The following is a 235,180-nucleotide window of genomic DNA, read 5'->3' as shown; positions in this document are numbered from 1 at the left end:
TATAATAGAATAGGAACCGGCCCCCGGGTGTGTCCACAACATCGAATCTGGCCCCCTTTTAAAAAAGTTTGGACACCCCTGTTCTATATAGTATGAATGTGTGTAGCATGAACGTAATCTGAACGTTCTACATTCGCCAAATTGTCATTATCATGTGACCTACAAGAGTTGTGTTGCTTCTATAGACTGTAAAAAATAGGGACATAGTGTCCGTGACGTCACCCATAGGATTCTGAAGCGTAAAGTAGGGTCGAGCTGGCCGTTGGAAAGAAGGAATCTGAAATCAGATTAATCACGGAATCCAATCTTAGTTTTAATCTGGATCAAACCTTCAGTTGGTGTTGTTCAAAAATTGTCAGTAGGATTTGGATAACTTTGAGCCAAAAAAAAAAAAAAGGGGGTAGGATTTCAAGGTGGATTCCAGGAAGAAAATGTAGTATAACTTTAAAACTTAAAAAAAAAAATACAACATTTGTATTATATAATACACAAACACATTTTATTTTGCTCTTGATTAGTTAGGCTAATTGTTAAAGAAATAAATTAGTAGACGACATTAGGCTACCTATTAAGCTTTTCGGTAGCCAACAGTCAAAGATTTAGCCACCATAAAATAATCCCCAAACAGCTGTAAATATCAAACAAAAATATTATATTCAATTTAAAGCTTTTTTTTTTATAATCACTTAGAAGACTTTTTACTTCTTATCAATTATAAGAGATGAACCAGCCAAAAGTTATTCGCGAGCTAACGCAAGGTTTCTCGGGTGAACGCTACGCTAAACTTTTCTGAGAGAACGCAAAAGCATTTGAATTCTAGTAATCCAGATTTGGTCATCTGAAAAGGTGTGTATCTGGATCAGGGTGATCCAATGCAATTTTGCTTTGAAAAACCGGCACAAAAGAAAGATGGATTTCCTGATCCTGGATAGCAAAACATGGGATTTCCACTTCGTTACTATACATCTCTGGCGCCATGAGCGCCACTACCAACCAGAGCAAAGAAGAAGGTGAAGCCGAGCTAACGTTTGTTGATAGACTTTCGCCGTATCCGGTAGGCAAAACTTCAAACATATCTTCTTTTCTTAAGAATGACTTCAGTGCCGTTCTTTGTTCTTTTCTCAAAGAAAAGCTCAACTCCAATTCTTCCAGAGTTGCGGCCAAAGCCGATTCAAAAGACTGCTGTTCGCCAGCTGTGTTTACGAGTAGCACGCAGAACCTCTGCAACTCTGCCGTGACGTGCCGTCATTATGTTAAGCCCGCCCACCGACTCTACACACGCTGTGATTGGCCTGACCAGAGTTTGGTTTTTCCCAGCTCTCAGGTCTACCGAGAGTTGCTAGACTACACTCGCTGCAAAATAAATTCTCTGCCGCAAGCGTGCGTCTAGATTTCTAGGCTAAGATGCTGGTCCTGCAATGAAAAGTTCACAATCAGCACACTTAAAGGGATAGTTCACCCAAACATTTAAATATTGTCATTTATTCACCATCGTGTTGCTCCTAACAGCAGCTGCAGTGATGCGATGACTTTACCAATTTAGAAGGCGGGACTTATTCCACCATATTTCACATTGCAGTTTCTCAAATTCATAAGTAATACAAGTGAAGCATTTTGGTGTATATGCAGTCTTTGATTTTGCCTGCAAAATTGCACCAATCAATTGTAAATGTGACCTCAGATTGAAAACATAAACAACCTTTTGCACCTCTGAAACGGTAAACCTCAAATCAAAATGCATGACTAGAAATAATAATTATTTTTAAGTATACTGCAACGCCACATCTTCACCGGGCGTGACTTGTTGAGGTGGAGGCCGTTTATACTTCAACGCGAAAGTTCCAAATCCATTTTTACTGTTGTCGGAAGTAGCACAAGTGCTTAGAATATGTCAGACATAGTTTACTGTGTGACGCAACATCCAGTGTAAGCCTTGTAGTTTACAAACTTATCACATGCTCTTCTGAAACAAAGGGGAAAGACATGCATCACCATTTGTTTATACTTTTTAATATTATTTTTTTTAATAATAATCCACATTCAACAGAAATGTTTAAAAACAAACATTACTTTCAAATGCATTTATACAAAAACCAACCAACCATCAAAAAAAAGAAAAGGAAAAAAAGTGTACCCTTGTAGATAACTGACTTTGCCTTATGGAAACAACTGCATTTTCCATTTCAAAAATAGCAATTAGATGCAAGCAGTACTTGGGATTCTGGGTAAAATTTGAACACATTTTCCAATATACTGCAGAATTAAAGAGCATATTGACCATGAACAATCTGAAGTACAGATTTTATATAACCGTAGCATTCTGGACATTTATATGCCTGCGGTCTTGTTGTGTTTGAACAAGGGTGTCTCACCCTAAACCACAAGGCTTTCTTCTAGTCTGACTAATATTTACCATTTGCTTTTGTGCAGTGAACGTCAATGCACTACTCTACGCTTCATAGAACAGAAGGCAGAAAAAAGAAAGGAACAAAGTGAATCGATTATTACAAAGAGCTTTAGCAGTCATTTTATTCATATCAGCGAGTCACCATTTTTAATGGTTCTCCATTATTCAGCTCCTGTTTTTACAAAAAAAAAAAAAAAAAAAAGAGAAAAAAACAAATATGTCCTTTTTGAATCTGCCTTGATTACCAACTGCTTTACAATTGAAAAATACAAATCTACTGAGAAAACATGACAAGGACCAACCCAAACATCCAAATTTCCTCTCGCCCACCCTGACCTGTTCATCTACGGGTGGAGGAAGAGACTACAAAATCATACTGGTGTCAGCAGAAGGTGAAGCAGATTGAAATCCAAAGTGCTTTCAGGAGGGCAGAGAGGAACGGGGGTCTAGTAGTCCATCTTGACAGGTCTCTGGAGGGAGGGAAGATCTCAACGGCCTCAATAAGCTGACAGGTGAATGGCCAGCGGTCTCAGAACCTCAGATGGGACTTGTGTTTGACCATGTATCTGTGGGGAAGATATAGGGATAATGAGCTATACAATTATATTGTATTATTGAAGTTTCATTTCTCAAGCATTTAATTAGCCATATAATATAATAAAAGATTCATAATAAACGGTTGAACTGAAATCAAACAAGACCTGTTTCCACCACAAGAAACTTCAAAAGACACTAAGCAACAATAAAAGACGCCCCTCTGACGCATGTTTACATAGACCAATTGAAAAAAAAATTTTTTTGATGTGGACTGTAGGTCAGAGAAACAGAAATATGTTCAATAAGATGGACAAAAATAATTCAACTTCTAAAGTAATGCATTTTACAATACTCAAAAACTTCAAAAGTTTGGGATCAGTAAGATGCTTTCTTTTCTTTTTTAAAGAAAAGCACTTGTTCCGCAAGGTCACATTAAATTGATCAAAAATTACAGTAAAACACATTTGTTTCACAAGATTTCTACTTTAAATAAATGTGGTTCTTATGAACTTTCGAAATCCTGAAAAAATTATTTCAACATTGATAAGCAATGTTAGCAAATCATCATATTAGAATCATTTCCGAAGGATCATGTGACACTGAAGACTGGGGGTTATGAATTGAGAAATCAAAATTATCTTTTGACACACAAGAGGTCATTGTACTATAAAAATATCCTGTAAGTTTCTCAAATTCCTCAGTCCAAACTAAGTTTTATTGAAACCAAACTGCCAAAATGACTATGCAGAAAACTACCTATGCAGAAGACAATCAACACCTAAATTAATAATAATAAATAATTTGTTACATTTATATAGCGCTTTTCTGGGTACATACTTAACAAATCTCCTCAACCACCACCAATGTGCAGCATCCACCTGGATGATGCAACGGCAGCCATATTGCGCCAGAACGGCCACCACACACCAGCTTATTGGTGGAGAGGAGAACATCTACATCATTGCCTCTTTTGCATTTAAGCAAATGCACTACTTAAAAAGCCATTGTGGTCTCGAAAACATTTTTTTTGGAAGAATATGGGAAGTTGTGTGTACACAAGTCACATGCTGATGCTCCAGAGCAGTGTCTTTGAAAATCTGCTGAGAAGTATAACAATAAATGCGTCTCTACCACAGTGAAGCATGGAAGAAGAGACTTTTAACTACTTCACTGGTAAATGTCATTTAATGCTTTGGAGTACAGGAGAATATTGAAGAGTTGGCCAAATGCTACCTTGGAGTCCCAGTGAGAGGATGTTCTCTACATCAATGTTTCTGAGCTGGTTTGGTCGCGAGACCGTACTGAGCATAGATATATATACACATATCTATGGTTCTGAGTGGGTCACGGAGTGCCCAAGAAAAACGTGTTCAGTATCTGCGGTCAGATGATTTGTCAAGCTATATGTCAGTGTTATTTTCGTAGCTTGTTACAAAATAAAGTCTCACACCTTAGAAAACCGAACTTTCATGTCCTGTCAGCCGTTATACTGTGCTCGTAGCGCACACACTTCAACTGTACGCGCAAATGTGGCGGCGCACGCTGTATATCACTTCATATATAAAGTGCAACGTTACGTTGTAAATTCCTAAGTCATGAAATAAAAGTGAAGTACCAATAAATAACGTAACTGGTTCAACGTGTGTTAGCTGGGAAGGATTAGCATGCAGTTATGATGTTCATTCTGTTCATCAGGAGCAGTTTTCATGTTTCATTAACAGCTCATGTTGGTATTGTGTATTCACCATGGTAACTCTGGTTTCCATAACCCCAAAATGCCAATTAATTTTCACTCTGTTATTTTGTATATTTTTAAATTAGTGTGGTGGCTATTTTGTGTTTATACACAATACTAACATTACAGGGGATACATGGAGCACGGGAACAACTGCAATACAGTAGTGATCACCCTATTCATGTAATAGTGTCATTAGCTATAGATAATGTAATGTTAGTAACACTGTTACAGTAGGCTAGTCATCTAAAAACAAAGGAGGAACTTACAGCAGCTGCTTGCTCTGGATATGGATCCAAACACACCTGTAGCCATCATCAAGTAGCCTACCATTGGGTTTGCTCAGAACATTTAACCGAGGACGACTATTTTGAAAAAATGGAATTTGCCACACAGATCATGAAACATGGGCTGAAGGATACGGCCATCCCATCGGTAGTGACTACAGACAAGACAAAGTGGACCACCTGTGGCTGCGGTAAGTGTTCCGTTATGTTTTTAGATGACTAGCCTCCTGTACCAGTGCCATTAGCTAGATCTAATGTAACGTTAGTGACACTATTATGAATAGGGTGGTCACTACTGTTTTGCAGTTGTTCCCGTGCTCCATGTATCCCCCGTAATGTTAGTATTGTGTTGTCACGAACGCGCTCTGACTGTCACAGTAACAAATTAGCGGTGCCAGAGGTAATTCGGCGTCTTGTCTATCAGCTTCCAAAGTTTGTAACTCCTTGTCTGTGTATTCTGGCTCAAAACAACATGGTTCTGGATTTTGGTTTGATACAAAGTAAAAATCCTCTGACAATTCCTCAAAGTCAGCCATGTAACAGTCACGTTCGCTACTATCTTCCTAGTCACGTTGGTTTTGTTGACAGACGTAATAGCGGGGCTTCTCCGGTCATGCGAGCAAATCACTCCGCCCTCCGCAGAAGTAGAGCAGTGCTGCGCCTTCTGAGAATATAGTCCCCAGTGTGTATACGTTTATAATATGGCTGTGTCTCATGTAACCTTGTTATTTGTACACACTGTGACTATACACACATCACAACATGTAAATAGGAAAATGTTGGTGTTATTTTGTCTTTGTGCCAAGCTAGGCTAACGGTGGGTGTGTCAGACAGAGTTATGGGATGCACAGAGATGAGAATGGTATGTATGGACTTATCTAACTCTGGGGGATACAGTGAATAAGGTAAAGTCCCAAAAAAGTGGAGTGTTCCTTTAACAGATTATAATGATGTATAACACTTGCCTGAATGATTAAAAAAACGACAGTCATTTGAGTCTCTTTGGCACTGATAATAAAAAAAAAGAGCCGATTGCGCCGGCGCGACCGCCGACTCGAGAGGGTTAAGTTGAAATTAAGTCTACTGTTATTATTGCTGGTGCCCTGCCATGAACCCTGAGGTTCATGAACCGAGGCATTGGTGTATCGTTACAACACTATCATTGAGTAAGACAACTTTGTGTAAAAAGCTGATTGCATGTTTGAACACATGGCTTAAACATTTAAAGAAAACAAAGGGGAATGCTATTCCATGTTAAGTTACTTTATCTACAGCATTAGTGCAATTCTAGTTAATTGTCCGACCAGTAATTTGTGATTAAAATGGTTAAGACCATTAAAAGACAACTAAATATTTTGTAATTTTTGGCTTGGCCCATTTATGTAGCAAAAAAAATTATACATGTTGGTGGTGCATGTGTGACAACAGTGCACTCTCAGAACAGAAGCCATTCCTCTCCAGTGTGTGCTATGCTAAACATAGGTGAAGTGTCCATCAACTGATGGACACAGGGTTGCAATCCTTACCTGTCCAGTGTTTCCCAGAAGCGGAGGAAGACGGGCCGGTCCAAATGTCGTTTGTGGTGGCTTAGCTCCAGCACAGTCACATCCCACTTCTGTACATTCGGGTCCATTCGTGCCTCATCGTACTTCAGGTGAAAGGCTCGGACTAAAACAGAAGCATGACATAAAACACTCTAGTACATAACCAATGTGGTGTATAGTACAGGGTTCACCCTTTTATGAACACTTTTTATGTTTCAAGGACTTTCTAAAGTACCTTTTATTTAATATCAAGCACAAAGCACAATATGACCTTTTTAAAAACCAATGAGGATAGAGGGATAGTAGAGTGTACGAGAGAGTTTGAACAAGCGATAGTTTGCAGCTCTCTTATTCCTTCAACACTTATTTCACACTGGTTTTAGTTCTTTTTTATGAATCATAACTTAAAAAAGAAAAAAAAAGAGAGATTATATACATAATCTCTTTAATAGGTAATTGTTAGGCATAAATTTTTTTTTAATAAATATTTATTAAATTCACCTGTATAGAACATCAGCGGGGTTTTTAAATATCAAATTAAGACCGGCACAAATTAAATGAATACCGTATTGGAGGGAGTTTAGTGTTTATGGTAACTAACCATAAAATGACGGTAAAAGTAACAATAAAAAACAACAACTTTACAATTCCAATAAAACAATAATTTATATATCTATATCTATATATATAAAATAATGATTTAAAAAAATAACTTGCATTTCAGCCTTTAAACAATTTAAGAGTCAACATGATAAATGATTGTATATGCCTATATTAATTTAAAATATTAGATATAATCATATAGACAGCTTATTCTAAATTTTATTGAAAGCACATTTGATTTTTATCATTCCACTGCATGCAAGCTGTCTAAAAATATGGGTCGATTGTTGAATTGGTCTGAACAAAACCAGCAGATGCGCAGAATGAAAATGCAAATTCAATCTCTGCCAGTAGATGGCGCTTCTGGAACAGCAGAAATATATTGCAGGGTTCCCACACCTTGGTTAACTTCAAATTCAAGGACCTTTCAAGGACTTTCCAGGTCCATTACCCCCAAATTCAAGGACTTAATGGGGGGGGCAGTACATTTTCCAATATACTGCAGAATTACAGAGCATATTGACCATAAACAATCTGAAGTACAGATTTTATATAACCGTAGCATTCTGGACATTTATATGCCTGCGGTCTTGTTGTGTTTGAACAAGGGCGTCTCACCCTAAACCACAAGGCTTTCTTCTGGTCTGACTAGAACATTTCAAGCAAGGTTACATTGTGTTATCTGGTAAGATACATTGTTAAAGTTTTCATGTGTCAAACACAAATATGCAAAAAAGCTTTTTTTTTTTCATTTATTTTTGGCCATATGACAGAGATCTGATATTCTATTTGTCGTATTTGCATTGAACATATTTGGGTTCGGTGTAAGCACTGAAATCATTAAGGTACCATCGTAGTAGTTGCTTGCGGGCGTGAACGTCATGGGAACATACAACACAAAGTACCTCACGTGGGAAACACTTAACACAACTCACGTAAATCAAGCAGGCTAGAATGCATAGGCCACAAGTGTTGGCGAAATAACACATAAGTGGACCGGAGGGAATAATATGGATTGGATTTATGGATTAATATGGAAAACTTCTGGCACAAAATAAATTCAAGCACTTTCAACGACCTGTATCTATGTATATTTATTTTCAAAAACGTTCCAGGGCCTTGAAAAAAAAAATTCACATTCACAAACTTTCAAGGATTTTAAGGACCCGTGGGAACCCTGATATTGGTTTCCACAGTGACCTCTGTAAACAACGCTTAAGGTTACAAAAACTACAGTTGCCATGGTAAATACACAATACTAAAATTAACTTCTAAAACGTACACTAGGGCTGAATGATATATTGAAATTATCGAAATATTGCAGATAGGGATGTCACGGTACCAAAAGATTACAGTAGTCGGTACCAATAAGCATGGGGACCCTGATTGTAAATAATTTGTTGCATTTTCCCCAGACCAAACTCACTTTTGGCAAATATATCCACAGGAGATCCATCAGGCAGCAGCCATGGCCACCCCTTAAACTGCCAGGCAGGTCCCTGGACGAAGACGGCCACTACACGATCCCTGTAAACAAACAACAACAGTCTCAAATCAATTCTTAAATCCCAAGATCAATCTTTCAGTTGATGCATGAACAACTTCTAAACTAAACAATTTGTAGCCTCCCATCCTATAAATCGCAATAAGCTTTATATTTTGTTTCGTTTGATATGAATAGGAATTTTGAAATTAAATAATTTGATCTCTCAATAATCTCTCAATTAGGGTCTCAACCGTGGAAAGACGTCAATACAACAGAGCGTAAACAGTGTCACGTAACATTAACCTCAGGAAAGTCATTCAACTTGATAGTTAGAAAAAGAACTAGAGCATTTTGCTAAATGTATGCACTATTACATATTCATTCTTACTTAAATTGTTTTTATGATTTCAGATTTATTCAAACTAATTAAATCAGACGTTTAAACGCCACCGTTTAAATGTTCAGATTTAAATAACGAATTAGAGTAGAAACAATTATGCTGCCTGAAAAAAAAACTGCCTTTTTTGCCTTGAAATGTTTGTATTTATATTGTAGTTTATAGTGAGTGTATTTAATTTGCTCAATCGATTATTTAATAAATAAAAAATTTGCTACAAAAAAACTCTTTATTTCTGCGTTTCAGCAAAAACAATTTTTTTAAGTGGATCAGTACTCGTGTTTAGAAATGGATCTATCATCAACAATATCCAAAAACGAACCAATAAATAAATCCTGGTAATGTAGCACACGGAACTCTTAAAATTATAAGCACTGCTTCTAGATATTGTGAGAGGCTCACCAGTCCTGTGGGGCCAGTTTGAGCGGCTGGTCGATGATTCTGTAGGGTACGGTGACGCTGAGAGTGGCACCGCCTGGCTGAACCTGATCTTTACGTCTCTGCAGAAGAACCTCGTTGTCCCTCTGGATGCCCTGCTTCTTCTTCTCCTCTGATGTGACAAATCTGTCAAGTAAAACAATCCCAACAGTGATATAAAAAAACATTTTACCTATTTACATTTGCAACTGGAGTTCTGAAGGACTGTCAACTGAATGAACAGTGCGGACATTGTCTAGCACACAATTGCGTCAGGGTACCAGACTAACATTTGAAAGCACTAGCACCGGTGCCACTAAGTTCTGCAGATGGTGGCACCAGCACCTGATTTGGTAGGGGGATTTTTATATTTTAAACCTTTTTATAGGAGGTACTTTAGAGAGCATTTTGACCAGCAGCCTCTCATTCTGGATAACAGCTGCACGGCCACAGACCAGAGGTCCCTCAAAAGAATGGCGAGGACAGCAGAGAAAATAATCAGGACATCCCTCCCATCTATACAGGAACTAGTCACGCTGCCTTAACAGAGCCGGCAAAAGTGACTCCACCCACCCCTACCATGGCCTGTTTACCCCAGGACATCCCTCCCATCTATACAGAAACTAGTCATGCTGCATTAACAGAGTTGCCAAAAGTGACTCCACCCACCCCTCCCATGGACCGTTTACCCTTCAGCCGTCTGGCAAGCACTATCGTAGCACGCGATGCAAAGACTGCCAGACTTAGTAATAGCTTCTTCCCACAGGCCATTAGAATACCATTTTAGAATACTATATTATTGTGCACGTAACTTCTCCATTTTAAAAACAAAGCTTTACAAGGTAACAAAATATAGAATAAAAAGAATGGCAGACATTTAGATAAAAATCGGTGTTCTTTTTTATAAAAAGATAAAATTACGACAAAGATACACATTACATATACACTACATAATAAATAAATGAAATAAACAGTGCTTTATTTTTTCAGTTACAGGTTTTTAACAGCAGCATTCAAGAAATTAAATGAACAAATATAAAAATAAAACTACATAGACTTCACTGTATACATTGAATCTTATTAAAGCTACTGTATTAAAGTTCTGTGTTTTGTTGTTTTATTAACATTATTCAACTCAATTTATTTATAAAGCACTTTCAAAGCCATTAGAATGGACCAAAGTGCAGTCCATAAATAGTAAAAAAAAAATAGTAGAAAAACCCATATAGAAAAATGTATACAAACATAAAACAAAAAAACGTAACACCAAGAAAATCATGCAACCAATCACTCAGTTCTCAGGCCTAATCAAACGGCGTAAGCGAGTCTTCACATTAAAGGGATAGTTTTCCAAAAAGGAAAATTATTTTGACTGTTGAAAATAAAAAGTTATTTTGAAGAATGTGGGTAACCAAACAGTTGATGGTCCCCAGTGACTATCATAGTAGGCTAGATGTTTTCCTACTATGGAAGTAAATGGTGAACAGCAAATGTTTGGTTACCCACATTCTTCAAAATATCTTCTGTGTTCAGCACAAGAAAGAAATGAATGCAGGTTTGGAACAACATTAGAGTGAGTAAATAAATGACAGAATTTTCATTTTTGGGTGATCTATCCCTTTAAGGACATATTGACTGTCACTTTAAGACCTGCGCACGCACGCATCTAATAGACACCCGCACAAGATTCCCTCTCAAATTAAATGCTTACTTTCACTATAGAAATCAACTATTTTTTAACCAACTTTGTTTAGGTAAACCTTGTGTGTATTTAGAGTCTTACTGCACTAATACTGTCAAAGATAACTTAGTCCAGTCAGGCGCTGTTTGACAGGCTTTTAATGCCTGTGCACTTCAGGTGTATGGGCTCAGAAAAGCGCATGTTAGAACAGAGCATCAGCACGCGAATGAAACGTTTAACCGCCAAGGCTTTAAAGCACATACAAATATAATAATATAATCCCCCGTAATATATATGGCAGGGGAAACACTGAACATGCTTTATATTTAGAAGCGCTTCAAACTAAAGCATAAGCGCTTACCGCGTCTTGCTTTGACAGATGCGTGCTGTGTAATGACTTTGACGCATGCCTTCCTTACATTTTATGGTTATATCCTTATCTGTTAAAGTCCCTCACAGACTAAAGCGCCGGTGGGCACATGAGCGTCAATCAGATGGAGCGCAGTAGAATAGGAGTGCAATAATTGTGACAAAAATACACATATTGCTCAAATATTTAAGGTAATATTTAATATTAATATTTTATAATAATTAATAATATTTTATTATGGTTTGAAAATATACATGTAACAAATAACCATATTTCATCCGATTAATCAAGTATCACAATAATCATTAGTTGCAGCCCTAATCTCATCTGACTGCAGATACTGAATTAATCTGAAAAAGTCTGGCAAGTAAAATAAAAAATGTAGCTTCAGGATGCCTGTAGAGGGTTGGAATTACTTTTGAAACTTTACTAAGAATAAAAGTATTTTTCATTTACAGACTATGCAGTGTTTTTCTTGTACATTTGATAGAATTTATGAATTTTTCATTTCTAGTGCTTGAAGTTTTCATGGTATATCCATTTCACTTGTGTCTTTGTTCTATTGTAGTTTTTTTTGTCTTATAGCTTTTAATAGTTGCGTTTTTTTTTACTTGTTAGGCTAGAATTAGTTCTGAATGACATGGTAGCGCTGTAAACCCCTCCAAATCTTTTCTCCTCCATTGATTATTCAGTTTTGTTCATACAATTTCTCCAGTCTTTCTTTCTTTGTTGATATGATGCCCAAACCACTTTTGTGCATACCACTTTTAGCTCGCCTTTTATTGTTGATCACTATTTGTTGATTAGTCAAGACATTGTTTTCAAATAATCCAGTTTCCTAATTTTTCTATAGTTATAAAATATATGTTCTTTGGTCCAAAGGAGGAAGCCGAGTGAACATATTACCAACAAATTCAGTTGGATCAGATTAACCGCAAAAAAAAAATTCAGTTCAAGGCAAAAAAATTCCTCAGGGGCGAAAAAGGTGACAAAAACAATATGTTGACACCAAATAACACCAACAACTTTAAATCAAAATAAAAGTCAGCCACGTCAGGCTAATTAACAGTTCCAAGCTTCACATATTACTGAAATATTGAAAGTTCATCATAACATTTCTTTAACAGATGCTTACCTTAATAGGGGTGGGCGTATGACCAAAAATCACAATAAACGATAACTATAGGCTATTTATCATGATAGTTATTTTTGCTTTAAATAAGGATTTTAATGATATCATAAAATTTAATAATTCTTGTCACCAATGTCAATATTACAAAAAAAACATTACAAGTAAATGAAACTTAAGCTCACTAAAGACAAGTAAACAGTTAGTGATGAAATAAGAATGTAATTACAAGCAATAGGCCAAAAAAAATTCTACAGGAGGACAAATAAATAATAAATTAGAGTCTGTTGATTTCATTAATCGTGACTCCGCCCATATTTTTAAGAATTGTTTCATGTCAATTTTGATTAAAACATTTGTAATACGCCAACAAGAATGAGGGATGTTTGTTGTTCAACAAAATTGATCTTAATTTAACTGCCTTCATTTAGCTTTTTAATGTAGATGAACTTAACTTTCCTATAAATCAAGCATCTAATCATACTTACTTGAGGTCCTGTAAGAGATCCTTGGCATTGAGCATTGTGATTAAAGATGTTGTAGCAGCAGGGATGATGACAATCGGAGTTCTAGAACCTGGAAAAAAAACAAAACAAAAAATTCACCAATATATATATATATTTATACATTTATATATTTATAATCATGAGAACTCTGTCACCATGTCTTACATTTTTTATTACATAGAGGTGTAAAACTGTATAATTTCATAGACTAAATTATAAAAACATGCTTTGTTCAAAATAGCATATTTCCTTTCCTCATCCACATTGTTAAAGACGTACCTTTCTTTTGGTTGGGAGGGGGTCTTGCTTGAGAGACTAAAGTAAGCGGGGAAAAAATAAATGTGGACAATTTTATTCTGGCTGGAACATTTGAAATCATTTATGCAAAATATACAACTATGAACATTTGCAACATTAGATAAACAGTAACAGGTTATTTCTTAAACCCCTAGTCATATGGATTATTTTAATGATGGATGACTGGATGGGTGTGTGGATGGAAAAGAGATTAAAAGTGAAGTATGTCACTTCTGGCATTTCTATTGTCACCAAATGGAATCACAAAATCTCGTTAGACAGGTTTTGATGCTACATGAGTTTTGGTTCAAAACAAACAAACACACATACATACTAGTGTTGCACTATATACCGGTACTAGAAAAGTATTGCGATATCCTGCTATTAAAAACGGTATGATATGAAATTTTATTAGTACCGGTACTTTAAGAATGACAGCAGGCTAATAAGAGCAGTACTTCTTAATTTGCGTCGATGTGTGACAGCAGAAGTCAGGACGTGTGTGCAGAGCTCTGCTTCCACCGTTCACTAAACAATGGAAGCAGAACAGACAAATATATAAGCGCAGCGCATTACAAAGAATCATACATGCATGAGAAAAAGTGTGGCGCGGGACATGCTCGCGTTTCTGGATTCTGACCTGAAGCGCACGCACACGCTCTTCACTCAGACAGCATGCAATCGTAATGTCAGTTTCGCTGATTATTGGGTTCGAATGGTCAAAAAATATGTACAAATTTACATCCAAGCGAGTATTCAGGTAAACACAGTCGGGTATGTCTTTAGTGAATGTATAAAGAGATGAGTGAGAAATCGGATGCGTTACAGTGTATTGGGTCCATGCAGGTCTTAAAAGGGCCGGACCTAATATTCTGTGATTAATGTTAATCAAACAAAAGAAAATAAAAAAAATCACCCCATGCTTGACTGAATAACTTTAATAAGAATCAGTGTATAATTATAAGAATCAGTGTACAGTTAATTTATAGAGTGAAGAATATGCAATTTTTTTGTATTTTTTTATGGAATGCTACTGTTAAATAGACCTACTGTAGCTGAAAATAAAGCAATGTTTATCATAGCTTGCAACTTCCATTTTTGCTTATTTAAAAAAAAGCTAATATATAAAATTAAATATATATATATTGTAATTATAAAATTAAATTAAAAAAATAGTAAATTACTCATATCATGAAATAAGATTTTAGTCATCCTAACCTGTTCAGAGTAGTAAATGGTTAGTGTTAACATGATTGATAATAATGAACATCTCTGTAAGGATGTTCACTAGCATGTAGTTATTATTCTCATATTTTTAAATAAAGAGGAGGGAATGGTCAAAAAGCAGGGCGGAAACATGCAGGCCAAGTGAGTTTGTAAAAAAAATAAATAAATAAATAAATTTGTTAAACAATGATTAGTAAGTTGTCATATTCATTTACTTTTAATGTTTTTTTGGCATCGTATCGATATCGAGGTATTTTAGTCTGGCACACACACCACACACACCACACACACCACACACACCACACACACCACACACACCACACACACCACACACACCACACACACCACACACACCACACACACCACACACACCACACACACCACACACACCACACACACCACACACACCACACACACCACACACACCACACCACACACCACACACCACACACCACACACCACACACCACACACCACACACCACACACCACACACCACACACCACACACCACACACACACACACACACACACACACACACACACACACACACACACACACACACACACACACACACACACAAAAATCCTTTAAATCATAAAGGAGTTCTTCCATACCTGGTCTGGGAACAGGCTGCATGGCTGGTGTTGGGGCTTTTCTGGCAGATGCTCCTTCCTACACAGAGAGAGAGGGAGAGAGAAAATTCACATGAATGCAATGGTGAGTCAGATTCATTTAAATTAGTCTTAAGGCCAATCAGTAACAAAAGACAATCCATGAGAATCAATTTCATCAGTTTGACCCAAAAGATGCACATTTTATGAATCTCTTATTGTCAAAGTGGCACATAAACATGAGTGCTGAAGACATGTAAACATAACTATCATCAAAGTCCTAAATAGTACTCGAAATTTGAATTAGTGCGTCCCAAACGCAAGTGTTAAACTATAAACACGGCTGATATGCATTTTTTTGATACCATTTTTTGAGCTAGGGAGAGGGCTGAACATATTCTTCTCTCTAATGAAGGCAGAAATCTCAAGAAGCAGCATGCCTCACGCAGGCAGGCTTATATGTTCCGAGAACGGACACTGCACTAGTGATACAAAACACACAGGTCTGTTACGTCCCAGTAACATATTTTTTACCATTTATATTTCGCAGTAGATTCATTTAGATTGATAATAACGGGTAATAGGCTTGCTGCAATAGTCGGTGTTAAGGCATAACACTGGTTACATTACTTGCCCACCATGGCACCATCGTTTTTATATTTTATAGAAGTAAAAGTAATTTTGTTCAGTTAGAGAACAGATTAACTACAATTAAAACTGAACGTGCAGCGTGAGCCAAACGAAAGTCGCAACACATCAGCAGCAGGAGTCAGATTTCATTCATCACTAGAGTGAGAAACTGAATGACAAGATGATCGTGGAAGATTTCAAAAGCGGAATGTAAAAGCGGCTATTTAAGGGAGTTTGTCATTGTGCGGTTTTGTTGTGTTTTTCATTAAGAATAATAGGCTAATGAACCTTATGAATATTTAATGCATGTTTGAATAAATCTGGCAAGTTATATAACTTTAGTATATAAAAAAGGTAAGTGTAATTTAAGTGTTTGTATACAAATCAGTTAATTTTTACCTTCAACTCCCATAGTTTACAGCATTAGTTAAGAGATTTGTTTTCCTTGAGATAATTTGCCATGTATTGTACCTGATATAATCGATAATGAATCGGAATCGAATTGTGAAATAATGAAAAACACGCACCACAAGATTCAAGATCAGTTTTTATCCTAAAGCGGTCACTTAACTGAACATTGAACTGAACCTCTTTGAATATGGGCTTTGTAAAGAAAAAGTGTCTTAGAAAACCAATATATTGTTTTAGGTGAATGAGAAGGCACAATGATTCTCACATCAGTTTGAAGCAAAAACTCTAGGCAACAACACCCATTAGTCAAAAGACTTGCGGACACATATCTATTGTGTGTTTTGTGACCTTATTTCAGTGACTTGCATTTGTTTTTCAAAAACCAACGCATAAACGTTTTTCTCTCAAAATACAAGCATGTACATACATGCTGCTCACATATTATGGTAGCCCAGTTTGTGCTGAATACAGTATAAATTACATGTTTGCCATTAATATGTTTATAAGCAACTGAAAAAAGCACAAATGTCAGAGAATATCAAAACTTCTAAAGTAGGGGCTCTCAACCCTGGTCCTCGAGGCCCACTGTCCTACGGAGTTTAGCTCCAACCTTGATCAAACTCACCAGCCTGTAGCTTTCTAGTAATCCCGAAGAGCTTAATTAGCCGTTTCAGGTGTGTTTGATTAGGGTTGAAGCTAAACTCTGCAGGACAGTGGGCCTCGAGGACCAGGGTTGAGAATGCCTGTTCTAATGTGCCCCAAAACTGTGCATTCCTCTAGGGGTTAATAGTCATTCAGGTCTCAACCTCATTGTCTTGACTGAGACCTAGATCAGACCAGAGGACACTGCCACACTGGAAGCTCTCTCCACTAATTTTTCCCACACCTGTCACCTGACTAGGAGGTGTGGGGGCACCAGTTTACTTTTCTCCAATGAGTGGAAATTGAATCCTTTAGCATCTCAGTGATTGCATGTGATTTTAAAGGAGCTATTATCACAATCACCCTAACTTCAACATCCACATATAAACATCTTTCTTCAAGAGGTCCAAGCCTGGATGTCAGTGAACTTTAAATTTTGATGAGTGTAAAACAGAGCTTATCTGGGTTGGGACTATCACTAGTTTCGCCTGAACTATCAAATTTAGGTGAGCTGACCCCATTTTGTAAACCTGTGGCCAAAAATCCAGGGGGTGCTGTTCGAAAATACCTTACAATTTGATAGCCAATAGATGTAAAAGAAAAAACTTGATTTCTCGACTGAATTGATCTGTTTAAAGTTAAACCTTTTCTTTCTTTTAATGATCTTGAAAAGGTGATCATGCCTTTGTGTTTACGAGGCTTGACTATTGCAACTCTTTGTATGTGGATGTCTGCCAAACAGCTCTAAACCAATTGCAATTAGTCCAAAATGCCGCCACTAGTCTCTTGACGGGGACTCACAAGTATTTCTCCTCCTCGGTCTTCACTGGGCTGGTTGCCAGTCCAGTACATGATTGATTTTAAGCTTCTTGTATTTGTGTTTAATAATGGGTAAGCACCATTATATTTGTCAATGCTCATACAGGTGCACTAGCCTCCTAGGACTAGGACTCCCAGGTCTTCTGACCAGTCTTTTTTAATTTTTCCGAGAACTAGGTATAAGCGAAGGGGTGAGCAGGCCTTTGCTGTTGCAGCAGCAAAGAGATGGGATAGTCTACAGCAGTGGTTTTCAAAGTGGGGGCCAAGTTGGAAGAAAAAAGCAAAAAAAAAAAAAAAAAATGTATATATAAATATTTATATTATGAGTATTTTTATGAAATAGCATTATAATAATTTGTTGATATCTGAACATTAAACTTTTAATGCTAATCTTTCTGATTGGCTGGGTACAACATCACGTTATCTGTCAGTGTTGCCTTTGTAACAACCGCCAGTGCTCAGTGTTTAAGCTATTAATTAAACGTTAATAAGCTGGCTAGCTCTATGTCAAAACTTTATCAAAATGGATCGATTTTTAAAAACGAAAAAACCTGACGAGCCAGCTATCGAAACCTCAGATAAAAAAAATCAGAAAACAAACTCCTGGCCGAGTAAGACCCGTAGGTATGAGGCAGCGTACATAAAGTATGGATTTACCTGCGTCACGAAAAATGGACATAGTGCCCCAAATGCGTTCTTTGCTCCGAGATCCTCTCCAACGAATGCTTAAAACCATCAAAACTTCAACGTCACCTGAACCAGAAGCATCCAGCAGAGGCCGAAAAACCAATAGACTTTTTTAAAAGAAAGGAAGAACATTTGAACAGGCAGTCAGCAACATTCGTGCGGCAAGCTACCGTTCCTGAGAGAGCATTGAGGGCATCATTTTTGGCCTTCTTTCACATTGCGCGAGCTAAGAAGCCGCACACAATTGGGGAAGATTTGATACTACCAGCTACCAAAGACATTGTTAAAGAGTTACTGGGTGAGGATGCTGCCAAGAAAATTGACGCTGTACCACTCTCTGATAACACTGTGAGCAGACGTATTGGAGACATGGCTGAGGATGTGTCTGCTCAACTGCTGGAGCAGGTGAGAGCTAGCGAATGTTTTGCACTGCAGCTTGATGAAAGTACGGATGTGGCTAACGCTGCCGAGTTACTTGTGTACATACGATTCATTTCCCAAGAAATGTTCGTTGAGGAATTACTGTTTTGTAAAGAACTTGAAAGCAGAACCACCGGGAAAGAGATTTTTCAAGTGGTGGACGAATATATTGATTCAAATGGACTTGACTGGAATCGTTGCGTGGGTGTGTGTACTGACGGGGCCGCGGCTATGACTGGGAAGAACAGTGGGGTGACGGCTCTCATCAAACAGAAGGCCCCGAATGCGGCGTTCACGCACTGTATGCTCCATCGAGAAGCTCTGGTGGCTAAACGGTTGGATGATGAGCTTAATCTGGTACTACAGGACATAATACACGTAGTAAACTTCATTAAAGCACGCCCCTTAAAACACAGACTGTTTGCTCTTCTGTGTAAAGAAATGGGAGCCCGTTTTGATGGATTGCTGCTTCACTCAAACGTACGCTGGCTTTCACGGGGGGCAGTTTTGAACCGCGTGTATGAGTTGCGGAGGGAGATTGCAGAGTTTCTCTTGTCTGAAAAATATCAGCTGGCCGACCGTTTTAAAAATGCAGCCTGGATTCTCAAACTTGCATATATGGCTGACATTTTTTGTAGGGATGCACCGAATATTCGGCCAACGAAAATTTTCGGCCGAAAATGGCCCAAAAGTGCATTTTCGGTTTTCGGCCGAAAGACTTTTATCACCGAAACAACACGGCCGAAATGTTGTGATGACGCAAACAGAAACCGCGACCTGCACGTGCTTGTCTGAAGCAACATGTCTGCGGTGTGGACGTATTTCAGTATATCTGAGAAACACCAACGTCTGCTCCATGCACAAGTACTGACAGCGAGAGCTCATGTTCTCGATGAGAAGAGGACCAGACTTCACTGTGAAACCGAACGCAATCTTTAACATGTGGGCATGTTTTAAGCGCGGAACACACTTCAATCTGGCGGCAGCGCGCGCGTGAACGCGATCATCTGTGAGCGCGACCGATCATCTCTTCCTTAAGAATAAACATGAATGAACATCTAAGGTGTGTTGAGGATACATTACAACTTACTGTCATGTGTATATATATGTGGTGTAATCGCTCAATCAGTGTTTCAACGGCGGAAATACCTCAATATAACTGCTGTAAACTAAACAGTCATGTAGCATCATTTACCTCAGGCAGTCATTCAGTGTCCACAGCTTTTAGTTCACTAGAAAAATCAACTCTTTCACTAAATATATGACCTATATTAGCCGTTATATTCTACTTAACCTGTTAATGAAATCTTGATTATTTCATGTATGTTTAAATAAAATGACAGACACTGAGTATAAATGATTATATTTCAACAACGAATTGGATAAAAAACTATTTAATAATTAGATCTAGAAGTTATTGCAAAAACTGCCTTATGTGAAGTGTACATGTTTGTGTACTATGTTATTTGAGTGTTGATTATTAGACCTAAAAATACATAGCAACTGAATTTAGGCTAATAGTTTGCACTCTGTTTTTAACCTTTAATATTAATGTGCAAGTAAGGGCTCCCTATATAGTTTAGAGCAATATATTCAATAAACTTTTAGTTATAATTTAATTCATTTAAGGACAGATACTTTTTTTTTCAGTAAACCAATAAAAATAAATAAAAAGCCATTTTGTAAAACTGCTGTACCGAACCGTCAGTTTTGTGTACCGCTACACCCCTATTCTACAGTTAACATATGGGCTATGGCAGTCTTTGCTTTGATACACTATTATGTTGAAGGCCTACAGAGAAAATAGTTGTATCTTTAAGCAGTTGCACTTGTTCTGAATGCACTTTCTTGCAGTAGTCCTACAGAGATTTTTTTTTAATGCACTACACCTAAATGCACATTGTTTATAAGAGAGAACATTTAATTTAAAAACCTTTCTGTAGGCCTGTACATTATTATTTAATGTACAAATGAGTGGGGTCAAGTTAAACATTTTAGTTTGAATTTTATTTTATACTGTGCATTGTTGCAATGTGCTAAATAAATATTGGCATAACTTGTAATTGATTTATTCTTTGAAACTTTAATATTAATTTATGCAATTGCAATGCCTTGATTTTAGTAAAGTTAGTACACAGTCATAGCCATAAATGCAATGGTACTAATAATTGGCATAATTTCTTTCAGTGTTTCGGTTTTCGGCCTTGGTTTCCTCTTTTTCGGTTTTCGGTTTCGGCCAAGAATTTTCATTTCGGTGCATCCCTAATTTTTTGTCATCTGAATGTGCTTAACCAAAGCATGCAAGGGCGTGACACATACATAGTCCATATACAAGACAAAGTGTGTGCTTTTTCTCTGAAGATTACGCTGTGGTCAAGCAAGCTCAAGGAGGGAATTACAGAAATGTTCCCACTATTACACCAAGAGCTGCTGTCATCTGGGGGTGAGTTGGACACCATTTCTCCGCTGATACAATCCCACCTGGAGCACCTCCAGGGATATTTCAGAGAATATTTCCCTGACCTTGACAGCACCCAACTAAACTGGGTAAGAAACCCATTTGCCCCTGATGTAGGCTCTTGTCTGGACTTAAAATCACAGGAGGAGCTGATTGAGATGACTTCTTCCTGGGACTTAAAAATTAAGTTTGAGTCTCTTTCCCTCTCTAACTACTGGATGCATGTAAGAAAAGACTTCCCCATCCTAGCTGAGAGTGCTCTGAAATGCCTTCTTCCTTTTGCAACCACTTATTTGTGCGAGTCTGGCTTTTCAGCTTTAAAAGTACTTAAAACAAAACACAGAGCACGTCTAAATGTGGAGAGTGACATGCGTGTTGCGCACGCGCCACACGCGCACACGCACACGCACGTTTGGGAACCCCTGGTCTACAGCCTCACATCAGATTCGTCCTAACTCTAAACATTTTTAAAAGACGTTTGAAGGAGCATTTTCTTTATCTAGCTTTTGAGAATGCGGTGTGTTGATGCATTGGTTTTGTCAGTAGTGTTTTTTTGGTGCCCTGTCTGTGTTTCGAAAATGTTACTACTTTACAGCACTTTGGTCAACACTCCGTTGATAAAATAGTGCTTTATAAATAAAGAAAAACCTCAGGCTGACTTCCACACTTCCATACTCTGCTTGCCTCATTTGACCTCAAACAAATGTCTACTGTGGCTCAAAATCACTTTCACAGACCTTTGATTGTTCCCTGGTGGAATTGTCTGCCTAACTCAACACAAGCAAGCAACTAAAGACACTTTTTCGTCAGCAGATTTATTAGGCTGCTGTCACTTTAAGAGCTAACGCATCTTTCTGTGACGTGATATATGGCGCACGCCTCCACCACTGAAGAGTGTGCACCGCGCTCACACCAGGCTAATGTTGACGAGAGGAAAGTTAATTTTTCTGAGGTGTTAAACTTAATTTCGTAACAAGTTATGAACATAATGTTGTAATAATGGCACAGACATTGCCTGGCTACACCATCTCATCTTGACACTGTTTGTCCTAGGCTTCAACTGCGCCTGAGAGAAGAATTTATTTTTCTGAGATGATTCTTATACTTTACAACAAATAATAAAAAGCTTTTATAAAACGATATAAGTCCTGGTGGCCGTTGAGGGTTGCCATGGCAACGGGGAACATTCAAGCTGCTGGAGAGGACATGTTGACATTTCTCTCGGTTTCTCATAAGTTCTTTATATATATAAAAAAGTTATATGTAAAGTTATATATACACAAACATAATATTTATACCTCTGATTATGGTATCTTTCCTTAATCATCTGAAATATCTATGCGTTTAGTATTTATCTACTAGTAATGTCTTGAATGCTTTCATCGTATATATCCTGTTTTTATTAATAATTTGGGGGCATTTTGTTGTTAAATGTGTTTTTCAAAATAAATTAATTGAATTAATTTTGAGTCCGCCACTTTCATCATTCACAGCTGTTGAAATAGCCATTGCATAGGACATAAATAAGGTTAAACTACTGCATGTCCGCCAACAGAAAAATAAATAAATATAAAAATTACCAACACAGAACTATTGATCCACGAACGTCGGTGTTACTAACTGGAAACGATACAAATCTGATGCAGCAGACGTGCGCATGTCACAAAATGATTCCGATTGAAAGCATCAGCACATGTAAACAACAAATCAGTTTAGATAACGTCTCATGTAAACAGTCCACTGAATCTTTCAATCGGAATGACAAAAAAAAAAAAAAAAAAAAAAAAGGTGCGCATGTAAACGTGGCTAATGTTTAATATCAAGCATGTCCCACAGTTTAGAAACAGTAGACGGCATTTTACAGCACTGACTTATTTAGCTGATTTGGATGTCAAGGGCCTTTAGGTAGGAATGAAACCGCAGAGAGTGTAGAGTACCATTGAGCCAATGGAGGACTTTCAGAGGGATCAGATTTCAACTAAAATATCTTAATTTGTGTTCCGAAGATGAACGGAGGTCTGACGGGTGTCGAACGACATGAGGGTAAGTAATTAATGACAGAATTTTCATTTTTGGGTGAACTAACCCTTTAATTGACTGACTGATGTTTCTTAGGTTTCATGCTTGCAATCATAAATTGATGCATCATCTTAAAAAGCAGTGTAAAGCGTGAAATCTGGTGATTAAAAGAAAAATATGATTGATTCTATGAAGAGATGGTTGAAGGTAAAGCAAAACTGGTAAAGCAATAGCTGAGACAAAGGAATAAAATGTTGCAATATAAACCAGTTTATAAGTACCAGCAGTCATACATAACCTGAAGGGTGGGTGCTCACATGAGTCACATGTAGAAATAGGTGTCTGTGTGTCTGTCTGTGTGTCTGTGTGTCTGTGTGTGTGTGTGTGTGCGGATGCCGGCAGAGCCATGCGTTTGCACATTTTCACCTCCCTTCCCCCAGCTTATTTTCTCCTAATGATCGAAACAGCAGAGCAGCACAGCCCAACAGAAGAATGCCGCACACAGCATCATCGCTGTACCGGCAAGAGGTATTAAATTCTGTGAGGAATAGGGGGTGGACGCCTTACCTAGCAACATGAGAAAATCCTAAAGTGGCTTCATTCGCTCTGCATTCCATCATGTCTCAGTCAGCGTTTGTCGAGAGAGGCAGTTATTGGTTTCAGAAATTTAAATTATGAATGAGGGAAACACCTAAACCAACGATCAATCGCTGACCTCCTAAAAATCACACATTGTGAAATCTACAGGAAGACAAGCTGCAAATTGAAGAGATGAGAAGCAAAGGAGAGGCAAACCATAGGAGGAGGAAGAGATTGGAATGGCAGAAGCTATAAAAAGGTGTGGGAGTGCTGGAGCAGGCAAAGAACATTTATCTCAACCATCAAACCAAATATCCTCTGACGCTCAGTCTATCCAACGGTGTGCTGATGCAATTCATTCTTTCCAGCAATCCTGGCATAAATGAAGTAAGTCAAACTAAGACGCTGTGTTTGGTGTGTCTGTGTTTTTATCTGGATGCCAACAAGAAGTCACTTTTATTTCTGGCTAAACATGAAAAAGCATTCAGTCTCTGATGTGTGTATTCACAATTAGCTAGTGACAACAGAAAGGCTCTAGTCTAGTGTACACTAGATCTAGACAAATTCCCAAGTATACTAGACAAATGTATTGTACATGTGAACCCACTGTACTTGGCAATAAAAGCTAATTATGATCTAAAAAATTAAACACTCCAGCCACCTGTGGCCGTATTTACATTTGGTGTTAAAGGGATTGTGCAACCAAAAATTTAAGTTGTAATTTACTTTTAAGAATGTTGGTCACCAAGCACATTTGGGAAATATTTTTACCAAAATAGCATTAAGTTCCACAGTAACTTTGTCTTTCTAACAAAATTTTATTTATGAAGTTCAAATAATTTTTTCATACAATTCATTCTCAAATCATTTTTCTAATTTATCAAATAAGTAAAATAACATTTAGTCTGAGCATTTGATATGCATGCGTTTTTACTATCTTTAAATTAGTGTGATACAGCAGGCTAATTGGTTGCTCTAAACGACAAAAAAAGTTAGTTGTTTTAAATTAAATTAAAGTGTCATAAAAATGGTCCATGTGACAAATGCAGTTAGATTTGCTTGAAATTTAACGGGAATATTTTTTATATAGCCATGAAGGTCAGGAGGGACCAAGCACCAATAGTTTATGTGGACAATTAAGTGATACAATTAAAATGTACCTTTGCAAATAAAATGATATTTTTACAGCAAAGTCCCTTTTGAATCTTCACTGATGGTTCGATGAAAAAAGATTACAAGAATACATGCTGATGCCAACATTTTTTACTGTCATAAGTTATGTGGATGGTATGTGAAGTTATATGAGGACAACTCATTTACATTTTTAACATGTCATATGCCAATTTCAAGTATGTAGTTGTCATTTGCAGATAGTATCAGTATTTTTATTTCTATAAATATATAAATATATGTGGCCTCAAATTTAAAACGGTTTGTGTGATCTGTTTTGTTTAATGTGCAAAGTTTTGTACAACTTAAACTTTAACCAAATAAACACTAATACATATATTATCAGTTCTTTTTTGTGTTTTGTAAAGATAACATATCTTTCTAGCGTATGAGAACAAGGTTTTAATTGGTGCACTATGCCTGCAAACTTTAATTTTATAACAATTATGTGTATTATAATATAGTATTATAGCAAAGCAAAAACACGATACAAAACAAATTCACTTTAAATGAAGACAATTTTTTCAACGTGATCTGGTTGTAGATTAAACAAGAATGTGCCGTCTGTATGATTACAAATATGCATTCAGACAGACTTCATATTTAAATAGTCTTTTTGTGGTTTAATATGCACATACGCTAGTACAGATCACGATTTGATTAAGTGTATAGACCAATTTGATCCATTCATCCAAAGCTTGCCAAATTCCATAACATTTCATGTTACACAGCAAATAAAATTTTTATGAAATCATGGATTTCATGATTCCGAGAGTATGGTGCACTGAGCTCGGTTTAAAAATATGCCATGTTTAAACCCATATTATACATTTGTAAAATATATATTGCAAATTTTCTGTAGTAACATTAAATAAATATACTGTAAATCCCCTTTCTTTTTGTAGGTTTCCGCATATTTAGACTTGTAAAGAGGCTTGACAAATCCAAAGAACCCAAAGAGATCATGCGATGGAATCTGAAGAACAGATACTGCAGGGTTGCCCTTTTCCTCATTCTGCTTGTGTTTGTGGGAAGCCTTCTTACTCAGGGCCCGCAGTGGCCCTGTCAAATCACCCAGGATATGTTTGCTACTCAGTGGCTCCAAACCATGAAAACCTTCAACTCCACGATACATCCAAACGGGCTGAGAGAGCTAGAAGAAGTGAACTCTACACCTCTAATATCAAATGAAAATGTAATCTCAGTTTTGGAAGTTTTGAACATCAGTTCGAGTGAGGTGATGAATGCGGCAAGGACACTTAAATTTGAGCCTTACAAGTACATCCTTAATGAGCCAAATGCATGTCTGCTGAAAGCTCCTTTCTTAGTGCTTTTGATTGCAGTTGAGCCCAAGAGATCAGACGCCAGGGATGCCATCAGGAAAACGTGGGGCAATGAAGGTATGGCAGGGGACTTGGGTTTCATCCGTTTGTTCTTATTAGGTGTAAATAACGACACCCAAAGAAAGAAAATAGAGGATGAAAGTCGACAGCATCATGACATCATCCAGCAAGATTACATGGACACTTACAACAACCTTACCCTCAAGACGCTGATGGGGATGTACTGGATCACAAAGTATTGTCCAGAGGCCACATATGTCATGAAGACAGATCGTGACATGTTTGTCAACACCGAATATCTCATAAACAAAATCCTCAAGCCAAAGGGGCAACTAACACAAAAATATTTCACAGGACTTCTCATGGAGGACTTCTCTCCAATTCGAAACAAAGAGAGCAAATGGTATATGTCCCCAGAAGAGTACCCCGGTAGGCGATACCCCACATTTTGTTCAGGAACTGGGTACGTTTTCTCAGGTGACATGGCTCAGAGGATATACGTGGCGTCTATGAGCATTCCCAGGATACATTTAGAAGATGTTTATGTGGGTATTTGTCTAGCTAAACTAAAGATAGAGCCAGAGCCACCGCCAAACGAACTGCTATTTAATCACTGGCGAGTGTCCTACTCCAGCTGTAAGTACAGCAACCTGGTCACTTCCCATGGGTTTCACCCCAATGAGCTGATCCAGTACTGGCAACACCTACAGAGCAACAAACACAATCCCTGCTAAATTATAGGGTAAATGCTTTTTGGTGGGGTTTTTTTTATGTTTTTTAACCAGCACATGACGGGTCTGGACAACTTTACCTGTGTTTTTTGATTATTTTTTCATTATGCAATAAAAATGATGGGTTATTTAAAAAAATTTGACTGATTAAATGTGTATAAAAATATGCATTCTTTTGAAGCACATAGAGAAGCTACAGTGGCTGAAACAGGACGAATATGTCGTCGCCTGAGACCGCAGAGAGTAGCTAGCGCTCTGTAGATCAGTTTGTCCATTTAGGGCTACTGTAGAAACATGGCGGCACAAAATGGCGACTTCACGGTAAGGGGAACAGCGGTGTATGTAGACAGAAACAGCTCATTCCAAAGGTAATAAAAACACAATGGTTCATTATGTAAGGTAGGGATGCACGATATTGGATTTTTGCCGATATTTTTAAACTAATTTTGGCCGATGCCGATATCGATACCGATATATGTTTATTTTTTCCCTTTGTTTGGAAACCACCATTTTGAGCAAAACTTTTTTTTTTTTCATTCTGGTTTCAGATTTCTGAGGTCTCCTTACTAAAAGGATACTTGTTAAAGATAAATAAATGTTAATAAATAACTTTTTATAAGTATATTAAAATGAGTATATTAAAAGCGCTGAAAATAACAATAATAAAGTCAGTAATTTTTCAACCCAGACAGATGCAGTTGTAATCTAAATATTTTATTTTTGGATTTAATGTTTGTGCAAATGAAGTGGGGGTGGCATGGGATCAGTTGATGCTGTATTTAGCTTCAGATAAAAAAATTTACAATTATTTTAGAGCTCCTTGGATTATTTTTCATCATAAATTTCATAAAATTTTATTACAGATTAATAAACTGTATGTAAAAGTATTTAATTTACAAGTGCCATGCTTGTGCTTTGACTTCATTAATGATTTATTTATTCAGATAAAGAAGTAACTTCTATTTATTTGTGTATTCTACTTTTCATTCACTATTACTGTAACATCGCCCCCTCTAAATAGGCTATATATAACATTTTACCAGTCGGGCACTAGGACCTGGAGGAGCTTCAGCTGCCGCAGAGGCTGTGTGCGCTATAGAGTGGGGAGACGCGATTGTGCTTGTTTTGGGCTAGTTTTGTTGTGAAAACCTGGCAATCCTGCGTTGATTCACAAATTCAAGGCAGCATTTAAAAACTGTCAATATAAATCACCATACATGCAATGCACTTGCTTGTTTTCACTTGAAGAATGACCACACGGCTGACGTGATCTTATCGATATAGAAGTCATTGCACACGTGAGTTATTGTAGGCGCATATCAACACGTTATCATATCGGCAAGGCATATCGGCATAATTTTTTCATATCGGCCGATGCCGATTTTTATATTTTAAGCGTTTATCGGCCGATTCCAATGTCGTGCCGATAATATCGTGCATCCCTAATGTAAGGTCTTTACACATCATTGAAAACATTAGTTATGTATATTATATTGCATTTCAGTCAATAGATCCTCCTAAATATTACACAGTGCACCTTTAAGACATAACCAAATGCGTTTATGAGAATACTTGCCAAGACTGACACAATTTGTGTGTGTGTCCATCCCAGTGCATGGGGACGCGAAAGATGAATCAATTCACCTCTGCGTGCTCACCTCGGTGTATGCGGCTGTGAGCACAGATGCGGAATTAAATTCTCTTTTGCCTCTTCTAGCGCTGGAATGGTTTTAAAATCTATTTAATGTGTAAACTAGCGAGACAAAACCTTTAACTCTATTGTGGTTTAACTTACAATTGATCCGCAAATCGCGCGTGACGAACCGTGGGGCAAGGTCTGTTTAACCGCTAGTTTTTAGGATCAATCTTATAGGATTGTAAATAAGCAGAAAAAAAAGTCTTGTAAGATATTACAGCTATAATGAAGAAAATCAGGTCACCTTTTGGCAGTGTTGGGGAGTAACGGAATACATGTACCGCTATTATGCATTCAGAATACAAATTATGAGTAACTAACAAATTTAAATAGTTGGTATTTAGAATACAGTTACATTTTTTAAATCAATGGATTACATTACGATACTTCTCGTTTTCACGAGTTTATTCCCTCTCTAAATAAATTAAGACAACTCCATGCATTTCCCAGAATGGCTCAATATGAAAACGCGCGGTTTGCGTGATCAGTCACAATGGAGTTGGAAGAGGAGTAGCAGGAGCTAGAGGTAGACAACAGAGCCAGGGAAAGAACGCGTTTCGATCTTAGAAATTTCAACAGCATTTCACATTAAAGAAAGAGAATGGAGAACAAAATATAACTGTGCAGCATGTCAGTGAAGAGCGGGTCTGTGATCAGTTAAATATAAACGCTGCTCCGTCTGAAAGCACTGCGAGTTTGAGTCACTTATAACGGGAGTTTAAAAAACGCGTCAAATATCTTCAACTAGTAAAACGAAGCATTCATGAACATGTTGTCCAACAAAATACGTTTAATAATCCGTTTTAACTCACTTCATATAGTCAGTCGAGTGTTTGTGAGCTGATATGGCTTCTTATCATAGAATGAGGCAGACAATGCATTATTTTATAGTATTCTATAGTGATAAAATATATGCCAATCAGCACTTTATTATTATGAAAATACCCGAGAAGGCTTGAAGAATTAAAAGCGTTTCTATATTTTACTATATCTCTTTATATAAATATTATTTTCTATTTAAAACTATAATTTCGTTAGGCTATTTTAAAAAACCCAACTACTCATCCGCCCTAAAGGTTGCACGTGAGGGGGAAAACGTAGCTTTCTTCCACTTACATTTTTAATTTACTGCATCTCTTTACATCAATTTTATTTTCTACTTAAAAATTATAATTGTTATTTTAATAACCCAAATGACTCGTCCGCAGGCTTTCCAATAGTTCCTACACGTGGGGGTGGGGGGTTGAACGTAGCTTTCTTCCACATATGCACATTTATATATATATATATATATATATATATTATTATTTTATAATATAATATAATATAATATAATATAATATAATATAATATAATATAATATAATATAATATAATATAATATAATATAATATAATATAATATAATATAATATAATATAATATAATATAATTAATATAATATAATATAATATAATATAATATAATATAATATAATATAATATAATATAATATAATATAATATATATTAACATAAATATTTTCTACTTAAAAACTATAATTTTGTTATTTTACTCACAAAACCAATAGGCTACACACACTTTTCACAATCCATTACGGAGCTGATCAATTTTGATTTTGCATATTGTTCTTTAACCCTCTGGAGTCGGAGTTCTTTTGGGGCCCTTTAGAAGTTCGACGTTCATTAAAGTGCGGGAGCAACAGTTGTGATAATGAGCACGATCTCATGAGACAATTACTAGTAGCCTATACAAGCCTAATGGTTCTCATTAATAAGGGCTGTTTTCTTGTACAAAATTAAATATTTTAAGTTAAATTCAGTGTAAGACAAGAGGCTAACAATGTCAAGATCAATATTTGTGTAGCCTGCCTGACAGTATTTTCACAGACTAACACGTAGGCCTGTTGCTATAGTCAATAAATCAATTAATTGCACGAAAATAAAAAATGAGCCCTATAATTTTTCCGGCCATGATAATTTTATATCAATTTTTGCCGAGCGTTACATTATATGATCACGCTCTTATACATGTAAATGCTTCTAAGCGCGACAAGACACAAGAGAATGCGCTGTATGTCAATGTCCTGTCTGTGTGGCTGCGTCTCATGTCAGCTAATCGAGGGACACTCTGACACACACACACACACACACACACTCGACGCACAGACAGACTCGCGTCAGTCTCCTGCTCACATCGAGTTCTCTTTTGCTCATGAACAAACAATAACAACTAATATGAGAATACTCAAAATTCTCTGTGGGGGAGTCTTTAATGAGTTAAATAACGTCTTAAATTAACTTAAAGAGTTGTGAGGAAATGAGATTGCCGGGACAGCACGTGAGATCTGCGTCATGTTCGGCAGCGGCTGTTCTTAAAGTGACAGCAGCACTGATGATGCCTGTCATTAATGTTCATCAAATAACAGGAACAGAGAATTCTAGCTTTAATGAAAATTTTAGCTTTAATGATGATTACTCTATATTTAATTTATTATTTATGCAGTTAAGAAAGGTGTTTGATAACTATTACATTTCTGTACATGTCTAACAGGGAAGGCACTGGTAAAAATAACATTATAATGGGGTTATGTAAAGATTGTTTTAAGTTCACTTAAATTAAAAGTTGTTTTTTAAAGCCTAATAAATTTTGAAATTGGTAGCTTTCAGTTATACTGTAATGTAATATGTCATTAATGCTTCATAAAGACATCCTTGATACTGGCCTTCATTCATAAAAACATGACAATACAATAAGTATTTAAAATATGCTGTCAATAAATTGTTTCTACATTAATTTGGAGAGTAACAAATTATTACAATATCAAAACAATAAAAACTTATTAATCGTGATAACAGAATTTTTTTTTGATTAATTAGTAAATTTTTTATCGATTCCCAGCACTACCTAAAACACAATCATCCGTTGCAGTTTTCTCCCAGCTGTTTATTCAAGTGCATTTTTTGTTAACAGACTGAGAGTCCATTGCTTTTTGTGTTTTGGGCGGCACTCCATCGTGATGTCGGTCAGAGAATTTAGAATCCCTTTAAGATAATTCTTAACAGATTTCTATAGTTCAAACAACTCGGAATTGTAGTCGAGAACGCCAGTTATAACGGCCAACGTATTAAAAAATGGTCGGGTTTAAATCGTACTCTGGCTTATAATTAGAGTTAGTGTTCACTTCTACTGCCCTCTTTATTAATTTGTTTTGGGTGTGTTGAGTGAGCTTTAACTAATTTATTCATTTTGCTCATCTGTGTTGTCAAATTTGTCAGTTTCACGTTAGTTTGGGTAGCACACTGCCAATAAGCAGTGAACTTCGGAACAGCAGTATTGTAATGAGCAAAATCATAATATTGTACCATTTGAAATACTGCTATATATTTTATTTTAACAGTACCGGAATACCACGCAACCTAGGGCTGTGCAATTAATCGAATTTCGATTTCGATTTCGATTTTGCCTCCCAACGATCACCAAAATAGTACAATCGAGAAAAAACGATTATTTTGCCTTGCGTTCTGAATGAAACGCGCACGCGCACATCCGCCCCTCTCGAACCCACAAATCTATCTCAGGTCGTGAGTCTCGTGTGCATATCATCCGCTGGAATTTAAAAACTCGGCGCGAGTAAAGATGGCAGAAGGAGGGCAGTTACAGCAGCGTTTGGTGAGCAAAAAAGGCAAAACTAACTCCGTTGTCTGGGAACAGTTTGGCTTCGAGGAATCAGACGACGAGCAGAAACATGCTAAGATTTTCTACATGGTAGTGGCTGCAACGCAAGGCAACACCACAAATTTGTTTAACCACTTGAAAATTAAACGGTGACCTATGACAATCTAATAAAGAAACAAAAACTGACGAGAGCAGGGTTGCCGTGTAAACGTCCTTTTTTTCCTTCATATTTTTCAAATAATTCTCTCTTTGTAAACTTTGTTCAATGCATGCGAGATTGCGAGTGCTGCCATATTTTCGAATATGACCAGTCGTTTTCACCGTCATCACGCGGGTTTAGTGCTTTAGGGTTTAGGTTTAGAATGAGAAGCCGCGCGCGCTGTGAGAAAATGTGTCTCTGTGTCATCCGAGAGCGCGCACACGTCTCTCAGCGCGCAAATATTGAGTTCTCTTTCAAGTCTTGCTCTTAAACGGACAAACTCACACAAAACGTATGTCAACATGTCCATCTTGATGAGTATCTTAGCAGACATAGTCTGTATATGCCTTAAGTGAACTTTATACAGTCGATAAAGAAGACGCGAGGTCTTAAAGGGGCAGTAGCCTTTACTGCTGTCTGTTTAATGTCAAACAACAAAAGACAAGGACATCACTCACCGCTCTTGATTGAATAGCTTTTGTAAGTTTAATAGGATTAATCTTTAATTTATGCACTCAAATATGCAATGTTATTTTACATTTGATACATTTCTGTACCTGAAAACTAATGTTAGACGTACATGAAAAGCATAGCCGAACCATATTGTTGATCTTATTTATTTGTGGTTATCATTTTTACGTGAATACTTTTATACTTTGATTTGAATATATGTTATATTATTTATTTTAATAGTTCAAAAAGTACAACAAATGTTACAATTTCAATTGAATTGTTGAAAGGTGTATTTTTAATAAATACAACACATTCCCAAAGTCATGTGAAATAATCGTGTTACATAATCGTGATTTCAATATTGACCAAAATAATCGTGATTATGATTTTTTCCATAATCGAGCAGCCCTAACGCAACCCTAGTAGCACTGATCACGCAACAGACAGTAACCTTTTGGTTAGTAGGGGTTGAACGACTTCAGATTTTTAAAAGTGGACATTTGTGATAAAAGTTGAGTCGACGTCAACTAGTCATTGATGAACGAATAACCCTGAACCTTGAGCTGAGGCGCGAACACAGGTTTTCTTGTGCACAGGACAGCTATAGCATATGACCCAGCACTTCCCATAAGGTTATTGCTTCTACTACATAACAGCTTTTGTATCAGTTATTTTGTCTTGGGGTTTTTATATTTCCCAGTGTGTTGTGATTCGCTAAACGCCTAGTGCACGTATGTTGGAAACGTCACGCCCCTTACCTTTATCGGAGGCTGTGCTTTGGTCAGTGTTAGAAACAACGGCGTCAATAAAACCATACCAATCTGAGCCCGAATCAGACCCAGAACATTTGAGTGAAGATGATCGAGCAGAACCTGTTCAGTCCTCAAGAGTAAAGACTGCGGATCTATAATGATCGCTACTGAATGGCACTTTAACTTTTGTATTTTTAGAACGATTATAGCCAAATATCTGTCACAAGAACTAACCCAAAACAAACACTAAGCACTGGCTTAAACTAGTAAGTTAGCCAAATCACACACAGAACCATGTTTAGCATGCCTGTAGATAAACAATACATAAAAGCTCTAATCAAAGAATCATTTACACTAATGCCAGGTTCGCTGTTGAGATTTTAACGTTAGTGTTTGTAACGATAGGTGTTCGTCGGATAACGTTAAGTATGAATGAGCATTTAACAGACTGGTTTGCAGAACAGTGTTGTCATCTGTTTACTTCCTTGCTACAACCTATTACAGGAAAACACATCGATGAAAAATAAATCAGACTTACAGGTTGTGGCCCGTGAACAGCTTCTGTTTGTAAATCCAGCTTTCAGGACAAGCCGTTGTGCATATCCTGTATTGAACTCGCGAAGTTTGTGGAAGTTTGTGTTGTCCTCCGTGAAATGTGCAGCGCGCGCGTCATGCATCCACGCACCGGCAGTGTTTTTTTCACGCAGCTGACGTTGTGCAAATCTGGCATTGAAATCGCGAAGACGGTGGATGTTCTCCTCCGTGGATGTGCTGCAGGGAGCCCTGCGCGTGCCTGATTCCCCGCTGACTCAAACACACGTGCATATAACATGTTTTATTTTAAACGCTCTGCAACGCACCCCCGTCCCTATGAAGGCTGAACAGAGCAAGTACACCAGACCTGCAATCCGGATGAAAATAACAGCGTTTCCTTGGCATCGCGGCAACAACACTCCAGCCTACTATACCACAACAGCGCCGCGATACAAAATGGCCTCACCCCCCCCCCCCCCTTATTTCATATTCCCCGGAGGAGGGGTTTATGTAAATATTGGGCCTGGTGATGTCAGCAAAACCTGGGTGAATGTGTAGTAGTCCCTAGCGGTCGTTTGCTGTAGTCCTTAGAAACTGATTTCTTTAAAAGCAAATATCTCCCTTTGCTTTAAACTTTGAACGTTGTAACTTTGCAGATGTTGTTTATGCTCAAGCAGCAACATTACACGTTAGCTAAAGTTAGAATAGTGAAATCGTGGTTTACCACCCCTTTAAAATAAAGGCTAGAAACCCAAAACTCATCAGCATTGGGATAAAAAAACAAATATGATGCATAACATATGAACTTACCGTCACTGACTTCAGCGTCATACCGTGATAGGTTCCCATAGTGTCAATTTTGAAACCCTCCGTTTCTGTAAAAAAAAAAAAAATCAACCAACAACAAATTTCATAATTTCCAGTAAGCCTCAATTCCATTTTCAGGGGCTTTATCATAATCATCATAAATAGATAATGATCCACTTAAGAACCTCTTCACAAATTTAGCAAACTGTGGGTCACAAACCCCAAAAGTTCTCTAAAGCCGGGCTCAGACTACAGGAGTTTTTAAATCCTAACCGATTATGAAATATGGTTACATCACGCACAGAGAATCTTTACAGATTTGTTCTCTCTCAAAATCTCAAACATGCACATACAACAAGATTTGAAAATTGTGGCACATCACACACTACAAGATTAAGATTAACATGTTAGGAGAAGCACCTGTGATCTCATGGTGGGGAAGCGGATGTAAACATGTATGTAGCAGATCATCATTGATGTCTCAACAGGTTGTTTACATTTGCTCGCAGCTTTCTGCACTCACCCGGTATGTTCAAAACCAACGCAATTCTCCCCAGCTCTTTTCTTTGTCCATACGATTGTGTCTCATGTTTTCAAAAACATGTTATAAAAGCAGTGGTGTTGTTGCAACACTTCCACACGCCGTTCCGCCATCTTCTCCGCTGTTCAATGGACCTGGACAGCCGCTTGTTTCACGGTCGCAATTTCAAAAGTGATCTCATTCACTTATTTCATTGGCTATTATGAAAGAACTGATGTAATCATCCCAATTTACAATCTTAAATATCAAATGGGGCAGATCGGGAGGTTAAAGATTTGATCTGTAAACACCTCACATTACCAGATAATCTCAACCAAACATCGGAACCGACCAATGTCATGGACAAGACTTTCTCAGATTGTCGGGAGGGGCAAATCGGGCTAAATCAGCCTAAAACTCCTGTAGTCTGAGCCCCGGCTTAACAGGTCACCCAGCCAATAATTTAAAAGGAAATAAAGAGGATTTTTTTATGTCTGTGCAGATATTATATTCTATTAAAAATGCTTTTTTTTGCTGCTGCATTACATTTAGTCAACATGTTTGGTACTTCAAAGGGTCAAAACTCAAGCTGGTGAAAACCAACTTACCTTCTTTTCCTTTGAATCGCTCCTGATCGTATCTGTTGTAGGCAGCTGGGACTGGCTGTTTATTTCTTGTTGCTGGATCCTAGATGATGAAACAATATATTTGTGAGCCCGTTGAACCTGATCTAAAGCTTATAAATGTATATGGATTTGTCAATTCTAAACCAACTCTGAAACTCAGAGTTTGTTCAACTAGCTTCATGCAACTGAAGTCCTTTGGAAATTTCAACTACTAAACATTATTGTTGTCAATTTAAGGGAAGTAACATTAATTTGTGAACTTATAAATACAGTAGGAAAAAATACTTTGGCACAGTGGCGGCAGTTATTCCATTTAGCAAATTTGGATAGATGTTGGAGATAGATGTTGTAACATTTTACATTTGTAAAACTTGCGGCCTTCATCCGCCCACGTTCTGCTGTTAAAGCAAACAGGGATAAATGTATCACCAAGTTCTTTAAAGTTCCATCAAAAACAATTTTTTTTACATAAAGGTGAAAAGGAAACAGAAACCACAAACAGAGATTGAAGCAGCTTGGTTGTGTACTCACCACCTGAGTTTGGTTCTGAGTCTGTCTCTGTTCAGGGGCTCGACCTTCTTCCCGTGCCTTCACGGATTGTAGGATGGCAAATATATTTTTGGAGAAGTTCTACAACATCAAAAGAGCAACATGTTCAGGAGATAATATTCTTAAAAGAAAAATGTACACTGGTCTTTTTTCTGCACAATTGATTGAATAACAGAAAAAAAAAATTATAATAATAATGTAACCACACAAAAACAAACATGACTTTAACCAAGCTATGAGAATGAGACGTAAAAGTTTTTGACCATTTTAAAACACATTATTATTAAAAATGCTACAATTGTGGCAGTATGTTAATTATCTAGGTCTGCTACACATTGAAAAAAATGCTTCAACCTCACTGGGCTCAATACACTAAAAGTGACACCACACAAGATAAAATCTTCATACATTTAGGTTAGTGCTAGTGCTGGGCAGTATGACCAAAAATGTATATCACTATTTTTCTAAATTATACCGGTTTCGTGGTATATGACAGTATTTTTCCCCTATGCATGACCAGGTGTTAACCACATTTTCTACTAATTGAGAGAGTAAATACTGCAGTAGATTGATTAGAATTTATGACCATGGAGAGAAAAAAAACAAAAACAGAGTTGAGGGCACCTTAAGCATTTTACAAATCCAACCCTATATAACAACAAACTGCCAAAACAAGGGGGAAACGCAGAAGAACATTTAAAAGGTCTTAGGATATTTGCAATACATTTAAAGGGTTAGTTCACTCAAATTAAATTTCTTCCATTAATGACTCACCCCAATGTTGTTCCACACCCGTAAGACCTCCGTTCATCCTCGGAACACAGTTTAAGATATTTTACATTTAGTCCGAGGGCTTTCAGTCCTTTGAATGTAAGTATATGCACACTTTGCTGTCCACGTCCAGAAAGGTAATGAAAACATCATCAAAGTAGTCCATATGTGACATAATTTGGTTAGTTAGACTCTTTTGAAGCGTCAACAATACATTTTGGTCCAAAAATAACAAAAACTAAGACTTTAAGCATTGTCTTCTCTTCCAGTTTTGTTTGAATCCGCGTTCACGACGCCACAGTGACGTCAGTCACAGTCTTATGTCGTCATGTTATTTTTTGGCGATTAGGGCATCCGGGACATGCACACTTACGCACCATTTTAAAAAAAATATAGCAATACAAACAATGTAGAACAGCTTGTTTCCAGCGTGCGTCTCCCTCAGACTACAAACAAAGCTCTGTCGCACCAGATAACACGTCACAGCGTCTTACGTCAGCAGCGTCACACGTCAGCAGCATCACTGTGGCGTCGTGAACGCGGATTCAAACAAAACCGGAAGAGAAGACAATGCTTAATAAAGTCTTAGTTTTTGTTATTTTTGGACCAAAATGTATTGTCGACGCTTCAAAAGAGTCTAACTAACCAAATGATGTCACATATGGACTACTTTGATGATGTTTTCATTACCTTTCTGGACGTGGACAGCAAAGTGTGCTTAGACTTACATTCAAAGGACTGAAAGCCCTCGGACTAAATCTAAAATATCTTAAACTGTGTTCCGAGGATGAACGGAGGTCTTACGGGTGTGGAACAACATTGGGGTGAGTCATTAATGGAAGAAATTTCATTTTTGGGTGAACTAACCCTTTAAGAGCTCTAGTCTCTGAACAAACGACACATGTCAGTTTAACACAGAAAGAATAAATCAGTTACTTTTTTGCCCATTCTTCTTTGAATTGTCAGTCTATTAACTTATATCATTGTCTTTGGTGTATCAGAATAATCCAAGCATAGCGGTCGTTATCAGACTTATGGCTGTAGTATCAGTGTCCTTGTTTGCATATATACTTCATTTGAAGAAGACGTGATGAAATGTGCGTATACACGGTGCTGGTTCATGTTTGCAGCACTAGAGTATATGAAATATGTCCATAAAAAAATTAAGCGCACTCACTCCGGTCTGTATCTGATATGATCCATGTGCTGAGAGTTGTTAATCTCTTCGCAGTGCTTCCCGCAGAAACCGCTCAAGAGCGCCACGTTGTTTGAATTCTCTGCAGTTATTATAGGCTGAATCCAAAATCGCCCCCTTAACCCCCAATCACTACGTTATCCACTAATATAGTTCACTTGAAAGAGTGAATGAAAACGGACAGCCTTTGTGTGTACACCACTATAAATGGCTGTCCCCTCTAAAAATGAGGGTATTATTTGAAATTGCCCCCTATTTGAGGGTATAGAGTGCTATTTAGGATTCAGCCATAGGCTGTGCCCTTGCTACAGTGCAACAGTGAAAAGGGACCGCTCTCAAACAGTGTCGCGCTAGGGCTGGGCAATACGGCCTAAATGTTATTTTATTTTTTTACGATTTAAATCGTTTTTTTCCCCCTCCTACTTAAAATCCATCTGCAGATGACAACGAAATGTGTTAAAAACGAGTTAACTTTATTTTGTTTACTTGCGGCTTAGTAGCACATACCTGGGGTCCAAAACTTTCAGCATGTAATAAACCCCGGCTATTCCACAGTATAAATGGGCATTATATCTTTTGCAATTTACAATATACATATAAAAGGTTTATGAATTGATATGCAGATAAAATTAACTTAATAACAGTAATGTGCAAAAAAGTATAGGGAAAATTAAAATATTCTACTCTTATTAAAGGGTAACTAAACCCCTGCTCAGAGCTTAACTCCACCCACTGGCAAATTTTGAAAAATGTTGGAAAAGTGGGCAGAGCCCAGCGGAGACAGAGAGGATGAACCGGGGGCGGGGCTGAGCGGAGGGCGTGCACCCGAGACCCGCAGTGACAGATTGATTGACAGCTGTCAGACTCGCGAGTCGCAAAGATGGAGAATGACTGGAGTGACGCCAGCTTTGCAACAGAGCGGTCATTCTCCTACCTTCACCTGAAGTGGAGGAGGGTGGATTGTCTGTAGACACAAACCCGGAGCCTTATCAATGCGAGCCGCTGGCTCAAACTGCGTTAACTCCCGATGCCGACGATGCTAGTGAAGCAGCAGCGCAAGAGAACTGACCTAATCTATCTGCGTCCGCGGCAACCACTTGCGTGTCAGGGTTTGAAAGCGCGTCTCATGTATGAAAATGATCTGTACACATGACAGGCGGCAATAATATCGCAAGAAAAGCCTGACGTGTACTGACAACTGCATTATTTAACCGTATTTTCTTCAATACAATGTTAAAGCAAGTGTCAAGTCAGTTTCATTCATAATGTTTCTACTTCATGTAATATGACAGCTCATACTGTAGTGAAGCCGTTCTCATCATGTGATTGGGGGAAACATTTCTGAGGGCGTGTTGAGCTCGTGCCAGGGGCACGGATAGTGAGCCGTTGGAGGTACCATCCTAGTCACGATGTACCACAACGTCCAATAGGAAAATTCAACTGCAGTAGCCACCGTTCAACCTTAAGAGGGCAGCACTTTGGCGGTTTTACACCATATTTTATAGAATTTAAACACTTTATACTCAAATGTCAAAACATTTACTCGAATCAATGAACAGCATTAATAAAGCCCCAGTATTACAGATCATTAACTAAAAAAAGTTGGTTTAGGGTTTAGTTACCCTTTAAATATAGGTTACCATTGTTCTTTTATAGTGTCACACTGAACTGACCGACAGCTTCAGTGACTATTAAAGGGTCTCTTTACTTGGTTTCTGGGTAATTTAGTCACAATTTGAAGAAAAGTTGTGTTTCATGAGACCGTGACTTCCTACTTTTGTCCATATATTAGGGAGTGGAAATGGCTAATAAGTCAATAAGTGCTCCTCTGCTGCCATCTACTGGTTATAATGGGCATTTCATATCTTTTTTAAATAAAAGTGCTTGTTTGCCACAAAAGTGGCCTACACATAAAAAATAAAAAAAACATTAGACTATTTCTTCCACAATAGTGTTTGAATTTCATTCTCAAAAGGTTGTACGAACCCTGAGATGAATATGACATTAAATCCATGTGGTGTTACTACATTAACTCAATGGTGAATGTCGGTGATTTGTGACTGAAACCCCTGATCTTCGCTCATGTTGTCTCAATGTTTCTCGGGTTTTCCATGTCAGCGCTGTTTGATCTGATATCTGTGGTTTATAACAGTGAATTCTGCGCAGAACGCTTCCACTAGATCTTGCAGTAAAGATGTTTTTAAGTCGGTGGTGAATTTAAACGCTTTCACACTGGATCTTCCAGCGCCAGTGTTTCCCCTACCATTGTGCAGGGGGGGTGCCCCGCCCTCCCAAAACGACCCCCCGCCCCCCCTGAATGAGTGACAAAAAATATTTGTCATTACGGTCGACAATAAGAATTGCCTGATGGTTCAGTGCCAGCGTGAAAGACACTCCCAGAGCTGCATCTTCACGGAAACTGATCATTTGCGCATTTTTAAGCCTTGCTAATTTAAATATTCAAGCGCTCATAGACGAGAAAGTGTCTCTCAGTTTGACACTCGCGAAGGGAAGCAACACAACACACACACACACACGCGCACGGCCACGCGTCTCACAGCGCGTGAATATTCACACAAAATTATATCAAAATGCCTGTCTTGTTGAGTATCATCGTAAACATAGTCGGTTAGGTCTTTTAAATCAACGTAAACATGAAATTTGCCAGTCACCGCCAGCATTTATGGTCAAGTTTGTAAGTTTTAATGGTCCACAGAATATCTAAACAGGCAATATATCAAAAGAAAGAACAGACCCACTTAGGGGTGTCCATGGTTAACCGATTAACCGATTAACCGTTAAAAATTGCGTAACCGAGTGAAACATTTTGCTCGGTTAAGTGGCGTCAATGGCGTGCTTTGAATTTAGTTGTAATATATTTTTGCACCACTAGAGACCGCCAGAACGGTCCCAGACATTTGTAATATCCACAAGAAGAAGTCATGAGTTTTCTAACATGAAGCGGGCAAAGAAAAGTACAGCGTGGGAGCACTTTAAAATTGAGAGTGACGGGGCAAAATGCAAGTATTGCAATGCAGTGCTTAGATATACTTCAAGTACAACCTCGTTGTTGTACCATCTCAACAGCCAACACCCGGGCATCATTAGAGAGGCGGCCGCGGGGCCTGCGAGTACCTTCGCCCAGCCTACCATCCCCACGATGCTAGCGCAAAACACGTGCAGTGGTGCTAAAGCCGAATCTATAACACAGGGGATTTGCAGAATGATTGAAAAGGACATGATGCCAATTAGAATGGTGGAGGGCGAAGGCTTTAAAGAACTGATGAATATTGTTCAACCCCGCTACAGCATTCCCTCGCGTTCGGCAATCACACGCCGCATTGAAAAACGATATGAGGCAAAAAGAGATTCGCTCAAAGAAGATCTACGGTCACCTGATGTAGTTGCCATCACTACGGATTGCTGGACTGCTCTAAACACGGAAAGTTACATAACTATTACGAGCCATTACATTGACGAAGATTGGGTTTTAAAATCATTCGTCCTTTTAACTGAAGCCCTACCCGTTCGCCATACAGCTGATAACCTAGCAGAGAAGTTAAAGGAGTCCGTGGAAAAGTGGGGTCTTACGGGACGAGTGATTGCCTGTGTGCACGACAACGCAAAAAACATTGTGGCTGCTAATAGAGGCGTTGATTGGCATTCTGTGTCATGCTTTGCGCATACGCTTCAGCTAGCTATAAATGATGGATTTTCTCTTTTTTTGAACCGCGTCATCTCCGCTGCTGCAAAGCTTGTGAGCCATTTCAACCACAGCTCAGTGGCAACGAAAGCGCTTGAAACAAAACAACAACAAATGAAACTGCCACACCACAAACTAATACAGTCCTGTAAAACCAGGTGGAACAGCGTCTGTGACATGTTTGAGCGCCTATTAGAACAGCGGTGGGCAGTTACTGCGGTGCTGTCAGATCGCACTGTAACGAAACTTCAAGATGCACGGATTTTGGAGTTAAAGGACGCGCACTGGCAGCTTATTGAAGATGTTGTGCCAACTCTAAAAGCGCTCAAGTGTGCAACTACAGTTATGTCTGCAGAAAGGGAAGTGTCCATTTCAAACACCTATCCCATCACCTTTGGATTAATAAATGCACACCTACAAAGCGAAGGCGACGCGAACAGGGTTCTGGTGGAGTTTAAAACTAAAGTCCGAAACTCCCTGTCTGAAAGAATGAAGGTAGGTTCCAGACGATTATTAATAATTTCACTAAGTTAAAGTTTGCATGTAGTAAATTCTAAATACGTGTGCGCAGGTTGATGAGCCAGAGATGTTGTCATCCCCAGCGATGATTGCGTGCATGTTGGACCCGCGCCATAAGCATCTCGGGTTCTTATCTCCAGAAAAAAGAGCGCTGGCAAATGCAAAACTCTGTAGCCTTGCAGCTAATGTTCCGTCCAATGTAACAAATGTAACTGAAGCCGTTACGCAAAGTGTAGAACACGGACAAGAGGAGGCGGCCGCGGCCCCAGCACAAAGTGCCAAAGACAGCGCAGCCACGGCGATGGCACTCATACTTGGCGAAAACTACTTTTCATCAGCCCTCACCAGTTGTGAAACAGAAGTCAAAAACTTTCTTAGCGACAGTCCCATTGGCCTAGAAATGAGCCCCTTGGACTGGTGGAAGCTAAACGCCAGTCGATTTCCCAGATTGGCCAACCTTGCTAAACAGTATTTGTGCATACCTGGCACATCTGTACCTTCAGAGAGGGTGTTTTCGGCAGCTGGACTTACAGTAAATAGACTGCGCAGCAGTCTCACTCCCGATCACGTTGACATGTTAATATTTCTTAATAAAAACTAAGCAATTCGAATACAAGGATTTCTGTAGAGCAGCCTGATTTAATTTGGTGCCTAATTTGGGTAATTTATTCCCTGAAAATGCAGACAAGCATATTTAGTCATTTTATTTTTGGGGATTTTTATTTTAAAAAAAGAAAAATGTGGGTCTATGCTCTTGTGTTTTAATTATTTCAATCACTTTTGTATTTAATAAGCTATAGGCACACAACTCACCTTGTTACTGATCAAAATGGGTGTAGATAAATGTTGTTGTTGTACGCATTTATTTAAATGTTTCTTAGCACACAGTTTCTAAAAAAAAGTGTGCTATAATATGACTGCCTTAAATTCTAGCGCCTTGTGCAGGCCACGAACGCAAAAGTCAGTGACCGACTTTTACTGCTCTGTCCTTACCACTGCATGCGTTTTATTTCTATAAATGCATTTCCAATGTGGTCCAACCAGTTATTAAAGGTGTTAAAAATTAACTACCCTTTTTTTGTGTGTGTCTGTATCTCTGGGTTGCGGCGCGCACACCAGAGTTTCAGTTAGAAAAAAAGGGTGCCGGTCAAAGTGACCGGCAGAGATTTCGTTTTCCAGACATTTTGATGATAGGCTATGCCGGTCAACTATCGCCTCTTAATAAGTAAAGTTGAAGAAAACTGGAGGCAGGCTATGTAACTTAAAAAATGACATAATCAGGCCGCCGAATGCAACATGTTTATTAGCCTAACTTTCAAATAGACGGAAGAAACATTTTCTACTAGGCTATGGTTCGTTTCTTCATTCGGATCTATTTGCGATGCGATCCATTCTAAACAAACAAAGCAGTTTATGCTTCGTCCTTGTTTCATTATTAATTTAGATAATAATTCATAAATGCACGCATAATTATCAGTGAACTTTATAAATGTTGCAGATGTTTTACATGCATGCACAAACAAATGCCTTTCAACTTATGTGTGCAAAATTCAGCTTGAAATGTCTTTTAACAATTTAAAACGAAAAGAAATAGGCTACTCTCTGATTATGTAATCGATGATGTGCATTTCTCTCTAGGCGCGTTCACTACGGAGATGGCGGTCGTCAACTTAATAAACTAAAAATAATAACCCCCCGATCACACAATGTCGTGGAATGTATACGTCAAAACTCATTTTGGCGTGCATATGATACGCTGTTTTTCGCGTGCATATGATACGCACTTTATGGCGTATATATGACACGCTCTCTTGGGTAGGTTTAGGGTAGTGGGGTGGGGGGTTCGTATGTATAATACGCCATAAAGTGCGTATCATATACATTCCACGACATTACACACTCGTACTATTTATACGCATTTTTCGTGAGATCCGGCTGGGTTAACCGAGTATTAACCGCTAAGGGCCTCGGTTAACGGTTAATGAAAAACTTGAAAACGTGCAGCCCTAGACCCACTGTTTTATTCCAGCTTCATATATTATTTTTTAATCAACACTTGAATGTTGCAAGTTTCATGAAAAAGCAACATTGAGCATAAAGCTGAAGAAAATCACGTTTTTGTAAAAGACTAACGTTACGTCTGAACGATGAACAAAACACAGATGTTGTAGATCGAGTCCATCAACACCCCAAAGCTTCAGTCCTATAACTCGTCCTGGGTTGACAGTTCATTCAATAACATTAGGCAGTTGTGATGTATATGCTGTTTAATGGTGATGATCGCGTTATTTTACATATGCATCTGCTTATGATATCGCACGTTGCTTCTTCGGCAGTGTTTTGATCAGGAGATTCTGTTCTCGTGCAGGAAATGCGCTACAGCGCCCCCTACCGTATAACAGTGAACACACATGGAAAGCCGGAAAATATCGTCATTGGCTATATAAATATTGAGATAACAAAAGACAAAAAAAAAAATAATAATCACTCACTGCTCGACTGAATAACTTTTAATAAGGATTAATCTGTATTTTTATGCAGTGACATAATTTTATGCAGACTATGCATTGATATTTTACATTTGATTACTATTTTTGTACCTGACAATCTAGTTTAGACCTACATGAAAATAACTGTTTATTTCATTTGTATATGTTTGTTCTGCTGTATTTATTTGTGCTTTTGCTCATAATTTGATTATTTGTTCTTATTTTATTACTGACGGTCTTTAACAATATAAAAAAAGTTAGGATATTCGTTTTTAGAGTCATAACCTTATTTATTATGCTTATATGGCTCAAAAACAATACTAGGCCTATTTTATTTTATTTGTCGTTTTTTTTGTGGTGGGGTCAGTGAAAATTCTGACAGGGCAAGTAAAAATTTGAACCCCTGAAAAAAGTCCTTAGCATTGAGCCCTGAAATATATTCGAGCTGGTTTATAATTAAAAGTCACGCATTATATATTCGTTTTTGGTTACACAATAAACTGTATTTAATTTCGTTCCCATTTAATTCATAGTCAGGAGGAAAGACCAGTATTTGACACATATTCAATAAAGTATCAGAGTTATAATAGTTCACTAAAACCATTAAAAAAATCTTAATTACTTGAAATTAAATAAATGTTAACTGAAATAAAAAAATAAAAATAAAAACCTATTTGAAGATTTAGCTTAACCTGATATGGCCTACTAACTAAAACAGAAACAAAAAGTTACAAAAACTATATAGATGTTTTTAAAAATAAATTAAAAAAATTGAGCTCTTTCGTGTATTTTTAATGTCAAAAACTAAATTATGTCAAAATGTCAGTTCAAGTGACAGTCGGTTATGTACTGCTTAAATGCTTAATGTATTACAATTTAACTAAACTCATTAGATTTTAGAAAATCTTATATTTAGTCGACTAAAACTAAAAACAATTCAGGTGACTAAAATATGACTAAAATTAAATGGCATTTTAGTCAAAAGACTATGACTAAATCAAAATTTGTCAAAATTAACACTCAGTATTTCTCAGTGGTTAATTCCTAAAATACTACATTTTGTAAAATTTGGTTATGACCAGTGTTGGGGAAAGTTACTTTGAAAAGTAATGCATTACAATATTGCGTTACTCCCTTAAAAAGTAACTAATTGAGTTACTTAGTTACTTTTTAAGAAAAGTAATGCGTTTTTACTTTTGCGTTACTTTTTCTCACCTGGGCTGGGCTTGTTTTTGTTCATAACAAAGTTATATTTTTGTGCAACGGTAAAGACCTCTTCATACCAAAATTGAAATAAGCCCCAGGCTGAGGTAAAAATGCAGATTCCTGCATGAACAGTAGAGGGCGCAGCTCTGCTGCCATTCTGGATAATGGTAGAATAAGATGCAGGAGAAAAAAAAATTTTTACCAATAAAAACAAAAAATCTAGTCATTCATCATCAAATGTCAGCAGCAAGACATTGGTAAATTAAATATAAAAGGTAGATTAAATGCATAAAAATGTTATTTAACATTTAATAATTGGAGGTTTGCATTGTACTCTGATTTTGCATTTGACTAATTTTATTCATTTTGAGGAGTACAGAATCTTTATAGTGCAAGTGAGATGAATAAATGCTCACATTTAGTCTAGAACTACAATAACCATCATGTTCACACACACGCCTCTGCACTTATTTTTTTCAACATGGGGGCAGGAGAGCTTTTGAAAAAGTAACTCCGATATTTTGTTGTAAATTTGAAAAGTAATGCGTTACTTTACTAGTTACTTGGAAAAAGTAATATTACGTAACTCAAGTTACTTGTAATGCGTTACCCCCAACACTGGTTATGACCTCATCAGATGTACACATTGACTGTAACAGCGTAAATAAAACTGAGTAACCAGAACAATGTGATTTAACATTTTAATAACAGGATAAAAGTGTACTGGGATAAATGTTTATAGTTTAGGTATAAACACTGATGTCTACGATAATGATCAAAATAAAAAATCTAATTTTGAAAGTATTTTGACACTTGTATACATTGTATTGCTTATCGTTGCGCCGGAAGGTGACGAGTGATAAAAAAATTTATAAATTCAGTCACTGATTAATTGATTTGAAAGATTTCTTCATAAATGCTGATTCATCCAATAACGGAACAACTCTTTATGAATGAAACATTGACTCCATTCAAATTATTTTAATAATTTCTTTCAAATTAATCTATTTAATTAGACTAAAGCAATGAACATTTTGTCAGAACTAGGGATGTCACGGTACCAAAATTCCAGTAGTCGGTACCAATACTATTAAAATTTGACGGTTCTCTGTACCAATTTCGGTACCACAGCAAAATCTGTTGGAACTATTTAATTATTTAATTTTACTATTTATTTAAAAATATTAAATTCAATTCAATGGGCGTCATTCATAAATCTATGAGCAAATTCTGATTAATTTGCGCGTAAAATGGACATTTACGACAACTCTCCTCCAGATTCACAAACGCTTCGTATACCACAGATTTGGTAGTTAAACGTGTGTATATTAATGAATTCCAAAATATCGTAAATAGGACGCGCGTGCATGCTCATTCATAATTTGCATAATCCCCGCCCATGAGTTACAACTGCAAATGACGTGTGCAGGAACGCTGTGGAATCTTCTGGACTTCTTTCTCAGGTTTGGCTCCAGTATATTGCATAAATGCTAGAATAAAAAGAGACTAATTGGCCATATGTCTTGCAATAAATATTAAATTATCATGTGTCCATCAAAGCATTTTAGCCAGCTTAAAATGCCTGGTGCTCTTCTGAAAACGGCCATCTAGTGGCACTTGAAAGCACTTTGCAAGGGCAGCGTTTTTCGAGCTGAGATACTTTGATTGCTATGAATATGATACAGAATATCCATGGCAGTAATGTGTTACTAGGATCTCATTTTGAAGAATATTACTGAATATAAATGAGTATGAACTTCTCCATTATTGTTGTTCAGTCGGTGTACAAGTGGGATGATTGGTCGGTGTAGTTTTGGTCCCACCCCTCCTCCACTGTGATTGGACGGCTGGGTAAAAAGTGACAGTGACGAGCGCTGCCAATTACCCAACGACAACATTGGGGTGAGTCATTAATGGAAGAAATTTCATTTTTGGGTGAACTAACCCTTTAAGGAGATCTCCAAGATTTCTCTTCTTGGTAGGGGGTGGTGCACAGACCTCTCCCGAATCATCTCCAGCAGTAGCAGCCTCCGAAGCACCACTAACTCCGCCTCTGTTTCCCTCGTCAGCTGAGGGAACCTATCTAAAAAATGATTTTTTTTTTCTTTTTTTTATGTTTGTAAAAAATATTTTAATAACACTGTTTTGGCGGTTATAGAGTTCTAATGACGGTGTTTAACTATAACCGTCACACCCCTATGAGTTGGTTCTACACCTTCATTTGACTCCAGCTGTGTTTGATTATACTGATTGGACTTGATTAGGAAAGCCACACACCTGTCTATATAAGACCTTACAGCTCACAGTGCATGTCAGAGCAAATGAGAATTATGAGGTCAAAGGAACTGCCTGAAGAGCTCAGAGACAGAATTGTGGCAAGGCACGGATCTGGCCAAGGTTACAAAAAAAAATTCTGCTGCACTTAAAGGGGGGGTGAAATGCTGTTTCATGCATACTGATCTTTTTGCACTGTTAAAGACTTGGATTCCCATGCTAAACATGTAGACAGTTTCAAAAGCTAAGGTGGACGTTTGATGGGAGTATTTCTTTGCCAAAATTAGTACTTCCTGTTAGTCATAAGTTTCGGAAAGTTTTTTTCGATCATGGGTCCGCTTGACGTCAACAGGGCGGAATTTCCTTGTATGGGCCGTACGGACAATTCTACCGGAAGAGCGAGAGAGAGCGAGCGAGAGAGAGCGAGCGAGAGAGAGCGAGCGAGAGAGAGCGAGCGAGAGAGAGCGAGCGAGAGAGAGCGAGCGAGAGAGAGCGAGCGAGAGCGAGCGAGAGCGAGCGAGAGCGAGAGAGAGCGAGAGAGAGCGAGAGAGAGCGAGAGAGAGCGAGAGAGAGCGAGAGAGAGCGAGAGAGAGCGAGAGAGAGCGAGAGAGAGCGAGAGAGAGCGAGAGAGAGCGAGAGAGAGCGAGAGAGAGCGAGAGAGAGCGAGAGAGAGCGAGAGAGAGCGAGAGAGAGCGAGAGAGAGCGAGAGAGAGCGAGAGAGAGCGAGAGAGAGCGAGAGAGAGCGAGAGAGAGCGAGAGAGAGCGAGAGAGAGCGAGAGAGAGCGAGAGAGAGCGAGAGAGAGCGAGAGAGAGCCGGCCCAATCAAATTATTAAAGCACAAAGAGACAATTACTTGACCTATTGGACTGAAACAACACAAAAACTGGAATGTTATTTGGCCCTAAACAGAAGCTACACAACAGCAGAATACCTGAGCGCAGTGAAAAACTGAGTTCAGAAGAAGAATGACGAGGTACAGACTGAGCAACCACACACTGACCGTAGAGACGGGCAGATACAGACAGAACTGGCTGCCCAGAGAGAGCCGCATCTGCCCGTACTGCACCACTGGAGAAGTGGAGACAGAAACACACTTCCTCACCAGCTGCCCAAACTATCAACAAATCAGAAACACTTTTTATCCAGAATTCGAAATACTTTGCCCCGACTTCGTAAAATTAAACTATAAAATAAAACTTCAATATTTATTAGGTGAAAAAAGAGATTGTATCCCACTAGCAGCAAGATATATTAATGCCTGCCACAAAAAGAGGGAGGAGTCGACCAATCAGTGATGCGCTCACACACACACACACACTCACACACACTCGCACCAACACACACACACACACACACCGAATTCTAAACTGTTCCTAGAATTCTAAATGTTTGATTGTTTTTACTTAGAGATAGAGATAGAGAGAGAGATAGAGAGAGAGAGCGTGAAAGCAATAGGCTACGCCCATCAAAGCGCTGGCTCGTAGCCAAATAACCCCGCGTTAAGGCAAAAGTGGATGGAATTTGCTTTTCCGGATCAGCAACTGAGTTGCGCAAATATTTATGTCTGTTCCCTGCATTTCGGTGCCGATTGTTTTATAAACAAGGCCCAGTTCGACGCCGGATTTTCAGATCGCCTAATACTGAAGGATGGAGCGGTCCCAACGATAAAGGTCCCAACGTTGGAACCGCAGGCAGTGAGTAAGACTGCTTTTTGTTTTTGCCTATGCCCATCAAGTAGCCCAAACATGATCACGTATTGATCAATGGAGCATGCGATGTATAGTGTGTATATTTGTTTAGCTGGCCACTATATGTGTATGTTTGTGTATTGTAAAAGCACTCCAAACAACAATACACAAAGAGTGGGGAAATATGTTGAACTAAATAAGCGCGCTTCTTCATTCAAATGCGCTACTATTCCATGTCTTTCTATGTAAACACTAGCCTGACGCGCAAAACCAGTCCAATTACTACAAATCATGTCAACACAAACCACGCGTAAACACACACACACACACACACACACAATATAATTAAAGTATAAATGTGTAAATAACACAAGCCGCTAAGCATATTATATAGTTAGTGTAACTTATACCACATAGAGATGTCCTGCTCTAGTCGTTTTTGCTGCTGCTCCTGTTCAACTTCAGCCTCTGGGTCTGATTCCGGATCATAGATGTATGGCTGTATCTGATTAAAAGCCATTTTTTATGTTGAATAAAGTTTTCACGCTTTTAGGGATGAGACTGACTGAGACTGACTGAAACTGAGTGCCCCCCCCCCCTTTCAGGTTCCTAAGAACACAGTGGCCTCCATAATCCTTAAATGGAAGACGTTTGAAGAACCCAAAGAACACTGTGGCTGAGCTCCAGAGATGCAGTCAGGAGATGGGAGAAAGTCAACCATCACTGCAGCCCTCCACCAGTCGAGGCTTTATGGCAGAGTGGCCTGACGGAAGCCTCTCCTCAGTGCAAGACACTTGAAAGCCCGCATGGAGTTTGCTAAGATGGTGAGAAATAAGATTCTTTGGTCTGATGACACCAAGATAGAACTTTTTGGCCTTAATTCTAAGCGGTATGTCTGGAGAAAACCAGGCACTGCTCATCACCTGTCCAATACAGTCCCAACTGTGAAGCATGGTGGTGGTAGCATCACGCTGTGGGGGTGTTTTTCAGCTGCAGGGACAGGACGACTGGTTGAAATCGAGGGAAAGATGAATGCAGCCAAGTACAGGGATATCCTGGACGAAAACTTTCTCCAGAGTGCTCAAGACCTCTGACTCGGCCGAAGGTTCACCTTCCAACAAGATAATGACCCTAAGCACACAGCTAAAATAACCAAGGAGTGGCTTCACAACAACTCCGTGACTGTTCTTGAATGGCCCAGCCAGAGCCCTGACTTAAACCCAATTGAACATCTCTGGAGAGACCTGAAAATGGCTGTCCACCAACGTTTACCATCCAACCTGACAGAACTGGAGAGGATCTGCAAGGAGGAATGGCAGAGGATCCCCAAATCCAGGTGTGAAAAACTTGTTGCATCTTTCCCAAAAAGACTCATGGCTGTATTAGATCAAAAGGGTGCTTCTACTAAATACTGAGCAAAGGGTCTGAATACTTAGGACCATGTGATATCATGTGATAGTTTTTCTTTTTTTTTTAATCTGCAAAAATGTCAACAATTCTGTGTTTTTCTGTCAATATGGGGTGCAGTGTGTACATTAATGAGGAAAAAAAATGAACTTAAATGATTTTAGCAAATGGCTGCAATATAACGGAGTGAAAAATTTAAGGGGGTCTGAATACTTTCCGTACCCCCTGTATACAAAAAATTAGCTTTCAGTAACACTTTGTTTGGGCGCAGTACTAGGGATGCAACTAACAATTATTTTGATAATCGATTAATTATTATTTTTCATGATTAATCGGATTTTTTTTTTAAAAACTTTTATTTTATTGGCAAAACACTATTCCACATCCTGTCTAATACCGTCTTTCAAACAAACGTGTCAGCTGAGTGCTATAGCTATAACACACACATATTGAATATATCTACTATTACATAAATTAACCATGGTTTTACAATGAACAAAACAAACAATAATAAATAAATAAAAGGGTTATTTTAGTTATTCAATGGTAACCCCAAATTAACCATGGGTTTGATTCAAATCCATAGTTTAACTATATGGTATTTGTGTGGTTATACAAATGGTTATCAATACTGCATACATTTCGTAAGGGTATGTTTGGATACATTATGTGCAAAAAAAGTTACTAAGCAAATCCCTATATTAAAATGATATTAAAGAAGGAAAAAGAAGAAGAAAAAACAAACAAACTCAGTGTTACCACATAAGAGGAATGCTCTGCAGGAACACACACAGTCTCTGGACACAGTACCTGTTACAGTCATTTCTTTAACCTGTAGAAACTTCTTACATTTATATTCAAATTACACACCGTTATCCCTTTACAGTTACTACTCTCATAAAATACTTGAATTACATGTTGACTTTTAAAAGTAAACTTAGCGTCCAACAGCAGATATTTCAACTAAATTAATGTTTTTGCGCTGAATATTAATTGTGTCCCTCTCTAGAGCGTTCGGTCGGTTTGACGTGCACACGCGTGACCACCCACCGCCCCGTGGCTCGTTCAGTGGAGTTACACAGACTGTCAGGACATGCTCTCATGCAAAATGGAAATACTCGCGTGAATTAGTAGAATTAGTATAGATGAGGATATAACTGCTGTTCTCTATATAGATCAGTGGATAAAATTAACGTTTTGCATGGAGGACGCAGACGCACACACACACACACATATATATGTTAAAGGCTAATGCACTCGCTTGAAGCTTAAAATAAACAATTCTCATGTTTTGGGCACTTGGATCACATACCTTTCCTGCATCAGCTCACTCTGTTTCCACTCCACTATTTCTAGATGCATAATTTGTCCATAAAAATGTGTTATTCAGTGCTGTAATTTGGCGAGACTGGTGGAAGCTTTGCGTACAGAAAACAGACCGAATAATCGATAATGAGAATCAGGGGTAAATGAGAATCAGGGCTGTAGCTATCGAATATTTTAGTAATCGAGTATTCTACCAATTTTTCCATCGATTAATCAGATAAGTAGTACTTTTTCTTTATTAACGAGCAATACTAAATATACAAGAGAAAATAAGACGTGTATCTTAAAGTGAACAACTAATTTGTTTCCTTTTTAGAAAAATTACGTTTTATTGCTGAAATTGCATACATTAATATCTGTGAAAACTAAACCAATTTAGTGCATTCAATTGCCATATTATATTCAATATGCAAATATATAAATAAAAAATATATTTAAAACTACTATTAACTATTTTATTTACTATTAAACCTACAACCTATAAATCAAAATAATAGTTATTTAAATGCCTAAACATTGCATTTATGTTGTGCAACTTAAAATATTTCAAACACTTGCCGCGGGCTGTTTTTCATGTCCGCGAGTTGAAGCTACCCCAATTATGTGATGTTTTGCCCCGGGATTTGCGAATTTTAGCAGGCAGCCCTACCAAAAAGACACATTTTACCCCCCAAACGCGATTTTTACCGGAGAAACACGATTGGGCTTGTGTTGGTCTAGTTTTGAGTAGCAATTGGGCGGATGTTGTTGTGAAAACCTGGCAACCCTGGCGCACCAGTTTGATTTGAGTTCAAGAGGCTGTATTTCTGCTGGACAGGTAATCTTTCATTTTGATTATACATTTTTTTGGTTTATGTTTTCATGAAGCATGTCTCACTAGCACACGTAGCTCCCTAATATAGCTAACATAACATTACTTAGCATAAAGTTACAATGTTATACACTTAGCGAGCCATTAGTAGAGATGATAAATAGAAATAGTCAATATGCTTAGCTCAAGTTGATCGCTGTCGTGTTGAATTTCGCAAAATCTAACTTTAGATAACAAAATGCATGTGTAAAAGCTAGTACACCGCATCCAGGAACTTTTTTTAGAACTAAGTTACCTTTAGCTACTACCCTCTGTCTAAACTCTTCTACCATGTTCACCGGGAACTTTACCTGCACGTTTATTTCGGCCCTTGGTTTGTTTTTATATACTCTACCTATGTTTTTATCTTGTATCTGTGTGTCGTAGACACTGTGTTGTGTGTGTATTTTGAACTTTACCAGTATCGTTATTCTAGCTTGAGAGGGAGTACTAAAAGACATCTTATTTTTTTATATTCATAATGATAAAGTTAGATTTTTTTTATTACATGTGATTCTGACATGTCACTATATGCACTCCGCTCCTTCTCCGCTCGTCTCAGGTAAATAATGCGTCTTCCTCCAGCTGATCGTGGTCGGCGTAGCGCGTTCATGTGTTTTGGGGGCGTGGCTTTGGAAAGAGCCCAGAAGGGAGAAGGTGGAGTGAATGGAAATAATGAGCTGTCTTTAAAACAGTCGTGAGAGGTCTACAGGCACTCAATTTTCATATTTTCTTTTTCAGAGTACTTACATTTTGATTATGTATTGATATATAAAAGAAAGTTTAAACAAATTTGGAAAAAAAGTTTAACCAAATCCTACCTACCCTACCTTTAACTCCATCACCCGCACATGATTTTCTCTGATTTAGACCCACACCCGATCGTCACATTACATTTATTCACATTTTCAATGTTAAGCACAATGCTATCTTAACATACTGGATAAGCTACACTGAAGTAGGTTGCTTTAAAAAAAAAAAAAAAAACCTTTGGCGAAATTACATTTCTTAAATAACCTAAACCAGGGTCGACAACCTATGCAGCACACGGAGGAGTAACTGCTGGAAATTGAGGAAACACGAGAGATGTGTGTGTTTAATTCAGATAAAGTACATTGCACATTAGGGGTGTAACGGTACACAAAACTGACGGTTCGGTACGTACCTCGGTTTTGAAGTCACGGTTCGGTACAGCAGTTTTACAAAATAGCTTTTTATTTATTTTATTAAACAGTGGTTTACTGAAAAAAAAAAAAAAAAAAAAAGTGTCTGTCCTTAAATGAAATCAATTATAACAAAGTTTATTGAAGATATTGCTGTAAACTATATAGGGAGCCCTTACTTGCACTTTGCTATGATATTAAAGGTTAACAACATACTAAATTCAGTTGCTATTTATTTTTAGGTATAATAATCAACACTCAAATAACACAGTACGCAAACATGCAAACTTCACATAAGGCAGTTTTTGCAATAACTTCTAAATCTAATTATAAAATAGTTTTTCTCCTATTCGTAGTAGAAATATAATCATTTAGGCTATACACAGAGTACGTCATTTTCATGACAGGTTTATTTAACATGCATGAAATAATCAAGACATCACTAACAGGTTAAGTAGAATATAATGTGTGTGTGTGTGTGTGTGTGTGTGTGTGTGTGTGTGTGTGTGTGTGTGTGTATATACACATACACTAGTGCATATATTTAGTGAAAGAGTTAATCTCTCAAGTCAACTCACAGCTGTGAACATCGAATGACTGCCTGAGGTAAATGTGAAGCTACATGACATTGTTTAGTTTACAAGCAGTTATATTGCAGTCTTTCAGCCGTTGAAACACTGATTGAGTGATTACACCACCTATGATACGTGACAGTAAGTTGTAATGTATCCTCAACATACCTTCAGAATTTCATTCATGTTTATTCTTTAGGAAGAGATGATTGATGGCGTACATGCGCGCGTCCGCTTGAACTGTGATGATCAGGTATCAATCACACCACATTAAAGAGCGTCAAAACGGCATTTATCGTTTGAATTTGTTATAAAATGGACTGGATACTTAATGTGTTTGTGTGGGAATTCGGACCGAAGTGTTCAGTACGGTACGAATTCGGTACGAATATGTGTACCGTTACACCCCTATTGCACATACAGATCTACATTTTGAGCTAATCATTCATCATGGTAGCACAGCTTGTTTTATTAAGTTAGGAGCTATAAATAGCCTGTGATTAAAGTGTGAGATTTAAACTACGCAAATCAATGAAAGCACGCAGCTCTGAAGGCACAATCGCTGCGCATCGCACACACAACAGTTACAGCTCGTTCTGCTATTTGTTGCGCTTAGCTTTGAGAACATTTTAATGGTGTATTTCGGTGATATCAAGTATATAATGTCCCGTTAAACATTTCATATACACATCACAATGACGGTGATGCATGTGCAAACTCCATTCATGCTGGTTATGTGTTTCGAGTGCTGATATCTCTTCAGCTGATGCGCGAAGTTCCGTGAACTGCCGCAAATGAAGCTTATAAGCATTTTAAATGTTCAGCGTCGCATCCTGAAGCTCAACACACAGCGGTCTTCATTTAAAAATACAGAGACTAAATTATATCACCAGTGCTGATGCCGCTCTCTCTCGCATTGCAGTCTCTGATCTTGAAATGAGCTGAAACCGAAATTTAAAGAATGACATTCATTGCGGCTTACCGTGAAATGAGTTCCACGTCATTATTAAAATCAACACATTAATGATTTCTCTCATCCACCCGCAATTTTTGGAATGTTACTTTTTATTACTTTACCCACCTGACCCGCGGATATAACCGCAATCCGCGTAGTAACTATGCGCGAGTCCTTACACAATATCTTTCTCCAACATGACCATGTGTAGTTAAATGCACTACACGAAACAAAATCATTTGCCTCAATGCTTTTTTGAATTCGAGTTACTCGAGGAAACGTTTCCGCCCTAAGGAGAATCTTATCGATGATTTTCATTATAGATTAGTTCATGGGTCTTCAACCGGGGGTCCGCAGCGGTACCGCAGGGGGTCCGCCAATTAATGTTTGATCACAAATAATTTTTTGATTAAAAAAAAATTATAATATGGGGAGAAATTCAATTATAAGCACCCTGAAACAAAAGCAGAGCACCCTCCGTTGATACTGTAATAGTATACTATTGGAGAAACAGATTTGGCAAACATTGCGTTTGATTTTGCGTTCTGGAGAACGTGAAACCTTATTTCATAGCTGGTTTTGCAGTGGTGAGAAATGTAGCCAATCATAGACATGCTCGATGATCTCTGGAACGCAATGGCCAATCAGAGGTGTTTTAGTTAGAATCCACTCACCACCGCTCAAAACGCCAGAGTTTTTATTCAGTGCTGAATTCTCACGATGAAGACACGATGCAAGTAAGAGATTCCTTATTTAGTGTAGACGACAACGTTACTGATTTTGATGGAACGCTGTGAGATCGCGAACTGAGATGAGTGACAGCTTAATTGTGATTGTAAAGTGTGCGTTGTTTCGTGCTTTTGAGGTTATATAGCTATAATCCATTGAATTAAAGTATTGTTTATCATGCTGCTAAGAGGAACAACGCCAAATTACACACTGCAACGTTTTGGAAGTGACGTCGGCATATAAATGCGTGATTCACTCTTGAAATTGCAATTGACAGTGATAACAGGACAAAAATATGGCATGTCAAAATAGATATGCGATGTAAATACAGAATCATAGATTTAAAAAAAAAACATTCATATCAATATATATAGTGATTTGATTCTTAATTGTCCATCTCACAGTGAAATTAAAATGTTTTAGTAAACTTGAAACTAAAGTTCAGGTTAATGTTTAATTGTCCATCTGATTAGTAAAATAAATGTATGACTGCAAATCAATAACAATAATTTACAACTGAAAACAACTAATGAATTGTGATTTTTTTTTTATCACAGCATTTTGTTCATTTTAACAGTGGCAAGTAATATACAGACAGTGATGCATGAGCAACAATAATGTGCATTCTGATCTACTGTCTTAACATAATATAGCTTATTCTTAATCATAATATAGTTAGTTTATATTAATATCGAAGGCTCTATGCTTAATATGTAGCTCTGTTTGACATATTCTCCCCCGAAAAACGTTGAAGACCCCTGGATTAGTTGTTGCAGCCCTACGCAGTACCAAACTTTTTCACTAGATGACATCCAAGCTCCATTACTGACCATATACGGGCACCTCAATTTCCATATGGTTTGAGTGATTGGAACCATTCATTTCCATACATTTTATGAAGTGGACATTCTATTCAGAAGTAGTATAGGCGGTGTGGCAGTATTTGATTTGAATCAAACCTCTAATAAACATTAAAAAAAAATTGCATTATAGTTCACTGCTGCGTCACAAATGGCAAATCTATACATTTTTTCCTTTATATTTAAAACATTTCCAGAACTTCTCAAAAATAGACAATGTTTTATTCTGAATTTTTGGCATAAAACTAATTGGTTCCGTGTTCATCACAATTTCAAAATAAAGGTCTAACTGAATATGAAAATATGAAAACTAGAATTTATAAGCTGCATCATTACACAAGGGGACTAGCTAACTTTACCCTGAAAAGGAAAGCAACTTAGTAAGTAGTGAAATATGTTTTCCATTGTTTATTATGGGCAGTTTCTGAACTTCTGATCACCTGTTGTAGATCGCACAGCTAGTGTACATTTAGAATAGCAAGCACAGCGCACCTTGCAGCATAGCTAACTTAATTGACTCCTCTTCAGCAACGTCTCCATCATCTGATCCTTCATCTCTTCTCTGGATGTGAAATAATCCATTATAACATCGTTTAGGGCACTGACATCAGCAGGGTTGAGCAGATTGAGGCGAGAGAGGTCATTTAAGCGAGCAGCTTCTTCAGACGGTGTTGTTCTCTAGTGCTCCGCCATCTCAATATTATATCGTTGTATTAAAAAAAAAAACTTTGCGTGCCGTAATTTAAATAGGACTGATGGGAAATGTGAATTGATACACCTTTATTCTACAGGTGATGTGCTTTATTTTGATAGGTGTATTTTGATAGGTGAACTGTCTTTGTAGTGTTAAGAGAGTGAAAACTATGGTTGAATTTCTCACATAGTTCTAAAACATTAGAGAAGACAAGTCTTTTCAGCTTGCCGCTATACATCGCTATTTTTCTGCACTAAACAAGTGAATTTTGCCGAGATATTTTTAGAGATGATAGACAAGATGTTATAGAATAATAATTTTATGACAACCCAATTTTGACAAAAAAAAAAAATTGACATTCAACCTATTCTTCGACCTCACTGAAAACGTTCCAGCGCGACATCCGACGGGTTTTCCCAGATCGTATCACATATCCATTCTGTACTGGTTTCGGATGAATCGGAGCATTTTGATGAGTACGAGTATAAGTACACAAGCGCAGTAATGGTCCCCGATACAGATACTGGTTGGTATCGGCGCATCACTAATTTTCACACACAATGAACAGATTAATCTGATGAATGAGTGTAAATAGTTTAACAACTTAAAATATATTTTTTTGTTGCAATTCAGCAGCAAATTTTGCAAATTCAGAACAATTCAATTTAACTCTATAAACAATTTGATCATTTTTATCTGAATTACATGTACTGATTAATGCATTGAATTAATTTTTAATATATTACTGTGGCAAAAGAGTTAGTTATTGAATGAAGATTACAAAATTTAATTGCTCTCATGGTAGGAAAGTTTAGGGACCATGATGGCATTTATTTTTTTAATAGTGGTTAATGTTAAAGAGCCCTTGTTTTTTTCAAGAAAATTAGGGTGATTCCGCTTACCTTGCCGCTGCTCTGTAAAATCGTCGTCCTTGTTCGCCACACTCTTTCTCGGCTCACAATGTCTCTGGTCACATCTACTTCTGCATCCACAAAGCTTCTCTGTTTCTGGGTGATGTCATCATCCAGGTCAGGCTTTATAGTAGAACGCTTCTTGGCCATGATTTTAGCCTTGATAGCAGCGATCTTCTCCACAGACATGGCTTCTGACAGAGACCTAAGATCAGTAGAAGTAGGATTAGCTAAACTGAAGGACTCTCAGTCAAAATCTGATTGTGTATCCGATTGGAATCTGAATGATTGTCCACATTGTGTATAGCAGCTGTTCAGATTAAATTTGCGTGTCCATGCTGCTTTTTCGTTTTACAGAATATCTGCATTGGTTTCTAAGGCAATGGTGTTGCGTTGGTATGTATACGTCAAAAACAACAACCTCGACTTTGAGGAGTTTGCAATACAGACGTTGTCTTATTTACAAAATGACAATGTGTAGCTGCCATGCTAGACTACTGTGTCTTATGAGGCAGCGGCAGAAACTTGCCAACAGAGTGGCTTTATTACGCATTGTCGACGGTTTCAAAACATGTATGTTATTATCACCATTTTCTGCTCACATTTCCGGAAACAGATTTTCAAAAATGAGATTTGAATAGGATTTCAAACCCCATATGAATGTAGCTCGAAACGGATATGCTAAATTATATATACATTTTTTTTTAAAAAGGTCCCATGGCATGGATTTATTATTTTATTTTATAATGTATTCTGAGGTGTACTTATATTGTTAGTATGATTTTTACATCATAATGTCAATTTAGAAATAAAAGGCATTTTTTCTATACTGATGTTTGCCCTCTGGCTGAATGCCCCGTTTCAAGGGGCGTCTGCTGTGAGACTTCAGTAAAAACGCCCACTGTTGCGATTGGCTGACATCTTTGCATTTGAAATGAATATTAGATCGTGTAGCAGAGGGAACGTGGTTTAACGAGGTCTACGAGGTACGAGCCTGCCAGAGAGACGGATGGACCGGAGTTCACTTCTCATCAGTTCTCTCCGCACGTCTCAGTTCAGTGAACTGTTGTAGTTACTAGCAATATTTCAGGTTATTAGTTTATTTGTAGTCGGAGGGACTGTCACTCATGTCAGAAAGTTAGTAACTTTAGTAAATTATGGATCAGCGCTGATTCGAGATGCAAAACATTTAGAACGATTCAGTCTAATTCTGTGAACTGGTTCGACCGGTTCACTAAAAAGAACCGATTCAAATGAACGATTCATTCGCGAACCGGACATCACCAGAGACGGAGCGATTGCTAACAAAGTTATATTGTAACTACTGAGTTGTGAGCACTATCAGCGCGAGTTTATTTAGTTTGTATCAGAGTTCTGATTAAACACGAGTCCCAGTCACACCGAGCCCATCTTCCTCCTTATTCTACCAACTTTGTAACATGTAATGTACCATTACAGCTGTCGAGATGAACGAGTTACGACTAACACCCGTTTCACACATACTCCGTCTGCAGTGCGTATGCGGTGCGTGTTGCGGTGCGTATGTGGTGCAGGAGCAGCACGTGCTGTTGTGCTTTCATATACTGCGTTTGCAGCGCGCAACTGATCCGCGGTTGTATACCACAAACACAGCATTTTTTCTTTTTTTTAAATTTCAAATCCAAAAGTTGTTACTGAACATGGCTTGTCAGAATTGCAATTCTCTTTGTTTACACTTTCATAGATGTCACGTTTTAACGTAGTAGATTTAAACGTTTTATTAAATTCATTACTTTATATTTATATAGCCTTTACTTTAGATTTAGTTCACACAAGTGGCATAACATTTAAATATAACATAGCCTATAAACATTTTAAACTAGAAACTTACAATAGGCTATACAAAAACAGCCGACTCTCGTCTTTCTTTCGTTTTTAAACCCTTTTAAAAGCAGGTCATAAAGACCTTTGTTTTTCCACCTCCAGGAACGTACGTGCTCTCCATTATTTAAATTTTTTTTTTTACCTAAATACCAGGTAAGGTGTCGTTTCCTTGCTTTACCCGAGAAAAAAAAGCCATGTGTTGACTTTGAAACAGAGTATATTTTAAATGATATGCATCTGTGGTAAAATTACTAGATTTTCACGTCAGTACATGTTTACTTTAAAGCGAACAATGTGCTGTCACTTTAATTCCGCAGTGCAGCACAGCAAAAAATAGACTCGGTACAGAAACGATCGCCGCACTGCTGCAGACGCACCGCACCTGGAACGGACTGACGGACAGCATCCGCGTGCAGTGTGAAAGCTGCAATTCGTTAACATCGGTGCGTTTTTTTTTTTTTTTCCCGTACCCCATATGCATTGCAAACGGAGTATGTGTGAAACGGGCGTAAGTGTTGATTATAGCATTATTTTTTGATATTTTCTAATCATATGAAAAGCGTCAGTGATGCGAATTGAGTACACAGTGCAAACAAAGGCACAACATCGCAGTAATCAAATGAAATCCAGTTTATTGTGGGGATAGCTGGCTAGCCTAGCCCCCTTCTGCTTAATCTCGTGTAAGGAGCCTCCGCTGTGGGCCAGATGCAGTACTGGGGGTCGGTGATGATGAAGGCCGACCAGCTAGTGCAGCCCGAGCTTCGTTGTGCGTGAGGTTTATCTCTAAAGATGTGGCTCTGCCGATGTAGAGCAGAAACTCACGACTGTAAGCACATTTTATAACAGATAGACACGACGAGGACGTAAAAAAACACTGACTCAAGATAGAAAACACCGTTCTGTCGGGAGAGGGAGAAGCCGCAGCCTGTGCACGAATAATACATTTCTGTGTGAACTTCAATAATTAGCTACACATCAGAAATCACTGATCACAGATCAGAAGTAACTGAAAAAAGACTTATGTTTTCATTTGTACATCCAAACACTGAGCAACTTCCAGCATTCACTCGTTCACAAGCCATGATCTCTCGAGGACAAACAAATATGGCGCTCGCATGGGCGTGCCAAATTCTCTGGGCGGAGGAAAGGGAGGTAACCGTTCCTGTTATGAAGTCATAACAGGAGAATTCAAGATCAGCTCGTCTGAGCTGTCATTTTCTCAAAGGCAGAGAAAGACAGCCAGAACTTGATTTACACCAATCAAAATGTCTAGCCACTTGGGGACAAAATTCAGGCTAGGGCAACTCATAATAATGTTGAAAAACCTCATAAAATGAAAATGTCATGCCATGGGACCTTTAAACCTTTGTAATGTAATGTAATGTGAACTCCCATAGTCAGCAATAAAGTGCTCCAATTAAGCCATTTTAAAGGCTCCTAATGTTGTTGTGGAGGTCTCCTACAACAGGTTTACATGCATCAAAGGTAGAAAAAAAAAAAATCTTCTCATAATATACATTAGTGTCACCTCTTTTCTCTTAGTGTCTAAAACGGTTCAATAAAGGATTTGGTCTCTCTAAACCCCTCCTTTCCATGAGCCTAATCTGCTCTGATTGGTCAAATGACCCAGTTTGTTGGGATTGGTCGCTTACAGCGCATGTCAGAAACTTAACGGCGTAACCATATTGGAATTTGACATGAGCACATGAATTTGATCTGACAAGTCAACAACACAAACAGAACTCAGCTACAACTACAGTGTTTGAGGGCAGGTCAAAGTAGACGTTGTTTGCGAGCAGCAAATGAAGACCAGAAGCAGGCATTATGCAAATGTGTTAAACCCAAGTAGGTTTGTGCAGGACTGGAATAACTGGAATAACTGACAATGAGGCATTTCAGAATCAATTCTTTCTTTTGGGAGACAATAACTTCATTTATCAGGCTACTTGTCCGTCGGGCAAGTAAAATTCTCTTTCACTTGCCCCTTCAAAAAATCCATTTGTCCCCGACAAGCAGACAAGCGTTAATGTCGAGCCCTGCAATGTATGATTTTTTAACTATTTATTTGTATGATACAGCTGCAAATAAGTATTTGACCACCTGTCTATCAGCTAGAATTCTGACCCTCAAAGACCTGTTAGTCTGCCTTTAAAATGTCCACCTCCACTCCATTTATTATCCTAAATTAGATACACCTGTTTGAGGTCGTTAGCTGCATAAAGACACCTGTCCACCCCATACAATCAGTAAGAATCCAACTACTAACATGGCCAAGACCAAAGAGCTGTCCAAAGACACTAGACACTTTTTGGTCATAATTCCACTAAACGTGTTTGGAAGAAGAAGAATGATGAGTACCATCCCAAGAACACCATCCCTACTGTGAAGCGTAGGGGTGGTAGCATCATGCTTTGGGGGTGTTTTTCTGCACATGGGACAGGACGACTGCACTGTATTAAGGAGAGGATTGATCGGGGCCATGTATTGCGAGATTTTGGAGAACAACCTCCTTCCCTCAGTTAGAGCATTGAAGATGGGTCGAAGCAGGGTCTTCCAACATGACAATGACCCGAAGCACACAGCCAGGATAACCAAGGAGTGGCTCTGTAAGAAGCATATCAAGGTTCTGGCATGGCCTAGCCAGTCTCCAGACCTAAACCCAATAGGAGTGGGCCAAACTCCCTCCTGCAGTGTGTGCAAACCTGGTGAAAAACTACAGGAAACGTTTGACCTCTGTAATTGCAAACAAAGGCTACTGTCCCAAATATTAACATTGATTTTCTCAGGTGTTCAAATACTTATTTGCAGCTGTATCATACAAATAAATAGTTTAAAAAATTTTTAGAGTATGTCTCTCACAGTGGACATGCACCAACGATGACAATTTCAGACCCCTCCATGATTTCTAAGTGGGAGAACTTGCAAAATAGCAGGGTGTTCAAATACTTATTTTCCTCACTGTAGAACCAATATTTATTTATGTTAAAAAAAAATTTTTTACAATTATAACAGCACTGAACAGAACAAACAGTTTTTATTTAACACTTTTAACAAAAGTCATTTTTGCAATTTCACTCCCTTCTTACATACAAAAAAGAAAAGAAAAGTCTTTTTAACATTACTGCTGTTGCATCTTTATTTATAACAGCATATTAACAACAGGAAAAATAAATGTACAGTCTAATGTGTTCAAATGGAGAACAAATGACAGGTGAGTATCAACTCCCTATAAATATAAGCATACAGTCAATAAGCATTAGTTTTAAACAACAGTTTTAAATGGTTTCTGTGTTTAATAGGCTGAAGAGAACGGAACGCGCTGGAATATGCAAACATTTTCATAAAAATAAACAAAACAGCGAATAAATCATCGGACTCTCAAATATTACAGAGTCCATCTCATCTGGCACGTTATCAGAATTATTAATAATTTAATCGTTTTTGTTGGACTAGATTATGAAATGCCTACTGATGACAGAGCGGTTTTCATCTATGCGTTTACACAGAATGTCCAGGCCTAATAATTCATTTCCACAGAGCTGTAATTATTTAGATGTTTATTATATAAATATTATATAGCAGACGTTAATATAATTTAAGGCGTTTTAAACGAGTGGGTCTTGTTAAAAGTTACATACGGTGACCATGCTGGAGCAACAGGCCGGTGAGTAAACGGCTATGAATGAGACTTCACGAGACGAGCATAGACAAGCAGACAGAGAAATATATTCAAGCTCTTTTATTTCCAACATGCAATCATTCACGGCTTTTTTATTTTTCATGTACAGTTACGTCTTTATTTGGGGCATTACGTGACTGAGTTTGTCTCTATTTTTAGTGCCAAGTTTAAACTACACAACATCTTATTTGTGCATCTCTCATTTGGACAGTAAAGGCAGTTATAGCCGCGTTTCCACCGCAGGAACTTTACCCCGGAACCAGGAACTTTGGGGGGGAACTCGGTGTGTTTCGACCGCAGGAACCAGGGTCTAAATGAAGTTCCGGGTAAATATTTCCCCCTCCAAACGGCCCTGCTTGCGAGGTGGGACTTTTCAAAAGTTCGCGAACTTTCGGGGGTGGGACTTGGGCGCTGAACATGCTGATTGGTTGAGCTCTCGCAGCTATTTTTTTTTTCCACCGCCATATTTACAAGTCTTTTGCGAGGTGGGTTCCGTGGGTTTTGCGTTCAGTAAATATTTTTTTTGCAACAATGGAGTTCAACAAAAAATTCGACCGATGACGAGGTTCAGGCTTTATTGAGCATATATGCGGAGGAGGACATCCAGCGGGAACTGGAAACGGCGACCCGTAATGAAAAGGTATACCTGAAGATATCGACTCGGTTCCAGTCACACTGGAAAACAGTGCAGAGAGAAGTTGAAGAAATTAAGACAAGATTACAAGAAATTAAAGGATCATAACAACCGGAGCGGTTCCGACCGGCGTATCAACAAGTGGTATGACCGCCTGGACGCGTTGCTGGGACACAGACCGTCCTTTTCTAGGGCAGCGGTAACGAAAGACTCGGCTAGTGCGTTGTTGGAAACCATCCAGGAATCCGAGTGGGTTGAAGGTAAATATATCATCTTGGTATCATCTATTAAACTCGTTGCAGTGTTTAAACACGTTGCAGTAACTTTTTTCAACGTGCTTTTCCAGACGTAACGAGTGGCCCTGATGAATCGCAGGCAACGGAGACCAGCGTGTTTTCCCCCGCGGTCACCAGTACGTTATAAAGCTGACAAAAATGTGTATATATTTAAAAACTGATGTGTAATCCTTAATGGTTTTGTTGTTTTTAATTGTAAACTTAAATTGCCCATGATAAAAATTGCACACTGGGCATTGTTCAAGCTGGGCAAACAATTGTTCATTATTTGTAGTGAAAACACTTTAAATAATTAATTGATGGTTTCTATTGTTTCATGGTTGCCTTGTGTATTAATTTCCATGTGTTTCTGTGCAATTTTTCTACTTAGAGAAAAGGAAAAGGGACTGTGACTTTCTTGATGCACTGAGGGACATGGAGGATGCTAACCGGGCCGTCCTGCAGCATGGACAAGAACAGCCTGACCAATATATGCAGCTGTTACTGGATAGCCAGGCCGAGGAGAGATGAGGAGGCAAGAGCTGGCATTCCACCAGTCAGAAGCGGAAGAAAGCAGACGGCAGCAGAGGGACTTTCAGACCGGGTTTCTGTCTGTTCTTGGACAGTTTGTCTAGTCGTTCAAGAAGTAGCCACAATGACCAGCCGCTTGAATGAAGCATTTGCTCTACCACACTTGTACGTGTTGGCACAGCTCTTGGAAAGCTTACTGAAAAATACACTTTTTTTATATTGTTGTTTTCACATTTTATATTTTCATTTTATTGTTCTAGTAATTTATTTGTCTTTGCACACTTTTATTTTAATTTTGTAAGAACTAATCTGTCTAAAATAAAGTAAAATGTGTAAAATGTCACTGTGTCTTTAATTTCCACATTCTAACTATATAACCACATTCTAATTGTATTCATATAGTGTAGGAAGCAAATAAAAGGGCTGCTGCTCGCAAGTCTTTCTGAATATGCACATAAACATATCTAGAAAACCCAAATATTATATTTTTAAATGTATAACTATGTGAATGTAGTATAATAACTTATAACCACAACTTAAGTGAAGCCATAAGTGTGGTCCTGCTTCAATTCAAATTTGAGGAAGAAGTCTCTAAAATTATGCATTTAATGAAGCATATTGTAATACTAGTCATGTGATTTTTTATTTTTTTTGTGAATGTTAAGAGATGTTATTGTGATAAATAAAATACTTGCAGTCTAGTACCTAATCTTTCAACTGCTTAATTCAGTCTATTGTTTTCATTCAATTAACTTTTCACACATCTGTCATGACTGAAACCTCATTATCCTTTTATAGAAAATGTTTTGTTTTGGAATTGAGCTATTACAACACATTCAGATTTTGGATTGCCCATCATCCCATTTTGCATTAAAATGGTCAAACCAGGTGAAAGTGCACGTTTAAATAAACAGTGTTGGTAATGTGTGTACATAATCAGCAAAAGCAGCGCTGCTTGCATCACCTACACTTGTTATTGTTGCAGACAGTATCGCGCAAAAGTGATTAATGTCCGTCGGTGACTGGGAGAAGCAGTCGCGCGCATTCCCACGTCACCGGACTAAATTTGCCTAATCTCCCCGGTACTTTAGACCGCGGTGGAAACGCAGATTGTAGCAGGTCTGGGGGAGAAAAAGTTCCTGGGAAAAAAGTTCCTGGTACAAATAGTTCCGGGTAATTTTGGTGGAAACGCGGCTTATGTTAAATAAAGTTTATTCATTAACCACTTCAGCTCTGCACCCCCTCACCGACCCACCCGTGGGTCCAATATTGCATCATTATAATCATTTGAAAAAATCTAAGTTGTACAGCACAAAACTAGACATATATTGTCTCGTTTGAAAGATTAGAACTTCAGCTTTCTTAATAACCCAATCACGTTTGCATTTATGTTACATAGATAAAGATAATAAGGTCTGAATTAGCTTTCTATAGACATGTCGATCATGCTTCTAGACCAATCAGAGCCCGACATCTCCCTTTACAAAGTTGAGGAGGCGGAGCCTTCTTTTCGATTTCCTAGCGGCTATGGAAAATCAATGGAGATAAGTATGAGTTATTAGATAGTTTGCACAGATTAATCTCAATAACTTTTTTTTGGAAGGAGATCCAATTCCCCTGTTTACTGACAACTAGTGGAATCCACAGAAACTTTCCGAAGGGAAGAATACCAAACATATTAAAAATTATAGATTTTCAAATAACTTAATTAAAAAATTAATTAAAATATGACTTTTTATATACGTTTATCATAAAATTGTGAATAAATACAATATAATATATGCAATATTCCACCACTGTATTAAAATTTAGAGTGTTTTGTGTAAAATGAGACCATTTTTATCAATTTACTCCAATGTATGTGGGTGGGGCGCTCTTTTAAATTCAGATATGCCTTATTCTCTAAAAAAAACCTCAAAATATAATGCAGAGCTGAAGTAAGGCAGTGTTTCCCAACTGGGGTGCCGTCTGACAAGAGCAGGGGTGCCGTGTAAAAGTCCTTCAAATAAATTTTTTGTTTAAATTTTTCACATAATTCTCTCTTTGTAAACTTTGTTCAATGCATGCGAGTGCTGCCGTATGTTCAAAAACGACCAGTCATTGTCGCCGTCATCACCCGGGTGTAGTGCCAGAAGACGCGAATGAGAAGTCGCGTGCGCTGTGAGAAAATTTGTCTCTGTGCACTCATCCGAAAGCATGCACACGTCTCACCCCGTGCAAATATTGAGTTCTCTTTCAAGTCTTGCTCTTGAACGGACAAACTCACACAAAAAGTAAGTCAACATGTCCATCTTGATGAGTATTCTTGCAGACATAGTCTGTATATGCATTAAGTAAACTTTATACAGTCGAGAAAGACGACGCATATCCGTGCATTAGGTCCTAAAGGGGCAGTAGCCTTTACTGCTGTCTGTTTAATGTCAAACAACAAAAGACAAGGACATCACTCACTGCTCTTGATTGAATAGCTTTGTTAGTTTAATAGGATTAATCTTTAATTTATACAGTCAAATATGCAATGTTATTTTACATTTGATAAATTTCTGTACCTGAAAACTAATGTTAGACGTACCTGAAAAACAGTTTATTTTAGCATCTCTGCTCAATAGTATTTATTTGTTCTGCTGCTTGTATTTAAATTATTTGTTCTTATTATTTTCTTTATTTTTATTTTACAGTAGTCCTTTTTTCCCTGAACATAGCAAATACTGAACCGTACCGAACCCGTGAACCTAAAACCGTTATACAAACCGAACCGTGAGCAAACTGTACCGTTACACCCCTAGCGTAACGTATGCGAGGGGGTGCCACAAAATGGAGAACATTTTCAAAGGGTGCCATGACTGAAAAAAGGTTGGGAAACACTGCATTAAGGGATGCAAGTTATTTGACCTTTGAGCACCGTTGTTGACTCACCTCCCCTAAGACTGAAGGTCAATTTATACTTCTGCGTCGAGTGAACACCGTAGCTACGCCGTAGGCTGTGTGATGCGCGCGTACCCTACGCCGTACCCTGACGCGCACCTCTCCAAAAATGTAACAACGCGTCAATTTTACACGGACCGCAAGCGCCGTGATTGGTCTGCCAGAACCTCTCCCGCCTCAGGTCAATAAAAAAATAAAAAAATCTGCGATAGGAGTGTGTGTGTGTTCAGAAATGGGATGATAGTTTCTTCCTTACGTCTGCTATAACACAATATTTTGTAGTCCAGAGATTCTTTATGTTAGTAAATAAATACATAGATCCGCTGAGTATAGTTTATTTATTTTCTCATTAAAACCAAAGATGTTAATCAGTGATTGCATATCAAGAACAGGGACACATTAGGGTACATTTCATGAATGAAGTCTCTGCAACAGCAATCGATTGCTCGAGCCACCGCTAACGTTACTGAAAACAGCGCCACAAGCTCTGCATGATTTCACAAACGCATTCCAGCGCCAGATCGCCTTATTTAACTTTACTAATCAACTAGAGATGCTTAATTTGTATTAGATACAACAACTCAAGAAAAGCCGCTCTCTCACTGCTGATACTCCGACAATGAATGTACACATTCTACACAACAAGCTGCTTCTTCGGCTGTTATCTTGATTACACCATCATGCCCGAGGACACTGCCTACTGGCATCTGCATGTGTAATTGCACATTGACGCGGACAAAAACGCAGAAGTATAAATCAAAACCAACGCATAACTGACGGCATAGAGGATACGGCGTAGGTCCGATGCAGAAGTATAAATCAGCCTTAAATGTTAATGGCGGGCTTTTATGCAATTCTCAAAACATCCACAAGATGGCGCCATTTATCAGTGAATCCGATATTACAAAACCGATACCCGATTATGGGAAAATATTTTAATATCAGGAAAAATATTGGGAAACAGATATATCGGTCGATCTCTAATCAGTTTGATCATACCTGATCTGATCTGTCTGCACAATGCTTTCTTTATGACCCTCGAGACGAGCCGCCAGACGTTCCTTATCCAGACGCACACGCTCTTCATCCTGAGAATCACATGCATAAATCACAAGTGTCAAGCAGAGCGCTGCTTTTCAGCAATCTAAATGCAAGCAAAGAATTTAGATGGAAAGCCAAGAAACACTTCCATGTTAAAGTTTTAAAAAGTTTCTTACCTCAACCCGAGGTTTTTTGGCCTCTGACGACACTTCATCCGCTGCCCTTTTAACTGTTAAAACAATGGTCAATTAGAAGCACTTTTGACTACTTCAAATCTTGAAAACTTTTCAAACTATGTTTCAGAGTTTTATCACATGCCCTGGAATAACCTAATTATGGCCTATTTTGCATGATGAGAACATGATCAAAAATAAAATCCACACACCTTGTGTCGGCCTTTGTAGACCAATCTCAATGGGCGCACTTCTGTCGATACTCGTTGATGATGCTGTAAAATTGAAATAAATGTCACTTTAATTACAAACAGATAACTAGTTATGTTGCTTTAGTAATGAGCTTGAATACTATAACGTCTGTATTTTCTCATCACACTTACAGCTTTCTCCATTGAGATAGGACAACAAGTCTTTTCTGTCGGGTCGTCTTACAACAGGGATGTTCTCTGTCTGCAATCAGAGGAACAGCTTTACCTTTTACTTACCAATCACCAGTGCAAAATGTGCACACAAGCTACATTATGAAAGAAAACATAAGACAACAATATTTCCTGTTTATAGACAGTGAACTAAGCTTTAACTAAAATGCATTTTAGGATATGGGGTCCCTCGCAAGAAAATGATCATATATAGGGGTCTGTGGCATCTAAAAGATTAAATTTAAAAATAAATAAATAAATAAATAAATAAATAAATAAATAATATATATATATATACACACACACACACACACACACACACACACACACACACACACACACACACACACACACACACACACACACACACACACACACACACCCTAAAGGATTATTAGGAACACCATACTAATACTGTGTTTGACCCCCTTTTGCCTTCTGAACTGCCTTAATTCTACGTGGCATTGATTCAACAAGGTGTCCATATTGATAGGATAGCATCTTGCAGTTGATGGAGATTTGTGGGATGCACATCCAGGACACAAAGCTCCCATTCCACCACATCCCAAAGATGCTCTATTGGGTTGAGATCTGGTGATTGTGGGGGCCATTTTAGTACAGTGAACTCATTGTCATGTTCAAGAAACCAATTTGAAATGATTCGAGCTTTGTGACATGGTGCATTATCCTGCTGGAAGTAGCCATCAGAGGATGGGTACATGGTGGTCATAAAGGGATGGACATGGTCAGAAACAATGCTCAGGTAGGCCGTGGCATATAAACGATGCCCAATTGGCACTAAGGGGCCTAAAGTGTGCCAAGAAAACATCCCCCACACCATTACACCACCACCACCAGCCTGCACAGTAGTAACAAGGCATGATGGATCCATGTTCTCATTCTGTTTACGCCAAATTCTGACTCTACAATCTGAATGTCTCAACAGAAATCGAGACTCATCAGACCAGGCAAACATTTTTCCAGTCTTCAACTGTCCTATTTTGGTGAGCTTGCGCAAACTTGTGCTCAAGGTTGTGTGTGTTGTGGCTTCACAAATGCTTTGCTGCATACCTCGGTTGTAACGAGTGGTTATTTCAGTCAAAGTTGCTCTACTATCAGCTTGAATCAGTCGGCCCATTCTCCTCTGACCTCTAGCATCAACAAGGCATTTTCGCCCACAGGACTGCCGCATACTGGATGTTTTTCCCTTTTCACACCATTCTTTGTAAACCCTAGAAATGGTTGTGCGTGAAAATCCCAGTAACTGAGCAGATTGTGAAATACTCAGACCGGCCCGTCTGGCACCAACAACCATGCCACGCACAAAATTGCTTAAATCACCTTTCTTTCCCATTCTGACATTCAGTTTGGTGTTCAGGAGATTGTCTTGACCAGGGCCACACCCCTAAATGCATTGAAGCAACTGCCATGTGATTGGTTGATTAGATAATTGCATTAATGAGAAATTGAACAGGTGTTCCTAATAATCCTTTAGGTGAGTGAGTTTATATATATATATATATATATATAACAAATACATAAAAAAATTGTTTTACTTACTGCAGCTCTCCGCACATAGGACGGATGAGGAAGATGCACATTGTTGAGCAGGAAAAGAATGGAGTCAAGAGTGTAGTACTCTTTAGGCTGTCCCTCTTTTCCAGTTCTGTAATGACATTAAATTGCATGGTTTTTAATATTTAAATTATATTTATATATATATATATATATTAGTGCTGTCAAACGATTAAAATATTTAATCGCGATTAATCGCATTAATGTCATAGTTAACTCACAATTAATCACAATTAATCGCACATTTTTATTTATTCTAAATGTCCCTTGATTTCTTTTTGTCCCATTATTTTTTCTTATTTTAATGCTCTTATCAACATAGAAAAGTGGATCGGCTTGCTTTGTTCAAATGTTTGTTTTATTGAAAACAACATTGGCATACTTTAGTGTTCGATTTCACACCAACATTCTCACTTGGAGCAAATAATCTCACACAATGTAACACTGCCCATCAATAAAAGGGTGAAACAAATACTTTGTTGCACAAACAGCCCCTTCAACAGCCCTTTCTAAGGGATCAAAACAGGGTGATACAAAATAAAATTACAAAGTGCACATGCAAGGTAAACTAGGACTCCGCCTATAGTGCAGTTAAACCAGGGGTCGCCAACTAGTGAACTCCGGTCCGAATCCGGACCGCGAAGCCTTTTGACATAATGAAACAGTTAACGTTGCAATGCTCACTGTTACTACGTTCAGACCCAGATGCGCGGTCAAGCATGCAGTAAAGAAGAGACCGATGGTGCGCTCACACCGGACGCGAATGACGCGACATGCACGACGCGACATGCACGCCGCTTAATCCGCGCCGCAGAATGTCTATTTGCGTCTTTGCATTGACTTAAATCACTCGCGCAAAACGCTTCATTCGCGTCTGGTGTGTAGGCTACGCACCATCAGAGCAGAAAGCAGCGCTCAAGACAAGCACTTTTAGTTGAAGACCCCTGAGTTAAACCATGGCTTAATACGTTTCTCATTTCGGCGTCTCACGCTTGCCATCCACGTCTACTCTTTTAATGGCCCAAACGAGTGCGGGCAGCCGCAGCGTGCCTGATGTTTTGTTTCCGGTCTAGCTACATCCGGAGTGGTGTTGTAGTTTTTCTAACGTTACTAGTTGTTGCAACAGCATGTGAAAAAACTACAAAGTTTGTTAGACCAAAAAGAACGTTAATCTCGCGATAAAAAAATTGACGCCGTTAAAATAGGTTTGCGTTAACGCCGTTAATAACGCGTTTAACTGACAGCACTAATATATATACACACACACACACACTAGTGCTTTAAATTGATTAATCGCATCCAAAATAAAAGTTTGCCCTTACATAATGTGTGTGTATTTTGTATAATTATTATGTATATATAAATAAACACACACACATGCATGTATACATTTAAGAAAAAAAACATGCAAATATTTCTTACATATATACACATATTATATAAACAAAAACTTGTGTTACATGCGATTAATCGATTTAACAGCACTAAAATATGTACTGTCAAAAGCTTGGAAACATTATTGTTTAGAATGATTTCTGAAGGATCATGACACTGAAGACTGGCGTAATGGCTGATGACAAATTCAGCTTTGCACAACAGAAATAAATTATTTTAAAGTATATTAAATTCTAATATTTCACAATTACATAAGAGATACTTGATGAGAATAAGAGACCTTTCAAAAACATTAAAAATAGCAATGTTTCCGAACTTTTTACCAGTACTGTATATACAGTGTATATGTATATACAGTGTGTAATATATATATATATATATATATATAGCCTGATATTTAAATTAGTGTGATATATAGTATCACACTAATTTAAAGATGGATAAAAACACATGCATATCAAATGATGAAATTAAATTATAGCTACATTAGAATAGTATAATTTCAATATAAAGAGGAACCTTTTTAAAAAAAAAAATCTCAAACCCTACACTGTACACGAAAAACACTAATTTCACACTAATTTAAAGATGGATAATAACACATGCATATCAAATGATGAAATTAAATTATAGCTAAATTAGAATAGTATAATTTCAATATAAAGAGGAACCTTTTTAAATAAAACTTTGAAAAAAAAATTCTCAAACCCTACACTGTACACGAAAAACATTTGACAAGTGCTCTCTCTGGTGACACTTATAATTACCAGACAAAAATGAAGAACTAACTGAACCTGCAAGCCCCTCATTTTAGACCCTTTCATTATAATACATACATTTCCCTGTTACAACCGTTAACAAAACTCTACAATCTTGTATGGTAAGATTATTTGACACATCAAAGGAGATCAGGTGGCTTAACTAACTTAACCTATGTCACAGTAATAGTATTAGATGGAAACATCACAGTACTTTGAGATACCATATGTCTCAAAATATTCATGAACTATGTTGTTTACATGCTACTCCAATGCACTATGCGGGTATAACATGTAAAAAAACATATTTTGTCATTTTTAGATCCTATTTCGTGGTACCAAATTAGTGGTTAGTGATTGATCAAGTTTTAAACTGTCAATCAGACCAATTTGGTAATGTTTTAACAGTAACAAATGAGAAGTTGTTGCGCAGCATCAGTGCAGCCTACAATGTTGTCTAGGAAAACAACTCAGTGGGTTTAAACGACCAGCCCAAATATTAATTATAGTCTATCGGTATCTATATATGCTTTTACACTAGCTTACAGACACAGTACGGCTTCTCCTTTTCATGAGCATTTTAACCCAACACGAGTTTCTCCACACGAGTCCATCAGTAAGTAGCGCATTAGCAGCTAAAGCAGCTCAGCTCAAAACAACACGAACAACTGAGCAGTACAAGCGCACACATACCCCCAAATGACATAGTTAGTCTTGACATTTTTTGGCCAGGAGAATTCTCCGAAAATAACTTCATCTCCTTTCGCAACAATCTCCTTTTTCTGGATGTTGTACTGGCGAAGAACACTCAACACGTCCGCCATGATCGCGCCTCCTCATTACGAGTGTTTTATTTAAGACCCGCGACTTCTGACCACAGGGCTGCTTCGAATAGTGCCTATGTCAAATTACTTCATTTAAAATCGTTATTATCATGTTTGTTGATCTTTAGCCGCAATTTGGACAATATAAGATGATTCAGTAAAGGGATCATTCACATGCGAATAGGAGTTATGAGTTCAAAAGTATTTAAGAATCACATGCACAGGTCAGGCAAGTCCGGGGCATCTAAATCGAGCAGCCTCTGTCAAGTATTAACTGAATAATTCACTAAAATGAACGTTACAAAAAGTTTCTATCATATTTTTGCAAACAAACACTCACTTTCAGCTAACGTCAGAAATACCTTAATAACTTATATATATATATATATTTTTGCAAAGCCTTTTACAAGCTGCTTTTTCATTTTTTAATAATTCTTATTCATTGCATCTCTGAAATGTGGGCAAAATAAGTATTTGTTTAGTAGTTCAGTTCCTAATTATCTTCTTATTATATTCAATTATGTTTTCTTTAAATAAATAAAAAATACACAACTAACACAATATCTCGTTTCCAATTCCATGATTGATCAATGTTACATTCATATTTTACATTACACAAACTTGCTATGATAGTCTGAATAGTAACATTTCAGAATAGAATTAAGGAGCATCACAAACAAATTACTCTCAAAAGGCTCTTTATTAATTTATAATTAATGTGTTATTAACAGAACATCTTTTATAAGACAGAATTGGCGAGAGGAAACATGAATTACCAATTTAAACAGCAATTTTGGCTTTAAAGACTAACATACTTTCAGTTTTCTATTATTTTATAGTGTTGTGCTAATAAACATTATGATGTCACCTTATGAAAGAAATGTATTGAACAATATAAACAAAAAATTATAAATAAACAAACTTTGGTAACTTGCCATCATGTTTCTGCAGTGACAAATTCAATAAAACAAGAGCAAATTAATTTAAATGTGTATCCTCAATTTGTAACATCCATGAGAGCATAGTCTTTTATTATTTGTCATATTTATTTATCCCATACTTCAAGAGGTTTAGATCTAAATTAACTCTAATATTACACAAGTAGAACAAAGGTACATTCAGTTTTGTATCTCAGAAAGTAACAGGCAGTAATTGTCTACAGACATTTTAGTGTTTGTTAGTTTGTGCCTACATTTTCATAACATAATTATTATCCTAGCAGCGTTAGCAAACTTATAACCTTGATTTGACCTTAAGAGGCACAAAGAGCAACAGAAAATGCAACTTTCTACACGTAAATTAATCTAGAATCAAGATCCATTAACAAACTCTACCACTCAATGCACATAACTCTTTCTTTCTCAATTTTGGATATATATATACGTTATTTAGTACATCAAAAGTGCGCCAAAGAGTAAACTGTAAAACATTCAACTAAGTCTTAAATAGACTGAAGTGTCAAGCCTCTCTTGAATCATAATAAGTTATTTGCGTTCATATATCAAATATCAAGTTACTGGACCACAAATCACTTGAGGTATTTTAACAATAAACATTACTGACAAGTCTAGTAACTTAGGGTCTGTTTGCACGACACAATTTTCAACTAAAAATGGCAAATGTTTTCTATGCGTTTTTGTCGTTCATTTACACAACAACGTTTTGGAGGCCTGAAAATGCAAAGGTTTAAAAACGGGTTTCAAAGGGCAAGTTTTGAAAACGACAACGTTGTAGTCTCTGTGTAAATAAAACAACAACTGTGACATCATGCTGCTCATGCATGTGTGGATTTTATTGGTGCGTAGTGTTTCTTTACAAAGGTGACATCGCCAACTACTGGCCTGGTAGCAGAATACAGCATTTTAAAAATTTCTTTAAATTTGCGGATCCATGTGAATCAGAATCGTTGTCGTCTGTATGCGGAAACCACGAAGGAAAAACGTTTCCATTTTTAGTACATTGTTGTCGTGTAAACGTAGGCTACATCAAACAGAAATTAAATTGCTCGATTTACATTTCAATGACCTTGCAAATGTATTTTGCTTCATATTTGTCTCAAATTTTTGTGGAACAGCTATGTGTGCACTTTCAGCTTAAAGTGTAATATTTTATAACATCTCATTATACTGAACAAAGCATGAATGAAGACTTTACACAATGAGCAAGGCCTCTAAAAATGCAGACAATTACTTCCAATGAAGGTCATTGACATGCATGAACTTTTCAAAAAATCGTGTAAAAGACATGTACTTCAACTAGGTTCTTCTTGGGAAGAAGCAAACATTTCATTTGACCAGGTTAAAATCATAAGGATATACTGAATAAAGATCAGTTACTTCATCAATTTGCTCCTCTTGGTTTTCACTGCAACCAACCCAGCCAGCTGGATATTGAATTACACTTGGACTTGATTCCAAACCATAAAAGCAAACAACATGATTATCTAATTAAAATGCAAGAACTGTCTTTTTTTGCATGTTGACGCGGGGTGCATCAATGTCCCGTTGTCCTTCAGAAATTGGCTGCATGCTACAAAACAAAAAGCTTTTAAATGACATCAAGTGCGAAGTTACGGATGACATCGACTGCTTGCGAGTCAAAGCCGCAGATGTCCAGCATGCCACGGTCTTCAGGGTCAGCGATGGACAGGGAGCTGGCAATCATTCCACACACAATCAGTTTGGAAAATAAACCACTTTTCTAAAAAAAAAAAGAAAAGAAAAAAGAAAACACAAACATGACATTTTCTCTTTAAAATGATAAACATTCTATCACTATTACCAAAATTAAAGCTGCACTATGTAACATTTTTTAAGTAAAATATCCCAAAACCACTAGGCCAGTGTTATATATTTTGTTCAGTTGAGTACTTACAATATCCCAAATGTTTCCAACTATTTGTAAATCGTGAGAAATTGCTATTTTAACCAAGGAACTGGGACGTTTGAGGGAGTCGTCTGTCCGTTGCGTCAGATCTGTGTTCCCCTCGGTTTCCGGTTTTATTTTGCAAAACGCTTTACTCTCACTGCAGTGTGCAACAAGTGTCATAGCAGACGCCGAGCGAATGCACAGAGTAACGTCATAACTTCACTTTCAAAACACTCAGATGTATCTAATACGATAATCAGAGCTGCGTTACCTCGTACTCATGACTGGAAAAGCGGAAGCCGGCGACTGTGTCATAATAAAAGTCCCGCTGGCGACTGTGTCATAATAAAAGTCCCGCTGCTCGCGAGGCATGTGTTGCCTTCATCTTATTAACAATCGCTCTTGCGGCCTTGCTCAGCTCCCACAACACTTGATCCTGCTCTGCTTCATACTACAGTAACGTTAATAATCACATCCATGAACACGATTTCTGCCTGAGTCCTATTTTGATTCTTTTCCACCGGCTAAGAGGTGAAGACCACATGTCCCAAGATTCTGCGCTCAAACTTGCCGTCATCAAACTACGCCTTTGTTTTGAACAGGCAACCTCTAGTGGATGGAAAAGTTACATAGTGCACCTTTAAGAAAACCATACAAAAATAACGACTGTCAATTGATAAAAAAATGTATCATTAAGCCAATTAATCTAATTGTAGACTGCTTGTGTATGGTTTGGGGGTCAGAAATATTTTCCTGAAGATTTGTTTAAAAATAAATGAACACTTTTATTCAGCAAGGATGCATTAAATGTATTAAAAGTGACAGTAAAGACATTTATAATGTTACAAAAGATTTCCATTTCAGATAAATGCTGTTCTTTTGAACTTTCTATTCATCAAATAATCCTGGGGAAAAGGTATTATGGTTTCCATAAAAATATTAAATAGCTCAACTGTTTTCAACATTAATAATAATAAATGCATCAAATCAGCGTATTAGAAAGATTTCTGAAGGATCAAACTGAAGTAATGATGCTGAAAATGCAACTTTGACATCACAGGAATAAATTGCATTTTAAAATATACTGTAGTAAAATAGAAAACAGTTATTTTAAATTGTAATAATATTACACAGTATTACTGTTTTACTGTATTTTTGATTAAATAAATGCGGCCTTGATGAGCAGAAGAGACATCTTTCAAAAATTTGAAGAACATTTTTATTTAGACAGTGTAAAATGTAGCTCTAAAAGTCAGTATATTTCCATATATGTGTAATATATATATATATATATAATTGCACTAAATGGGTGTTAAATTGACAGCCTTATATATAATTGCACTAAATGGGTGTTAAATTGACAGCCTTATTAAAACATATTACAGAGAGCATTTAATATAACAGTGTTAGGGGTGACCCTGAATAGTCCGATGCTTCAATATGAGGAGTCCGATTCGACTACCAATCTCACAGTCGAATCTTCGCAGAGGTGTTATGAAACGAGGATCATGCCATTTTGGCTATATGGGGTGAGCAGTAGCCCCTTATGAAGATGACGTGATTACTCCACACTGTTTAAAGTAAGGTTTTTAATAGTTTTTCTATTTAAATATGCCCTAAGTGATCATCTTTGACCGTTGTGCCGCATCTCACAGCTTTTTCAGCGCGTCGCACTCGAGACCCAGCCTTCTTTTCCATTCAACAGCGTTGCGCTCTGCAGTTTGATACTATTACACGCTTTTCGTGTTTTTAAGAGCAAACACGCTTTCTATTTGATCAACCCCTTGCCTTTCACTCAGACGTCAAAATATGTTGTCAAATTGAAGAGATTTTTCTCCTACTTCCACTTTTACTTCAGTACATATTTTCGATGAGTTTAATACTTTTACTCCGATATTTTTTATGTGCTGCATCGTTACTCGTTACAATTATAAAAATGTTACGAATCATTCCATTCCAAACCCACATTACCCCGCGCGCGCGAGAGAGAGAGAGCGTGAGAGAGAGAGCGCGCGAGAGAGAGCCCCGCGTGCCCGCGCATTCACTGTCTTTAAAACAACACGAGCGTCTTGCGGTCAAATTGCTCTCTATTTGTTTACATAGTTAATGTGCACTGTGAAGTAACATATACAAACAATGAACAGCTGTATTTTTATTAACTAAGATTAACAAAGATGAATAAATACAGTAACAAATGTATTGATCATGGATAGTTCATGTTTGTTATTAGTCTAATACATTAACTAATGTAATGTTAACAAATCAAACCATATTGTAAAGTGTTACAAACAAATAATTTACTCAGAACACCTCTTGAAATGAGAATATAAGTGTGCTTACCCCATTTTTTTATAGTAAGAGTGTTTAGTACGATTTAATATTAATGAACTACAGTATTTTCAGGTTATTTATATGGCAATGTGTAGAAAAATTACCTACCAACATTGTGATTGTCCTTTAGCTTAATCATTTGAAATAATAAAAACATCATGATGTTCAAACTTTTGACTACTTTCTTTAAAAACTACATAACACAATACTTGTACTTTTACTTTCAGTACTTGAGTAGTACATTTTAAAATAAACTACTTGCAATACTTAAGTACAAAAAAAATGTGAATACTTTAGTACTTCTACTTAAGTGTGGAACTAAAGAGCACTTCAACTTCTACTTTTTTGAAGTCACTTTTTTGATAAGGAACTTGTACTTTTACTCAAGTCTGTGTCTCTAGTACTTTCTACATCTCTGAGTACAAGTGATTTCAAAAAACATTTCAGCCAGTTCTAATTCGATTTTTGGGCGCTGTGGACATGTTTAGCTAAAAGACTGGCTATACTTTCGTTATTTTAATAATTTCTTTATTTTTATGTTATTTTTTTGATCACTCGGGGTTATCTAATTTAACTATTTATGGCTTGTGTTTTGAATATATGTTTTTTAGGCATTTTGACTTATTTAGTTTTTTTTATTATTATTATTATTAGAAAGATAACTTCTGTTCAAATGTAATTCTACAAATACATTTTTGATTGTTTTTCGGTGCATCGATGTTGCACTGTACTCGGAGCCGCTCGCACAGGCAATTTAGCCAATTTAATTAGCTTTGCCGACATGTTAAATGCAAATCCTGTCTGCAGTGTGGCCTTTCTACAGTTATTTATTTGTTATGTTTTAGGTTTATTGATCCAAAATGTTTTTTTACATTTTCTTCTATATCTTTGTGTGATGTTCTGTACATTGTGGCTTTAAAATGTTATGAGGAATCATTTTATGAATGTCCCTCACACACACACACGATTTGACTATCAGTCGACTATAGGCAAGACTTGACAATACTGATTCGACTATGTAAATCCTTAGAGGACACCCCTAAACAGTGTAATACGCTAAAGACACATTGCTACATTCCCTTTCAAATTGCACTCACTTGTCTATACTTCTTCAGTGTTTCCGCTGGAATTTCCCTCCCAAGGGTTTGATTATTGGTGAAAATGATGAAGACATCCACAGTTTTCTCATTCTCTGAGGCCCAAGTGATGGGTAAGGCACAGTCTGTACTGCCACCAGGAGTCTAGAGAGAAGTCACATGTAGATTAGGATTACAGATGTAGTAAATGTAATAATTCATTATATAGCATGAAATGTTTTCTCAAAATCTTCTTACCTGGATGAGCTGTGCTGCTACTTGCATAAGCGTCATATCAGAAGAGACAGTACAGGGAAGAACACTTCCTTCAGAGAAAACCACAATCTGTGCGTTTAGCTCCGTTTGTGCAATTACCTGCAATTAAAAAGAGAACCATTAAATATCTTCGGTAGTTCACATTTTTATATTTTTATATTAAGCAAATTTTTTATACTTTGTTTATCAAGTAAAAGGCCTTTTAGTATAATTGTAAAAATGTCCACCTAGAGGTTGTGGTTCACGTGTCTTTTGCTGTGAAATCTTTACTGATTTTTTTAAAAAAGTAAACATAAGAATAACTTTTATATTGTTGGCAATATTTCAAGATGAACATTTACTGGACTGAAGCAACTTAACTTAACTTAAAGGTTAACTTGATTATCCATACATTTTAAAATAATTCATATTAAAATTGGAGTATTAAATGATACGTCAGAAACACTTATCTGTCAATCATAATTGTGCTGTATTACATTATATGTTTAGTCCTCCACAATAACACTACAGAACTTTGATCATAACACTAAGCATATAAATAACTTACTACACCATATTATTGACAGATATAGAGTCACAACTGATATTTATATGCCTTTTTTGCATCATATTGCATATTTTTGTTCTGTTTAGGATTTAAAAAATATTCTCATATTCTTCTATATCATACAATATGAGCCATAAAAAAGCCTGATGTGTGCAAAATGGATTTTTCTGACTATTATTTCATATGTCATCCTTCTTTACAGGGCTAAAGGTAAATCTGCTAAATGTCCATTTTGTCCACTTTTAGAACTTAACTAGCAAAAAAGGATATGCAAGGAATATGCAGCCACACACACTTCCTCCAAGGACTAAATATTAGCTTAAAATATGACTTCAGGCTCTTTACAGACTTCACTGTATTTCTAGAAGAGGATCTGAGTAAGTTTGCAGTGGTGTAGTCTTACCATGCACATTGCCGCTGCTACTGCCACAGTGCTGATGGAGCTACCGTGCGTCACGCTGCTCAGAGAAGAACTTACATCAACTGCCACCAAAAACCGCATGCCTGTGGGCTCCACGTTCTGGAGACATAAAGAGTCACAGGTTGACATCAGAATTTGATTTCTATAGTACCTCAAAAACAAATACGATACACAGCTTATTTCAAGGTGTCACTCACTGAAATAGTTTTGCAGAAGGCGCAGTCCAGAGCTTGAACAATGTCTCCGTCCGGCTCCCATTTCAGTTTGCTACGCTTCCCATGACCTCTCTTATAGTTTTCAGATGCCACAAGAATGTTGAACGGCTGTGTTTTTGCCTGAAATAACACACACGTTGAAAAATGTAATGTAAACATTTATATTATATTTAAGTATTTAGATATATTATATTTCATTTCAAATGTATGAATTAGAGCTGCACGATTAATCGTTAAAAGATCACAATCTCGATTCAAACGCCCACGCGATCTCATTCCTAAATGACAATTTGATAAAATCACACCCGAACATTCAAACTGCCGCTGAGCCAGAGAGAGCAGTTGGCGTGCATAGGTATAAAACAACTCCACAAACAATCTTTTCAACCACACAGTATAAGACAGCAAGATAGTTTGGATATAAACTCTGATGTCTAGCGGTAGCGATCAAAATACAGCAAATAACTTTTTGAAAGTAACTTGAAACGTCAAATAAAGATTGTACTAATTACATCATTAGACCAGTAGGTGTCGACAAGTGACTCGTGTTTTTGGCGGAGGTTAAAATAGATGCACGTTGTGTCCGAGCCCGGCCCGGCCCGGCCCAACACATGAACTATAATTATGAGCCCAAGCCCGATTTAAACCCGACCATTTTTTAATAAGTGGGCGTTCATCGAGAACGAACCTGTAATGAGCGAAGAGGACCGGTGTGACGCTCACAAACCCCTCACCGGTAAAATGACGTTCACTCAAATCCCGCTCAGATATGACTTTTATCTAGCCTGGATGCCAGCCGAACTTAGCCCCGCCCACAACATTTGAGTTCGGGAAGTTCGGTCTGCTCATCCATTATGGAGCAACTATGCCCGAACAGAAGCTATTCGGACCAATCAAATTGTCAGGGCGGGCTTTAGACGATGATGGACAGATGATAAACTGTAACGTCAGCATCCACATCACCAAAGAGCGCTTGGGTTGAATTTGTTCTAATCCTAAACGCAGAACTTGTTCATATATGCATTCGCCTTCACTATTTCTCTCAGAAATGATGATCGTGTTGGTAAGCACTCTGTGTATCCTTAAATTATTTTTTACAACACCCGCAAACATCGTTTACACTCATCATCTTCCAGTGTGCGTGCAGACAGGGGTGCCAAGTTTTCACAACAAAACCCGCCCAATTGCTACTCAAAACTGGGGGGGGGGGGGTCTCCGGAAAAAATGGCGTTTGGGGTAAAATATGTTTTTTTGGAAGGGTTGCCTAGGTTCCTGGGTCTAAATATCACATAATTGGAGTCGCTTCAACCCGCGGACATGGAAAAATTGCCTGCAGCTGGCAACACTGTGTGTGCAGTTGAGTTTTGTTGACATTTGACAACTAACGTTATGCATCGCTCCGTTGCTCTGATTGGTTGTAGGTCTATCCAATTGAGGTCTTTCCTGGTTCGGTTGAAACACGCCCCATAATCACAGCCCAACGGAGCAGTGTCAGACTCATGACTAGAATTGAGTATGACAACGTCAGGCTAACATTTATCTGTACTGTAGCCTACTATACTTGTTGTAGTCATTAAACAATGTATTTTGTTTCATATTTATGTTTAAATATTATGATGTTATTTTTAAATTTTATCTGATTATGAAAAGTGCAAAGATGCGAGTGGGTCAGAAATGATTTTTGGTGGTTATTATATTTTGTTTAATATTAAGTTTTGTTTTGTAGAAAGCCTTTCTTTAAAGTGAATTTCGTATTGTATAAATTGTATCTTAATTTTAATCAAGGTTTCAACAGCCAAATGCCTGGATTTAATAAATAAGTATCAAATAGGCTATAGCAGACTATAACCGTGACTTGAAGGTGCGGTAGCGATCACTTTCATTGCACATGAACTGGAGCGTGTCTCATAAATAAACCGAAACTCAGCAGGCTACTTGCCTCACAGACATGAGAATTATGTGTATAGAAAGCTTGAAATGTCCACTTTTAAACGAAACAATTCGAAACGAAAAGAAATAGGCTAGTTAAGCAATGCGCACTGTTCACACGAGCAGCTCGTGACTGGCGTCTCGGAGCGGTTCTGTTCAGAATGCTGCGCTTCAACACTGCATGTGGTGTGAGTTTACCACACATTTTTAGACTAATCCTGACTTGTGCAACTTTGTACACATTTGTTTCTTAGTTGTAGTATTAGTTCTTACTTTGCTAGATTATATACAGTATATATATATACTCCTCGTTTTTGACAGAGCGAGGAGTTAAACGCAGTCATTGAATCATTCATTCAAGAATCCATTCAAAAACACTGATTCGTCCAGTAATTAAATAATTGAACTATTTATGTCATTGAATTATTAATTCAAACCAAATATATATAAAACATTAATTTAAATTAAAATAGACTGCACCAATTAACATTTTGTCAGAACCTCTAGTAAATGTACATGTTATTTTGTTTAGTAGTCCATTTAGAATCATGGGAGAATCGTGATCTTGTTTTTCTTAATTAATCCAGAATCGTGCAGCTCTAGTATGTCACTAAATTAGACATTAAACATATTTAATATTATTATTACAAAATAACAAACACAGCATCATTTATTTTAAATAAAGATAACACTTTCCCAGCAAACCATATCACAAAAATAAGTTTGTTGGGTTTGTGATTATAAAACAATAAATATATTATTACTTATAATGTTCATAGTTAATGTGATGAACTACACCTGTGGTTACTCTGTTAGGACACCTGTGTGAACTTGAGGAGAACTGACTTCATACATCCACTAAAAATCACCAAAACACCAGTTAATTAAAAGTCATTGGAAAACGGCTCCGAAAAGTTAGTTCTGATATGTGCAGGTGCCACATAGTTCTAGAATTTTGCTGTTTAATAAATTGACATTTATGATTTTTAAGGGTCCCAAAGCTATAAATAGAATAAATTATATGATTTCAAAATAGCATTGCTGGATGTGTCTTAAAATTATGTTGTTGTTGTTGTTGTAACCTGACCTTTTTCAGGGCAGTCTCATCCTGAATCCTTTCACAAACAGCTGCAACATCCGGACTTCCTGGTGCCAGAACCTTGTCTGCTGTCAACTTACCCAAATGCTTCAATAAAACAACCACTGGCATCTCTTTTAGCAATGCTTTCCATACCTGAAAAGGACCAATAACTACATTTTCATAAAAAATGAAGATGACCTTTCAGCCTCTTGTGCGCTCATCATGTACATTCACTGGTAAGAAAACTGCATATACAGAAAAATCAGAAAAGCACAACAACAAAAAAGGGTTTATTTCTGTAGTTTATCTTTGTTGCTTTATACTTTGCATTTCTATGCTCAAACTAGGGCTGTCACAACCAGTGTTGGGGGTAACGTAATCAGATTACTTGTTCAAGTAACTAGTAAAATAATGCATTACTTTTAAAATTACAACAAAACAACTGAGTTACCATTTCAAATAAGTAACACAAGTTACTTTGCTTTGCCATTTACTGACTTACACCTCTCCTGTCCCCATGTTGAGAGAAATCAGGATTACGGTCAGTATTGCTCAAAATGAATAAAAATAGTGAAACAAACTCAATAATATTACAAAAATCTGCAATAACTAAATATGTTAAATAACATAGATATACTTTATGCATTTAATCTCACTTTATTAACCAATGTCTTTGCTGCTGAACTTCGATGATCCAATTAAATTATACTAATAAGAGAAAATTACTTCACATTTAAACATCACATTTGTGTTTATTTTTTTTGTTTTATTGCTGAAGTGTGTTAAACTTGTGCATCCTATTCTTCAGTGATCCAGAATGGAAGCACAGCTAAAAAGTTTGTTTGCACTGCGCCATCTGCTGTACAGGAATGATTTCCTTCAGCCTGCGGCTTCTTCATTTCACTTTTGGTGTGAAAGGGCCTTTACGTATGCGGAAAATATAACTTTTTTTAACAAACAAGCAAGCCTAGCACAGGTGAGAAAAAGTAACGCAAAAAGTAACTACTTCTTTAAAAAGTAACTAAGGAATTAGTTACTTTTGTAAGGAATAACACAATACTGTAACGCATTACTTTTAAAAAATAACTTTCCCCGACACTGGTCACAACACCAACATTTCAGCAGTTGATAGTACCAATAAAATTTCACAATACTTGATACACATTTCAATACCACTACAATATTTAATAGCAACTAACATACATATGTTATATGTTATATATATATAATTTTCTATCAAAATGAAATGTGGTTCAGACCTCTTTGGACTTCAGGTGGTTGGTCAGAACCTGCTCTTTTTCCAGCCTCTGCTCCTCAATAAGATGAACGAGCTCCTGTTCATCGGTCGAGTGTTTGGCTTTCTCCACAGCTTCCAGATATGCAAAAACCTTCTGCAGATCCTCAGAGATCTCTTTATCACCATACGCTTCCTGAACCCCTTTCCATCCTTTTGTGATGTATTTGCAAACAATAGCAACAGCTGTAGAGAACAAGAACACATACTTAACTTTCATCATGTGACTTTTGACCCAAGAAGTCAGACATTTAGTTCTGACTATACATCCTTTTTTTATGTGTAAAAAAAGCAGATAAATGCAAAAAAAAAAACTGTGATCAGTTAATACTACAACCTAATATTAATAATAGGACTCAGAATAAATTAAAATGATTTAATCTAATTACATTATATGATATTAAAAAAAATATCTCATTGCATTTTTATTAATTATTATTATTTTGATTATTCTATTATTTACACATTTATTTTATCTATATAACAGTAGTTAGAAATAATTTAACGGACATTGCAAAAATCGTCTTTAGGCGTCAATAAATGGTTTATTTCCATAAGATAAAACATTAGCCTATCACTGTTCACAGCAAATTTTGCAAGCACTCACTGTCATTAGTTGGCTTCATGTGGGACAGCCTGAGGAGGTCCTGGTGGGACCAGCCTGCCCTGTGCTTGCACTTGGTCACGGCCTGCGCCAGGCTCATACCGTCCTGGCTGTTGTACCAATCAGTCACGGCCCTCCGCAGAGCCCGGCCCCACATCCCAGAGCCCTCTTTCAGCTCTTTCTTATACTGCACAAATGTGAAGAGCTGCATGGGCGCTCGACACAGTTCCTTCAGTGCCCGTAAGGCGGCCTGCCTGGTCTTGCAGTCTGCATGCTGTGAGCAGACAGCCAGGGCAAAGAGGCTGGGGTTGGGACGGACAGCGTGGCCCTCCAGATTTAAGCGTCTGATCTCCTCCAACACCTCACAGCCTCGTCCCCCCTCGATGAACTGCATCAGGGACAGGGCGTTCTCTATACCCAGAGGGCACTCTTTAGTGCTGTAAGTGGCACTCTCAGAGCCGTAACAGAGGAAGCGGCGCAGACATACAGCTGCGGTCACTGATCTGCCCGATGACTTCAGCACCTGTTCATTAACAACTGACAGTTGTTCTGGAGATGCCGGATCCATAATTAACCGTCCTTCAGTCCTAAAGACAGACCACAGTGGTTAACATTAAACTATGAGCACAGAACATCACTGTTTTTTGAAAATGTGAAAATGCAGAAAGTTTTCTCTGATGGGTAGGGGGTAGAAGATTATATAAAAATAATTATGTCTATGGAAAGTCCCCATAGAACATGAAAATACAACGTGTGTGTGTGTGTGTGTCACATACGTATACAATCACATTTTGTACTTGTTTTGTACCAAGTGCTAGGTATTAGTAGTGATGCAATGACTTTTGAAGTCCAACTTGAGGTAATGCACATCTAAGTACACTTGTCTGTAGCTTTTAATATTTTTATAAACCACTGTATATTTTTAAAGGACCGTGTGAGATTGTGCGCATCATTTTGTTTTGTCAGCTTTATGAGGCTCAAATCACTAGCGGCTTTAATCCTGTTAGCCAGTTAGCCAGGGCGAGGAAAGCCTGCACAAAATACACCCATTTAGCCAATAAAGTTCATATTGAACCGTTCCATCACACCCATAATAAATCACTGATCAACAACATGAAGACCACAACCTTTTAAATCAGACACACATGATGAAGGGAGGGGTGGACGGAGATCAGTTAGCCCGATGCTACATACATCACTCTCTGATCGCTCATAAACTCTTTCACTGCATAAGTACATATCTTAAAATCCAGCTGACAAACTTTGAATAAGTCTAAAAGCTCACTACCTGCTGTTATCCTCAGCCAAAGAAAGTCTCTAGATCTTCCCGAGAGTTACAGCTCCTCCCTTTAAAATCAGACTCAAGGAAGAAGAGAAGAGCGCAGATTCCTGACTGAGCTCAACACAATGGCCGTGTTTCAAAACCTAGTGACCTTCCTAGCTAGACATCATTGACGGGTATTAGGAGGCGATCTGCGTGCTAATTTAGTGAGGTTTCGCGCCTTCCGAGATTTTTTTGAAGAATTTAGTGCTATTATATCAAGACTCGGAACGCGCCTATTAATGCCTTAAAACGCTGTCTATGTAGGCAGCTCACTCGGGTTTGAGACACAGAACAAGACAACGTTCCAACCAGCAGTAGCAAAAATAAATATAGTTTTTCTGTTTGTCCACAGATAATAGCGAAATTTTGATCAAATATGTTGACAAACTGTTCGTCAATAAAACATTTACCATGTAAAATGTAGCCAACTCGTAACAAAAGCTCTAATTTTCCTATTTGGCTAATGTTAACAACGTCCACAGCAGTGTAGGGACGCTATTGACCATTAACTGTTTTGGTCAAGGTTACTAAAGTAAACATTGTCGTGTATGTTCTTCTCGCCGCTATTTCATGATGGTTTATAGAAAATGACTAATGTTTCTAAAATAACTTTTAAGATTTTTTTTTTCTAACCATGGAACATCATGTATGTTGCATGTGTTATTTATTTGTACAATTAAGATATTTTACCATTAACATTTTACAATAGTATACAGAATAGCATCTGTTTGGAAAAATAATAATAATAATTATATATATATATATATATATATATATATATATATATATATATATATATATATATATATATATATATATATATATATATATATATATATATATATATATAATTACAGTAATTCTTTAAAGCCCAGAGCATGTACACTGTTATGACATTTTCATTATTTTAATATGAAAAAAAAATGTTGGGGAAAAACAGTATTTTGGTTGATCTGAAGTTAAAGTGAAGAAAACCAAATATTCATTTTAAATTTGATTTAAATATGTGACCAAATAATGTGTTGTATTGTCTTTGTATGTTATTTATTTCTATAAAAAGGTTTAACTTTTGCCATTTCTTTTATTTCCTTCGCTACATGAAGTTTACATTTTATACTTTTTTATTTAAATAAATGTATTAAAAGCAACATTAATGCACATGAAACGCGTCATCACAGCTCGAGCTGCTAGGCGCCTCTCGTCTCTACGGTACCTATTTATTTCTATGAAAAGACTGTTCCAAAAAAAGCTTATATACGAATACTGCATACTAATAGTGAAAAAGACATTTCAGTTAAACAGAAAAAAGCAAAATAACCAATTAAATTCTACAGAAAAAGAAAGGCAACACAACACAGATTGACTGAACGTTGTCGTCACTAGAGGGCGCGATTCTGCAGCTTTTCTGTCCAGCCACCAACCTTCTGTAACCAGTTAACTTACCTTCTGTTATTTTTCACTATAGTTAATAAAATATCAATAACAATCGCATTTTATATTACTGCTTTCCAATGCTCTTAACCGGATGTTAAGCCTGTTTATATAGACATAGCAGAAATCTAAATGCCTGCAGGCAAATGAGCAAGGTCAACCAGGACAACCAACGAACTCAAATGCTTGTGCTGGAGATTAATAGTCTTGTGCGGGTGTAAGGTCAACAACTGGAAAACACACAGGGGGGCGACACTTGTGAATATTAATTAGGTTAGACAGACGTTGCTTAGTAACCTTCCTTAAGTGTCCACTCACATACCCTAATTAATATACATGAGCAAGACCGCAGCATAGTAGGATTCTTACATTCACCGCTGAGCCGCATTCAAAAGGTTCTTGATGAAATGTGTACATTTCAGAACTTCACCGTTCAAATCCTCGTGTATCAGAGCTTGTTCTCTGACACGCAAATGGAAATTCGCTCAAGCAAGCAGTCCCAGCAAAATGCGCACAGAATGTCCAATCATGCAACCACAAACTATTCTGATTGGTTATTTTGCTTCTACGCTGCGTAAAGTAACACGTATCACGGTACGCCGTTTTAAAAACCGTACAGTGTAGATTGCATCCAGCTGTTTTAATGACCCTAAAACTGCTTTACATTTATTTTGGCATTGCATTGACTAGGCTATTTAATTTGTTGGTAAATACTGATATTTCTTAATGTGGTTTGAAAATGTACTTGCTTTTACAAATTATCCTTAGGTAGGCCTACATGCAAAAAATATATAGATACATTACAAACAAATGAATGTAGAATTAACCAATATTTATGGTTTTACTGTGAGACCAGGCAATATTAGACCTATGTATTAGACCATATTCGAAACAGAATAAATACAAAAAAAATTTTTTTTAGATTTAAAAAGTATTTATTTGAGCTATATTTATGTTATTCTTTCGGAACTTTGTTTTCACCTCTACCATTATGGGTTTATAATATAGATGTCGTTTTCGACCACTTTACATTGACGCAACCCAATCATACCATGAACAAGAAGTGCCGAGTGGTAAGCTCCGCCCCCTTCGACTTCCTTCTGTTTCCCATCTACCGGGGCTGCATTTCTCTGGGTAGCACTGCCTTGCTTCACAGAGCGCCACCCGCCTCCCGTATTTAAAGTCCTGTCTCCGTTCTGCTTTGCATTTGGACGCGCATCCTTTCATTCATCAGCAGCCCAAGCGTCTCAGTGGCCGGAACCGTGGGGTTTATAGGGCAATGATCTCACCGGAGCTTAATTTTAATGTATTTTCGAGTGACCTTTCACTTTACCTCAAAAACCAAGTTAAAGTCGAGCTATTCGGCTCTGGGGTTGGACTATCATTAGTGCTCGGATTCAGCGCCGCTTATGCCTGCTACTACCTGATCTCTGTGGCCAAGGTAAGGTGACTATACATCCACATGAGTCCACATTCATTTACAGTCTTACAGACTCGGATGCTCGTGCACGTGATTGGGTCATATTTGCAGCGGTTGACAGGGCCAATCAGTTCACGCGAACTGCCGGCAAATGATGTCATAATGCAAGGGGCTGTATTACGTCATTTTGGTCCTGTCAGTATTCTCTCTATCCGCTTGATGTAGTCCTACACGTGTGCATAGCGTATATTAATGTCATAATGCGCCTTGAAATATGTATTAAAGCTTTAATCTGACAAAAGGATCATGTTCGCTCTCTCGTCGGCATTTTAAAATATATGCACGGGGATGAATATTGCCGTAAGAGCATCCTTCCCCGTTTCTGCAGTAAGGAAATAAGTTTCGAGGTAGTGACAATGCACATTATATTCAATCCACTAGTGTTGTAATTTTCCAAACACTGATTAAATATTATTAAATATCAAATAATGATGGACGATCAAACGTTTAGGAGGACAACAATGTCAATTGTTCAGCGAGTTCAGTTCTCTAATGAATGTCAATATATATAAATAATGTAGCCTATCTGAATTGCACACATACAAAAATATATAGTCAAATTATTTTGCAAACTATTCTTTTTTGTATTATTAGTATATATCACAATTGTATTATATTTATTTTATAATAAAACAATAAAAAACATATATAATACCATATAAAATATTATTATCATTATTATATTTTATATTTATATAGAATTGTAATGTAATATGTATTATATAATATGATTATGGTCATAATTGTTATTATACACATACTAAAAAGTCGTTTAAATTATCCAAAGGCATTATGTATCAGGATTAAAATTAGGATTTTTTTAAAAAGCAATTATTAAAGCAACTTTCACTGACATATCTTAAAATGTGTCAGTCCCATTGTTTTGTCTCAAGATGCACATCAGTAATGTTTTTTTTCAAAGGCACATTAAAGGGTTAGTTCACCCAAAAATGAAAATGATGTCATTAATGACTCATGGCCGTCACAAACTTCTGCCCAGCCCCCCTAAAAAATTTGTGATTAACATTTATAACATAAAGGAGGCTTCGCCCTGTCTTTTAATCAGCGTGTTCTTCAATCCGCTGTGGCGGCGAATAGAGCGCACGTCAGAAGCAGAGGTGTGTGCGTTGATATGAGCTCTCATTGGTCTGTCGCCGCTCGTCAATGTCAAAATATCTGAGAAAACCAATCAAATCAGATTAGGCGGGCTTTATGTTCACAGAAGCTGCTGAGGCTGAGCACGAATTTTAGCAGCCGGACTCGACGTCAAGTGCGAGATATGTAGCTAAATTAAACATTTCATATTTGACAACTGCTTCTTTAAGTCAGAAATGTTAAACAAATGACAAAAATATTCAGGCAAATCAATAAACTTTTGTCTAATTTCGCCATTTTGATTTGAAATAGACCTATGTCATTTAACAAACAAGAAATATTAACAAAGCCGTTTTCTTCAGATTAGGCATAAGATTAATAGTAATAAAAGTGTGCATATTGTAAATTAATAATTCCGTGTGTAACATTCAGTAAATAAAAACTTCGTCTCTTTTCAGCCTGTATTAGGCATAAGATTAGTAATGAATGTGTGCATATTGGGAATTAATTTAATACATTTAGTTACCTAGCTTTCCTGTTAGCCTTCAGTAAATTAACATGTCTACGAAAATGATTCATAAAACATATAAATATCAGTTAAACATGTTTTACTGTCTTCACTGATGAAAATGGAAAAACTTTATCAGTCATATCTGCCCACTGACATGGTTTTCAAGTTATTGTTATCTATTTTTTTGGCGTTCAGAACATCTGTACATATGTAGATCATGGAAATCAACATTTTCTCGGGGGAGCAAGCCCCCGAACCCCCCGAACTACCTCACATTTGGGATCTCAGTGATTATAAACCTGCCTACATTGTGTGATTAAAGGAACACTCCACTTTTTTTGAAAATAGGCAAATTTTACAAGTCCCCTAGAGTTAAATAGTTGAGTTTTACCGTTTTTGAATCCATTCAGCCGAACTTTGTGTCTGGCGGTAGCACTTTTAGCATACCTTAGCATCCATCATTGATTCTGATCAGTCCATTAGCATCTCATTCAAAAAATGACCAAAGACACTTTCAAAATTTTTCCTATTTAAAGCTTGACTCTTCTACAGTTACATCGTGTGCTAAGACCAATTGAAAATGGAAAGCTGCTATTTTCTACACCTATATGGCTAGAAACTACTTACTCATTCCTGCGTAATAGTTGCGGATCTTCGCGGCCGTACCATGGCTGCAGCAGCACAATGATATTACGCAGCGCCTGAAAGTAGCCCCCAGCTAGGTAACTTTCAATGTGACCGGCACTAAGTTTGTGTAGTTGCAGAGAAAGTTTCAGGCTTGCAGCCGACAAATTGTGTTGTGGATTTACCTGTGTGATTAGCCATGGTTCTGTGTGTTGTAAAGGGCTGTGATAGTAAGGCGAAGGTGTATACTACCACCATGTTTCACAGAATACCAACGAATCATTGCGCCGCTGCAGCCATGGTACGGCCGCGAAGATCCGCGACTATTACGCAGGAATGAGAAAGTAGTTCCTGTAACGATGTAACTGTAGAAGAGTCAAGTTTTAAATAGGAAAAATATTGAAAGTGTCTTTGGTCATTTTTTGAATGAGATGTTAATGGACTGATCAGAATCAATGATGTATGCTAAGCTATGCTAAAAGTGCTACCGCCAGATACAAAGATCGGCTGAATGGATTCAAAAACGGTAAAATTCAACTATTTAACTCTAGGGGACTTGTAAAATGAGCCTATTTTCAAAAAAAGTCGAGTGTTCCTTTAAGGGATGTACAATATGGTCATGCAGAATAAGGCATTTTGCTTTATAAGTACTAATAAACAGCCAATATCCTAATATGCATACTAATAAGCTACTAGTTAATAGTGAGAATTGGACTGTGTTACCATTTTTTTTTCATACCCTCACTGGGGGCTGAGCCCCCCTAAAATTAAAATCCTAGAATCGCCCCTGCTCACCCTCATGTCGTTCCACACCAGTAAGATCTTCGTTCAACTTCGGAAAACACAGTTTAAGATATTTTAGATTTAGTCTGAGAGTTTTCTGTCGCTCCATTGAAAATGTATGTATGTATGTACACTCTAAAAAAAAAGGCTCGTAATCATAGTGGAACCTTTTTTAGTGCTATATAGCACCAATTTTGGTGCTTCAGTGGTTCTTCAGCGGTTCTTCAGAGGTGCTATATAGCACCTTAGTCAAAGAACCGGAGAAGAACCTCTGAAGAACCGCTGAAGAACCACTGAAGCACCAAAATTGGTGCTATATAGCACTAAAAAAGGTTCCCCTATGATTACGAGCCAAGAACCATTTTTGGTGCAATATAGAACCTTTTTTTTTTGAGTGTATACTATCCATGTCCAGAAAGGTAATAAAAACATTATCAAAGTAGTCCATGTGACATCAGTGGGTTAGTTAGAATTTTTTTAAGCATCGAAAATACATTTTGGTCCAAAAATAACAAAAACTACGACTTTATTCAGCATTGTCTTCTCTTCCGGGTCTGTTGTCAATGACGCTGCTGACGTAAGATGCTGCTGATGTGTTATCTGGTGGTCATCAAGTCATTAATGACATAATTTTCATTTTTGGGTGAACTAACCCTTTAAGTTACTTAAATGTCCTAATTGAACTACAATCCTGGCTTAATCTAAGCCCTGTCTGTGAAACCAGGCCTAAATGTATACTAGTTTTTATTCTGTGATAAAAATCAAAATCTCGTTGTTTTGCAGAAACCCATACTGATAGCTGGAGGGAAAAAGTTTCATCAGTTCCTGAGAGACCAATGCCCTGTGGTCTCAGAGACGTACTACCCCACGTTCTGGTGCTGGGAGAGTCGAGTTCAAACGCTGCTCAGACCCTTCGTGACTGCGAAGCCTTGGGTCAGCTACAGAAAGTGAGTCCATTTCCCTCACAGTCAAAATGTATTTCATGCTGTGAATGTGGCAGGACGACTGTTTAACTCTACAAAGCCAATAAATGCGTTCTAAGAAATGGACAATTATTAATTAATTATTATTATAAGTAGTACTCTGGCATCTTACAACCATTTTAAAGACTTGATATCAGAGGAAGTGGTTCTCAAGGGTTTCAGTGCCAGGCAGCAAATGTAGATTTGCACTGAACTTTGGTGATTCAAAATCAGTGCAGGTTTCACATTTATGCTGAAGTTGCCATCGTTTCTCCACTTGAAGATATGTTTTGCCTTATTTTACATATACAAGTACCCTTGGTAGATGATCAGAGAGCTTCTTGCAGCATTCATTTCATTGATTGTCTGATGCAGTAAGAGGGTAGCTCTTATGTTCAGAAGATACCTGTTCTCAGCAAATATAAAGAGAGAAAGAGAGAGTGTTGCAGCTTATATGAGCTTTCCTGTTCTGATGATGGCATGTAATGTAAGCATGCTTTGGTTGCACTTCAGTTGAATAAAATGACCGTAGAGGGTCATATTTCACCTCATAATCAAAAGGCAAAAAGTTCTATTTGATTCACATTCTTATGACCATTACAGTGCATTCAGTAAGTAAATTAATAGTACATATTTTAAAATCATGCACACTCCAGCAATACTAGGAACCTAAAAATATTTTATAGTTTATAAAATGATCACATGAAAACAATAGGATGTGACCATCCTATTTTATGCATCTTTCAGTTGTGAAATAAATTAATCATGTCTTACTACAAATAAAGTCCAAGATGGCTGCCATGTCTACCAACACAACATAAAAAATCATTTAAAAAAACAAGATTTTTTGCATGTGGACATTATTTTCTATGACAATCAAGACATGCTGTGCAATATAACTTATAACTATATGATAACTATATAACTACATAACTTTCACATTACTCACATTAAATGTCTTTTTAATTACTGTAATGTAAAACAAAATCTAATTTCTGTGATACAGCATTTGTTACACTATAAACCCTATATAATTAATTGGTTTGAGTTGAGCCAACTCAAAGTTAACAAAATTAGTTAAATCAAATTAACTTTTATGAGTATTATTTCTTTCTTTACCTTTTGAGTTTTCAAAACTGACACATTTGAAGTAATCTGGATTGTTTCATTGTTTTGAGTTTTATGAACTTGCTTCTTTTAATTTAGACAAACTTAAATTTGACTGAAACTGGGCTGGCATGCTTTGCCATGACACTCAAAAGGGAGAGTAAATGCTCAAATTAAATGTTATATAAGGTTTTTTTGTGCAAGATTCATGTGAAATGGGAGATTTCGTAGTGTTATTTTTTTTTATGCTAGAGAACAGTTTCTGTTACGTTGCTTTTTTTGGAGGATTACCATAGTTCGAGAACAGATATATGTTAAATGTTTTATATTGCTGTACTCATTCAGCAAGTGCTATGCTAATGCTCAAAGCATTGTGTCACCAATTAGCAAGGTAGCATTTATTGAATTAGCTAGTTAAAGCTAGCCAAGTTTCCACTACTTAAAATATTTAAATTGAGATTACATGGTCATTTTAAGTTAAATTAAGTTAAAAAAAAAGTTAAGAGCAATTAAAATGTTTGAGTACAAAATAAAAATGCAAGTTCTGTTTACTTAAACGTTAGATTTCTTAACTTAAAACAAATTGATGTAAATGATTACCTTACATTTTTTGAGTTTTGTCAACTTTTTAAAGTTTACAGTGTAGTGTCAAAACAATGCCTAATAATCATAAAAATTGCCAAAAAATGTATGCAAAATTTTAATAGCACTTTATTTTAGTGTGATTTTAATCAAAATCATGATATGGCTTAATGTATGGCTTAGTACAATTACCAAATTGAAAAGGCTGCAATTTAATTAAATAAATATACGAAAAATTTGTTTTTCAGAGTGAAGTGCAGCACTGTGTTCATTTACACACTTATAGCTCATAATTAAGATATAATTTAAGACAAATATTAGTAAAAGTAAAATAAAATATATTTGTATATATTACAATACTAATATTTCCCATGTTGATAAAAAATTTATGCAAAATTATAATTACTTTATTTTAGTGTGCTTGTTACATATTACATGTACTTACTGTGGTATTAACAGTAAATTATGCATAATTACATGAGAACCAAACCCTTTTCCTAAACTTATAGTAAGTACATGTTAATTAATATTACTCGGTACTTAGATTTATAAAAAAGTTTTTAAAAAATGTCTTACTGTTATATTTAGATTTTGAAGTGAAATATAATCCAAATATTTCTTTTGTGTGTGAGATTCTTCATTTTAGATTTAAAGATTCATTTTTTGATTGAAGTATCTGAGATTTGTTGAACATTGACTTAAACTAGTCAACGCTTGCTTAAACTCAGTTTGTTGGTGAAGTCTGTTGGTGTTTTTAATGGCGGTATGTTTATTGTAGGGTAGAATTTATCATTTACTGATTTGGCTAAAACTGATTCAGCGCTGCAGTATCATTGAACCAATTTAGAGGATAAATCAGCTGCTGTGCATTTCTGCTAAGCATTCAGAGAAGATGCATGCTGACTTAAAAGCATCCATTGTTCTGTTCGAGTCGTCACCTGAAATGCTTTTAACGGGATTGGAATCAATAGCTAATCCGTTGCCTTCGTCTCAATATGCGGGCGGTGTGAGAGACGCACATGTGTTAGAGCGAGCAAATCTGCTTACGGATCCTGCTGTTTGAATGGAATGATCGAGGACAGGGTGTTTTAAGTCAAGGGCGTCTGAGTTTGACCGTCCCAGCAGCTGCGCATTCCCATTAGCAAGGAAGGGCCAAGGGTGTGATGCGTGCTGGGACACACTGAATGCTCTTGTGTGTGATGTCATCTGCTGAAGCCCACTGGTGTCTCTGACACCACTTCCAAGCTTCAATGCCATGTAGTCAGGTGTGAAATTGGAGCTTCTGTTTTGGAAACAGAATGTCCTGGGAATGCAGATCTAAACGGGATATAGCACCATCAGATACCAGCGATATTTGAGGATTCTAGTCAGATTTATTGTCTAAATAAAGGAATTTGTGTTTTAAGAGGCCATATTAAGCCCTTTTACAAAGTCTTGATTTTGTTTTTAGGGTCTTGTAGAATAGGTTTTCATGCTTGAATGTTCAAAAAACACATTGTTGTTCACATATTTTACATTGTTTCAGCACCTCTCTTCCCACTCTGTCAGTAATGCTCTGTTTAGTTCCTGTCTCAATGAAGTCCCTCCTTCCGAAAAGCGTAATGTGCTCTGATTGGTCGGCTGGACCAGTGTGTTGTGATTGGTCAACCACTTCAAGCATGTTTGCGGAGATGACACGCCCCCTTACCATAACCGTGAGTTTCAGCTTCTCAGGTGGAAACACTAACAATGGCGTCAGTTTTGATATATCAATTCGATACATTTGGGGTGTAAAAAACTGCATTTCTAGGACATGGTGACAACAACACACTACTTACGCAACTCAACCAGGCCTCGCCCCTTCTTTTTGCATATGCCTTTGGCGGCAATTATTATGTAATATTCCTGAGGAATATTGTGTAAATTCCTGAATGTCTATAATCAAGATATTTCAGGAAAACGTGATTCTATAGAATAACTTTGCAGACCTTTTTGATGCTTAAACAGCAACATTACACACTAAAGAAAGTTGTAAATGTAAAAAATATTAGGTCCACTTTAATACAAGGTGTTCAATGTCCAGATAGTATTTACTAATGCAAAGTAGTTGTGTTTACAGTACAGCCCTTATTAGAGAAGTCTATGAGGAAAGGCTTTGTTAAAGGGATAGTTCACCCAAAAATGAAAATTATCCCATGATTTACTCACCCTTAAGTCATCCTAGGTGTGTATGACATTCTTCTTTCAGACGAATTCAATCAGAGTTATATTTAAAAAAGTCCTGGCTCTTCCAAGCTTTATAATGGCAGTGACTGTTGCTCTGTTTTTGAAGTCCATAAAAATTGCATCTGTCCGTCAAATAACATGCTCCACACAGCTCCGGGGGTTAATAAAGGCCTTCTGAAGCGAATCGATGCGTTTGTGTAAGAAAAATATCCATATTTAAAACTTTATTAAGTAAAGTTCCAGCCGATCGCCTTCCGTGGAAAAATGTTGAAAGTGCCTTCTCGCAATTCAAGATGCGTACGCGACGTCTGACGAGCGTAACTGGTAACGGAAGCCTTTGATCGGCAGAGGCACTTTCAACACTTTTTCCATAAATTGAATACGGAAGAAGATCGGCCGAAACTTTACTTTATAAAGCAACAATTACTGCTATTATAAAGCTTGGATTAGCCAGGACTTTTTTTAATATAACTGCGATTTTATTCGTCTGAAAGAAGGATGTCAGATACACCTAGGATGACTTGAGGGTGAGTAAATCATGGGCAAATTTTAGGTGAACTATCCCTTTAAGGCCCGTTCACACCAAGAACGATAAATATAAAGATAACTTAATTAGTGTCCACACCTTTGGACAATATCGTTGTGTTTATTCTAAACGCCACTTTAAATGCTCAAGCTTGTTAAAGCAGGATGGACTCTGATTGGCTGTCAGTGTTTTTATCGTTCATCAGCTGGATAAAAACTTTCTGAAAGTGATTCCACCGATATCGTTTCTCTGTCCCGTTATCGTTATAGCTGTGGTGTGACTGTGAACTCTGCTATTCTTTAATATTGAACAGGCGTCAAAACTCTTGTCACATTTCTTCACTTATGAAACTAACTCAATTTCAGCTGTAAAGCTGCTCTACAGAAGACAGTAGTGTCATTTAGGGCTGAAAAACTACTTTGAATAAAATCTAAATCATGATATGGCTTAGTGCAGTGTTTCCCAACTTTTTTTTGGTCATGGCACCCTTTGAAAATTTTCTCCATTTTGTGGCATACGTTACGCTAGGGGTGTAACAGTACAGATTGCTCATGGTTCGGTTTGTATCACGGTTTTAGGTTCACGGGTTCGGTACGGTTCAGTATTTGCTATGTTCAGGGAAAAAAGGACTACTGTCAAATAAAAATAAAGAAAATAATAAGAACAAATAATTGAAATACAAGCAGCAGCACAAATAAATACTATTGAGCAAAGATAGGCCTACTAATAAAATAAACTATGTTTTTCAGGTAAGTCTAACATTAGTTTTCAGGTACAGAAATTGATCAAATGTAAAATAACTTTGCATATTTGAGTGTATAAATTAAAGATTAATCCTATTAAACTTGCAAAAGCTATTCAATCAAGAGCAGTGAGTGATGTCCTTGTCTTTTGTTGTTTGACATTAAACAGACAGCAGTAAAGGCTACTGCCCCTTTAAGACCTAATGCACGGATATGCGTCGTCTTTCTTGACTGTATAAAGTTTACTTAAGGCATATACAGACTATGGGCCCTATTTTAACGATCTGAAACGCAAGTGTCAAAGCGCGAAGCGCAAGTAACTTTGTGGGCGGGTCTCGGCGCTGTTGCTATTTTCCCGGCGGGATAAATGGCTCTTGCGCCCGGCGCAAATCTAAAATGGGTTGGTCTGAAGTAGCTTCATTATTCATAGGTGTGGTTTGGGCGTAACGTGAATAAACCAATCAGAGCGTCATCCAACATTCCCTGTAAAAGCAGGTGCGCAAGTTCCATTATGGATTGCTATTATTATGGCGTATTTACCAGGCGCACGCCAGGAGCGGTTCACAGCCGAGGAGACTGATGTTCTTGTAAGAGCAGTGAAAGACAGAGAAGTTGTGTTGTATGGGGATGGGAGAAACCCACCCAAAATAGCGTCGGTTAAACAGGCGTGGGAGGAAATAGCCACAATTGTTTCATCAGCTGGCATCCCCAGGACGTCGCACCAGTGCCGCAAGCGCTACAATGACATCAGAAGATGGGGAAAGTCCAAGCTTGCCAGCATCAATCGGGCACGCCGTGTAACGGGAGGTGGATCTGCCTCTACTCAGGACCTGACGCCAGCAGAGGACATCGCTGCGTCCACCCTCACCGATTTTTTTTCCTGGTTCTTGATGGACAAACCAATTTGTTAGATGTCCTTATATACATATATGTCTTGCCAGAAGTTGCCACTATTGGGCAAACAGGTCTCCTTAATTATTAGACTACAATTAGCCTGAATAATTTGTAAGCTAGATTTATGCCTATTTTTTCACATCTTCGTGGCACACCACAATGATTTCCGTCATCTCATGTGTTAATATTTTTTAGTGTAACAATTTATGATTTGCAAAAATAACTGTTGCATCTGTGTAGATTACATGAGCAAAGTGTATGCGCGTTGTGCACGCTATACATTATGGTCAAGCATGCGCCCTTAAAATAGCATAATGAACAACGCGCAACGCGCCACTGACTTTAGACTAGGGTTTTTCTGGTCAGTGGCGCAATTGTTTAATGGAACAGCAAAATAGCACCAGGGATTGTTTGCGCCGGAACACGCCTCCTTTTTTGCGCTGAACCGCCCAGGTAGCACAAGTTCATTCACTAGTTTAGCGACGTGCTTCTGTGGAGGGAAAAGCGCGCTTTGCGCGGGTGCAAAATAGGAATGACACATGCGTCGGTGTACAAAGTCAATTGCGCTGGGTGCAAGATAGGGCCCTATGTCTGCTAGAATACTCATCAAGATGGACATGTTGACTTACTTTTTGTGTGAGTTGGTCCGTTCAAGAGCAAGACTTGAAAGAGAACTCAATATTTGCGCGCTGTGAGACGTGTGCGCGCTTTCGGATGAGTACACAGAGACAAATTTTCTCACAGCTCGCGCGACTTCTCATCACCCGGGTGATGACGGCGAAAATGACTGGTCATATTCGAACATACGGCAGCACTCGCATGCATTGAACAAAGTTTACAAAGAGAGAATTATTTGAAAAATGTGAAAAATATATATATATATTTGAAGGACTTTTACACGGCACCCCTGCTCTCGTCACACGGCACCTCGGTTAGGAAACACTGGCTTAGTGTATGGCTTAGTGCAATTATCAAATCGCAAAGGCTGCAATTTAATTAAATAAATATACGCACTGTGTGTTTTTCAGAGTGAAGCGCTGCACTGTGTTCATTTACACGCTTACAGCTTATAATTAAGACATAAATTAAGACAAATAAAAGTAAATCAAATAATTATTTTTTATTTATATTTGTATTTATTACAATACTAATATTTCCCATGTTGTTTAATATTTGTATTAAATAATATAACTTTATATAATAACTTTAGCCAAATTGTGCAATTTATATCAGAAAAATTCCAATTTGATTTTCCACAAAAATCGTGCAGCCCTAGTGTCTAATTCAGCTCAATTTAGTTAGAGAGTAAGATATTTAGAAAGCATTAAATATATAAGCACTATATTTCATTTTTAAACATGATTTGTCATTGGGAAGCGCTTTGCCAGTTGGGTCTCTCACTCTCTGGCATTTTGAAAGGTGGGATTTACATGTCTATAAAAAACTTTCCCACATTGGAGTGCGGGCCGTTCTTGACGGCAATGACTGTGGACAGACTGAGTGCATTTTTAATGATCACTCTGAAATTTCATACCAGCTTTACGTGTCTGTCTCGTCTCCGAGAAAGCTGGTTTGAGCGTAGAGCTGGCTCATCTCAGCTGTAAGACAACACGAGAGCCCTTTGACATAGATTCTCTCCGCAGTGTCCCTGAGGAATCTTCCAGCAGAGTCATGATGAGGCCATATAAAACAATGTAAGATGAGTCCATCCACTGTAAATACACTATTCATGAACAATATCAGGTGAATTTAACAATATATACAGTACCTACAGTAACTACTATATACAGTGTATATATTCAGTCAAATAAGTGTTTGTTTAAAATCAGTAAATTTGTTATCTCATGCGGTCCGTTCAGAATTTGGGGTCAGTAATATTTTTTTTATGTTTTTGAAAGAATCTCTTATGCTGACCAAGGATGCATTTATTTGATCAAAACATTAATATTGTCAAATATTATTAACATTTAAAATAACTGCTTTCTGTATTTTGGAAATGTAATTTACTCCTGTAATGGTAAAGCTGAATTTTCTGTCAGGTGTGGGTCAAGAATTGCGAGGACTCAGAGAGCTTTGAAGGGCTTTATTTAATACAAAAATAAATAAAACACAACTTAAACCTCTCCAGTAGGGGGAAAACACAGTCCTAGGCAGTAGGACTGGAGTAAGGCTTCCACACGAGGAACATAAATGAAGATCTGACACAGGACAGAGTACGAAAGGAGAATAAGGGTATGTTTACATGACGGAAAACGGAAAAGGGTTTTGGCTTGTCTGGCTATCACCAAACCAAGCTCAATCTTTTAAGATTGAACATTGGTCTGGGGAGTCTGATCTGCATTTTCTACTGCACAAGAGGCATGATCAATGGGCATAGTTCAAATGACTCTGTACGCAATTGGATAGTCCTTCAACCGATCCGGGTGTCGTACTTTGCAGAGCGGTTGGTAGTAAAACACATCCTTCTTTTGTAGGAATTGTTCCAGGGCAAGTTTCTGTTCCGTTTTCAAAGAAAACTTGCCTTTGAAATCTTTTACAACAGCTGCGACAGCGGCATCAACGGGTTGCTGCACTTCGGTGGCCGCCATGTTGACTGCAAACAAAAAGCTGCTTGCCGTTGCTTCTCTATTGTGATCGTGTTAAACCCGCCAATAGCGTGCCAGTTGGATAAGCCAATTTGTGATTGGTCTCTGCAGATTTGTAGCGGAAGCAGGATAGAAAAATGTACAGGTTTCCAGCCTGAACTGCAGGGCGAAATCAAATCGCCGGCAGATCGGGCTGGGTTTACCCAGTCTAGGTTTTGGCCGCTTATTTACACAACAATGGGGTTCTGGGGTCCTGAAAACTCAAACTTTTAAAAACGGGTTTCAAAGTGAAAAAGGGTGACGTCATGCACATGCGTATTACAAGTTCACGCATGCGTATTACATGTTTCTTGACAAAGTGACATCGCCAACTACTGGCCTGGAATGCATAATACAGCCTTTCCGTGTGAACGGGAATCATTTTGAATAATGATTTGAATCACTAGATTCATTGTCATCTGTTTTTAGCACATCGTTGTCGTGCAAACATACCCTAAGTAAGGAAGGAATTCACAAGGGAGAGCAGGTGGGGCAAATTAACCAATAATCAGGTAAGAAGAGGGTGGGGCCAAGAATAAAGATTGACAGAAGAGCACATGGCACACAGAAAAAAACAAAACGCTTTGTGCAAAATACACATGGCAAAACAAACATGACAGAAGCCATGTGCTCTCACAAACACTCTGGTTTACTATCTTTGTGGGGACTCTCCATAGACGTTATGTTTTGTAAACTGTAACTGTATATTATATCCCCTTACACTAACCCTACCCCTAAACCTACCCATAACACAAAACTTTCTGCATTTTTACATTTTCCAAAAAACTAATTCTGTATGATTTACAAGCTTATTTCCTCATGGGGAAAAAAAACTCAATTTAGGTTCCCACGGTGACACGAGTCCCCATGAGTCTGTGTACATTCAGGTTGAAGTCCCCACTGGGATAGAAAACATGCACACACACACACACACACACACAAGACAAGACTGACAGAAGAGCACATGGCAGACAAACACGCTCATCCGCCATGTGCCCAAACAGAAAATAAGACACAAGACAGTGTACGGAGCATGGATGTCAGGACCCTGACACAGAGACGGAACCAAGCCAAGTGTCAGAATCCATACACCATGCCCGAACATTCAAGACACAGAAATAAGAGCACACGGCCCAGAGAACAACCACAAACACATGAGTGTCAGGATCCTGTCACCAATATAAGAACAAGACCAATCAAGGTGACAGGACCCTGACATTTTCAACATTATTACCCCAGTGTCACATGATCCTTCAGAAATCATTCTAATATGCTCAATAAACATTTCTTATCAATGTCGAAAACAGTTGTGCTGCTTAATATTTTTTGTGGAAACCGTGAAATTTCTTTGAATATAATTGTTTTACTTTATTTATTTGAAATAGAAATATTTTGTAACATTACAAATGTATTTACTTGCTGAATTAAAAGTATTCATTTCTTTAAAAAGGGCTTTATCCAAAGCCACTTACAAATGCTGTAACACGTAAGCAATGTATCCTAAAGGTTACAGCAACATCATATATATGGAATATACACCGATCAGGCATTTGGAGGCCAAGTCAACACTCAAACTCGTTGTTGTGCTCCTCAAATCATTCCTGAACCATTTTTGCTTTGTGGCAGGGCGCATTGTCCTGCTGAAAGAGGCCACAGCCACCAGGGAATATTGTTTCCATGAAAGGGTGTACATGGTCTGCAACAATGCTTAGGTAGGTGGTACGTGTCAAAGTAACATCCACATGGATGGCAGGGCCCAAGGTTTCCCAGAAGAACTCACTGCCTCCGCCGGGTTGCCTTCTTCCCGTAGTGCATAGTTCCCCAGGTAAGCGACGCATACGCACCTGGCCATCCACGTGATGTAAAAGAAAACGTGACCTTCTTCTATTGCTCCGTGGTCCAGTTTGGATGCTCACGTGCTTGGTGCTTTCGGCGTTGGACAGGGATCAGCATGGGCACCCTGACTGACACTTGCCCATTTTTCCTGCTTCTAACACATCAACTTTGAGGACAAAATGTTCACTTGCTGCCTAATATACCCCACCCACTAACAGGTGCTGTGATGAAGAGATAATTAGTGTTATTCACCTCACCTGTTATAATGTTATGCCTGATCGGTGTATATTAGGAATTGACCAATTTGGGTTTTTCAGTAACTGATGCTCGTGCCGACAACAACATGAGCCATTGAAATCCCATATTAGCCAAGCACTAATGTAGAGGTTGGAGGCAAACTACGGTCCAGCATGGGAACTGATATCAGCTCATAGCAAAGGTGGGATGTGCCAGACTGCAGACTGACTTTGGCTTTAGACCTGATAAATACAGTGACCATTTCCAACTCTGGTCACCACGTCAATTCCAAATAACTAACAATTATGCAATACATATTCATAATTGTGTAAAATATGACATTATGTTTTATGTACAACCATTTCAGTGGTTGTACCACATTGTCTAATATATTGGAAATTTGAGATTTACAGCAATGCAAACATTATAATTTCTCTTGATTCTTTCTTTAATTAAATTTTTTTTAATTAGTTATCAATATATATACAAAAAAAACTAATATATTATACACTCAAACAACGGTGAACAGATTAGTTACCTCAGGACCAGAATCTCGATCAATCTAAATATAGAGGTTCAGAACCCAGATACAGGTTGTTTTACGTGTTTAAGCATTTAAAATGTGTTTGCATTAGGAAAGCACAAACTGTTTTAAAGGCATTTGACAAGAACAATAGCACATTATTTCGTATCCAATCCAGAGTGGCTTAAGGGGCCCCTGTGGTGTGATATGAATTGCCATACTACCACTGCACTACCGTGGTACTTTATTATGGTACTTTTGTTAGTTGAGTCCCTGTAACAGTTTCGCTCTTTGTACTATTTATGAGGACTTAAGCTAGTATTAACACACAATTCCACAGTTTCACTGAATGTTCCTCTGGCAAAATTAAGCTGCTTCTCTCTGTTCTATGTCCGGCAGTGAGCTCATTAGAGCACCAGATGGAGGCCAGATCTCTCTGGATTGGTTTGACAATGATGATAGCGCGTCCCACCCGGACCAGTCCACGCGACCCACTGTGCTGCTGCTCCCGGGACTGACGGGTACAAGCCGCGAATCCTACATTCTACATATGATACAACAGAGCCGGGATCTTGGGTACAGGTGAGCAGCCTTGTTCACAGTGTTTCATTTAAGGCTATAAATGATAGCGATTACTATAATGAGTCCACACCACAACTATAATGATAACAGCATAATTTCAGAGCAATTTTTTCCAGCTGATGAACAATAAATACAATGACAGCCAGTCAGAATCCATCCAGGCAATCACCTTCAAACTACCATTGGTCCATGGTGATTATATAATAAGCTCTGAGCCTCCACCTTCTTCGTGGAAAATTTTCTGTACAGTCCCTCAAGGACGAACATGAACATACTGGAGGGCTTCTTTATTGTAGAAAATGAGGTTGCAATTCTAATTGAAAGAGACACAGACACGTTTTTTTTATGTTTAATACTGTAAATCTGCTTGCTTTTAAACAATATATTGTATAAATTGATATATCAACAAACATGACTTTACTGGAGTGCCGAATTGCAGGGCTCCTGCAAACGTCCACATCATGTTCAGATTCTTTCTTAACTACTGTTTTCTCACCACTGTTATTTAGTTGTGTTTATCTTGTTATTAAAAGAAAAGCACATATTAGTTTATTCATCTAAACGCCAGTCTCAGCAGTGTGGGCGGCGTCAGGATGTTCGATAACAGTATATCGCTATTCAAGTATTTCGAACTTCTTTTTACCCCAAAGTGAAGAACGAAAAAGAACTTTGCTGTGAGTATATCGGGACAAAATGAGCAATGGGCAAACATCTAGCCATGTCAATCAGTTTATGCTTAAGCTGTTTATGACCATTAAATGAAAGCGGTATAATGCATTTACTTGACGGCATATTAAGCATAAATGGCTTAAGAGCGCGCATGTAAATGCACTCATTTATGACAAACGGTTCTGAAGTTTGTTTCAAACCTATTTTAACTATGGAAGCTTTTTTTTTTCAATTCAGTGTTACAGTTCACAAAAATTTTGATTAATACAGCTATACAACTCACTGATTCAATAACAACTCACTGATTTCAGAAAACAAGTTGAATGGACTACTTTTATTATTAGGGGCCATTCACATAGAACAGGTTTTTTCATTCCATCGCGCTTCTTTTCCATTGTTTTTCAATGTAAACACGCTAGACAGTCATCTTTAACTGTTGCACTCACATCTTTTGTTGCGTTTCTCGCGCTTGATGCAGCATTCTAAAAACAAAAGAGACATTGTGCTCAAGTTAAAAGAAGATCAACTTTTTTTAAAAACAGACCTTGCGTTTTTTTCTTCTTCTTCGTTCCAATGACCTGCGTCTCGCATTTTTAACAGCAAAAATGCACCTTATGGTGTTTTTGCATCCTTTTTCATCCATTTTTGTGAATTTTAAATTCTCTAAAGCACATTAATATAGAATTTAACTGATGTGTGGTCACAGGTGTGCTTGTATTGCTATATTAAAGCAGTTTTGAAGCTGAGTAATCCCATCAGAATTTAATTTACTACACACAATTGCATTCTCCTTCACATTCAACTTGAATTCTCACTGCTACTTCAAAAGCAACATCATTTCCATTTGCTGTGCTCATTTTGTACTGTAAGATTCAGAGAGGCTTTAATCGATGCACACCTGCGCTAGAACATGTGTAGCTGTGATGTAGATCAATGCATTATGCATGTTTCACAATGCCCATGTAACATCTTTGTCAGACTCCCACATCTGAAGTTGCCACTCTATGTAGACAGAGAGAGAGTGTCAACAAAGAGCTGAGCTCTGTATTAAACCATTCAGGCAGGGATGCAGAGGCGGGCACTTTCTCTCCTTTTGGGCATCTGTCTGGAGATGCATGAGGCCGTGGGGGTTACAGCAGCTCACTCAGCATCTTTCTTTGGCCTGTGTTCTCTGCTTAATGAACTGCTGCAGCTTTGACCAGCTTTGCAGCTTAGCTTAGACCAACTTTCCATGCCGCAGCGAAAAAAGGCTAAAGGTACACTAAGACATAAGCAGTGACTTATGTTAGCAGATGTAAACTTTTTTTGCAGCTGAACAACTAAGCGTTGCATTTTAATCTCCTGAGAGTTGTTATTTGTGCGCTGACTGATGGATGTTGGGATTTTTGCTACTTAGACATTTAAGGCAAGACACCCCATTACCTCATTACCCCACCCCATTTCAAGTTTTCTGAAATGTTATATTTAAATGTGCATATTAAGCATTACCTAATTAAATGTGCACTAATTTGCATACATTTCCAGAACATAAATCTGAACACTGGATTAAACCAGGTTCAAAATGTTGGTTTCATTTAGTTAGAGTTAAAGCTTATTACTGAGGGGATTTTTGATTTCTCTTTTCACTCCGTAAATCTGAAAATACTGCCAGAAAATGACATAATACATTATGACTAAATTGCCAAAAGTATTTGGACACCCCTCCCAATCACTGAATTCAGGTGTTCCAATCACTTCCATGGCCATAGGTGTATAAAATCAAGTACCTAGACATACAGACTGCTTCTACAAACATTTGTGAAAGAATGGGTCGCTCTCAGGAGCTCAGTGAATTCAAGCGTGGTACCGTGATAGGTCCATTCATGATATTTCCTCACTACTAAATATTCCACTGTCAGCTGTTAGTGGTATTATAACAAAGTGGAAGCAATTGGGAACAACAATAACTCAGCCACAAAGTGGTAGGTCAATAGCTACAGACCTCCAAACTTTGTGTGGCCTTCAGATTAGCTCAGATTAGTATTTTTTTTGTTTTTGAATGATCTTTTATTTAAAAAAAAAAAAAAAAATTCTCATTTTAATTAGTTAGGTTAAGTTTTTTGTGTTTTTTCCCTCCTAATGTTTCTATTTAGCTTTTATTTGTATTTCAGTTTAGTACTGTAACAGTCATGTTCTCTGTTTCATTGTCCTGTGTTCCGTGTCAAATGGACTCTTTATGAATCCTCTTTTGTGTATTTCAGATGCGTGGTGTTCAATAACAGAGGCGTATCGGGTGAAAAGTTATTGGTAAGAATAATCGTTTTATCTCTTCTATGTTCTGTTCAAGTAAAAAAAAAAATACTTCAGCTTGCCATGTTCAGTTTATCCCAAAACTTAAGCTTTGACACAGGTTACACACACTACTGTCACTATGAATATTAGCAAAAAGTATGAGTCATTTAAAAGAAAATGATAACGTAAAATTTGTTGTGCCGAACACACCCTGTAAACTAGAACGCTGATAAAATATTTCCTTTCTTTTGACTCATGAACCTCGTAGGAATTCAGATGATAATGTTTTGCCGTGTATTTGCAATTAGATGAGGCTTAAAATCCTTGAAACGTGTTGGGAATGTGTTCATAAAAACCTTTGCAGAGGGGCGTTGTCCCATGGAAATAGTCTTGACCTCTGTAGTTTGAAGGACAACCTACAAATGTATATATTTTTGTATTATTTACATATTTAATATTATTTAGAAAATAAATAATGGTAAAAAAAAATACACCATATTAAGTAATATTTCCTATGAGTAGGACTTAAGTTTTAATTTTTTTTATTCAATTAAAATATGATTAGTCAGAGACGATCAATACATCACAATAAACAATCAGTAAATCTCATTACTAGGCTTTAATAATACTTCAAATTTCACCTTACCTTATATTATGACCTTACTGAGTACTGAGTAATATTAATTAACTACTTGTTCTTTTAGAAGTTACGGTTAGGGTTTGGTTTATGGTTAGTTACTTGTAATTATGCATCATTTACTGTTATTACTATAGTAAGTCCATGTAGTAATGTGTAATTTTACATCACCTTAAAAAAAGTGTTACCGAATATTGGTTTGTCATTGAGTGCACTTAATACAAAATAGGTTCTTTGGCATAAAATAATAAACATATTATGTATTTCATGCTATAGCATATTCTTTTTTACATTATTTTAAATAAAATATCAAACTCTTTTCTGAAATTTCAGCAGATGCTTTTCAATTAAAGTAAAAAAAAAAAAAAAAATTAAATTAGGAGCTGATATTTTAATATATTGACACGTCAGTGCTTTGAGATAATGTTCATGCTCTATATGAATCACATTCATGCACTAAGGTTGTAAGATTCCATAAGTACAAAAATGGATCATGCGAGCTTTGGTGTTTGTGTGCATCTATAGTCAAAGATATGTGCTCTATTATGGGTCTTATAACCTTTGTCCACTGTGCTCTAGACGCCTAGGACTTATTGTGCAGCCAACACAGAGGATCTGGAGATGGTCATTGAGCATGTCCAGCGGGCCATTGACAAAGCTCCGCTCATGGCGGCTGGGGTTTCCATGGGCGGGTGAGTTTAACACACACACATTTATCCTGCCCTACTGTGCTACACATTTATCCTGCAGCTACTGTGATCACACATACCAGGACACTCTAGCTCTATTTTTCCACTGATATATAGCGCCTGTAATTAAATAGAAAGTTAGCATGCAGTTGCCTGTGAAATATGGTACCATTTAAAATGTTGGGGTCTCTTATGCTCACCAAGGCTGCATTTATTTGATCAAAGATATAGTAAAAACAGTAATATTATGAAACATTATTATAATTTAAAATAACTGTATGCCTTTTTGATATAATGAAAAAATGTAATTTATTCCTGTGATAGAATTGAATTTTCAGCATCATGACTGCAGTCTTCAGTGTCACATGATCCTTCAGAACTCATTCTAGTTGTCACGTTCTGTTACTCTTAGCTTGTATGTTCTTATTTCCTCTCTTTAGTTCCTGTTTCCTTTGTTCTCTTAGGTTCTCTAGTTTGTTTAGATAGTAACTGATTATCATCAACCGTGTCTTGTTTTAGTCTTCGTTTATCTGAGTATTTAATGCCCTCAGGTTCCTCAGTTCATTGTCGAGTATTGTCTTTGTGTTGCAATGCAAACGGACACATTTTTACTCTTTTTTTAAAAGAAAAGTTTTTTTTATCTTCTTTGTGGATTTTTTGTTTTTGTTTTGTTAAATAAAGTAGTACTGCTGCAATTAAGATATGTTTACAACTATGTACTAAAAACAGAACGTTTTTCCTTTGCATACAGATGACACAACTTGTCTAAACGATCCCTCAAAACTACTAAAATGTATATTCATGACAGGCCAGTAGTTGGTGATGTCACTTTGTAAAGAAAAACGATGCGCTTATATACTATATACTGAACACATAATACGCATGCGCATGACATCACCGTTTTCACAAATTCAAACTTTTTTGTTGTTTACAGAGACAATAACTTTATTTTTTCAAAACCTTGCACTTTAAAACCAATTTAAAAAAGGTTGTGTTTCAGGCCGCCAAAATGCCGTTGTCGTGTGGATTGAACAGCTAAAACGCATACAAAGTTTAAAGGAACACGCCGACTTTATGGGACTTTAGCTTTTTCACTGTATCCCACAGAGTTAGATAAGTCCATACATACCATTCGGAGCAATGATATTGCGCAGAGCCTGAAAATAGTCCCCAGCATGCTCTCTGTGCAAGCAGGTTGTCACGTTGGTTATGTTGATGGAAGTTAGCCTATTTTCAGGCGCTGTGTAATATCATTGCGCCACTGCACTCATGGTATGGCTCAAAGTTCCTTGATTATTACGTAGGAATGAGAGAATAGTTAATAGCCATATCGGCCTAGAAAATCACAACTTTTCGTTTTTGGTTGAAAATGGTGTCGTGTTAGCGGCCCCTAACCTGCGGATTTGGTTCTTAAGAAACGTGTATGTATCAATGTTGAAAACAGTTGTGCTGCTTAATATTTTTGTGAAAACTGAGGTACACTCATAATAAATTAAAATTTTCCTATTTTTGTTTGTTGTTTATTTTGACCATTATTTCTCTATCACTTAACTATTAAACTATTTTTTTTTGAGATGGACAGAATCAGTGTTGTTCAATAATGTCATCCAAATGTTACACAGCATACACAGCTGAAGTATTGCTGTTTCAACAATAAGCATTATACATTATGTATATATAACATATATATATATATATACATACATTTCTAACTTATATTATAAAGTGTTCCCGCTTCGTGATTTGTGATGCAGATAAAATTTCAGCTCCCAGACTCCTCCACAGCTTCATTTCACCCTAGGCTTCTAAGTAAAAGTTGAGTCAGCAGTTTACTGCTCTAATCCTCTCTGTCTTACAGAAAGAAAAAGGTCAGCTTCACGCAGCTTATGCCCAAAAATGTAGCAGCTGTGTATATATATATATATATATATACATATATATTAATATATACACGTATATATGATTTTACCAAGTAAGGTACAGCGATTTTGCCAAGTAAGATATTTTGTTGATCTCCTAACAACATTCATGTCTGAAAATGTAGTCTTAACCCTATCCCTACCCCTAAACTCTAATCCTACCCATAGGTTATCCCTAAAATCAGATGAAAATTATGTGAATAACACTGATGTAGAAGCACCTAACCCTGGTTACAAGCCTAAACTTGACATAAACTGTAAACGTTTCCCTTAAATCTGATAGGTTGTTTGGAATGTTGTTCCAGGATCAACAAAGATGTTGATCTAGGTACATGTTGTACTTGGTGAAATCACGTTCACCGTGTGCGTGTAGCTGGGGCTGGTAAACTCTGCTGGGAATTATGAGGAAATCATACAAACATTTTTGAACATGTAAAAATCGATAACGTTTTCTGTGATGGGTAGGTTCAGGGGATAGAATATAGTTTGTACAGTATAAAAAATAATTATGTCCACATAAAACATGAAAACACACCGTGTTTGTTTGTGCTCGCGCGTTCCTGGATACGTTACAACTCACGATTGCATGAGAATTTTTTAGCTGATGTGCTGATATCATGTCACTAAAATCTCATATCTTGACACCCGACAGGATGATGCTGGCGAACTACCTAGGTCGGAAAGGCTCTGAGGTGCGTCTGAAGGGTGTGGTGGTTTTCTCAGCAGGCTGGGATGTGTTCGAGTGCACGGCTTCACTGGAGAAGCCCCTGGACCGCTTCCTCTTCAACTCCTACCTCACCAGCTGCCTGCAGGCATCCGTGGACCGGTCAGTGGGGTCAGAGGGGGATAAGCCCGGCTTAATTTACCGTAGTCTAGTGTGTGTAGTGCCGTCACAGAGGACGTTGTCCCCGACTGCCTCCCTTTTTGGTTCTGATCTCTTTTTGAGTGTTACCAAATGTGCAAAATAAGATTAAACCGAATGTGTTACGTATTTTGCTAAAGTACACAGAGTTTCAGAACAGGACTTAGAAATTAAAAGAACACTTTGCACATATGAGGCTTATTCTACTTTAATTAACTCTTAATCAGCTTATCATGAAAAAAAAGTGCTATTGTGGTACCATGGTGCAGTGATGGTGTTTGATACATACCAAGGTACTACTGAATGGCTGTGAGCTGTAGAAAAGTTGTATTTTTGCATTTTGTTCATCGTACCCTATCTCTTCGTACAGAGGGTGGGACCCACTTTGAAACGATGCCATTGACAATTCATCTACTGTATATATCCAATGGACAAAGAGCCTATTCTTTTGCTGCCATCTTGATTGGTGGACTTGCGTATAGGGACCAGCTCCAAGCCCGAGGCCCCAGGCCAGGGGTATTCATTAATTAAAGTTCCAAGAGGTCCGGTCTCTATATTTTCTTCACAGCAGAGGTCCGGACAATAAATTTCCATCGGGGCAGTCGTAGTACTTTGTACATTTACAAAAACCCTTAGCACTAAAAATAGTATCATTTATAAAATAGTAGAAATCATAGAATTTTAACCAATATTTACCCCCAAAAAGTAAATATTTCTTCCAACTGGATATGAATATAAAAAGATTAGATCAGATGTTTTTTTTTGTTTTTTTTTTAATCTGTCCAGATTTACTAAACAGGGCAAATTAGCGTGAGAGCACAATTCCAAAAAAGCGCAGATGGGAGTGGAAAGTTCTGCGCGTGATCTACTGACGAAATGCAAATTAAAGAACACGGACACAGCCGGATCATTTCCATAATGACCAACGCATTCTACCTGTTAGCATCTGGTTTAAGACAGGCTTTTTTTGGGCGGTAAATTAATGGCGCAAACACCAGTAAATTGACGAGCGCAAACCTTTGTAAATCACCTTGTATGATGCATTTAAATACTGTCCTCCCATTAATTTTGCGCCTGAAAGGAAAACTCCTACAAATGCATATGCAATAAGGTCAGCCGCAAGAATAACCCTGTCCACACCTTTTCAGTGCAAATTTTTCACTGCATGTCTTTAGTAAATCCTGACTGTAGTTTTTTTAATGCCAAAAGAGGGTTTGCGCTGCTGCAAGCTGTTAGTAAATCTGACCCATAGATACCTGTGCATGGCACATAGAAACTGAGAAAACATACTGGGAGTGCAGGGTTTACCTCTTAAGAAAAATATGGACCATTTTTATAATTTGCACAAAGAAATAAAATACTTAAAACAAACAATGTACATAATCTAATAATCAAAACTCCTATCATGACATGACAAAACAAAGTAAACTAGTAATTTCAACGTTTTTTGTCTTCCCTTGCCATCTCTAAATAATTTAGAGATTATTAAAATGCTGTTAATATGCTGATTAATAATGCTGAATGCATGGTGGGAAAAACGTCTGAAGGTGCCACGCCTCAACTTGTCACAAACCTGGTTTAGTTAAACAGTCTGAGTCATCTTTATGACAGATAAATATAATCAGTGCTTGAAGTGGAAAAAAATAAAGTGCCGGTACTCACCAAAGGGGACGGGGCTTTGTCGTGTGGTGCCTGGTTATGGGGGGATTGTTTAGTCAATAATTAAAGAAGGTCCATATTTTAAAGCTCTTTCTTACTTGTACTCACCTACAGTGATTCGCTCGCCACTTAATTAAACAATTGGGCTTCAGTCACAGTCATATTGCAGACTATTGATCCGTCCCCTTATAAAAGCAAGAAGTAGCAGTACGCAAGAAAAAGAGTAAAAGAGTAAAATGTAGAAGTGCCGGTACTGCATACCAGGGAGTACCGCCCCACTTCGAGCACTGAAAATAATTGTATTTGCTGCATTTCTTGTTTTCTGCAGCGTTTTAGCAAAAGTATCTATGTTGCTGCTCACCATGTTTCTGCTACTGGTAAAATAACTGCGTCATAATGTGGCGCTTTACGTCTGAAGCGCTTTTGGCTCTAGATAAAATATTCAAGGGTGTAGTGTCAAAAGTTAATTACCATAAACCAGCGGCCTGCCATTTGAATACCACTACCCTACCACTGACCTGCCTAGCATATTATGCATATTATGCAAATGTTCTATATACATATAATAATCAAATTACCTTCTACATTTGCAACAAAGCACACTGCGCTGAGTACACACAAAATGAAACACAGTTACGGATCAACCAGAATTAATATCAATGACAACTGAACACCACTTGCAGAATCAATGGTACAATGTGATGTCAACAATATAACATACTCTTTTTGAAATGTTTGTTGCTACATAGTGCGTAGCTGCGTACGGTTTGACATAGTATTTTTATGAATTAGTATGCAGCACACAGTGTAGATTTTTCATGACTTATTTGAAGAATATCTTGAAATGGAAGTAGCGGAAGATAAAAGTTTTTTTTCTGTGTTATGACTTGCATCTGAGTGAAACAGATTATCGAAGAAGAAAAATGTTGGGCGAGGACTTCTATCCATCGGCTGACAGACATTGAGATTGTATTTTGAGATTTGGATTTTGAGATGTGGGAGTTGAGATCTGAATGAGAGCCGATTGCAAGAAAAGTGAGACGTTTAAGCCGACTAAATGTTTAGAGAAGTAGAAGTCGTCCCGCATATGTCACGAGAGAGAAATCTGTTGTTTCACCCAAAGACCCAGTTATGACTTTTTGTTTAAACGTTACAAGGTCAAATTTTTAACAAAAGCACTGCTTTAAATGGGACATATCATGAAAATCTGACTTTTTCCATGTTTAAGTGATATAATCGGGTCCCCAGTGCATCTACCAACCCAGAAAACGTGAAAAAGGAAAAAACCCAGTAACTTTGCTTTGGTAAGCCTTTCTCTGCAAGCACGTGAAAAAACGAGCCACTCAGATTTCCCTCCCCTTCTGATGTATGAAGGGGATCTTATTATTATAATATTACCGCCCCTTAATCTGCACGTTTCCACCCACGGCGACGCTATTTTGTTTTCGCAAGCAACAATGGTGAACAAGACCCTTGCGTGTATTTGACAGTTTAAATACAACAAAAAATGTGAAAGTGAAGTTACTCACGAGACTTGATGTCTGACAGCCAGTTATCGTAGACGTGTGCTTCAGAAAAGTGCGCTCAGAAAACGATCCATTAGAAGTTTAAACTAATATAGCTTTAAAACACATGGAAATAATAAAGATTCATGATGAAAGAAGAACTATGCTATCCATATGATGGCGATATAGACGATAATCAAAACGAGGGAATGTCTTGTTAGTATTTTGGCTGAGAATCCTATCGAGGCAGGAGGTGTGTGGAGAGGGACGGCAAGCAGCAGCTCATTTGCATTTAAAGGCATATGCACAAAAACAGCCTGTTCTTGACTGTAGTCAGAAATGGGTATTTACAACATGGATCTCTGAGGTATTTTAGGCTGAAACTTCACAGACACATTCTGGGGACACCTGAGGCTTAGATTACATCTTGTAAAAATGGGCATAATAGGTCCTCTTTAATTCGAAAATGTCATAATAATGAATGAGAGTTATGAATACTTCTTGTTATATGGAGATTATCCTAAAAGTCATTGTGACATTTTCCTCTCTTCTTTTTTTGCAGTCACAGAACCATTCTTGAACAAAAATATGATATAGACCATGTGATGAAGGTGAGTCATTCATTCTGATCTTACCCAACATTGCCTACGTTTACATGTGCACCAATAATGCGATTATTTCTAATAATCAGAGTAAGGTCTTAATCGCAGTAAGATGTTTACGTGACATGAGCAGAACTCTTCACTCCAGTTTACATCCAATTTTCATTATTCTGATTATTCTCTAACAAGTATTGTCATACCACACTCATATAGGCATACAATACGCATGTTACCGGCCATTGTTTTAACCTACTCACATCAAATTCAAATGGACATTTTTATGGACATACTGTATATTATTCGGCACTGTGATGAACAAATCGCAATGCCGGGTTTGCCTACGCTGTCGCGTTCTTCACGCCGTCTGGATGAAGATACAGAGCAGCGAGTTGTGTTGATAAAGTATAGCGATTTGGAGAAGAGAAAACTCATTCATGAAGTTGTTTGAACAACCCGGCATCTGTGTATGTCCGCGCACATGCGCACTTTGGTCAGAGCGGTAACAATGCGTTTAAGTTGTTTGCATGCCTGTTTATTGCGATTAAAATCGGCATACACCTCATAGTTAAATGCGATTATGGTTACTACGATTATGAGCTTAAATCGCATTAGTTTGACTGAAGTATTGCGTTCACATGAGGTAAAGTTTAATCTTGCAAAAATCCCATTATAATCGCATTATGAGGGTGCATGTAAACGCACTGATTGTTTAACTTTTTTGTTACATATTGTTAATGCAATAGTATTATTCCTTGCTTGATCTGTGGTTCACTTTAATGCAAACATGCATTTCACAGGCTAAAACAATCCGAGAGTTCGATGAACGTTTCACATCCGTCATGTTCGGTTATCCATCCAATGAAGACTACTATCGAGACGCTAGTCCCATTCATAAGATCACGTCAGTGCAGGTTCCAATGCTGTGCCTCAACGCAGCTGACGACGTCTTTTCCCCCCATCATGGTGAGTCCACCAGTTTTATTAGAATTGCTTGAGAGATTTTATTCCATTATAAAGTGTGTTTTACTTATTTGCAAGAAAATTTGTGTGGTTGTGACATTTAATTTTAGGGCTGAGGTGAACAAATCAGCCAGTTGAAAAGGTCATAACTTTATCCCATCCATGTTCTTCTTCAGCCATTCCAGTGGAAGCCGCGAAGCAGAACCCCAATGTGGCTCTCCTCATCACCTGTCACGGCGGCCATATTGGCTTCCTGGAGGGTCTGTGGCCACGGCAGAGCACTTACATGGATCGGGTTTTTCGCCAGTTCACAAAGGCTGTGTTTGAGAACGGCAGCAGTCTAAATGATCTCCACTGACCCTCCCTTTCCATTCCCTCTACAGCCAGAGCAAAAAAAACCCATATACATTTCCAAAATGAAGGGCACAGGTTTACTTGAAGGCCAGGGTTTTTATTTTATTAATTTTTTTATTTTAGTAGTTTTAAGCACATCTCTTTGATTTGCATTCAGGGAACAGAAGTTGCACATGTTCCATCCGTTCATCCGTCCATCAGTGGTGTGCTTATTTGCATTCATATGTGACTTGCATGTCTGTGTATGACTTAATTATGTATTTTTAAATCTCTGAATAACTCATTAGGTGATATTACTCGACATTAATCCTCATGAAGGTGAGAGTGTCCAAAAAAACATTTAATGATTAATAGCCTACTGAAAATTACGGGGACAATGTCACACAAAAAATGTCCTAAATCAAAATAATGAATAAATAAAAAATGTGAATATATGTTTGCATAAAGAAGATGAAGCCTAATTTATTTTCATAGAGTCCATTCTCATTACCTTTTTTGAACATAATAAAAAATTAAAAAAATAACAATTACCTTAAAACAGTACAATGATGTATACTTATAATATTAGTTTTCAAATTTACATCACAATTTAAATATAATTTTTGCTTTTACAAAAAAGAAAAAAAAGATCTTTGTCACAATACAGTAGCTCTAGGAGTTTGTGAGATTATGATAGAAAAACCAATGCAGAATTAAACAAAAAAAGTATTTATTTTATAAGCATGAATTGCTTGCTTAGAAGTAATTTTTAGATAATAAAAAATATATACTATTATTAAAAATAATCTTGATTGATTATTTATTTATTTATTTATTTACATTTTTATTGAAAGATTAGCATAACCTAATCTCTAAATACTTTAGGGGGGGTAGAAATATTTTAGGCCATTTTGGTTTTAAGGCTGAAGAACTGATAATGAGTTTGCTTAATTGCGAAGAAATTAATGCAAACAAGGTCATGTTCTTTATGCAAAATACCCGGATTCGGACTGTAGAAATGAGTGTAGCCATGAATGTTGGAGGACACGTGTGCAGTTGTTATTCGAAGTATAGATTTTACCTAAACTATTCAAAACCTAGGACCTAAGTGAAGGAAAAAAAGTCACTGTCCAGCTGCACATGTACCTTCTGTAAACATGAAGGATTAATTCATTGGTTACCATAACCTACAACATGCCAGTGACCAGTTATCTTTAGCAACTGACGTGCTGCACCAACGCCTTATCGGTTCAGTCCGTCCTAGTGTTAAGAAAGGAAGATTTAGCTATTATCGTATTTAATACATTGAAGCGCGTAAGGTCAGTTGAAGTAGAGACTTGTCTCTATGTATTTACAGAGAGTATATTTCCAATTCTTCACTAACTTGATGTTTCTTTAATGTATCTTAAATGTCTGGACCTTTGTAGCCCCCAGGAACTAACTGTTATTTTTGTTTGTGTTTCCTGTTAGTTTGTGATTTTTAAGGCAAGAAAAGATTGTATCATATTGCAGTTTTTATTTTTCACGAAAATGTACCGCATGCACTTTTTTCCCTCATTTACTACTGTTATATTTGACACTGACTAGTTCAAATTAATCATATTTTTTGACTAGGAATGTGGAAATTGCACTATTTTTAGTTGAAGGCACCAAACCTGTGTGGCCCCATAAGTTTAAAGTGTGTTTTCCAGGACCAGACAGACGTGACTACAAGGATTCTATAAAAGGGAAAATGACTTGAGCTACTGTTTGTAACTAAAATATGCTTGCTTGGAATTTAATTTAGGCTTAAATGGCTCTTTATATGATGGCGCATTGAAATCCTACCAACAGCTCCTTAAATGATATAAAAATGAGAAGAAAAAAACAAGAGCAGTCATTATTTGTGTGAGAATGACAGGAACAGTTAGTCTCAAAATGGATGTACATCTTTATAAACTGTGTTCAAATATAATTGTACATAGGGATTTTCATCGAGGAATGTTACTAGACTTTAGATATTGAATCCTATGAAAGCGCACAGCCATGTGTTGTATATTGACCTTTATGGTGCTGCTTCATATTGCGCTTCTATCTGTCAGAATGCTAATCTATCTATCTGTCAAAATGCTTTCCTCTCTGCTTTCCGTCCCTCCTGTTTCAGAGTAGCATGTGTCACTGTTTTAAGTGTCTTGAGCAACCGAACCAACATACGTCACATAACCTGTAGCACAACAGACTATTTTTTTTTCCCCATGAAGATGTCTTTCCTTTTAAAGATTTATAAAAGGGTTGTGTATTTAACATGTGCAGCAATAAGTTTTTAATACAAGATATGTGTCGATGTAGAATAAATATATGCACATGTACTTGTATGGATTATAAGTGCATTTGTGGTCTTAAATAAATTATGGAATTCAGCCATACAGTTTTTTTCTTTCTAAATATATTAGTAATGTAATAATAATAATAATAATGAATGGCACTTTCCATGAATACAGTTTAAAACTTTTTCCTATTCTTTTTCAACAAAGTGTCGGCTGTTTGCCCACTTCAGGAAGTCAAGTCAAGTCAACTTTATTTATATAGCGCTTTTAACAATGTAGATTGTTTCAAAGCAGCTTTACAGTGTTAAACAGGAAAATAATGCAGCATAATTTTATTCAGCTGTATAGCCATTCTGGAAAAAACGCTGATGTCATCAGTTCATTTAAATTATCATACAGTGACAGTGTGGGCTTTAGATCAATAATTCGATCATTAATTTAGTTTAAATGGTTAATTTAGTTTATTAATTAGATTTATTTCGATGTTTAGTTGAAAAATTTAGTGTCCCCAACTGAGCACGCCAAGCCAGAGGCAACAGTGGCAAGGAAACCAAAACCCCATTTGGTGACCTAATGGAGAAAAATAAACCTTGGGAGAAACCAGGCTCAGTCAGGGTGCCAGTTCTCCTCTGGCCAATTAACAAACAGCGTATTATTATTATTATTCTGGCAGCTTTACGGCTCAGAGGTCATAATAGATCAGAATATTCGAGGGACCGGGGGCAACATGCTGGAGACAGGTTTATTGAGGATGATGTTGATTAAATAATTATTAAAGTGCAATATTCGAATGATCGGAGGCAACACGCTGGAGACGAGTTTATTGAGGATGACATATCGATTTAAGTATTATTTAATTTTAATATTCGAACAATCTGAGTCAACACGCCGGAGACGGGTTTATTGAGATGCCGTGTCGATGAGGCAGTTGCAGGGGGAGTCTAATCACGGTCTCTGCAGACACTTCGGGGTCCTGTGTTGGTCTTCTCTGGGCGCAGGTCCACCATCTGAACTGGATACGGCCCGGATCCGGCTGACTGCAGTAAACCTCAGGATAAAACAGAGAGACTATCATTAGCGCAGATGCCATTCTTCTGATGATGTAACGAGTACATCAGGTGTTATGGGAAGTGTTCCCGGTTCCGGCTGACCTAGTTAATGCAGCCTAACAATCATTTCATTGAAAAAGTGTTTTATGTGTATGCCACAGTAAAGAGATGTGTTTTTAGTCTAGATTTAAACTGACAGAGTGTGTCTGCTTCCCGAACAATGTTAGGAAGACTGTTCCAGAGTTTCGGAGCTAAATAGGAAAAGGATCGACCGCCTGCAGTTGATTTGGATATTCTCAGTATTATCAACTGGCCAGAATTTTGAGACCGCAGTAGACGTGATGGAGTATAATATGTTAAGAGCTCGCTCAAGTATTGGGGAGCTAAACCATTTAGTGCTTTGTAAGTAATAAGTTAGATTTTAAAATGTATGCGATGTTTAATAGGCAGCCAGTGCAGTGTTGACAGAACTGGGCTAATATGGTCATACTTCCTGGTTCTAGTAAGAACTCGAGCTGCTGCGTTTTGGACCAGCTGGAGTTTATTTATTAAGCGAGCAGGGCAGCCACCCAGTAGAGCATTACAATAATCTAGCCTTGAGGTCATGAACGTATGAACTAACTGTTCAGCATTTTGCATTGAGAGCATGTGCCGTAATTTAGATATATTTTTAAGATGGTAGAAAGCAGTTTTACAGATGCTAGAAACGTGGCTTTCAAACGAAAGATTGGTATCAAAGAGCACACCCAGGTTCCTCACTGATGACGAGGACTTGACAGAACAGCCATCAAGTGTTAGACAGTATTCTAGGTTACTACTTGTGGAGCTTTTTTGTCCAATAATTAAAAATTCATTTTTTTCTGAATTGAGTTGCAGGAAATTGTCATCCAATGTTTTATATCAGCTATGCATTCCGTTAATCTTGTGAATTGGTAAGTTTCTTCAGGGCGTGAAGAAATATAGAGCTGAGTATCGTCAGCATAACAATGAAAACTAACACCATGCTTCCTAATGATATCTCCCAGTGGTAGCATGTACAGGGTGAAGAGTAGCGGTCCTAGCACTGAGCCTTGTGGTACTCCATACTGAACTTGCGATCGGTGTGACATATCTTCATTTACTACTACAAACTGATAACGATCGCATAGGTATGATTTAAACCATGATAAAGCAATTCCACTAAAACCTACATAATTTTCGAGTCTATTCAAAAGAATGTTGTGGTCGATAGTATCAAATGCAGCGCTAAGATCGAGTAACACTTATAGAGAGATACAGCCACGATCGGATGATAAGAGTAAATCATTTGTAACTCTGATGAGAGCAGTCTCAGTGCTATGATACGGTCTAAATCCTGACTAGAAATCCTCACAGATACCATTTCTTTCTAAAAAGGAACATAATTGTGAAGACACTGCCTTTTCAAGTATTTTTGACAGAAAGGGTAGATTTGAGATTGGTCTATAATTGACTAATTCTGTAGGATCAAGTTGCGGTTTTTTAATAAGTGGTTTAATAATAGCCAACTTAAAAGTTTTCGGTACATATCCTAATGACAAAGATGATTTAATGATATTAAGAAGAGGATCTATGACCTCTGGTAGCATCTCTTTTAATAGCCTAGTCGGTATAGGGTCGAGCATACATGTTGTCAATTTTGATGATTTAACGAGTTTAGCCAATTCTTCTTCTCCTATAGCAGTGAATGAGTGTAATTTTTCCTCAGTGACACTACAATGCTCTGTCTGATGTGATACTGTAGTAGACGGCTGCATGGTTAAAAAAAAATTCCTAATATTATCAATCTTACATGTGAAGAAGTTCATAAAGTCATTACTGCTGTGCTGTTTACAATCATCAGAAGTTGAAGCTTTATTTTTGGTTAACTTAGCCACTGTATCGAATAAATACCTTGGGTTGTGTTTGTTTTCTTCCAAGAGAGTTGAGAAATAAGCAGATCTAGCAGTTTTTACGGCCTTTCTGTATGTGATCATGTGCTCTTTCCACGAATTACGAAATACCTCTAATTTTGTTTTCTTCCAGCTGCGCTCCATTTTTCTGGCTGCTGTTTTAAGGGCCCGGGTGTGCTCGTTGTACCACGGCGTTGGACTATTTTCTTTAATCTTCTTTAAGCGCAGAGGAGCAACTGTGTCTAAAGTACTGGAAAAGAGAGAGTCAATAGTTTCTGTTGCAACATCGAGTTCTTCTATACTATCTGGGATGCTGAGCAGATGATACTGATGAGGAAGATTATTTAAAAAGCAATCTTTAGTAGCGGCAGTGATTGTCCTGCCATTTTTGAAGCGAGGGGGCAGCTTTGCAACCTTAGCTAAATTAAGTATACATGATACTAAGTAATGATCTGAGATGTCATCGCTCTGCTGCAGAATTTCAACGGTATCAACATTTATTCCATGTGACAATATTAGGTCTAAAGTATGATTATGGCGATGAGTGGCTCCTGACACGTGTTGCCAACTCCAATAGAGTTTAGTGTGTCTTTAAATGCTAATCCCAATACGTCTTTTCCGTTGTCTACATGGATATTAAAATCACCAACAATTAGTACTTTATCTACGGCCAGTACTAACTCTGATAGAAAATGTATTATGTATTATGCCCTGGTGGCCTGTATACAGTAGCTAACACCAATGTTGAACGGGTTTTATCATGTACTATACATAGCGTTACATAAAGGACCAAAACTTCGAAGGAATTATATTTGAAACTAGACTTCTGAGTAATACTGAAGATATTATTATAAATTACAGCAACCCCTCCCCCTTTACCTTTCAGACGCGGCTCATGTTTATAACAATTATCTTGGGGGGTGGACTCATTTAAAGTAATGTAGTCATCAGGTTTTAGCCAGGTTTCTGTCAAACAGAGCACATCTAGATTATTATCTGTAATAATATCATTAACAATAAGCGCTTTTGGGGAAAGGGATCTAATATTCAGCAACCCAAGCTTTATCAATTGTTCATCTGTATTATATCTTTTGTATATTTGTTGGACATCAATTACATTTTTACTGTTGAATGGTTTTGATGTGTTTTTTTATTTACTAATTCGGGGAACAGACACAGTCTCTATACGATAATATCTAGGTGAAAGAGTCTCTATGTGCTGGGATTTATCTGACTCCGGTAACGTGAGACAGCTAGCAGACGGTCGGTTTAGCCAGTTTGTCTGCTTCCTGACCTGGGCCCTAGTGAGTCAAGGTTTAGCTCTAAGACTATGTGCCAAATTACTAGAGAGAAGAGTGGCACCACCCCAAGAGGGATGGATGCCATCCTTCTTCAACAGGTCAGATCTGCCCCAAAAACTTTTCCAATTGTCTATGAACCCTAAGTTATTTTGCAGACACCACTTAGACAACCAGCCATTGAGTGATGATAGTCTGCTGATCTCATCACTCCTTTTTACAGGGAGCGGTCCAGAACAAAAAACAAGGAAGTCAAACTAAATGGATTTTATGGATTTTGCAAGGATATTATGGTATTTTTATGGTTTAGTAAAGTGAAAAACTTACATACAGCACCTTTAAACTAAACTATACCGGTTTCTTCATGCAGCATATTTCTCTGACTCTGAAGTCATCTTACAACAGTTCCCACACAAGCAATTTATAAATTATTGTGACAGAATACGCTAATCAATGACTTGAAGATAGTTAACTCCTCAATCATCAATCATCACTCCAAATTCATCAAATAACCATTCAGAAACATCCTGTAGCATTCTACATGTTGTCACTTCTTTTTGAGTTTCTCCACCATTGTCCGAGTCCGGTTAGAAAATAAAAGGCTGAACAGTTTCGGACCTTTTCAGTGCGTATCTGCGAGAGTTAATCAGAGATGCTAACACAAGCTCTTGAAGCTCCGCCCTCTTCTTGAAAGAGACCAGCTCATTTGCATTTGCATTTAAAGGGACACACACACACACACACACACACACAAACTGCATGTTTTTTGCTCACCCTCAAAAAGTGACTATTTTAACATGCTATAAAAATTATCTGTATGGGTATTTTGAGCTAAGACTTCACATACACATGCTGGGGACATCAGAGACTTATTTTACATCTTGTTAAAAGGGATATTATAGGTAACCTTTAAATTATTTTAGTTACGTTTTTAACTTAAATAGTGTATAGGTGAAGGTACACTCCATACTTTTTAAAATGGAAGGCTAAAGGTTCTAATTAGAAAATATAGCTGCAAGCAGCCATTATCGGGGCCAAGCGCAAAGAAGAAGACAAGACATGCCAAAATGGCTGGCAATGTCAGATCAACTGCAGCAATGAGCAATCAAAGACCTATTAAGGTGATTTTAGGCAAAATAGCTGTAAAATAAAAAATACAGTCAATAATAATGATTTAATGATTTATCACTTTCAACCAATAGGTGGCACGGTTACGAACTTGATGTGGTGTGGCCAGAATAAGGGAACAATGACACATGCAAAGATTGGTGTCAATATATCAAAGCAGGGTGTCAATATAGTGTCAATATGTCATTGCAGAGATATAGTCACAAGTGGCCATTTAATTATAAGTATGGACCACATGGCGGTGCTGTTTTGAAACCTTTTAAGTACCTTAAAGGCATGGTTCTGATGGCACATACCAAGTTTCGTAATGATACAACAATTCATTTGTAAAGCATAGCATTTTATATCATAATGCTGCATTGTAGTCAATGGGAATTTCATGTTTTGTTCTATTATAGCGCCACCAAGTGGCACAATCCTAACATTTTTTGTATGTGTCCTCGGAGTGAGCCCATACATGTCTGTGTCAATTTTGGTGAAAATATCTCTTTTAGTTTTGGAGTTATAGACATTTATATATATATGAAAAAACACATGAAAAATGACTGACACCTGACTTTGATTGGATTTTACACCCCCTTACTATCAATATTTTGACATTTGGGTATTAGCGATTAGCTATCGACCTATGTTTTCGAACTTCTGACGCTGGTTTCGTCTCGATCGGACTAGCGGTTTCGAAGATATCAGCTAATGTTTTTAAAGCGCTAAATTATAACGCTGCACAAACCATACGCCGAAGAAGAAGAAGAAGAAGAAGAAGAAGAAGAAGAAGAAGATGAATAATAATAATAAGAACGGGAACGGTTTCAATAGGTGCCTTCGCACCTTCGGTGCTTGACCCCTAAAAATGAGCAACAGGTTTGAAGTTTTTGCCTAATTGAATCTGTGACTTAATAGAGGTTAGTTAGGGATTAAATATTGGTTTACAGTTATTTATAAACCCATTAATTAAAGAAATTTGGCCAAACCGTTCTCATTCCCTAACTGTTCCAATCTGGCCAGAACAATACAGAACAGCCAGAACAATACAATCTTTCTAAACCACATTTAAAAACAACCAAGGCTGAGCATTGTGCTGAGCAAAAAGAAGATAAATAAATAAAACTACAAGAAATACAAAAATAAATCTTATGGGAAATGCAGAAAAAAACTACGAAGAATAAGCTTGACCTCAACAGACTTGACCTGACCTCAACAGACTTGACTTCAACAGCAACAGACTTGACATCAACAGCAACAGACTTGACATCAACAGCAACAGACTAAATGACTAAACAAAACACACCTATGAACAATCAAGACAATGAACCAATGACAGAACTGAACTAAGTATCTTTGGAAAAGTAGACTGTTCCAGAGTTTCAGACCGGTAATCGCAAAGTCATTTTGTCATTGGATCAAGGCACAAAAAGTAAGCCAGGATCACAAGATCACAGAGTTCTGGAGGAAGTATATGGATGGAGCTAATTAGTCAGATACTGGGGGACTAAATTGTCAAGGGCTTTGTAAACATACAGTAGAAATTTAAATTCTATTTTATATTTAACAGGAAGCCAGTGCAATGCAATTAAAATAGGAGCAGGTTCATCCTTGCGAGTCCCCGTGAGGAGTCTGGCAGCTGCATTTTGCACCAGTTGTAAATGGGAGAGAGAAGACTGAGAGAGTTTCTTCTGCAGTGTGGTTCATATGGGGCAAGCCAACCAAGGTCAAGGTGAACAACACAGTTCTTCATTTAGGTTTAAAAAAAATACTTTTAAGCAGGCCAACAGTGATAGGCATTTTTATGCTTTATGGGAAGATAGATCTGAGGACCTGTTTACACAGTTTTCCTTAATCTCTGGCCGTGTTCATATTGCGCAAGCTTCTTTTGTCCATTAGATTGAAAGACCTGAAAAAGCCCATAGATTTACCCGCCCATAGGCCCTCCCCTCGAAGAAATCAGGACAGAAGTGGTAGAAAGTGGACAAAAGAGACGGAATAAAACACCAGGTGTAAACAGAAATGTGACTCCCATGTCTACTTGTGATCCGATTGACCAAAATGCATCTTAATACCAGGTTTAAACAGGGCCTGAGTATCATCATCGTATAGGTGAAAGGACACATATAGAGGGAAAACAACACCGGCCTGAGGATTGATCCCTGTGGGACTCCACAATTAAGAGGTATTAATACAGTATCTATTTTAAAAATAGATATTGTTGCCCTGTTGTTGGCTTAATTGCTTCTATTGCTCTCCTCATTTATAAGTCGCTTTGGATAAAAGTGTCTGCTAAAGGAAAATGATTAAATGTAAATCTAATGTAAATGTATAGTAGAGGAGGAGTGATGACCAATATGAACAATGAACCACCTGCTTCTAGTCAAATTGCATACACTGTAGTACCGTGCCACAAGGGCCCACTGAGGGCCCACAACAGGACCTCATGGCCGACCAAATCAAATGGAGACCTAATAGGACTAAAGCCATAGATGTTCGGTTTCAGTAAAAATATAGCTTGAGACTTGTTCGCTCGAGAACAGTTACATTTTCTCAAGAATCTTTGAGATAAAAGGAAGATTAGAAATAGGATGAAAATTAGACAGAGAGGAAAATCAAGGTTTGTTTTTTTAAAGATATTTAAGGCAGTTAGGGAAAGAGCCAGTAAGCATTTGTTGTTGACCAATAACAGACCAGGACCAACCGTGTCAATGATTTGTCTAAGAAAGAGAGGCGGCATAACATCCAACATCCATTAGGTGACCAACAATCTCCTTACATACAGTAATACAAATCAATAGGGTCGAACTCTGACCGAATGGAAGAACATAGTAGAACATTGAGCAGTGTTTACTGAGTTAGATATCTGAGATCGTAAAGTTGAAATCGAACATGGTTTCATTTTCCACTGTGGGGCTGATAACAGAGCTCTTGTGAACGTAATACAAATGTGTCACTCATTGCCTTAGTAACGCAAGAGTTTACAGACGGTATGAGATATGAATAGTGACTGTGTTATGCGAACGATCAGATATTTCTTTAAAAGTTAAGCACTCTTGGCCAGCTTCAGAGAAACTGATAGCCAGGCAAGAGACAGGAGGCCAATCCTGAGTGGCATTGAGTGCCGTTCTTATAACACTGAGACACTGAAATAAGATTATTTACTCATCTTCCTGTTATACTGTAGAAAAAAATATTTAGAAAATCATCACAAATGTACCGTCTGAACAGCTGTGAGCATGACATGATCTAAATCCCTGCTGATAAACTTCAGATGAGTTTGATACAGACATTGTTTGGAAGAACTTTGACCCACATTCCTTACCAAGTTCTTTTCGTTTTAAATCTCATCCAGACTATAATCTCATTATAAACAGCCAGATGGAGAAGTAGGTAGGCTACCAAGAAGATGAGTATAACATTAATATTAACAAACCATAATTTGGTTGAAGGGATAGTTCACCAAAAAAAAAAGAACCCTCATGTCATTCCAAACCCGTAAGAACTTTGTTCATCTTCAGAACACAAATTTAGATATTTTTTGATGAAATAATAATGAGCCAGATTTCTGATGTAGAACCCTGAAGCGCTGCACTGTGTTTATTATGTGAACAGTGTAGGAGAATGACGTGGAAGAGGAGAGATATAATATTAAGGTTGAACCACTGTAGTCACGTGGACTATTTTAATGATGTCTTTACTACCTTTCTGGGCCTTTGAAGTTGCAATGATGTTGCTGTCTATTGATGGTTCAGAAACGTCTTGGGTTTCATCAAAAACATCTTAATTTGTGTTGATGAACAAAAGTCTTAAACAAACATTCTATTAACATTACTAGAATTAGTTTAGAACTTTGAGAGAACCTTGCCTGAATGTTAAAGGGTTAGTTCACCCAAAAATGAAAATTCTGTGATGTGCCAATGGAGGCCTTTCAGAGCCATCAGATTTCAACTAAAATATCTTAATTTTTGTTCCGAAGATGAACAGAGGTCTTCCGGGTGTCGAACGACATGAGGGTAAGTAATTAATGACAGAATTTTCATTTTTGGGTGAACTAACCCTTTAACCAAAGTTTTTGTTCCCTGTTAGCAGGGGGGTATTCCAGAAAGCAAGGTTAATTTACCGTCACATATACCTTGAACTCTCGGTTGATTAACCCAAACCTTGCTTACTCGAGGTATGCTGGTTCCAAAAACGAGTCCGGGAGTAGGTTCAGACAAATCCGAGTATGTTCCCGGTTAACACACAAGACATTCTCAACAGCTAGCAACAAATCGATGATTCACCATGGAAACAGACGCTAAGAAAAAGTGCGCCATTCTACTTCCTCTTCTTCTTTTGTTTAATGGCGAGTTACATAACCTACTTAGTTCACATCGCCACCTATTTGGTGGTTGTGCAATCATTTTTTTCAATGTCTTCGTTTAATAAGTAATCTTTATTCACTGAATATAAGGATTATATTTTTTTGTTTGATGCTAATTAATTGAATCCAGATCCATGTGTGAGATGATAATAAAATAAATAAATATATTTGAATTGAATTAACATTTAAACATCACCTTGTTGTAATAGTGTTTTAGAATTAATATATACTATTGTATATTATATAACTACATAACAAATGTTGTTATATTAATATAACTATATTAATTATATAACATGCATCTGAATACCTCTTAAGCAAACTAACCCTCCGGAGCAGGTTATGTTCAGAGAGTGAGTTGCTATGGCTACTTACATACCCTGAAAGTTACCTCTGATCCACTTACTTACTCTTAAAAATACCTGTCACATACCCTGCTTTCTGGAATACCCCCCTGGGATTGTACTAACAGGTTTTTTGGGTATGTTTCTGGACATGTACCCTGGTATTACAATGGTATTCTTTGTATAAATACTATGGTAAATGATCATGTAATAAACCATTATATTATATATTAAACCATTAAGTACCATGGTATTATCATTTGATACCATTACTATAGCCTGTTATTGTACTTTTTTTGTAATCAACAATTATCTCCAATTCTTAAGGCTTCTGCCAGATACATTTACTACTTAATATTCCACCTTTTAATATTACCCATTATGTCAATCTCTAACAAGCTCTGCATCGCAGATCTACCAAAATGAGGAAACTGTGTAAATATGTGTGTGTTTGGGCATGTAAGTAGGGCATCTAGGCTCTTCAGACTATAATAGGATGTACCAAACCATCAAAAACAGACTGCCAGATTTATTTTCGAATCTATGGTTTACACTTCACTCGAGGGCCTCACTCTTAAAACACATAAAACCACCCACATGCTTTCACCCTTGGCAGTCAGCATGAGAATATCTTGACAACCTGAGTGAACTGATAATGTGTCACGCTGCTTTAATAGGGTTAAAGTTCATTATATCTCTTGGGTTTAACCGTGGTCTGATTTTATACAGAGTCCCACAATATTTAGGACAGAGGTGACTGTATATAAAGTTCATTATAAGTTGATGATTGATGAGTTGACTCAGCAAATAAGCACAGTAAATAAGAACTGTGATATGGAAGCTGGGCATTATAAATGTGTCAATCCAGTTCAAACCAATAGAAAAACACAGTCAGGTATTACTCCATTGTGTTATATAGGCTATAGGCTATAAGCAATATATCACATGTTGTTCATTCCGTTTATACAACAGAGAAGTTAATATGAGTAATATTTTGACAGTTAGGATGCGGTCACGCTAACCTTTGTACAGGGAAATTCTGCAGGTGGAATACAGTCATCTGTAGGGATGCAAAAGCCCGCTTAACAGGGAACGTTCTCAGAACTTTAGCTGAAGTTGTGAGCTAACATTCTACCAGTAATATTAATAGAATGTTCATTCAGAGTTAACTTGTCTTTAATAATGTTCTCAAAATGTTACCACAAATACGTTTATATACTGTACGTATAGACATAGTTGCACGTTTGTCTAATGTTTTTAAAAGTTACTTTTAGAACGTTCAGAGAATGTTCAAAACTAAAATTTCCATAATGTAGGCAAAATTATAAAACTTTTTTTAAAACTTGTTTTTGTTTGCTTTTAGATATAAAGTCGGAATTGTGAGATATAAAGTCGGAATTGTGAGATATAAAGTCGGAATTTGTGAGATATAAAGTCGAAACTGTGGGATATAAAGTCGGAATTGTGAGATATAAAGTCGGAACTGTGAGATATAAAGTTGAAATTGTGAGATATAAAGTCGGAACTGTGAGATATAAAGTTGGAATTGTGAGACATAAAGTCAGAATTGTGAGATATAAAGTCAGAATTGTGAAATATAAAGTCGGAATTGTGAGATATAAAGTCGGAATTGTGAGATATAAAGTCGGAATTGTGAGATATATAGTCGGAACTGTGAGATATAAAGTCGGAACTGTGAGATATAAAGTTGGAATTGTGAGATATAAAGTCGGAATTGTGAGATCTAAAGTCGTAATTGTGAGATATAAAGTCGGAACTGTGAGATATAAAGTTGGAATTGTGAGATATAAAGTTGGAACTGTGAGATATAAAGTCGGAATTGTGAGATAAAAAGTCGGAACTGTGAGATATAAAGTCAGAATTGTGAATTATAATAGTCAGAATTGCGAGATATAAATTTGAGGATCGGAACTTGAGGTTCCTTAGAAATTCTATTATGTCATTTGTTTTAACTGACTCACATCAGTCCACAAGAAGAACATTATGTAAGGCTGAAAGGGTCACATGATTAGTTGAGCTCTCTACTGAAACACTCACACAAACAGAATAAGATTGATGAGAACACTTTATTACATTCATTTATCTCAACAGCAATAAGAACATGTTTCTGAAATCAAATGTTTACTAAACCAAAGCCGGTCAGTAGATTATGAGGTAGATTTCAAATGGTTTGGTGCTACATATGTTCAGAATATTCACAGCTGACAGGAAAGATGCAACGATTGTGAGAAGCAAATTGCATAATTTATGTGCACATCAAATTATCTACACATTCTAAAGGTTGTCCAGTGGGTATTTGGCTTTCTTCATCATTACAATCAGTATCATCATGGGACCTGATGCATTTTTTACTAAACACTCCAGTTGGTTCATACTAGCAAGTCATGTAAACCATATACTGTTTGTTTACATTAGTTCATTTCTAATACATCATCTGTACATAGTTTCAATGGAAGTGTGCAAAGCTTTTGATGACCGATTCAAGGACTTGACCTAGCAAAAAAATCCTGATATTTCAATGATTATCAGTCCAAGAAGCTTGTTCAATAAATAAAACAATCCCTCGAAAAAGGGATCCATTTTTCTAATTTTAAATAAATCAGAGAAACTAACGGTCCTAGGTAGATTCTTTGTGCCATGGAAAAATAAAAGAATGCATTTGATCCGTGACACATCCGACTCAAAGTGACTCTTCAGTAAAACTAGCCAGAATCCAAAGTGACAAAAAAGTCTGTCATATATATTAATATCGGCATTTCTTAAAATGTAAACAAAGCTTTTTTTAACATCCAAAAAGTCCTAAACACCAAAAGATAAACCATTTCTGAACATTCATAATCTCAGACATACCATATAAGCTAGCTAGCTAGTTAGCCATCCTTATGAAATGGGCATTGTCTTTCCTGTTTCACTGATATTAATAGTCTCTTTTTGGAGTGGAGCTTGGGATTGTGTCGTCATTTTAAGGCATTTACAGTGTGCAACTCCAAAACATTCCCAGCTACTTCAAATTAAGGAATTTTCGCTGAAATATGATGATTAATAGATGCTAACTTCAGACAAAATGACCTTTAAACTCACTGACCTCAGTTAAAGCATAATGAGGTGGTTAATACGTCAGTATCAACTAGCATTTACAATCCGGCACACATCGGCTGTTGCAGGCCGGAATCCAGAAGATCATAAATAGATTTCTTTAGATGTAGCGAATGTTGATATCAGCAAGTGAACTTTGCGGGTTCATTGAAACATCCGAACTTGAATGATTGACAACTCTGAGGAGCAAGGAATGTTTTTTCTGGATTACGATCACCTTGATGACATGGTTTGGGATTACCCAATGAAATTCTCCCAAGACTACACACTTAAAAGCATCATGTGCTGTCGTGTGAGCTTCCATCTTGAGGAGTTTATAAGTCTTTGGTAGAAGGCGTTGATGATGAGAAGTACATATAAGAAGAAGGTAAGAAGATAGAAGAGTAGTAGTAAGTCCTTTTGTCTTGAGACAAAAAACCCTGAGATCATATATATTTATGAAGATGTCCTTTGCATTGTACTTGCGTGTTAGGACACGCAAAATCGCCAACAAACAATGTTCTGAAAGCTTTTTCAAAACATAAAAAAAGGGAAAACACACAAGGCAAACGCACAACATCTGTATCCAGCACAGTCTCTGTCATTTGGACATTTCTTCCGAGTATTTATCCTCAAACGTTGTCCGAGGTAGTGCTGACTGGAGAATCTCAAGTCTTATTCTCCTTATAAGCAGAAACTCTCAGAGGTCGAGAGTTACGATGCTGGAAAACATCTTCTCTATGTGTTGGCCAAACAGTTGAAGGGAAATGGAGATGTGGAGATTAGATATGGCGGCCTGTGAGGAAGTAGAGGGGACGGTCCTCGCTGCAGTTGGCCGTCTGAAACTCATCTCGCAGACGAAACTGCCACTCATCCTCCAGCTCCAAACGCACAATAGTCTGGCGCAAAGAGCTCCGGTCCTGACAGATCACACACAGCGTGGCACCTGCAAGATGAGTGGAAAAAATGGTGATCATTTAAAGCTTGAAGCGTGTGCTGTTTTATAACAGCTCTGATGAACGTTAATATTTAATATCTATGTTGAGTGGGATTTTGGACCAATAAGATTACACTGCCCATTTGAAGCTAGAATTTTTAAAGACTAAAGATTAGAGACTACCATTAAAACATTTGGGGTCAGTAAGATGAGTGTTTTTTTTTGTGGGAAATAATAATAAAATACTTTTATTCAGGAAGGATGCATTAAATTGATTTTTAAAAAAAAGTGTGAGTAAAGACATTTATAATGTTACAAAAGATTCCTATTTTAAATAAATGCTGTTCTTTTAACTGTTGCATTCATCAAAGAATCCTGAAAATAAATTATCATAGTTTCCACAAATATATTATGCAGCAAACATTAATAATAATAATAATAATAATAATAATAATAATAAAGTATTTATTGAGCAGTAAATCATTATATTAGAATGATTTTTGAAGGATCATGTGACACTTAAGACTGGAGTAATGATGCTGAAAATTCACAGGAATAAAATCACATTTTAAAGTATATTCAAACAGTTGTTTAAAGTTGCAATAATATATATTATTATTCATATTATTAATAATATTTCAGTTTTTCCTGTATTTCTTTATGAAATAAATGCAGCCTTGGTGAGCCGAAGAGATTTTTTAATGTTTTTGAAAAATCTCTTCTGCTCACCAAGGCTGCATATATTTCATTAAAAAAAAAAAAACTTTTGAATGTTAGTGTATGTTGGTGCTTTTGTAAGGATTTTTTTTTTAAATAGTTAATTTTTTATAATATTTTGTAAATTAATATTTTGTATATTAAAGGATTAGTTCACTTTTTAATAAACTTTCGCTGATAATTTACTCACCCCCATGTCATCCAAGATGTCCATGTCTTTCTTTCTTCAGTCGAAAAGAAATTAAGGTTTTTGATGAAAACATTCCAGGATATTTCTCCATATAATGGACTTAAATGGGCTCCAAATGGTTAAAGGTCCAAATGACAGTTTCAGTACAGCTTCAAAGGGCTTTAAACGATACCAGACGATGAATAAGGGTCTTATCGAGCGAAACGATCAGTTTCTGCGAGAAACCGAGCAGTATTTATGCTATTATTTTACCTCTTATCAGACGAACGTGATCATCTCTGAGCTCCGCCATAACTTCCGCTAAGTGAGGTCAAAATACGAGCGTGGCCATAGATATATCGATCATAGATTCCTCATTCTACTGATCCGTGCAGGCGCTAATGAGGCATCTATGTATACATCTATGACCACACTCGTTTTTTGACTTCACTAAGCGGAAGTTATGGCGGAGTTATGGCACAGAGCTATCCTGGAATGTTTTCATCAAAAACCTTAATTTCTTTTTGACTGCAGAAAGAAAGACACGGACATCTTGGATGACATGGGGGTGAGTAAATTATCAGCGAAAGTTTATTTTATAATCCTTTAAGGAACCCAGCCTCACCTTTGAGGAAGTTGAATTTCTTCAGGAGGCTTGAAACAACAAAGGAGTCACACAAGTAGAGCAGCAGCCCACTGAAGACCACACACTGATGATCCACATTCACAGAGTGAGGCCGAGAGCTTACATAACACACCTGAATCTGTAAACACAAAGAAAACACAACAACTGAACTAACATGCTTTCAGTCAATAGTGCATCTCCAATTCATTATTTTCATTTCCTGACCAGTCAATGCTTATTTGTTGATAGTTAACTGTTGTTCTATGAAAAAGAGCGCTATGAACATTCTTCAAATATTCTCCTTTTGTGTTCCATGTAAAACAACAACAACAACAACAACAACAACAACAACAACAACAACAACAACAACAACAACAAAGGAAACAGGTTTGGCATGATATTTAGGCAAGTAGATAATCAAAACATGTTCATTTTTGGGTGAACAAGCTCTTGAAATGTGAGACCACGAATTGATTTTTTTTACCTCTGGGCCGAGGTTGAGGTAACCATCTATGGACAGCACGGGGTTAGCGCTGTTACAGAGAGCCAGAGGAAAGAGACGATGGCTGCAAGACTGCAGAAACTTCTCCAGCAGGAACTGAGCCGGTGCAGAAAGAAGTGTGTGTTCACTGTCCGGAGCGCACACATACTGAGATGCACACACACGCACCGGGGTCTCCATCCTCTGCAGGGAAAGAGAGGAGGAGGAAGAGGTTGATTTAGAGCTGTTAGTCTCTTAATATAATATAATAAAATAATGTATCAATTATATTATAATAATATGAAAGAATTTCTTATGCTCACAAAGGCTGGATTTATTTGATCAAAATCTGATCAGTAAATACAGTAATACTGTGAAATATTATTGCAATTTAAAATACCGGTTTTCTATTTAAATATATTTTAAAAAGCAATTTATTCATGTGATGCAAAGCTGTATTTTCACCATCATTACTCCAGTCTTCAGTGTCACATGATATCTCAGAACTCATTCTAAAATGCTGCATATTTCTGCACATTTCTTATTATTATCAATGTTGAAAACAGTCGTGCTGCTTCATATTTTTGAGGAAACCATGGTACTTTTTCTCCTAGGATACTTTGATTAATAGATAGCTCAAAAGAAAAGCAATTATTGAAATAGAGACTTTTATAACATCATAAATGTATTTACTGTCACTTTTGATCAATTTAATGCATCTTTGCAGAATAAAAGTATACTTTTTTTGTTTGTTTTAGTCTTACTGAGCCTAAACTGTTGAATGATAGTGTAATATAATACATGACATTGATTTATATACCTACATTTAATAATTATAGCAATTGCACAAATGTAGGCAAACATTGTGAATGTAAATTTTAGGGAGATATAAAGGGGAATTGTTTGAGTTGGGATGTTCAAAATGGCAGCATCAAAACAACTAGTTGATTAGCGCCCACTATTGAACGTATAATGTAACTGCAGTTACAATTAACTCAACGCTAACAAGCTAATATTAGCGTTTTGTATGTTATACAGGTTTGAAGTGGCTTTTCTGTTCTGAAGGGGCATTATGAAGCTCACCATAAGTTTGGGCTTGATGAGGAAGTCTTTATGTCCTCCGATGGGGATGTGTTTCTTCATGATGCTGAAGTGATTGAACCGACAGAGCAGAAGGCCACTGCTGTTTGCCCTCAGGTTGAAGTCCACCTCTTCACATGTGAACCTACATACACAAACACACACGGTCAGTTCAGACTGTTAGACTTTACTGTTTGTTATAATCCACAACATAAAATACTCTAAAAATTCTCCTCGGTTAGCGAAAATTAAACTATATTTATGTGTCAGTACTCAAGAACTACATGCTCTTCCCCCTCAGAATGCAAACACTCACCGGTTGAGGTCATACTGGACGTTCTGAGTGAGGTCAACGTTCAGCATGATGAGGTCATGCAGGTGACAGCGAGAGAAAGAGCTTGTGGGAGCCTGAGAAGACAAACTACTGCTCCATTTCCGCAGGCCACACATGGCATACAGAGAGATCTTAGGAGTGGCCTCCATGTGCTGTAGGATGCTCTTCAGTGAGACGTTCATCACCTCACTGAGCGAGAGACAGATAATCCATGGATGTTAGACAATGAAGACATTCCAATTAACAAATCCGTACATGGATCCATCCATCATTACATACCTGTTGCCCTCGGGTCCAGGCTGCTGGGCGTTCCACAGGACGCAGGAGTCATCCATCATAACTATGAAGGGCCACACTTCCTGACGTTTGAAGCCCTGCTCCTCTTGCCTGTTCCTCTCCAGCTCCAGGTTGTGGTAGGACAGTTCCTTGATCATGAATCGAGCCGCTCCTGAAACATCACATAAACACAATCAAGTTTTTCAATAACAATAATGAATACACAATCCTCTTCATCATTTCCCAAAAGCATTGTAAGTAAATCATACAACCAAGGCCACCAATGGCCTCTACTATCAACTGAAATGCAGAGAAACGCAGGCCTGACTGATACTCACCCACTCCTGAGTTGTTGAACATGGCTGGCAGCACTAGAAGGATGTGATTGGGCCAGTATTTCCGGTAGAGGGGCATTTCATACTGCTTGACCACCAAAATGTGCAGGTGCTCGGCTCCCTCCATGGCATGGTAGATGTTGAGAAGCCCGTGCTCCTGGCGGCCCGTTGTGGGTGTGAAGATTGGACTTTTCAGCACCCCAGACTCCTGAGTCGGCAAACAGAGCAGCACAGTCATTTTAAGACAACTTTTGCAATATGTCCAGAAAACCATATAAAAAACGTGAGCGATGACTCAGCAACCACAGAGCTTTTTGCATTGCTCAGGTATCCAGGTACTCCTTGCAGAAGAATTTATCTCTAAATTTATTTTGAATTGACCTTGAATGCAAGGGGTACGCAAATAATAAACAGTTGATCCTGGTCAGTTTTTCTGTGGCTTTCATTTTGTGGCATTCAGTAACTATCATTTGAAAGTCTCTGTTTATCTCTGTCTTTGAATTTCATCTTGTGTTCACTGTTCAGATGTATTTGTCGTTATATTTGTTAGGCATAAGCTACCATTTTTTTAATAATATTAATAATAATAATAATAATAATTATTTTATATATATATATATATATATATATATATATATATATATATATATATATATATATATATATATATATATATATATATATATATATATATATATATATATATATATATATATATATATATATATATACTGTATATATATATTTGCTTGCACCCCTTAAAGGCACAATATGTAAGATTTTTGGATTAAAATATCAAAAAACAACTAGAACAATGTTATATTTTGTTGACATGTGTACTTACATTATCCCAAATGTTTCCAAGAATGTTTAAATCCAGAGAAATAAGCAATTTTAACCAGGACACAGACTATGTTCGTGCGTTGCCTATCAATGACATCATACTCGCTTTAATATATTATGTATTATTAGACAGGTGAGCAACTGTTTGTACACATTCACCGACAGAAAACAAATGATTGTTATATAGCTCAACACAGTTGTTTGAATCTCGTTTTCTTGATTTACCATGAGTACCATGTTTTACCATGCCTAATATCAATCTAGCTTACTGCAGTGTGCAACAAGTGTCGCATAGTAGCCGCGGAGCAAACAAACAGAGTAGCATTACAACATAACTTTTAAAACACTCAAATAATGTTTCAAATATGATAAAACAGCGCTGCGTTACCCCACATACGTATTACCGGAAGAAGCGGAAGTGCTTGTCTGTGGCATAATAAAAGCTCCCCAAAATCGAGGCATCATCAAGCTACACCTTTGTTATGAATAAGCGACCACAGTGGCGAAAAATTACATATTGTGGCTTTAAAGTGACAATTCACACAAATATTCCGTCCTAATTTACTTAATTTCTATATGATTTCAGAAGACAGAACAAGCTATATGCAATACTTTTACGGTGTTTTTTTTTGGGGGGGGGGGGGGGGGGGGGGTCCTTTTTGGAGCTTGACAGGTGTGGTCACAATTTCTCTTTTTATATTTTTCACAGAGAAAAGGGCACAGAGGTTTTTAACAACATGAGGGTGAGTAAATAATGACATAATTTAAATTTTTTGTTAAAGCTTATCTGTCCTGCACTAAACGTGTCTCACCTTGTCTGAGAGCAGAGGTAGCCGCATGCTCTCTAAGTGACTGCCCTGCTGGCTGAAGACGAAATGAGGCTCTTTGGCTTTAGGAATGATAAAGTGCAGCTGGACTTCCTCTCCCAGCATGGATGAGCAGAATGTGAAGGCATGGAAGGTGCAGTCGGACAGCTAGAATCAGACATGCAGAAGATCTTACAAACAGCCATATACCTTTCTAGACATGCTATTACTTTATTTATTCATGTTTGAGGTGTTTTTAAAGAAATGTAAATACATGTTGATGCATCACATGATCAATCACAGATATCCTCACCTGAGTGGCAGGAGCCGGCTCGCTGTAATGGTGGCACTGCTCACAGTGGTGAAATGCATTGTGGGCCGCAAACAGACTCAGTCTTACAGACACTGTGTTTCTCTTCGGAGGCTCAACGTCTGCCTCTAGTCTTTCTATTTTAACCCCTGTGTTTCATGTGCAGATGCAAAACAGCACATAAGCATACTTGTACAATATTTTCAAGCAAAATAAGGCACACCATAATAAAAGAGCAGTTTAATACCGTTCAGTGTCTTTGGCATCCTGTCTGCATACACTGGACTGGCATATCTGCACTTGTGGTCACGGGGGTAGAGGTCAAATGGCAGTTTGCGGATGTCCTCCACGTCAGGCCACTGCGGCCCACTAGCAGGGGGAAACTTTGATTTGTCTTGCACGTCTAGAGAATTAAATTCAAGATCATGAATGAAAAGTTCAAGAGCGGGACGATTGGGTGAAGTATTTCAATAATGTGTTTTATTTTCTGTGTGAATAAAAATAGAGCTGTATTTAGAAGCAAGGAAAATGGCTTTTTATTGCTGGGGAAAAACGGAAATGGAAGCTTACCCTCTTCCAGCTCTTCGTCATCATACACGTCAACCTCAAGAAGGCGAATCAACATACGGAATAAAATTCGTAGAAACTGCAGATATGCACCTGTTTTTCCAACCTAAAACAAAGCCAAAATGGAGAATGAGAAACTGCATGGTCAGCAAAGAGGCCAATTAGCATGAAACAGAGATCATTGTAAAAGGGCGTGGCTAAGCAACAGACTTGGCCTCTAACTGGTCAGGCACGATAAATAATAAATCAAAATATTTGAACTTAATGTTTAAAATACTTTTAAATGCTGACTAATTTTGTGTATTCTAAAATGTATATATATATATATATATATATATATATATATATATATATATATATATATATATATATATATATATATATATATATATATATATATATATATATATATATATATATATATATATATATATATAAATAAATATAAATATAAAGGTCAGTTTGTCAAAAATATTTGATCAAAAATACAGTAAAAAACAAAACAGTTTAAACATTTAAATATTGTATATTTAAATTTTTTTTTTATATATTTAATTTGTAAATTATTTTTGTAAATATTTTGTTTATATTTAAACACTTAAGTTTTACTTTAATAAAATGTATAATAATTTTGTATATATTCTGTCTACATCACCTGTGTATATTTTATAGATTAATAGATTTTTATAGATAAATATTTAAGATAAATATTTCGCTTTTTAACTATTTTTGTACATTTTGTGTATTTTAATTGTGTATTCTGTATGTTTAAACTATTTAAAAAATTTTTTTTTACATTTTCTGTATTTTAACTATGTATTAAATATTCATTAAATATGCAATATTTTAACTATGTTTAAATATTTATCTGCACATTGTACATTTTGTGTATTTCAAATGTGTATTTTGTATATTTTAACAATTTTTTTTATTTAATTTTGTATATTTTTTGTATTCTACATGTATTTTTGATCAATTTATTGTCAGTAATAGTGATTTCTGCCTTAATAAACACCACCAATAAAACAAATACATTTAATTCCATTTGAACCTTTTTAAAGCTACTTCTCACCTGTGGTGGCCCACTCAGCAGCAGTCTTCTGGGATGGGCAACAGCCGGCCCTTCGTAATCCGCGTGGTGCTGCCTGGCTGTGGTCCACTGGCGATAGTAGAGGGACTGCTCTGCTCCGCCAAGACCGTGAGGAACAGGCGGTCTGAGCGGACTGCTCCATGCCACATCGCCGTGAGGCAGCAGAGATGCTGAACTGGGCTGACCTAGCGTCTCAGGGGCCAGCAGGGTGTATGCGGCCCGTGAGAGAACCGCTGTCCGCGGGAAGACTTGCGTCCTGTTACATTCACGTGGAGCCTGCGTGGACTGGCTCGGCCTCTGAGCTGCCGGAGAGGAGGAAGAGGAAGAGGATGAAGAGGCAGAGGAGAACGAAGATGTTGCGGAAGAGGAGGGTGCCTGGGAGTCACACTCCTGTTTGAAGCGAATGGGAGAGGAACAAGAGTCGATCATATTTCTGCTACTGGACGGGTCGATTTGCGAGGAGGGTTTGTCGAGTACACTTGAAGAACTGACGCCATTTTCTGTGGTGGAGCCTGAAAGATAAGAGAAGATTTATATGAATTATATGAGGTCATGTGACCACACAAGACAAGAATCAGGCTCAACTTGTTTCCAGTGTCACTCACCAGAGGTCCTGGTAGCAGCACTGGCATTGCTGGGTGGTCTTTCCAGCTCCATATGGAGATCGTCATGTTCTGCCGTTTCTCCTGAGCTCCTCTCATCTTCTCTCGGTCTCTCTTCTCTAACCACTGCAGTTTTCGTCTCAGGTATTACTCTGCGTGTCACGTACGAGCAGGCCAAACCCACTTCCTGTTCCAGTGCTGTGCGTGTCAGGTAGCTGGAGTCAATCAGCCGCAAGTCACAGTACTTCAGAGACCTGAACAAAATCACACACAAACACAAATACACTCAATCTCCATGTGGCCCTTCAGAAGTCAAAAATACTGTTTAGTTTATCCAGTAGAATCGTATATCATCTTATTTGATCTTCTGGATGGTGCAGAAAAAAGCCCTTCTTGAAAAAAGCCAAACATGTATTGGAATAATGCTACTGGACAGTTAAATGAAATTACAGTCCAACAATCAATCCAACATCAACAACTAATGAACATCTCAGAACTGTAGCTGTAACGACTGTAGTAACCACAAGGTGGTGCTGATTTTAACAAAATAAAAAGGGAGCCAAAAGAATGGAATGCACTGTGCATCATTTCATTTATCCAGGTCATGGTGTAATGTCAGATAATATTAATATCTCTGTCATTTTTGAACTAGAGATCTGCCACCTGAATCAAGCCTGAAGAAACTCAGGTTTCACGGTTACAGTTTTTCATGTTTAACTTCAAGTTTGCTTTTAAGTACAGCTATGTAATTAATGAAAAAATGCATTATTATTATACATTTAAAAAATAAATAATATTTTCATGTGAACAAAAATATTTTTTTAGTTTAAAAATTATTACTTTTTTATTTAATTCATACTTATGTTTATTTATTTAAGACTAATTTAATGAAGAAGAAAAAAACAGAAAGATTTTACCAGAAAGATATGTTTAATCTTATGCTGATTAAAAATCTGCAATATTGTGAAATATTATTACAATTTAAAAACGGTTTTCTTTTTTTAAATATATATTTAAAATGTAACTTATTCCTGTGATTACAAGCTGAATTTTCAGCATCATTACTCCTGTCTTCAGTGTCACATGATCCTTCAGGAATCATTCTAATATGATGATTTGCTGCTCAACATTTCTTACTATTATCAATGTTGAAAACAGTTGTGCTGCTTAATATTTTTTATATGTGTGTATATATAAAGAATAACATCACATAGTATGGAATACCTTGGAAAGGTCTCTCCTAGAGGATCTTTTCCTGTGAGGATGACAATGCATGGAAGTCCTTCCAGATCTTCATATGTATGTGGGACCCACTCTTCATTTTTACAGCCCCTCCAAGCCTGAAATGCACCGATTATTTATTCCATATTAATTAAGGAGCTTACAAGAGTAGATTTTGAAGGAGGGCATCTTCATGAGGGGATCTGGTTCTTACCCGCAGGCGGGCACAAAAGTGAACAGGCAGGCTGATCTCCGCAACAGGGCTTCCCAGCAGTACTGCAAAGCGGTACTGTAGCCCAAGCTTGTCCCGGGCCTCTTCCAGCCGCTCCTGCGCCAGCCGTGCCAGCTGCAGCGAGGGCACACGCACCAGCAGCATGTGCCCGCACCCGTGCCTGCTGCGGCCCGGCACGCTCAGTAGATCCTCCACCATGGCGAGAGTCTGAGGGGTCACGTGATCCCGCAGTGAAGGGGCCGCTGTGAGGGCCATCAGAGCCTCTGTGTACTGCTGTATCAACAGGTAGCTGCGGATCACCATACTGTGCAAATGCGGGTGCCTGAAAACAATGAGGGATAAACGTGAACATGGATCTGAGATTAACTTAAAAGCTACAATAACATATTTACAGTGTAACAAGCAGTTAAAAGGGAAGTTATTTCACTTTAAATTCTCATTTTGTTCTTGTATTTTTCTTTTAGTCATACAGAATTCAGCTGTGTGAATATGAAAAACGGACTGACCTCTGCAGCAGGGTTTTGACCATCCGCTCAAAGGCGTCGTCACATCGAAGGATTGGACTTGCCACTCCCCACTGCAGGGACTTGCTGTAGTCCTTCAGCCCAAAGTAGACAAGGTCCTTAGGAGAAGCCTCACCCTGCTGTTACATGCAAACAGTAAAATGTTAATTTTTCTTTACTGAGCATAAAAACAATGGCGTTCTCTTTTTACTTAGCTCTTGCTTGAAAATTCTTTAAAGGGATAGTTCACCCAAGCCATCCTAGGTGTATATGACATTCTTCTTTCAGACGAATACAATTGGAATTACATTAAAAAAATGTCCTGGCTAATCCAAGCATTATAAATGGCAGTTTGAAGCCCAAAAAAGTGCATCCATCCATACAGCTCTGGGGGTTAATAAAGGCCTTTTGAAGCGAATCGATGGGTTTTTGTAAGAAAAATATCCATATTTAACACGTTATAAAGTAAAATATCTTCCTTCCGATGGACCGCCTTCGGTATTCAACTTACGAAGAAAGCATAACTGCCTCAAAAATGACATTGGACATAGCATAAGTGTTTTGAACTGCAAGAGGTGTTGCAATTTCTTCCTAAGTTGAATACGGAAGGCGGTCTGCCGAAAGCTAGATATTTTACTTTATAAAGTTTTAAATATGGATATTTTTCTTACACAAACTCGTCGATTCACTTTTACACCTAGGATGGCTTGAGGGTGAGTAAATCATTTTTGGGTGAACTGTCCCTTTAAAATGCATCTATAAACACATCTAGGTCATTATTTAATAGCAATGATCCAGATTCATTTTAATGTGAATGGGATACCACGGTGTATCATTTTCATCCTTACAGAATAGATCCTTTTTTCAATCTTACTGACCGCAAAGTTTTCAACGATTATGTATGCATATATGCTTACTGCTTATAATGCTTGTCAAACATCTGATTTATCTGAAATCTTATCTGTCCTCCATAAATTCCTTTACAGATCTTATCGGGGTCAGTAAAACTCACCAGGTTCTCCGTATTGGGCCAGTGCACCTCATTCTGGGTACTGATGCGTGACTGACGGCTCTGCAGGGTAAACGGGAAGCAGCTGACCTGCAGCACCAGCAAGTTTATTGCTTCCAGAACCTCTGGACAGTTCACCACACGGTCGGCCAATCCCTGCAGCTCCCCATGACAAACTGACCCTGACAGAGCGCTGACGGAGAGAGAGAATAAAGACAAGAGGTCTTAAGATGTTGTCAGTGACGTTTCTGACCGATCCTATTACAAACCACGTAGTTGTGTTTCTCACCTGGTCAAGTCGACATGCGAGTTGTCGTGAATAAGGACGAAGAGAGTATAAGGGTTCTGCTTGACCTTCCTCATGAAGGCCTCCATTTTTGTGTGGACCTCTGCGTCCAGACGCACCACATACTTCTCAGACTTCTGTAGAGCTAATGATGCGTCCTCTATACCCAGATCTATCAGGACACCTAGCAAAGGACAGCAACAATGTACAATATTATTGCAACATCATTGACAAGATTTTCTGTAATTTATGACACAACACTTCCCTGAGTTTTTCCGTCCAATCCATATTTTCACTGTTATACGGTAAGGGGCGTGATATAAGCTAATGCGATCATCAAAACATTCAACAACATCCAAACAAAGTCTTTTGTTTTTTTGTTTGAAATGTTGCTTTTTATGAAACTTACCCACATTCAACTGTTGATAAAAAAAGAATGCATGAATCTGAAATGGGTTTTCTTGTTTAAAAGCAGATTCTCTCTTCTTTCTTTTGACATTGAATGTTCAGATATTCATACAACAAAATATTCTGGGGCCCAAGACATTTTTGTGAAAATTATTAGACTGGGGGGATTATTAGACTCAACTTTTTAGACTGGGGAAGAGCTAAAATCGGCAATATAGTCTCTCTCTGCGGTGACCTACCTGATAGTCGTATTCGCTGGACTGTTTGGTGAACCAGGATGTGGGAGGGCGGCACCAGAATCAAGAAGTCTACCTTGCAGAAGCGGCCCAGATCTAAGCTCTGGCTCCCTGAGTCAGCGATAGCACACACTTGCGACAAAAGGCTGCGTGCAATGCTCAGCTGAGGAGGGTGTATCTGAAAGCCATCACTCAGCAGATCTGTAACACATCAAAAGTCAAACAGTTTTTCCAAGATTTGAGTGTCCATGTGAAAATGAAAATGAGTCAAACATGCCAATAATGCATTTTGAATCTGGGCGACTAAATTAAGGGTCTGGGACATATGGAGACAGCAAAGGCTCACCTGGCCCTGATTCTGGTACCATGGCTGCAGCCTCCTGGGAGTGGATGTATTCGGTGAGATGACCCTGAAATGGCTGAACCACCCGGTCTTTGCGTTTACGCTGGTACCGAACCAGCTGTTTGTCCATGTTGTCACCTGTAACACCACAATCAATTTGAAATTAATGAAGACATATACACACAACTACCTTTCAAAGGTTTGAGTCAATACTAACAAGAACTATTTTTTCAATTTTTTATATATTTTGAACTTTCAGTTCATCAAAGAATCCTAAAAAAAAAGTATCATGATTTCCACAAAAATATGAAGTATTAAAGGTGCACTATGTAACTTTTCCGTCTGCTAGAGGTCGCCTATTAAAAACAAAGGCATAGTTTGATGGCGCAGAATCCTGAGACATGTGGTCTTCACCTCACAGCCGGTGGAAAAGAATCGGGATAGGACTTGGGCAGAAATCATGTTCATGGAAGCGATTATTAACGTTACTGTTGTATGAAGCAGAGCAGGACCGAGTTTTGTGGGAGCTGAGCAAGGTCGCTGGAGCGATTGTTAATAAGAAGAATGCAACACACGCCTCGTGAGCAGCAGGACTTTTATTATGGCACAGTTGCCGGCGCCATTTCAGCTTTTCCGGTCATGAGTATGAGGTAACGCAGCTCTGTTTATCATATTAGATAGATTTGAGTGTGTTGAAAATTATGTTATGACGTTACTCTGTGCGTTCGCTCGGCGGCTGCTATGACACTTGTTGCACACTGCAGTCAGAGTAAAGTGTTTCTGCAAGATAAAACCGGAAACCGAGGGTAACGCAGATATGACGGCATTGATAGGCGACTCCCTCACACGTCCCGGTTTCTTGGTTAAAATAGCAATTTCTCACGATTTACAAATAGTTGGAAACATTTGGGATATTGTAAGTACTCAACTGAACAAAATATATAATACTGGCCTTGCGGTTTTGGGATATTTTACTGAAAAACTGTTACATAGTACACCTTTAACTATTTGATAATAATAAAGAAAAGTTTTCAGCACCAAATCAGCATATTAGAATGATTTTACATGAAGGATCATGTGACACTGAAGACTGTAATGACTGCTGAAAATTCACAAGAATAAATAACATTTAAAAAATTTTAATTAAAAAATTGCAATAATATTCCACAATATTACTGTTTTTACTCTATTTTTGATCAAATAAATACAGCCTTGGTGGACATAAGATAATTCTTTCAAAAACATTAATAAATCTTACCGACCTCAAACTTTTGAACGGCAGTGTACGCAGAGTCCATTTCACTGTGCAATAACTGGACTAACACCAACAATCCAAAATTTGACTTACCTTTCAGCTTGATTTCTTGGGTTGTGCTATATTTGGTCGAAAACATTGTTTTTCAAACTCGTCCTAAGTTACGGTCAACTTATAGCCTTTAAACTACTTCCTAAAATCACCAGAGAGGGCGCAATGGCCACACAAATCTACTCCACCTTCAAACATGTGTACAACTTGTGTGCTTCTTCAGCCTAAAATTGCTGCTTGCATCTAGATTTTAAAATTAATTTCTAAATAGAGGAAATTGATAAGTTGATGAAAACTGTGATGGATTCCACTAAATCTGTGCGCTGAGACTCACCTAATGAGGTGCTTTGGAAGTGTGAGGCAAGCACACTAACTTTCCCTGTGATGAGCTCGTAGCTGATCTCCTTCAGAAACTCATTCGTAGTGAGCATGCTCTCTGCCAAGGCCCGAGACTGATATTTACCTAAGAAAAACAACAGCACATGTTTACATATAAGACAATAACAAAAACAACAACAACAGCCAAAGACGTACAGCTTATGGAATGCGTTTTTATGCAGAACCTGAAATTATGTAATTTTTGTGTAATATGGCTATGATATGGTGCTGTAAATTCAAATATTGAATATTTAATTGTGCATGCTGATTTCTTCCATTTTCACATTAAAGGGACAGTTCACCCAAAAATTAAAATTAGCCCATGATTTACTTACCCCCAAGTCATCCTAGGTGTTTATGACATTCTTCTTTCAGACGAATAAAATCTGAGTTATATTTAAAAAGTCCTGGCTAATCCAAGCATTATAATGGCAGTGAATTGTTGTCTCGTTTATGAAGTCCATAAAAGTGTATCTATCTTATAACTGCTCCACACGGCTCTGTGGGGTTAATAAAGGCTTTCTGAAGCGAAGTGACGCGTTTGTGTAAGAAAAATATAAAAATGTAAAACTTTATAGAATAAAATAACTAACTTCTGGCGGAAAGTCATACACAATTCGACTGACGGCAAAAGAGTAACCCCTGACGTGATGTATAGAAGCATCGCAAGCTTCGATGGCTCTTGCGGACAGGGCTGGGCAACAAACTTAAGCCCCTCTTCTCTTATATCAAAATCCGCCGCCATTTCTCTTTAAAAAAATCTCGTTTTAGACTCTAATTCATGACCGGTGTTTTGTTTTGCTCTATCCTCTGCGCTTCTGCCTTCGTCAATACGCATCTGTCAAGGGTCAAGGGTTACTCTTTCGCCGCAAATCAATGCGTACGGCAAACCGCCGGAAGTTAGTTATTTTAGTCTATAAAGTTTTAAATATGGATTTTTTTCTTACACAAACGGGCCACTTCATTTCAGATGGCATTTATTAACCCCCCAGAGTGGGAGCAGTTATATGATGGATAGATGCACTTTTATGGAGTTCATAAACGAGACAACAATTCACTGCCATTATAATGCTTGGATTAGCCGGGACTTTTTTAATATAACTCTGACTTTATTCGTCTTAAAGAAGAATGTAATATACATGCCTTGAGAGTGAGTAAATCATGGGCTAATTTTCATTTTTGGTTGAACTAACCCTTTAAAGAAGGGGTGGCGAACTCCGGTCCTGGGGAGCCTCAGTCCTGCAGAGTTCAGCTCCTACCCTGATAAAACTCACCTGCCTATAGCTTCCTAGTAACCCTTCAGACCTTGATTAACTTGTTCAGGTATATTTGATTAGGGTTGATGCAAAACTCTGCAGGTCTGTGGCTCACCAGGACCAGAGTTCGCCACACCTGCTTTAAAGGGATAGTTCGTCCAAAAATGGGTGAGAAAAAATTCTGTCATCATTTACTCACCCACATGTCAATCCAATTCTTGCGTTCATCTTCGGAACACAAATGATGAATGAAAGTCTTAAAGGTTTGGAACGACATGAGGTTGAGTAACTGATGATAGAATTTTTATTTTTGGGTTTTTTAAACCAGGGATGGCATTCTTATATTGTGTAAAAGGTCATAAATGGACAAAAATGAAACTATGAACTAAGAATGAAGTCTCAGAGCAGCAGAACGTACCCAACACGAGCACACAGAACTCATTTACTCCACTTTTGGAGGTGCAGATAATGAGCACATAGTTGGGCAGACACTGTTGCTGCTGCGGTGGCTTTTCACTTAGAGAGCGCAGCGACTCAGAGATGCCCTCTCCCAGGGAGCCGTGGGTGGCCAGCACCTGAACGCTGCCCCCTGACACACTGGCCTCCATTCGAGCTAACCAGGGCAGCTGGGAGGGCGACATGGGAGGGCCGGTCGGGCCGCACAGCATGGCCTTCAGTACGATCTGCTCAAATTCTTCCCGTAACGGGATCTGCTCCGTACCTGCATTAAAGACAGAAAAATAGATAAAATGTGTTCACATTATTATAAAGCAAGTACTCACTGCTCTTGTATAATACTTGATTTTGATGCATTTGAAATAAGGTATTTAACAAGCTGTGCACTCTTATCCATGCATCATAATAAGTGAAAAAAGGTGGACTGATAAATTCATGTTACTAATGCTTCAAAGGGGTCATGACATGGATTTTTATGTTATTTTAATATGTTCCTATATATGTTGTTTTGCACACAAAAAACAAATATATATGCGGAAAAACCTTCATTCTGACCCTCTGAAATTATTTGTTTTTAATAGTGGTCGATCGATATTGTTTTTTCTGATGGTCGATGCTGATATCTTAGATAGCAGGGTGTCCGATGTCTGATATAAAGTATAGATAATTTATATTTGTTTTAATTTATATCTAAAAAACTAAATGTAAAAACATTCATCTTTAAAATAAACATGCGTATACTTTAGATGGCAACTTCTTGATTCTGCAATCATCTTACAGTATTTTTCACAAATAAAGTAATTGTTTAAAATTATATGAATAAAAAGTAAGCAAACACTGTAGGCTAACAGGGCACTCAGTAATCTGGTAAGTTTGTGCGCACTGGTAATCATATCTGTTTCAAATACAGACACGGTCGCACTAATTTTACATAGCCTACAGCACTATGTAAATGACATTAATATGACATAGTGGTCAACTGAATATAGCGCAGCTTATTTTCAAAATCAAGGATTTAAAGTTTGTCGCGTCTCCAGTGAAGCTGAACTCTTCTGTCCGCATTCACTTCGCACGGAGCGACTGTCGGGCACAGAAACACATTAATACAGGCTACAAATGCGCGCTTCAGAAGATCTCACGGCTGGATTCGATTAAATCCGAAAGGATTTTGAAATCAAATGTTTATTGGATATTCAGAGATTTGTTTTAACAATATAGTTGCATATTAGCTGAATGTTGACTGTAAATGAGAAAGTATTATAGCCTATCGTTTGCCTTTTCATAGCTAATAATAAAAAAGCAAACGTTATACTTTTTCGCAAACCATTTACTTTCTTTGTTTAACAGGTCTATATAATAACGTATTAGATATGACTGTTTAACAGAGGCTGTAAACTAATGAAGACAGAGAAGAATATGAGCACTGTGTGATCAGGCACTGCTGTTCTCAGGCACTAGCGTTTTCAGCACCATCCTTCAAAATAAAAGTCCCACTTCTAACACATCGGCCAATCAGAAAAACGTATCGGCTGACGCCAATATTTAAAAAATGCCAAATATCGGCCGATATATCGTTCGACCACTAGTTTTTAAGAGGCGGTTCTTTTAAGGCTTGTCAGTAAACGGTCACGGTTTGATTGGCTAACGTCATTGCATAGGAAACAGTATCAACGGCCACTCGTTTCTGAGTGTTTTGAAAACATTATCCATATAAAAGCATATTTTTCATTTAGTTACGGTTTGTGATGCAGCTGCTGTCAGATCCAAAACAGCTGACTGCTTCATCTATCAGCAAAGGTTTCTTTGCGAACTCTCCATTACTATGTGCCTCATTTACAAAACAATACTCACAAACATAAAATCCTCTGAAGCGATCCTTGATGCCATTAAAATAAACCATACACTTGTTTCCAATGCACCTGTTTACGATGCTGGGATCCTTCTGAAGTATGTACAGTGACGTAAACTAGCTATTTAAACTGGACACGTCAAAGCGAACATTGTTTCACTCTTCCATTTGTCCTGTTGTCAGCAGACTCAAGTGCATGGAATGTCAGAAACTGAATGTGCATCTGTATACACTATCTAGTGTAGACAGCGTCAGTGATTATAATGGGCTCTATTTACTTTTGATGCGACCCGACGCTCACATTCAGTGTAGGCATATGTCAGTTGTTAGGCGACTAGTGCCAGTGGGCGGGGCCTATAGTGAGATGATGTAACTATTTGTCGATGTCTTGCTCTGGAGGCAGTCATATACAAATGTATTTGTCCCTTTGATGTCACAGAACCCGCAATATCAAAACGATAAAAAAGGCACATTTGATTCTCATGTCATGACCCCTTTAAAACTTATTTTCAAAAATTATCTGATATGTATGTCAGTATTATTTACCAAGCCGAGCAAGGTATTGCAGCGTGAGCAGTATCATGGTCTCTGTGGTGAGTAACTGGCTTGCTGACATGCCCAGACTGGCGAGGGTCTTCTCGTTGAGCTCTCGGCCTTTATAGCAGCTCACCAGCAGGGGGCTCACCACCAGATCACCCACATTGCCAAAGAAGTACGGTAAAGTGCCTTGACCTGGAGAGGAAATTCAAACAAACCATGTGGTCACACACACATCAAGTTATTAGAGATAAAGAAAAACTTGAGAGATCTGGTTATACTGTGTGCTGCTGTGATGAACCTATTTCTGTAAAACTGACCTGGATATGAAGGTATCATGCATTATTATTTCTTATTTCAGATCGTGCTGGATCAAGAAATAATAATTAAGAATCCTCATGCCTTTTTAAGATAAAGATTAACTACTTAAATAGCTAAAATAAATAAATAAGAATCATGCCTACTTAAGACATTTCTTACTTTACAAAGTGGTTTTATTAAAAAATATACTACTACTAATAATAATAATAATAATAAAGCATCATGTCTACTTAGAATATAAAACCACTTTACAAAGCAGTATTGTTAAAAATATTATATTAAAATACATTATATTATATACTATAAAATATAATATATATTAAATAATTAATAATAATAATAATAATACAGCATCATGCCTTCTTAAGATATAGATTAACTACTTTAAAAGAAGAAAGAAAATTAAGAAGAATTACTAAGAACAAATACTAAGCAACAATAAAAGGATGAAGCCTACTTAAGATATAGATTTTCTGTTTTAGAAAATATTATTTTCAAGAATTCAGCAATCAGGACAGTTGCATCACTCATTTTAACTTTATGCCCAATAAAAAAAGAATCTAAATATTAAAGCAACAATATGTATGTTTTTCGCCACTAGAGGTCGCCTATTCAAAACAAAGGTGTAGCTTGATGACTCCGAGATTGAGCGTGGATTCATGGGAGATGTGGTCTTCACCTCACAGCCAGTGGAAAAAAATCGGGACAGGACTCGGGCAGAAATCATGTTTGTGGATGAAATTATTAACGTTACTGCAATATGAAGCAGAGCAGGGCAGAGTGCTGTGGGAGCTGAACGAGGCAGCGTGAGCGATTGCTAATGAGAGATGAGTGTGACACACGGCTCAAGAGCAGGGGAGCTTTTATTATGCCACATTCACCACTTCCACTTCTTCTGTTCAAGTGTATGTGGGGTAACGCAGCGCTGTTAATCATATTAGATACATCTGAGTGTGTTGAAAATTATGTACTAACGTTACTCTGTTCGTTCGCTCCAAGGCTACTATGAGACACTTGTTGTACACTGCAGTAAGCTATATAACAATGCTTAGTTTTCTGTGGATGAATGTATACAAACAGTAGCTCACCTGTCTAATAAAACACATGATATATTAAAGCGTCTTTGGTGTTTCCATGGTTTCTATAAAATAAATCCTGAAATCGAGGGTAACGCGGGTATGATGTCATAGAAAAAAGGCTTATTTCTCTGGATTTAAACATTCTTAGAAAAATCTGGGATAATTTAAGTGCAGAAGTCAACAAAATATATAACATTGTTCTCGTGGTTTTTGGATCTTAAATATTGTGTCTTTAATTCATAAATTAAAAACATTTTATAAGAATGTTATGAAGAGCACTGACCAATGAGAAGGACTGGCCGGACCCCAGAGGAGTTCAGAAGGTTGTCAGGAATGATGACAGTTTCTCCCGCTGTGATTGGTTGGGGTTGTATGACCCCTGACACTGATGGAGGCTGTTGATTGGACAGGGGCAATAAAGAACCTGGAAAAAAGGAGCAAAACATTAAATGTATGTAGTTTTTTTTTTTTTACTGGAACATATAGCATGTGCTGTCAAGCCATTGTGGAAACCTAATAATACTTTGGACAGATCTCTTCAGCCTCTTAAGCTTTGTTAATGGTGACACTCCAATCAATGCTGAGGACAAGGTAACTAAGCTACAGGATCTCCAAGGTCCACTCCTTCAGCTGTTTCAAGGCATAAACCCTCCAAGCTGAGGCTAAACAATTCAGGACCTCATTTAGCCTGACCTTTCACACCTATTTTTATGGAAACAATGAATAAATCATCCTTGAGGATGGAATATGTTATGTCCCATGGTACTTGTATAAAAGAAAAGGCGAAGGTAATCAAATTCCTGGCAGTTTCCTGCTCTGGGACACGCATAAACAGATGGGATGAACTGAATGCACAACCAGCATAAAAAAGAATAACAACAAATGAAAAGGCTGAGTATGATTAGGTCGGACCCACCAGAGCTGCACGTCAGCGGTCGGATGGCTGGCACAGGGACAGCTGTGGCTGGGATGGGCACTAGAGAGGAGGGGTGCCAGCTACGGTGGCGCTTTTTGGGTGGACCGGATGCCATAGCAGAGGATGCTACAAGAAAGAGCAGATATAGAGGAGTTTTCCTCAAGATAATCATTTCATTTTATATTGTGACCAAATGGAAATTCCATAGTGTAAACATTTGAAGAGGCCTTCTAAAAACATCTGGTGAGTTAAAATAGACTATTGTTGTTGTGCATCAGCCAGATGATTTGACCACTAATGACATGCATGAGGCAGCATTGTGATAGGCTGGTTTAATGCTTACCTGGACTGTCTCCAGGGTCTGTGGCCCTATAGCCATGATTAGGTGTGGCGAGTGGGTTTGTATGAGGGGGGCTCAGTAGACTGGACCGCCCGTCTATACTCAGACCATTAGTTAGACCGTTTACTCTGAGGGCAGTGGGAACTGAACAACAAATACATGGGATTTAAAGACACAGTGGGGAGAAAATATTTACACACTCTACCATTCAAAATCTTATGCTCACCAAAGCAGCATTTACTTTGATCAAAAAAAGTAAAAACAGTAATATTGTGAAATATTATAATTAAAATAACTGATTTCAATTTGAATATATTTTCAGCAGAAGCCACACACACACACACACACACACACACACACACACACACACACACACACACACACACACACACACACACACACACACACACACACACACACACACACACACACACACACACACACACACACACACACACACACACACACACACACACACAGATCATACCTACATATTAACCACATTTTAAATTGTTTTTGTTAAAAATCTATAATAATAACAACAATTTAATACACACACACAAATCATGAAAAACAATTCAGACTAAAATGTATGAAAGAATTTCCCAAGTGCCCTGATGGGTGTCAGGTTTTACACATCAATAGCTAATTTCCACTTTTCTGGTAACAGACTATGCAAACTCCTCTACCTACACACAAGCACACAAACTCAATAGGGAGGAAAGCATTCTCGCTCATTTCTGAAGGAGAATGGGTCCTGGGGATCACAGTTTATTGATTTCCTTTAACTGATGGCATATTGATAATGAACTGCTGGGCCACTTTTAACATCTAATATTCCTGACATATACACAAATAGAACACATGTGTTAAACGTCAATCACAAAGAATTTGAAACGTGGAGTGATATTAAAACACTTAATACAGAATTCTGGTCTTATATTGATTATTGGGAGTGTGTTCATGTGTGTTTGCGAATGCGGCCAATACAAATGACCTTCATTAATTCTGTCCTTTTGCAGAGAAAAACAAACAATGAAGCAGCTGACAACATTTCAGCCACGAAGTTGACCATAATTAGGCGGCTGCTTAATGCTAAGGCTGAATGTACAGTGTGGTTTGTTCAAATCTCTAATGCACGAGAAGCATGAGAAATCGTGACATAGTGATGTTTTCTTTAGCAAATACCACCAATTAACAAGCACACTGAATTCTACTGGCTAAATTACTAACCCCTCAAAATCATTGTAACAACTGCTTGAGTTGAACGATTCAATGCAAAAGCAAGTTTCACTAGCATGTATGGCTTTTTAGCTTGGTATTATGAGCAATCAATGCTACTTTAAATACAAAATGAGGACAAATATCTGGTACCGATCGGTAATGTCTTGGTCCCGTGAGTCGGTGTGTTCAATGGTTTGAGGAAGCCCAGCTCTGGGGGTCCAAAAATCCCTGAGGATGAGCCAGATTGCAGGCGGGCAGGAGGCGAGTCTGTGGATCAAAGAACAACTTATTATGAATGCAACTTTACTTTTTTACTGCACATGGGAAATTAAGAAGATATTGCGCATAACTTAGTTGAAAGATTTGTTACATTTGTTTACAATAATGGGCCCTTCTCCTATTTTGTGCATTGTAAAAGACTGTTATCGTCACTAATGGACGCACTCTGTGGCCAGCTGCCTGGCTCTCTGAATGGTGTTTTGAGGAAGAATGAGACAATGACTTGCTTTCTTTCACCAAACACTGTTGGGTAAACACTGTGTGGCCTCCAGCCAGATGTCACCAAATGCTGAGTAGCCCTCCCACCCCTCTTTAACCCCAGGTTTTACCCCCCACCCCCGTATGTACCCTCCCCCAGAACAGAACATGACCTCTGTGCATGCAGGACTAAGCAGAAACCAACAGAAGATGGACATCCTCCCCAGGACAGATGCAGCATGTGTTGTCTTACACTGGACCTCCTATGAGGTCTATAGACTCTCATGTGTTTTCATCTCTGTGCAGTTCCTTTTTTTAAATACTTTACTTAAGCTTTTAGAAGATTGTGGCACACGATATCCACACCTACACTCACCTGAGAGGGGGAAGGGAGATGGACTGTGGCCATTTGTGTCTCCATTTTCTTTGCTGCTTAGTGAGGATGAAGAACTAGGCTTGGATGAAGAAGCACTGCTGGAGAATGGCCGTGTTTTACAATCTGCGAATAAAAAAATTTTTTTTTTAAATTCTCAGTTAATGTCGAGTGAATCATCCTTCTCTGTCAAATCAAAGAGGTTCAGTAACAACTTTATGTATTTGTTTTCATTGTTACAGATATAAGCTGCAGATCATTTCAGGGCCTATTTTCCCAATTCAAACGGTATATTTTTCTGTAATTTCTATGGAAGGACTCATCAATTATCAATGTATAAATTTGAAATAAAATACAAATGCAACTAAATTTGAATTGGCAATTAAATAGATATTTAAATTTATTTTGTAATAACTTTATTGAACTTTATTTTTTAATAGAGTGGTGCAGGGAGGATGAAGTCTAATTCGCCGCTGTTTCCTTCAAGATTGTCCTAAAGGGTTTTTTTTATTTATGTGTAAAATAAAGCCTGTGGTAAACATAACTTGACGATACTTTTGTTTGACTAAGTAAATTACATACACCCATAGTGAAAACGCACATTTTTAAACAGCTATGTTCATTTTTGAGAAAGTACATTTTTAATAAAACTATATAAGACAGCTATTAGTGTGTGCAATGTACATTGTAGAACGTAATGTCAAAGTATGGTAAAGTTATGTTTACCACAGGCTTTATTTTACTCATATATTGAAAAACCTTATTATAAAACCCCCATAGGAAAATCTCAAATTAGACTTCCGGGTTCTGATGTCATACCTGCCTGTCACTCTATTCTAATTAAAAAATATAAAGATAATTACATTAGGAAATTATCTTTAAATACAATATCTTAATATCTACGGAAGAAATAATCAATTATCAGTTTATTCAAATGAATTTGAACGGCCAATTAAACAAGGCATTTAAATGATCATTTAAATTAAATTACATTTTAAACTTTAATATATGAGCTTTTTTGAAAATATAACAAAAAAATATTTTTAAATACAACCTCTTAAACGTAATCCAATTGCTAAGTAAGTTATCCTCGAATAGTTAAACGTGAAATTTAAATGACGCATTACACATTGTCTGTGCCATGCAATGTTTTGCACACATTTGTGGTACCTTTCCAGCAGATGAGGGCTCCCTTGCACAGAGCACCCTGTGAGTTCTTCACCAGGTAGTACTTTAAGTGCTTCTGCTTCTTCGGCTGAGTGGATAACTTCAGGTTAATGTGGTTGGAAAACTCGGTGAAGTAGCGGAAACCTTTCTCTCCACAGCCTACACAGTTCCCTGAAAACCCTTCATAAATACACAAACATACATCACTATGTGCTGTGTAAGACTGTGAAAGAACTTTGAAAAGTTTTTAATCAACATCTACACTGTATTCTGTACTGTAACACAGGCAATCAAATGATAAATCATCTCTCTTTTAGTCGAAAATCCAACTATATATTAAATATCAAATGAGTTCTGAATGGCTAATACATCACTTTACATAACATTTCATAGGCATAATGAGATTTGTAGAATAAATTATTTATTTAACTTCATCCTACTGGAGTAGGTCGTAAAATTGTATTGGAACACCAACCTAAAAGTGCATTTTTCCCATTCTCATCTGGCAGGAAGCGCTTGTCCACTGCGCAGACGAGGATGTGCTCTGGGATACTGGGCGATTTGGCACCAACCAGCTCAAACCCTGCAGGAACCTCGACCGACTCAGTTGCCATGGAAACCAGGCGTAGATCCTTTCCTGCTTGACAGAACCCTGGGCACAGATGACTTGAGTCAGCGATATAATGAAGACCGGCCAGGTTGATGTAGCTGAATGCACAATGATTCACGGTTTACACAGTTTCAATGCCACTGTCTTTACCATACATTTCACCTTGACACTGACTTGAAACTTGAAAAGTTTACTCTGTTCATAACACCCCGCTTTTATTCAGTCTTACCAAGTCCACGGTTTTCCTGCGATAATGGGCTACTTTTACACTGTTGCCGCAGGTTGTTTTTTTAAGGCCAGGATAGGCCAAGCCGAACGTCGGCCATCGGGCAATATCAGGCTGTTTTTGAGTGTCGATCAGCTTAATCTTTAGGTGTGTTCCACACCATTGGCTCTAGTTTGTCAGAGAGTGAGAGAGAGAACTCTGATTGGCTGTTCAGCTTAGCTAACGAGTCAGAGCACACGAGAATAAAAGCGAAAGTGATGGAATCGAGCAAAGAAGCCAAGACGGTATTGACTGTTATAATTTACATCTTCTTACCTGAGCATTTGAGTGCATTAATATTTTCATAATAACATTACCCAACTGGAATAAAGTATTCAGTGTGATTGATATTCAAAATGGTAAGCAAGCACTGCTTTGTTTACGGTTTGTATATCTGCAGCCTTAGTGTCGGTTTACCTTTTTAAATTACTATTGATAGTATTGACAGATATTTACTTGCATGCAGACTCAGAACGCATAGTTAACAGTCGCCTTTAGTCCATTTGGTGTGTTCAAGCGCAGCTTTTTGGCCGAGACGGAGCTGACAAGAGGAGACAACACAGTCAGCTTTTGTCGCCTCTAGTTTTTTTGGCATTGGCTTGGTGTGTGCCGGGCCTTAGTTCACGGGTTGAAGCGATTTCTACCGGGGAACCCCACCAAATCTTGTTTTGGGCATGATTGGGCGGGTTTTGAATAGAAAAAATGGGCTGGTTTTGTTACGCAAACCTGGCAAGCCTGTTTTTATTGTTCTTTTTTGCCACCTTTAGTCATTATTACAAAACATACTCTGATGGGCTCATCAAGTCCCTAATGCTAATCTGAAGGGTCGCTTTTAACGTGTTTATTTACCAAGAATTACTGTACATTATCTTAGTAATATTTCACTGCAGACAGGCGCAGTTGACCAATAACAATTGGGTAACCCCATATTTTGCAAAGCGGAAGTAAGCTATTTTCCGTGAATGTGCAAGACTTCCAATTCATTAGCTGCAATAGTTAAATAATAAGAACACAGTGCAGTATATGGCAGAACTATTTGAGCTACAGACCAATGCGTTTATGATTATGATGATAAATATAAAAATAATTTGATAACAAATACCAGTTTGCAATATCAAGCAGCATAACAGACTGATTTTGTACAGCTAAAATAACTGGAAGTGGATGACACCGAAAGATTTGCACATGGCCACACCTACTCTTAAAAATACATTTGATAAAGAGAGTCATATAGGTTTGGAACAACAAGAGGGCGATGAGTAAATGATGATAACTGTTATTACCATCAACAGTACAGCACCCATCAGGAGGAGGTCCCTGAAGGTAAGGCAACGGTGGGCTGCTGGTGTCTGAATCATCCTCATCATCCATATCATCAATGGAATTGGAGGACTGGCAATTCACCAGCACATGGCTGGATGAGTCAGACCTCAGACTCAGGTTCATTTTGGGCTTAATATCTGGAGGGCAGAACCAGGAACAGGTGTGCTTTGGCTTTACATATACACACACACACGTACATATAGTACATATGAGCTTTATGATGAATGTAACAGAGCTTATTTGACCCATTTTTAGAAAAATCGCTAAAATGTGTCTCTCCTTAAAATGCTAATCATGATCAATTCCTGTGAAGGCAAACTATTTGATGGCCTTACTTACCTTCTAGGTTGCTAGGATACTGATCGGGCTCAAGATACAGCTGTGTGAATACAGGCTGTGGATCACCACTGCTCGATCTTAATGAAGCCTCTATAGAGTTGTGTAGAGCTTCCTCAAAGCGGGCAGATTTTAGCTGCCCTGCGTATGAATTCCCCATGATCTGAAATGAAATGGCACATTATTCGAATATCCTATATAAAAAACACACATACACACACATCACGATTGGTTCAGTTTTGCTTTGAACTCGTTAAAAGAACTTTTCTATTTTCAAAGGTTTCAATTTATAAGGAAGATGAGAGGGAAGGAGAAATTCATATAATGTTCTGATGGACTGTGTGGATGTGATTTTAATTCCACCCTGAACAAGGCTATTTTTAGTCTTTCGTGGAATAGCTCTTGAAACTGTTCCTGCTGTATTAACAGTCCAGGCACATCTTCCTGAGCATGAGCAGAAGGTTCCTGAGACAGTCAGACACTGAACTGTATCAGAAGGCCAAATTTCAAACAGTGGGACCTACGCAAAATTAAATAGGCCTAGTAATGGAGGTCTGATCAACTACATTCCAGTAAATGGTTGCGTGTGTCACTAAAACAACCATCCAAATTATTTTTATTCAGACATACTCAACTATAATAAAAAAAAAAACAACTAAAGAAAAATAAGGAATATTGTGCAGTCAGTGAGTCATTATTACAAAATAAACTCTGATGGGTTCATCAAGTCCCTAATGCCAATCTGAAGGGTCTTAAATCACATTTAAAGTTTTTATTTACCAATAATTACTATACATTATCCTAGAAATATTTCACTGCAGACAGGCTCATTTGACCACTAACATTTGGGTACTCCTAAGATGCATGAAATCAATATTTTACTAAAAATAATTAATAACAGTACCCATTTATTAAAGTAGTCACTGACACCCTGTCACGTAATACAGCTGTTAGCATGTAACTAGCAACTTTTACCCTTGAGCTAGAGCTACATGTCAGGTATAACCATGACATCTGTTAGACCATCTGCTCTGCTCTGACGCTTTTTAACAACAAAAGCTCTGTATTGGTTTCTGTTTGTGATCTGGATCAAAACAGCAAATTAGGACAAATGAGTTTCAGTGACAACCCATCAGTGACTCAACAGGGCCCAAGAGTTCACATAAAAACAGCTCTCATATTTGATAATGAACTACTTGTATATACAAATAGAACAGCAACCGCATACAAAACATCACATTTGGGAAATTTTTGCAATAAATGACAGTATTCATAGGTTTAAATTGCTGTTATCATAGTGAAGGAAACAACTATACCTTTGATTATATTTCTTTAGCAGTAGAAGGACAGGATCACCTCTTCTCCATGGTATAGCAAAGTTGAACCGCAGTACTCCTGCATCTACAGACATGGCAAATGGTCAGACACTTTTTTATTTACAGTATAAATACCATAGAAATTAACATATGGTACATAACTTGTTGTTTGGGCAATTCACTCTGAATATATTGGGAAAACAAAGCCAATATACATACTTGAACTGCGCATTGCAACTATTGTAGCATTAGAGACTGGGCTTATTTTGATTTTAATGCACTGAGTGAAGAATTATCTAATGAATCAATAAGAATAACATGTACTGAGTATTAATCCGTGCATTATCTCAGATCAGACAGTTGTTTGTAAAGTAGAACAGATCGCAGAGATCTTCAACATATGTAGCTGTTAACTGATAACACTGAGCGATGAGTTATATGACACTATGACCTCAAGGGAATGTTTGTGGAACGCATAGGGGAAAGGAGCTCCATGTTTCTTACTTCCAGGCTTACACAAAGACTGATGGGACAGGTTTTGTTCTTTTGGCCTGGTTAAAACAAGAGTGAAATGCAGTAAAGCCATCAATCAATCAAGGTAAATACTTCTGTCAAGAGTATCCCGAATTTGCAGAGAATATATGGCCTGTACACTTCTAAAAAATCTAAATGGGGGATTTTTTTTAATAGTTTTGAAAATTTGAAAAGACGGATTTGTTTGTAATTATATTGACCTCTACCAAATGACACCAGGATTAGTTTAAAAATAAATACCATTTCAATAATATAGTATTATGTGTCTGCATTTATTTGAAAAATAAGTGTTTTTTGAATGATTACCAAGAAAATCAGATCTAATTGCGATTGCAGTCCTAAGAGGCGCATTACCATCAGATCCACTTGAAAAACTTTCCTCTATGAGACTTCACAATGAATTTGGATAAGTTTGTCAGGTAAAAGCAAAGAAAACAAAGATTAACATGGCAACTTGTTGGTGGAATAACGCAAATTGCACACCCTGTTTTACAAACAGCTCACTGGAGGCCTGTTGGGCCAAGTTTCAGCTAATCACTCATCTTGGTACTGTGGTAAACAGAGGAAAATTGAAGTAGCAGCACCTGAGAATAGTTCTGTTCTGCCTTCAGGGCTCCCAGGGTCCAGTTTGACTGCTAATGACATTTTTAGGGGTGTTAAATGCTAATGTGGACATGCCTGCAGAGAGCCCTGCCTTTAGGCCAAGAGCTGTTTCAGCTCAAGTCATCTCTTACTGATTTTATGCACAATCCATAAAACAAAAAATGCCACCAATCCCCTTTTATTTACAAAAAATTGAAGAGAATTATTGTAGTTACATTCTGCTAAAAAAAAAATATGACACTGAAAGTGTCCAGGCAATGAACGTATAGGCTGCGTTCTTTCTCTCAGCAAAACAAGTTTACCGACAACCAAGGACTTAATGTGACTCAAATGGTGTGTTGCAAGATGGTCCAATATCAAATGAAGAAATCAAAAGCTCTATAAAGACAAACAAGGGGATCCTGAAATAGCCAAGAGAAACACAACACTTTAGGTAGCCAAAACAAACCAAACCGCAGACTGGTAATGCTTGTTGGGTCACAGATTAACAATTTTAAAACAATGTGCTCCAATAGACGCAATAAGAGAAGATTTCAGACCACTATTTGGGTCCCAGATATAGACTGATGCATTCGTTTCTTGGTCTAACTTTGTGAAGTAAATTTGAACATGTTAATTTAAAATGGTAATTTTTATTGATAACAACAGAAGAATAAATCCATTTAGCATGGACGTTCTTAGTTGGTAAAGCAATTTGTCAGCTTCATTCCAATAATAAACAGCATGTTAAATATATAAATGTCTTTGCAATTTTGTGGACTTTTTCAGAGTGCAGACCTTTTTGATTTGTTATGCTTGTAAAAGTTCTTTGGTCTCAGTGCCTGAACATGAAGTTGGTGGAAATAAAAGGTTTAGATTAAATAAATAAAAGGTTTAGATGTAAATGTGGTTACAGTCCCACACTGCACTGTACCACTAAAGGTCTTTCTCTCAATCCATTCCCTCTTTTGTTTCCTCCCTTATCTGCATAATTACATTAAACCACTGAGAATGGGAGAGGGAAGCTAGCTTTCAATGAACTTTCAATGAACAAATTCTCCTTTTTGTTTCACAAAAATGCCTGATGAAAATGTAAGTACAAACATACAGATTAAAAACAAGACCTTAAAGCAACACCTAATTGCATGCTTTCAACAATTCATGTCTTTATGTACATTTAAACATAAGAGTAACACTCTATTTCTTAAAGTTTGACCCAGCCCTCGTGACTGTCCAATTCACACTTAATTTATTTTACATTTACTAAGGAGATATATTCACTAAAGGAAAGACAGTTTAAAGAGCAAATCTTCAAGCAGGGGGGTGGGACAGATTAGCCAACGCAAAAATGCAAATATCTTTAAATAAACGGGGCGCTAAGAGCCATGGCCGTTGACACCATGTTAGCAGGAGCCGGAGAGTGTCAAAGAATCTAACATGACGCTTCTGTACCTTTCATAAGCAGTCGAGGTGTGGAGTGTGCCTCAACGAGTCCCGCTGAAGACCTTAAAGCAGATCACTAAAACGCAGCCTATTTCCATAGCAAACGTCCTTTGGATATCCAAAAGCAGCGTCAAGGGTGAGCGCGACGTGACAGTATTCCTTATCCTTGTTGCGAGCCAGCAGCTCCCTGGTCATGATAGTCCTGAGTCAGGGGAGCAAAGAATGATTGCAGGAACTCCAGTTGAACCAACCTCTCTCTCCTGCACTCAGTGGTTCTGGATACACAAACCCTCCAACACTCACTCACAATCAGCAGGCCCTCCCCCCGTTCCCCTTGCCCCTGCCCCCTCCCTCTTCTTGGCCATTTGCTCTGTGGGGCGAGAGGGGCATTCTCTCAGGACTCATTCATCTTGGCCCTTGCTGACCCCCTAAGGTGACAGATGCTGTTGTGGAGAGGGCCATACCGTCGAGCATGGCACAATAGAGGCCAGGCGCCTCCGCACGCCACACGCGTGCTGTGTTCACAACGCATGATGCGCAGATGCCCCTCTCTCAACGTGACACTGGAGACTGCTAAGTGCCACGCTCGCAGATGGGGGTACGACGTAAGGCAATGGATACTTTTCCTCACCTTCTGCCACTCCCTGTTTTATTGGGGTCATTTTACTGATAGGGCACACCAATGGCAAACTAGGGACACTTGCTAAAGAATGTGGGGTCAATCCGCAGTTTGTCCGTCGGCCTTGCCTGAACTCACAGCCCTCTCCCCACTGGAGGTTGACGATTAACTGAGAATTTAGGCCCATTGTAAATAGCTGAATGGTGAGGACTCATCTGGTCAAAATAACTTGATAGGAGATTGATGTTTTGCACTTTACTGGATTGATCATTTCCTACCGCGTGCCACAGAGAAGTGGCTCAGAGGAAGTGGAGGAGATTTGAACGCAAATACAGGAGGATCGGGTTCCCCTGGTGCTTCAGGCTCTCTAACAATAACTCTATTTCTCTCCTTATCTCGCAATATAATAGCTAAATATTGTGACTCAGTTGACCTTCTCGTCTCGGGACTTCAGAAAACAGGAACAGTAATAGGCGGTATTTAAATACAACAGTACTGCTCCATTTGTGAACTGGTTCATTATGACTCATTATGGATCCAATTCTGGATTTATTCTGACAAAATGTTACGTCAAATTTGATCAGCCCGACCCTATCAGATGACTTTGAAGGGTAAATATACACAGTAGATTTAATCAACACAACCGAGATCCTGTTTTGTCTCCAGCATGTAGTAGGATTTGTTAATAATTGATAACAGCCTTGTCCATGGAACAAAAAGGTGACTTGACGCAATGGTTCAAAGAGTGTGCTGAGAACCACACCAGTGTAATGCATTTGTCAAAGTTAAAGACACAAAGAATTTGTCAGGCAAACAACAAAACAGCCATGTCAACAAACCAATGCATTAGAGGCAAGCGCTTGGTATTTAAAAAAAAAAAAACATTTAAATAACCTTGCAGGAAATAAAAAAACTGGTATTTTTGTAGATTAGATCCTATTTGATCAGGCTGTCCAGTAAATGAGTAGTTTATTCTGTTTTCACAACTCTTTTTCTAGCAAAGACACAACAGTTGGTCTAAATCGAGCCATATACAGTACTTCTTCTCACCCTAATAAGAATTAGTAGATAGGGGCTAAAGCAGTATGGGAGTCAGCTTTAAACAATGACCTCCCGCCCTCAGAGGGCTTTATTAGCCCCCCAGAGTCATTAATGCTGTCATTCCAGCTAATCTGGAGGCTTTGTCAAAACATTGTTTATTTTAATTGCAAGGTTTCTCCTTCAGATACCATTTGGACCACACAATGCCCCAAAATGTATAAGGATTTGTGATCGCCAAATGCTTGATATTCCGTATCTGAAATGTTCCCTTTTTTTGGGTGGGGGTGGGGGGCTCTTTGCAAGACTTTTTTCAAGATTACAAAAAAAATGTATATGAAAATTCAGCACAAGTTCAATTTTCTGGTGCTGATTCAAGTTTCTGGCTTTAACACTATCGGTCCTTAATAGGTCACTGGAAAAGGAGAAAGAAAGCAAAGCGGAGGTTTCCTTTGCTCAATTGAGCTTGTGGGTAGAACAAAAGAGTCAGTGAGTGAGCTGACCCTCCTCTCGCCCATCCTTCAGCACTGCTTTGAGTCTCCAGCCCTGGCCACTGACAATGGGAAGTATCTTTTCCACTGCCACCTGAGTAGAGATGAGTCATGTGGTGGCGGCTCTTTCAACATCTTCTGGAGTTCTGCTTTGTCTTGTTTTCTACTTCCTTTTGAGAAGCACTCTATTCTCTGAAGGTACAGCAAAACTGCCTCATTCCAGACAGACACCATCATTGTTTAGTTAGATCCATTGAGACAAATACAACTTGGTGAATCTTTGGAACAACAAAAGCCCAGTTTGAGGTGAACCACAGCAGAACTAATGAGTACAGAATTCAAGTCTTTGGAAATCTAACTTATTCTTGAATTCTTTCTGGTAAAACACCCAACCCAGATCCAATAGGAAAACATAATCTAAGAGGGGCTAATTAATCTAAATTGATAAAAATTAATAAAATCATAGTTTGAGGCCAACCAGAGTAGAAGTTTCCGAGTTCAAAATATAAGTTTTAGCGGTGTGACTTTTGTTCCTGGTTTTCATGTAGAGAACTGCTCAATCCAAATCCAACTGGACAAACAAACACAAATATAGAAAACTTAATCTGAATCGAGGGTTGCAAAGAGTCCAGAAACTTTCTGGAAAGTTTATGGAAATTTACCAGAAATGTTCAGCCCCTTTGCAACCCTAGGACCAACAAATCTTAAGGTAATCCAAAGCAGAATTAAGGAATGCAGAATGACTCTTGTTCTCTGGCTTCTTTCTCAGAAACACTCCAATCCAATGCCACAAATTTAAGTAAAATGTAGCACCTTAAACAAAATTTGGACCAACAAAAGCATAGATTGGGTTAAACCAGAGCAGAATTTTGTGAGTGCTGTATCTAGGCTTTGAAAAGAGAACTGCTTGATTGTCTTATCGAGTGTGGGTTTTTAGAAGTGTGATGAAATCCTCGTCCTCACATGGTTGTAGAAAAACAACTGAACATCACATACATGAGGTGAGAGCGGAACGTGATTTTAACGTAGTAACAAATGAGCATCAGCTGGGTAGGAGGGAGAGATCGAGGTGGCAACTGCCACAGCTCATCGTGGTCTTCAGGAGCTATCTACTCAGTGTCAGAAAAAACAAATCCACCTTAACACAGGCCAATTACAAAAGCCTGACAATGTCGCTGTCACGTGAAAGCCAATGCTGTCCCGGCACTTTCAGCCTCTCTTACCACATAAGGTCTATTCCGGGCGTGAGGCGTGGGGTCTCACGCCACTTGTCACACCGCTGGCAGGTTGTTGTTCCCTCAGCCCTGCGCTCATTTGCCTATTAAAGCCCTCTCACAGACTTCCTGCTGGGGTCCTGAAGTGCAAATCTGGGTTTTTCCAGCGAGGCCAACATAACCAGGGCTGTGGAGATAACCTCCTCCACTTGGCCACACGAACCAAAGGGGGGGGGAGGGAGGCTTGGGGCGGAGGCAACACAACAAGCTGAAAGCCAAAGCTGAAATCGGCAGAGGAGAGAAAACCCTGACTGGTCAGCGAGGGATTGGCTTGAGGGGGGTGGAGGTGACAGCCTGGGGAGAGGATTAGTCCAGCAGTGAACGGGGGTAGTGGTGGGCCAAGGTTAGCCAGGGTTTAAGGGGGTGGAGGCCTGGGAGGATCAACAAAAGGAGTATTTGGGCAGATGAAGAAGTCATCATCATTAAGCCACTGGAAGTTTACTGTCCAGTTATAAAAGTGACTGGAAAATGAGAGGGGCAAGAGGGCAACCCCGAGATACGGTCCGTAGACTGCAGCGGGGTGGGATCGTGGGAGTGCTGGGCTCATTTATTACAGTCAAAAAACGGTCTTTGTGTGACTGAGGCACTGATTTGAGTGTTGACCTTGCCGTACATTCAGCCAGAATGAATGGCTTTAATTTAACCTTCAACTAATCCTGCATTTATACAAATGCTTTATGTCAGTAATTAACAAAGACCCTTCTGAAAACCTCCTATTAGTGCAATACAGGCGAGAACACTTCAGAAGAATTTGAATTTACAGCACCATATCATAGCCATATTAGAGTTTTTAAATGTATCGGTCAATATTGAATATTTAATTGTGCATGGTCGTTTCCTCTATTTTCGCATTAAAGGGGTAGTTCACCCAAAAATGAAAATTAGCCCATGATTTACGCACCCTCTAGTCATCCTAGGTGTTTATGACATTCTTCTTTCAGGCGAATAAAATCGGAGTTATATTAAAAAAGTCCTCGCTCTTCCAAGCTTTATAATGGCAGTGACTTTTGCTCTGTTTTTCAAATCCATAAAAAATGCATCTGTCCATCAAATAACATGCTCCACACGGCTCCGGGGGTTAATAAAGGCCTTCTGAAGCGAATCGATGCGTTTGTGTAAGAGAAATATCCATATTTAAAACTTTATAAAGTTAAGTGTCGGCTGATCGCCTTTCGTATTCAATTTATGGAAAAAGTGTTGAAAGTGCCTCTGTCGATCAAATGCTTACGTTACCAGTTACGCTCGTCAGACGTCGCGTACGCATCTTGAATTGCGAGAAGGCACTTTCACCACTTTTCCACTTTTCTTACACAAACGCATCGATTCACTTCAGAAGGCCTTTATTAACCTCCCAGAGCCGTGTGGAGCACGTTATTTGACGGACAGATGCAGTTTTTATGGACTTCAAAAACAGAGCAGCAGTCACTGCCATTATAAAGCTTGGAAGAGCCAGGACTTTTTTAATATAACTCCGATTTTATTCGCCTGAAAGAAGAAAGTCATATACACCTAGGATGACTTAAGGGTGAGTAAATCATGGGCTAATTTTCATTTTTGGGTGAACTATCCCTTTAAGGTTACCTTTGCCATCATATTACAATCACTTATAGGTAATATTAAAAACATGAATAATTTAATAACAGTTAAATACAATCTTTAGCAAATGATTCATATGAATGAATGAATATCTATTTTTCATACTGTACATTATTTTTTGTCATGCTTAAATGAATGAATATAATTTAAAACTAAAAACTATAGATTTCCGTTTTTATAGAATTTTAACATCAGCCAATAAATGTAACAGTTATTGGCCAAAACTTATCAACCAGAATTGGAGTCGCACTGGAAAAGCATTGGAGTTAAAATATCTGAGGTGGCTTCATTTAGAAGGCATTCAAAATGATCTGCACAAGTATAGATTCTAAAAGATTATGTGTGAATCTTTGAGCGATCCTGCACATCTGGTTAACTGGAAAAGGTCAACTACAATTTTACACCTCAAAGCCAAAGTGTTGGTGCCACATGCTCAAACAACCATTGATGACACCAATATTGGGAGTTATGTGCATAAACATGACTAGTTTTCCTAGATAAGGAGTGGATTCTCAACAATAAAACAGTGAGCCCTAAGCTTTATTCCAAAATCTATGGTGTCCATGGGAAAATCAAGTGTCCTGATACCATGACAACAAACAAAGAGCTCAATCTGGGTGAAGAACAGCAAGGCTGCTCTGGCCAATAAACCGGAGACCTGCCGATGAACCCAACCCTGCATTTTACAACACAGACCACAGCTGTTATTCACTAGGGACAATAATAGTTCAACTTACGGGTTAAATGCATTTATTTTTGCTATATGATTTGTTAATTGTATGCCGTTATATGCTGATGACTGGTGGACATTTGAAAATAGACAAATTTAACAGTATATGTTTCAATATAAGTGTTTTTTTTTTTTTACTAAATTGTGGCTGAAACATTTGGTGAGCTCACACATTCACCTCCTGGTTCCCAATGGTTTGTTTGTCCTGCTCTTGGAATTGCCTAGTGGAATTGCATTATCATGGTTTAAATCATACCTATGCGACCGTTATCAGTTTGTAGTAGTAAATGAAGATATGTCACACCGATCGCAAGTTCAGTATGGAGTACCGCAAGGCTCAGTGCTAGGACCGCTACTCTTCACCCTGTACATGCTACCACTGGGAGATATCATTAGGAAGCATGGCGTTAGTTTTCATTGTTATGCTGACGATACTCAGCTCTATATTTCTTCACACCCTAAAGAAACTTACCAATTCACAAGATTAACGGAATGCATAGCTGATATAAAACATTGGATGACTGGTAATTTCCTGCAACTCAATTCAGAAAAAACTGAATTTTTAATTATTGGACAAAAAAGCTCCACAAGTAGTAACCTAGAATACTGTCTAACACTTGATGGCTGTTCTGTCAAGTCCTCGTCGTCAGTGAGGAACCTGGGTGTGCTCTTTGATACCAATCTTTCGTTTGAAAGCCACGTTTCTAGCATCTGTAAAACTGCTTTCTACCATCTTAAAAATATATCTAAATTACGGCACATGCTCTCAATGCAAAATGCTGAACAGTTAGTTCATGCGTTCATGACCTCAAGGTTAGATTATTGTAATGCTCTACTGGGTGGTTGCCCTGCTCGCTTAATAAATAAACTCCAGCTGGTCCAAAACGCAGCAGCTCGAGTTCTTACTAGAACCAGGAAGTATGACCATATTAGCCCAGTTCTGTCAACACTGCACTGGCTGCCTATTAAACATCGCATAAATTTTAAAATCTTACTTATTACTTACAAAGCACTAAATGGTTTAGCTCCCCAATACTTGAGCGAGCTCTTAACATATTATACTCCATCACGTCTACTGCGGTCTCAAAATTCTGGCCAGTTGATCATACCGAGAATATCCAAATCAACTGCGGGCGGTCGATCGTTTTCCTATTTAGCACCTAAACTCTGGAACAGTCTTCCTAACATTGTTCGGGAAGCAGACACACTCTGTCAGTTTAAATCTAGACTAAAAACACATCTCTTTACTGTGGCATACACATAAAACACTTTTTCAATGAAATGATTGTTAGGCTGCATTAACTAGGTCAGCCGGAACCGGGAACACTTCCCATAACACCTGATGTACTCGTTACATCATCAGAAGAATGGCATCTACGCTAATGTTAGTCTCTCTGTTTTATCCCGAGGTTTACTGCAGTCAGCTGGATCCGGGCCGTATCCAGATCAGATGGTGGACCTGCGCCCAGAGAAGACCAACACAGGACCCCGAAGTGTCTGGGAGACCGTGATTAGACTCCCCCTGAAACTGCCTCATCGACACGGCATCTCAATAAACCCGTCTCCTGCGTGTTGCCTCCGATCATTCGAATATTGCACTTTAATAATTATTTAATCAACATCATCCTCAATAAACCCGTCTCCAGCATGTTGCCCCCGGTCCCTCGAATATTCTGATCTATTATGACCTCCGAGCTGTAAAACTGCCAGAATAATAATAATAATACGCTGTTTGTTAATTGGCCAGAGGAGAACTGGCACCCCGACTGAGCCTGGTTTCTCCCAAGGTTTATTTTTCTCCATTAGGTCACCTAATGGGGTTTTGGTTTCCTTGCCACTGTTGCCTCTGGCTTGGCGTGCTCAGTTGGGGACACTAAATTTTTCAACTAAACATCGAAATACATCTAAATAATAAACTAAATTAACCATTTAAACTAAATTACTGATCAAATTATTAATCTAAAGCCCACACTGTCACTGTATGATACTTGAAATTTTTCCAGAATGGCTATACAGCTGAATAAAATTATGCTGCATTATTTTCCTGTTTAACACTGTAAAGCTGCTTTGAAACAATCTACATTGTTAAAAGCGCTATATAAATAAAGTTGACTTGACTTGACTTGACTCTTGTTCTCTGGATTAAATGGCCTTTATAGTCATACATTTTTGTTACAGTGTAAAAAGGGGCCTTGTTTAATGGCTCTGTCACATGAAGCACATATTATCAAAACAGACAAGCCTTATCAGGTGACAAGGGCCAAAGAGAGGTCAGATGTGTTTCCTGACACAATTCCTCCTGCTTTGACGCTTCATCCATCATTATTCAGGCGAGGAATGGCAGTGTTGGTCAAGACACCAGTTCAACCAGATGTAATGAGAGACAAAGTTTAGAGAACGATCATAAATATTATTTGACAAAAGGCTGATCCTTGCACATCTGATTAACTAGAAAAGGTTAACCACAGTTTTACACCCTTTCCTCAAAGCCAAAGCACATGTTCATTTTTAATTCTCGTCATGTTAGTATAAAGCAATTACAGTTAGTTTCCGACAGAGATGCATATATATATATATATTAGTGTTTTTTAAAGATTAACTTGGCTGTTAGATGTCGGCAAAAGTAAATGTAAAATTAGGGGAAAATAAGCATGAACGGTACATTTACATAAAACAATTAAATATAACAATATGGCTCTGATATAGATATATATATATATATATATATATATATATATATATATATATATATATATATATATATATATATATATATATATATATATATATATATATATATATATATATATATATATATATATATATATATATATATATATTCAGACACACACAAATATGTTAGATTAATTGATTTGACAGCACTATTTTAATTATGAATATATGACCAACATGAAGTATTTTGCTGTCATCAACAACACATGGATGCATTTTGATTCACTGCCACAGAAATAAATAATTTCAGAGGAAATTAACAACTCAGAGTAGAATCTCAGAAAATTCACAATATTTATAACTTGAAGTAAACACAGCAGAAAACAACTGATAATGACGTCAATACTGAAAGTTATGCACTGACATGGCTAGGTACTAAATGTATAGTGGATTCCCAATTGACCAACAGAGTAAGATAAAAATCCCAGCAAAAGAGACTAAATGATTGTTTGATTGGGCAGATCGACCCTGTAATCAATTTGAATAAAGGTTTTGTAATTTAGAGCAAAGAAATTGTGCTTTCCCCTTCTCAGAGTCACCTTTAATGAGTAAGTGACAAATGAACAATGAGGGTCTTTAATGTTCACAGGAAAGACCCCTGTCCTCGCCTCCTCCCCACTTCCTCGCAGAGCGCTCAACTGTATCCATCATGCTCCTCTTCCTGACCTCAGGCAGCCTCTGCCACATCAGGACTACTCTGTGTGTGTGTGTGTGTTTATGTGTGTGTGGTTCAGTAACAGTAGTGTCATGCTGATAAAACCGAGTGAGTTGCCCACGGTGATAGGGTTGACAATTTAAATCCTTTTGCTTCTTTTTTGTTGTTGCGATGTAACAAAGGCAGGTTCAATCTATTGTCCAGTGCTGACACAAACACAGACACAAACCCTTACAAATCAACTGTGCCTGGAACAGTCAGACAGTTCTCAGATCAGCTCTAATCTATCAGACCTGAAATGACTACTTTAGATGAGTTTTGTGATGCGAGTCCCTCTAATCGATCATAAAGACAGATACACCAGCCAAATGGTTAAGTCATCCCTTGGTGCGCAGGGATCCATTGTTTTAAACGTAAAACAATTATCATTAACGGTAAACCACACTGTACAATATGAAATCTCCTTCAAACAGCATAAGAAACGCTTTCTTCATTTGAATGACTTTTTTGTGGCATTAAGCCGGGGACACACTTAATGACTAGCTGAAACATTCTAAGACTGAACACTATATGATTTTAAATGCTGACTGTAAACACTGACTAAACGCAACGGGCACAGACTTTTTTAATCTTCACAGTTTTGGGTGAATGGACTTTCAATGGTGGAACAGACATTTTTCAGGTTTCATTAAAAATATCTTCATTTGTGTTGAAGATGAATGAAAAGTCTTTTGGGTTTGGACTGGCAAGGGTGAGTAAATTATGACATAATTATAATTTTTGGGTGAACTGTTCCTTAAAGGTGAAATATTTAAGTATATGTTAAAATTAGCGCTGTCAATCAATAATAAAAAAACATTTTTTTTCTCTGTAATTAATTAAAAACATCAGTTTTTTTTTTCATATTTCTATGTTGTAATAATTTCACAGTTACTCTCCAAATTAATGTAGAAACAACTTAAAGTCACATATAAAACACATATAATCTATTTATAACCTATATATAACGGTTGAACGATTTATTAATTAAATTCTGACTGGATTCTGTTGGTAATAGGCACTTACATTAAGCTAAAAAAAGTTTTGTGCCTCTAACTAGTGCTTTCGACCTTTTAAAAATAAAAAAATCTGAATGGAAAGCAGAAAACACATGAGGTTTGCCAGAGACTGGTCCCATCGCCTAGAATACAAATGAAATCTTTTTCAAACGCCTCCATATTTAAAAAAATCTGCGGAAAACTTAAACAGGAAATGACAGAATATTTACGTACATATTTACAGTGGGTCTATTCGGATAGGATTAGTATTACCTGAGGTAATTTTTCCAGACCTTTTTACAGAAGGAAAAGTCGTAATCTTTACTGACATTGTCCGTAATGATGATTGAGATGACACAATCAGACGGGACTAAAATCACTGAGAAGCTCTGGTAATAATTACTTTACCATGCACTTTATATGGTTTGTTTTTTTGAGTATATCATTATCATTTTCATTTATTATATACATGCTGTTTATTAATTACATGCTGTTATTCATATATTTACAATTTAGTTTTTTGTTGTTGTTTAGGTGGAGGCTTTAAAATAAGCCCTTTGGGTTTTTTGCCTCTCCCTGCACAGTATATGGATTGTACTTTTGTTTTTTATCGTGTATATTTTATATTTGTGCAAATAAACCTAAAAAAATGAATCCCATCTGAATAGGGCGTATGACAAGTTTTTGATCCTGGAACAACATTCCTGTCTGAAAATTTTGTCCTAAGCCTATCCCTACCCAAACTTATCCCTAAATCAGAGGGAAATTATATGTAAACAACACTGATGTAGAAGCACCTAACCTTGGTTGTAAGCTTAAACTTTACATAAACTGGAAACTTGTCCCTTAAACATTTTGCACTTGGTGAAATCATGTTCACCATTGTCATGCACCCATTCAGAAAGACTAATGAATCAGTTTATAATGTTCACTTTGATATGCCTCAAACAGTCAAAAAAATGCTCCCGGTGCAAATAAGTTGAATGAGTTTATTAAAAGCAAGACGCTCGTGTTCGCTCTAGACAGAGTGTTAGGAATAGGATACTCAATCGCTTACTCATGACACATAACAACACAGCTAAAAGAATTTATTATATGTTTGACCTTTTATTGAAAGTACCTGTTGAGACATGCCTTCACAAGCACTGGTACGAGCTGAGTTGGAGGAGGCTAGTTGCATGAAAGGGGTGTTTGAAAATATACTATATTTTTGTAATTCCGCTAGGTGCTACTAGTAGCGCATAAACTACATGCTCCCTTTAAAGACAGAGCAATAGATTTTAGACATGCGAGTAAGCAATTCAAGAAATCAAACTATTGCCCGAATGCATGTGCTACACACCATTTCAACTCGCATCTCACATCAGCAGGGCTAAAGAAATCTTCTAATGTACCATAAAGGGAGTTTATCTGAGGAGAAGCGGCCATCAAGACAGTGGCATATGTTCCTCATGGGTAAATATTTGCCATCTGTCTTATCATGAGCAGCAAGGCCACAAGTCTGGATGAGGTCAGATGAGGTCCAGCCAAAACACAGCAACTCCAAGAGAATAGTGGATTTGTAATTACTGTATTCAAACTGAGAGATAAAACATCCTCTATAAATAGGGCTGTAAATGCAATGTTAATTTAAATGTTAAAGGGACAGCTCACCCAAAATTGAAAACTCTGTTGTCATTTACTCGCCTTCATGTTGTTCAAAACCATAAGACTTTAGTGCATCTTTCTTTCAACACAAATTAAGTAAAATAATTTTAATGAATCGGTTATTTATAGACCTGATATAGTCTGGCTATGAGTAACCCCCTTCTAGCCAAAATAACCTTGAATTTGGTTGCATGTCGTCTTTGCCAAAATAATTTGCGAGATGTATGATATGCCATCATGTAAGCAAACATGTAAGCCAACAGTGAATACCAGGTGTTTGGTTTCATTTATTTGACATGTTCATGTTCTATCTAGATAACTAGTCTATTCTTGGGCTATGGTAAGACGTCTATTAAATTTTCACTGACAGCCCACTTTTTTTTTAGCCTAGACAACAGGGCTGTGTTTTGTCTTTTAAACGCAAATTACTTGCTGGGATACATGCATGATGCACAAAAAAATTATCTGTTCTTCATATAAAGTGAATGTATCTCTTCAAAGGACTTGTACTAACCACTTGGTTAATATGGATTCATGTTACAATTCCTTTATGAGCATTTTGGATCTTCTAAGTTTTGGTTACCTGGACTTTCAATGAAGGGATTTCATTAAAAATAAAATAATATAGTGTTACGAAGGTTAACCAAAGTCATAAAGGTTTAGGCCGAAATGAGGGTGAAAAAAACGATGATAGAATTTACATTTTCGGGGTGAACTATCCCTTTAAGTGTATGCTGGTCTGTATGAGTCTATAGGATTCATTTTCTTCTGTTTTATCATCTGCCAGGAGAAAATTGTAAATCTGATCACTCGAGTTAAAGCACTGTCCTTAAACCGAGCAGGATGAGTTATGTGCCAAAACAATAATAATAAAAGCCTTATAAAGCACCATTAATAAGACTAGTCTATGTAAAACATCAACAGTATCACAGAATTTCTTCTATCTGCTATTTGATCCTGTAATAAAAAAAGTATCTTAATGAGGAATATCATCCGTATTTACTGTTAGTGGGAGTCTAAGGAAAGCTATGGGACATATTAGTAAAACATCTCTGTTTTGGCCAGGATCCAATTATTCATGCAGTATTTTTTTCTGAGATCAGGCGAGGATTCAGAGCCAACAGTCTTTTCTCTCTCCAACATTGCTCGTGGTCACCGTGACTTTGGCCCTGTTAGCTCTCACTCCCCACCCCTCACCCCCTCTCCCCTGAGCCAGAATTTGTGACCTTGGGCTTAGCCGAGTGTGTGAGAGGCTTCATAGCACAGAAGAGGTCAAAGAATGCTAAAACATTTGGATAGAACTCTAAGTTTAATCAAAACAGAGTGCGGAAAAAGAAACAGAATGTGATTTTTAAGAGGTTCATCGCCTTCTCATAGTGAAGGAATCTCTGAAGCATTTCCAAGAGAAAACGGCAAGTTCGACAGGTTCAAAGAATGTAAAAAAAAAAAATGCAGTGGAGTATTTGTGCATGTGTTTGATAATAGGAGGTATATAAATACAGAGAGCAGGGTGGCAGATGCAGCTCTACATATGATTATAGTAAACTTCATAAAAGTAAGTTTGAGCTTCATGGTTTTAGTGATCTGAGTGAATGCTGAATACTCCAGACATTTGTACCCTGCAAAAAGTGGTATCTAACAAATCATGTTAGCAGCAGGTTTCCAGAAAAAGCAGAGCTCATGAAAAAAAACACTCTGTACTCTGTTAAGGCAAGAAAATCAAGTTACTCTTGCTTGCAATTTTTCAGTTTAAGCGAACAGCATGTACTTGAGCAGACAAGACAAGATAAAGGGCAAATCAGGTTACAGCTACAGAGAGAGAGAAGAATTACATACTGGAATAAACTATAGAGAACAACATCCACTGCCAAAACACACAGAGGCCATGAGAGGTATTAAACTGCTATTGAATAAACGGCATGAAGACACTACAATGCTAGCTGGTTGTAAGGTGGTTACTTACTCGGGCAAGTCAAGAGTGCCCACCCTCAAATGTCTATGATATTTTGGTCTCCAGATATGGTTCAGGCCCCTCCTTCAATGTTAGTCTACACTGTAAACACTAACGCTCAATTAATTGGTTTGAGTATAGAGCCAACACAAATTAAACAAATTAGTTCAAACACATTTTAAGTAATCTGAATTGTTTCATTGTTTTGAGTTTTATGAACTTGTTTCTTATAATTTAGACTAACTTAAATTTAACCGAAACTGGGCTGGGATTTCCATTTCCCAGCATGCTTTGCTATGACACTCAAAAGGGGCAGTAAAAACGTCCAAGATGACTTAAAATAAGACAAAAAAAGCATTCAAATAAGCCAAAACAACAACAACAAAATCAAGATATTCATCAAGCGTATAGCGTCAGATCTGACAGGTCACGTCAGTCAAGTTTTTGCCCAGAACAGAACCATACCGCCAATCCAAAACTGTATACTAATTGACAATCATATTTGAAGATAGTTTTAATTCACCCCCTCTGCAACATTTTTTTGTCCCTGATGAACCAGCGAGCCTAGTCTTGAAAAACTTGGATACATGAGGTAGTCTTAAGTTTAAAAGTGGGATTTCTAGACCTAGAAAAGTTATGTAAATTAAGTTAAAACCTTATAACACCATGTGCATTTTGATAATGAATATACTGTACATTTTTCTAGTAATGCCAAGCTCTAAAATATGTTAGCAGGTATATCCTTATCCAGTACATCACAATTATGTAAACAAAATAAATAAATGTAATCTTATACCGCGCTACTTTATTTCACTTCAGAATTCTAGGTCTAAATTAACAGTAGATAAAATAAATGAAAATATCTGTTATTTTCCGGTCTATATCCGTTAAGTCAGATTTTGCGCTGCAAACATCCATTAACTTATCCATGCTGGAAAGTAATCACAGTACCACTCGACGTGAATTATATAAATAATTTTAATAGCACGGCCATTCAAAACCTGAGGATCACCAACAGAATCATTTCAGGCAGGGATTAAACACTGATATCGGATACCAGCCCTGTCTAAAGTGAATGGACACGCGGGACAAAAAAACTACACTAAGCCTTACAGTGTAAACACAGCCAATAGAACACTGTAAAAAAATTAATTTTTCAGAATTATTGGAGCTTATTATGTTTAAAAGAAAATATGATTACAGTCTTTCTACCTCAAAATTTCACATTTAATTCAATGCGTTACTTGACGTATTTGTGAAATTTACAAGCAATTTCTGAGTGAAATTTGTTTCTACACCTATTTGTTTCAGTATAATAGAGATTATATACCGTATTAATAGTGAGAAGTACCTATTTTATGATTAATCTAAAGGTTTCTGGCTCAAATGCCGAGATCAGTGTTGCTAATCAAGTGTTGAACTGTAGCTTTGTGGGACAGCGCTCAGACACAGCCTCCTCGTCCTTCATCGTGACATGTCTTCCTTCAAGCCGAGCTGCTGGCAACCTCTTAGATTTGTTTCCAGACATGTTTCCTAACAAATGACTAGAGGCCGGTGCAGATAAGCTGTGTGCGCTGAAGACATTAGCCTTTTGAAGGAGTGGAGGAGGTCCAGGACCCATCTGCTCCAGATAAGGGCCGTCCTGCTCGTCAGCACCCAGGATAACCATGACAGGACAAGGAGATGCACATCCCAGAACACAAACACATCAACACAATCCTCTGTGCTCTTCCTTCCTTTTAAACTGTACAAACACAGTTCACTTACTAAAACAACCAGGGCTGCGATTCATGCCTGAAAACTGCTGGAGCATAAAGTTTACACATTCACAGCCTTGTACTAAATATCAGGGCCATAATCACTACAGACATTGAGGGTGGACATGACCCTAACAAATTTGGTCCTTAAACATTTACATTGCCTCTCAAAACTTTGAATATTTGGTGACCTCCTTGCTCAAAACCATGGGTGTCATCATTTGAGTGTTACTCAACAAAAAACACTAATATTAAATATTAATACTAGGGTCCTTGTTATCTAAATATTAAGCTGTGTTAGTTTAAACTTTCATACTAACATCTTTTTTTCAGTTTTTACTGTAGTTTAGTATATGGGTATAGTTAAGATGAAATTTCAAGATGCAAAAGCCTCTACATCGGTCAATTTTCTTTTAAATAGTTAAATGTAAAATGTTATATTTTTAACTTTACTCTTATCTGTGACATTTCTGAAAATAAGGCATTTCAGTAACTGGCCAATAACCTTCACTCAAAAATATTTAGTTGTTTTAACCCAATTTTGGGTTAAATATGGACAAATCCAACCGCTGGGTTAAAAAATGTAATTAAAAAAAAATGTAACCCAATGGCTGGGTTTGTCCATATTTGACCCAAATTTGGCTTGAAAAAAAAAAAAAAAAAGCATTTTTGTGTGTTCTCATTGCCATTAAAGTGAAATTACTAAACCTAAACATAGGAATCTGATAAAAAAGCTCATTTAAAAAACAAATGTCAGATGGACTTAGAGGTTTTTGCATCTGAAGTCTTAATATGTAAATTTGAACCTAAAATCTCAGTGAAATAATAAAAGGTTGTATATGTCCACTACCAATATTGTTTATTTATTATTAAAAGTTTAATAAAACTAGAACATTAAATAAAATTGTTTCTGTCTAAGGCTGCAGATGATTTATTTAGCTGTTGGTGCTGCTTTATCTTGTACAGTAAAACTTGCCATGCGGAAAGAAAAAAAAAAACCGGGGTGACAAAATGTAAGAAAACAGCTTTCTGGTCCAAACAAAGATATATTAGCTGATGTGAAGGGCTTTGGAGGGGAGCAGCCCACCTCCCGAGAAACGATCAATGCACATGAAAGCAAGAGGTCACCAACCTTTGACATCTCCATTCAGAGGGGGGAGGGGAAGTGATCTTTTGTAAAATTAGCTACATTGATCCAATTGTGTGATATTGTCGAATCCAACCCCAGACTGTGCAGCAGACACTTCTTTGAAATTTGTCTTTCCAGAGCTAAATAATGACACACACACACACACACACACACACACACACACACACACACACACACACACACACACACACACACACACACACACACACACACACACACACACACACACACACACACACACACACACACACACACACACACACACACACACACACACACACACACACACACACACACACACACACACACACACACACACACACACACACACACACTCTCTCTAATCAGTAATGAGAGAATGTTTTGATGCTTTGGCTCTTATTAAATCAATTAATATCCCAGCTCTCTCTGTCATTTTTACACACGTGAGGGAAAGACAATGCAAAGAAGAGTTTCATGCATTCTTGCCCTGTCGTTAAAGAAGGACAGGTTAAAAGTTTAAAAGGGCCAGGCAGAAGACAGCCAGGTCTCTGCTGCAACAGGACAGGGGTCACTGCTGATTCCCAGAGCCGTCAGGTGGTGGTGGGGGGATAATATCATTGAATAACATCAAAAATCAAGGCGGAGGTAAACTTAATTTCAAATCGAGCATGCAGTTTTGAGCAGAGAATGCTTTTCATTTTAACCTCAGATCGAATTTATGAAAGACAAAATAAAATAATCAGTGCAAAAAAGGTCATGGAGGCCTTTGAGTGTCATGGACAGATGGTCAGATGCACCCAGAACACTTTATGACACATACTAAAGGTCAAGGAATGGTCAGTTTGTACAGTGTCATTACCACCGAGAACTGTTTCACATAATATTGTGTTGAAAACAAAATGTATCACATCATAAAAAGTTGTGAGATACATTGTGACAAAGCACTTTCAAAGCAATTATAATGAGACCTCCACTTTTGGTGTCTCTAAGCTGCCCTTTAAATTAGGCATAAAACTCTGTTAGTCAGTCAGAGTTCAGAGTTAGCTCAATATTAATCATATTCAGTGTTAGTTAATGTGTTAACTAATATGAACTAACCATAATCAATACATTTGTTACTGTATTTGTTAATCTTTGTTAACATTAGTTAATAAAAATACAGTTGTTCATTTGCTGGGTTTCCGTCCAAACGTGAAGCGAATCTTTTAAAAGTTTGCCAAAAGAAGCGAATTAGGTGCATTTCCATCAAGTTGTTTGAGCGGATGCCGGTGGTATTGGTAACCTAGTATCCAACAGTAAAAAAACACCATCAGCAGAAACAGACGATTTAATGTTCACTACAAATGTATTCGGCAAATGCATTTCCATCTCCCATTATTCGCATTAACTCTTTTTCGCAAAAAACACCTCGAGTGTAAAAACATTTTTGCAAATTAAGGGATTTCTTTCCACGAAATGTGGCGTTTCCATCACTCGTTTCTGATGGGATACTTCATCATTTTGTTACCAAAATATCTACAGTAAAATATTCCTATTTTATATAAGATTTATATATAGCCCAATATAGTCATAAGGGACTGTGGAAAATTAAAGATCTTTTCAATGATGGTAAGCGGCCATTCTGAAATTCAATAATCAAATGTAAAATAGCAGTCTTCACTAGCCTATATAAATGAAATATAACTAATATAATTCTTTAATACAGTTTATCATTGTTAAAGCTACAAAAGTAATTTTCTCTTTCTCTTTTGTTTTTGGTCACCAATCACGACACAAACAGCTGCTGGTACACAAGGCTGCTGTCCCTTTAAGACAAATGCACGGAGCCACGGACCCTAAATGACACGCGTCCGTTTCCATCAATTTGACACATAACCGACTGTGTTTAAAAGGATACTCGCCGAGACGGGCATTTTACTTCATTTTGCGAGCATGTCAGTCAAGCTTAAAAGAAAATGAAGTCAAAATGCCCGCACGCTGTTTTTTGTGCACACAATGTATTCGGCGTTCACCGCACGTGACAGCAAAATTACTTGCGGCTCTGTGTGTGCGTACAGAAAACAGCGTGCGACTACAGTCCTCTTGCGCTTGATGCCTGACTCGACTTAAAAACACTTAAAAGCAAATAATAAACTTTCACTCTATGATGGTTAAACTTTGCAATTAATCCGTGAATCAGATGGGTTCTGATCATCACGGATCAACTACGATCCCTATACTTGACATTTCACATCCTGCGATGTGACTATTAAGGATGCGCACATCACAATATCAATTCTAAAACGATATATCGTGCAGCCCTATTACATAGTCTTACCGGAGAAGATGGTAAATTTGAAAGGGTTTTGAGTTTTGGAGTTATATGGAGGAATGTGTATGAAAGCCATGTAAAACCCAAATAAATATACTGTTAAGAAAACAAGATATTGATAGAAAAAAAAATAGAAATAGACTTGTTTGCCAAGTATTATTACTAGGGCTGTCAAACGATTAATCGCGATTAATCACATCCAAAATAAAAGTTTGTGTTTACATAATATATGTGTGTGAACTGTGTACACAATCATATTTATTATGTATATTTGAATACACACACATACATGTATATTTAAGAAATATTTGCATGTACATTTATATAATTTATATTATATATAAATATTTTATATATAACAACAATTTTCTTAAATATATACATGCATGTGTGTGTATTGATATATACATAATAATTATACACAGTACACACACGTATATTATGTAAACACAAACTTTTATTTTGGATGCGATTCATTGCAATTAATCACTTGACAGCTAAATTACTTAATTTTTGTGCTGACTTGGAACTTAGTACAGAAAAACCTTTCCTAAAAAAATTCTGCAGTTCCACTAGGTTATGGCCCAACATCCTATTTAAGAAGAAAAAATGCTAGAAGAAATGCTACACTGATATAAACAACCCAAAGAAACTCACAACTGAAATTGCTTAATTTCACCCACTCTCTAGACTTGCTTCTGACTGGTCAATCGCAGCATTCTGTAGGAAAATATGTTGTATAATAACATGTAATAAGAGGGTTAATACACAGTCAGGGTGATACTAGACCCCTCTTACATCATGACCCTTATAACTGAATGAACATTATCCCTCACTTAACTTATACTTTTTAAAATAATTTAGGCGTCTACTTTTTATAGACACTGAATAAGCAGGAATTGTACAAACTGAACAGTGTGTCCTGAAACGTCTATATAAAAACACATAATAAACGGATTTCCAAACATTCTGCCTGCCAAGAAACACACTACACTGCACCACAGCAATAACATTTATATATATAGCCTCTCACTTTTCACCAGAAATCTGTTAGAAACCATAATTTCTCTGTAATAAACGCTCAAATGTTGCGGCAGAATGATGAGCAGCCTTTAATAAAAGCAGTTCACTAAACTAGTGGAGGATCTCAAATAACGTTTATTAGCTAACAACATAATAGCAATGATCAATTTGCTTCTCCTGCTCACCAGCTGACAGCTGAACCTCCTCCTCTGACCTTCACCTGGTAACCATGGCCACAAGAATAGGAAGCAACATTTATCTGTGCTCCTTAAGATCTGCTTTCTTTCACAATGATCTTGAGGCAACATTTTTATGACCCACATTTACATTTTCAAGGCAGATTCAGGTTTTTGAAACAAAATGCAAAATCCAGCACTATACTAGCAAACTTGAGGAAGCTGTAGAGCTCAGTCTGGCTATTATCATCTTGACTGATGCACTATTGATGAAATCCACTGGAACAGGCTGCTTAAGAAAGACCAAGATGAAAGAAGCACCTGCTGCCTGAGATTGTGGTGAATCTATTCCAAGAGTTTCAAACAATAGGAGGGATTTTAAAGGGATAGATCACCCAAAAATTCAAATGTTAATCCTTTACTCACCCTTGTTCCAAACCTGTATGAGTTTCTACTAGAGGTTTGGAACAACATGAGGCTGAGTAAATGATGACAAAATTTTCATTTTTGGGTGAAACTATCCCTTTAACTGCTACATGGGCATATTTTTACCTTGCCATCTGCAGATGTCAGTTTTCTGCTTTACTGATACACAGAGAACAACAACAAAATAAGGCCTTGAAATGATTGCCACCTCTTTTGAATGTGCATTGATTGCCAAAATACATTAAAAATGTTGGGGTCGGTTAAATGTTTTAATGTTTTTGCATTTATTTGATAAATAATAACAGTAAAATTGTGAAATATTATTACAATTTAACATAACTATTTTCTATTTTTAACATATTTTAAATGAAATGTATTTCTGTGATTCAAAGCTGAATTCAGTGTCACATGATCGTCATAAATCATTCTAATATGATGATTTGATGCTCAAGAAACTTTTTTTTTAATCAATATTGAAAACAGTTGTGCTGCTTAAATATTTTTGAGGAAACCATGATACCTTTTTGATTGTTTGATGAACAGAATGTTCAAAAGCATTTATTTGAACAGCGTTTATTTGAAATTTATTTACGGTCACATTTGATCGATTTAACGTGTCCTTAAAGCTGCTGTCTGATTTACAAAACATATATAATGAGAATGTGAAACATGAATCCATTTTCCAAACCGTGTTTTTGTCTGAATCATTATGGTACGCTTATAATAAGTGTTTATATTGGGACTATTTCAGACCGGACTGGTAGGAACCGCTGCGGAGGAGCACAGTCCCTGCGTGACTTGCCATAGACATAAAAAGAGAAGTAGCTCCAGCTGCAATGTTCTTCCGCAAGACGCATGCAGTTCTGTTTATAAACTGCTAGAGCGCAAAAAGTTACGGACTGCAGCTTTAATAAAAAGCTAATTTCTTTCAAAAAATACATAAATCACTTACCCCAAACTGTAATACATATATTGGAAACATTGGGTATTTATAGACCATTATACAGTATCTGCCTATTTCAATTTATCAACATTAGACAGTGTCCAAGTTACAACAAGCCAAATAATAGAAGTGTTACTCAATGCAAAAATCTACAGGCAGACTTGCCAATTAACAGTTTTTAAATTTTGAGGGGAATTTTAAGTAAGCTTAATCAAATGAAAATTATACCTTTTTAGGATCATTAAGATGTTTAGTATTGTAAGACATTAAATATTTAAATAATATATTAAATAATATATAATGATTCACGCAGAAATCATGCAAATTTGTATTTTTGCTAAGTTTGGACAACTGACGGTAAAATGAAAATAATGTTACAATGCTAAAAAACGAAAATAGGCTTCAATTTATTAAGGCAAATTATTTTCTTTTTTTATTAATTTTGCTTTCGATTTTGGGGTGAATTATAACCTGGACATGTTCCTATATTTTTATAACAGCTATCTACAAAAATTAAACAATTGCATAAACACCAAGTATTTGGCATCAACTGATTAGCTGACCCGAAAAGTGATACTATAAATCAACACCAGGAAGAAATTAGAGAAACAGCATCTATAATTTTAATGGTAATTTAAGCAACTTAATTGTGTGCTGATTTTGCTCTTCTTTGTTCAGTGATTGATCATCGTGTTACACAGATCAATACTGGATACTGAAAGCCGGTCCCTCTTGACTTTATTGATATCCAATGTAGTTTATATTAGATTTTCTTCCAACCCCCTTCTGTTATGACAGAACGAAGATCAACACACACATGGTCATGTCAAAACATATTAGAAGAAAGAAAGAGTACAAGTAATATGGCTGAGGGGAAGGCCTTGTAAAACTGTTACCCTGGTAACAGGAAAACTAAAAATAAGAAATCAATCAACAATGAAGGGTCTAAGTCACATTCAGCTGTGTTATCTATGTAGGAGATGTCAAGCAGCTTTCAGCAGAACCTTTGTGTCCTCCCTGCAGGTTCCTGGCCCACAAAGACAAAGGGTTTCATGTATAACCATGGACAAGAGCTTTAGAGTGAAGGACTGCATAATTATTGGCAACCAACAAACAGCAAACAATCCTTGGCTCTCTTTTCAATCAGTCCTTTGGAAACATGTTGAATTTAAACTCAGGATGAATGGCCTTCAGGAAGAGGAGTGACGGTTTCTGTCTTAAAAGCTGACGGGCCAAAATGCAACCAAGGAAGCTGGTTAGCTGAACACATTTACTGTGATAAGCATGTCTATGAAGACATGAGAGCACTGTGTGTAGAGTATTGAACTGTCAAATGCTTGAAATGTAGATTATTATTTTACATGAAGTTTTGAATAACAGGAACTTTTCAAAAACCTAGACAGTGTGTGAAAATAGTTGGTGGGTCTGGATGATGTTTTAAATATCTACTATCTATTCACAAGGATTTTTCAATTATATACAATTGGGCAACATTGTGAATATCACAATTATCATACAAATTTGAAGCTTGCGAGCACAGACTTAAGGCCTGTTCACACCGGGACGATTTTAGCGCGCGTTTAACGCCGACGTTTAACGCCTCGTGACTAAACAATGGGCGCCAATGCGAGTGAGCACACCGACGCGCAAAACGCCAGGCGTAAAAGCGTCATTTAAAAAAAAAAAATGCCTCGGTTCTTTTTTTTATTTTGACGCGGCGCGTTAAAAACTGTCCGACCAATGAGATCGGCGCTTTTGTTCACGTGGCTGGAGCTGCTGAAGTGATAGTAAAACACGACTTGGTGGCGCTCAAGCACAAAACGGTCTTGACGAGCACACATTGATACGATGAAGAAGTAGTAAGTAGACAAAGAAGAAGATGAACAGCTAATGCTGCTTGCCAGTTAGCAAAAAGTGTGTGAATGGTTTTGGCCACAGACATAATATATCTGCGGTTTTGGCAAGCACGTAAATACTGTTTCTCTTCTTCTTCTGTGTGACAAGCGAGTGTCAGAAGCGTAAAGTGCCGCAGCACCACCTTGTGTACCGGGAGCACAATCTACTGAATGGGCACGTTCACTCGGCGCAACGCCAGTGAAAATCGTTTGGGTGTGAACACTCAAGACGCTGAAAAACGTAATGAAAAACGCTGGCGATAAGCGCGTGCGATATTCGTCCCGGTGTGTACAGGCCTTTAAGCTTTGGTCTGATTTGAAAGAAACCCCAGGGCAGATTATTTTTGAAGTTAAAAAAGTGAAACAAAAAGCTACAAGGTTTTAGTTTATGAAAATTATCTGAACAATATTTTATTTAAAATATAGGCCTATATATTTAATAAGACATGTTGAACTCAAAAACTGCTAGAAAATCAAAGCCATGAATCTAAACAAGGTGTATTCCAAATTCGAGGTTGATATCTCAAAAAATTAGCTTTCAGTAAGATTTTGTTTAGGAGCAGCACCACATTTTTTCAATTAGATGCCATCAAAGCTCCACTGGTATATATATGGAATCTTGTTTCCGACTTTTTTCTCTCGCAACTACTAGTTTATATCTCGCAATTCTAACTTTTTTCTCGCAATTCTGACTTCTTTTCTCAATTGTGAGATATGAATGCAATTGCGAGTTATAAAGTCCAATTCTGAGGGGAAAAAAGACGGACTTATATATAGTCTATATCTCGCAATTCAGACTTTATAATATGCAATTGTGAGTTTAGATCTCACAATTCGGACTTTATAACTAGCATTTGCAAGTTTATCTCACAATACAGACTTTATATCTCACAATTGACCTATCGGTAAGCCCCTACCCTCGAACGCAGATGAGCCAATAGCAGTTGAGTATCAGTTGCGCTGGGACTGGAACTCGGACATCTTTAGGTGTCAGCGCCATAGAGATGCATTGGAAAATCCAAAGCTCTCATCGGTTTGATGGTGTTTATGCTACAAAAATGCTAAAATGTCGTGCCTGAGGTACTGTAACACTGATTCCAGGGATCCTGAGAGGATTTTCTGTTTGTCATACTCTCATTAAGTTACGATTAAAGTCCCTGCTAACATACAAAACGAAATAACTAACGTTAACTGTTCTCACGTCATGTACCGTTAACACTGTAGGTCAAAAACACGAAGGTCTACATTTCAGTGCCTCTCCATATTAAACTGGTTATATGTAAATTTATTTCATTTTAGATATGTTTAAGGTCTACATTATCTGTCCTACTAAGGAGGACTCCTATTTTGATGGGTATTATAGTCTCTGGGTAATGAAAGGAAGAGCTTGCACGCAGTTTATCGGAGTTGTTTTGCAGATACAAAGTTTACCAGTTATTAACTGCACCACCGAAAAAGCATAAGGTCTGTGTATATGTTTGTTTACTGTTAGTTGTATGAGTGTTTTTGTGTAATTTGCTGTGTATGTTAATGGTAATGCAATGGAGAGAGATCGTTTGTGAAAGAGACGTTAATGCGCACTTCTTATGCTTTGTTTGTTCAGCTCTTACGATGATTTTTTGGAATGAATAACGATGCAATAAACTTGATAAACCATCAGTTAAGTTTGGCCATCATTCGGACGGGATATACGCTACAATCTGTGTACAAAAACATCTAGGGATAAGGTTTTCACACTGACAGCTGTACATTGTAAGATATAGCAACTCCGTTTGTTTGTCCGAGTTAGCAACAGTAACTAAGGGGGGCGGGGCTTACCGATAGGTCAATTCTGACTTTCTAATTCGCATTTGCAAGTTTAAATCTTGCAATTCTGACTTTATAACTCGCATTTGCAAGTTTATATCTCGCAATTCGGACTGTATAATTTGCATTTGCAAGTTTATATCTCGTGATTAGGACTTTATATCTTGCAATTCTGACTTTATAACTCGCAATTGTGAGTTATATCATGCAATTCTGAGGGGGAAAAAAAAGTTTTTTTTCGCAATTATCCTTTTTATTTTTTATTCAGTGGCAGAAACAAGCTTCAATAGGTATACGATTTGTGATGGCACTACAGTATAATTTCTCTTAATTTCTCCTATTTTTTTCTTAGTCTCTTAAACATTACATGCAAACACACCATTTTTTTTATTACACACATAAAAAACATACATACCAACAAACCCAAACAATTATAGCGGCATAATTGATCCAATCGGCTTTATAATATGCAGAAGCAGAAAATAAGTATTTGTATTTGCTTTATAGGCCAAACCTGAGAAAATATTTTTTAATTTTGAAGCATTGCCAACAGAATGAAAGCCTATTAAAGGGATAGCTCATCCAAAAATGGTTATTTAATTTTCACCCTCATGTCGTACCAAACCCGTAAGAGTTTAGAACATTTTCGGAACACAAATGAAGATATTTGTAATTAAGCCTGAGCGTTTTTTGTCCCTCCACTTGATAGTCTACTCTATGCAACTACCACTTTGACAGTTAACAGCTAAATGGTAAAACAGTTAAATGGCCCTGGGATGAAAAATAGCTGTTTTAATGGGTTTCAATCGGGACATTTTTGTCCTTAATTTCCTGACAACTCCTGAGTGTAACTATTTTGTGTACCTAGTATAAAATAGATTTATTAAAGGAAATGAGAGTGAAATATGAAAAATTTCAATACAAATACACTTCTGCCTTTTTATGCAGTTGGCATTAACAGAGGCAAAATGAATTTTAAAGAGCATTGTCTAACATTAGAGTTGGTAAGATCCATTCATGAGAATCAGTTCAAACTGTTTCAGTAAAATTATTCAAAACACTGAAAATGATGATTCATAATTATTCAACTTGTGAGGAAAACATGCCTTGATTTTAAATGAAATGGAAAATTGACTTTATATACACTTTCTAAAAGCATGTTATTGATCTTATTGAGAATTATTCATCCATGCATATGTTTAATTTTTTTTAATTTATTGTTTTGACTTTGTAAAGTTTTATCAAAATTTCATAACTCGACCTGCCGGTGAAAACAACAGACTTCTCTCAGGTGACGAATGCCGGACTTCTTCAATTATTCAGTCGCTTAAACTTGTCCCTTTCCAAAAATCGAATGCAAGCTCGCATTCAGATCTGCGTCTATCCAGTCAACAAACACTGGACAGCACAGAATAATCTGTTTCACTCAGGTGTCCGTCACAAAGAGGAGACACAGAAGAAAAGATCTGTCACTACTTCAGTTTCATCACGACTTTAAATAGATTGAATTTATTTGGCTACAGTGCCATTTGGTGTAAATTTTGCTTCCTTCATGGAAAATAAAAACACACCATTTAATGTAATTTTAGAGTGAATACATAAATACTGACATTGAGTGTCATCAAAGGGTCTAAAAATAACAAGATTTGTTAATCAATAATTTTCTTAAATCTCCCAACAATAGTTTTGGTAGTTCAATCCACCAAAAGGGCAGCACCAGATCAGAACCTTGACTCCTGGAAAGTAAGACTATTCCTCCTCCACCCCTCCAGAAAAAGGGAAGCCAGTCAGTCAAAACCTCTTTCAAGTAAAAGAAAGAAACAGAAAGAGATGTCTCCTTACACGCTACGTGAAGACTGGCTGATGGCAGCAATGTAACAGAGGCTATTCTTATCTCCTCCAGATTAACTTCCAATTGTTTTGGGCAAACAAAGGCTGTATCTTAGGAAACCACCCCCTAAAGGTCCAGATGGTCACCGTCCAAGACCCCTGACCTAAAGGCTCCGTCAGGGGACACAACTACACATGCCTCCAGCACCTCAAGGCCACCCAGCAAACCATGTCTTTTCAGCCAATCAAACAAGGACTCACACTTTCATAAGCTCTAAGCTTGTGCTGATAAAATGGCAGCTTAGCCAGTTGGTCTGGCTTACTAATCACCCAAGAGAGGTAAATTAGAAGCAGGAGGAACCATATTGAATTACCACTAAAGACTGATTGCACAGAGAGTGTATAACTTAATACCTGACCAATGCCATCTTGATTAAAACCTGACCTCACTTGAGCCTCGGTTTCTCCCAAGGGTTCTTCTTCAACTTATCTAAACACCTTAGGGAGGTCTACCTGCATGCTGGGATTGTAAGAGACTATTCTTTTTAAAGCTGCTTGCAAAATATTTCAATACAATTGACCTGGTACAAAGAGCACAACTTTTCTAATGTAGCTTTTAAAATAATTTTACTGAGTGTAGCTTAAATATAAAGCCTATAAAGCAGTCACTCTTGCTTAATGAATAGTCGCTTTCTTAAAGGGCAAGTTCAATAAAAAAAAAAAAAATTCTGTCATCGTTGTTATAATGTCATTTCAAGACTTTCTTTCTTCTGCAGAACACAAAAGAGGACAGGGAGTCATACAGGTTTGGAAAGACATGGGTTGTTAACTTTCCTATTTTTCAAGTTTTGCATTGTTACAATGTCAGGTTAGTATTTGTAAATAAACAATATCTTTCTCCGTGTTACCTGCACCCAGAAATCCCCATTTATTTGTCAGCAAAAGTCCACAGGATGGTGCAATGTATGGAAACGTATCAAAAATATTAAAGGGGTCATGACATGTTTTTTTATTTTATTTTAATATGTTCCTTGATGTTCACTTATAATGTTAATAAAGTTTTTTGGACACATACACACAAATATATGTGAGTGACCCGTGCTGGCAAAATTAGTCGCAATGAGTGTTTTTTCAAAAATTAGTCAGATTTTCTATAAAAAAAAACTTCAAAATTATATATGATTTGTTGGAATCTTCCTGTTTGAAGTCGGTATAGTCAGTAAATCAATTTTAAGAAAAATCGAGTTAAAGTTTTCTGAAGGTTCCAAAACAAAATCAGCTAGCAACCACACCTTAAAATCCTTGGTAATAACACCAAATTTGACACACACTGTAACAGATACAGATGAGAGTGTCCATGGTTACCGCCAGAGGGCACTCCATCCCGGACTGTCACTTCACCAAGGACTACATTTCCCACATCACTCACTACCCAGACTTCCTTCCTGATTACATCCACCAGCACCTAATTACCTTGTTAGCTTACACTATATAAGCCTGGTAATGTCTATCATTCCTTGCAAAGTCTTGTTTTGTCTCACACTGCATTTCTGAGTGTTATCCCTGGTTTCATGTCTCTCGGTTTCGTTGGAATTCTTGTCTGTGACCCGGATTACCCTGTTGCCTCTGTCCCTTGTTCTGTTTGCCTGATTGGACTGCCTACCTGTGTATGAACTTTTGCATTTTCTCTGACTACGATTGTGGATTACCCTTTAAATAAAGTTGCATTTGGATCCTCTACCTGTGTCTCTCAGAGCAGTTTCATGACACACACGAGTCAAAACCCATATCTATAGGAAAAATATACATTAAACTTTTTTTCCCTTTCAAGGAAACTCACGCTGCGTCACCGCTTTGGAAACGCCTCTGCGTGATTGCGTCGTGAAGCACGTATGTCATCAGTCCAATAGAGAGACGGAATGTCATAGGCGGGTGACGTCATAGACCCGGAAACTATAAAGCATACCGGCAAACACATGCCTCTAGCTTCTGTTGTCTTCAGCAAGCGCTCTGTGTTTGTGTCTGAGTTCAGACTTTTCTTGTTTTCTCACAAGTTTGCAACACACTGACATACACTCACCTAAAGGATTATTAGGAACACCTGTTTAATTTCTCATTAATGCTTCAATTGCTTCAATGCATTTAGGGGTGTGGTCCTGGTCAAGACAATCTCCTGAACTCCAAACTGAATGTCAGAATAGGAAAGAAAGGTGATTTAAGCTATTTTGAGCGTGGCATGGTTGTTGGTGCCAGACGGGCCGGTCTGAGTATTTCACAATCTGCTCAGTTACTGGGATTTTCCCGTACAACCATTTCTAGGGTTTACAAAGAATGGTGTGAAAAGGGAAAAACATCCAGTATGCGGCAGTCCTGTGGGCGAAAATGCCTTGTTGATGCTAGAGGTCAGAGGAGAATGGGCCGACTGATTCAAGCTGATAGAAGAGCAACTTTGACTGAAATAACCACTCGTTACAACCCAGGTATGCAGCAAAGCCTTTGTGAAGCCACAACACACACAACCTTGAGGCGGATGGGCTACAACAGCAGAAGACCCCACCGGGTACCACTCATCTCCACTACAAATAGGAAAAAGAGGCTACAATTTGCACAAGCTCACCAAAATTGGACAGTTGAAGACTGGAAAAATGTTGCCTGGTCTGATGAGTCTCGATTTCTGTTCTGAGTCAGAATTTGGCGTAAACAGAATGAGAACTTGGATCGATCATGCCTTGTTACCACTGTGCAGGCTGGTGGTGGTGGTGTAATGGTGTGGGGGATGTTTTCTTGGCACACTTTAGGCCCCTTAGTGCCAATTGGGCATCGTTTATATGCCACGGCCTACCTGAGCATTGATTCTGACCATGTTCATCCCTTTATGACCACCATGTACCCATCCTCTGATGGCTACTTCCAGCAGGATAATGCACCATGTCACAAAGCTCAAATCATTTCAAATTGTTTTTTTTTTTAACATGACAATGAGTTCATTGTACTAAAATGGCCCCCACAGTAACCAGATCTCAACCCAATAGAGCATCTTTGGGATGTGGTGGAACGGGAGCTTCGTGCTCTGGATGTGCATCCCACAAATCTCCATCAACTGCAAGATGCTATCCTATCAATATGGGCCAACATTTCTAAAGAATGCTTTCAGCACCTTGTTGAATCAATGCCACGTAGAATTAAGGCAGTTCTGAAGGCGAAAGGGGGTCAAACACAGTATTAGTATGGTGTTCCTAATAATCCTTTAGGTGAGTATATATATATATATATATATATATATATATATATATATATATATATATATATATATATATATTAGGGATGCAACAATACAGTTAGTCCACGGTTCAATACATACCTCGGTTTTTAATCACGGTTTTCGGTTCGGTTCGGTTCTGATGGCTTGTCACATCAGTTTTTTGTTATTCTATTCTTAGGCGACAGGAACAGCAAGAGGTTAAGGAGAAAAAAGACTGAAAAAGAATTGAAAAACCTTACTTAAACTTAAAACTTTACTTTAAAAAAAAAACCTTACATTCCTTGTGTATTGTAAAATATAAAATAAATATATATAAAGATTTACACTGGCAGCTCAGAGCTGTACAGCAGCATTTAAGTATGAAATTGAATGAATAAATGTAAAAATAAAACACTACATAGACTTCACTATAAAATATACATTGATTTTTATTAAAGCTATACTGTTTTAGTTTTTCAGTCAAGAGCAGTGAGTGATTTTCTTTTATTGTTGTATTAACATTAAAGGGATATTTCACTCAAAAATGAAAATTCTGTAATCGAGAAATGAATACAGGTTTGGAACAATATTAGAGTGAGTAAATAATGACATCATTTTAGATGTGAACTGTCCCTTTAAGGACCACGTGTTCACTACTGCGCTACAGTCAATTTAAGACCGTTGTGCATCTAATATACAGACACGCGCGATTTTACTTTCACTTTAGACATAACCGACTGTGTTTATGTTAACCTTGTGTGTATTTGACAGTATTAGCGCAGTAAGACGACTACTTAGTCCAGTAATCGTGTGTTTGACAGGCGTTCAGTGCGCGCGCTCGGAGAAGCACATGTTAAAACCGTGCACGCGAATGAGCCGGCAAGGCTTTAAAACGCATGCAAATAATGAACTTTCGTGATTATGAATATCTATAGTGTTCCGTGAGTATAACTCTACCACTAACGTGTGATGTGAATGTATGTCGCGTTATTCGGATGGAGGCAAATTCTAGAATTTGTAGAAAAATAATTAATTAAATGCAAAACCGAAAAACCGCAATACACAAGCACGTATTGAACCGTGAATGCCGTACCGAACGGTTCAATATTATATTGAGAATTATGGCATCCCTAATATATATATATATATATATAGTGAGTGAGCAGGAAACCGCGCATCCTGAGGCTGCGTTTATTGTGACCGGGGACTTTAACAAAGCCAACTTCAAGCGCATCGCACCCAAATACCACCAACATGTTAGCTTCAACACACGAGGGAACCGAGTTCTGGATCATTGTTACTCTCCCTTCAAGGATGGTTACAAATCACTCCCGCGCCCACCATTTGGCAAATCGGATCACGCTTCCATCATCCTTCTGCCCGCTTACAGGCAGAGACTGAAACAGGAAGCACCCGCCCTCAGAACCATCCAGTGCTGGTCGGACCAATCGGACTCTATGCTACAAGACTGTTTTGATCACGCGGACTGGGAGATGTTCCGGTCGGCCTCTGATGACGACATCGAGGTCTACGCCGATAGCGTAACGTGTTTCATCAGGAAGTGCGTAGAAGACGTTGTTCCGACCAAAACAATACGGCTGTACCCAAATCAGAAGCCGTGGCTAAATGTGGATGTTCGCGCGGCACTCAATGCGCGGACCTTCGCCTTTAACTCCGGTAATGCGGAGGAGCATAAACAAGCAAGTTATGCCCTCCGGAAAACCATCAGAGCAGCAAAACGCCAGTACAGGGACAAGATTGAAGGACAGTTCAACACCACCGACTCCAGAAGCATGTGGAGGGGAATTAACACCATCACGGACTACAAAGGGAACACAAACTCCACCGTTAACACCGCTGCCTCTCTCCCGGACGAGCTAAACACCTTCTATGCTCGCTTGAGGGAACTAACACCGAGAGAGAGAGAGAGAGAGCTCGTGGCTGAAGATACAGAGGTCAGTTCACTCTCCGTATCTGTAGCGGATGTTACCCGATCCTTCCGGCGGGTGAACGTCCGTAAAGCCGCGGGTCCAGACGGCATTCCGGGCCGCGTCATCAGAGCGTGCGCGCGCCAACTGGCTGGAGTTTTCACAGACATCTTTAACCTGTCCCTCTCCCTGTCTGTGGTCCCCACATGCTTCAAAACGTCCACCATTGTTCCTGTACCGAAGCAAGCAAAAACCACCTGCTTAAACAACTGGCGTCCTGTTGCTCTGACCCCCATCATCAGCAAATGCTTTGAGAGACTAGTCAGAAACCACATCTGCTCTGTTCTCCCCCCCTCACTGGACCCACTGCAGTTTGCATACCGCACAAACCGCTCCACTGATGATGCCATTTCATCTACAATACACACTGCTCTCTCCCACCTGGAAAAGAGGAACACATTTGTGAGAATGCTGTTTGTAGACTACAGCTCAGCATTCAACACCATTGTGCCCTCCATCCTTGACATTAAACTCCGGGCTCTCGGCTTAAACAGCTTGCTATGCAGCTGGATCCTGGACTTCCTGTCAAACAGACGCCAGGTGGTCAGAATGGGCAGTAACATCTCATCATCACTGACTCTCAACACTGGAGCCCCTCAGGGCTGTGTTCTCAGCCCACTCCTGTACTCCTTGTACACACATGACTGTGTGGCAACCCACAGCTCCAACACCATCATCAAGTTTGCTGACGATACGACGGTGGTAGGTCTCATCACTGACAATGATGAAACGGCCTACAGAGAGGAGGTGCACACTCTGACACGGTGGTGTCAGGAGCACAACCTCTCCCTCAACGTCAGCAAGACCAAGGAGCTGGTGGTCGACTTCAGGAGGAATGAGAGAGAACACCGCCCCATCACCATCGATGGAGCACCGGTGGAGAGAGTCAGCAGCTTCAAGTTCCTCGGTGTCCACATCACAGAGGAACTCTCATGGTCCGTCCACACCGAGGCCGTTGTGAAGAAGGCTCATCAGCGCCTTTTCTTCCTGCGACGGCTGAGGAGGTTTGGAATGAACCGCCACATCCTCACACGGTTCTACACCAGCACTACAGAGAGCCTGCTGACTGGCTGCATCACAACCTGGTACGGCAACAGTACCGCCCGCAGCCGCAAAGCCCTGCATCATCGGAGGTGAGCTTCCCTCCCTCCAGGACATTTACGCCAGGCGGTGTGTGAAGAGAGCTCAGAGGATCATCAGAGACTCTAGCCACCCGAGCCATGGGCTGCTCTCACTGCTGCCATCAGGCAGACGGTACCGCAGCATCAGAACACGCACCAGCCGACTCCAGAACAGCTTCTTCCCACAAGCAATTAGACTCCTGAACTCTTGATCCATCAGGATCATAACACACACTGGACAGAATATCACTCAGCACAACCCACTGTAGATACACACATTATATACACATTTATTATAATTTATTATTTATCATATAGCACCTATTGCACATTGGATCTCTACTGTGAATAATAATGTATACTGTACATTGTATATTATTATTATTATTATTATTATAGCGTAATGTATATTGTTTATTGTATGTTTTAGTGTGTATATTGTTTAAAGTATATTGTTTAAAGTATATGTATATTGTAAGTATGTGTATATTGGTTAAAGCTGTGAGAACTACACTCACATTGTGTAAATTATTTATTGTTTATTGTAGAGTTTACTGTGCTGTGAGTAATTGTGGGCGCATCAGTGTAATCTGATGCTGCTCTAAATGTTGTACATGTCATGTCGTGACTACTATGTTGCTCGGAACTGCACCAAGAATTTCACCTGCTGTTGCACTTGTGTACATGGCTGTGTGACAATAAAGTGATTTGATTTGATTTGATTTTGATTTGATATAAATATATATATATATATATATATATATATATATATATAAAAATATATATATATATACATATATATATAAAAAAAAAAAATATATATATATAAAAAAAAAAATAATAATAATATATATATATAAATATATTATATATATAAATATATATATATATATATATATATATATATATATATATATATATATATATATATATATATATATATATATATATATATATATATATATATATATATATATATATATATATATATATATATATATAAGAGTGATTATGGCGAGCAAACAGCAGTACAGAAAGTGTGTTCCTCCCTGCCCTCGCTACATCACAGGTGGGGATAAACAGTTGATGTGCGTTGTTTGTTTGGGTGAGCAGCACGCTCAGTCGGCTCTCGAGGGGGCCGGCTGCGAGCATTGTGAGGCGCTACCTCTGAGAGTGCTGCGTTCCCACCGGGAGTTCTTCGAGGAGGGTGCCAAGGCACAGCAGCGGCTTATGTCATGGGGTTCGCAGAAGGGTCTGGCGGAGGGGTTTGAGACGGGTCCAGCCCTATCTCTGTCTTCACCCGCCAGATCTGATGCTGCCTCTCAGGATTCAGGAGCCCACGCTGCGGTTTCTCCCGCCCAGGGGGTGGCCTTGGTGCTGTAGCTGTCTTCCTCTGAGGAGGAGGATGTCTGCAGTATCGATGCAGGGGTTGAAGACTCACCACTTCAAACCCCCGCCAGTGAGGAGCTCATAGAGGTTTTGAGCAGAGCTGTGGCCAAATTAAACATTGACTGGCCACAAGAACATCAGGAGCGCGCCTCAGTTAAAAGCAGGCTCGATGAGCGCTTCCTGCCAGCCGGCTCTGTTCAGCCTCCACGAAGGGGCTTGCCGTTTTTCATGGATCTACACACTGAGGTGTCGAGATCATGGAAGCGGCCCATGTCTTCACGTGTTTTCAGTCCCCACACATCTGTGTATAGTAACATCGTGGGGCTGAAAAGACATAGTTATGGTTCTATGCCGAGGGTGGAAGAGACGCTTGCGAGCCATCTCTCTCCCGAGTCAGCATTGGCCATTAAAGCCCCATCTTTGCCTACTAAGCCACTCAGAGCTACATCCGTGATAGTGGGCAAAGCGTACTCTGCAGTGGGTTAGGCCGCCGCATGCCTGCACACCATGGCTATCGTGCAGGCATACCAGGCTGACCTGCTGAAAGACCTGGGGGAAAGCCACGAGAGCAGAGCAGATGTTGTCAATGAACTCCGATCTTCAGCAAATTTAGCTCTCCGGGCCACCAAGGAGACGGTTAGATGTATAAGCCGTTCTATGGCAGCCCTGGTTGCCACGGAGAGGCATTTATGGCTAAACCTAACAGACATTAAGGAGAAGGATAAGAGCTTTCTGCGCCGCTGTCTCCTGGGGGCCTGTTCGGTGACGATGTCACCACTGTCAACGACAGGTTCTAGAAGGCAAAGAAACAAGCTGCGGCGCTCAAGCAGTTCCTTCCCCGTAAGCCCCAGGTCTTGTCTGCTGCTGTGCGGGAGTAGCAGGCGCAGAGTACAAGCTCCTCACACCGAGCGCAGCAAAAACAGAGCATCGCCACCCGTACTCCCCCTCATAAAGGGTGGGGCGGCGGGCGGCTCTCGCAGACAATTCCCTGCTGTTTAGCCACTTCAAGGCGCTGTGCTCGTGGTGCAGAGTACATCAGAGGCCAGTCTCGAGGCTGGTACCCTTAGTAGATTTTCTGGCAGAGTGGGAGAATCTGCCGAATATATCTCAGCAGGTCCTGCAGTTTATAAAAAAAAGGGTACGCCATTCAGTTCAGGTGTTGTCCACCCAGTTTCAACGGGGTTCTGCCCACAGTGGTGGGCCCCGAGCAGGCTCTGGTTATGACTCAAGAAGTACAGACTCTTCTGCAAAAGGGGGCTATAGAAAGGGTTTCTCCGCCCTACAGGGAGTCAGGGTTTTACAGCTGGTACTTCATCGTGCCAAAGAAGGATGGGGGGCTGCGCCCTACTCTAGATCTGCGCGTCCTCAACCGCTCAGTAGCAAAGCTCAAGTTCAGGATGCTTACACTCAAACACATTGCGTCTCAAATCAGGTCCGAGGATTGGTTTGTCACGATAGATCTCAAAGATGCATATTTTCATGTCTCCATCCTTCCACAGCACAGGAAGTACCCGGGTGCTTCCCTTTGGTCAAGCTCTTTCAACCCGCACGTTCACAAAGTGGGTGCTAGTCCCCTTGCGTATGCAGGGGATTCGCATTCTCAATTATATCGACGACTGGCTGATCCTAGCACAGTCAGCATGTCTGGCGGCTCAACATCGAGATGTTGTTCTCGCTCATATGAGGAAGTTAGGGTTGAGGCTCAACTCCAAGTAGAGCGTTCTTTCTCCAGTTCAGAAAATAACGTATCGAGGTGTGCGGTGGGATTCGGTCTCTATGCAGGCCCGGTTATCAGAGCCTTGCACAGGGTCGATCCTCTCAGCAGTGAAAGGGGTGAAGTTAGACCAGTCCCTCACTGTCAAACAGTATCAGAGGCTGTAAGGTCTGATGGCAGCAGCGTCCAACGTGATTCCTTGTGGCCTGTTGTACATGAGACCATAACAGTGGTGGCTCAAGACCAAGGGATTTTCCCCGAGGGGAAACCCTTTTCGCGTGATCAAGGCAACGGGGCGGTGTCTCCGCACCTTGGTCATGTGGAAGGATCCTTGGTTTCTGGCCCAAGGCCCGTCTCTGGGAGCACCGTGTCAGCGAGTATCTCTGACCATGAGTGGTCGCTCAGCCCAGGGCTTATGGCAGGACTGCCATCATTCGTGGCACATAAATTGCCTGGAAATGCTGGCGATGTTTCAGGCTCTGAAACACTTCCTGCCATATCTCAGGGGCCATCATGTGCTAGTGCGCACAGACAGCACATCGGTGGTCTCCTATATAAATCATCAGGGAGGTCTAAGGTCTCGCCAGTTATACAAGTTGGCTCACTCAGTGAGGGCAGTTTACATCCCGGGGCCCCTGAATGTGGAAGCAGGCATCCTGTCGAGGCAGGCGCTGAAGCCCGGGGAGTGGAGACTCCACACCGAGGAGGTGGAGCTCCTTAGGGAGAAGTTTGGCAGGGCCAAAGTAGACCTGTTTGCTACACATATTGTCGACTGTGGTTCTCCCTAACGCCTCCAGCTCCTCTGGGACTGGACACTATGGTACTGGAGTGGCCGAGGCTGCCCCTGTACGCATTTCCCCCGATCGCTCTGCTTCCGGGAGTTCTAGAGAGAGTGTGCTGGAATTCCTGCAGGAGAGGTTCTCTGCGGGGGTTAGCTCCCTCCACAATAAAGGTGTATGAGGCGGCCTTAGCAGCTTACCACACTCCTTTGGGTGGTGTTTCATTGGAGCGACACCCTCTAGTTACTCGTTTCCTCTGTGGCACTTTGTGGTTAAGACCTGCAGTACGCACCAGGGTGCCGGCCTGGGACTTGGCCATTGTCCTTCAAGGCCTTTCTGAGGCTCCCTTTGAGCCACTCGAAGAAGTTCCTGAGAAGTTTCTCACTTTTAAGACCATTTTTCTCCTTGCGATTTCTTCTCTGAAAAGAATTGGGGATTTACATGCCCTATCTGTGGCACCCTCATGCTTGGAATTTTCGCCGGGTATGGCCAAGGCCTTTCTTCACCCTAGGCCGGGTTATGTTCTGAAGGTTCCCTATAATCCTGTGAGACCCATAGTACTTCAGGGCCCGTATTCATAAAGAATCTTAATGCAAAGAGTAGCTCCTAGTGACAAAATTCTAAGAAAGTTCTTAGAAATGTGGGCGTTTACTCTTAAAATTAACTAAAAAATCTTAGTAAAGAAAAAAGTAATTCAGAAAGCATCTTAACCCTTAAAAGAGGTCTTAAGGTCAAATTTGTTAGGAGCACGGACGAGGACTTTTAAGAGGCTTAAGAGTTTATTTAGAAGTGGAGAAAATGGCAGAAAGACGAAGAGGGAGAAGAAATGTGTTGCAGACAATGGATGACAGTGACTTAATAAAACGCTATAGATTAGATCGTGCAGGGATCATGTTTGTTGCATTAAATCCAACTTTCAAACCACCAATTAAATAGACATGCCAGCAATCAGTGTAATTGGAAAGAGTGGAACAATGTTTATAATTCTAAGCCAATCCAATACCTTATAGGAAATTAACAGCATGGTAAATAATAAAAGGATTTATATACACTGAAAAAAAATATTTGTTGAATTTACTAAAAAAATTTATCGTAAGTGGTCGCAATCAATTTATTTGATCTCATTTTAAACAAAAACACATGCAATTCCCATAAAACGAATTCATTTTTTCAAATTAAAATCAAAAAACTACTTTTAAATTATTTAAACGAGCACAAATTAATTATGCTTAATCTAATTGGGCCATAATAATTTTTTTCAGTGTACATATATAATGTGTGTGTGTGTGTGTGTGTGTGTGTGTGTGTGTGTGTGTGTGTGTGTGTGTGTGTGTGTGTGTGTGAGTGAGTGAGTGAGAGAGAACGGTAAAATAGGACAATTTGCGCTTGTAATTTCAAAGTGAAGGCTTAGAATAGACCCTATACTTAAAAGCGCTCCTTTTTTCCCCTTTTTGGACAACCAACCAATCACAGTCTTCAAAAGACTGTGTCATACGTAGCAACGGGGTCAGCCCCGCCTCTTCACTAAGATAAAAGTTTTTGTATTTTCCTTGCTCAGAGTTGCTCTCAGATCGGTCCCGAATAGCTCTTAAGCTAAGACTCCTACGTAAAAGTTTTTACGCTAAATTAGGAGTTTTCTGAGAGGACTCTTAGAATCTTTATGAATACGGGCCCAGGCCTTCTGTCCTCCTCCGTTTCTGATGTCAGACCAGGAAAAACTTAATCTGCTTTGCCCTGTTCGTGCACTTGATGCTTATGTCCACAGAGCTGCCCCGTGGAGAAGATCAGAACAGTTGTTTGTCTGTTACGGGCCACCCTCCCGGCATGATATTTGTGATGCGGCAGGATGGTCCTCACTAGGGTTGGGAACCGAGAACCGGTTCTTATGCACAACCAAAACTGATTTTTGAAAAATACCAGAACCACGCGAAATTCCTAAGTTTCGGTTCCGAAAACGGTTCTGGTGCAATGTGTGTGCGAAGCGCTGGAAGCAAATCCTTTAATAGCGAGTGACAGCCAGTGTTGCCAAGTCCGTGGTTTTCCCGCGGAATTGGGCTACTTAAACACTGTTGACGCGGGCTGTGTTTCATGTCCGCGGGTTGAAGCGACCCCAATTATGTGATATTTAGCCCCGGAAATGCGAATTTTACCGGAGAAGCCCCCCTGAAACGCAATTGGGCTTGTTTTGGGCTAGTTTTGAGTAGCAATTGTGCGGGTTTTGTTGGGAAAACCTGGCAACCCTGGCTCACCTCATTATGAATATTAATTACGTTGCCTGCCGCTTCCAGGAGTGCAACGCGGTTCAGCACTGAAAGCCCTCGCGCTACACATTTACGGTTTTGCGTCAGATGTTTTCTCGTTGACCACCAGCATGGCGAAGAGAAAGTCACAAGTATGGATTCATTTCCAAAGAATGAATGATAATGAAGCAAAATGTAACACATGTGAAAAGTTAATAACATGCAAAGGAGGCTGCACTAGCAATTTGACAAAACATTTGCTACAGCACAGAGTGCCACAGGGCTTATACCAGATTTATAGTGAAAGGCCTATATATATATATATATATATATATATATATACACACATTTGTCAACCGTTGAGTCACCATGGTTTAGGTAAGCGTTTAGGCAAAATTACCTTTGTAATGCTGAATTGCAATTTATTATTTACACTAACTGAATTACTATTAAATTAATATACAACTAATTAATAAATATAACTAGTAAATATAATTTATAACTTGGTTTTATTCAGAGACAGGGAGATAAAATGTAATAAGACAATTTCAGAGGTGTTCATTTGAAAAAAAAATTGTTGCAAGAATGGCTTAATTAATACTGTAATATATGTACAGTACAGGACTTTTTTGACATTGCCAACCTGTAAATTAATTTTAGAGCAAGTAATAAACACAAAATGGATTGTTTGAGTTGCGCATTGTGCCTTTTTCCTTTACCACTATTTGTTTAATAATTTTAATGGAACCGGAATCGGAATCGTTAGGCGGAACCGGAACCAGAACCGGAACCGGAAAATTTCTCACGATTCCCAACCCTAGTCCTCACTGCACACTTTTGTCAGGTTTTATGAGCTCGACATTAATGCTACTCCGGGGGCTCGGGGGCTCGCCTCCTGGACAATGTCACAGATGGGCATCCGGCTCTTATGGGGACGTGGGTATTCTCGTTCCCAAAGCGGTGACGCAGCGCGAGTTCCCTTGAAAAGGAAACGTCTCAGTTACGACTGTAACCTTAGTTCCCTGAATAGAGAACGAGATGCTGCATCACCCTGCGATACTCCCCGCATGCCCGCAAGCGTCTTGCTTCATCCATATTCCAGAAGCTAGAGGCGTGTGTTTGCCAGTATGCTTTATAGTTTCCGGGTCTATGACGTCACGTCTCTCTATTGGACTGATGACATTCGAGCTTCACAACGCAATCACACAGAGGCGTTCCCAAAGCGGTGATGCAGTGTCTCGTTCCCTATTCAGGGAACTACGGTTACAGTCGTAACCAAGACATTCCCCATGATACCACAATTGTTTGATTAACAGCCTATTAAGACCTACTGTACTGCACGGATCTTATGTTACACATCAGGGGCTGTATTTACAAAAAAATGTCTTAATAACATTTTTAGACCCCTCAATGGCAGTAAAAGTTCTTAGTTAAAGGATTAGTTCACTTTCAAATAAACTTTTGCTTATAATTTACTCACCCCCTTGTCATCCAAGATATCCATGTCTTTCTGTCTTCAGTCGAAAAGAAATGAAGATTTTTGATGAAAACATTTCAGGATATTCCTCCATATAATGGAATTCAATAGACCCCAAACGGTTCAAGGTCCAAATGAGAGGTTCAGTACAGCTTCAAAAGGGCTTTAAACCACATCAAACGGTACCAGACGATCAATAAGGGTCTTATCTAGCGAAACGATCAGTCAATATTTTTTTTTTTAAATAAAGTTTAAGTTTTATAAGCACAAATGCTCGCCTTGCTCTGTTCAGTGATAGCCGCTCGTGACGTCACGTAAAACGCAATTATGTTGAAAAGGTCACGCTAGACGCAGGCGGAAGTACCGAGTCAGTGTTTACAAATGAGCGGAAGGAGGACCGTAGGTGTTTCTCAATGTCAAGGATCCTTCCTCTGCAGGACTGATCCTTTCAAGTCACTTCCTTCAGAGGCTAGGCGAGGCTCCTCTTTAGCATTCGGAGAACAGGCAAATGGAACAGGCTAGCAAGTGCACGTCAGCCTCATTAAGTCAGTGAAAAGGTCCGTTAGCGTCCGTTATCAATAACGTCATTTGTATACGGTTGTAATTTGTACTGGCATTTACAAGTTAAACTTTACTTATATTTACTACGGTTATAACAAATGTTTGGTAACGTAAATACTTACACTTGAAAGCATATTGCCCCGTTAACGCTCCGACTCTGCCAACGTCCGATAATTTGTATTTTTTGAACAAGATAGCAAAGCTGCGCGCATAGGATTGTGGGTGATTTGAGAACGCTAAGTGCGCGAAGTCTACTCGTATGCATCCTTTCCTGTATATGGCATATTTTTCGAACGAAGGACCTTGGTTGAAATTCCGAGGATCCTCGACATTGGAACAGCCCTTCGACGGACGTCGATGACGTAGCATCCTCGGAATTCTGGCTTCCGAGGATCCTTCCTTGACATTGAGAAACGCCTCGTATCCACATATTCAAACGTCTTAGCGCCTGCGTCTAGCGTGACCTTTTCAACGTAATTGCGTTTTACGTGACGTCACGAGCGCGTAACACTGAACAGAGCAAGGCGAGCATTTGTGCTTATAAAACTTAAACTTTATTTATTTTTAAAAAAATGACCGATCGTTTCGCTAGATAAGACCCTTATTGGTCGCCTGGTACCGTTTGATGTGGTTTAAAGCCCTTTTGAAGCTGTACTGAACCTCTCATTTGGACCTTGAACCGTTTGGGGTCTATTGAATTCCATTATATGGAGGAATATCCTCAGCTTATCAACAGACTGTCTGCATCTTGAGAGATTGAAGAATTCAAGCGAAAATTATGATTTATAAACAAAGTTAGTGAGGAGCACGTTTAAATGGTCTATCTAATCAGCACGAGAGGAGGTATATACACAGCCGAGAGCCGACTCGCCTGGTTACCTTGACAGTTTTCTGCATCCCTCCTCCACCCCGTTCCTCAATCTCGGTCTGTGATACGGGGCAGAACTCTGGGTTCTCAGCACGTCAAATACGTTTATATTCTTTTACTCTATTCAATGATTTGTGAGTGTGAACTTGTGAAAACAACTGCAACTTTATTTTTGGCATTTTATCGTAGATTAAAATCTACACATCAAAATATGTATTGCATTTATGAAGAAAAGGTTCAGCTCCCAAGGCTCTATCACATACTTCCTCAATGGTGTGCAGTGTCTTTGGGCGGATTGTTGAGGCGGATTGCGGCAACATCCATTAGGATTGTTTGTGATTTATCTTAGTGACTTAGGAGTCCTCTTGACTACTACTAAAGTTTCACAGATTTAGGAGCTAGTTTTAGGGCTAAAATGCTTTGTGAAATACTTTTAGAGCAAAAATGTAGGAGTCCTAAAATGAGTACTGACACGCCCATTATTTTTAAGAGTTTCTCCTACATCAGCAAGTTAGGAGCTACTTTTAGCCTTAAGATATTTTGTGAATACGGGCCAAGATGTTTTTCCCCAACAGTTAACCTAACGTCGTTCACTTAAGATATTACAGATAATGTTTGTGTGCATACTCGCCAAGACAGATATTTTGAAATACTGTAAATGTGTATTGGTATTGTCTGAGGCTTCTTTGTGCGCACGCTTCGAATCTGTCTGTCAGTCAGCGCGAGAAAGATCATTTTGTTTACATCAGCATGAGTTTGAAAATCACATTTAATTGGTTCAAACTCATGCCATCGAGAATTCACTATGAATATTCACAAAGTTGGAATGTTGCGCTTTACAACTACCGTATACCAAACTTGTGCTGAGGGGAAGCGCTGTCAAGAAGCGAGCAGAGGGAAAAATAAAATAAAAATTAAATATACAGAAAAAAAATTGGTTGAAAATGTTTTCATGCATACTCCACCAGTAGTGCTTCATTTTATTGTATTAATATAATTTCATCAAAAAAAGGTGGAATTTTCTTCACCTTGACTTCATGAAAAAGAAGTCAGCTGTATGATAGCAATAACAGCTTTCTGAGGTTAACTTTCAGTTTCATTACCAAATGCACGTTTAGGAGTCCAGCTTTCTCATAGCTGGCTTTTGACTTAGGCTCCGAAGTGTCTGTGACCTCTAAGGCCACTGAGCAGAAATGTTCAGGGGGTGGGAAAGAATGAGGACACAGGAATGTGACCAAAACATTGCCTTTAAACCTTTAGGTCATGGGACCTTGAAGGACATCAGATGAATATCCAGTTTAGATGGGAATGTGGTCAAGATAGACTGGTTTATAGGCACTGCACCAGGAATGCAACCTAGGATTCCCTGAGGATCACTGACTGAATAGGACACTTTAAAACCTTTATATAAAAGACATCATTCAGTTCATGACTTTATCTAACTGCTAACCAGAGACAGTCACAGACAGCTGAAATAAAAAGACGCACAGACAAGAAGTCACATCTAACTCTGGATCCGGTCCAATTAAATGATCTTGATGGATTTAATAGCTTTCTATCATCATCAGTGTTGTTCATTACAAAAACTCAAACAAGAGTTGACATTTAAAAGAGTGAAAGCAGTACCTTGCAATGTCACATGCTGTAATATTTTCTAATTCTTTCATAATTATCACTGTACTTATATAATCAGTTTTGTGCCCTCATATAAAATAAGGTGAATATATTGAGTATTTGGTAAAAAATAAAATAAAATCAAAAGTCAAATTTATTTTATAAAATGATGACCACTCACAAAACCTAAAATACAATCTTAAAAATAAAGGTTCCAATAGGGCTTTTTTCTCGTAGCAATGCAACATAGGTTCTTTGGTGAACCCAAAATGGGTCTTTTCTTTAAACATTTCTTAAAAGAATCATATCATTCTTTGAGTTAAAAATATTTGAATAATCTGAAAAACCTTTTCCAGTATAAAGAACTTTTTGTGTGCAAAGGTTCCATGGATGTTAAAGGTTCTTCATGGAACCATCAATGCCAATAAAGAACCTTTATTTTTTAAGTGTATACACTTCTCCTTACCCATTCATATAAAGTTTGACCTAAATGTTGGTGTTTAAATGTTTGCCAGCTATATGCCAAGCTAACTCTTCTGTTTTATGACTTGTTTCACACACACACACACACACACACACACACACACACACACACACACACACACACACACACACACACACACACACACACACACACAATAATAATAGTAATTAAAAATAAACCAATTCGTTAATTATGTTTTATTATTATTTTTAAACGTTTTCTTCAAAATGAGTTTCATTAATTGAAAGCTCACCCATATATAAATGACAGCAGCGAACCAAAACAAACAGCCCGAGACAAACAAACCACAAATGTCCAGCAATGAAGGTTTACGCTTTTAACAGTTTATTTTAGACTGTTTATTTTCTGCAACAACTTTTTGACCCCATGTGATTTCGTTTGACTTATGAGCTCTAAACACATGACCGTTTTATAAACTGTAGGCTACGTCATTTCACTTCATTGAGAAAACATAGTTTAGCTATATTAAAGGCAATGGAGTAAAGTTTGCGTTAACCTAAATTAATCCTTATCTTTTCAGCCCTGTTAGTATCTGTAAATAAGTGTTGAGCCACATGATATGATATCAAGCTTCAATACTTGTTAGTAAATATATTGCGCAATATTTGGCAAACTCAGAAAGAAGAGTCAAGCTTTTTAATTCAATCTACAGCAGTAAGAATGCATCTTTTGACCAAACTCAGTTTGTTTGGCATCAATCCTGACTCAACCTTGAACATGCATCATGCATGGGAAAATTAAATACCACCGTTTCTGAATAGACTGATGAGCGGAAATGTGATAACTTACCAAATTCTGTGAGCAGATAAGGGGTTTCGTCCAGATGTACGAGTTGAGCTCTGCTTTCTCTTCGCTTCTCTTCGCTTCTCTTCAGCAGATTTCACTTCATTTTGGCTCTCGCGCACTGACTGCCTACCGCTGGGAAGCTCGACATGACGTCAGGAGGACTGACTGTACGTTCTGTCACGTCACGTACTATATCTGCCCAAAACATCCAGCTCCGGGAAACAAACACGGACAAACTGAGCGTTATTCCAAAGATGGCAAAACGATATTGTTAACAATAAAGTTAATTTTAAAGTTTATTTACAATACACTTGAATACGCCCAAACACATTATAGTTAATTATGTGATAAAGTCAAATATTCGTGCCTTTGTCATAATTTAGCTAATATCAACAGTAGCCTATCAATGATTCCTGATTGCCGTCTTGCTTTAATAACAAACAAGAACGTTTTAGTAGCCTGTGCATATACTAGACCATCAAGCTTGTGAGTAGCTGAGGACAAACTATTTATGTGTTAACTAGGCTTTAATAATGTAAAAAAAAATGATGCATTAAACAAAATTAAAACATAATTAATGAGTAATTAATTATGTTTAATATATAATGTTTAATATATAAACATAATTAATACTAAAACAAGAACGTTTTAGTAGCCTGTGCATATACTAGACCAGCAAGCTTGTGAGTAGCTGAGGACAAACTATTTATGTGTTAACTAGGCTTTAATAATGTAAAAAAAAAATGATGCATTAAACAAAATTAAAACATAATTAATGAGTGTACTGATTCTGATGGCTTTGTGTTTTGTATTATTTTATTTGTTCCGTTTCAAGTTGTATTTGTACAACAAGTATTTGTCATACAAATGTCAGTGACAATTTGTACATTGAAATGCCCCACTGTAAAAAATCCAACTTATGTTTTGTATGACAAATTCCACTTTTAAAGTTTATTCAACTACACTGTAAAAATCCAACTTATGTTTTGTATGACAAATTCAGCTTTTAAAGTTTATTCTACTATTTAACATGAAAAAAGTTTGTACAACTAATTGACCCAAAGTTGAGAAAACTCAAAAATTGTCTGCAGCTGGTTGCCTTAAACTTTTAAGTTTTCTCAACTTTTTTTTTACAGTGTATTCATGAAAAAAGATTGTACAACTAATTGACCCTAAGTTGAGAAAACTCAAAAATGTTCTGCAGCTGGTTGCCTTAAACTTTTAAGTTTTCTCAACTTTTTTTTTTTTACAGTGAGGTTGAGGCTCAGGCATTCTGCAGTAATGCAGTATAATACAGTACAATACAATTTAAAGAGGGAAAAATAAAGAGATTTTAATATACAGTATATATATTATATATATAAACATCTATTTGTTGTGTGTATATACTGTATATATATTACCGATCAGGCATAACATTATGACCTCCTTCCTAATATTATGTTGGTCCCCCTTTTGCTGCCATGCTACCCGTCAAGGTGAAGGTGTGCTGTGGTATCTGGCACCAAGATGTTAGCATCAGATCCTTTAAGTCCTGTAAGTTGCGAGGTGGGGCCTCCATGGATCAGATTTGTTTGCTCAATACATCCCACAGATGCTTGTTTGGATTGAGATCTGGGGAATTTGGAGGCCAAGTCAACACCTCAAACTCGTTGTGCTCCTCATACCATTCCTGAACCATTTTTGCTTTGTAGCAGGGCACATTAACTTCTTAGCTACAGTAGCTCGTCTGTTTGATCAGACCACATGGGCCAGCCTTCACTCCTCGCATGTATCAATTAGCCTTGGCCGCCTGTTGATGACAACTAGACCCTGTTGCCGGTTGTCATAATGTTATGCCTGATCGGTGTAATTAAAACAAAAATACATGTTTGTATGTTTTCTTTGTTTATTAAATAATAGTAGTATGTGTGAAGTATGTTTTAAAGTGCAAATGCTCTTTGTAAGGGAAAATGATCATGAAATATATGTGCCTGATGCCTAAGGTTTGTGTGCAAAGTGCAGTATATGCAGTGCAAGAACCTGAAGTAGACAGTAGAAAGTTTGTCAACTAGCAAACCGTAAAAAATATTTAATTATGTTAATTAATTAATTATTTAATTATGGATGATTTTATAGTGCATAAGCAATCAGAATAAATCAAATCAGTCATAACCCGCTGTCCCGGGAGTCTGGAACACAGGGAAAACTTCAAAAATTGACAGAATCTTGAATCAGGTACACCAAATTCTTGTCATGATATATGTGGTAGGAATGTCAAGTGAATAATAATCCAAAGCCATGACAGCTTAATCAAATACAAGGGAAACCTTGATAAATTAGAATCTGTCATTTAGACGTGAATACAGCGTGAATACAGAGGTTTAGATTAAAGTTTATACTTTATAAGTGACCGCAGACCCGCATGAACTACTGCTGAAAGGGTATTAGCTTTCATTTTACATTTAATAAGGTTTTAGAAACTGCTCAATAATGAAAGAACATTTTTAGATGTCTGTCATCCAGCAAAATGTGTAAATATCTTCACGGCTTCTTCAAAAAAAAAAATAATAATAATAATATAATAATACTCTGTATGTGAGATTTCAATTATAATATTATTAGTAGTAGTTTTTTCATTTTTGAACTGACATATTATATACAATTTTAAATGCTCTATAAGAGACTTTTCTGTAACATATGCAGAATTTATCGATGATCATTTAAAATAATGATTTTAAAAACTCTTTGAAGAGGTCATTCACACAGAGAAAAGGTGTCAAAAATGTACCTTTAAGGATACAACAGCTTGTCACTGGGGCAGTACCCTAGGTAGGACATCATTTGTACCTTTTGTACTCCTAAAAGGTTTATATACAGTAAGTACCTTTAGTATGAACTTTTTCTCTGTGTGTTGTATCAGTGAATTGCATTTTTAATGTATTTTGAATAAATACAGGACACAAAAGTGAAGTTCCTAAATGTAATTTCGGAAGGAGTGAACCCATCGAATCTTTCAATTAACTGCCGGAGCACATAAGCAGGGGATATAGCTAACATCATGATGAAGCTGCTCCAGTTGCCCTTCAGCTCGACTGCCCTTTTCCTGATCTCTGATCACCACAGAGCAGCTTCTCTCAATGGAGCGGATGAGCTCAGTAAAGATCTTCTCACTGTCCTCCACTGCGGACAGCCAGGGGAGCCGCTAAGGGGGGGGGAAGTTAGGATGATTCTAAGGGCCCACACACTTTTGGGGCCCCCAGAGATTGGTTTTATTAGTAGTAGCAGAGCTAGTAGTAATGTAATAGAAATTATAAATGTATATAATCTACCAAAGAGTTACAAATATAACAAAATTATGGCTTATTTCTGCATTTTCCGGCAAAATCCAGCAAAACGTTCCACTCACGGGTAAAACGACATTTGCTCAAATCCCACTCCGACATGAAATTTCTCTGTACTGTAGGCTACTATACTTGTTGAAGCCATTAAGAAAATGTATTTAGTTTTATATTTATGTTTAAATATTTGATGTCTATGATGTCAATCTATGTTGATTATGAAGTGAACAGCATGAGTGAGATAGAACACATCATAAGATGCGCAATGCCAGGAGACTTGGAGTGGGTCAGGCATGATTGTGACCACTTCATTAAGTTTTGTTTTGTATAAATCTTAATTTTAATCAATGTTTCATCAGCGAATTGGGGCATTCTGGGTTGAGCGAGCGGAGCTTAATTGGACAGTATTAGTAAATTGCAGACAAAGATTTTGGATTGCTAGGTTGCTGCGGTAGGTGCCCAACATCATATTCTATCATAGGGCCCAAAATTGCTAGCGGCGCCCCTGCGGACAGCAAACCAAATATGGGCAAACAAACATATGAAAAAGCTATTGCGAATAGCTATTACCTGCAGGAAATGGACATGATCATATGTGTGTGAAATCTGCTTAATCTCTTCAGATCACCAATCTCTTGCTCCAGTTGCCCTTCAGCTCGACTCACTGCAGCCTTTTCCTGATCTCTGAATCTGATCAGCCTTGTCACCTCAGAGCGGCTTCTCTCAATTGAGCGGATGAGCTCAGTAAAGATCTTCTCACTGCACTCCACTGCAGCCTGTGTAGGACACACGCTGTCAGGACACATATCACAATCAGCTCTTACCACTGCCTCACACAGATTGAGACCCACAAGTAGCTATAGTGCGACTGAAAATGTCCTCAAACTGCTTAAAACTCACCTTGAGACTGCATTTCTCAGCTCTCGGAGCTGCTTGTGTCTCTCCTGGATTCCCTGCTGATACACTTTCTTTGTGTATCTCCCAAAAGCCTCTGTAGAAAAGAAAAAAAACTGTAAAAGCTCAGAAATATTCAATAAAACCACAGAAATCACAACAATGTGGCATTAGCATTTATTATCACTATTAGCATTAGCATGCCAGTGTCTGTTTCTCTGTCCTCTCGGTTTCAGCTGTTACAGTGTCATGAATTTTATGTTCGACAATCAAACATGGATAACAAATGCACTGCTTGTCAGTATGGCAGTACACTTCCAGCTGTTTGTTGTGTTTTGGGCAGATCATCTCTTGGAGTCATCTAGTGCGATCCATCAGATTGTGTCTCCTGTCTTTAAAGTAACTTCAGACACTCCACACAGGACATGACAGCTTTGCATTTTCTTCCAGTACAGACGTCACACCCCACATCTCCAGCATAACTTTGTCAGGATGTTTGTGAGTTTGTCTTCTTCAGTTTCTCCAACATCTTAGCAATCATGACATTCTTACATTAAGCAGATCATTGAGTGAAGGTGTGTGTCTGCACTGAGGACAGCTGTAGATTCGCTTCTGATCCTCCTGATCCCAGCGATCTGTAATACAGCTGAGACAGTGACTGTGTCCACAGGGAATGGTCACTGGATCCTTAAGAACATCCAGACAAACTGGACGGCTGAACTGGTCCTGATAAAAACTGGCTTCTGCCATTTCACTGTAGGCTACATACATCCAAATAGAGACAAACATACAACAGCTTGGCAACACTTACATTTTAGTTTCCTCAGCTGACAAACTAAAGTATTCCCTGTTTCTGTGTTTCAGTGACATGTGCAAAACAGGTGTGTCTGTTAGGACTGACTCAAATAGTTCACACTTTAACACTGTAATATTTGTCCAAGCTACGTAATTGAAATGGTGGTATGTGATAAATGTAACAGTAAATGGGGGGAAAAAATAGGCATTATACAAGTAGCCTACATATGAATGCTATTATAATAAAAAGGCTTCCTCAAACAGCCACCCCAGATGGACAGGCTTTAATAGTGACATTAGACTGTTGATATGGTAAATGCAATAGTTTGAACACTAACATTTGTGAAACACAGTGGTGTAAAACCTAGCCCTTTATATGCGCAGTTATGGGAAAACATATTTGGCAGAAGCTGTCAGATAGCCTGACATTAATCTACAGACAGGCCTAATGAAACAAAAACTTTGCACGGAAAACTCTAAAACCCCTTCAAAAGTACCAGGAATAACTTTTGACTGACATTATTGACTGACAAATCACATAGAAGTACGTTTGGTGTGAATTTGACCTTTCTAGTGTTTCTTTGTTTTGTTTTCTGTACGCAAACTGAATATTAACTTCACAGCGCTAACGTCACAACGTGCTCGTTAATTTAACCTGAACACTACTCATGTTTTTAGTCATTTGAGGGAATGTTTCTGTATTTGTCTACATACTTTAAATTATTAAATTAACTAAATTCCTAAATCTAAATTGTGGAAAGCTTAATTAGTAATTCTGCTGCTATAGCGTAGCCTACGCTTTCAGAGAGCCTGGAATTTGGATTTTTCTCACCTCGTAACGTTACTTGGAAATAACCCCTGCATCCCAATGGGCATAATATCCACCCTATCCGAACAAAATAGTATTGAATATAGAGAATGGGAACACATTAGAATGGTGAACGCTTGCTGTGTTATGAACTGCCATAACCACTCACCAGCGTGGAAAACATATCTCAAATCACGCGCAATATTTCAGTTTACCAGCTTGGAAATAACAAAAGTAAGTGCCTTCACGTGCTATCGGAAATTTGACAATTCCCACTAATTACTAATGTCACATATGAATGGATAGTATGCACATTGAGAAGCAGGCAACGTCTGAAACTGGATACTTGGATATTCGACCTGTGAACTCGGGAAGTTTGCTTCCAATTAGCATAACCGTTAAAACAAACTGTAACATTAGACATTAAGTAACAATACCTCCGTTGTTGATTTTCGTCGGCTATTTTCAACAATGATTTTATGATGTTTTATTCTGTTTTGCCATAACTGACACACACACACACACACACACACACACACACACACAAAAACGATATGCTCTCGTTGTGTCGTGGCGACATCGTGTGGTCAACATGTGAACGTGACGTCTGATCGCCTGGAACTCACTGAGGTGAGGTCTGAAGTGGGACATTTAATTTGGGATAGTCCCACGTCCAATCTCGTCTGGAAAATATCTCAAATCAAATATTCAGCTCCAACGCGCGTTTTGTCCTTTATGACATCTAATCATTACTGTGGAAAAGGCATTGGTTATGAATATTAATTAGGATCTGCGACGCCCAGTTTTCCAAATTCGTGACGCAAAGACGCTGTAGCACGTGAAAATGCTAACCGGAAGTGAGTGGAAACAACAATGTCTAGCCGATAAACGTTGTTAAAATAAAGATATCACATAGTCTTTCGACAGTATGTGTGTGTACAATATTCAAAAATAAATGCAGTTAATTGTGACCACTTGCAACAATGACATTCTTTAAAAACTAATGAGCGCGTAAATTAGCCAGGCAGCGGTCAGTTAGCAGCAGAGAACACATTGTACATCTGTACATTTAATGTTGCTTTCCAACACGAGTCGTTAAATGGAAACACTTATAGACTGATGAGGCTGTAATCTGAATCCGACACATCTGTTGCAATCGAGGTGCAGACCGTTATAGAGTAAGCTAAACGGGTAAATATCCAAGGTTTATTACTGTTTAGACAAATGCAACCAATTTCTGTCTGAGATGTAAACAACTGCAAGCGTGGTTTCAGGTCCGTAATACCGTTCCTACTGATCTTAACATTTCTAATATAGGATCAGTTATTCCAACAAAATTGTGTTGTGTAAAATATTAGAGAGCTTTCATGACGGGTATCTAAATATGGTTTTCGATGCATATACACGTATTCGTTTATATTTCCATTTGTGGCAATTTTACTACAATTATATCTAAAACCCCATTCGATATAATGATTTTTAGGTTGATATGATAATTGAGGATTCTCGAGATTTTATTAATTTCTGTACCATCCCTTATCTTTGCAGTCAAGCTCTTGTTTAGATTCCATTTCTGACCAAAACATTGTTAGTAAAACAAATCTTGAGAATGGTGGATTATGTGATTTCTATGTGCTTGTCTATAGGTGAATGAGCGAGGCTGACTTCTTCATCTCTGCTGATATGGCAGAGATAAACCGCATCCATTATGAGCTAGAATATACAGAGGGCATCAGTCAACAGATGCGGATCCCAGAGAGGCTAAAGATTTCCTCCAGCTCATCAGAGCAACCGCCTGGTCCCCTTCTGGACGCATTCCAAAGTACTATGATGCATGTGCCAGAGAGGATTGTAATTGCAGGTATTAACAAAGTCATGGTGTGGTTTTTAAGTAAATGAAATCTAAAGCAAAGTTCAAGAAAGCTGCAGCCAACTAATGCCCATTTTTAAATGATCAAGGAGATAGCAATGACGCTCGCTTTGAGAGACCCAGAGATCTGGATTTGATCCAGTCCACGCCACTGGAGACGGTTGAACTGAAGACCCCACCTCGGGTTCTTACCCTCAATGATCAATCTCTGGACTTCCTCGAGCCAGAGCCAGCAGGCAACTCCACTGCCCAGCCAAGAGATGAGGTAACAACAAATGAATCAAGAAAGTGAAAAACTTAATCCTGTCATCCTGACTTCTGAAGTTGAGAGCTTTTGTTCCTCTCTTCACAGATGCAATCTCACTTTAGGTCAAGACGGGAGCGCTGTAGGAGCGATAACTCAATGCATCGCAATGGACAGATAAACAAACATGATTTGTGAGTAAAAATACACTCTCACTGGCAGCACTGGTACTGTGGAACTACAGTATGTGCATAATTATTAGGAAAGTTGATATTCTGATCATATATTTTTTGCAAACACATTTTAATTCTTAACCCTGTAAATATGAAATTATAGTCAATTATTTTTTAAATGAAAGTTTATTGAATTAATATATATATATATGTGTGTGTGTGTGTGTTTTGTTCAGATTCATGTCTGATGTAACAAATATGGTTCATTTAGTATGATTTAGTGAGAATATGGAGCTCATACTCCAGGAGGAAAAAAACACCAACTGAGCAAATATATGCAATTTGGTTGTTGATATATGGCCAAAAACTAAGAAGAAATTCTGATTGCTTATAATGTAGTGATATTTTATTACTGTATAGCAGAATACTTGCGTAAAATACATAAAAAATATCAGTTGTCACTATATCTCCCAATAACGGGGGAGGGCAAAACACATAATGCAGTGCGATGCAATGATGATTGACAGATGAACAAATAAACATTCCTAAAAAGTTAAATGAAGTGTCCATTTTTGCCTTGACAAGTTTGTTTTCACAAGTTTTGTGATATATATATATATATATATATATATATATATATATATATATATATATATATATATATATATATATATATATATATATATATACACACACACATATATTTCAATTAATATGAGAGCATAAACCCTGTAAGCATAATAATAAAATATAAATAAATGTCAGTGTGCCAATAAAATAGTAGGATTTGTTTTTCCAAATCAACTGCACTATGACTTCTAGTTTGTGGATTTCTGTTTGGAAATGTTTAGACACATTTAGACATTGTGTGTGTGCATGTTTTTTTTATCAGATAGTGAGTCAAGCCACACTTGTGTTTGCTGTACGCAGATTGGTAAACATTACATTCATGTGATTTACAATCACGTCTCTTTCTGTTAGTGCAAGCCCGTCTCCATCCCGTGCTCCTGTCCGTACTTGTCCCCCTCTCATCAGCCCTGAGGACAGTCAGAACTTAAATAGTGCCACTGGTGTCCTTGCCTACATCAAGAGCACGACTCGCAGGGCTTACCAACAGGTCCTGGAGGTGTTGGATGACAGCCACCGCAGGTAGGCTCTTCTCAAATGATGCATCTCTTTTAATTATGCATATGTAAATTATAAATGTGTGTGTAAATAGTAGAACAAAGACAAAAACAGGCTTATTAAATGTGCAGTATGCACCTTTAAGATATTTTATTGCATCATTATTTAAAAAATTTTAAGAAGGAAAAAAAAACTTCTAATCAAATGTTGTTTTTCTTTTTCGTGAAGTCGGACAGCTCTTGTGACTTTTGATCCTAGTCTGGAGAACACTACTGATGATGTTGTCTTAACAGACGCTGCATCACTGCGACGACAGGTAATGTCCAACTCCTCTGCTTGTAACTCTTGTGTCCAATAAAAATGTCCATAAGCCAGACATGTGAATTTTCCATATTTTGCTTGTGTAAATTGCTGCATTTTTCCCCCCAAATACATTCAAAGTTGGTATAAAACGGAAGTTGCAATAGTCTTTTCTTCCCTGTTGTGACATATACAAGTATTTGAACAAGTATTTGATACACTGACGATGTAGCGTGTAGCGGTCTGTAATTTTTATCATAGGTACTCTTCAACTGTGAGGGACGGAATCTAAAACAAAAATCACATTGTATGATTTTTAAGTAATTATTTTGCATTTTATTGCATGACATAAGTATTTGATACATCAGAAAAGCAGAATGTAATATTTGGTACAGAAACCTTTGTTTACAATTACAGAGATCATACGTTTCCTGTAGTTCTTGACCAGGTTTGCACACACTGCAGCAGGGATTTTGGCCCACTCCTCTATACAGACCTTCTCCGGATCCTTCAGGTTTCGGGGCTGTCGCTGGGCAATACGGACTTTCAGCTCCCTCCAAAGATTTTCTATTGGTTTCAGGACTGGAGACTGGCTAGGCCACTCCAGGACCTTGAGATGCTTCTTACGGAGCCACTCCTTAGTTGCCCTGGCTGTGTGTTTCGGGTCGTTGTCATGCTGGAAAATGACCCATCTTCAATGCTCTTACTGAGGGAAGGAGGTTGTTGGCCAAGATCTCGCGATACATGGCCCCATACATCCTCCTCTAAATATGGTGCAGTCGTCCTGTCCCCTTTGCAGAAAAGCATCCCCAAAGAATGATATTTCCACCTCCATGCTTCACGTTTGGGATGGTTTTCTTGGGGTTGTACTCATCCTTCTTCTTCCTCCAAACACGGCTATTTAGATCTCTTTTTGTCTCATCAGACCACATGACCTTCTCCCCTTCCCCCTCTGGATCATCCAGATTGTCATTGACAAACTTCAGACAGGCCTTGAAATGCGCCCATCCCAGCCTTGTGCAGGTCTACAATTTTATCCCTGATATCCTTACACAGCTCTCTGGTCTTGGCCATTGTGGAGAGGTTGGAGTCTGTTTGATTGAGTGTGTGGACAGGTGTCTTTTATATAGGTAACGAGTTCAAACAGGTGCAGTTAATTAGGGTTGGGTACCGAAATCCGGTTCCAATATGGCACCGGTACTTATATAACCGGTATGTACCGGACCGAATCAGAACGCAGATTTCGGTTCCTCATTTCGGTGCCAAAATTCAAACGTGCTTTCGCGCTTTGGCTGAGCCAGAGACAGACGCTCAGCGCTGGTCACATCACAACTCATGACAACTATTCAGTGTTTTCAACGACATCATGTTTATTTCAGGTTTCAGACATTTAAATGTTCATAAGTACAAGCAAAAAACACACACTGATGTCTATGAAAGCGGCAATGACAATCCTTTCAGACGGTTATAATTTGACTAACGTTACGTGTTTTATTCACATCAGATAAATGCACATTATATAGTTTACTCTATTCTTCTTCCAGTTCACTGGTCACTTACTTTCATGTATTTCGTGAGACGAGAATGATCTCAAGTGTTGTAAATCCGACAGATCCAATTCTGAGGCGCAAACTAACATGGCGCCGCCCATTGCGCTTTATAGATCAACTAACACACATTCACTCACACATTTGAACATCAGATAGTTCGTGACACAGTTAAGAAGTTTGTGAATATTTTGAATAAAAAGAAAAAACGAAATAAACCCGATACAGCTGAGCTGTCAGCGCTATTGCGGCTGCTGTGTGTCATGTGAGAAACATGACGCGTCACCATGGAAACTTTAAGGCGATGCGTTCAAAAATATTTAGCCAGAGAATATGATCATATTTCAAAATAAAGCTGAAGCTCGAAGCTGGTTTGTAGCAGAGCAAGAATACAGACGACTGCTGTTATTACTGTAACTGTTTAGAGTTATATTAGGCTTGTTGTAGTTGGGTGGCTTAGGTTTTACTGTGAATTTGTAAATATGTCAATTATAATTTGTAAATAAGTAAATTGTGTTTTGTATTTATTTATATTCATACATTTAAGTATACATTAAACTTTTAATAAATGGTTCAATTTAAATAATAAATAAATAAATAAAAAGCCATTTAATGTCATCCACCTCGTTTTGTGGCCTTTTTAAAAAAAAAAAAGTATCGGTTCAGGCACCGTTTAGGCACCGGAACCGTTTTAAAAGTATCGGTTTGGCACCGGAATCGAAAAAAACCCAAACGATACCCAACCCTACAGTTAATACAGCTAATGAGTGGAGAACAGGAGGGCTTCTTAAAGAAAAACTAACAGGTCTGTGAAAGCTGGAATTGTTACTGGTTGGTAGGTGATCAAATACTTATGTCATGCAATAAAATGCAAATTAATTATTTAAAAATCATACAATGTGATTTTCTGGATTTTTAACCTATGATAAAAATTACAGACCTCTACATGCTTTGTAAGAGGGCAAACCTGCAAAATCGTCAGTGTATTAAATACTTGTTCTCCCCACTGTATCTATGGAAGCTTGTTTCCGCCACTGAATTAAAAAAATTAAAAATTAAAATGTTATTGCAACTTTTTAATCTCAGAATTGTGAGATATAAACTTGCAATTCTTACTTATACTGTATTGCCAAAAGTATTGGGACACCCCTCCAAATCACTGAAGTCAGGTGTTCCAATACCTTCCATGGCCACAGGTGTATAAAGCACCTAGGCATGCAGACTGCTTCTACAAACATTTGTGAAAGAATGTGTCACTCTCAGGAGCTCAGTGAATTCAAGCGTGGTACCGTGATTGGTTGCCACCTGTACAATAAGTCCATTCGTGAAATTTCCTCACTACTAAATATTCCATTGTCAACTGTTAGTGGTATTATAACAAAGTGGAAACAATTGGGAACAACAGTAACTCAGCTACAGAGTGGTAAGTCACGTAAAATCACAGAGCGGGGTCAGCGCATGCTGAGTCGCACAGTGCGCAGAAGTCGGCAACTTTCTGCAGTCAATAGCTACAGATCTCCAAACTTTGTGTGGCCTTCAGATTAGCTCAAGAACAGTGCGTAGAGAGCTTCATGGAATGGGTTTCCATGGCCGAGCAGCTGCATCCAAGCCTTGCATAACCAAGTGCAATGCAAAGCGTTGGATGCAGTGGTGTAAAGCACGCCACTAGTGAATCACAATTCTCTGTCTGGCAATCCGATGGACGAGTCTGGGTTTGACAGTGGCCAGGAGAACGGTACTTGCCTGACTGCATTGTAGTACCACGTGTAAAGTTTGGTGGAGGGAAGATTATTCTGTGGGGTTGTTTTTCTGGGGTTGGGCATGGCCCCTTAGTTCCAGTGAAAGAAACTCTTAATGCTTCTTCACACCAAGACATTTTGGACAATTTTATGCTCCCAACTTTATGGGAACAGTTTGGGGATTGCCCCTTTCTGTTCCAACATGACTGCGCACCAGTGCACAAAGCAAGGTCATTAAAGACATGGATGAACGAGTTTGGTGTGGAGGAATTTGACTGGCCTGAGTCCTGACCTCAACCCGATAGAACACCTATGGAATGAATTAGAGCGGAGACTGTGAGCCAGGCCTTCTCGTCCAACATCAGTGACTTCATAAATGCGCTTCTTGAAGAATAGTGAAAAATTCCAATAAACGCCTAAACCTTGTGGAAAGGCTTCCCAGAAGAGTTGAAGCTGTTATAGCTGCAAAGGGTGGGCCAACTCCATATTAAGCCCTACGGATTAAGAATGGGATGACATTAAAGGATTAGTTCATTTCAAAATGAAAATTTCCTGATAACTTACTCACCCCATCTCATCCAAGATGTCATGTCTTTCTTTCTTCGGTCGAAAAGAAATTAAGTTTTTTGAGGAAAACATACCAGGATTTTTCTCCACATAATGGTTTTCAATGACAACCAACGGGTTAAAGGTCCAAATCAATGCAGTTTCAAAGGGCTTGAGAGGGCTCTGCACGATCCCAGCCAAGGAATAGGGTCTTGGCCATGCCTGTCCAGTGGTCATGCCTTAACTGCAATTTCTAGTATTGCATTAGTATTGCATCCTTCTCATGGGCATTTAATAATAGTAGAATTTTATTTTTGAGTTAAATCTCTTTCTTGGCTCATTTTATCTGTTAAAGAAAACGTGCCTAATAATTATGCACACCTGAAAATAAGGCGTTTTTCATTTCCAGCCTTCGTGAACATTTATATATCACTTATAAATGATTAAATACAAAATGAATAGTAGTTATTAAGATTAATTTGGTTTGGAACTGGTTAAATGTGCCTGAAAAAAAATTATGATCAGATAATCAACTTGTGTGTGTGTGTGTGTGTGTGTGTGTGTGTATATAATCTCGCAATTCTGAGAAAAGAAGTCCGCAATTCTGACTTTGTTTATATCTCACAATTGTGAGGAAAAAAAAGTCAGAATTGTGAGATATGAGAAGTCGCAATTATCTTTTAAATTGTTTCATTCCGTGGCAGAAACAAGCTTCCATATATATCTGAGTGAAGCGGCTTCTGGAACAAGAAAAAATGTAAGGCTGGACTTGACTTGTCCATCAGGAATTGATTAAACTGATTGGATGATTGTGTTTTGATATTGCTGTGATGTCATGTGAGTGACAGGTTGTCCTGTCCTCTGACCAGTAAACACCTCATCAAACGCAACACATGCAACCATCTTCCCAAATGTATAATTGTAATTGTTTATGAATTTGCTGTCAACAAAAGAAGAGCTTTAAGGTCTCCCTGCGTTGTATCCATCAAAATAACAGCTATATGGTTTAATGTTTAAAAGCAAAACATGAAGACAGACAAATTAGTATTGTAGTTTTTTTACAGTACAAGTTTTTTATTTTACAGTACAACAGTCTTATTATTGTAATTTTCCTTCTCAGTTTTCATCCTTAGCTGATCACATGCATGATTAATCATGTGTTTGATTTGCTGAACAGATCATCAAGCTGAATCGAAGACTGCAGCTGCTGGAGCACGAGAATAAAGAGCGAGCCAAGCGGGAAATGGTCATGTACTCCCTCACTGTTGCGTTCTGGCTGGTCAACTCCTGGATCTGGCTCCGCCGCTAGACACCCCTCTTTTCCACTCATTCTTAGATTGTCTAACAAAATAAAAGACCATTCATTCACAATGTATATTAGGTATTTTCTCATTCACAGACTTTTCTGTTAGTAAAGGGTCCAAATAAAAATATAACACTTGCACTACTTTCAATAACAGGTCTAATTGTGCTAAAAGAAATGTGTAATTATTTTTAAGTTATTGTTTTTGCATTTCCGATTGTATACTGTTTTTGTAACTGTTCTGTATGAGTAGTTTGATGGTCCAGTGCAACGTGATGTAAAGATGTAAATGTTTGTAATATTTCATTAGACATTCAATTTTTGTGAATGCATGAAAGTTTTCAGTTAAAATTGAGCCATTATTTATGCAAGAACATATTTAAAGTTGTGGGATCACCAAAAAATTAAAGTGTAAAATGCATAAACTGTATTGCGTTTACTTTTTTTAGCATCTCACGCCATGAGTTTGAAGTGTTTAAATCAAGGCAACAGCACAAGGATCATTCATTTTCAGCAGAAAGTTATATATATTGTTTTGAATATATTTTGTTGTTTGAAGTCTTTTAAAGTGTCTTGATTTTGCAATAATGCCACAAGTTACCACTAAAAGACAAGACTTGATTGTAATATTTATTTCAATAATCAGTAGAATTATTCAACAGAATAAGAAATTAATTAAAACAAAAAGTAAATAAAACCAACAAAAAAATTAGCAATAAGCAGATGTGAACATGAGTGGGGTGATCACACACCTGTGAACCACACACCACGAGCGTGTATGTGATCATGTTCATTCTACATTGCATCTGTGTTCTAGTATCAGGCCTTCATTTATGTATGGCAATTTTCAAATGAAAAATAAAAACTACATTTTTATGTTTTTTTCCCCTCATTCATTTTCAATGTGGGGTCATATTGACCCCAAACACCATGGGTGTGACTTTTTGTCTTTTCTTTTTGGATACCTTTACAACAACCAAATCAAGCCCAGTGTGTAAGTAGAAAAATGTAGAAAATTTTATGCAACTGAGATGAAAGAACTTTTTTTTTTTTTTTTACTTAGGAAAGGTCGACTGGGGTCATATTGACCCCAAACACCATAAGGAGGTTAATTATATTATTATGTGTCATGTTGCATTCATATTCGGATTGGATGCTGAAGCCGTAGAGGGCGCTCTGTCGTGCCGAACACACACTGTTTCTATTCCTGACCTGGAAGAAAAACGGAGAGTGTCAATTTTGCCCTGCTTGGCACAGCAGTGGACGTGGAACAGACAGTCAGTGTATTTCTTGCTGTCAGTGATGGATCCGTTACTGTGAGAAAGCAGACATTTGTACTAAGACTGCGGCGGAATATACTAGAAACCAATGAAGGAAGCTTTCGCTCGACCTTGGACTTCGGCGGTGAAGGAAATAAGTAACTTTTGATTAGCGTTTTGAACGCTTGTGTTCTAATTGTGTTCAATTTAGCGCGCAAATGCTCACCAAAGAGGAGCACGTCTAGTATAGCTGTTGTCCTGTTCTCATATTCACTGGCTTCGCTCGCTCGCACGTCTGTTATTGCGATGGCTCCGATGGGCATCAGGCTGTCGCCGCTCGGCATAGCTGTGTTCTGCATACTGGGTGTCGGAGTGATCTATCACCTATACGCGGGGGTTTTATCCAGCAGATTCGCCTCGTTCAGGCAGAAGTCGACTGTTGATCTGAGAGACCTGCTCGCGCTGTCCATGGAGGCTGCAGTGCAGGGCGGACGGGAGGTGAAGAGGATCCGGGAGGACAACACGCTGGAGGAGAAGTCGAAGGGCAACACAAAAGAAGGTGTCAGTGAAAAGCTCACGCTGGGTGACCTGAACTCCCACCGAAAGATGTTCTACCTGGTCAAGAACACCTACCCTTATATACAGGTACAGGTGATCTGTGCTCGAGGATGGACTGTAACGTTACTTTACAAAAATATAGCAGAGAATAGACCGGGCACACGCCTGTTACTTATGTGACTTGCTTGACATTAAAAAGAGTTATTAAACGCAATAACTTGCGAAAACCAACTCCTTGCAGTCTCGCGCTGTCTGCTGTCTGACACACACCGAAACGTGCGCACAAGCCGCCTCTCTGAAAGCCTGTGATCCCTTCAGTTCTGTTTCGTGCCTTGTTACACACTCGAACTGTCAAATACACACACATTTATGTCAAAAAATGCTGTTGATGAGTATTCATGTAAACACAGTCAGTTATGCTTTAAGTTAACGATATCAGTTGGGGAAAGAAACCGAATGCTTGTCAATAGGATCCGTGCACTAGTTCTTAAAGTGACAGCCTGCTAATCAGTAAACCTCCTAATACAGAAAAAAACCTGCTCATACAGTAAGCCTGCCAATACAGTAAACCTGCCGCTGTCTGTCAAACAACAAAAGAAAAAGAGAAAATCACTCCGTGCTCTTGGCTGAATAACCTTTGTAGGTTTTTTAAGTATCGGTGTATATTTCATTCATGTGAAGACTAGGCAAGGCAAGGCAAGTTTATTTGTATAGCACATTTCATACACAGTGGCAATTCAAAGTGCTTTACACAGAAATTAAATAAAAATATTACAGTTATAATAGGAATTAAAAGAAATAAAAAATAAAGAAAATATTGAAAGATAAAAATAAAGAGTATAATTAAAAATAAAAATAAAAACAGGGTTAAATTTAAGCATATAAATTAAAATGCAAGCAGTTTGGACAAAGCACGCACAGTGGCACAGTGCTCATTCAGTAAATGCACAGCTGAACAGATGTGACTACTGTTTTTAGTTCTTATTTTTAATAACAAAGATAAATAAAAATAAGGTGTGTTTGTTTACCTGGATGTTCTTGATGTTAAAGGGTTAGTTCACCCAAAAATGAAAATTCTGTCATTAATTACTCACCCTCATGTCTTCGGACACTCATCAGACCTCCGTTCATATTCGGAACACAAATGAAGATATTTTAGTTGAAAGCTGATGGCTGAGAAAGGCTTCAGATAGGCCTCCATTGGCAACAATAGTTTTTGTGCGAAAAAAAAAAATCAAAATAACACCTTTATCCAACTTGTTCTCGACTTCCGTGTGTGCCTTCACGACGCATGCGCGAGAATATGACGTAGCGCCGACAAAACTATTGTCGTCGCATCGTAAAATTATTGTAGAGCCACTGTTGTGAGATGGACTTTGTAACGACGTTTTAAGTGCCTTTCATGGATCTTGGAAGTGTCAATGTACTGAATGCCAATGGAGGCCTATCTGAAGCCTTTCTCAGCCATCAGCTTTCAACTAAAATATCTTCATATGTGTTCCGAATATGAACGGAGGTCTTACGGGTGTCCAACGACATGAGGGTGAGTAATTAATGACAGAATTTTAATTTTTGGGTGAACTAACCCTTTAAGTTTTAGGTTAATACAACTATATATATTACCAAGTCAAGCAAAGAGTTTTTGGTATTTAAATACTGGCACTTTACAACACTTCAGCTTATGATTCTTATTTAGTGGGGGTCATTTTTTAGGATTCTTTACCTAACTGAAGTCTCTGAGATCCTGACACCTTGCACTTCTGGAGACTCCAGGTAGGTTGCAGCTCTGGAAAATGGTGGCGCTGGAGACTAAAGGGTTCCTGATGGTTTCACCCTTAATTCTTCACCTTAATTCTTAATTCTTTTGCGGTTAACAGGTGTCTTTTCTCCGCCACATGTTTTTGTCTGACCCTGCTGACCCAACGAGCATTTCACTGTCCAATGGTCATGCCTTAACTGCAATGTCTAGTATTGCATTAGTATTGCATCCTTCTCATGGGCATTTAATACTTTTTGACTTTTCAGTCTGAGTTAAATCTCTTTTTTGGCTCAATTTATCTGTAAAAGAAAACATGCCTAATAATTCTGCACACCTGAATATAAGGTGATTTTCATTTCCAGCCTTCATGAACAATTATATATCACTTATACATTATTAAATACTAAATCAATAGTAGTTATTAGGATTACTGTGGTTTGGAATTGGTCAAATGTGCCTGGAAAAAAAATATGATCAGAAAATCAACGTGCCTAATAATTCTGCACTCCCTGTATATAGAAAGTACTTTTTTACGGTTGTGAAGTAAGTTTCAAACCAAATGTAGTACCTGCTATACAGTATGCGATTTCAGATGCAACATAACTGCTTTTCCCATAGTACTTTTTCAAAAGTCTTTGTTAAAGAGTTATAAGCCACCAGCTACGAGGTAAATCACAACATTAAAAACTTTTATATGAAGCAAAAAAATTACTTGAAAATCAGATAAGTCAAAGGTACCAGAGGGAAAGGACTACCCTGACTATGGAAAATTTTTGGTATGGGTAAAAGATCCGACAGAATATTGTAAATGTGACGGAAATGTTCTGACTGTAGAGCCCTGAACTATTACTTTTTCAGTGTTTACCACGAAGTTAAGTAACAAAAATCGCTGTGTAAATGTCCTTTAAATTGTGTTTTTTTTTCCCTACGTTTGCAGGTGAACTCAGAAGAACATGTGAACGCAGAGGGCGAGGCCACTTTGTGGACACGTGTCATCCCTGAAGAAATTCTGACCAAGATCCCAGGGGGGAAGGAGGTTCCTGCAGACAAGATCACAGTGTGGATTGATCCACTGGACGCCACTCAGGAATACACAGGTCTGGTGCGACTCTTTATTTATAAATCATATCGCCAAAAGGAGGATTAAAATTATAATCTTGAATCGCCACATTTATTTGTGTAGGTTATCTATGTAGGATTTGTAGTTTTATTGTGTAAGTTCTGCAGTTGTAGTAGGAGGAACAGTTTTATGTTCCTGCGGTGCACAAGTGCTGTACCAGGATGTTAATCCTGTTTGTGCTTTCAACAGAAAATCTCCGGAAGTATGTCACCACCATGGTGTGTGTGGCTGTGGATGGGAATCCTGTTATAGGTGTGATCCACAAACCCTTCACTGGGTACACAGGTGTGTTTATTTGAGCTTTACAGACCTATTCAAAAACAGATTACCAGGTGGCTTTGGATCCAGGAGGCATTCTGGCAATGCTGTGTGACTTTCAGAGGGATGGGCGATTTATAGCTTTCATAGTTCATTTTCTGCACATTTTTGGTAACATGTGTAATGATTAATAAACAAGTAAATTAACGTTATATCAACGTGAGGCTTAATTTTTAGTGTCTGTAATGATAAATACAGTAGTTTATTATTGTCTATAAGGGCAGTAATAGTCATTATTATTACACTTACATTGTCCTGTTCTGACTGTTCTGTTTTAATGGATTCATACTGTGATGCTCAAACGTGCTCTCTCATTCTCAGCATGGGGTTTTGTTGGAGAGGGATCCAATGTGGCACCTCGTGCTTCCTACAACACAAACTCTCCTAAGGTGATCGTCTCGCGCTCTCACTCGGGCAAGGTGAAGAGCTTCGTTCAGGCTGCCTTTGGAAACAATACGGAAATTATACCAGCAGGGGGCGCAGGTACTGCATTCTGGGAGATCGTCTCCTGTTGAAATAAATGTTTTGATAAAAATATTTAGAATAAATATGTTCACTACCATTCAAAAGTTTGGGGTCAGTAAGATTTTAATTGAACATACGCGACAGTAAAGACATTTATAATGCTTAGCAGATTATTTCTATTTCAAATAAATGCTGTTGGTTTTTTTTTACCATTTATATTCATCAAAGAATCCTTAAAAAATGTATTATGGTTTCCACAAAAAATATTAAGCAGTTTTTAACATTGATGATAATAATAAGAAATGTTTCTTAAGCAGAAAATCCTCATATTAAATGATTTCCAAAGGATCATGTGACACTGAAGACTGGAGTAATGATGCTGAAAATTCAGCTTTGACATCATAGGAATAAATTACATTTTTAAATATATATTAAAACAGAAAACAGTTATTTTAAATTGTAATATTTCACAGTATTATTGTTTTTACAGTATTTCTGCTTGAATAAATGCAATCTTGGTGACCATAAGAGACTTTTTTCAAAAACATTAAAAACATCTAACTTTTGAAAGGTAGTGTATTAAAATATAACGTTTTCTTGTACAAATATTAATATCAACAATTAAGTACCATAATTAATTGTTGCTATTCATATTCATACACAAACTAATACCTTAATATATATTTTTATATAATTGTTGTTGAATGAAAAATTGTATTTAAAGTGATAATTCACCCAAAAATGAAAATTCTGTCATTAATTATTCACCCTCATGTCGTTTCAAACCCGTAAGACCTGTTTCTATGAAACACAAATGAAGATATTTTTGATGAAATCTGAGCAATTTCTGTCCCTTCATTGACAGCTATGCATGAACCTCATTGGTTCTTGCTGAAGGTCAAACGTGCCGTGTAACACGAGAATGCACCTCATTGGTTCTCGCATGTCAAGCGAACGTGCTTGAGCTTCCGTTTACATGAAAGATGTGTGCGTTGATGAATATTTATGTGAATAAAAGCCTAAATTAAATCTGAAAATTTGGACTAAACTGCTTGATTCATTTGGATTAGTTTTACAATCTCTTTATGAACTTTTTGAAGCGTCAAAGTCGTAGTTGAGTAGACTGTCAATGGAGGGATAGAAATTGCTCCGATTTCATTAAAAATGAATTTGTGTTCCTAAGATGAATGAAAGTCTTACGGGTCTGGAACAACAGGATGGTGAGTAAATGATGAGAAATCATCCATTTAAATGTACGTGATCGAATCGAAGTTTCCTCCTTTACTCGCCTTCATGTTTCTACTTTTTCTATTTCTTTCTACTTTTTTTCTTATTGAGTACAAAATAGTTTTCAATGACTGTGGCCGAAGAAAATACATCTGTAATTTGCTTCAGAAACCTTTGTGTTTCCCCCCAACAGGATATAAGGTACTGGCTCTTCTAGACTCCACTGATGATGAACAAGAGATGGCCGATGTGTACGTCCATGTGACGTACATCAAAAAGTGGGATATCTGTGCGGGCGATG

The 235,180-nt window shown here is 37.9% G+C and overlaps 7 protein-coding genes across 11 annotated transcripts in view; 4 read left to right on the top strand and 3 right to left on the bottom strand.

Annotated features, from left to right (window-relative positions):
- Positions 1–1,989: 1,989 nt before the first annotated feature.
- On the bottom strand, positions 1,990–76,385 carry cdc73 (cell division cycle 73, Paf1/RNA polymerase II complex component, homolog). Its single transcript, XM_079818571.1, has 17 exons — positions 76,232–76,385; positions 73,371–73,476; positions 71,772–71,841; positions 71,601–71,663; positions 71,392–71,444; positions 71,174–71,262; positions 60,259–60,472; positions 36,938–37,036; positions 36,389–36,467; positions 35,264–35,328; positions 15,239–15,296; positions 13,379–13,414; positions 13,082–13,169; positions 9,399–9,560; positions 8,540–8,640; positions 6,493–6,634; positions 1,990–2,973 (listed from the first exon to the last, which is right to left on the bottom strand). The coding sequence occupies exons 1-17, from the start codon at positions 76,360–76,362 to the stop codon at positions 2,937–2,939; spliced, it is 1,593 nt and encodes a 530-aa protein (XP_079674697.1). The 5' UTR covers positions 76,363–76,385; the 3' UTR covers positions 1,990–2,936.
- Positions 23,693–27,275, top strand: LOC307127742 (beta-1,3-galactosyltransferase 2). Its single transcript, XM_079819163.1, has 2 exons — positions 23,693–24,287; positions 25,976–27,275. Exon 2 carries the CDS (start codon positions 26,035–26,037, stop codon positions 27,145–27,147), a length of 1,113 nt encoding a protein of 370 aa, XP_079675289.1. The 5' UTR covers positions 23,693–24,287; positions 25,976–26,034; the 3' UTR covers positions 27,148–27,275.
- Positions 76,386–77,045: 660 nt separating the features above from the next.
- On the bottom strand, positions 77,046–90,629 carry ro60 (Ro60, Y RNA binding protein). 2 transcript variants are annotated; one of them, XM_079818569.1, is made up of 9 exons: positions 90,293–90,629; positions 89,008–89,591; positions 88,366–88,586; positions 87,113–87,259; positions 84,079–84,216; positions 83,864–83,980; positions 82,896–83,012; positions 82,659–82,802; positions 77,046–79,062 (listed from the first exon to the last, which is right to left on the bottom strand). In XM_079818569.1, exons 2-9 carry the CDS (start codon positions 89,570–89,572, stop codon positions 78,910–78,912), a joined length of 1,602 nt encoding a protein of 533 aa, XP_079674695.1. In that variant the 5' UTR covers positions 89,573–89,591; positions 90,293–90,629; the 3' UTR covers positions 77,046–78,909. The 2 variants fall into 2 exon arrangements, with proteins under 2 accessions (XP_079674695.1, XP_079674696.1); XM_079818570.1 differs by having other exon boundaries at positions 90,132–90,329.
- A 2,252-nt stretch (positions 90,630–92,881) lies between these two features.
- On the top strand, positions 92,882–121,894 carry abhd3 (abhydrolase domain containing 3, phospholipase). The gene is made up of 9 exons (XM_079819907.1): positions 92,882–93,200; positions 97,036–97,199; positions 108,891–109,073; positions 111,983–112,028; positions 113,230–113,342; positions 115,911–116,084; positions 119,847–119,895; positions 120,684–120,849; positions 121,023–121,894. Exons 1-9 carry the CDS (start codon positions 93,039–93,041, stop codon positions 121,202–121,204), a joined length of 1,239 nt encoding a protein of 412 aa, XP_079676033.1. The 5' UTR covers positions 92,882–93,038; the 3' UTR covers positions 121,205–121,894.
- Positions 121,895–135,631: 13,737 nt separating this feature from the next.
- On the bottom strand, positions 135,632–168,286 carry greb1l (GREB1 like retinoic acid receptor coactivator). The gene is made up of 34 exons (XM_079820219.1): positions 168,166–168,286; positions 165,598–165,682; positions 164,285–164,444; positions 163,906–164,082; positions 162,223–162,399; positions 161,751–161,927; positions 160,584–160,706; positions 159,881–159,997; positions 158,510–158,650; positions 158,167–158,292; positions 157,534–157,674; positions 155,860–156,045; positions 153,427–153,729; positions 151,709–151,837; positions 150,072–150,206; positions 149,729–149,926; positions 149,085–149,265; positions 148,799–148,988; positions 147,790–147,926; positions 147,266–147,605; positions 147,055–147,170; positions 145,834–146,084; positions 145,211–145,740; positions 144,142–144,244; positions 143,819–143,974; positions 143,575–143,720; positions 143,268–143,429; positions 141,616–141,820; positions 141,281–141,449; positions 140,984–141,190; positions 140,671–140,812; positions 139,591–139,791; positions 139,107–139,245; positions 135,632–137,604 (listed from the first exon to the last, which is right to left on the bottom strand). The coding sequence occupies exons 3-34, from the start codon at positions 164,439–164,441 to the stop codon at positions 137,441–137,443; spliced, it is 5,826 nt and encodes a 1,941-aa protein (XP_079676345.1). The 5' UTR covers positions 164,442–164,444; positions 165,598–165,682; positions 168,166–168,286; the 3' UTR covers positions 135,632–137,440.
- A 51,657-nt stretch (positions 168,287–219,943) lies between these two features.
- mffb (mitochondrial fission factor b) lies at positions 219,944–229,054 on the top strand. Of its 4 annotated transcripts, none has more exons than XM_079819921.1 (7): positions 219,944–220,183; positions 220,973–221,187; positions 221,286–221,461; positions 221,549–221,634; positions 222,595–222,762; positions 222,967–223,054; positions 228,048–228,594. In XM_079819921.1, exons 2-7 carry the CDS (start codon positions 220,977–220,979, stop codon positions 228,177–228,179), a joined length of 861 nt encoding a protein of 286 aa, XP_079676047.1. In that variant the 5' UTR covers positions 219,944–220,183; positions 220,973–220,976; the 3' UTR covers positions 228,180–228,594. The 4 variants fall into 4 exon arrangements, with proteins under 4 accessions (XP_079676047.1, XP_079676045.1, XP_079676046.1 ...); XM_079819919.1 differs by having other exon boundaries at positions 220,158–220,517; positions 228,048–229,054; XM_079819920.1 differs by having other exon boundaries at positions 220,158–220,600; positions 228,048–228,850.
- Positions 229,055–229,405: 351 nt separating this feature from the next.
- bpnt2 (3'(2'), 5'-bisphosphate nucleotidase 2) overlaps positions 229,406–235,180 on the top strand; it is a 6,511-nt gene continuing 736 nt past the window's right edge. Inside the window, exons 1-5 of the mRNA XM_079818463.1 lie at positions 229,406–230,077; positions 232,687–232,846; positions 233,059–233,154; positions 233,509–233,670; positions 235,073–235,180. The exon at positions 235,073–235,180 is cut by the window's right edge and continues 736 nt beyond it. Coding sequence (XP_079674589.1) covers positions 229,739–230,077; positions 232,687–232,846; positions 233,059–233,154; positions 233,509–233,670; positions 235,073–235,180 — 865 coding nt within the window. The 5' untranslated portion in view covers positions 229,406–229,738. The remainder of the gene's footprint in view (positions 230,078–232,686; positions 232,847–233,058; positions 233,155–233,508; positions 233,671–235,072) is intronic.

Source organism: Gobio gobio (assembly GCF_949357685.1).
Source record: "Gobio gobio genome assembly, chromosome: 6".
NCBI lineage: Eukaryota > Metazoa > Chordata > Actinopteri > Cypriniformes > Gobionidae > Gobio > Gobio gobio.
Note: the sequence above shows the minus strand (reverse complement) of the source record. Positions and strands in the feature narration are given on the sequence as shown.

Excerpts from the sequence above, each read along its gene's own strand:
- ro60 (XM_079818569.1), bottom strand. The coding sequence starts at position 89,572 with ATGGATCCGGCATCTCCAGAACAACTGTCAGTTGTTAATGAACAGGTG. Across the intron at positions 88,587-89,007 it reads CATGAAGCCAACTAATGACA|CTGTTGCTATTGTTTGCAAA; the intron begins GTGAGTGCTTGC and ends TGTTCTCTACAG. Across the intron at positions 79,063-82,658 it reads CACTGAAGAAGTATAGACAA|AAAAGTGGTTTATTTTCCAA; the intron begins GTGAGTGCAATT and ends TTTTTTTTTTAG.
- cdc73 (XM_079818571.1), bottom strand. The coding sequence starts at position 76,362 with ATGGCGGACGTGTTGAGTGTTCTTCGCCAGTACAACATCCAGAAAAAG. Across the intron at positions 36,468-36,937 it reads CTCAGAACCAAACTCAGGTG|GATCCAGCAACAAGAAATAA; the intron begins GTGAGTACACAA and ends TTCATCATCTAG. Across the intron at positions 35,329-36,388 it reads GCGATTCAAAGGAAAAGAAG|AAACGGAGGGTTTCAAAATT; the intron begins GTAAGTTGGTTT and ends TTTTTTTTACAG.
- abhd3 (XM_079819907.1), top strand. The coding sequence starts at position 93,039 with ATGATCTCACCGGAGCTTAATTTTAATGTATTTTCGAGTGACCTTTCA. Across the intron at positions 113,343-115,910 it reads GCTGGGGTTTCCATGGGCGG|GATGATGCTGGCGAACTACC; the intron begins GTGAGTTTAACA and ends GACACCCGACAG. Across the intron at positions 119,896-120,683 it reads ATATAGACCATGTGATGAAG|GCTAAAACAATCCGAGAGTT; the intron begins GTGAGTCATTCA and ends TGCATTTCACAG.
- greb1l (XM_079820219.1), bottom strand. The coding sequence starts at position 164,441 with ATGGGGAATTCATACGCAGGGCAGCTAAAATCTGCCCGCTTTGAGGAA. Across the intron at positions 149,266-149,728 it reads CCAGCGAATACGACTATCAG|GTGTCCTGATAGATCTGGGT; the intron begins GTAGGTCACCGC and ends GTCCTTTGCTAG. Across the intron at positions 141,450-141,615 it reads GTTCAACAACTCAGGAGTGG|GAGCGGCTCGATTCATGATC; the intron begins GTGAGTATCAGT and ends GTGATGTTTCAG.
- LOC307127742 (XM_079819163.1), top strand. The coding sequence starts at position 26,035 with ATGCGATGGAATCTGAAGAACAGATACTGCAGGGTTGCCCTTTTCCTC.
- mffb (XM_079819919.1), top strand. The coding sequence starts at position 220,977 with ATGAGCGAGGCTGACTTCTTCATCTCTGCTGATATGGCAGAGATAAAC. Across the intron at positions 221,462-221,548 it reads CTGCCCAGCCAAGAGATGAG|ATGCAATCTCACTTTAGGTC; the intron begins GTAACAACAAAT and ends CTCTCTTCACAG. Across the intron at positions 221,635-222,594 it reads CAGATAAACAAACATGATTT|TGCAAGCCCGTCTCCATCCC; the intron begins GTGAGTAAAAAT and ends TCTTTCTGTTAG.